This window comes from Tasmannia lanceolata, unplaced genomic scaffold, assembly GCF_043159265.1.
Source record: "Tasmannia lanceolata isolate RefF3 unplaced genomic scaffold, GAP_Taslan_0.1 ptg000015l, whole genome shotgun sequence".
Classification (NCBI taxonomy): Eukaryota; Viridiplantae; Streptophyta; class Magnoliopsida; order Canellales; family Winteraceae; genus Tasmannia; species Tasmannia lanceolata.
In genome coordinates this window covers 45,616,775-45,857,267 of record NW_027518692.1, presented here as the reverse complement: position 1 = coordinate 45,857,267, position 240,493 = coordinate 45,616,775, and the positions used below count along the sequence as shown (strand labels likewise).

Sequence of the window (240,493 nt, the reverse complement as noted above, 5' to 3'; positions counted from 1 at the left end):
TGATTGTTGATTTTCCCCAAAATGTAGACGGTTACTTTTCTTTTCTTCTAAGTTCTAACCTCTATTTAAATGGGAATTGGAGGTCTCATGCGAGAGTTTTGATGCATAGGACGGACCATAGTTGCCATGTCAAGAAACGGGTGTGGGAGAATTTTGATACATGGGACATACCATAGTTACCATGCCGGAAATGAATATGGAAAGTGAAACGTGTGAAAAAAATTAAAGGGGAAACGAGAAACAAGAAACAATAGAGAAACGTATTGGAAAACACAATGAAAATGTTTGCGAAATGCGAGTGAAACATTTGGAAATACAAGACAGAAACACGAGTGAAAGATTCATGCATTTGATTGTAGTGAGAAAGGTGGGAAACTCCCAGAAGGTGTGACAACGCAAGGGAAACATGAGTGAAACGTTTCCCACGCGTTTCCTGGACGTTTCCCATTCGTTTCCGAAATGTTTCCCCGATTTTTATTAGGCGTTTTCATTTTTTGTGGAAACGTATTTCCCACCTTCCTATGACGTTTCCGGCTTCTATGTAACAGGCATAGAAAGCCCTGGTGGATAAATGGTTTGAGTCATTAAACAAGTGGGCCTCACTTGTATATCTGACACATACTCCGAGAAATATGCATGTTGAAAAAATCCGTTAGGTAATTCCGACCTCACCATGCACAAGTAAATGGAAAAGTAAAAATACGGACAAGCCAGAATATAAACATTGAGATTTTACGTGATTCGGCTCATATGCCTACGTCCACAAGCAAGAACACGATCTTCACTATGAGAAATCAAAATACAAGATTACAACGGATTAACAAAAAACTTGCAAACCTGCAACCCCTTCTTCGTCCCTTAACTAAGATAGTACAAAAGAGAAATCTGAGAAATAACTGCTAGGAAAAACCCAAGAAAAACTCTCTTTCTCTCTTCCCCGTTCTTTTCTTTTTCTCACTACCAAGCCTTTAGTTGCCGAACTTGATTTTGTGATGTTGACTAGTTCTATACATAGGCTTTCCTAAAAACCCACCTACGAGTCTTTCTGTTTTTAGCTTTCCCACCACAACCGTATTTTGTGCCCAGGAGACATGGCAACTTTCCCAACCATGTGCATGCATCCTATAACAACTAGGTCATGAAATGGATCATACACATTGTATTGGTTGTATAGATGAGACCCATGACACCATTGGGTAAACATATTATCAACATTTTCAGGATTGTAAAATGCCAATTTAATAATCCAGAACCTGGATTTTACAAGCCAAAACCTAGATTTTATAATCTAAAACTTGGATTTTACAATCTAGAAGATGTACAATCCATGTTTTAGCTTATGAATTTTAGCTTGTAAAATCTAAAATTTTACAATCCTGGATTATAAAATACTTGTATCCTTCGTGGGATTTCAGAATGATTTTGCAATTCTTTAAAACTAATCCCAGTTCTTAAACCTCATAATCTTCATAGATTTCTTTATAATTAAAAGTTAAAAAAATAAATAAATCATAGTTACTTGTGAGCATCTCAAGCGCCATGCGTCCTTTTGATTCGCACTTTTGCTTACAAGTTCTTCTCTAAGCGAATATACAAAATTCTCAGAAATGATGCCCTTTATTGTAAATTTCAGGACCCCTTATGTGTTATATAACTAGAATTGTTTAAAGGTAATACGCTGGGAGATCTCCGGGGTTCCCCAGACTACTTATTGGATTCCAATTAAATGCATCAATTAGACTGCGAATCTCATTCCCATAAATTTTTGGTCCTTATACTGTTTAATAAATTAAGGGATTTGCTAGGGACCATCGCAGAAGGCATTTCTCACAGCCTTGCATGAGAGAGCAACCACATAGGCTCAGATTTTGTCTTATTCATTTAATTCATCTGAGGTTGCTGCTCTCTCTTGCAACAGAGACTCCTCAAAATGCCTTCTGCGATGGTCCCTATCAAAATCCCATAAATTAAATAATACATATGAACTTTTCTCTACGAGACAATTAATGTCTATCACCATAATGTCACAAATTCCGAAAATTCAGAAATTTTGTGAGTGCATATTTTTCTAGCAGAGCCATGGATTGCATCTAATAGAGTCCACAAGCATGTGCTGGATCTGTTAAGAGCAGAGGATTACACTGTTTGCTTGATCGGGTGGCCAATGAGAAACGGCTCTAGTATTGATTTTGATCAGGATGGTCCCAATTGGTCGATAAGTATATGCCCTAAATTTGATTCTTTCAATGATTTGAGCGTTTTGATTTTTTAATTTGAGCCCTTGATCGTTGTGTATAGACAACATTTCAAACCCTTAGACATGTTCAAATCAACCCAATAGGATTTGATTTAACATCAATTGCACATTTGGCCGTTAAAAAAATGTGCATGTGTGCCCAGAAGTCCTAGTTCTTTAAATCAATGGTTAGGCTGTCCTCCAATGCCTATCACTTTCTTTTATGGTGTCATTCATGTCCTTTTGAAATTTGCCATGGGTCTTCTTTCCGTTACTTGATTCCATGGAGTGGGCCCCTCTACCCTTGGATGGACCCATGTGATTCTTCATTATTTGTGGGCCCGTAAGCGACCCTTACCTTCTCTTAGCTTCCAGGGTAGGGGTGGCAATCCAACCGAAACCGAACCGAAAATTCGGTTTCGGTTTGGTAAAACCAAACCGATTGGTAGAACTAAACCGATTCAAATTTCAAACCGAACCGTTGCCCCCGATTTCCAATGATTATGAGTACGGGGAGGCGAAATTGGCCGAACCGAACCGATTCAAATTTCGGTTTGGTTCGGTAACCGAACCGAATCAGAACCGTTGCCACCCCTATTCCAGGGTCTACTAAAAGAATTAGTAGATATACTCGGCCTAAAATGGGAATGGAAGCAAAATATAGCGTCTACACAACTTTATCCGGGCTGGTTAGTTTGGAGTCAGTTTTTTTATTCACTTCATTTTGCTAGTCTGATTTAATGTGCTGTCTTCTACTGAACTCGAGAAGACAAATCAAAGCACAGTGGATGATCCTAACTCTTCCTTCTATAGATATTTCTATATGGTATAGTTTATCTAGGAATTAGAGGGTTAGTATCATCCAATGGAGAATATTTTTGGGGCACGGTCTAGAAACATTGTGGAAGATCCAAACTGTTCATTTATTAAGCCTCGATGTATAGAGGTTGTGCCCCCAGAAACTACATCTCCATCGGATGATCCTAGCCCTCCATTCAAATACGACCACACCTCATAAAAATTTCTAAGGTTGAAACCAGCTCGGGAGATGATTTTTGGTGCAAGGCCGATGTACATTCGGTCACAAGACTCACAACAAATCAATAGTTTGGATCTTAGAACAATGTGAGCTCAAGTAATTTTTTTATTTATTTTTTAAATACACTTTTTTGTGGTGTATACCTTCTTCAAAGATCCAAACCATTCATTGTCAGGCCCGGTAAGGATTTCTATTCATGAAACTATGAAAGAGAAAACACGGAGTAGTTGTTGTGAAATAAGTATAGGTAGGGCCTACCTTGTTCGAAGATCTTAACAATTCATTTTTGGGTAAACTACCAAAAACCACCTAGATAAAAACCTATCTTCCATAATCCCCCCAAAATTTTCTAAATTACAAATAGTACATTAATTGCTTTTAAAAATCCCTAAATTCTCCTACTTTATCTAACTGCAACACTAAATCGTCTCAAAATCTCTCTTATAGAGGCAACATCTCTTGTGAGATTTTATACTGTGTGAGCCCATGTAGTCCATTATTTTTAAAAAAATTAGGATGACCGTCAATTTGATGGGCACACACTATAGATGATCCAAACCATCCATTTGATAGGCACACTGTAGGATGATCCAAACTGTCCATTTGATGGGCCACAACGTAAATAGGTTGTAGACCAAAAATTGCTTCCATAGGATAATCCCAACCCTCTTATCTATAGAGGAATTGCATATTATGGAAACTTCTATAGATCAGAGTGTTGGGATCATCTTATGGAAATGGTTTTTGGGCCACAATCTATTTACACTGTGGCCCATCAAATGGACGGTTGGGATCATCCTATGGTGTGGCCTGTATTTATCACTTTTATGTTGTACCCCATCAAATGAACGGTTGGATCATCTTAAGGTGTGGCCCATACAGATAAATAATGGACTAAACGATCTTGCACCATATAAAATCTTATTAGAGAGAGTGAAAGATTTCCAAAGATTTAACGTTGCCTTTAGTGATGGAGAGATTTTAGTGGTCTCTAAGGGTAATAAAATGAAGGTTAAAATAGGTAAAGGATAAAATTAAAAGCAATTTAAGGCACAAAATGTTATCATTGGTAATTATGAAAATGTTGGGGGGTTTCTCGTAGATATGTTTTGATTGAGAGGGTTTCTGGTAGTTATCCCTTCATCTCAAGGGTTCATGTGGATCCGTATATAGGGAGAAATTGTAGTCGGTTGGGTAAATACAAAAACGGTAGTGATTCAATAATTTGTTACGAATATAAAGTGATCTATACTTCGTAAAGTGAGCCCCACCATAAGACTTTGTAAAAGCAGGGTACGAGAAAGCCAGAAGGCCCTCACAATCACCCAATGGCCTTCTGATCTCAACCCTACACGTGGCCCTTATAGCGTGATCGCGTGCCTCCTAACACTGTTACTAGTCAGATATTTCTCATGCTCAACCAATCCTCTTTCACCCCGCGTTACACGGTGTTGCTGGTCAACTTAATAGTTTTCAGTCGCCAACATCGCTCTCGGACATATTTGAAATTACCAAAACCGTCTCGATGATTTTACTGGAATCTAGGTTCAGTTTGAGGGGCTTTTTCGTAAACATGCCGAAAGAAAGTAAGAAAATTATGAGGACTCGACCCGTGGTTTACGTGAAACAAGAGGAATGAGTATTATGATTTCGTTTTTTCACCCTCGTGTGTGGAAATCAAGCCCATTCCGTGTACGAGACGCTGCCCGTTCTGCCCGAAACGATCTCTCAATCTATAAATTCCTACAATTCTCACCTCCCTTCCATCATCCCATTTTTCCGTCACCATGGCCAACAACGCCGTTACTATCTCCGTCATATTTTCCCTCTTTCTTCTCTCCTACGCTGATATTCCGTCAACTCTACCGGACGATGCTCGCCCCAACCTGTTCGATTTCACCACCACCCTGGAAAATGACCAAAATACCCTCCACCTCCCAAGTGAGATAACCGAAACTGACACCACCGTCACGATCCCCGTCTCAAAACTGGAACCTAACGCCGTCACTGAAACTATCGCCGTCATCGGTATCCATACTAACGGTCCGATTAACACTCACTTCCGTCAGATGCCAGGGAAACGGCCGTTTGGATTCCGTTTCCCCCACCGTTGCCACCACGACCACCACAACCGCTTTCGTGGGCCCCACGTGATGAGGATTCCGTACGGACACGACATGATCCCGGCGCAAGGATTCTCCGGCGACATGCGTCAGATACCGGCGAAGAAATTCGGTTTTCCCGTCGAGAGGCATCGGTTTCCGGTGAGACCGGTTTGGATGGACGGTGGATCTTTGAAAGATGACGTGAAAGGCAATATGGTTGAATTCGAGAAAGCAGAGGGCAAAAAGGAGATAGAGGAAGGTGGTTTCAAGAAGTGGTTTCAGGATTTCATGAACCGCTTTTGAAGCTTTTTATTTCTTTGTTTTGCTTTTATTTTCTCGGATTTTCATGGTCTGTACCCTGTATTGTTATCTAAGTAAAATATAGGTGTCACTTATCTCGTAAAATAGAAGTGCCTTGAAAAAATATAGACCCTTATTTATTCTACATCAACTGCCGTAAAAAAAATATGAGAGGAATGTTAATCAATTAGAAGAAACTTCTATTAAATCTAAAGAATATGAAAAAGAAGATAATGTTCTAGATAAATTATCGACCTCAAGCCGTAAGGATATTATCAGAAGACTTTGTTCCTACCTACTAATGTTCAATTTGAAGAAAATACACACAGGAGAGAGAAAGATTTACAGTCCTAAGTGGGGCCTACCTAAGTATGACTCTAGGTGGGACCCAGCCCGGGACATGTTTAAAGAGCCTAGACTAGTGGGTTACATAAGCTCCAGAGATTTTAACATGTTGGAGATTTTAACATGTTGGCTATGTACATAACAATTGATATTAGCATTCAGCATACACCGTTTTAGGGGTAAAATCGGTATATCCGGCACCAAACCTCAAACCCTTCTCCATTACTCAGCTGAATCGACACAGTCCCCATAACAACACTCGGTAACTAACATTAATTGAACCCCCTTGATACTTCTCCCTTGAGCGGTACCGAGCTACCAAGGGAATCAAACACAATCGCGGAGATCCCGCCCCCAAACAAGAAATCCGGACGGCCGGTACACGTAAGGCGTGGCTTTCGAATTCAAAACATCCCGCCTAAATCACCATCCACGATCTTCGCTCAGAATCATCGGAAATCGTATCTCCACGTGTTTATTTGCCAGCTATCAAGTTCCACGTGGGTTACATCTAAGGTATGATTAATGTCTCCACGATCTTATTCTCCCGTCATCACGCTCCACGTGGGCGAAATCAAAGGCACGATTGATATCTCCAAGATCGTGGATCTCCACCCCTATAAAAAAGGGGACTACGCACCAATCCAACTCTCCCTCGCTTCTTCTTTGGTCTGGTAACTTGACTTAGCCCTCTCCCGTTCCCTGTCCATTGTCTGTGATTGCCCGTCTCTGACTTGAGTGTCGAAGTGGCCGTCCGGAGCCACAACTCCGGGCCCGCTGACGCTTTTTCTGTGAGTGCAGGATTACAGGTTCTGCGAAGCTAGTTCGTGCAGTCAGATTTTGGGCGTCATCACACCGCATCATGTGTTCAAGCCACGGAAGGGGCCGTGCATCCTGTGGAGAGGACTACCTGGGAAGGGTTAAATGGAAAAACCCTCCACAAATCATGTGTCTAGCTCCACCTCGATCGGATGATCATATTCCCCTGAGCTGTTACGTCACATTTAGCATTTCACCAAGAGAAAGCAAAGCATTGATTTCTGTAAGTGAATAAAACGATGTTTGTCCTGCATGGACTAAAACCATGTCCTCACGATGGTTCACCAATCAATGATCTCCATTACAATTACATATGTAGGTTATCATTTGTTGCTCAATGTTGATTGCTACAATTAATTCTAACCGAGATAGTTTGTTTTGGATTTTGAGTCCGAAACCGATTATCAAATAAATTTTGAGTCCAATAATCAAATCAATTATCAAAACTCAAAACGTACATGGCCTTAATTTGATCTCTGTAATATTTATGTCTGTATGTCCATCTCTCCCCATTTCTTGGCTAGCTAACCAATTTGTAAACTGCATTACCCTTCGGTATAATCATGTATATAGCTGCCCCATTCTGCCCATTTCTCTAAATCACCGACCAAACCAGGGTAAGAAAATCTGATTTTGCACTCTGCACACTTCTATCCCACCCACCCATTCTGCCTGCTCTATCGGGAAGAGAACACGCCCTAAATAGACACGACTTTGTAAGCCAATTATCTTCGATATGATCGATTGTCTATGCAAGTACAAAAAATAATAATAGGGCCCACATAATTGGATGATCGAAACCACTCATTTATTGGGCTGTGCCCCAAAAATTATATCCATAGGATAATACTAACACTCATAATTGTTGGGGTTTAAATTGGATGGCACGGTGTAAAAACCCTCCACAAATCAGAGGCTTAGGGCACGTTTGTATACCATGAATTTATTTTTTTCATGATAGAGTAATCTACAAGTTGGGATAGCAAAAAATCATTAAAAAAAGAAAAAAAAAACCACTCAAAATAAGATTAACTTTTTTCTTGATTTTTAACCATTTCTCATACGATCTCAATGTGGCCTCTCAAATCTCTCCCACTGCCCTACACCTTACGACTAGGGGGACATTGATTTATCATAAAAAAAATTCCAGGCCGCCACACATGGCCTTAGGATCATCATGTGGATAACATTTTTGGTGCACCGGCCGTCAAGTGGTTGTCCGTGCCAAAAAAAAAGTAAGAATGAGTAAAGGGAAATGATATCAGCACATCCATGTTGTAATACATTCACGGTCCTAGCTTGTCTTTTAGTATCTAAAGATCTGTCAAAAGGTTATTACAATTCCCAAAAAGCACTTACAAGCCAATTAAAATAGAAAAGACAAGCTAGGACCGCACATGTGTTAATACACGGTTTTGCTAATATCATTTACATAAGTAAATTTTAAAGGGCGTTCTTTGCCGGATTTAGTGTATTATCAGTGTTTGACCAAGGTCCGAAATTTAAGATTTCAGTGAGGATCGAAACCGAATTTGTGGTAAATTTTGGAAATTTTTGCACAATTTTTCATAAAATAATAATTTTTTTATTTCTTTACAGAATTCAGCTGAAATTACCGGCCCAAAAAACCGACATTTCGAGCGCCTTAACCGAATTTCAGCTAAAATTTCGGTTTCGGTGAGACCGAAATTACCCCCGAAACTGAAATTTAAAACCTTGTCTTTGGATACTTTTTCACACTGGAAAGGGGTGGTCCAGGGAAAAAAAGGGCGAATATATCATTTCCCTCATTTGCTTGCATCCAATCAGACATTATATTTCAGACATTCCAAGGAATCAACACCGTAGATGCCTTATCCACTTCATAAGAGAAAGAAAATCCGACCGTTGGCCATGAGAAAGCTAATCAACTTCCCTTCAAAAACCCCTATCCGATTCCCCCTCTCTTCCCTTCTTTTGCTTCTGCTAGTAATAACGGTCGAATTTCCATGGAGAAAACCACCCCATTTCATCTCAACCCTTCCCTCCCTCAAAACCCTTTTTGTACCAACAAAGGAAAGAGAAACAAAACCATATTTCATGTTCATGGAGTTACAGATACCTCTTTTGAAAGACCACCTTCTACCTTTTCTTCTCTTAGATTTTCCTCTTATACCCCCGCTTTGGATGACTTCATGAATTTAAAATCTCTAGATTCAGTCAAACAGAACCATGCCCAGATCATAAAAACAGCAGAGGTTTATTATTCGGGTTCTTCATCAAACAGACTCATTAATTTATATACAGAATTTGGTGATTTTCGGTCAGCTTCCATTATTTTCTTCATGGGTTTTGAGAGAGATTCTCTCTCTTGGAGTTCTTTGATAGAAGAATTTGAAAGAGTTGGGGGAAGTTCGCGTGAATTGCTGGAGACTTTCGGCGAATTACATAGAAAAGGATTGATTTTTAGAGAGAGAATTCTTGCTGATGTTCTGCGGATTTGTGCGATGTTAATGGATATTGGGTTGGGTTTAGAAATACATGCTGGTGTGATCAAGAACGGTTTTGATTCGGATGTTCATTTGAAGTGTGCTTTGTTGAATTTCTATGTGAATTGTTGTGGCATAGACTATGCAGACCATATGCTCAGTGAAATGTCTGTTAGAAACATTCGTTTGTGGAATGAGGTGATTATGCTGAATTCACAATGTGGGTTGTGGTTAAAAATCCTTGAATTGTTTCGTAAGATGCAATTTTCATGTGTTGGAGCTGATAGCTTTACAATCACCAAAGTGCTTCAGGCTTGTGGGAGGCTGGGAGCTCTGCAAGAAGGAATGCAAATCCACGGGTATGTTATCCGATCCGCATTGATGTCAAATTTGTTAGTAAGTAATTCTCTGATCAGTATGTACTCTAAAAATTCCAAACTAGAACGGGCGAGAACCGTTTTTGAATCGATGAACACTCGTACTTTGATCACGTGGAATTCAATGATTTCAGGTTATGCTCTTAATGGTTTTCTTGACGAGGCAATGGAGATTTTTGATGAAATGGAATTGTCGGAGACGAAACCAGACTTGGTAACTTGGAATTGCCTAATATCGGGTCATGCCCTTTGTGGAAATTATGAGGGGATCCTGAAAGTTTTGCAAAGAATGCAAAATGAAGGTTTCAAGCCCAATTCAGGTTCCATCACAAGCATGCTTCAAGCAGTTAGTGAGTTCGGCTCACTGCGTGTGGGGATGGAAATTCATGGCTGTGTAATGAGAAATGGGCTTGACTGTGACATATATGTAGGAACGTCATTGGTGGACATGTATGTAAAGAAGGGTAGTTTAGCCAATGCTCAGTCAGTCTTTGATCATATGAAATCTAGAAATATTTTTGTATGGAATTCTTTGATTTCGGGTTATGCATATAATGGTTACTTCAACAAAGCGTTGGAACTCTTGAACAAGATGGAAAACGAAGGAATTCAACCTGACTTAATCACATGGAATGGTTTAATATATGGGTATGCGATGTGGGGACTCAGCGAGAGAGCTCTAGTATTGATCCGTCAGCTGAAAAAATTGGGCTTCAATCCAAATGTGGTTTCATGGACAGCTCTTATTTCTGGTTGTTCCCAAAATGGAAATTATTTAGAGTCACTGGAATTTTTCATAGAAATGCAGGAAGCTGGATCCAGACCCAACTCAGCGACCATATCTAGCTCGCTTCAAGCTTGTGCAGGCCTCGCGTCATTACAGAAGGGAATGGAATTACATTGCTTTGCAATAAGGACAGGTTTCGATGGAGATATATTTGTTGCCACATCACTCATTGACATGTATTGTAAGTCGGGTTGTTTAAAAAATGCGCATCGAGTTTTTAAGAAGATTTTGAACACCAATTTAGCCACATGGAATGCCATGATCATGGGATTTTCTGTTCATGGTTTGGGAAAGGAGGCTATTTCACTTTTTAATGAAATGTGTGGATTAGGAATGCAACCAGATGGTATTACTTTTACTGCTCTGCTCTCCGGTTGCAGGCATTCTGGTTTAGTCAACGATGGATGGAAATATTTTGACAGTATGAGGACTGATTATGGTATAATTCCAACACTCGAGCATTATGCTTGTATGGTTGATCTCCTTGGGCGAGGCGGATACTTGGATGAAGCATGGGATTTTATACAAACCATGCCATTAAAACCTGATCCTAGTGTGTGGGGTGCTCTGCTTGGAGCATGTAGAATTCATAAAAACTTGGAGCTTGCTGAAATTGCGGCGGAATATTTGTTCAAACTAGAGCCATATAATTCTGGAAATTATTTGTTGATGATGAATTTATATGCTTCTGAAAACCGATGGGAAGATGGTGAAAATCTGAGAGATATGATGAATGTTGTAGGGGTGAAGAACAGGCCTGGATGGAGCTGGATACAAATCAGTTATACAGTCCATGTTTTTTCTGTCGAAGGGGAACCCCATCCGGATATAGGCGAAATATATTTTGAATTATATCAATTGGTTTTGGAAATGAGGAAATTAGGCTATGTACCCAATTTGGATTGCGTAGATCAGAACCTTGATGATGTAGAAAAGGAGAAGATACTGCTTAGTCACACTGAGAAATTGGCTATTACTTATGGACTGATCAGTACTCAGAATAGTGTCCCTATCAGGGTGATAAAGAATACTAGAGTGTGTAGTGATTGTCATACGGCAGCCAAATATATGTCGCAAGTAACAAGCCGTGAGATTTTTTTAAGGGATGGCATTCGGTTTCATCATTTCATGGATGGGAAATGCTCTTGCAATGACTACTGGTAAATGAAAGAAAACTCTCAACAGTGCAGAGCAGATGCCATTACAGGAGACCTACAATCTATCAATTGTGAAATGTACGACTTGAAGGCTTCATCGAAAAGAAAATCGGGATAAATTCCCCATAGGGATATGGAGAGTTGGGGAAATATGTTTACACTTTAAACTAAATGGGCTTCATTGGAGGGGGAGACAGCTGACAGCGGTATACAACTAAAAAAACAGAACAATGCATAGATTTGTGTGCGGTGCGAACCGAAGAAATTTTAATCTAAGCTGCTATGAAAAAAGGGAAAATGCTTGGATACAGAAGAGAATGTTGTGGAGATTAAAGAAATACTAGATCAATCTGGTATGTTGGCTTCAAACTTGTGGGGCTTCATCCTCCGTCGACCTCCACAGTAAAATTAAAACATCACAATCTGATTCAGAAACAGATTTCATCAGAGTTTGATGGAACAGGTATATCCATCTAGTCAGGTTGATTCGGATTTGTAAAACAACTCAAATGAATTGCAGAAATGATTACTATTACCCAACCTCCTGAAATAGTTGTCATACTTATATTCATTATATTCACATGATTAAGCTGACAAGAACACAACCTAAATGCACTAAGCATGCTAAAAAAATCTTTGGTGTATGACTTCTTGTAGAATGTAATGGGCCTTTGTCTGTAAAACAAAATTCTTTACTATGCATAGAAGATATGGCAGTACATCACAGAAGATGAAATTTATATTGCATAGTGCTACAATTTTGAACTTTCATTGCAGGCAACTTTCAAGCGCCCAAAAAAAAATAAAAAAATCCCAGTTTTCCACCCATACAGACAAGCAAAACTGCAAGATACGAAGGATGATAATGGAAGGTTGAGCCCACACAAGAAAATCGGGTGTATCATATCATGATGTAGGAACACCTGAATTACAACAACCACAAATGAACAAGGTTTTTTTGTAGTAAGTCAAGAAGAAAAAATGGAAATGAAATTCCTTACTATGGTTGTGTATGATATTATAAAAATTTCTTAGTTTGTTACATTATTGAATTTCTAAATGAGAAATGGCTTGATATATATGCAATGTGCTACATCATCATCCATGGCTTTTAGTTGTTGTAGGCCAGGCTATGGATGATGATGGATTTGGTATTATACTCCAATGAATAAACAGTTGTAATTGATGCTGCAACTATAGACAGAACCCAAATGATGGATTTGGATGAGTATCTCAAGCCTTCCGCATAGAAAAATAGAAGTATCTTATTATGGTTGTGATTATCTAACCAATTTAAAATGCTTTTGCTGAGAAACCATGGATAGTCTATGGCCTATCTTTAAGAGCGCTTACACAACTCAGCATGTCTTTTGTAGGGCATTCTTTTTCTTTCTTTTTATTTTCAAGTGGGTGTTGAGAAATTGAGATATTTTGGGTTTCTCCTTTCACACCTTTTCACTGGTTCATCATCTTGTCTGCCTTTGTCTCTGGTACAATGAATATATGCAGTAGATTGGAATTGCTGTTAGCAATTGAGAGTAGTTTTTTTAATGGAAGGGGTCTTTGTTTTTTTGTGATGATTTGTTTTGCTGATGCTGTGTTCTTAGATTTATGGAGGACTTCATGTATTTTGTGCCATATGTCCTGTGACTTTCCAATTTGTCTTGTAGGCTTTTGGAAGCTTCAATATCAGTAAACTATTTTATCTCTTTTCTTTCAAGACTTCCTGCATCCTTGTATTAATCATGACCTGTGCCCCTTGTATGGGGAAGCTGATGTGCCAAAGAAAACAGACTTACATAAGGCAGAGACCATTGTGGAGCTCTTCGCTCCAATGTTCAGTTGGATTGGACCTTTAGTTATCCACTGTGGGCTGATTGTCCTAATACCCAACACATTTCTTTACTAGTAATGGTTCCTTTTAGTTAAGCTAACCTGTTATCTGCATTGGAGAATTTGGTTTACGAGAAATTATATGGTGTAAGGCCTTACAACAATAAGGCCTTTGTACTGTGGAAGTACCACCCTTGACATTTGATCCAACAGCAGCTCCTCAAAAAGTGAGCTGCTGTTGGATCAAATATCAAGGGCAGTACCCCTACCGTATTGTTGTAAGGCCTTACACCATATAAAATCTCTTGGTTTACACTTTATTCTTCACAATATGGTATTTCATGCTGATATATTTTTGCCCAGTACATTTCTTTTTCTTAGTCTGGCAACAGAAACAAAAAACAAATCTATATGGTATAATAATATGTATCGGATTTTGGAATTCTTAAACAATGTGTTAAATCCTTGATATATGCCTTCAGAATCACAGATACTATATAAGGTTTCAGCACAAGCATGGCCTTTGACATATTATTTTTTTCTCTTTGCACTACAAGCCATTAAACACTTAGCTGTACCATTTTCCATCAGACCTTTTTTTACTCTATGTTGATATTTGAACTTCGCAGTAATGGTTGCTCTAATCTTGCATTGATATACTAGTCTGAATACCTTGGTGTATTGTATAGTCCTTTGTAAAATGGCGGAAGTAAATTTTTCACAACTTTTGAGAAGCAAACATTGATGGGATAAGCTTTGCTAGATTTGCATTTGAGAATCCATCTGTTCTTAAGGATTGGGTTTGAGTGCTTTGTATTTGAGAATCCAACAGTTTAGGATGAGTTTATTGAGTTTCTGGTACTCACCCCCACCATCTATGTGAAGGAATTTTATTTTACATTCTAGTAACGTTTCAACATGAGATTTAAGATGTATAAAAGTACGAATGACATCAGATTTATTAACTAGTGGATAAATCCATCTGACCTTACTAAAATTGTCAAAAAAATGTACGTAATATTTATAACTAGAATTAGAAACAAAGGGAGCCGACTCCAGGGATCACAAAAGATTAACTCAAGAGACTGAGCCGATCACGTCGAAGAAGACTAATGCAGAAGCAGATGAATTTTACCGAGTTGACATGAGGGGCAAAATCCAGGAGTGAGAGGCGGTCGAGCAGGAAGCTGATTCTTGTAGATCCGTTTTCATTTAGGGGGTTTCTTGTAGTTTTCCCTTTTTTTTATTAACACCTTGTTGATGTAGGTGCTGGAGTCTTGGATTTAAGAGACTTGTTTAGCAGATTTTTGTAAATCAAGAGGTGACCTCTTGGTTAGAGTTGCCTTGAATTTGAGATGGGTGGCCAACGCCGCGATGCTATCTGCTGAGACTGTTAGGAAATAATCCTAACGGTGGATGTGGCTTTTGCAAGATCGATGGTCAAGATCATTTGGTTAGTTAATTACTTTTGTGAAAAATTATTAATGAAAAGACTTTATGTGAAAAGGTATAAACGTTTAAAAGAGACGTTTGGGCAGAGGGATCGGTGCGATGGGGAGTCACATCTCTTCCCACAAACGCTTATAAAAAGAACTCTTGGGTCCTATTTGCACACAACGAATTTGTTTCCAAACTTTGAGAATCCACGCTTCAAGAGAAAGGAAACCGGTCCCCATCACCGACTATTGTGTAGCAAAGAGAAACCTTAAGAGAAAGAAAAACAAGATTCATGGCTTCCGGTATGTCTTTTTCTCATTTCAATTTATTCCATATTGTTATCTGTGATTTTCTCAATGTTGAATCGCTAAGATCTGTTGCCGGTGTTCATATTGTATCGAACACTAACAGAGACACGTTTGCCAACAAAGGTGTAACCACTAGCTTTATTTGAGGACCGAGGAGATGAAATCAGGTAAAGACCAAGGTTTAAAATTTCGGTTTCGGTACCGGTTTCGGACTCTGAAATTTCAAAATTTCGGTCGAAATCTGGTACAAAACCCAAATTCAATATTTTATTCAATATTAAATTTTGGTTGAAATTTCGGTGAAATATTAATTTAATATAAAAAAAAACAGATTTTTTGGGTCAAATTTCGGAAAAACCAAAATTTCGACCGAAATTCCGAAATTTCAGCCGAAATAAATGACCGTTTCGGTTTTGGGTCATTTCGGTGTCGGTCGGATTTCGGTCAGAAATTTCGGATTTCGGTCGAAATTTAAAACCATAGTAAAGACCTCCTTTCGTCATGCCGCGGAGGAGGATGGTTCCCATTGAGCGATCCTTAGTAAGACACATGTCAAGATGGAATTCAAAGATGACATTATTTTCACAAAGATTTTTGGAAATAACCTATTACGCTTAAAGCTCTTCAACTACTGCATGATAGGAAAATCAGGTAAAGCCACTGAGAAAAGTAGGGAATGCGTGTGATAGTCTCGAGAAATTACGGATTTTGGGTAATTTTGAAAACAAGCATCAGAAAGAGAGAAATTACGGATTTTGGGTACTTTTGAAAACAAGCATCAAACACGGGTGATTTATTACCATTAATATGGACAAATTCTGTAATTATTTTACAGTAAAATATTATGTTTCTCTCAAATTGTTGAGCAACACGTTTCTCTTCTCCTACGAAGTTTGGAGCAATTTTTGTGTGTCATGTAGTAGACGTTATTTTCTTTGTACTTTTCATGAATAAAGTATGAATTCAACACTCCACCAGATCTCTTATCAAGCGATATATCATTATCGAGCCAATTCACGTGATCCATACCAGTCATCTGATGGAGATGCGTAGCCGCACAATCGCTTTGATCTAATGGCCCAAACTCCATTGAAAATTTTCTATAGGAAAAATAATAATGACAACTGACTTAATAGTTAATATGATGTGTGCAAGTGAAGTCCAATAATTTTTTTTTTCTGTTAAAAAAAGCACAGTCGGCCCACTTCATAGGATGATCAAAACCATTCATTTGTTGGGCCACAACGTAAATAGGCTGTGCCTTTGTTGCGCTGCGACATAGATACGCTGTACCTCGTAAATCATCTCCATCGAAGATCTTAACTTTCAGACGAGCCTCTACAAATCGAAGGGTTAGGATCACATTATTAGTGCGGTCCAGCCTATTCACGCTGTGGCTCAACAAATGAATGGCTTGGATCATCCAATGAGATGGGCCCACTATATTTTTGAAAGTGATATATTGGTCTCCTTTTCTTACCTGGGCCAACCCTCTAATATATAATTTCTCTTTTACACTACAAGGGGTGGCCAGAGTAACAAAAGGGGGACGAATATATAATTTCCCAGTCCTTATGAAACAATTCAGAATTTTTTTACTTTCCAGTGTTTGGCCAGCTCATTTAAAATGGAATTACAAACCTACAAACCTGGAAAAGAAATCTGAAATGGAATTATTTTCTTTTACATGGAAGAGAATATGAGGTTACTTGCACACCCAACAAATCTATGGCGTCCGATACCCTAAACTCTCTCGCTCTCTCTCTCAACGAGTCAACCAAGTAAAAATCTTTATTTACAGAGGGCGCCAATATTTGCAATATCGCGATAAGGCTCAGTTCTAATCCTATCTTCCCTTTCTCTCTCTGACCCAATCGTGTGGCTATTAAGAACCAAATACAGAATTTCAGCGTATTTCTTCTTCCTTCTCCATCTTGCTCCCTCTCACAGAGATAGAGAGAGAGAGAGGGGAAGAGAAGAAAACCCTAGAGAGGAGAAAACCCTAATTTCCTTTCTCCTCTCCACCTTCGTGGCCATGTCTACTCTACAAGCGTCTCTTCTATACAGACCTTCATCTCCTCCTCAACTCTCATCTAAACGCCATCATTTTTCTCTCTACAATCACTCTAATTCATCTACCTCTCTTTTCTCCTCCCGTTCTCACCGCCCTCTGAGGCTTATCGCCTGTGCATTGCTGCCGGAAAGCGCGAATTCTACTGCAGAATCTGGCTTCTCTGGCCATGATTTATGTTCGGATATTGAAAGGCAAGAACGCTTAGGTTTTTCTGAAGAATTTGTAGACAAGTGCTCGAGGACTGAGCCTGAGGCTGGTGTAGAGGCTGAGGCGGTTAGAGATGTTATATCTGGAGAAGGTTTTGTAGCGGAATCTGATAATTCGATGGAGAAACGGAAAAAGGAGGGGAAATTTCCCCTAGTGGTGTTTCTAATTGGAGTGTTGGGGACTTTGAGAAAAGGATTTGATAAGGTTGCGATTTCGGAGTGGTTTAGTTGGTGGCCGTTTTGGCGGCAGGAGAAGAGATTGGAACGTCTTATTGCTGAGGCTGATGCGAATCCTAAGGATGCCGCAAAGCAGAACGCTCTCTTGGCTGAGCTCAACAAGCACAGGTCTTCTTCTCTCATCTTCTTTTTTCTTTTTCACATTCGAGTGTTTATTTATGCACTTTGGACATGGCAAACATCTGTTGCTTTTACCACTGAAAATTTTAAATGTTCCATGGAGTGTATTTAGTAGATTGTATGATGTAGGATGGTCGAAACTGATAGGGGTTTCATGAATTCTTGAAAGGTTGAAGAAAGGTTCAAAAGAGTTAAATGCATGGACATATAAAGAATAGGTAAAGAATGTAAAGAAAGGGTAAAAATCGATAAATATTGGTCATACGGGAAGAAAAATTAATAAAGATTGGTTCTTGAGCAGTCCGTGTTGCATGGATTCGGATTCGTGTGTTGGGATCCGACACGGATTCGAGGGGTTGGATTCGGCAAACCCCAAAAAGTAGGATTTGTGGATTCGGTAAATTTTAAATAAAGTAAAATTTTAAAAATTTAAAATAAAATTTAAAATAAAATAAAATAAAGCGTATTCATGAAAAATTTGAGGGTGGAGGGTCGAGGCGTTAGAGGTTTTATTAAGAGAGTTGAAGAAACAAGGCGCTAGTGTTTTTATTGAAAGAGTATGGGTTGTGCTTTCATAAAAAGAAGTTAAGAAGAAAACACGTTTGAAGGGAAAATATACAAGATTCACATTTTAAAAGGGACAATGATGAATGGGTTCCATATGGGTCATGGCTACTCCAATAATCCGGGTGTGTCCAAAACGAATCCATGTCCGATTCGTGTGTGGAGACGTGTCGACACGGATTCAGCATAGGGGCCAAAGAATCAATGCAACACAATGAGTAGTTGAGTGGTTTATAGGTTATTTAGGGAAGAGATTGTAATATGGAAAGCGAAAGAGAAAAGTGGAGAGGGTATGTTGGTTTCGGTTGTAAATGATATGCAAAAGGAAAGTGAATGATGGAAAATGGATGTGGATAGGGGAAAAGGGAATGCAAAAGAGAATAGGGAAAATGGGTAAAGCCATAAAGGGAAGGTGGAAAGGGGACATAGGAAGGTAAGGCAAAAGAGAATATGGAAAAGGGGAAAAGGGAAGGTAAAGAGGGTGGTTATGGTGGTCGGAAGTTGCAAACGCTTTGGAGCATAGATAAGAGAAAAGAATTGTTTCAAAACGTGGATGTGGGTCAAAACACGGCCAAAGCAAATCCTAGTTGACTAGGGACAATGCGGTTGAATACCCGATTGATACGACTGAGAACTCGGTTGACACAGTCATAACTCGGGAGAGTTAGAGATTTGATTGACTTTGGGCAAATCGTGGACTCGGACAATAACACAACTAAGGTAAAAGGGAGTCGACTTGGGGGAGTTCATGATGACGCGAGAGAGTTTTGAAACTACGGAGAAAAGAAATAAAGAAAGAGGAGAAAAGAATAAGAAATGACAAGCATATGGATTGAAAACTAACCCAGAGTCACACCAGAGTTCTCTTAGGTATCACACCTTAGGATATGAAACATCACACTTCAAAAAAGACATCACACACAATCAACATGAGAAAATATCAATTTTTATTAATATTCAATTTTTTTCAGGGCCACTAGGTCTTTCATATTTATAAGCTATGCAAGCCAATTGAAAATTGAAAAAAAGACTCTTAATCCTTGTTGTAAAACTAATCGGGACTCTTATTCTATCTTTACATGAACTTTATCTAATCTTACTGCAAATAAACTACTTTTCGTTTTGAAATAAAACTCTCAATGCAACTCAAACTCATGATGACTTACGACTCCTGTTACATGGACATTTCCCATCACAAATAGATTACTATGACTTCTTTTAATTTGCAAGGTGGGTCCCTGAGGTCACTTACTAACTTAAGTGATTAATTACAAATGACTTAAATGCCGTTATCGCTTAAAATTTTCGTAATACGCTTGTGGGCCCCATTTTAAACACCTATAACTTAAAGAAACCAAATGACATTGCTTAAGGGACTTAAGACACCTAAAAATTGGACCTTAGGATGGTCTCCATGATTTTATCATTCCCAAGTTTGGAGGTTTTATTCTGTAGGCATTTTCCTGTATTCCCAGAAAAGGGAGAGTGTTCATATATCATACATATATTGCCAAGTGAAAAGAAATGAAAGCTCTCATTTCTGAGTCAACAACTTCAGCTTCAAAGTTAGCTTGTTTATTTGTCAGAATTACTTCCCAATGGATATTTATCCTACAAAAAGAAGACAATATGATCCATGTAGTTATTGCAAAGAATAACTGACTAGGATGAACCTTCGCTTTCATCATATACCGATGTTTAGCAAAATGGATGCCTTCAAACACACCATGGTTAAGGGTCCGCCTATTGCCCTCTCATCTATTGGCCGTTAGATGGGACCTCCTAGATATTTCTTGCTTGACTATGTGCTTTTAAACTCGATACTCCCAATCTAGTCCACCAATAATTGTCCCATTGATAAACAATGTTGGAAAGCTGGCCTCATTGACATTACAGAATTGCACCACTGATTATGGTCCTAAAATCTGCATAAACATTGGAAAAAACTGTCACTCTCTAGATGCCCATAAGATAGAGAAGGATGCGATTCAACCACAAATATTTTTCTCACTTGTTCCAATTGACCGATGCCATATATTCCAAAGATCACATGACTATATGCGGTCAATAAAATCATTATATAAACAAAAGAACAACCCAGCATCCTGTGCCAAAAGGACCTAGGTGAAAAGAAAACTTTTGGAGCTCCTTAGACATACCTCTTAGTATCTTGGGGTACTACTGCTTAAGCTAAGGCTAAATCTATGATGATCCTCCATTTTTGCTTAGCTTGCCTGAAGCTTGTACCTAAAGCTTCTGTAGATTTGAATGTCTCAGTTTTCCTTTTATTGTCTGTATCTATCTATCATGAGAAGGTCCCTTATTTCTAAAGTTCTCCAATGTTTTCACATCCCCTGAAGTGGGTGAGAAGATTCCACACTTCATGCTGCAACATATGGTAAGGGCATTATGTTTCATATGTTCCTGTAACTGATGTAAGATATTTAAGTACATAACAGTTTGGGGATTCATCTTATACTGTTCTTTTATTTTTGGCAGCCCTGAATCCGTTATCAGGCGTTTTGAACAAAGAGATCATGCTGTAGATAGTAAAGGAGTTGCTGAATATCTTCGAGCTCTTGTTGTCACTAATGGCTTAGCAGAATATCTTCCAGATGACCGGTCCGGAAAGCCTTCCAGTCTCCCTACACTGGTAACCGTTGTCTTGATCTGAATTTGATCTTCATTGTCTCATCTTTATATGCTCTTCATTCCTAGCTTTAGGAATCTTAATCCTCTATACAACTTTCCCATCCTATTTCTCGTTGTCTCTTCTTTCAAAATTTTGTTACATTGCATTTTGTTGCATATACTCTTTAATGTGAATGTTTTAAACAATGATATGGTTGCTTGTTCCCCTGGTTATTTTAGTCTCTAGGGTGTAGTTTGCACTTTGCTTTAGGCTATGCTTTAAAATTTCGGCCAAAATCCGAAATTTCGGTTGGGACCGAAATCTGAAAATTTCGGATTTCTGTCGAAATTTGGTCATTTTGACCGAAATTTGAAAAAAAAATCGGTTTCGGTAGCGATCGAAACAGAAACTGAAATTTAAATTCATGCTTTAGGCTATGTCTGGTTGCGTGGGGGCGGCTCGGAGAGTAGTAGAATAAGAAATCAAAAGGGATGAGACAAGCATTTGATCTGTCTAGAAGAATAGTAGAATAGTGGTAAGTAGTGTTTGGTTGCACGGCAGTTCTCTCAGCGGCAGTTCTCTCAGTGCGTAGTGGAAAAGGTAGGGGTGTCATTACCAAAAAAAGAGAGTGAATAGAGAGATAGGGAAGAGAGAGAAAGATAGAAAAGACAAGACTTTTTCCACTATTCTTATACCAAAAATTTAAAATTTTGGTAGAATTTGGTTGGAAGATGAGTAGAGGGGACATTAGTGCCACATGGGCTCCATATGTGCAAAAAAGCAATAATGATGTGTGGACTCTGGAATGTTTTGGGGAGTCAAATGGAATTCAATGCAATATTGGCAACCAAACAAGGAATCGGCATTCATTGGCATTTGAAATCCAACGAATGCCTAGCATTTGTGCAACCAACCATACTTTTGTCACATTGTTTTTACATTGCATTTTGTTGCACATACTCTGTAATGTGATTGTTTTAAACTATGAGATGGTTTGCTCTTTTTCCATAGTTATTTTAGTTTCTAAGGTGTAGTTTGCACATTGCTTTAATTATTAGAAAACAAGTTTTAGTAGTAGTACCTTTTTAAGCGTGGCACTACTTGTGAATATTGACGATCTCCTAAAATTATCTACAATCTTCAATCGCAGAATGCTGGTTAGTTATGTTCAGTAAAAGGAAGATGCACAAATACCCACAACCACAAGAAGTGGTAACTCGTAATAAAAAAGGAATGAGATTCATTATTGAGGGGTTGAACCACCTGCAGTAGGGATTAGGTAGAGGGGGTTGTGACATGGGGGCACATGTTGTATTTCGGGATGGCAAAAAAAAGTGGTTTTATTTAAGGATCTCAGACATGATACACACCTAGAGCTTCTGCCTCTACTGAGATGGAAGGCAACCATCGATCATTGATTTTTTCCCTTCATTTCTTCTACTCATCGTCTTTCAGATAAAAAAGGACGAAAGAGAAAAAAGCGTAGAAAGAAAAAACCACTGCATTATATTGCTTTTGCCACTCCTCTTAAAGTTAACATAATAGTCACTTTCCATAATTTTCCATTGTTTTACAATATCTTTATCGAAATTTCTATCCGAAACCAACATGTTTCCAATTCCTTCACGACTGAAACACATATCGAAATTGAAACTTGAAACTTTGCATATTGAGTCTTCCGTCCCCTTTCTCTAGTCATTAGCTAAACGCCTAACAGGCTAGAAAACAAATTCTGAACATTGATCCGTCCGATCATCTCATCGATATAGTTCACACAATTCCAAGGATAGTGATGTAGAACAAGTTGAAGGGGATTTTTTGAATTTCTTAGGCGTCCAAAGGTCGAGGACAAATCCCAGAGATTGAAGGAGTTGAACCAGAATTAGATTTGTGACTTAGGCAACAATTCAATCAATAGGCCTTATCATCAATCAAAAGGCCAAATCATTGATTGAGAGAATTGGTCCTCGATCAACTATTCTAAATATCGGTCGATGGGTCACACGGGGTAGTAGTAGCTTAATTATTTTTTAGCAAGTTTTATTTTTAGTTTTCATTTTTTTCTTGTTTATTCCCTTATGGATTTAGGAGTCTATTTTTGTGCAATTACCTTTAAATAGTAGAAGTTGTTTCAGGGTTTCTTTTAAAAGTTTGTAAGCGTATAAATAAAGGCAAAGATTGATCTAATGGGGACTTTTTGACTAGTTTTTTTTTATTATTGAAGTTTTATTTGAGAGTTGTAGCAAACAAAATTGATTTATTTCATGAATTTCTAGGGTTTCACATGTACCCTTACATCTTTCTTCTTGAACTACTTGTCAAATGCAAAAACTGAATTCTAGTCTTTGGATGATCGATTTCTTCCTTTAGAAATAAAAAACTGCCTTCCGCAACTGATTTTTCTCTTTCTAACATCACTTCCGCATTATTTGGTATCCGCGCACATTTATGTTGTCTAAGAAAGCAACATATCCTATTACCATTCAAAAAATAAATAATAGAAAGCAGCATACCCTGAAGTAGGGGGATGATGCGGGACCATCCAAGATGCCATGGAGAATCAATGAGTTAAGAAGATGGAGCCAATCATTAATGCTAAAAAAGTTATAGTTAGTTTTTACAGTGTTATTTAAGTATTTTTATGTCATATGGGTAGTAGTTTTTTCCCATTAAAATCACTTAAATTCTTTTAGTTATGACTGTTTGAAATAGGCCCCACTCATGTATTACAAAAATTTTAAGTGGATGGAGTCTTTAAGTCATTGGAGGGTACTTTAGTCCAAAAGTGTTAGGTTTTTGTTTAGAATTTTAGAACTTTCTAGCTCACTTTTCTTTTATATATATATATATATATATATATATATATAGCCACGTGACACTTTTCTTTTATGTTATGCAATGATGGAATGAATAAAGATTTTGAGCTTCATATCAAGTCACTTTCTACCTTCTACCCTTAAACTCTTATTTTTTTCTTTGTTTCTTTCGTTCTCTCTTTCTTTCTCCATGGTTGGGATTATAAGCTGACGCTCTCTTAACCTTCTCACTTTTCACATCCATATTCTAGACTTCTAGTCTCATTTCTCCTTTTCCATTTTCCCCATTTCCTTCTTCACCCCTTACGGTAGGGTTCATAACTGCCCTCATTTTCTACTCCCATCACCCCTCTTTCGTGATCTTGGTCTTCCTGATCGTAAATTTTCTTGATTATAATCTTTCTTGTTCTTGATCTTGATTATCAATTCTTTCATAATCATTCTCATTCTTGATCTTGATTAACTATCATTTCTCTCTCTTGCTCTTGGCTATGAACATTCCTCCGTTCCCCTTTTCTCGTAGTCATTCCTTTTCCATTCTTTCCCCCCTTCTTTTCTTCTTTGAATGGATTTACATCAATTTGGTATCAGAGCCTAGGTTTGAATGGCTACTTGGGATAGTAGGAATATGATGGGAAAATCCCAACCCATGGATCGTAATCAGTACACTAGGAATTAGCGACATACACTATGGTAATTAACGACATACTGGGATCTTATGAAGTTACTGAACGAGAATATCTCACAACAATGAATTGACAAAAATGAACAAAATCTCACGAGCATGGATCTAGATCACTCGTAAAGTAGAGAATCTCATAAGGGTTACAAACACCATATCTTGACTTGGATTTCGGTGAATATCCTGAATGGGCTATGGTCCTTTAGTATAGTTGCCAAGTGGTTTAAATAGCATTAAATTTTGAGGGACTAATCCGATTAACATGAAATCATAGTCACTCAAACTTTCCTTGCAATAGCCACACCTACTGGGATTTTCATTTTCCATTGCTAGAAAAAGTAAAACAATATTTATAAGGAGTGTTTACCTGAAAATTTATATTAATATTTTGAAACAATGAAATTTTGCATCAGAAGATTTACATGCCTTGTCTTCCAATTATATGTTTTCTTGTATCTATTTGCCTTGTATTTCTTACACATTTTTTTGAATGATGCATTTCTTACACATTTACGTAAAATTCAAATTTATTATCTCTTTCATTTTAAATTTGCCACCTCTTTTCATTTTTTATAATTAAAGTACCTTTTTTTAAAAAATTTAGAACTAGATTTGACTATAGTCAGTAGTTGCTGAAACTGATCTGTGATTGTTTACAAATAGCTACAAGAACTGAAGCAGCGTGCAACAGGAAACATGGATGAACCCTTCTCGAGTCCTGGGATATCTGAGAAGCAGCCATTGCATGTTGTGATGGTAAGAAGTCTGCTAGGAAGAATATTTTTTAATCTAGTTGTGTTTTGGATACAACCATCAACAATAGAACGAAAGTTGATTTTATTTTTACTCTATTTCACTGTGGTATTCTATTTATACTCTACATCTCAAGCTTATGGTATTCTGCTTTTGGTTTTCACTGATTAGGTTGACCCTAAAGCATCAAGCAGATCAACACGTTTTGCTCAAGAACTCATCTCAACTATTTTGTTTACGGTTGTTGTTGGATTGATGTGGTATGAACTTTATACTTTGTTGATTATTCAAGTTCACCCTTACGCTGTCATTTCATCATCAAATATCTCAAGCGTTATTGCTTCATTTAGGTAGCAAAATTCTGTTGTCGTCCAAGTTTAGTAAGATTTTGGTATCAATTCTTGTTTGTTCAGGAACAAAAACATCTGATGCATACCATTCAAAAAAAAAAAAAAAAAAAAACCATCTGATACATCGAAACTTGGGTAGAAAGAGGAAGGGGTAGACCGACAACAACTTGGGTAGAAACAATGAGGAAAGACTTGATGGCTAGGAACATAACAGAGAACATGACCTTGGATAGGAGAGAATGGAAGAAAATGATCCATGTAGACGAACCCAACTAGTGTCAGGATTAGACTTAGTCAATTTGAGCTGGGTAGATTCTTTCACGTTCTTCATGAAAATTTTCTAGAGGATCCATTAGCCAACCCTAACTAGTTTGGGACAAAGGCTTAGTTGAGTTGAGTTGAGTATCTGATACATCGAAACTGTAGCTTTTGTTAGGTGATTCTTATTGAATGTTTATGATTTAAGGGCTTTAAATGAATTTCTATTCTTCTGCTGTGGAGGCTGGTTATTAGGAAAGAAGATGGGAATGTTGGTAATGGTTTGGGGGCAGAAGCCTGGGTTTTTAGGTACAATGTAAAAAAAATTAGGAGAACAGAAAAAATAGTCAAAATATGAACGATAAAGGCAGCAATGAACATGCAATAAATTTTGGGAAGTGATATATTTCTTTTTTTACTTGGGACAGCCCATTCCAGTGTACATCCTCCTCCCCCCCCCCCCCTCTCTCTCTCTTTCTCTCTCTTCCTACTCTTTTACACTCGTGGGGCTGTCCCAAGTAAACAAAGGGCGAATATATATCTTTCCCTAAAATTTCTGGTCATAGTTTGTTAATTTATTATGTTTAGGAGATTGGTTTCATTCACTCCAACATATGATTGTTGTTGAGAATTTAAGGAACTTTCGAGAAAGGATCTTTAAAAGCGGGATGCCAATCTTGAGGCACCTATTATAGATGATATGGTTCCAAGGCTATATATGAGATGTGATGGAAATTGCAATTAAAAAAAAAAAGATGTGATGGAAACAACATCTTAATTGTGAGAAGGTGATGAATTTAACTCTCAAACTCCACTTTGGCATGAGGAGGCATCTTTAGTGAACCCCATCCTTGCCCAATGTGGTGCTTCATCGAGTCCATCACCCCACTCTACATCAAAGCTGGGTTAGCATTCATCAGTTTCCTCTCACAGGTTCTAGAAGACGAGGATGCATGCATTGCCTTGTCATTTGGTGAGGAGACCCCCTATTCTAAAGCCAACTAAGCAATTCCTTCACAACTGATAATAGTGCTTCTGTGATGCAATTGTGGTGATTCATTTTTTGTTCTGTGGTTTTGAACTGTGGGCGTCTTAGGTTTCCTCTGTGTGCTCATGTGTGTATTGTGATTGCAGGTTAATTGGATGCTCGATTTTGGAGTTATCTACCTCTCACATGCATTGGATCTTTTTTATGTGCTAGTGTTGCATTTTATTTTGACTCTAGTGATATGTTGTATTTGACTTTGGAGAACCGATGTATCTCATTACATTACTGTTTTATGTAGTTTAGCTATGCTATGTGGACACAGAACAAGTGTTGCGTGTTGACATGGACACAACAATCCCTCAAAATCCAGAAATGGGGACACAGTCAGAAGGAAAAGAAAGAAGAAAGAAATAATACAAAAAAAGAAAGGGAAAAAAGAAGAAAAGGAAAGAAATATAGAAGAAGAAGAACTCAACTGAAGAACGTCCCCTTCACCTTTCTTCTTCTGGCTAGAGACCTTTTATATGAGAAAAACTGAAAAAGCATGCCAAATATACGAAATAAATAAAAGGCTAGAGACTTTACTTAGCCCCACTTAAAATGCAAAGTCAAAATACATTGAAAAAAAGGGGAACTTTACTTGCGGAAATGGATGGCAGTGCCTTGGTCTGTGTCGACACTTGTCCGCAATTAAGTCTGTGTTGGTACGTGTCGTCATGATGGGAAAAACTTCATGCAATGTGTGTCTACAAACAAGATCTTAAGTCTTAACATTATGAAATTGTATTGTGTATTATTGTTTATAAATTAATCAGTATACATTTCAATAATTTACTTCATACATTATATATATATATATATATATATATATATATATATATATTCTGTAGAATAAAAAAGGATAAAAAACTTCCTAACCCCATGAACCACACACACACACACACACACACACTGCACACCCATTCTTGTGCCAAGTCACCGAAGTTCTAGGTTACTATGGTTTAATCTCATAAAAATGTTAGTCTCTTTCATTTCAAACGCTATAATGCCTAGAATAAATGCAGATTGAAGAGAATGGGGAGGTGAGGGGATGAGATGAGAGGAGTTTTTCTTCCCCCAAATGGGTTTCTTGCACCCGTTAAAGTTGTCACATGACTCGTGTGAATGTTTTGGACGGTTAAAGCTGTCACATGACTCATGTGAATGTTTCGGCCGAAAAAATGCCGGAAATTTCCGAAATTACTGAAGGACATTCCATTTCAATGTTGCCTATTAATAATGACTTCAGACATCCTTATTTTGTATACAACCATGTAGTCCTTAAATGCAGTTTATCTGGTTGCATTGCCAGTGGAGTATGCTCAGTTATGTATGTTTTTTCATGTCTAAACTCTTCAATAGTTAGTATGAGATGGATTTGAGTTGTATGTTTAGTATGAGATGGATTCTTTCACATTGATATTCTATTAGATCCCTTTGAGTTTCTTTCTAAAGTAAAATTTGGAATTTAAGAGCTTCATCTTTCATGTCTAGTTTGTGTAGTACATTATGTGGTCAACTTGTGAGCAACCTTGAGATCGAGCTAATTCGGATGAGTTCCGAGTTCTTAACAATTATTTGAAATGCTTGCATATTTTCTTTTACACGGTACTTTAAAAAAAAAAAATATTCTTTTACATGTCACTGAAGGTATTGATGCTTTGAATTGATCTTTGTACATGTCAAGCTGATTTGGATTTTATTGCCAGGGTTATGGGTGCAGCTGCACTTCAAAAATACGTTGGCAGCTTAGGTGGTATAGGTACTTCTGGTGTTGGCTCGAGTTCTTCATATGCCCCAAAGGAATTAAACAAAGAAATTATGCCAGAGAAGGTAAGATAACTAATCTTTCATTTGTACAATAATCTATTTGCTGGATTTTCTTTTTTATCTTGTTCATGACATGTAAATCATCTCTCCCCCACCCTCTCTCTCTCTCTCTCTCTCTCTCTCTCTCTCTCTCTCTCTCTTCTCGAGAGAGAGAGAGAGAGAGAGAGAGAGAGAGAGAGAGAGAGAGAGGAATATGTTGGTGCGCTTAAGCACACCATTTTTTTGGTGCACTTAAGTGGTTATAACGCCTCCCATTCGTTTAAATGTTTGGGTCCCGCTTATGCGAACCAATGGGAGGCGTTACAACCGCTTAAGCGCACCAACACTTTTCTCTCTCTCTCTCTCTCTCTCTCTCACACACACACACACACACACACACACACACACATATATATATAATGTAGATATGCTGTCTTTGATTTCCTGCACCGTATTTTTTATACCTAAAGTTGTGTTCCATGTCATTTGAGTTGGCGACTGGTTATAAAATGGGATTGGCTTAACATTCTAGAATTCTGTCATTGCCTTGTATCATGATCAGTGAAGTTTATTTTCCAAGTCATGTTGGGGTGAGTTAAAGAAGATAGTGGAGTATTTACAATTTTGTTGATGCATGGATTGAGAAAAAAACAATCACACACTCTAATGTTGAGTGGGGTGCTCTGATACCATTGTAAAAGCTAAATAAAATAGGCATCCCTGATTCCACTGTAAGAGACCCTGAATAGGATGCTCTGATACCTATGTAAGAGACCCTGATTAGGATGTTCGATATCACTGTAAGATTCCTAGGACTTACCCTGTTCTCAATTTCAACAATCAACAGTTATATCCAGATGATGGCAGCCTCAGATATGTAACAATCAACCGCTTGGAAAATTATAAAAATAAAACTCTGTTAAAGGCTGAAAACAACCAATCGAGTATTCTCTTCAGTCCAAGATAAATGAACCATCCAAGCTATAGAAGTAATCCTCTCATGAAATATGTAATGTAGTTCAATGGACATATTACTTGAAACCCTATCAATCGGATATACATCCCAGAGTATTGCATGCTGAAAACAAACAACAATTCATCGAGGATTCACGCTGCAATAATCAATAGATCCAATACTTTTTTTTTTGAAATGGCGAAAATATATCATTAAAAGAAGAGGGGGGACCGAGATGGACCACACCCGAATATACAGAAATGAAAGAAAGAAAGAAAAATTACAAAATAATTCTCACGGAGGGAGGAAATCAAACCACTCCAACTCCGAGCGACTAACTCCACGCCTAGCCAAACCATCTACCTCCCCATTAGCGGACCTCCGCACATGATTAAGCACAATACTCGAACCCGAGATCAAATCTTCTATTTCATCAAAAATAGAAGAAAATCTCCATGGAGGAGGCACCACCGCCTACTTAACAATCACATTGGGTGAATCACCCTCCACAATAGTTTTATCCATGCTCTCTCTATCAATCCTTTTGATACCTTGATAAGCCGCCTTTACTTCGGCCTCTGAACAATCACATATCCCCAAAGGGCCAGAATAGGCCCACATCACTCCACCACAATCATTACGAAACACACCTCCAACCCCGGCCGGTCCTGGGTTTCCAAGCCTCGAAACATCAAAATTCATTTTAAGCATTCCACAAGAAGGAGGCTCCCACCTTTGAGCAATCCGAGGCCTATTATCCCTACTAAAACAAACTTCCCTCCACCCCTCCCATAGGTCAAAGGCCGATACAAAACGGAATGACGAATGACATCTCGCCCAAGATATTGATAGAGCAATAATTTTTATGTAAAGCCAATACGGAGATTTGGCTATCCCCTCAAAAACTCTAGAGTTTCTCTCTTTCCAAATCACCCACCACGTCGCAAACAAACAAATATTCCATAATATTTTTCCTTTCTTCCTCCAAGGCACAAAACCCCATTGATTTACCAAATTCGGAATAGATGATGGATTACTGATTGGCTGATTTTCCATTCAATAGATCCAATACTTTCTTGGCTGATTTAACCAACAACAGTATGCAGTATAATACTGATTTCTTGGTTCTAGGTTTTTTACAGTTCCTCTTTAATTAACTCTTAACGTGCTAGAGTAGGAAACAATATATAATATCTAATGGAAAAATGTTTTGTGGGGGCCTTCCTGGATGGTCATTGGAGCTTTCATTGATCATCTGAGTTGATCTATATTCAAATATTCAAACTGTACTGGTTTACTTGTTTACCTCAAGGTGAAATTTCTGATATGGTGCCTATATTTACTATGCGGCTAAAAAATTGAGAAGTATAATCTTTTATGCTTCCTTCTGTAACATATATTAACTTGGATGTTTTACAATCTACTACAATTAACTTCCTTGCAGAATGTGAAGACCTTTAAGGATGTTAAAGGTTGCGATGATGCAAAACAAGAACTTGAGGAAGTAGTTGAATATCTTAAAAACCCAACAAAGTTCACTCGCCTTGGAGGGAAGTTGCCTAAGGTCTGTTCAGTGTTTAGGTGCTCTTGTCACTGTACTTTCATGCATTTCCTTCCAAATAAATGTAGTTCAGTATGTGGTTTTTACTATTCTCTGTATCTCTAAAGTTTGTTTGAAAATGATTGATCCACCATTGATCAGATTTGGGGAAAGTTTTTTTAGTTCTCTGTGCAAGACAGTTTTTTTAGTTCTCTGTTCAAGACATCAGTTTAATATAAGACAACACTGCTGAGAATCTTTGCAGATCTCATCTTTTGGAGTTGTGCTATTTGAGGCTGTCTTTGGATTATTACTCTTTTGACTGCTTGATAGAAAGCTTCCACAGATTGTAGGTTGCACTGGTGTTCAGTAATTAACCTGTGTGTTATTAGTAAAGGGAAGGGTGTAACATTAAAAAATTTTGTTCTCTTGGTTTTGTTTCATGATCTGAAAATGAGTGACACAGTAATTATTGTGACTTCCTCGGCTCCTTGGTTGTTGAGGGTGATACGTTGAATGTCATCCAGTGGGTTAAAGAGGGGAAGGGTTGCCCTTGAATATTCACAAACACATTGTAGGAGGTTTTGGATATTATAGAGGTACACAATTCTTTTTCAGCACAGCTACCACTCGGCAAGTGGGATGCGCAGATGCATTAGCCCGTAGAGGACTGACAACAGTCCTTATTTGTAGTGAGAACTTCCCTTTTGCAGTCCATCTTGAGTTATTTTTTAAGTAGTTTTATTCTTTTGTTTAGTCTTTATCAGCTCCATCAAGCATTGTTTCTTTTTCGCTTCACTTAATAAAGATTCTTATTACCATTAAAAAATAGGTCATCGATGTATCAAGTAAAAATTAACCTTCATAGAGTAGACAAATACTTCTAGCTTTCTTGTGTCAGCTTGTGTAATATAATATAACTATATAATAGGTAAACAAAACATAAACCAAAAGGACATGACTATTCCTACTAGCATTTTTCTTTCTAAATCAATCAAGCAACTTAAGGACCTCTACCTTGATGCCCCTTACATTCTAAAACCCCTTTCTTCGTGTGGTGTGACTTCCTCTCTCCCCCAGATAACAGAACCAATTAGGGGTGTAAACGAGCCGAGCCGAGCCGAGCTTGGCCAGGCTCGGCTCGGCTCGTTAAGCTCGAACCAGGCTCGGCTCGGTCAGGCTCGTGAGCCTTATCGAGCTCGAATTATATTAATTTCACACCCCTCATCTTCCCTGGACAGCCCTATCTAGTGTTTTTTACTATTCTTTTTACATTACGGGGGGTGGTCCAAGTAACAAATGGGGTTCCAAAAAAGAAGTGACATATTTTGCCTCCCCCTTTCACTCCCTGGACAACCCTTTTAGTGTATATATTAATATATAATATATATATTTAAATATATTAAATTCTTAACGAGCCTTAACGAGCCGAGCTGAGCCTGGCCTAACTCGGGCTCGGCTCGTTAAGCTTAACGAGCCTGGCCAGCCGGCTCGGCTCGGCTCGTTAAGGATTCGAGCCGAGCTCGAGCGAGCTTCCGAGCCCGAGCCAAAATTGACACCCTTAGAACCAATATGACTCTATTTCCGCATTTAACTCAAATGGAATACTATTTTTCACCTTTGTTGTTTTCAGAAGCTAGAAATTGGTGGTTCCATGAGCGCTCACTGAATAAGTTGTTTCTTTTTCTTCTGTTAGATTTATATGCTAAATTTTATGTTTGCAATCCATTTTACATGAGGTCTCTTGTTTCTTGATTTGAATGAAAACTGCTGATTTCCTCCTGCTGTGCAACCTGCTCTGGCTCTTGCTCCCCTTTTATGTGCAATTAATGTTTTAATTATCATTTTTTTATGATTTTTGTCATCCTTCTAAATTACAGCAACCCTTCCATATCGACTCCATTTCTTTCTTTCTTTCTTTCTTTTCCGTTTTGTTGCCAGCGGTCCACAATGTCAAGGAGAGTGCTACATATTTTGATGTATTAATATAAGGATGCTTATGCTTTTACACTGGTGTTGAATAGTCCACTACCTGTTCTTGGTCTAGCTTATTATGTTTTTCACTTTTGCTGCTTTTCCTTGTGTTGTGAATTTGGAATTTTGGATTACTTTTTCCGCTTTTCCCCCTTTATCGAGCTTTAATTTTTGTCTCTCTTGGATATATTATTTTCTTTGTCACCGATATTTCAGTGCTCTTACCATTCTGCTAATTTTCACTTTCTTGGTTATTTTATCAGTCTAATCAAAATTTCTTTGCAGGGAATTCTTTTAACTGGGGCACCAGGGACAGGAAAGACTCTGCTTGCCAAGGTAGGAGATAATCAACATATTTTAGAGAAGTGGTTCTTGCTCTATTTTATGAACTCTTGTTTACTTACTATTTATTTTGCTCATATGGATAACTTGGTGTTGGTAGACTGTCTCTCACAATTGGCATTGCAATTCTCTTACTTCTTAACTTAAAAATATAATACCGGATCGAGCTTTAATTTGCTTGATCTCTTGCATATACCCTGCCTTAATGTGTGGTTGGTACTTATGCAGTTATGTACAATTAATTATTACTTGCATGAAATTGGACACCCATTTATTTTTCTATAATACCTGATATTGGATGATAATGATTGAAACTTTTCTTTTATCAATTTCCATGCATACATGTTTCTCCACTCATCCAACCCGGTGTTTTGTTTGTCCATATATATATTCTACCTTTATTTTTGGGAGATGATATTTTCACTCCCCCTGCATTACGCATGCGCCCCCCTTAAAACCTGATTTTAGGTGAACAGTGGGCAACTTTAACGCCTTTTGATGTCAAATCACATTATAAGGGGGGCGCATGCGTAATGCAGGGGGAGTGAAAATATCGTCCCCCTTATTTTTTTATACTTATTATATGCCAATCTGGATCTGATGGCTGAAGCTGGATCTCCACAGGCTATTGCTGGAGAAGCTGGGGTACCTTTTTTCTATCGAGCAGGTTCTGAATTTGAGGAAATGTAAGCCACCTTGCACTTATGCAATGCTTTCCTGTTAGTGTTCTAATTGCATTATTGTTTTTTCCATTTTTTTGAACTATAATAGAAGCATTATTTCTTTCATCTGGTCATGTGATATTAGTTTTTGCTCATTTGGAGTTTTGTCATCTTATACTGAGAATATGAACTCTCTCTCGGTCTCTCTCCTCTCTTAAGAGAAATTACGTTTGCCATCATGGCAGTACTTTATTGTCCTAATTTGAAGAAAAAAAAACACAACAATTATTCTCTTTATTCTTTGCATCCTGTTAAGCAAGCAATATGATATGTTTGTTAACATTAAATACATCAGGTTTAAATTCTTGATATATTTAAATATTTATGTGTTTTGAACTTATTACAGAGAAATTATATGGTGGCCGCCCTTTACATATAAGGGGCGGAGAGAGAAAATCTCAACCCCCTTGATTTTTGATCAAGGGGAAAGTAAAAAAAGGGGGTTTGACCTAGATCAAAAATCCAGGGGAGAATTTTTTCTTTCTCTGCCATTGTTGTTTGACGGTCGGCCACCATATAAATTCTCCTTATTAAATATTAACCATAGTATTGACTTTTGCATGTATAGCAGTATAGTGCATAACTGCATACCTTATAATGAAGTAAATTCTTATATGATGCATTTAAAATTTGTTCTTTTCTAGAATTAAATAAGCCTACAAGCCCAATCCATGAATCTTAGTGATAATAACAATCCACATAATTTTAGTGAACCTTATTAGCGAATTATATGGTTCTAGATTTGTGAACCCAAGTGCTCTGGTTAACTTGTTGAGCGATCTAGAAACAAACGAACTAAGCCTACGGCATTGTAATGGTTAATTCAACAGGTAGTGAAGTGTTGTACCTGAAATTTTATCATTTGTACCTGACAAGTGTCCCTTTCCCAGATGTTGATATAGTAATATTCCTGGAAGAAGTCACTAGGGTTATTGGTCTTGGATAGTGCTCTGAACAAAAATGTTTAGCTAGTCCCGTAAAACAAATAAGTATTCCTACCAAGTTTTTAAATTTCGGTTTCGGACGCCGTGGAAATAGAAACATTTCGGTTTCGGTAGAAAATTTAGGTGGAAATCCTGTAAAATCACATAAATGCATGGAAACATATGCAAATGATAGAATTTTAAGATGAACTTCAAGAAGTTTTCTAAATGGAAACATTTTGGTCTATTTCCATTTTCTAAATGGATCGAGAATAGAGTAACCCCAAATCTCCATTTTTTTCCAATCACAACTGATGATATGCTCATCTTTGAAATTGGAGAGGCTTAATCTTATGACTCATTTCTCCCATACGCATCCTGCCATCGAGAAAGGAGCCATAACCAAGGAATGCAACCTCGTTTCCCAAAATGCCCACAGCTCCATTCTCCATTAGATGAATAAAGGAACATGGAGACACCCAAATTAACTTGAATTGCCTAAGGACTAGGCACTATAAGCGCCTAGTAAACTTTCAATAATGAGGTGGTTGTGACACTACCCATCTTCATTACACATGATGCATCAATTTTCCGACCAAACTACCTTAATTTTTAGAAGGTTAGGAGTGTTAATATTTTGAAAACTGCTATATGAAAAATGTGATTCACCCCAGGAAGAATGGGAACAAGCAAAAAACGCTTCCAATGAAAGAATGCTTTCTCTTTTGCAATTATACTTCTAAAGAAAATTTAACTGTGAAGAAGCCTTTCTTATCCAGGCTCACTCTCTTTCATCCATTAAGAGATGAGGCTCAAACACCTCATGAATACTCAAGAGATAAAGAAGATAATGAATTTGTCCTCAATACAACAAAGAACCAACCCTCAAATTGCCATTCCTAATCTCTCTCTCTCTCTTAATATTCAAGAATACACGATCCATCCTCATGAACTAGCCTTAGGGGCCAAGGTATCCATTGCTCAATGGAACCTTAAATGACCAATTGACCATACAACTTTCCAGAATCAGATTATTCTCCCTACCCTATACTTTTACGGTTTTATCCCTGAAAAGAACTCATCTTTAACTATATGATTTTTTTTTTTTAAATAACTTTAACTATACAAATTTGATTCACTAGTGTTGTCTCTGTTGTGTCCCCATATTAACCTGCCTTCTTTGATTTGTTTCAATGTCTCCACTGCACTCTTATCATTCTTACATTATTCCAACCTAAATTTTACGACGGACAATACGAATATGTAGAAACAAATTTAATTCTAAAGCTCTCTACTTCAAACATGTTCAGCTGCATTTCTGAAATCCACGTATTTGAGTACATTCATCTGTTGAGGATATTGTCAACCTTTTATTTCTTTATTCATGCTTTGAGCTTGTGCAATACAGTCATAGTTCTAAAATGTCGAGCTACACTTTTGAAATACACATATTTAAGTACATTTATCTGTAGAGGATATCATCAACATTTAATATCGTATCTTTTAAAAGCTTGAGCTTGTGCATTAAGGTATTAGAAAATTGTATATGGCAGTTGGACAAATTTTTAAGGATATCATATGGTTGTCACTTGTCAGCTCATCATGGTATTTCTGTACATCAGGTTTGTTGGTGTTGGTGCTCGACGCGTCCGGTCCTTATTTCAAGCTGCTAAGAAAAAGGTAGCTGTTCTGTGACAGACGTATGCTTGCTTCTTTTTTTTTTTTTTTTTTTTTGCAATTATTATATAAAATAATCATGTTGATTGGAATATGAAATATATCTTGGTACTTGTTTGCTTTGTGATGGTTTGTGCATATTTATTATGCATATCTGCTTGTTCTTACACACTTTAAGTAGAGCCAGATAGGTGCAATCTATCTCACAAAGGATTTTTCACGACTACGTGTTATTCTATGACCTCAAGAGAAAACTGATGCAGATAGATGGTGAGAGCCATGGAGAGAGGCGGAGAGGAAAGTGTGATGGGTGTCATTTTGTGCTAGTGGAAAACTTGGAAGTTTCCCGGCAACTACGTGGTGTTCTGTGACCTTTAAGAGAAGGCTGATCCGGATAGATGGTGAGAGCCATGGAGAGAGATTGGGAGTGGAAAGTGTGATGGGTGACCCATACATGAGTCATTTTGGGCTAGTTGAAAACTTGGATGTTTGCCACTAAAAAGGTAGCACTTGAATTTCCATCGCTTCCACTATTTCTTTGTTTGCGGAGCTGCTCAAGAAACAAGATTTGGCATGCTTATGTCCAGTCAAAACTTATGAATGTGAGGTCGTTCCATCTTTATTACCAAGGAATAACCATGGTTATGCACTTGTTTCATTTGATTTTTCTAGTTCAAGGCTTTGATGTGATGAATAGAAGCATATTCATGTCATGAGGTAACAGTGCCATTAAAGTGCCTGAGAAGGATGCTAAACCCACTGAATTTACATGGAAAGAGTCTTGGCTATATTGCACAAAGTTGATAACCAAGAGTCCTTTCTATATTGCACTTATGAAGTTTTCTCCTAGAAATAGGGATCACGATCTATAGAAGACCAGGCGATAGTGGGGACATTGGCATCTTTGACACAATGTCAAATGCTTCACATACTCCAACCCTTCTTAAATAGGGTCTCTAGCCACAAGGGACTTTTACCAACACTAACTCTCTGTATGTAAGACAGATTAGGTGAGAGACAAACCCAAAAAATGGCGCACTACACGAAGAAAGAATCAGGGGCACAGAATGGGATATGCGGATGGTTTTGATTGTGTGCATGTAGGGGAGAAGGGAAGAGGATGATTTTCAACAGGTGCCATGGTGGGTAGGTGCTTACCTCATTTTATTTGTTGGTTGCTGAATAATAGATGTGTCTGACATGTGCAAACGAAAGTGCTTAAGCATGAACTGATGGTAGTGTCTTGGCACAATTGATGAACTGTTAGAGGTGATCGTGCTAATACTTTGAGACTAAGAAGAGAATTTGGGTGGTAAGAAACAAAGGCTGGAAGAGATATCTAAAGAATATGATTCTCTAATCTGATACAAATGTGGCGCGCCTTCCAAATAAGATAGCATGGTTGGTCAGAAACAAAGATTAAAATATATAAATGTTGGCGTGCACCCTGGAAGCGATACAGAAGAACTAACTGTCAATGCTAAAAAAAAATAAAAAAAATTAGAGGAGTGAGCTAACTGTGAATGCTAAAAAAAAAATTAGAGTCAGAAATATGTCTCGGGAATTTCTCTGGAAGGGTGTATGTGTATGAGTGTATCTTGGGTTATTTTATTTTATTTTTCTTGTTACTTTTGGGTTAAAATTGAGGAAAACTGGAAATTAAAATATTTAAAATGTATAAAAATGCAAAATTTAAGAACAAAATTAGGACAACAGGATAATATTGTGAATTTATCGAGACATTTTCTTGATATTTCTCTGTTAAAAACTAAAATATCAAGATATATCAATGATTTTCAAAATATCAGAAAAAAATTGGGGGTATATCGTTTAATCAAAAAATCGTCTCGAAGTTATTTGTGACCATGGCTGGAAGGCAATAAAAATAGGGGAAAAAAATATATGTTCTTAAAACTAATATATGATGTTGAGGAAACATTGCAACTGATCATTGCAAATTCAAACAATGTAACCCTGTAGCTTCTTTTATTTTTCTTGAGGAGTAACATAAATTTTATTAGAAAAAAAGAGGGATACAGTTCAGAAATAGCCAAGGATTTGTTGTCTCGGCTTCAATACAACTCACACTCATTACACCCATTCCTTTTGGCATATATCAATCTAGCAACAGTGAAATAGCCAGGATAAGTTGTCTCGGGTTAATTCTTTATATCCTATTGGCAACACGTTATCCATCTTATTCCAGGGTCTTGGATTATGGTCCACCCTTGTGTCGAGCGATCTACGCAAGTCGAATACCTCTATTATGAAATGTTCAAGTCACCATGGGCGAATTCCTCTAGTATAAAAGGTGCAAGTCTCCATGGGCCCGCTGACCATCATTGAGTTCATGAGATTGCATTTTTGGAATCTCCTTGGGTTATGAGGTTTCCAAACTGCGTTCCATAAAAGTATGGAGCCCTATTAAGGGGGCGAATTCTTTCTCTTCGTTTGAATCAGTCTCACCAATTGGGTCAGAATAAGTTGTGATGACTTAACTGCAGTGATTTCTGAGGACACCTCCAACAGCTGCTGGGCTGGGATTATCTTTTGAGCTTCCATCAAAGTTTAAGGGAGGCGGTTGCCAGGATGATGGTCTTGGCTGATGCATTTTCTCCCCAATGGTTACTTTCCATTTTCACAAGACTACATTCCTAGACAGAGTGCTCAATGAATCATTACCTTTTGACCACCTATTATATCCATTTTTATTTTCATTATTTTTTTACAGACAGATACTCCTTCCCTTGAAGATTCAAGAATTTCTCGCTCCCATGTGCCAACTGACCGCATATTGTGCAAGTCTCCATAGTGTCCTTCCAATATCTCCAAACGGACCCTGTCCCCTCTCAAAGATGAAGGATTCAATAAAGTGTGGGCAGGACTAATTCGATCCCAAAAGTGTTTTATGTATTACTATAGTTTTATTTCACCAAAATAATAGGGGTTGGGCAATTTCTTAAAATAATAGTTTTATATATACCAATCATTGCAAAAGAAAATTTTAAACACATGCTCTTGGGGGGCGGGCCAAGTTTTCAAAATATCAGTAGTTCAGCACGAACCTCATATTTATAAGTTTGCTATTCTATTAACTTCTACACTTTTTTTTGTGTGTGGGTGTGGAAGGTTTTCACTTTTCCAGATTTTCTTAGGTGATGCCATGCCCGTGATAGTAATGAAAAACCAGGGAAGCAGGATTTGTACCTGAGGGTGGGGATTCGCGATTCCTCGAATCGCGAATCGGAATCGTGATTCGATTCGATTCCTCGATTACGGGGAATCCCGAATCGATTCCGTCGGAACCCTGATTCCCAATTTTGGGAACCACGATTCCCAATTTATGGAAACCCCGATTCTCACTTTATAGGAACCCTGATTCCCTGCGAATCCCCAGCGAATCCCAACCCCCCAGTGACTCCCGGCGATTCCCCGGCGAATCTCTGGCGATTCCCCGACGATTCCCCAGCGAATCTCCGTTGACTCTCTGGCAAACCCACGATTCCCGCTTCCAACCATCCCAGGAGCCTTCGATTCCCGATTTCGAATCCTTAATCGAATCACGCTTTCGATTCCCGCCCTGGCAACCTTGTGAAAAACACATCCCATGGTGTTTCTACGTTAGTAGCGTATGGCCTTATTGCTAGTATGTTGTATATGTCAGCAGTTCAATCTTCACGATGAGTCTTACTTCCCTAATGTAGCGGTCTTTGTAACTTATGTCTTTTGTGAAAATATTAGGAGTGGGCCATGATAAATCATGTTCTGGATTTCAAAGAAAGGTTCAACATCATGAACAATTTTTTTTTTGAGAAATGAAGAAAAAAGTTTAGAACATTAATAAATTTTGTATCTTGGTGTAACCTCACTGCATGGCAGTGGGTGCACCTGCCTTGTGTATTTTCAATCAAGTTTCAATATATGGAGTAATAGAGCAGTAATATTTGTAACCATTGTAATTGTTGGAAGCCACTTGTTATAATAACTCTAAAATGAGAAGAATTATTCTATGGAATGCTTTAGAGGCTTCTCTGTCGTGAAGGATGATACTAGTTCAAGGATATGAGAACCTTCTATGGGTATGCGATACATCTTGCTCTTGTGCCATGATAGATACTTGGAATTAGGAAATGCTGATAACTTAAAATAACAGTTGGGGCCACATTGTTTGGGTGATCCAAAGCATTCATTTGATGGGCCCTCACATAGATAGGGTGTGCCAAAAAATCAGCTCGATAGGATCATCCTAACCCTATGAACTGTGGAGGCAAAAAATGGACAGATTTGTGCAAGTTTATACACGTCCATTTTTGCTTCCGCAGTTCATAGGGTTAGGATATCCTATCGAGCTGATTTTTTGGGCACAACCTATCTATGCGAGGGCCCATCAAATGAATGCTTTGGATCACCCAAACAATGTGGCCCCAACTGTTATTTTAAGGTAGGGAGTAGATAATAGATAAGTTATCTACTCCAGGGAGTACCTGCTCTTTTCTCTTCTTATTAATCTGGACGAGTGAAAATGCCTCCCTTTTGTACAACAAACACTTATCAGAACAATTTACCTGCTAGAATACAAATGAGTAACTCGTAGAATTGGTGTGTGTATATATATATATATATATATGAGAAAACGGTTCCTACACATATGTGTAGATAAGTTATCTACACACTAGCTTAAAATACAGTGGGGGCCACATTATTTGGGTGATCCAAACCATTCATTTTTAAGGCCCTCACATAGATAGGGTGTCCATAAAAAATCAGATCCATAGGATCATCCTAACCATTCGAACTGTGGAGGCAAAAAATGGATTAATTTGTGAAGGTTTAAAGACATCCATTTTACCTCCACAAATCGTAGGGTTGGGATGATCCTATGGATCTGATTTTTTGTAGACACCCTATCTATGTGAGGGCCTTTAAAATGGATGGCTTGGATCACCCAAACAATGTGGGCCCCCACTGTATTTTAAGCTAGTGTGTAGAGAACTCTCTACACATATGTGTAGGAACCGTTTTCTATATATATATATATATATATATATATATATAGAGAGAGAGAGAGAGAGAGAGAGAGAGAGAGTATGTGCAGCTGCACAGATAAGTTATCTGTGCATGGGTATATAACACATCCCTATGGTTCATTACGTGGGGATCCAAAGCATTTATTTGGAAGGCCCTTCCATGGATAGGGTGTGTACCAAAAATCAGCCCTATAGGATCATCCTAACCCAATCAAAGTTGGAGGGGAAAATAGACAGACACTGTGTCCATGTTTCTGCCCATTTTCCCCTCCAGAAATGGCAGGGTTAGGATGATCATATATGGATGATTTTTGGTACACACCCTCTCAATGGAAGAGCCTTCCAAATGAATGCTTTGGATCCCCACGTAATGAACCAATAGGGATGTCTTATTTACCCATGCACAAATAGCTTATCTGTGCAGCTGCACATACTTTATTATATATATATATATATATATATATATATATATATATAAAGAGAGAGAGAGAGAGAGAGGAATATGTTGAGCGCACCATTTTTTTGGTGCGCTTAAGTGGTTATGATGCCTCCCATTCGTTTAAATGTTTGGGTCCCGCTTAAGCGAACCAATGGGAGCCGTCATAACCACTTAAGCGCACCAACACTTTTCTCATATATATATATATATATATATATATATATATATATATATATATATATATATATATATCTTACACTCACATTCAATAAATAGAAGCTAATAGACCAGTTTCTTCCGTTAACAATTATAGTAACAATGTGGTGTTAAAGGACTTTTCAATCCTGATTTACTATTCTGCATACATCTGGGTCAATTCTATATATGATGGCTGATATGTGAACAGTACTCCATTCAATATGTGAGCAGTACACCAGTCAATCCTATCCATTCTCAAATAATTGGACTCAATATTAGGTTTATAGTCTTCCAGTCTGCACATTAAGTACATTATGTTCAGTTCTTTAGGCTTTTAAGTCTGCATATAAATATTGTTGGATTAGAGGTCCTAATGCATGGTTAATTATTTCATGTGTGCTATTATTTTAAAATTCAACAGTATTTGTTATTGTTATTTCAGCGAGTACTAATATGTGGTAAATCTATATTCATTGCATTTCTATATATTATTTGTTCATAGGCACCTTGCATCATTTTCATTGATGAAATAGATGCCGTTGGATCCACCCGAAAGCAATGGGAAGGCCATACAAAGAAGACACTGCATCAGCTGCTCGTCGAAATGGATGGGTTTGAGCAGAATGAGGTACATCAATATAAACTCAGTAAAAACATGAAGAATCTCTGTATGTATTTATTTATGAACTAACCCCTGTAGCATTCTCTTATGCAGGGCATAATATTGATGGCTGCAACAAACTTGCCAGATATTCTTGATCCAGCTTTGACTAGGCCGGGTCGATTCGATAGGCATGTAAGTGCTGTGTTCTTTGGATACTACCTGTTATTGTATTTTGGATGGCATTCGGGAAATATTATTTCCAAATTCTGATACTGTAAAAAATTGTGCAAGTGATATTTGTGATGTTCATTCTGCTTGTTGATTGGTACTTAATAGTTTAGCAGTAGAATGACTTGATTACATTCAAGGAATGTGTTATATTTTCTTTGGAAACACCGAAGAAAGATAAAAAAATATTAACTGCGCTAATGTTGATTTTATCATATTTTCAATTGTTTATTACTTTATTTCTTTCCAGGAATCCCTATTAAGTATCAACTCAAGCATATTCACAAATATTTGCCTCGGGAATATGTCAGGAAGTGTACATCTCAGGATTTGTTACTTTTGGCTTTATATCTGGGGAAAAACTGGAAAAATAGAATATTTAAAAATATATAAAAATATATAAGTGAATAGACCGAGCCTTATTGAATTGTACGATTTTAGAGGGAGACTCGTTGAATGTGATTCGTTGGCTTAGAGGCTCAATCGTGCCACCTTGGCAATTTGCATGCTTTTTTTATGAGATCCAAGACCGGATAGGAGGATCCTCTATTGTTTTCAATCATGTTAAAAGATCAGCCAATAGTGTTGCTGACAGATTGGCTTGGGAAGGGGTTGGAAGACAAGGGCTAGAGATGTTTGATTTCCTCCCCCCTTAATTGGCTTTCTCATGTTCTTCTTTTGTATTTCCTTTTGTGTTTCTTTTGTTTTTTTTTCTTCCTCTTGTGTTTTATTTGGGTGGACCAACTCGGTCTTCCTCTTGATTGAATGAAAATTTTACTGTTATATATATATATATATATATATATATATATGGAAAGGTGTGCGTACTCGGTCGAGTAGATAAGCTTATCTACTCGGTCGGGTTAAAAACAGTGGGGGCCCACATTTTTGGGGTGATCCAAACCATTCATTTGAAAGGCCCTTACCTAGATAGGGTGTCCACAAAAAATCAGCCCCATAGGATCATCCTAACCCATGCAACAGTGGAGGGAAAAATGGACAAACACAGCTTGTCCACAAATCTGCCCATTTTTCCCTCCACTGTTGGATGGGTTAGGATGATCCTATGGGGCTGATTTTTTGTGGACACCCTATCTAGGTAAGGGCCTTTCAAATGAATGGTTTGGATCACCCCAAAAATGTGGGCCCCCACTGTTTTTAACCCGACCGAGTAGATAAGCTTATCTACTCGACCGAGTACGCACACCTTTCCCTATATATATATATATATATATATATATATATATATATATATGAGGAAAGTTTTTCTAGTCGGCCGACTAGAGAACCTTCTCTAGTCTGTCGACCAAGAAACACAGTGGTCCTACATTATTTGGATAATCCAAAACATTCATTTGATAGGTCCTAGCATAGATAGGGTGTGCCCAAAAAATCAGCTGCATAGGATCATCCTAACCTTTTGATTTGTGGAGGTTAAAAATGGACAGATTTGTGGAGTTTATAAGCGTCCATTTTAACCTCCATAAATCGAAGGGTTAGGATGATCCTATGGAGATAATTTTTAAGGCACATCCTATCTATGTCAGGGCCCATCAAATGAATGCTTTGGATCATCAAAACAACGTGGGCTCACTGTGTTTTTGACCTCCACTGTCCATTTTTAACCTCCACAAATCGAAGGGCTAGGATGATCCCATGGAGCTGATTTTTTGGGCACACCCTATCTATGCTAGGGCCCATCAAATGAATGCTTTGGATCATCCAAACAACATGGGCCCACTGTGTTTTTGGTCGGCGGACTAGAGAAGGTTCTCTAGTCGGCCGACTAGAAAAACTTTCCTCATATATATATATATATATATATATATATATATATATATATATATATATAGAGGAAAAGGATTGTACACTCGAGCGTACCAAGCTTATGGTACGCTTGAGTGCCCAATCACATGTGGGCCCACTTTGTTATGATGATCCAAAGCATTCATTTGAAAGGCCCTTACATATATGGGGTGTGTACCAAAAATCAGCTCCATAGGATCATCCTAACCCATCCATTTGTGGAGGGCTAAATGGACAGACCACAAATCTGCCCATTTTTGCCCTCCACTTTTGGAGGGGTTAGGATGATTCAATGGAGCTGATTTTTGGTACACACCCCATCTATGATAGGGCCTTGCAAATGAATGCTTTGGATCACCATAAAAAATGTGGGACCCATGTGATTGGGGCACTCGAGCGTACAAACCTTTTCCTCATATATATTATATATATATGAGGAAAACGATTGTACGCTCGAGCGTACCAAGCTTATGGTACGCTCGAGTGCCCCAATCTATCTCTCTCTCTCTCTCTCTATATATATATATATATATATATATATATATATATATATATATATATATATATATATATATATCTTGCTAATAGGCAGCCCAGTGCACGAGGCTCCCTCCATTGTGGGGTCTAGGGGGGGCTAGATTTACGCAGCCTTACCCCTGCTTTGCAGAGAGGCTGTTTCCGTATCGTGAAAATAAAAAATATCGCAACATTTTCACAATAAATGATAAAATTGGAAGTATCGTGATTTTTTTTAAATCTAGGGGTTATTTCGGGGTCTTGTCGTTTATTAAAATGTCGCGATAAAATTGCGGTATTTTGAAAAAGTCAAGTTATTTGTGCCTATGATCTCATGAAAAGACATGATTATTTCTGAAACTTGGAATTTTTTGATACAACAATATAATAAGTCTCCCATTGTCCAATGTCTTGGAATAATTGCCATATTAATTTGAAGTTCCAAAGCATACCTATTAGCAAGATAAAGAAAAATAGGGAAGTAAGGGAATTTGGAAAGATAAAAATAAAGAAAATGAGGGAGAAAATAGGAAGAATAGTATATAAATGGAAATAGGAATTGAAGTAGAAGAAAGCATGGCGAACCTACCGAAGATGGTCAAGGAAGAAGTGAGGGATTTGGAATTGGGGGTGGGACTTAGTCGGTGAGGGCCTCAAAGCACCTCTATGATAACGAGGTGCTAACAATACCAAAAAACTATATGTTGTCGTTGAAAGATCAAAACTATCAACGGTACGGCGATACTTGGTAGATAAACAAGGAAAACACTTAAGGGAAAACAGAATGGAGAAGCTAATTGAAAAGGGAAAATCTAAAGCAATTGAGAGAGTTTAGGGAAACGGCAATAATGTATTAAGGGATAAGACCACCAAAGAATTCCATCTATGGTATCTAGGAATCCACCCAGATCTTCTAGGAATACTCCTAGGAAAAATAACATCGTTATCAAAGGAATCCACCTTTGATACCTAGGAATCCCCCCTAGAGGGTATACTCCATTTATCAAAGGAACCGACATTTGATCTCTAGGAGTCCACCTAGAAGAGATAAGTCCCTAAATCTAAAGAATCCACCTTTGATCTCTAGGAATCCACCTAGAAGGTACGCTCCATAAATCCACAATAACAAGATAAGTGGTTTTAGTTTTACAAGCTCTCCAAATTTTAATTCTTCAAATCATTCATATGTTGACAAGTCAAACTTCCTTTTATAAAAACTAACTTGAAGAAATCCTAATAAAACTTGGATTCATGAGAGTTATCATCTCCCAATAAAAACTAACAACTAACACCCCTCAATTCCATTTGTATGAAAAACTCTCAATTGTAATTTTAATTGACGCTGAAATTAAAAGCCAACAATTGGCTTTTATACCCCTACTACTATAACTGATTGAAAACAATAACAAATGAAAAAAATCTCCCTACGACACTCCTAATGGGTCCCTCATTTTCTCCTCTCTTAATTGATGGTCCCTATCACAGTCTGAGGCCCATCCTTCTATTAAGTTCGCACTCTTTGAATACCGACTCCCAAACTGCTCCCCTAGCACGAACAGTCTTGATACTAAGTTCCATATGGATTTCAAGCTCGGGATGGCATGTCATAGCCTGGTATCCCATAACCACAAGTCTTCCCAAAACCTAATTCTGTCTGTTCGTCTCTCTTCCCACCCTATACCCAACCCCCTCAACAAACTTGACACAAGATAAAGCATGGCACACCATGTTCCCAAGCCTCTCTTCCTAGGAAGGTCCCTACATTCCCACCCTCCTACGCTTTCACATTTATGGTAGAAATACTTACATTAATTGTGAAAACCACCCCTGTTTGTGGCAAATATTATTGGATATTTTTCTTAATGGTCGGACCCACCCTATTTATGACAATGGTGATTGAAGGCCACCATGAAATCCAACAAATTCAATGGAAATTTCCTTAAGCATTTCTTTTGCAGAGCAAGATGCTCCTTTCAACTTGCATGAGTTGTCTGAAAAGTATTTTTTTGTAGTTTGCCACCTTTTCCTTATCCTTTTAAATTGGCATGCTTATTCATATACTTCCCGTTTATGATTTATGGGCTAAGTACAATTCTAACTGTTAGTTCGATTTGTTTTGGATCTTTGTGGGATAAGAGTACACAGGCACCCATGTATGGTGTTTTGTGTTTACATGGGATAAGAGTACACATGCATGGTTTGGAGATAAACTTATGAGATATACTTGTGCATTTTGAATGCTTTTGATTTGAGATGTTCTTGCTCTCAGGTATTTTTATACTTGAGGTACATCAATTTCTAACAAAATCTCCTTCTAGATTGTCGTTCCAAATCCTGATGTACGGGGCAGGCAAGAGATTTTGGAACTCTATTTACAGGATAAACCATTGGCTGATGATGTAAACGTCAATTCAATAGCTCGTGGTACTCCTGGGTTCAATGGGGCAGGTTTGTTCTCTGATTGTGTTCTATAGGAGTACGTTGTAGTTTGTACTTGGTATCTTCTCAGAAACTTTATTTTCCCTCGCATTGATATCCTGAAACCAGTATATGTTTTTCCTGGCACATAATGCATGCAAAAAATGTCTTCAAATAGATAATAAAACACATTATGCTCATACTTTTGTTTCTTCTTTTGGTTAGATCTGGCAAACCTCGTAAACATTGCTGCCATTAAGGCTGCAGTAGAAGGTGTTGACAAGTTAACTGCCGCACAGTTGGAATTTGCGAAGGACAGAATAATAATGGGCACGGAGAGGAAAACAATGTTCATATCAGAAGAATCAAAGAAGGTAAGCATTGTGTTCACTCTTTTCTTGCTGTGGTAGTAATTATGATTGTAAGTGTGGTTGTACTTTTTTCATGAAGATAATCTGTTAACTTGTTAAGACTTAAAGAGTGTTCTATCTGACCTGCAACTGCAGACTCCAAGTTATATATATATATATATATATATATATATATATATTTGATGACATTGGGTATCCCGACCCTATTTTTTAGGGTATGACTATTCCAAGTAATATATATCTTAACAGTAATGTTTTTGTTTCAGCTCACAGCCTACCATGAGAGTGGACATGCGATTGTGGCATTCAATACTGATGGTGCACATCCTATTCACAAGGCTACAATAATGCCACGGGGATCTGCTCTAGGGATGGTTACACAGCTTCCTTCAAATGATGAAACATCTATAAGCAAGAAGCAGTTGTTAGCACGTCTTGATGTTTGTATGGGTGGCAGAGTTGCTGAAGAGCTCATCTTTGGTCAGGAGCACATTACAACTGGTGCAAGTAATGATCTTCATACTGCTACAGAGCTCGCTCAATATATGGTATTGTTCCCACTCCATTTGAGAGTCTTTTATATATGGGATTTGCTAGGGACCATCGCATAAGGCATTTTGCAGATGGGCTGTTGCATGTGAGAGCAACCACCCAGATGAATTAAATGAATAAGGCAAAATCCGAGCCTAGGTGAGTGCTCTCACATGCAATAGCCTATCCGCGAAATGCCTTCTGCGATTGTCCATAGCAAATCCCTATATATATATATATATATATATATATATATATATATATATATATATATATATACACACACACACACACACACACTCGAGCACAGAAACAGGGGGGGGGGGGGGGGGGGGATCCTAACCATTCATTTGGAAGGCCCCATCATGGATGGGGGGCCTACCAAAAATCAGCTCTATTGGATCACCAATGGGTGTCCATTTGTGGGGCAAAAAATGGACAGATACTGTTTGTCCACAAATCTGTCCATTTTTTGCCCCACAAATGGACACCCTAAGGTGATCCAATGGAGCTGATTTTTGGTGGACACCCTACCCATGAAAGGGCCCATCAAATGAATGCTTTGGATCCCAACCAAAATTTGGCCCCACCCTGTTTCTGTGCTCTAGCGCAGAGAGAGATGAAATGATTCCTCTACCCCCCATTCCCAGCATTTCCACCCCAATTTATCTTTTCCTGGGCATGACTATTTTAAGGAAAAGACAAACAAAACAGAGAGGAAATGTTGTCATTTTTAAGGAAAGACAAACAAAAGGGGGTGGAAATGTCATTTCCCTGTATATATACAGGCACTTCATGATTTCTTAGAACTCAATGGCCAATCTTTTCTGTGCTAGGTATCAACGTGTGGAATGAGTGATGCAATTGGGCCAGTTTATATCAAAGAGCGACCGGGTTCAGAGATGCAATCACGCATTGATGCAGAAGTATTTGTCATGAATGTTGAATTAATTTATAGAACTTACATTTAACTTAGTTTTGATAAATGTGGCTGAAATACTGCAGGTGGTGAAACTCTTGCGGGAAGCTTATGATCGTGTTAAAGGCCTACTAAAGAAGGTTAATCTCTAAGACTGCCCCTTGACCAGTTGAAAAGAATGGAACTTTATTATTCTATTCTCCTAATTTGAGATTATATCACCCAGAGTGTAAATGCCCCTAAAATTGTTATATATCCTTACTCACTATCTAGGGTTTCATATATTTATGCTAATGATTTCTTGAAACTTAGTCCCCACATATGACCTTTGGTATTGGAATGTTCAAAATCGTCTCACATGATATTCTTAGGCTGCTTCATTTAGTTGAGCATTTTAGTAGCGTTAAGAAGTAATGTTTAGCATCTTTGGCCATTATCTCAACTTGCAAATGATGTGTTAGTGTATTCCATAGTTGTTTAAAACTTGTTTGTTTGCTTGATTTGCCTTTGTTAGAATAAGCCTATGGGCCTATGGGCATTTTAGTCATTGTACTATCTCTTTAGTATATAAATAAATGAGTGAGAGGGAGATACCCTAGCTCACTTTTCTCTTTTTCTCTATTCTCTCTCACAACATGGTATCAGAGCCCTAGGGTTTCTGATCCTTAGGGAAACCCTGTAGCCTCCATCTTCTCCGCTTCTCCGAAAACCCGAACTCTTATCATCTCCCCCACCTAACCCTAACCATAACCCTTATCCTAACCCTAACCCTTCAAAACCCACCCTCCACCACCACCCATCTTTGAAGAAACCCAAAACCTAGAACTTCTAAAACTCAAACCCTGAAGACGAGATGAGACGAGACGAACTGAGTTTCATGTGTTAAATTTGTCTCCTGAAAACGAGACGAGACGAACACAACCCTGAAGACGAGACGAACTGAGTTTCATGTGTTAAATTTGTTTCTTGAAGACGAGACGAACACAACCCTGAACACAACCCAATTTTTCTCCTTTAGTTCCATGTGTTAAATTTGTCTTCTTTGTTTTCATCTCCCGCATCTTTCTAGCTTCTCTATGGGCTCATCTCTGCACCTCTTCTTCACTCGTGCGATCGTCCTATGAGTCCCTCTGTTGATTAGTTGGTTTTATCCTTTGTCGTCTCCACTTCTACTAGTCGTAGCCGTTGGTGTTGGTCTCTCTGTTGTCGACATTTGTTGTCCTGATGGATCTTCCTGTTATTGTTGATCCCTCTATTGGCATAACCACTAAGGTACGTGCTTCTACCACACCCTCGGCCCTTCTTCGTCTTCGTCTTCGTCTTCTACCTTGGCACCTGTAGACAACTCTTACCCACAACTGAACATTGCCAAGTTTAATGGAACCAACTACTTTCCCTGGAAGGTTGCAATTGAAACATACCTTCTTGGACGGGGTAAGGTATGCTTTCTTCGTGAGGATCCTCCTTCGCCTAAGGTCCCATGTATACTCGCTGGGAACAAGAAGATTTGTTGATTCAGAGTCTTCTATGGCAGAGCATGACTCCTGACATTTACTCTACTTTGATCCTCCTCCCGACTACGAAGGAGATCTGGGATCACACTGCAGTGACCTATTCTGGGGTTGAGAACCTCACTCGTATCTGTTCCACTTACTCTGAGTGGATGCGCCTCCATCGTGGTGATATGTCTCTTGAGGCTCACTATAGGAAGTTCATTTCTTTGTGTCAGCAGCTTGATGTTTTCCTACCCCTCACTTCTGATGTTAATGTTCTCCGACGTCAATGGGAACAAATTCGAGTGGTGCACTACCTTGAGAGCCTAGGCCCCGACTTTACTCACCTGCGCCATCAGATTCTTGGTAATATTTGAAATTGGATGAAGTTATTCATTTTTCTTTCTTTTTCCATGTCTTTTCATGGCATTCCAGAGCTTTGTCCATACTCTATACTGCACTGATTCTAGACAGATGATGACTTCATGATATGTCCCTAACTCCAAGACAATCCCTCTACCTTATGGCCCTAATTGTATGATGCCACATTGTAGAAGGGATGGGAAAGGGAGTGTGATATGTTCCTGGTGAGGGGCATCATGGATTTTTGCCTTTATTTCCAGCTTCTTCTTTTTTATAGAAACAATTTCATATTAAAAATGAAAAGGCATAAAACTGTTGGAATTATAAGTCTTTTTCCCAACACTGCTTAATCATTCTAGTAAAAAAAAGGAGTGGGGAGGGGGGAATTCTCAGACTCCTCTAAATCAATTTAGAAACAATGTTATTCCCATCTTTGCTAGAACTGAACAGCTCATCTTCTTCACGATCCTCCTTCACTGGGCCAACCTCATTTTTGAGAAACTGTACAATCCTTCCGAAGATCTTCACCAATTCAGAATCCTTGCCAGAAAACTCATTAATCTGACCATAAAATCCTTTTATCTGGTCCACCAGGTCCAACCTCTCTAACAATAACCCTGTGTTAAAATCAGACAATGCTTTAATTTCAGCTTTGAGTTCTGCAATTTCACCATCTAACATTCTTTCAGTAGACATCATGCTTCTCAGCTTACCCTTAAGTTGATCTATCACTCTCACTTTGTCTGAATGCTCCATCTTTAGTTCAGCTTAAAGCTGCTCTGACCTTTGCTTCAAATCTGAAAATGATTTCTCGTACAGTACCAGTTTCTGGTTTAGACTATCAACCTCTTCTTCAAGGCCAGGGACTGATAAGCCTTTGAACTCAGTTTCAAACTTGTACCGTATATAATCCATGGCAACCTTCTTCAATTTCTCATGAAGTGTGGTAATTTCATACCATATCTCTGCGAGTTCTGAACCAACAGTCACTATCCTGATGAACTCTTGCTCCAGTCATAGAATCTGTTGATGGAGGTCAATTAATTTCTCTTCGTTTTTTTCTGATTTCCATTTTTGCAATTCAAATTCCATTTCGCTTCCTTTTTGTTTTTCCTCAGATAAATCACAATTTGCTTTATCTAAAAGCATTTGAAACCTTTCTCAGATCCTCCCTTAGAGAAGCTTCCTTCTGAGAAGCTTGCGCTTTTAAGCGATCCCGACACCATATGATCTTTCAAGCATTTCTTTATACCTTTCGAGATCTTTTTGCATCATAAAATACTGCTGCTCCATGGAATATGAGGACTCAAGGCTCTTCATTAAGGATGCAATAGTCTTCCGTTCTTGTTCTATCTCCAAGTGGGCTTTAACCAGGGCACTGTTCTTCTTCTCCAACTGTTCTGTTAGGGGGGGAATCTGTTCTTCTATCTTTCCATTGCATGGTTCCTTTTCAACATTCAGTTTTGAATTCCAAGATAGGCTGTGAAATTTGTCATTTCAATACCATAAGCGTGGTGGAAATTGGTGAAATTTATTTCTGGCATCTATATAAGTCATGTAATATTTGAAATTGAGTGATCAAATAAATAAATAAAAGATATCTTGTGGTTTCTCTCCGTGTGTGGCTCGGCAACTTCAAAGTGTAACTTGCAACTCTTCTTTTTCCTCTCCCTTATTATTTCTCCTTTTTCCTTGGTTACCGTTTTTTTTCTCTTGCAAAGTGTTCTCCTTATCCAACACCACTCTCTCTCTCTCTCTCTCTCTCTCTCAGATTTTGTTTTCTGCAGATTTTTGGTTGCCAAAGAAAAGTTGTTAGAAAAGGTCTTAAAGATCATGTTGACTTGGATAATCATTCTCTTCTCTTGATTCAGTGAGCACACCAAGATTCGTCCTTCTTGGTGCTTCAGTTGTTATGGGGATCTTTTTCTGCTTCGTTAAATTTGCTATATGCATCCCTTACATATAGTGTTTAGATATGATACTTAGTTACAGGTGGGAGTGAACTCAAGGGTAGAGTTATTTGGGGTCGGACTGTCGGAATTGCCAGGGAATCACAAGATCCCGAAGGAGTGTCCCCGGGGTAGGATTTCCTGGTCCAGTATTTAATTCCCACCATTTCAAATGGTTGTTTTAGTTTTGAAAAGTCAATCCTGTGTGATAAATGAAATTCACACTAAGCAAAAGCTAGGGTTTGTTTTGAAGAACATAAGGCAGAAATTTATTGAGACAATATGTGTGCCTCATGGATTATGGATAGAAGCAAGAACATTGCCAAGAACGGGAAAACTATGGGTACAGTAGCAATTTACAAACATGAAAATTCTGAAGTCTTGGATCGAAATAAAAAGAACTCATGAAGGTTATGAAACCTCACTTTCATGAAGTAATCACAAGTTCACAACAGGCAGTTCTCAGGCTGGTTGATGCAATACCTCTCATGGGAAGACTAGAGGTTCTAGCTTGGTGCTTGGATTCTCTGAACCCATAAAGAACCTCAATAGTGGAATCATGGCAGCGTGCGATAGTAAATTCCTACTAAAATGTTTATATCCGATACTTTTAGAGGCCCAACATATTGTTTCTAACACCTCACAGTGCTCAGATACTTACAGATTCTGGTCAAATAACTGTCTTGTTTTAAACATATTCCTCTCTATTCGAATTAACTTTCATGTTTTTTGTTTGTTATTGTCTTGTATTTGTAACTTTTGAGTATGCGAGTCTTGCGAATACTTTTTAAAATTTATAATTAATTTCATCATATAGTTAAATTTAGTTTAATTTTATGATATTTTATTTATAAATTTTTTAATAGATGTCTTGCATCTTATCTCATGGCACCTGTATCCATATCCTTGTCCTATATTTTGGGAAATGCTGAGTCGTGTCTCCGTTAGTGTTTGTGTCCGTATTTGGGTAATATAGGTTAAATGGAGTCTGCATGCAGTTTTACAAGAAAAAGCACTGCTGGCAAAAGTACATGCGGGATCCAGCGGTTTGATGATCCAAACCAGTCATCTGCTCGGCCCTACAAGTCATCAACCAAAAATCTTATGCATAGGACAATCCTAACTCCGTTTTTTATATTTTTGCTCATTGGGCCCCACCTATTCTAGTGTGGTGACCGATAAATGTTTGGATCATTGAAAAGAGTTCCCCATCTGTACTTGCACACACTTAATCTGCGGCCAGACACCATATTAATTGCAGTAAACAGAGAGGGAAGTTGCATTTGTCAGTATATGGATAACACAGTAGATGATCATCATATGGATTGTAGACTTGATGAATTTTCTAGCCATTTTAATTGTAAAAAACATGATTGTAATCAGAGTGTATGGTATGACATAATACGCATTGGAACAAGGCATTTCATTCTGATAAAATGTTTATACAGATTTCTTTATTGGAAAAAAAAACATTCATTTTAAATTGCCCTTGTTTGGAGCCTCCCTGCTCAAGTATCTGCTAAGTGTTCCTTCGCATGCATTATCCTTAGCCTTATGTAATGTGCACTTCCTGACTCTAATTCCATTTTTTTCAGCATGAAAATGCATTACATGCCCTGGCAAATGCACTGCTCGAATGTGAGACACTAAATGCAGATGACATCAACCAGATCCTCAATCCTTATCAGGAAGGACGACTCTCTGAACAACAAGAAGAGCTCGCACTAAGTTAGGATGCACACCCATGTAATCTTCTGCTGTAAAAGTGGCAGTGTACAGTGTATGCAAATTATACAGACAATTTATAGAAATCTCCATTTTTTCCTCTACTGCATTCTCTGTCATACTATATTCCTGGATCCTTTTAACTTAAAGTTGAAAGGGAAAAGTAAAGATATCCTTTCATTATGCTGCCTTTTGTATCCTGCAACGATAAGGATTTGTATAAGCTGTCATCTCCTTTTCTTCATAAAATTTTGAAAAATAGCTATTTTTTGAATAATGAAACTGGATAAAAATAAAGGGAAAATGATATCTGCTCTCAAGTGTTTTGATAAACATGCGCTCCACTTGTTTGTCGTGTAGTATTTAAAGGGCTGTCAGAGGATATTACGGTTCTCAAAAAGCTCTTAAAATCCTTTAAATACTACAAGACAAACAAGTGGAGCGCATGTTTATCAAAACAGTTGAGCGCAAAAATCATTTCCCAAAATAAATTGTAGATCAAATTGAAATTTGGTTATTTGGAACTGATCAGAATATTGTTTCTTTCAGAAATTCAGAGAAATCTCTGTGCTTTCTGAGAATATCTGATTCTTTTAACTGCTGTGCATGTATGGTCAGGTCTTGGGGATTGAGCCTAGAGGGTCCCATTTCTTCTCTGTCACTTAAATTTATCACAAGGACTCTGGATAACTGGTCTATGGTGGTTAGTAGCTGGAATCTTCCATCTAGAATGCTGCTCTTGCTTCTCCTTCCAAAACCTCTTGATCCAATCTGCAACTAATGCTGCCATAATTCCAACAAGCATACCTTTTCCCCAATCAATTTTTTTTATAGCTTGTGTAATTTTAGATATTTTCAGTTCTTATAAACAGAATTCTTGAATAAATTATTTTTATGAACATTTTAATTATTTAATATTATTTTGTAAAGATTCTGCTCTCTAGGCACATATGCATACTGGGTTTTTTTTTGAGAAATGCCACTTCTCTGCCTCTCTGTAATTGGGTTTGTGATACTAATAAGATGGCAAGTTTCTTTGTGAACATTAGGAGCTTCCACTTCTCTTTCTCAACATTCCTTGCAAACATGCCCCTTGCCTGTGGTACAATTGTTCTTGCTCCTTTCCTAGTTGAGCTGCTGTGGGGTTTTTGACACCATATATCAAGTGTTTGACTAGGTGTTAAGCACCGCGGTTGTGATGATTGGCCTTGCTTGGAAACTCATATATCTTGAGAGATGAACTGATCGAGCCGTTTAACCATTTGTAAAATAATGACCAACCACATAGAAGTGTGTTGTCTGTTTAATGAGGAATCACATTGCGCCTCAGTGGACATGTTTACATATAGACCTGTCAAAAAGTAACCCAGACCCACATGTCCACAATGCCCGCCCGTAATTTACAGGTCTGGATCACTAAATTGGTGCCCCGTTGAAATTTGACCAGGCCCGTACGGGTCCCATCAAAACTGGGACGGGCTGGGTGGACCCGCGGGTGCCCGTAAAAATCCAAATGATCAAGATTTTATATGATGAAAGCCCCTATAGTCCCGTATTATTCAGAAAGTACTGTGCGGACCACATTATAGTATGATCTAAACCGTCTTTGTGATGGAACACAATGTGAATAGGTTGTTCCCCAAAAATCATTTCCATAGGATGATCCTAGCCCTCCGATCTATAGAGGTTTCCATAAATAATAATTTGCAATTTATCCATAGATCAGAAGGCTAGGATCATCATATGGAAATGATTTTTTTGGCACAACCTATTTATGTTATGGCCCATCACATGGACGGTTTGGATCATCCTATAGTGTGGGAATAAAAACAGTAAAAGAATAAAAATATAAATATAAATTGGGTGACCCGTGGGTCCACGCGGCCCATATGGGTGGGGTATGGGTTCACCACATTGTGACCCGTAAGATTCCGGGTCATTTGTGACCCGGCCCATACCACCTGGACCCGTACGGGTTGGGTGAAACTCGGCCCGGGCCCACCTGTTTCCCAGTTCTAGTCACATGCGAAAGGGACAAACCAGTAAACCCTACTAAAATCAAGGTCTAGGATCGCCCGATCAGAACAAAAAATGAAATAATAAAACCGAAAAACCTTTCTTACCTAAGCTCTCTCCTCTCTGCATGTCTCCAAATCTCGATCTCTCATCATACGTGTATTTGGAAAAGCAAATAGGTTTGAAATTATACTGGATCAAATGGGGCATACCCATAAACTCTAGCTCATTGATTGACATCTCCAATCTACATGGACCACCATTGGCACGTTTCAAAAACTGTTGGGAAGGGAACATGATCAATATAACTTGGCTGGATCCGGCTTGTGCATGCACACGTACAGCTCAAAAATACAGTGGGGCCCATATTATTTGGGTGATCCAAGCCATTCATTTGTTGGGCTCTCATGTAGATAGAAAATTTTCTTCATAGAATGATCCTAAACCCCACAATTTGTAGTGGTTTAAAATGGACGCCATCCGATGCAACAGTCCATCCACGAAATGCCTTCCGCGATGGACACTCGCAAATCCTGTTTTGTACTTTTCGGGCATCCTTTTTTCCCGCCTCATACCACTTCCTCAAAAAGCCCAAATCGCTCATTTCCCTCCCTCAAACCCTAACTCTAAATCATCTCTCCACCTCACTGAAACCCTAACCCTAAATCATCTCTGTAGGGCCAAATCAAACACACAAGGCTAGTTTGGCGAAGTTTGCTAAGTGCCAAATCAAATTATCCAAACTCAGTCTTCTCATACCATTGAAACTACCCCCCGCATCGAAAACCCCGTCTTCTTTTTCTCCCCCTCAAACCCTAACCCTAGCTCCATGGAAGTGGGTCTCTCCCGTATCGGCGTGGCCGGTCTGGCAGTGATGGGCCAAAACCTGGCCCTTAACATCGCCGAGAAAGGGTTCCCAATCTCCGTTTACAATCCAACGACCTCGAAAGTGGATGAAACCCTAGATCGCGCTAAACAAGAAGGTAACCTTCCCGTCTCCGGTCACTACTCCCCCCGAGACTTTGTTCTCTCCCTTCAACGCCCTCGCTCCGTCATCATTCTCGTCAAGGAAGGATCCCCCGTAGACCAGACCATAGCCGCCATCTCCCAATTCATGGATCCTGGCGATTCCATCATCGACGGCGGTAACTAGTGGTACGAAAACACAGAGCGCCGGATCCGTGAAACCTCCGACCGGGGCTTCCTATACCTCGGCATGGGTGTTTCTGGCGGCCCGGTGGCTCCTTTCAGGCCTATAACCATGTGGAATACATACTCTAGAAAGTCGCAGAACAGGTAGATGACGGACCCTGCATCACTTACATCGGGGAGGGGGGTTCTGGACATTTTGTGAAGATGGTCCATAATGGGATCGAGTATGGGGATATGCAGCTCATCTCCGAGGCCTACTACTTACTCAAATACCTTGGCGGCCTCTCCAATTCAGAGATCGTCGATATCTTTGCTGATTGGAATGGCGGGGAGATTGACATTGAGAAGATTCTTGATAAAGGGACTGGGAAGTGGACTGTTGCGCCGGAGCTCTTTCTTTTCACCCCAACTATTGCTGCCGCCGCGTTGGATTCTAGGTCTTTGAGTTGTGGGTCTAAGGACGAGAGAGAGGCAGTGGTGAGTGCCTTGGAGCGGGCAGGAATCGGCGCAAGAGAGCCTTTTGTAGTTGATGATAAGAAGAGGCTGATTGATGATGTCAGACAGGCGCTCCATGCGTCCAAGATAGGTAGCTATGCGCAAGTGATGAATCTCCTAAGGAGGAAGGGTATTGAGAAGGGTTGGAATCTTAATTTCGGTGGATTGGCGAGGGTTTGGAAAGGGAGATGCAGTATCAGGACCCTATTCTTAAACCGATTAAAAAAGGCATACGAGCGGAACCACGAGTTGCCAGATCTCGATTTTGATCCAGAGTTTTTGAGGGAGTTGGTGCAGAGGCAGGATGCATGGAGGCGGATCGTAAGTGTGGCGATTAAGGCCGGGATTAGTACGCCAGGGATGTACGCGAGCCTTGCCTACATCGATAGGCTTGCAAGGTTGTAGACATGGATTTTCTTTTTCTACTTTTTTATATGTCATCGTATTGCAGTTCTTCAATCACTTTTTTGCACTAGCATTCTTCCTGAACCTATTCTATTATTCCTGTTATGCAATGCTGCTGTAGCTGTGTTTAACATGGAAATTTGGGTTTCCTTGGAAACATAGGGAGTGCTAGAGATCGTTATCATATTTAAGGCATTAGGAATTTAATATGCTATGGAAGTTGAGTTTTTCAATTGGTGTAAAAATTCAGATGTCTTAGCTACATGCTTCCCAAACTTTTACATATTGTTGTGGTTTTGATTGTGATATAAGTTGTCCATTTTGTCTCAGTTATGTTGTTCTTTCATTTTACCTACCAGAAATGGAAAATCTAGACCTTGTTGTATCTTTTGATCTTACTTTCTGAGAAAGGTTTGTGCTTGCTTTAATAATCCTTGAGTCATTAATCCAAATCCCCTGTTGCTCTCGCTCATTGTCATTTATCTTTATTTTTCATTAGAATTGTTATTCTTCTTAATTACTGGGTTGTTGAAATGTATGATCAGTCTTTTATTATCAAGTTATTGACTGATTCTTGATCGTGAAATTTATGAAATCTCTGTTTGGTTGATATTATGCACAGTGGTGTATTCATTCTTACAACTAGCTGTATTATTGCCTGGTGGTGCTTGACTATTAAGTTATTAAAATGTTCTACTACCGAATCTTTGGTCACTTTTTATTCTTAATGATGCTATTACAAGCCAGAACTGTTGTTTTTTGCCACCACTATTATGATTTTAAACATTGAAACCACCCCACCTCTTCTTATATTGGCACGCTCCTTTTCACACACATTCAATTATTTGGGAGAAGAACGAGGAGAAAATACGATGGACGAAATACTTAATGAGTAATGCCCGCCCTTGCTTGAAGTTAGAGTGATGCAGTAAAAATTTTCAGGAGTGTGGTGTAAGTCACCGAAAAGAAAGGAGGTTTACATTATTTGGTGGAAATTTTCACAATTAAGATGGGCAAAAATGGAACAATCTTTATGCTATAATGTGGCTCTCGGATACTCCCTAATATATTGGTAACTAAATTGCAATTCCACACTCAAAATGAAGACTCTTGAAGTAGATTTAAAGAAGATGAATCGGATATCAGATCAGGTCCTTGAATGTCTCTTATAAGACCTGAAGCTTGTTCCAACAAGAGGCATACAACTAGTTCCTTAATGGTCAATCAAATATTGTGTTCCAACTCAATTGGTGTTGTGCATGCTTCCCAAGCTTGAATTTGTGATAAACTGGGCAGTTCATGACACTAGGCTGCTAACCGAGAGTAGAGAACACATATACCGAAATTAGAACACGCCTTTTCAGTTTGAGTCCAAAACAAAAAAATATCATCATAAGTATACTAACATAGTTCAGCAGTGAGGAGCTCTGCCCCACCAAGAATGGTTGCCTTTGTATGGACAGTAATACACAAGAGTATAAACACCTGTGATAGATTGAAGAGAACGAAATTTCAGATGCCAAGTTGGTGTATATTATGCAAACAATCAAAGGAAACATTGTGCCATTTACTACTCCATTGTCCCTTCTCATTTCAAATCTGGATGTGTGTGGTACGATCATTCGGTATATCATGTGTATTCTAGAATAGCATCAGAAGGGTGATTCTCAATTGGACTGGAGGACCTTTTGGCGATGCCGGACAAGCTATGTGGAAGTTAATTCCATATGTAATTACATGGAATATCTGGAAAGTAAGAAATAGCAGGATTTTCGGATATGCGGAAAAAAGACGGAAGCAAATTACATTTGAAATTAAAATGGAGCTAATCTCGCTTGTCGAGGAAAAGAGAGGGCTTGCATACGGGATTGGAGAGTTCCTGCGAAATTGGAAGGATATTATTCAGGAAAAGAAGATAGTGGAAAAAATATCTCCTAAGTGGATGGCACCACCGGTGGGGTGGCTAAAACTCAATTTTGATGGAAGCTCAATTGGGAATCCCGGAAGGGCTGGCGTAGGTGGCATCATACGAGATTGCAACGGTAACACAGTAGTGTCATATTCTGGTCCGATCGGTATAAGCGATGCCAATGAGGCGGAGGTAAGGGCACTCCTCTTTGGCCTTAAATGGTACTCTGAGAATAATTCAGGACCGTTTCTTGTTGAAGGTGACTCCGGTAATGCGATTTCATGGGCTACGGAAAATTCGAAGGAACCTTGGAGGATCCAAAATCTCATTGTGGAAATCCAGCATCTGGTTAGGCTAATTTGTCCGAAAATTGAACATAGGAGGCGTTTCGCCAATGTAGCAGTAGTGGATATTCTGGCTAAGGAAGGTGTTACTCTTGATGCGCTGACAATTGTCTTACCTCCAGCACAGGGATTTCTGGGGTAAACAATATAATCCTTTAGGATTGTTGTAATCACGGCTATCAAGTGTTTCCTGTTTCACTGTGGGACATCTTGTCCCCTTTGCTGTAATGGTTTCTTTTTCAATTAATAAAAGTCAACTTTAAAAAAAACATAGTTCAGCAGTTCTGCTACACATCCCATCATAAAAATAAACTCTCAGTTGGAGATGCAAAGGCATTACTAAAATCTTTTCACGCAGAGAATTCATTACCACAAATTGTGCACCAATTGCCGTCCAAAATGGTCTCAGTTCTTTTGAAAATTATCAAAATACCGAGAACCATATGATCTTCAAATAGTTGAATAAAGCCACTGACAAGTATCTAAATTGTAGTTCCAAATCACAAATCCTTTGATGTGTCAAAAGCGTATTTGAACTCCAAAAGTCCACATGCAACCAGTTCCGTGTTAGTAGAGAAAGTTTCAGAAGCAAGTCTCAGGAAAGACCTTGTAATTCGGATCTTTCATATAGTGTGGAAGGATTCCACATTTTTCATTTTGATCCTGTGGAATACATTCTACGATCATCAAATTAGGTGATGAATTAAAGCAAAATTTAGGTTCCTCAATAAATGTTGTAATTACTAGCAGCAATGGCATGAGTCCTGAATTAATTATCACAGATTTGCTTCCAATCGGATTCCATTGTTGTGTCTATGGGAATTAAGCTTTCGGTAGCGAAGAATCACTACAAACTAATGTGTTGCATACCTGAATTGTAATTGAGAGAAGAAAAGATAGCCACCAACTCATAAAAAATCATACCATAGAGGATTCAAGGAGTTTCCAACCCCAATTCCTTATGTTTGCCTGACTTTTCGTGATGAATTAGATTGCTTCTTCTTTGGGAATTTGATTTAATAAAAGAAGATAAACTTTGGCTAGGGGATGCCAAAATCAAGAAAAAGGAACTCCTTGTTAGTCGAGGATCGTTGATGGTAAGTTTGCTAGATCTAGATCTAACCATCAAAACCAATTCAAATTCTAATTTCAAATTCAAAATGTAAAGTCTCCCAAAGTTCAAAATACAATTCAAGATCTAAAATGAAAAATGAGAGGGAATTGGCTTTTATAGCCTATTACATTTATCAAATCCCTAAAATACCCCTACTTAATGGGAAATGCCTAAAATGGATATGAGAGGGTTAAATGCCTAAACTACACCTATAACCAATGGAATAAAGCAAAATGTTACTCTAAGAAGTAATTAAGGGCGATGACGTCTTCCTCGGGGATGCTGTTGCATCAAACTCCCCTTCTTGGGAGAACTTCCTCCATCGTCCTCTCCATCGTCGTACTCCACCTGTATCGAAAATGAATATGATCCTTGCTCAATTTAAGACCACTAATCCATGGTAAGTTATGTCACAAATATTGTTCTCGGGAATTTCTCGGCAAGGGAAAATCTCGGGTTATATTAAATTTTTTAATTTTTTTCAGGTATGTCTGGAAAAAATGAAAATAAAAATAAAAATATATAAAGTAAGAAAAAATAAAAAATATCGTAAAAATATCACGATATTATCATGATAAATGAAAATATTGCTATTCATTTTTTAAAATTCTTGGGATTATATCGGTATTTTCAGCTAATAATGATTTTCCTTTAAGTAAATGTTGGATCTTAATAGAAAAGTAGTTTTTAAAATATGTGGTTCATATAATTATTCCTTATATTTTTTAGTAACTTTATTTTTTTATTGTTTTAAATATTTAACTATTAAAAAAATTCTCCGACCTTCCCGCTTTGGCAACCTTGGTCTAAAGTACCTCTAATGAAAATGTAATACTCAAACTACCCCTGCTAATGTAAAATGACATGAAAATAAATGAAACTACCACTACTAAGCTATGATAAATGAAAGAACCTAGACTAATGAGCTGTAAGGGCAGATGTAGAGAATAACAAAGGGGATGCTCCTGCATCAAGGATGAAGATGGAAACTTTAAGCATATCAATATTCATCAAAGGAAGGGCGCGAAGGATGACGATGGTATCTTCAAGCAATTTCCACTTAAAAAAACGGCTGGAAGAAGCTGGCTACACTGCTCACATTTGGTAATCCTTTTTGTTTCTGTTTCATCTTCTTCCAAATTTCAAAAATCTTCGTCTTCTTCCTTGTGTAGATCTCTATTAGATCTCACCAGAAATCTCCCAAACAAGTTGGAAAGTTTCAATCTGTTTCGTTTTCATCTAATGTCTGAGGATCACCATTGGATGTAATTGGAATACGCTTGGTTTTCCCATGGGATCTGTTCCTATATGTGAATATTTGTTTGCATCAGTTTTTACTCTTTCTTTCGACAAGTTTGAATTGGCGCAAATAATTAACTTAGGAACTTCTGTGTAAGCAAATTAGTTGTATTATATGTTCTTCATCTAATCAGGCAAGAAAAGTTTAATTTGGTGCCCGTGTCACTTCCATATCTTAGTTGGAAAATGGCTCCATTATTAATGTACTTGCTTTACTAAGTCTCGGGTTGAATGTGCTACATCTCTAAAACCATAATGTAGTTGCCTTAATTGGCCATTAATTATTAATGTTCTTTCTTGTGTTTTGCAGCTAATGAAAGAAGAGGTTCCTCCCGGGTCAGAGTTCATGGCACACAGGGAAAGAATTGACAACGTTCCATTAGCGTAGGGCCTTTAGGGAATGGATTGTGTAATTCACTTAATAATTATGTATTTTGTGCTACTAAATAATTAACAATATTTTGTTTTGAACCTTTACTTCATGTTATGATTGCAGACATGAGAGTTTTTGACAATGTCTAGGACCTTTAGGGAATGGATTGTGTAAATCACTTATTAATAATGTGTTTTTTGCTACTAATAATTAACAATATTTTGTTTTGAACCTTTCTATATATAGTGATTGCGGAAGTGGGAGTTTTTTTGACATTTAATATGGTGAAAATAAGTAGGAAATTCTTTATCAGAGTTATAAATGTATTTTGTTGTGATACTTTTTGAAAGTTTAGCTTGGATTGTGTCAATATGACGCCAAGGGTCTAGTTAAGAATTGAACTAAGGACTGCCTTGTTCCATAGAATAATTGGTGTTGCCAATTGAAGTAAGGACTGTCTTGTTAAAATTGGTTTGTGACTACCACATGGATGGTTTTGAATTTTGACATTACTAGATGACCCTATGAGAGCTTGTGATGCGGTTAAGATTGCGAAAGTAATGCTCGGATGGTGCAAGGAAAACCTGTACTCGAGATGTCAAGAATTCAACTTTAATTGGCTTAAAGCAAGGCCTAGTCGGAGAAGAACTCATTCTCAAAAATGGCCTTCTTTAATTGAACCTGAAAGTATCAATAACAGTTGAGTGTAGCTTGCAGTAGGATTTGGTTCAATTTGAGGACATTTCGAGGTATGGTTTGCTCAAACATTCACATCTGTCTAAAACAAAGGTGTTCTGCAGCAGCAAATGGATGGTGTGGACTGAAATTATGTTGAATTTCCACTCTCAGTCCAAGTGATTTCTTCTAGCTGAATCAGTACTTGTCACACATTCTAATGTAAAGAGAAAGACAGCAGTATCTGACAACCACCATTTGCTTAATGATTTTCCAGGGCCACCATGGCAGAATTCTTCCATATATGGTTCATTACTTTGGGTTCTTCAATCGCTAAAAGTTGTTCCAAATGAGGCTGGAACTTCACTATTCAACTCAATTCGGTTGTTCCTAGAGGGCAAACAAACTACCAATTAAACTGAACCATAAGCAAGCTATCAAGCCTATCATGTTGCAGGTTCTAATGGCAAAACCATGATATGAGGAGTCTCCAAATCCATTTTATGAACTTTATTCTAGTTGGTCCACGGAAGGCAATTGTGCGATTGTTTATTAAAGAAAGACCCAGCACTCACAAAACACAAGACTTCCAATTAGAGTTTTACTTAAATATTCCAAACTCCTATAAAAATCCGTTTCAGAGATACTTTCAGACATGTTCAGCCCGACTATTATTCCAATATACATGGCAAGTTGGCAACCCATGGTTACACCAAACTAGCAGAGAAGCTGTAGAAAGCTGTAGAAAGCTGACCTTCAGTTTCAATTTAAGTGGACAGCAATGGCCTGTTCATTTCAGATTGTGGCAGCCGATTTGAGCCCCCAACCGATTATTGGCTCAAAATTATGTTAACTTTGAGCCAATAATTGGATGGAGTCTCACAATAGGTTGCCACAATCTGAAACGACGGCCTAAGTCTGCTCAGGAGATGAATTGTCTTTGATTACAAGTACACTTCAGTACAATAAACAACCGCCCGAGTGATTCCAGTGAGAGATAGAAGTGATGGATTCCAGTGAGAGATAGCAGTGGTTGTATCATTCTGCCATATTGCTTGTAATTGTCCAAGTGCTAGTTAAGAGTTAAGCCTCCCTTCTGAAAAGGGATTTTGGATGTTTTACGAGTGAGTAAGCAGAGGCTCTACTTTGAAGCTTCATAAACTGACATAAAGTTCAGAATTTAGAGATTATTGGCATCATTTCTTTTATGCCACAAATTACCTAATTGATCGAATCCTTTGCATCCACATTTGACCCCTTCCCATGCAAGAGATATAGCATCATAATGTTGATCAGTTTAGAGGTATATTGAAAGAATTTCGAATATGATGACAGTAACCATCAGCTTTTGAACAATAAAAAATAAAACCAATCAAATTTCTTCTCTTTGAGGCTTCATAACTTGAACAAATTGGACTTTATGAATTCAACCTCTTCTACAGAGGAGACTTGATCGTCAATGAAGTTTTCTTAAGGGTTTTAAATCCTTTGAACTGGGATGATGCTTGCAACAATATTCAAGCAACATGAATATCCACAATCTGTTGGGTACTGTCGATTCAACTCCATATTGGTATGCATATATAAGCAACAGATACTAGGCATTTCAAGGCTACAAAAAAAAACTTCATGGAACTGCTCTTTCAAAGGTGCAAATGTTCCAAGGCTGGGAGTGACCAAACATGCATCAGTTTCTTGAAGAGCCAGACTTTGAAGTTGTTCCTTGTGCTCATTAGCAAGTTCAAGATGGGAATGCCACGCATTTCCAAATTTCCAATAGAAATTACAATGACTGTGCAATTTAAATTGCCATTACACAGACTGTAATATCACTCATACACATAGCACGCCCAGTATATTGCTGGATTCCCAACTTCATCACTAACATTGCAACAACCGTTACCTCTAATGAGTGAGAGAGAAACTGAAAATCCCATTTTGTAACATCAGACAATGCATTTTAATTCCAACTCAAGGAAAGTGACTAAGGATCTTTGTGGATTCGAACCACCATACTCTTGAGAAACATAGGTTAGGCCATGTTTCCCGTGTGGTCTTCCATTTGAGCTGAAGATCCAGAAGTAGATTGTTGCAAGCAATAGCCTCTCAACCGGGAATGGCAACAAAGAAAAAGAAAATACATATAAACCCATTTCTTCGCAATTAATTCTAGACGAAGAGGTTACATTACATCAAATTGTAAAACTAAGATAAATTAAAAAGGACTGTGTTTACATTCAGCAACCCAAAAATTGCTGATTGTGAAACATCAAACAACTAATAACTCCAAAAGCTTAAGCAGTTGGAGAAGGCTATTTAATCTTTTATACTATAACACTCCCCTTCACGTGTGACCCTTTGAACAGCTTGTCGAGCTTGTGCTGGTGTTTCTACTTGAGCTCAACACCTGATTTCTTGATTTCTTGGATGATGGCTAGTTTCACCAGCTTGTTGCCTAGAAGAATTTCAATACTGAGTCACTTCTTCATACATTTTTTTTGTTACAAACCCAAATCACTTTGCAACGTGATTGATCAGTCTTCCTTTTTAAGCAAAAAGTATTCCATGGAATATTAGTGAGCCCAATTGTGAGTGGTAGGCTGAGGAAGAGGATTGAGAGGGTAGGACCACAGGGAGAGAGCAAGAGAGATCTCTACAAAATGTTTAAAATAAGAGGAATGATAGATGCAAGGGCTAAAGAAGGACCCTTGAATATATCCACGTCATTAAGTGCAACCGAATTTAGTTTCCCAACCGACCTTAAAAATGAAGTGGATCTATTCAGGGGCTCTTCTTTGGCCCTTGCCCTTGCATCTATCATTCCTCTGAAAATAAATATGCTCCTTAAAGTTAGGGGTTATTCATGCTCCCGTCACACCCATGAGTCCATGACCTACCCTCTCAGGTCGCCCTCTCTCGCCATTTCTCACAGCTCGCTCCACAAATATTTCATGGAATATTTTTTCGTGATTGCCAAACATGACCATTATTGCTGGTTGTTTACGACGACGGAGAAAATTCAAGATAGACTTTTCCCAACAAAATGGCTAACGTTTGAACGATTTATCCAAAGGATTTCTATTTCAGTGTTGAACAACCCCAAAAAAGGACACAGAACAATGCGTATGACTGTAGAATCATGGAGCAACAGGAATGAGCTTGGCAACTGGATTATGCGTACCAGACAAGATCAACGGTCTGATAACCTGCCACGTCTGAGTGAAGATATTACATGTGTGCCCAAATTAATTGGGACTATCTAAAACAGTTGAAAGTCCAAGAGCACTGCTAAGAAAACGGGAATCCGTTTTGTGACGGGCATCATTCATCGGTTCAAATCCCCATAAAAGCAATAAATACATTTTTATTCTCCAAACGGAATCCCGTTTTGAAAGTGTTTTCCGAAGTCCAAAGACTGTTTATTGGACTCAAATTCGTGTTTTCGAGTCAATAATCAGTGTTGGGTTCACAATGGGTTCTCAAAATCCAAAACAAACAGGGCCCAAATGCAGACTTGTGTCCAATGATCAGTTTTGGACTCAATCAGTTCTCAAAATCCAAAACAAAAGAGAGCCAAGTGATTGACACAGATGAGATGATGGGAATAATCAGTTTTGGACTCAAATCGATTCTCAATATCATCGCTTGTCAAAATATTAGGTGAGTGAAGGAAGACATTGGCTTTTCCACTCACAGGAAATTTTGTTACTGTCAATGGAGAGGTTCTAAAATGATAAGAGGTTGCATGGTACCGAAACAAGAGGAGGAAAACCTCATCTCTGCAGCGAGAAGCATCAGATACATCACATTAATCAAAACCGTATAAACAGAAATTCCGGCAGAGATGTTTACAACCATTGAAGCAAAACATGGCCAAAACCAAAGGAAATTCAGACAGAAAAGACACCTTTTGTTTTTCTTAGGCCTTGTTTCAATACATGGATAGGCTTTAGAGATCTGTAGAAGAGATGTGGTTCTTGAGCCTACTGAGACAGGAAATTCCATCATCATTTTTAAGGAAACCCAAAGCAAACAAATGCAGAAAAAAGAAAGAACAGAAGGCGGGGGGGGGGGGGGGGGGGGGGGCACTAGATAACCCACAATCGTGGGTATCATCCTGAATTGACATTCATCCGCAAGATTAAAGGCTAACCAAAATCAAATGTCTACCATTTTTCTAAATAAAGAGACGAAAAATTCATAGCCATTAAGATACTTTTCGGTTTTCCCTACAATCTATGTCACAAACATAGTTCTCGGGAATTTCTCGGCATGGGTAAATCTCGGGGGAAACGACAAATGCGCGCCTTTTCATCACATGGGACACGGCAGGGTACGTGGCAATCAAATCTGTTGAATCCTTCTGACGTTAAGTACATCAGCCCCTCTGCGGTCATTGATACTGGTGGTGCTGGGTGTCCCAAGTTGTGAAAAGAGGCGCATTTATCATTTCCCATCTCGGGATATATTATTTTATTTTTTTTAGTATATCGAGAAAAATGAAAGAACAAAATTATTTAAAATAATTAAATATATAAATTTAAGATAAAAATATTGAAAAAAAATTGAGATAATATCACGATATTTTATGATAAAAATGAAATATCGCTATATTTTTTAAATCATGGGATTATTTCAGGATTCTGCCATTTTATCAAAATCTCGCAAGAAAAAAACGTGATATTTTGAAAATATCAAATTATCGGAGATATTTGTGACAGAGCTTACAATATCTGTGACCCATAAGCAAGAAGGTGGTTTTAAAGGGTTCTATGCTTCTAATCATATCAGGTGTTTTGTCAAAGAACAAGCAAAATGAAGACGTCACTTTTACTCTGGATTTTTCATTGAACAAAAGTGACAGCCATAGTTGTCGTGAACATGTTTAATTTAAAAATCAGATTTAGATTAGAGAAAATAATTCCATTTACACATTACAAGATACTACCAGAAGGCAGAGTCCCATATGGAAATCTCTGTATTCCCTTCTGTATTTTTGGTCTTTTGAATGCCAAGGCACTAAAAAAAAGCTGCAGTGCCAACTATTTCCTTGTAAAATACGAAGTAAAATGCACAAAATCATCCATGAGACCATTCCTATTTTTTATTCCTCTTATGTGGTAACCAATTACGTCAACATCGCCCCTTAAAATCTGCAAGCAGCATCGATAAGGCCCCGTTTTTTTCGGATTTTGAGAACCGATTGTGAGTTCAAAACTGATTATTGGATATGAAAATCCAAAACAAACAGGGCCTAGATATCACTATTCAAGTTTCACCAGCTCTATTTAGTGCGCAAACCTGGGACGCTCTTGAGGCCCATCTTGCAGAGGACAACTTTAGGTATGGATGGGGGGTTGTCGAGCCCCATGCTTCTGCTGAATTCATTTGCTAGCTCCACGAGCTTGTACTTATCTCGGCCGACACTTTTATTCGAATTGTAGTAGCCAAGCCATGCTTGATAAGCTGCTTCTTTGTTCTTCATCTCTACATGGGATAGTGCTCGTTCTACCTGGTTGGACCAACAAAATAATTGATTATTATGTTATGCTTACTGAGAGTGAGGTAGATAAATAACCTTTTAATAATATTAGAATATATACCAGTGGCCGTCTTATCAGTTCTGCGATTTGATGAGAAAGAGAGATTTAGGCTGTACGCTCAACTTTTCATTCTCTTTAAAAATTTGGTCTTAAGAAATTTGGAAATAAGTTACTGGTTGGGCATTCGCTACACATCCAGCTTATCGTTTGATAGAAACAACAACTACAGGGGGTAGGGGTGCTCATTAATCGGTTGAAACCAAATAACCGAACCGAACCGAACCGTTTCGGCTAATTCGGTTCGGTTACGAAACCATTCGGTTCGGTTTCGGTTTCAGCATCACAAAAATTTCGGTGTTCGGTTTTGGTTTCGGTTTTTAAGATTAAAAAATCGGTGTAACCGATAAAACCGAAATATCAGTTTTGCAACATCCCACGTGATCTGGTCAAACCCTGCATAACTAGAAACAGGAAAACTATGCAAATAAAATATCTTATCCATCTGTTGTCTTATTAAACAAAAAGATAATATCAAAACAGAATCTGTGTGTGTGTGTGTGTGTGTGAGAGAGAGAGAGAGAGAGAGAGAGAGAGAGAGAGAGGGCCTTTATATTGATCTCGGGATTATCAGTTGTGTCGGACGGAACTCAAAATGCATTATGTTTTAGTTCAGAAAGGGAGTGGAAATCTCGAGGCAAACGATCTCGGTCGTTAAATTCCACATGTACTGAGACTACTCCTGCCACGGCCATGTGCTCCTTAATTGCTGTGGAACTCTGTTGTTATATTCGCCCCCCTGTTTTTCACTTAGTACAACCCCTCTACTCATATAGTGTATTTATAACTATTTTACCGTAGAGGAGGCTGGCCCGAGTAAAACGATGCCTATGAATTACCAAATCAAAAAAGACTTAATGTTAAAAACTTAGGTTTTCTTTTTCTTTTTTATTTCTCTCCTCTCCTTTCTTGTCTTTGGCTCTTTGCTAGGGTTTCTCTCGCCTCGCCGCCTCGCCGCTGGTGCTTCTAACACTGCCCTCGCTGCCTCTAACAGCTCCGGCTCGCCGCCTCTCGTCCCTCTCCAACCGCCATCCACCTCGATGACCGCCGCACGGTAGATAACATTTCGTTCTTCCTTTTTTTTATTTCTTTCATCTTTCTCTTGATTCATCTAGGTTTTTTCTTATTTCATTTTTTGCTTGCTATCGAGTTTGTGTTTTGCTTCGGTTTTCTAGGTTTTGGTTGTGTGCATTAGTAGATAACATTAGGGCTTATTGTGACGTTTTTAGGGAGGTTTGATTCGACCCACAATTGTGGTGGTTGTTCACAATTCGGTTATAACCGAATTAACCGAAAAACCGAAATCAAAATTCGGTTTCGGTTAGTTTTGGTCCTCCCTCAATTCGGTTTCGGTTTCGGTTATGAAAATGGGCTAACCGAAAAAAATTCGGTTACAAGAATTCGGTTCATTCGGTTCGGTTATAACCGAATGAACAGCCCTAACAGGGGGTGTAGTAGGCAACTTTTGAGGTAGATAAAGCATTCCCATAATGTAATTTTAACATTATTACAAGGGGTAGCAGTTCTAAAGTAAACCTTACGGCTTATGGACATTCATTTTGAAAGTTACATATCGGATTGCGTATTGAACAAATGAAACTCCAATGCAGTAATCACAAATAAGAAAAATGAGAACTATATTAAAATACTCACTTTCTTTCTGGTGTCTAGATCAATTGGAGGTAATGGAGCCTTTGTTATTGGCAAATCCTTGACAATAGCTAAGAAAAAGTCCTCCCAAGGTGCCAGCAACAATATGCCGTTCCCTTCTTTACCTTTCCGACCGGTTCTACCAAGTCGATGAATATATTGTTCTCTATCAGCCGGCACACCCACCTGCAATCTCAATAACAGTGAAAGTGAAGATTAAATCCCATCTTAGCAAAGAAAATGCATCATGTTACGAATCTCGGCAGAGATTCTTACAAATATTGTAGCTTAGGTAAGAAGAGTACAACAGAAGGAATTAATAAATCACAGTTGCATGGTTCGTGATTTCAAAAGCATTAAAATGATTCCACTCTATCTTAGTTATGGCAAGAAAACATTATAAATGAAATGAAGCTCTAGAAGCTCGCAAAGAATGTGATTTCTGGATTTGAAGTGTTTAGATAAGATATCCCCTCTAACAAATAGCTAGTGGTTTATGTAAAACAATAGCTGATATTTGTTGGTACTGTTGTTTCCTTGTAAGTATCAACCTATCCAATTTATGAGACCAGAAGCACAAACAAATGCAGCGTATAAATGATTTTGGTACCACAGCAAAAAATAGATCATTTTCATCTTCAGCTCGAAACCATCCAGCTCTATCACTTTTCAAGGAAAAAATGGCTTCTTTGACTTTCCTTCCCTGAGAAGGGTCTTTCGAGCCGAACCTTTAGTGATTATCGAGCTTTAGATATCAATCTAAATAATACACTTACGGAAATGTTATAATACTTCAAAGTTACATACCCTTACACAGTGATGGTGAGGTTCTGCGACCCATACCTCCTTACACAGTAATGGTGAGGCCTCAAAGATGACTTGATGTAGAGAAGACAATGTTAAATCAACCCTTTTTCTTATTTTTTACCTTTTATTTAAGCGATAATATTGCCAATTATTGCAGAAAATCACAATAGAAAAATGATAAATGTCAATGGATTTTTCAAAAGATTGTGATAATACCACATTCTTTCCGTTTTATCGAAATGTCATGACCTTATCGTGATTTCAAAAAAGAATAGTGATATTAATCAACTCTAGTATCAGGTACTAGCACAAAAGTTAAATAGCCTATGCAGTCATATCACGTAATGGTACTGATAAAAGATAAGTTATTTGATATCTAAAGCCAAAAAAAATGCACCAAATAACCTGTATGACGAGTGTGACATCTGGATAATCAACTCCACGTGCAGAAACATCAGAAGTCAAAAGAATAAGACCTTTAGACTTTCGGAACTCATCAGAAACTCTGGTTCTGTAACTCTGTGGCTTTCTAGAGTGGATCTCCCTCACATTCAGTTTCAACTCGGAAAGAAGGTTGGCAACAAGTCTTGTGACCATTGCAGTCGTACAAAATACAAGAACCTTCAATTGTCTCAAAACAGACAAAGTTGAAAAATTAAATAAGCCTGGAAGGAAGAGCAAAATAGATTACAATAACGATAGCCAAATAATGATCAGTACCTTATAGTCAACATCCTCTGAAATATGCTCTGTCAGAATTCCATATAGTATTGAAAAATGCTTGTCTAGCGGAGCAACTAAATGCATCTGTGTAACCTGAATCACAACCCACATTGAAGTTTTTAGAGTACAGCAAGGATCTGCAACATATCTTTTCACCCACATAAATGGTTACTATAAATACCTGTGAGTGCGTCTCCTCACTACCCTCTTCAACTGTATTGATAAATTTATGGTCTCTTTTCAAAGCAATGTAACAAATTTGACGGACCTGCATATCAACTGGCTTATTGATTTGTAAGAAAAGATGTATTTTACAAAATGTGAAACGAAAAATAAAAATAAAAATACCTCTTCTGGAACTGTAGCAGAAAATAGAAGTGTCTGTCGCTGTTTGGGAACAGCAGCAATGAGCTTTTCAATATCTCTTCGAAATCCCATATCCAATAAATGGTCAGCTTCATCAAGAACAAGCACTCTTACACCCTTGAGACGAGTTGCAAATCCTGGTGTATTCTCAATATGATCTTTAAGCCTTCCAGGTGTAGCTACAAGAATCTAAGGATTAAAATTGATGGAAATTAGTATAATGCAGTAAAAATACTATTGAGAAGAGACTTGATCACACTTGTATTAACAGAATAAGGAAAAAAATGACCTGGCAAGGGTATGCTTGCATGCGTTTCTGTTCCAGGGGTAATCTTGTGCCTCCTATTACAACTTGGACACCAATAGATGGATGATACTTCAACAGTGCATTAGCCTCTGTAGCAGCTTGAGTTGCAAGCTCTCGAGTTGGGCATATAATAAGCACATTTATTGGGGGTCTCTTTTGATCACGATCAGGAGGAGGCAATTTTACAATGGCCTCAATTGCAGGAAGCTGAAATTGAGAAAAGAAAAATTGATATTAGTTGAGGAGAAAATCCTTGACGATTCAGATATACACGAAAAAAATTGCAAAGCTTTTGCGACCAACATACGGAGTTAGGAGGTGAAGGCTTGTACCAAAAATGCTACAGTCTTTCCAGTGCCGGTCCTTGCCTTGGCCAGTACATCCTTGCCTACAATATCACAAACAACACTGCCATTACTCTGAAGGAAAACACTTCCCAAATGGAATCCCGTATAGAAAATAAAGAAAGGGTGAATAGGACCCTTGGATTTGGCAGTTTTCACGATTTTTTGGTATCTGTGGGGATACGCAACCTTTTTTTTTGTTTGAGCACGTGTCACGATAAAGGACCTCGTGCTTTTTTCCAACACGGGATCCCGTTTTCCTACTAACCCTCTACTCTGAAATATAGATCTCAGACACCAATTGGTTCAGTCATCTCTATTGTAGAAATGCGCTTACACTTGCCCACAGATTTGGATTCCTCAAGCAATCAAAGCACAGCCCACCCAAATAAGGATTAAAAATTTGATTAGAAAACATTAAAACTTTTAATTAAAGAGGAAAATAACACGTGATATGCATGAATATTACTCATGCGAAAAATTCGAGCTTTTATGACTAAATTTTTAAGAGTTAAAATAGAGATAAAGCTTTAAAAAAATAGATATTTAATAGCTAAGAAATTACAGAAGGACAAGAAATTGTGGTCACACAAAAGCAAAGCTCAGTCATTTTTCTTTATCGAGAGAGGAGCAGAAGTCACAGCAAGTCAACTGAATACATATGTTTACAGGTTGTGCACCACCATAACACTTTAATTTCCTATGAAATGCATACAGCATGTCACAATAGCTATAACATGCCACTGCAAAATTCCTTCAGTAGCCTAGTCAGCCAGCCGTCTCCATTGCATGTAGGTTTCCCTTCAAAATAGTTTTACAAATGATCGTTCCAATTAATTATACCAACTTATGCATATGCAACACTACCCATTTTGAGAGAGTCCTAGCTTGCCTCAAGGAGGTGGCCTGATAGAAGTCCTTTGTTAATGGTGCACTAGACTCTGAGAGCATTGTGATCATGAAATCCACCCTACTAATAAATGGAGGACTTGTCCAATGATGAATGACCTCTCTACCCGTTGTGTTAGGCATCCTCTAATGTTTACTTAGTTGGGATTGAGTTACCGCATGGTGACAATGTGATTGGTGTCTACAAATATACCCTTTGGCTTGAGGATGTTTAGTTACCGTATATGGTATAACCGATTCGTGGTAGTTTTGATCTGTGCATACATGACCTAATATGCAGAAGACTGCCAAGAGATTCATTGGTATCTGGGTTCCTTGGAAAATTAGGATTGCCGAGACATATGCTAGTCATGAAGAAAATCCTAACTCTTCCCACTTTGAGGGTCCTTGTATTTTCTTTTGCCTTTTTTAATCTGGCCCTTAACCACCTTGTTAAAGGGGTATCCTTTGATTTTTCTCATTAATAAAGCTTCACCATTTGGAAAGAATAAGAGGGAGAATATATGATAAACTAATAAGCAATGCATTACGCATTCCCAACCAAAACTAGTTAAGAAAGCCAAACCTATTTTTTTCTTAGATTTTCATGAAATAGATTTGGAAGTGTTTGTTGAAATAATTTACCATAAGTGTTTTGTCGGGAATACTCTTGAAAGGCATATGCCCTAAGGCACACAGCTTAAACCCCTAAGGCATATTGAGGCGCATGATGGGTGTGTCTGTACATGCTCGATAGCAAACCCTCTTAAAATGTCATTGATTGCAGGGTTATCATTGTCTTTGTTTTAGAAGAACTGATCATTAAGATGAGGATTTTTTCCAAAGACTCGAACCCAATAAATGTATCATTCATTTTTGTAGTTTATTTAATTCGTGCCCCGTGATTTCCACTGCATTTTAGTTTTACATGTATATTTCTTTCAATTTCTAAGAACATGTGGAATTTATGGAGATAGTTGTAACCATTTGTGTGGCTTTACCAATGCTGGCACCCATACCTAAGCAACAAAATTTGTTCTTGTTCAGAATGCAATGCTATCTACCAAATATGGTGTTAAAACTACAATCAGTTCTGGTTCACCATAAGCACTTTGATCCATCTATGAAATCTTGTACTGATGAGTAATGACTAGCTTCTTTCCAAGTGGAATTTTCGCCATTATCTACAGACACATTAGCTCTTGTTAACTGATAACTAGAACACAAATCCAAGAATTTTTACTAGATTATCATAATGATTTGAGTAGTATAAAAGTTCTATTAAGACACATGTTCCAAGGTTTTGGCACTTTGATCCATCTACGAATTCCTAATACTTGTGAGGAATAACTAGCTTTCTTTCTTAGTGGAATTTTCACCAATTCATTATAAGGTTATGAAGTATGTTTTAAAGCAACCAACCTTCAAGTATGACAGGTAGAGTTGCCTCCTGCACCAAAGTCATCCTCTCATATCCAGCTGCTTTAATTCCCTTTAATGACAGGGGAGATATGGAACATTGATCGAACCTGCAAGGAATCCATGCAATTAGCAAGGTTCAAGCACAATTATAGAGAAAGGCCAGATGGGAAAACCTGAGTGTAGGAAATCAATAATTTATTGAACACTTGTAAAAAATAATCCTATATTCCTTTTTTTAAGAGCTTACAAGAATAAGGAATGAGGTTAGAATCTTGACAGTGCTCAGCCAGATTGGTCAAGATTTTGCTTGTGTATTGTCCTACTTTTAGCATCCGCTTCACATGCTTCGTGCAAATAAATGCCACAAGAGAAACATATCAGAATTACATTAATTTGTCTATCTTACCCTAGTGATTAATGAGAAAACAATTATGGATGAATCATACGAAAATATTGATCACATTCAGGGGGCAAAGTACTTCTTTAAACACCTTACATGGACAAGTCTCCAAGCTCCAAGTACGAAAGAGGGGAAAATATTTGCTTACGTAGACCACCACTAAAAAGGCTGCATCTGGTGGCTATAAGGAGCACTGCTGGTAAATAATACCAGCAGTGACTTCTCGTCATCTATTTGAGCAGAAGTATAGGAACTTGAATTTGAAAAAATATTCCACTTTCAAGCAAAAGACCCAACATTTTAGTGAACTTATTTATCTACACTGCAAAACTGTCAAACCTTTTTTCTTGGAATGATTTTCAACAACTATTTTGATTCATCTAAAGCAATTATAGAACCTCATATGTATGCTTCCAAAAGAGTATTCACTCCACTCTATTGTAATCTTCCACAAATAAAATGTACCAACTCTTACCAGAACAAATCAACACAAGTCTGGCACCCCAAACATCAAAGTAGACTGGTTCTAAAGGAAACTTGGCAAGTTTTATTTTATTTTATTTTTGTTGAAACATTAACTTGGCATTTGGCAACTTTATCAACCGACCCAAACAAAATCAAAAGAAACTAAATCAGACAAAAAGGCCCTGTTTGTTTTAGATTGTGACCGCCGATTGTGAGCCTCAAACCTAATAATGGACTCAAATTTACATATAACTCTGAGTCCAATAATCGGGTTTCGAGCTCACAATCAGTTGTCACAATCTAAAACGAACAGTGCCTAAAATTCAGTCAGATTTTAAATTTTTGATTTCTAAAAGAAAATGTTAGATTTCAATGGCTAAATGTTCATTTGTTTATGTGGATTGTCTGTAGAAGACAGAAAAGTAATCAAATTCAGACTGTAAAATTCAGTCAGGTTTGAAATTCTAGTCTCTACAGTGAAACCCTAAACCTCAATGGCTAAATGTAGAAACGCACCTAGTCCGACTTAGGTATGAATCAGTTGTTCCAGTCGAAGTTGTAGGCGCTGATTGTTGAATGTCTTCTTTAGCTAATGAATGCAATGAACTTGCACTCATAAACACATCCATATCACTACCTTCCTCACTCTCTTCACTGCTAAGAATTCCATCTTCATAATCATCAGAACCATTCTTATTCCGTCTCTTATTAGAAAATGAAAAACCCTCGTTTCCACCTCTCTCAATGGAATCCGTCTTCATATCACCAATCCAATTACTGAGCTCCGGATTACGGCCATTTCTAGACTGTAACGGACGAGTTGAAAACCTATGCATTCCATAATAATCCTCTTTACACGGGATCAGATATTGCGATTTCGCGCAAAGGTTTACGTATTTCAGCTTTAAGGGGAAGAGTGTGATGAAAATTGAAATTCCACGAGAGGAATGGAATGCGGGGCCAAGTTTTGTGTGGGAGAAATTTCTGGCTGGGACGGACGAGTTTAGTAGTCGAAGGGGTAGAAGCTGCCCTGCCATACTAGATTCAGGAAGGAAAAAAAAAAAAAAAAAAAACCTAGCTCGGCAGCCGTCCGAGCTTTTGTGCAACCAAACGTGGCCGTTTGGATACTCAGATTTTAGAAACTAGGTTTTAGGTTGAAAACAGTGTGAAAAAAAGGGTTCATAATCAGGGTGGAAACCGAAATTCCGGAAACGTACCAAATTTCGGTCGAATTACGTAAATTTCCGTGAAATTTAAGATAAAATATTAATTTTTTAACCCTTCACATATAATACCAAAATTTCAGGATTTCGCGTAAAATTTCAGTTTCGGATAGGACCGAAATTACCTCCGAAATTGAAATTTAAAACCTTGGTCGTATATTGTCTTGACAGTGTTTCTTAGATTTTAAGTAAGAAATACAAGGTTTAGAATCTCTCCCATCCTGAGATTTCTAAAACCTGGAAAAATGGGACGATCTTCTGCTCTCTTTCTATCGGCAAGAAAGGCGAGAAATCAGAAAACGAACGACGGTTGGTCTCTTTCTTCTCTCGTCTCCCACGTACAATTTTGTGGAAATCCAATATTCCAAAATCCGCGTATTGTTTTGATACTTAGATTTTAGAGTCTAGGTTTAGTTTGAAAACGGTGTAAAATAGGGTTCATGATCAAGCTCTTGTATGTTGTTTTGACAGTGTTTCTTAGATTTTAAGTAAGAAATTCAGGTTTTAGAAATCTCTCCCTCATTATGAGATTTCCAAAAGCTGGGAAAATGGGATGAATCTCCTACTCTCTTGCTGTCAGAAAGAAGGGCGAGAAATCATAAAACCACAGCTGGTCTCTTTCTTCTCTCATCCCCTATCTACAATTTTAAGGAAATCCAAGATTTTAAAATCCACGTATCCAAATGGCCCCTAAACGTAACCCTAGCCCTTCACTTTTCACCAGGTTTTGTCATCATTCACGAGGTGGCTGGTCTGGCATGCGACACACCATCATTCATGCCTTCTGCCATGGTCCTTATAAAATCCCTTACATTGAACAATGCTAAAAAAAAACAGGTGGGGCTATTGGACTCCTCTCTAACAGTCACGTTTGGGGCCCACATTTGCGCTGGGACATGATCGAAACCGTTGATCCGACCGGAACCAAGTGCGGCCAAATACATTCAACCTTTATCAGATCATTCTAACCCCTTGATTCTTCAAGCCAAGTTTAGGATTCTACCAATGAATGCCTCACCATTAATTTTTGTAGTCCTCTAATGATGTACAAGAACAATAGTCTCGATATTTGCAAATTAAACGATTTTGGACCATCCAAATGGTATGGCACCTCATTGATGAACCATTAAATAATCTTGACCATCCATTTGCGGTCTTCAAATAGGCATTTTTAATTGCCTATATTCAAGGAGGTTAACTTCATTCACTAATCACGTATGGCTGCCAAGATTTTATTTTTTTCATGATAAACCTACGTCTCCAAAAGGAGATGAGGGAGGAATATGGAAAAACACTAGTTTCAGGTGATGAGCTGTTGCCAAAATGAGGAAAATGTCAATCCGGCTTTGAGTAGAGTTTTTGTTTCGGGGTTTTTAACAACTTCTAATCACGGAAACTAGTGTTTCTAGGATTTGGTTTCTTGATTTTTAGGGATTTCACCCAACATTTTAAATTTTGGATTTCGGTGAGGACCGGAACTAAAACGCTCCGAAACCGAAATTGCCGAAATTTACCAAATTTCAGCGAAATTTTTGATAAAATATTATTGTTTTTATTCCTTTACAGAATTTCAGCCGAAATAACCCCAAAAAATAACATTTCCAACGCCTTTACCAAATTTAGGCAGAAATTTCAGGATTTCGGCTAAAATTTATGTTTCAGTGAGGACCGAAATTACCCCCGAAACTGAAATTTAAAACCTTGATTTCAACCTCATATCTACTTGGAAAAGCTGATTTATCATGAAAACAAGTTCGTCTTCTCCTGGAATATTATTAGCGTATCCAAAGGTGATGGGAGGTTGGAGACAGATAGACAGGGGAGGGACTATGTGAGGAAAAGCCCGAAAAACCAGGAAACGAAAAGCTACACTGAAAATCTAATCAACTCTTTCTAATTTTTTAGCCACTTCTCAATTCTCACCCACTACTCGATTGTGCCCTCTCAATTCTCTCCTTCTTCCACTCTTCCTACCCATAAACTAATTTTTCATTAAAAAAATAAAAATAAATTCTCAGTTGTGAGTTGTGAGACATGGCCTAAACCTAAAAGGTTGGAAAACTATTTTTGGATGAGATATTTTAATAAAAATAAACTTTACGACTATCAAATTCAATTAGGGGTGCAACTCGGGCATGCTCAACCTGGACCTGGCGGGTTCAACCCGGAAAAAACTCGGGTTGGGTTTTCTCAACCCGGGTTGAGGGCTTGGGCAACCCGACCCGAGTTCAACCCGAAATTTTTAATAATTTTTTTTAGTTTTTAAGCTTAAAATCTTGGGTTGGGTTCTGGTCGGCAAAAAGGGCTGCTCGGGTTGGGTCGGGCTGAACCTCGTCAGGTTGGAACTCGGGTCGGGTTGAGGCGGTTCGGGTTGGCCTCAACCCGAACCCGAACCCGACCCCACCCGAGTTGCACCCCTAAATTCAATAGAGAACACTAGGTACCGAGAAGTTCCGTGTAAAAGCCCCTAGCCCCTATTATAATAGATCACGATGATGTGATTTAGGATGTTATAGCAATAAATTACCCTAGTATTTGAATCTCTCCTGCAACACTCAGCCCCCAATAAACCTTTCCGCGAAATTCCCTAGCAAATCGTAATTAAAGAGAAATGGCAAATCGGGGCACCCAATTACAGTCAAGTAGTCACCGAGGGCGAATCAGCGATTGGGCCATGTTTGTGGGCCCCGCGTCTGATGCAAAAGCTTAGTGCTCGAGACGAAAGGCGCCAAGTCGCCAACGTGAAAACAACTTTAGCGGGAATTTTTGAAGTAGTTCCTTTCCCAGACGACAAATTCTCGCGGAAACCTCGATAAATGGCTACCTGCAAGCCACGCGTGGCAAGACCTCAGCCGTATATAATTCGAGTTTTGATTGGTTACATGATTCCATTTTGAGATGTGATTTTTTCGCCCCACTACAGGATAATACACTCCCGGGTAACGTGATTTGACGTCAAAAAGCGTTAAAAGTCTGCCCACAATTCACTTTCAAGGGGGGTGCATTATCCTACAGGGGGCGAAAAAATCATCTCCCTTTTGTTTTTCCCAACTTACTACTGAGTTTTTTTTTAATAAAAAAAGCCTCCACCTGTCACGTGCGGTCACGAGTGGGCTTTCGGTGACACATGATGAAAGTAACGGTGAGTTATTAGAGTCAGCTTCTAATACGGAAATCGGGAAACATCTGTAGAATAAGAGACATACGGATATAGTCCGTGTACAATTCTAGGGACAGACGCGAAGCTCTAGGACTTATACCAAAGTTTCGGTGTACTGGAGTATTACACATGATGCGAGACGTGTGGAGAACAAGCTGTTTAGCGTTCCAAACCATTCACTAATAAGTGGTCAATTTGTACTTTGGAGAGAAAACAAAGAGGGTGTCGGTGACGTTTCCTTCCTCACCAGATAATAACGTGGATTTTTCTTTTTGCTTATGTTAATCTAATCCACATTTTATGTTTCTATAACTGCCAGACTCTTTACCTTACATGTTAAGCTTGGAAGTTTCTTGGAAATTAGAAGCATAGAGCTAACAAAAGTGTGGTTTTGCTCGGCCAACAGAAATTAGAGGGAAAAAAAACTCAATTTGGGTCCAGCTCCATAAATAAAGGGGATTTGCTAGGGACCATCGTAGACCGGCATTTCACAGGCCAGCTGTGTCACGAGAAAGCAGCCACCTAAGATGAATTAAATGAATGAGACAAAATTGAGCCTATGTGGTTGCTTTCTCATGCAACAGCCTGTCTGCGAAATGCCTTATGCGATGGTCCTAGCAAATCCCATCAAAGGGTTAAAATAGAGTGATGTTATGATCGGACACAAATTATAAGAGTGGTTCGAATGGGCTGAGATCAAGACATTGATGGTTCTGTGTTTCTGCTGGGTGGGCCCCTTAAAATGTCTCTATTATCGTGTACCCATCGAACGTTTGATTTTTATATGCCCAATAGCGACATATGCACACCAACAAAATGTTGCGATCTACATGGGATCTTGACCGCTCATTTGAAGACTAACCCCTACAATGGAGCCTAAATCAGGCAGTCTATGGACGATTCTAACTATCCATAGTTGAATTTGGCTTATTCGTTGATACATGTGCAACCTGCTAGATCACGCATATCAACAGCCAAGTGTTCCAAATCCGATTCCAGGACCACCAGATCATATACCGGCAATCCATGTGGGCGATTACTTCATGGAATAATTTTTCCAGGTTGTCAATTACATGGCCTATGCTTATAATGTTCTATGAAACACGATTAGCCCCACACGACTCTTTTTTTTGAAATGGTTTTTTTTTTTTTTTGAAATGGGCCCCACACGACTCTTTTGAACATGCAAAATTCAAAAGTCGTTGTCAGATATAAATTAAAGGCCCGTTTGGATACCTCATGCATTTGTATTTTGATTTGGATTTGAGTTTTGGATACAAAACACATCAATCATCTTCATGATCATGTTTTAAGAGAGAGAGAGAGGTGTCTCGCTGCTACCGGAGCAATGTTGAGGAGCAGCAATGGTGAAGAAAGTTGCCACAAATATTGATTTCCAAATAATGTCTCGCAGAACAAATTTGAAAATCAGAATTTTTTAAACTTGTTGTAGCCGATTTGGAAATCTAAGGATCTGATCTAGTTGAAAATATAAACTAAATCCAAATCTAAATCTTGTTGGTATCCAAACGTGGCCTAAGAGTTTGGGGATTCTGCCAAAGAAATTAGAATTCTACTCATTTTCCCGTGAGATCATTCTTAAATGGGTGGAATTTCAAGTTATATGGGAGGACTCATTCCTCGAAAAATATAAGAATGAGAAAATATAGTAAAATGGAAAAAACGGAAAAAAAATTTCCAAAAAATAAACAAGAAAATAAAAATCCAAAATACCATTATCTCCAAGAAATGCCGATAACTTATAAAATAACAAAACTACCCTTATCTCTTGAAAATGACCAATTAATCCCACATCTCGTAAAAAAAAAACCAAAATACCCCTATCGTACAAAATGACCAAAATACCCATATTTCCTACGAAATGGTCATATTGTCCCTATTTCATAAAATAACAGACACCTGTATTTAATAAAATAAACAAAACGTACCAAAATAGCCCTATTTCATGAAAATGACCAAATACACCACTTTACGAAAATGACCAACATGCACCTCTCCTAAGAAAACTGCCAAAATGCCGCCACCTCATGAAATAGAGGTATTCTGGTCATTTTCTATGAGATAATTTTTCTTGACAAGTTGCTCTGGCGATTTTTATAAAATACGGGCCTTTGATTATTTTCAATGAGATATTGATATTGATAAAAAAAGGTAATGATGACCTTATTCATTTTCCGTAAGATATAGGTATTTTGGACATTTTCTATGTGCGTTTCTTGAACGGGGTCCTAACTCCCAAGAAGCAAGTGAGCGAGCCCCTTCACAGAAAAAGAACTGCGGCTTAAGCCGAGTAAATTTGAGCCGATACGTATGTCAAAACTACGTATTATACCGTTAGTATACCGAAAATAAAGCGGGGAAGAAATTATTATTATTTTTGAAATACAGGGTATATAAATGCAAGCATTTCCGTAGTTTGTTGAGATTTTTCTCCCTCACCGTCTCCTCCAGTCTCCGTTCATCAATGTAGTTGCAGAAATTTTCTCAGAATCACTTTGCCCTAAAATTCTCACATATTTTTTCTCATTGTTAGGTGAGATTCTTAAATCCCTCATTGATCCGATGAATTTTAGCTTCCAAACGAGAAATTTTATCTAGCGCCATGGCTTAAATAAGCAAATCATTATTACTTTTTCTGTTAATATTTCTAGATTCGGTGAAAAAACGCTCGGGATTGAGAATGCCGAGTGCTTTTTTTTCTTTCCAGATTGTGTAAAGCAGTTGTAGAGATTCCAGTCTTTCTGGATCTCTTTTTTCTTTTGTTTGATTCTTATTCTGTACTGAAAGCTTGATTCCATTTCTGTGTTTGTTGAATCTACGGTCCAGATTCATCGATACAAACTTTATTCGAATGTATGGCGGAGATTCGCAATTTTGATGAGGTAATACTTGCAACATCTTGTTCTGCACCTGATTTTCATTAGCTTATCTTGTGTCCAATGAGTTTGGAAAATTTTTTTTAGGGTTTGTTGGTAGTCTACTTAATTTCAGGGTTTGTTAGTAGTCTAATTAATTTGCACTAATTTTACTTAAGTACCACATCTAGCTTAGTTGCTTAATCAGGCACAATTCCCTAATCTATCACACACAATCCAACGGTCTGATCTTTATGGATCTAACATAGTCTGACACTTTAAGGGATGAAACGTGGGAAACTATGTAGTTCTTGATGTTTATGGTAAGGTTTAAGCGGTCATGAATGGTGGATAACAGAAACAAGAATTTGAGTTTTAAGCTTGATTCTATGTTTGGTTTGCTATTTAATAGTAAGTTAATATGTATCTGTATTTTTCACACTCTAGATTTTATCAGCATTTCTTTGTTTTTTCATTTTTCGATTTTGGCTATAGTGTTTTTTTATGCACCCCTTTCGAAAATGCTTTTGCTAAACAGGGATGCCAAGGTTTTCTGGCCATAATATTCCTTATTATGGCCAGGAAACAGGAGATTCTTAGAACTATAGAAACAAATATTCCTTTTTATTGCTATTTCATTTTTAGCATGGCATTTTTCAATGCAAACTTATGAAAAGGCTTGAAAATCACATGCAGCTCTTAACTTCTTAATTAGTCGTGTAAAATGTAAGTTAGTGCTTGCATGCAGTTTTATGTGTCATCGTCTGTTACATTACTGCATCACAGTTTAAAATGAGTTTCCAAGTGAAATAATGGAAAAAAATGCATTACCAACCGAATTCATTATATACAATTTTGGAAAAACAATTTTGGAAACTTAACCACATGGAAGGCTGAATAATTAAATAAAAAAGTTGTAGGTTATTAGCTTACCGATGGAAAACTAGGTAGTACCACTTGAAATAAATTAAAGTGACTGTGATATGTGCATGAAGCTATTAACTTACCGATGGAAAACTAGGTTTTACCATTTGAAATAAATTAAAGTAACTGTGATATGTGCATGAAGTAAAGCTTTAGAAAAATGACTATTAAATTTAACCCAAAGAAGGTTCCATGATCAAAATAATGAAGATAGTAAATAGAGCATATCATTATGGGTTGAATTTGTTACCAAGGCTCCAGCTGTTTGCAGACTCCCAAAATAAAGGGAAAGAAATTCTTGTGCATGAAAAAAATAGAGGGAATAATATGGGAATCTTAATAGTTTATATAAATGTTGTGATTTATATTTATATAAGAAGCCCAGTATCAGAACTAATAGATCCCAGAAATAGGAAAAATAAAATCTGGATTTCGACACATCCGACACGGTTACTTTGCCCTTGTAAAAGAATCTGTGCAGCATAGCTTGGTATATTTGTATAAATCATCATGATGATTTTGTAGATTAGGATTTCCTTTTGTTGGGTTCTCAACACTTCTTATTTACTCATGTAAGAAGTTGACTCATGGGTTTTTAGTAAGTTGTAAAAGGTTCTTATTACCATTTTCACTAAAGTGCTAGATATGTAATCTGTGTTTGATCAAATCATTGCAAAACAACTCCAACAACGCTGACCTACCTGAAAAAAGAAGGAAATTCTAATGTAGGTTGTATGACAGAAGCACTATCTTTCATTTAGTCTCTCGGAAAATTCAAGTAAAACTATTTCCCACAGAAAAACAGAAGAAACAATATTTTACAATTAATTTTTCCTAATCTAGGTTGCATGATGGAAGCACTGTTGTGGATTTAGTCTTTCATAGAAGTTCCTATCAAACCATCATCCACACGAAACACAGAAGAAAATGGAAAGCAGAATCTTTGCATTGAAAACAAAAAGAGGATTAATGGCTCAGCCCTCCCACTTGACACATCTTTTATTTTATTTTGTGTGTGCTTATTATTTTATCCCCTGGTCATGCATGATTAGGTAGACGTCTTCCCGGGGATATTTTGTTCCCATTTCACATGATTTTGCCCAAAATTCTTTGGAGTTAATGAAAATGGCATAAGAGACCAAGTGCTTGCACTCAGACGAATTGGGGGTGCTCTTAGCTCAATAGTTGAGCGGGACCTGAAAATCTTGTTTGGGGGTTTGCTGTTTTTTCTTTTGACGGAAATCTTGTAGAACTAGAATTGCTAAAAACTCTAGATTTTAAAAACTCTATTGCCATGTTATGAAAATATTGCTTTGAAGGTATAATTTGACCTGAGTCTTGATACAGACTATCCTGGTTTACTATATTTCTTATAGTATATTTCTCAATTGAGTATTTAAACAATGGTTGTTAAATGGACATGATCATTGCGGTGAACTCTGCTGATTTTTTATTGATGCAGTTGGTGCTGTTCGGTCTGATATACGTCCTTCATCATGAGCTCTTTCAATCTGATTTTGTTCTCTATTATTTTCTATAAAATGGACATGTTTTCTAATGGTTGAGTACTTCCATCACATCTGACAATATTTCCACAGGATCCTCAAGGCACTCCAGAAATACAACCCTCATCACAAGTGTGTCATGAATCACACGGTGACCAACAAAACAACCCTGCAACTGAGGTTCCTGTTGCAGACTCGGGTTCAATATCCATTTCAAGCAATGATGGAAGGAAGGTCTCTCGTGAAGATATTGAACTTGTAAGACACTACATATTTTCAGTAACCTGTTATCAATTATGGAAAGAGATCTTAATTGAATCCTTCTTTTTCCTAACCAAAGTTTTGACATCTTTAGTTTAATGACTGTTGTAGGTCCAGAATCTGATAGAACGGTGTCTACAATTGTATATGAATAGAGGAGAGGTGGTAAAAACCCTCTTGAGTCGAGCAAGGATAGAGCCTGGATTTACGAGTCTGGGTAGGTCAAGGAAACACTTCCATGGCATGGAGACTTTTATTTTAACCTTCCCCAACCTATTTAATTCTTTTACGAATGCCTTCTTGTGTTCTCCTTATCACAAACTCAAAACAGATGAGTGCACATTGACATCCACAAACACATTGACAAGTGGAAATTCACCCACTAAAACATGTTTTATCCATTTGTTGATTTTGAATGCTAATATTTTAGTCTGATACTCTTGTTTTTTCGTTAATTCAGTATGGCAGAAACTGGAAGAAGAAAATGGTGATTTTTTCAGGGCTTACTACATAAGGTTAAAGCTGAAAAAACAGATCATCTTGTTCAATCACTTGCTTGGGCATCAATACCATCTGATGAAGTACCATGTAGCACCAAAAGTTCCATTGGCTCCCATACAGAATGGCATTCATTCTATGCCTGGTAACTTCTCTAACACCATTCGAATTTCACCATATTTCGTTTAGGAAAAAGCACGTCTGATATTTCAAGAGATGAGCCGCGCACTTCAACTTTACAAAATTGCTAGTATATTCCTACAACCATGAAAATTAAATTACTAAATCACTAGTGGTTTTAATTCAAGGTGGGAAATTGGGAATGGAAATCAGAAACTTCAAATGCATTATTGATTTTTTTTATTTTTTATTTTTGTTAAAAACTGCCTTAACAAAAAATGAGGGAATATATTGTTACTTCAAGAAAGCAAGCTGCAAAATATATTTGTTTTGTCAGTTCGCAACTGATTTGATCTTCTTAGAGGGGATCAGCCTCTTGACCCACTTCGAGGAAAGGTTCGTTCCTCCTTTATGTGCAAAAACACAATATGGGGATAAATTTCTTCATTTCTCAAGAAAGGCTACGTAGAAATTATTTGTAGAAAATCCCTAATCTAGATAATCCTTATCTTTAAGACTCTACACATCCCAAACAACTACAAAGCAAATCCTACTACCTAATAAATCCAAACTAATTTATTCCAGCCCAAGTGGGACCCATAGAGGTGTGTAACACACTTGTGTAGGGATTGTTTCTCACCATTATCAAGGATGTTCACACTTTTGGGTTGGGGTCCTCTTTGATTATGATTGATCAAGCTACTGTTGCGCAGGAAACCAGAAGTGTTGTGATAGATGTATTGCATTCTGCAGGAAGTGATCTCTGGGATTTATTGAAATGTTACCCGAAATAGTGGTGCACAGGGCGGGGTCCCCTGCTGGAGGTTGCAATGGAGCAGCGTCCCCAGAGCCCCTAACTGCTAGGTTTACCATGTATTGGGGGTCTTCTCAGAAAAAATCTTCTGGGTATTTTGTTCTCTCTGTGTGCATGCACGTAGGGGGCCCTGCCCCATGGTGAGGGAGAAAAAAGTTTGTAACCCTAATCTAATCTCAGAGATAGTGGAAATCTTTTCATCTCGTCTGTGGGTTGCCAAACCACATAAATCATGATGTGTCTTGTGTTTATGCTTCTTTTTTTTTCTGCCTTCATGGCTTGATTAGGTTATTCATGTTCAGCAGAACAATAGGAAGCTTGTTTTATAACATCATGATAGAGGCACAGATATCATGTTCAGTGTCAGTTTTTAGTTTCTTTAGCATTATTAACATGCTTTTTTTTTTAATCAATTTATTATCATTCTTATTCAATGTCAGCCTGTTTGCAGTGCAGTTAATAATCTACCTATGGGGTACCCAGTTGTGCAGCAGCCTCCAATCCCAGCCAGAGGTCAGCCTCATCTTGATTCCATGGGTGGTTGTGGACTGTCCAGCTGTCATTTAGTAAATGGAGTGCCTGCACCAGGCAATTTCCATCCCATTCGGATCAATTCTGGGAACGAGTAAGAAGTTTTGTTTTATGTTTTCTTTTATCCCTTTCCCTCTTTTTTTTGGGTATGTGAGATATGGTTAAGTGAGCAGAAAACCAAACTCTCTGGTTCCTGACCTAGGACTGATTTTCTAACTCAAAGGCCTTGGAACTACACTAAATGTACATAGATTGTTATTTGTTCAAAAAGAATTTAGTTAATAACATGAGGAATTCTAAACTGAAGGGTGCCCTTGCAAAAATCAGCCGCAAGGGTGCCCCAGTGGATCCATGTCACCAAAGAGTATTTATTGTTCCTCTACTTCTACATTTTTCAGTGCAATTATAAATGCACTTTAGTGGCACGGATTTAATGGGGCGCCCCTGTTGGTTTTTGCCAGTGCGCCCTTCAGTTTAGCACTCCTCTAATAGCAAATATATAACGAAGCTAAACGAGTAATATATCCTAAATGTTGAAAAATGAAAATAGATTCCTTTAACTGACCAAGCTTAACTGCAGCTTCGTTTCAAAGGAAAACTGCACCACTCTTAGCTCTTAAAATTCAGCTGTTTGAGTCTTTGGAAAGATGTTGCTCTTTTTACAATAAAATTTAGTGGCATATTTTGTAATTTTATCATCAATTTTTACAACTTTATGAGGTAGTTTTAGTTCAGACTTTCATCAATATTGAAAATAGGACATAGCTTTCAGGTGCACAACTCAAGGATTTATGATATAATTTCCATGTGAAATAGATATAGTAACCCCTTCACGAGTATAGTAAATGAGGCTTTCAACTTTTCAATTGACCATTACACCTACTAGGACCTGTTTTCAAATGCTGCAAAGCTACTTATCATAAATAGATTTAGACTATTGAATTGTTTTGTCTAGTTTAATTTTCAGTACAAACTAATCCACTTTTCCTTTCCTCGCCCATTTTGTGTGCTTGCTAACGATAGCTTCAAATGGTCCTTGTTGAAGTACGATGATGAACAGTGGGGCAGCTGATGTGGCACCTGTTATGCCTCCATGCAGTGCCATTTCATCCATATCGGACATGGCCGTGAGTCCTGCATCAGTGGCCTCCAGTGGCCATTTTCCCTTTACTTCATCAGATATCTCTGGCATGGGCATCGACACATCAGCACTTGACACATTTACATCTGACGTGGCTAGTACTGGGGGTTTGCATCTGGGGCCAGATGATGGAGCTGAAACCACAAGGGACTCCCTTAGGTCACTTGCTCAGATCCCTTGGAATTTCAGCATCTTGGATCTTACAGCTGAATTGACAAACCTAGGAGGTAAGCTTGCAGTGTCTTCATTTTTATGCTCAAGTCTTGTAGTTTCTCAATGCATCATTGACCTTGAAATTTGTTGAAATGCCATCTAAAATGACCAGAAAACCTTCGACATTTTCCCCAAAAAATGTACAAAGAACGTGCCCTATGAAATCAGGATCCTTCAAAATGGGTGGAGTACCCTACTCAACAGGACGATAAGAATGAGTGTGGGACATGTGTCTGATAAATCTGATCTGTATCCTCGTTTTTGGTATCCTGAGTCATTTGGGCAGCATTGATGCATGATGATCATTTTCTCATGGGTGTATCTATCCTTCGTTTTTTTTTTTTCAGATTTTTACTCCTTTATTGCATGTACTGGTTGATGTTTTTAGTATAGAATAACATTGTAATATATTCAGTTTCAAAAAAAATCATAAAAGAATTGTATATTATAATAAGTATATTATAATTAATTTTTTGGATTTTTTGTGAGTCATGCCAAAATGTCATTGAATTTTATCTCCCAGTAATATATCAGTTTGACTTCGATGGGCTGCAGCAGAAGTTTCACCCTCTTTTTTTTCGGACAGTAGACACTTGGTTTACCTTAAACTAAGTTGCATCAAGTCAAGTGATAGTATTTATAGAGTTTTTGAGGGATCAAAAGGTTGCTTTGCAAATCATTCTCATGAGGTTTGAGCTTTAGCATGATGAAAGCCTAGATCTTCCGCAATTTTGTGGTAAATTTCCTAATCTATTGCTATTTTGGGATTTTTCAGATCTTGGAAGCCTGGGAGACTATACTGGCTCGCCGTTCTTGCCGTCTGATTCAGACATGTTGCTTGATTCCCCGGAAAATGATGATATAGGTAATCGGAATCATATTTTTTCCTATATTCCCTTAATAGCAGTTAAACTGAAGTTAAGACATGGTTAAATCTAGTGCATAATCTTCAAAGAATTTAGCTATTACCATACAATGCTTAAATAAGCCATACCCAGTATTACAAACTTCAAACCATGGGTAGTGGAAGCTCCCTAATTGATTCAGAAGCTTGCTTTGGAAGCTAAATTATTCTTGCTTCCCAAATTAAGCAGAAGTGCTTTTCGAGCATGCTTCCTCTTAATTAAGAGTATGCTTCTTTTTCATGTGATTTATTTTTCCCAAAAGAATGTTTCCTCTTTTTGGCAATGCCAAAGAAGTGCATTTAAAACTTGAATTTGGTGCTCTCCTTTCGAAGACACCCCAAAACTTAAAATACTCATTTAAATTTCAAATAAAACTTGTTAAGTTGTTTTGAAAAAAAAACTAAATATTAAATCTAAATGAATAAAACTTATAGGATGTAAAACTATAAATCCCGAGAACTCATAAGTCTATTCAGCTCTTTTGTCCTATTTAACTACTTGGAACCCTATTTACATTAACCCTTCTTCCCTGACCTGCTATAACCCTATTTCTATATATGCTTATCATTTGTATCGAATGAGGCTTTCTGGATGTTTCGTGTCCACTTCCCATGAAGCTTTCCACACATTTGCTCTTTATCTTCGCCATCGCTTCATTGTTGCTTTCCTCCATTTTGTCCTTTTTAAACCTCTTGCTTCATGTAGCACTTTCCTCATTGTTTCCCACTAAGGAAACTATAATTTCGGTTTCGGTCCCAACCAAGATCTCAGATTTCGGATGAAATTTAAAACCATGGTTACAACCAATGGAAATAAACTTGTATCTATTAAAACAGGGGATAAACTTGTATATCGTAAAACATAGGAGGCACCATGTTATTTCTAGTAATCAACAGTCTGATTATAACTGTATCTGCTAATACTTGTACTTAATATTTGGTTTCCATTAAAACCAACAGTTTTGTATACTCTCTTTGAAATCTTTAGTTTTTAACTTACTCGTGAAACTACCAAAATGATTATAACAACCTTAATAGCTGTGCAAGCTGAATTAAGCTGAAATTACTGTTGAATCTCCCAGAATAATCATCCAAAGGAAGACCTTTCTGATGAGTGATGACAATAGTGCCCACTAAAGTAGTAAACTGCATCTGTCATATTAGCAGCCAGCCAAATCAGGAGCTTCTAGGGCCTCATTTTATACGTGGCAATCTTTACCCCCCGAAGTTCACTTGTAATCATTTTTTGACAATAAAATGGGTACCTTTTTTCAAAAAACTATTAGCAGCCATCAAACTTCCCTCTTGATGACTGATATGATGAAAATAACCAAACTTTTTAATTTACTGTTTATTTCAACATGAAATGGATGTAAAACAAATTATACACTCAATTTTTAAGTGGAAAAATGGAAGTAATTTTACTTTGAAAGAAATGGAGCGTAGGAACACTGATTGCAGTAAAAAATGTCGAACAACATTACATTTATATCCGTGTTTTACTCATGGATTTAAATTTCGGTTTTGGTTTCGCCCTTGGCCGAAATCTGGTAATAAAAAAAGTATTATTTTATTAATTCCAAAATTTTGGTCAGAATAATAATATTTTTTTTAAAATTCAATTTTTCAAAATTAATTTCGGCCGAAATTTGGTATTTCGTGAAATTTCAGTTTCGGTCCAACTGAAATTTCGGACGAAATTTAAAACCATGGTTTTACTCAGTTTCGAAACATATATTGTTGTTACCTTCATACCAAAGTGTTTTAGTGAGTTTCGAAGCGTATATTGTTGTTCTCTTTTAGCTCTTAGCTATGTTTGATTGCCCATAAATTATAAGCAATCTCATTGGCGTTCTTCACCATGGGATAGCAATGGTTTATTAGATAGAATTGCTATCCTCTGTTCACCGTGGACCTTTTTCTTGGATAAAATATTAAGAGAGCAAAATTGGTGAACAGCAGGCGAGATAATTTCAAGATAAACTTATGCAAGCAGGATAACCGATGCGAGGATTGGCTCATCCAAGGATTTCTATCCCCGTTAAGATGGAATAAATGGTGTTTCTAGATGCAATCTGATCAGCTTGGAGGTTCAAAAAAGCTCTCAAGTTTCATTGTCTGTTGGATATTAATATCTTCTTTTTTTTTTCCAATTACAGTTGATGAGTTCTTTGCTGATTCCATCCCTGGCCCCTGCTCACAATCAGATGAAGAGAAATAATAGAGTACTAAAGGTGAGTCTTTTTCTTCCCTGAAGTCCTTTTGATATGAAGTATCTCAGAAAACACAATCCCTTAAGTTACAGATTAGATCTCAGCTAGAGACAATTCACACAACTGTTATTTGTTTCAATATTGTCTCTACTTTCAACAGATCAGAGGGTAGTTGATAGGAAAAAAATTCAAAGTTTAAGGTTGTGTAGAGGTAGTGGATGCTTATAAATTAGTAGTATGGTCGTTATCTGATGATCAGCTCTATATATTTCACCTTTTGTTTCTTAGTATACTGAGAGATTATATATGGTTTGTGCTGTGAGGTTCAGTATTTTTCAGAAAGTACTGTGGGGCCCACTTCTTAGGATGATCCAAACCGATCATTTGATGGGCCATAATGTGAATTGGCTGTAGCCCATAGATCATCTCCATAGGATGATCTTAACAGTTCTATCTGTAACGGGATTGTGCATTATACAGATTTTATATGATGTGTGCGTGTGGAATCTAGTATATTTCAGAAAGTACTGTGGGGCCCACTTCTTAGGATAGTTCAAACCGTTCAGTTAATGGAATCGAAAGGCTAGGATCATCCTATGGAGATGATTTATGGGGGTACAACCTATTAACGTTGTGGTCATCCGATGATCGGTTTGGATCCCCCCCAAAATTGGTCCTTATTTTAATATTATGTAAGCAATTAAATTCGCACCCCCTGGAGTACGCATACGCACTCCTTATTACGTGATCTTACGTCAAAAAGCGTTAAAGTTAAGCACTGTTCACGTCAAATCATGGTATAAGGGGTGCGTTTGCGTACCGTAGGGGGTGCGAATTTACTGGTACCAAAGACTTGGCCCTTAAAAATATTTAGCCATGAAGCACATATAAGTGCTTAGGCATAAATCACATTTTTTTTTGGGGAGTGATAAATGGACTCCCATATATCTTAATTCGACTCCTCATGTGTCGTTCTCTCTCCTCTGGGTTAGAGAGAGAGAGAGAGAAAGAGGAGAGAGAGACACATGGGGAGTCGATTTAAGACATTTTGGAGTCGATTTATCACTCCCCTTTTTTTTACATGAATACTGTCCGTGCATACTGTGTATTGTTGTCATACAGAAATCGATACATATTCCTCATAAGAATGAGATGGTGAAAACTCTAAATTTCCTTCAAACAGAAATTTTTAAAAATATTGGCACTTAAAGGGGCCGTTTGGATACGGCGATTTTAGAATCCAGGTTTTTTGTTTGAAAAGAGTGTAAACGAGGGTTCATGATAAAGCTGTTGTATGCTGTGTCCTGACAGCGTTTCTTGGATTTTAAGTGAGAAATTCAAGTTTTAAAAATCTCTCCTGAGATTTTTAAAACCTAGAAATTAGGGAGGATCTACTAGTCTGCTACTCTCTTGCTGCTACTCTCTTGCTGACGAAAAGAAGGGGCTGTTTGGATACTCAAATAAAAAGATCCGGGATTTCTTCAAAATTGTAGCTAAGAGACGAGAAGAAGCAAACCGGCTGTCGTTTTTTACTCATTTTTTTACTTCTCGCCCTTTTTTTCTATCAGCAAGAGAGTAGCTGATCCTCTCATATTTCCAAGTTTAAGAAATCTCAGTTGTGGGAGAGGTTTTTAAAACCTGAATTTCTTACTTAAAATCCAAGAAACGCTGCCAGACAGCATGCAACAACTGGATCATGAACCCTCTTTTACACTGTTTTCATACTAAAAACTTAGATTCTAAAATCCGCGTATCCAAACGAGGGTTCATGATCCAGTTGCTCCATGCTGTCTGGCAGCGTTTATTGGATTTTAAGTAAGAAATTCAGGTTTTAAAAATCTCTCGTGCAACCTGAGATTTCTAAAACCTGAAAATATGGGAGGGTTTGGGAGCTTTTTGGAAAGGGATTTGCTAGCGCCCGTCGCGAAAGGCATTTTGCAGTTGCACTGTTGCATGTGAGAGCAGCCACCTCATGAATAAAGACAAAATCTGTTGAAAAGTGAGCATGTGGCTGCTCTCACATGCAACAGTCCATCCATGAAATGCCTTCTGCGATGATGTACGCCAGCAAATCCCTTTTGAAAGCTCTTTAAATACTAAAAGACAAGATGGTTTGTGAAAATATCAAAATGTGGTTGTGCCGGTATCATTGCCCTTGGTTAATTTTGGTTCTTTTTATCCTCCCTCTCTAAGTTGGGAACAGTGTGAATAGGTAGGGTACAGAGTAGTATAGTATACAATCACAAACAAAGGTGGTCACTCTTATAATCAATGGTAAAAGGGCAACAAATATGATGAGGTGACCCAGCCGCGTCCGATGACTTGATCATTGATCAAGCCCGTGAAAAAACCACTTTTATTTTAGATCTTTGATCAAGCCCACTTCCTAGGACGATCCAAATCACAAGATTGAGGTATTCATGTAGTCAACAGACTTTACATTTAAAAAGAGGAGATTTTATATGGTGTGAGCACACATGAAGTCCATTATTTTTTTAAAAAGTGCAGTTGGGCCCGTGATCTCAAGTATCACGTTACAACTTTATCTTTGTGCATATATAAATTGAAGATGGTTCCTTCAACCATATTTGCTTTGATACATAAGATAATGAAATAAATAAACCGTTTTGACTTCCCCTTCCGGGTGAGGATAGACCAGGTTTCCATATGGGATTTGCTCATTTCGCGACTCACTTTTGCAGGGAGAACAGACACCTCAGATGCACTAAATGAATGAGACAAAATCTGCTCAACGGAGCCTGAGGCTGTTTTCTCCTGCAAAAGTGAGCCGTCCCTTCCAAAATTGCCTAGCAAATCCTATAATATATTTAGGTTACTGATATTAGCACTACTAGGTTTTAATAATTGTACAAACTCGGCTTGGCTTTTCTTTTTAATTGGCTTTTGAGAGCTTCTTGGGAACTGTAATAACCTTTGACAGTTGACAAGCTGAGCTTTTGCAATTTTTAAAATATTGTAGTGCCAACCATGGTGTTAAATTTCGACCGAAATCCAAAACCGAAATTTTCCGAATTTTCATTTTTCACCATTTACCAAATTTCAGATTTCGGTCCAAAATTTCATTTAAATGCCATTATTTATTTTAAAAAAAAAGTGTTACAAAATTTCGGACCAAAATTTTAAACCATGGTGCCAACATCAGTAGCCTACACTCTTAATATACAGACAAAATAAGGGGTTCAACCTGGGTCGGGCTCTAGTTCAACCCGATTTTGGCCTGGGTTGGGTTGGGTTAGGGTTCCCAACCCGATTTAATTTTGGATTGGTCTAGGGTTGGCCTCAACCCCTAGAAAAAGCAAACATATAATGGGTATCTATCTCATAAGTCATAACAGCAAACACAATAAAAATAAAGTGGGGTGGGGACACCCTACGTCATCAAAAAAATAAAAATAAAAATAAAGTAAAGCAAGCAAGTTCATTAAAAAAAAATATACAGGTAATGATCCATTGTGCATTTTTTTTATAAAAATTATATACCCAAATGAGAAAACAAAAGTAAACAAGTTCATTAAAGAAAAAGAAATAAACAAAGTTCATTCTAATCCCTCCCTTCATTTTCATTCTAACTGTGGTGAATCTATGTCCATCATTTTGTTGTGGTGGAACCTTACCACAATGCAGGTGATATTGTCGGCACTGCCACGATTGAAGGCAGTCTCTGTCAACTTCATGGCAGCAGCCTCTGCTTCTTCCTCCATTCCCACAATGGAAACAGCGTCCTTATTCACCCAAATCATACATTCAAACTATAATCAGTAAGGAGTTGATAACGAATAAGGGACTCTACATTTATAAGATAGTTAGATTTATAAGACATTTAATATCTGAACAGAAGCTTACATTTTAAAGGATAAGTTTCCTTATAATATAGGTTTTAAAAGCTAAGGGAAAATCTACATTTATGAGGTTTTAAATAACCTAGGGTCCACCATGTCACATTGGAACATTAAAAACTAGATATTTATACAAAAACTTGTAAAAAAATATCTATAGAGAGAGACAGGTCTTAAGGGAATTGTGATGGCAATAATTGGGGGAAAGAACTATAGAAGGTTCAAGAGGGAGTAAAAACACAGGCAAGAAAAGAGCTTAATTGGGTTTCAGGGGCAGTGTATAATAATGTTCTAGTGCCTCCAAAAAATAGTGGTCTTACTAGAAAAATAAACAAATTAGCCAAGATAGATACAAGAATGAGGTAGTCTAAACTGAAGGGCACTCTTGCAAAAATTGGGTGAGAGGGCGCCCCCATCGGTTGCAAAGATTATTATATGGCGGATGCGAATGTAGATCGGAGATGGCAGTACCGCCCTGGATATTTGATCCAACAGCATGGTGACTTTTTAAGGTGCTGCTGCTGGATCAAATATCAAGGGTCGTACTTTTGTCGTACCCCCAATAACGATTTACATGCGCATTCACCATATAATTTCTCTTAAATGCATAACCATCCCTTGCATCCAATGGGGGGGGCGCCCTCTCACCCCATCTCTGCAAGGGCGCCCCTCAGTTTAGCATTCCTCTACCAAGAATAAACAAACAAGAGATTGGGTTTGGAATCAGCTAAAAGGCAAAACATATGTGATCAGAATTAAGAGAAGCATTCGCTAAGGGCATGTTCGTTTGAGATTGTGAAAATCGATTGTGGGCCCCAAACCGATTATCGGGCTGAAAATTACACGTAATTTTGAGTCCAATAACCGGTTTGGGGCTCACAATCAGTTGTCACAATCTCAAACGTACATGGCATAAGGGGGGACAAATTGACAAATTGAAAAAGCAGGCATAATGCTATAAATTCATGCAACTATATGTAGAACCGAAAAGCTAAATAAATGACACAATCACTTTAAGAAAGGTGCAATGGGCATCAATAGCACCCAGTGGCCAGTTTTCTACTTGAGGGCCCATCGTGCACATGGCGAGTGCTTGTAGAAATAGGGGCTGATGATCCAGAAGGCCACCATCGGACCAGATGGTGCTTGCATGTCCCACAGCAAACGGATTACCCTAAATGCTTGAAAATCACCTGAAAATGGCAATGGTCACAACACTTTATAGGAAAAACAAAAGCCCCTCTTTGATTGAGCGATTAGGATCAACTGTTTGCAATGGGACCAACAACATCGTCTGGACTAATGTTGGCTCAAGTGAACAACAACCCCGGTCACCGCACGTGCCAGTGTAACTGGTGAGCGCACAAAGAAAAAAAAAACGTATGAATCTTCATCCCCATTCAATGTTATTTTCTTTCTAAAAAATTCCAAGAGGGTACTTGGCCATGCAAGCATCTAATGGGACAATTAGTGCAATTGGATAAAATGTCCAGAACCCATCGTGTGTGTGTGTGTGTGTGTGTGTGTGTGTGTGTGAGAGAGAGAGAGAGAGAGAGAGAGAGAGAGAGAGAGAGAGAGAGAGACCTCATTTGGCACTACATCCCAAAGCCCATCGCTGGCTAGCACCAGAAACTCCAATTCTTCATCAACCTCTTCTTCCTAAGCATACATATGAAATTGGTAAGTTATTATTGGCTTGAGGATGCACATACAACAGTTACACTTAAGTCTACTGAGGCAAGAATCATCTCTCAATAATCAGAACACAACAAAGCTACTAGTTTTTCTTCATAAAATATGGGGATAATTTGCCTCCATCAGGAATTATTCAATCGCATTAATGGTCTGTAGCTAAAGAAGCATCATAGCCAATGCCCAATGTGTGTGCGCCTATGTGTTTTGGGGCAGGTCCTGTTCTATGATACGACCTAGAGGAAGGGTGATAGTCAGCCGCATCAATTTCTAGGCCGTAACCTAGGTAAATCAGCCTCGTCAATTTCGCAAATCAGCCCCTTGTCCTTTCTCGCCTTGATCTTTATTCTTCCACATTGATTTCTTTGATGCATAGGACGTTACATTTGCATCACCTTAATTGGACCACAAAAAATGCATGCAGAGCCCATTGAACAAAGTGGCAGCTGCAACTGATAGAAGTGGCGAATGTTTATAGTGTCCATGACAGCTCTGATTCATGTAAGAATAACCCGACCTTTTCCAGCATGGTAGGGACAAGGAAACCAAGCCCTAAATTAGAACTAGCAAATCCATCAGTTGTAAGGGTTTCACAGGTATTTGAACATCTATTTAACGGGCAATGAGATTACAAAAACATCCTAATAAAAGAACTTGCAAACTTCAGTATGATCAATTGCATCCCTAGAGCACTAACAAAAAATGCAGTCTATTCCCAATGAAATACTGAAAGTTTCTTAGACCGAGAAACTGAATAGTGAATGAATAGTGAATTGCGGACAAAATATTTATAGGAAATTGTAGATTTTCATGATTCATTACCAATTGTGGACGAATGGTTATTTGAGAAAAAGTTACTTCGAAGTTAGGACGGATTACCGTGATTTCCTGATAGTAATGCACAAAGAACAATATTCCTCATATAAACCTTAGGTGGAACTATTTCATTACTAGAAAGAAAAATATAATGAAGCATCAAATTGAAATGAAAAATGGTAGTTTAGAATAATAAGATAAGGTGTTATCACCAACGCAAGAATATTTTAAACTAAGAAAATAATGAAAAAAGAAAAGTTAGAGAACTGAAACCTCCCTCAATCGCAGTTTCTCAGGTGGGGGATAACTGAAATCACCCCTAGAATCCAAACATTAACACTAGTCCAGCATAAGTACCCAAGAACAAGGCAGCCCCCAAAATTCTAAGTTGAATGTTTCAAGAAGATTTCTTACCTGAATCTCAGGCTCAGCCACAACAAATTGTTTCAGCAAGCGGTTTCCAAATGCACGTGACATGGCCAACACGCCTCCTACTCGCCATGTACCTGTAAGAACAGCATGTCAATAACCATGAAATAGATTTGGACCTCAAGGTTGGCAACAAAAGAAATTTTTTTTCATTAATTCCCTTTACGAACTTAATTTCACACAGGCTACAAGGATTTAGCATGCAACCCATGATTTGAATTCAAAGATTCAATGGCTGAATACTCCTCCTTGGTGGAAGTAAGAACCATATTCCTTTTATGAGACGGAAATATGAAAGTCCCAATTAGTTTTTCTCTTTCGATTTCGTTGAGTAACCAAGAATCAAACAGAGATAACATTAGATGCCTCATGAGAGAAACCATTTTGGGACATGGCTCGACCCGATAAGTAATAATTCAATTTTAAGAGCAATTTTTTTCAACGAAAATGCATTAAGAAAAAAGATGATGAAATGAAAAATGTAACAGTATAGACCTTATTGCATGATACAAGTAAAAACCCAGTTCAATTGTGTATGTGCCAAATTAACACCACCAAAAGACTAGTGGCAGGCACAGAAATCAGCACTCTATAAGTTACAGAATGAACGGAGTCTTACCAGCCCACATAACAACTCCCCCAGCATTTTCAATTCGCTTGCGCTCATCGCTTCTATTTGGCTTATGATCTTCAGAGAGTGGTATTGCTGTCCGAAGGAATAACAAGAAAACTAAGATTAGGAATTTTCAGTCACAACTCATTGCTTCTTGTTTGGTGATATATTACAGTAGGCAAGAGCAGTCACATAAAACAGCAAACTTGAATTTCATGAAAAAAAAACTTCTTCATAAATAAAAATCATATGTAGATTGAAAAAGAAAAAAACGAATGTCGGTGAATCCCACACACAAATACTTCTAAAGGTTCAGGCTAAAAGAAATCTGCTAAGGATACTCAACTCAACTCAACAAAGCCTTTGTCCCAAACTAGTTAGGGTCGGCTAAATGAATCCTTTAGAAAAAATTCATGAAGAAGGTAAAAGGAATCTACCCGGCTCTAATCCTGGATCTAGTTGGGTTCTTCTACGTGGATCATTTTCTTCCATTCTATCCTATCCAAGGTCAAGTTCTCTGTTATGTTCCTAGCTATCAAGTCTTTCCTCAATGTTTCTACCCAAGTTGTTTTCAATCTGCCCCTACCTCTTTTTACTCCATCAATTTGGCACGAGTCGCCTCTTCTCACTGGAGCATCCAAAGGCCTATATTGGATATGTCCAAACCATCTTAAGCGGTGCTCTCTCATCTTCTCCTCAATTGGAGCCACCCCCACCTTTTTACGAATGTCTTCATTTTTAATTCTATCTAGCCTTGTGTGGCCGCACATCCATCTAAGCATTCGCATCTCCGCTACACTCATCTTATGCACATGCTGCTTCTTGGTGGCCCAGCTGAGCCGTACAGCATGGCTTGGCCTCACAGCTGTCATATAAAACTTTCCCTTTAACTTGGTAGGGATTTTACGGTCGCACAGAACTCCTGAGGCAAGCTTCCACTTCAACCAACCTGCTCTTATTCTATGGTTAACATCCTCTTCAATCTCTCCTTCCTTATGTAGAATTGAACCAATATAGCGAAAGATATCCCTCTTAGGTACCTCCTGTCCAGTCATATTTACTACATCCTCGTCCCGCCTCCTTACATTACTAAAGTCGAAATCTGCTAAGGATAACTGCGCAAAAAGCGTGTGATGTAAGAAATATGCAGTATGTATCACCACAAGCTTACTTCTTCAGTTATAGCAGCAACAATGAGTTGTGAGTTTATATTTTCACTTCCTCTTTTCTTTGACGCCCTAAAGCCAGATTACTTTCCTCTTTTTTGGTGTTAGGCAAGAACAAACACATAGAACAGTATGCCCAAATTTTATGATAAACAATTCATAAAAAGAAAGTACATAGATTGAAAAAGAAAAAACAAAAGGGGGTGAATCCAAGGCACAATGAGTTAAAATTTCCTCACTCTCACCCCATCCTATTCGACACCAGAGATTCAAAGCTCAGGAATTATTGATCTCCATGGACACCAATAGAAATCCTCCTACTACAACAATCTCAGATTCTAAGAAAGTTCTTATCCGATATGGAAGTGTAGTGACAGATGGGATCCCCTATACCTACAAACAAGTGTGGAGGGACTGCTGAACCAAATTTATTGCAGCTTAGAGACTTGTCATGCAGTTCTGCCAACAACATTAAAGAAAACAAAAATATTTGTATGTTTTTTTCTTCAAAGGAAAAACATTAAAGAAACCTGAACCAAATTTATTGCAGCTTTGAGACCTGTCATGCAGTTCTGCCAACAACATTAAAGAAAACAAAAAATATTTGTCTTTTTTTTCTTCAAAAAAAAACATTAAAGAAACATCTGCGATCCAAAATTAGCAATCAAATATGGTAAACTTTGGCTAGTTGGGATGCTATCCTAGTTGGGATGCTATCCTGGTCTTGATCTAAATGATGTCCAAGCACAACTCTTCGAAAACATCAGAAAGAAACAAGCCCAGAGAAATTAATAATGTGGTGAACAAGTCTACTTTTGGCGTGCTCGACTCTTATGGGTAAAGATCAGAGGCCTCCTAGAATTATTCTTGCACTGGAAAGCATCCCACACATGGAGAGAAGCAAACACAGCTGCTGATTTTTTGTCTAAGATTGATTGTCCATGTAAAAGGATGGATATTGATCCAGTATCTATTCCATCTGCTCTCTTAGATATTGTGTGTAAGGACTCAAGTGGAGTTCTCTATACTTGATTTTAATATTTTTCTTCATTAAATTCTGGTAGGGGTCATGCCTAACCCCAGCTTCCCCATCAAAAAAAGAAAAAAAAAAGTCGACTTTTGGCATTCAACCTCGATTTTGCCAGCTCAACGTAAATGATACTGTCAAACAAGATACTGTTTTTTCTGAGCAGTAAAAATGCTTCAAAAGTTCATATCGCTCAGGCTGCAAAATATGGCATCATAATTGATTTCATTTTTTAGCCAATGATAGCGGGCAAATATCTTGCAAAGTGATAAAAAAATTCCCATAGATTAAGAGGTACAAGAGGAAAGTACCTTGGCCTGCCTTTGATACCACAGCACGTGAATCTCCAACATTGGCTACATATAAGTGGCTACCGACCAGCACTGCAGTTGAAGCTGTTGAACCGTCATCTCTGTAAGTATTTCTTTCAGCTTCCAAGAAATCAGAATCAGTCCTTTGATATATTTCACCTGCAAATCGCCCAACAATATCAAATGAAACAAAAAAAAGGCCCTAAGATTATATAAACCTGTGAAACAAGAAACTGAGACACTTATAGCAATGCAAAATTAAGACTAAAACATACTTATGGCCAATTTAGTGTCTGTCATAAATTGTGGATGCTTCATGAGATTCTCAAATAAGTGTTCCTTCAGATACTCAGCAGCACGGGAACCACCATGACCTGTAGTAACATGTGATAATTATCAAACAAGGAATCTTGTCCTTCGATTGACAAAAAATAGAAAATGAGAAGGGAGAAAACCCAACCATCAAATATCCCAAATAGGTAAACTGGCTGCCCATCAATCATAGATGTTTTAACATCATAGAAGTCTTCCATCGTTGCTCTCTTTCCCCTAAAACTCGAGTACCCACAACTCAGCCTTCCATCTTCACTGTCAATCAGTCAAAAGATCCATGAGACCATCCTTATCTTCCAAATGAAGGAGACGTATCAATAGAATATTCAGAATAGGTTCCTTATATAGGGGATGGATGTTTTACGAATCCATTGAGGAAATCCATAGGTGCATGCTTTTCTAATCACAAGCACAAAAAAGAAGTTATAATTCCTTACTACAATGGATCTGGAAATGAGTTACAATTCAAATGCATTGGGTTTTGAGAAAACACGACTCTAGACTCCATTGAAACAGAACCAAGGGCTTCAGCATGTAGTCTCAACAAGAAACTAGACATTGTGAATTTAATTATGTCACCCTCCAAAACTAACAATGCTCAAATTATGTGCTAATGATAATCTAACATGTCACAGAAAATAGCAAATCCATCGAGATAATATGCAATGTGGAAGATCTCCACTATATGCAAACCAATCAATTCCAATTGATTAAAAGTCCAAGTGGATTTTCTTTGGTTTGGGCCAAAACTGAAGATGGATGCCAGCAAGCAATAGGCCACAAGTTCCACCAAAAAACCCAAAAGCAATTCTAAGTGCACGAGGCAGTATCCTTACTAGTTAAAATGTACCGGTAGATCAAATTCATACTATCAAAACAAGTATGAACCGCAGGGTAAAGTTGATAATGAAGAGAAATGGCAACCAAATTGACACAGCCCAATCACATATTGCAGTTACTTATCGGATACATAGATTACCCTAATTTATCTAAGATCACTTTCACTACTGCAACAAGCTGAGACACGTAGACGTCAAACCCCTTCACTCATGCAAGCCCAATTCTTCATCTGCTACTCATGACACCACATAGTAAATGCAACAAGTGCATGTACTCCTCCAGTCCCTTTCTAAATTATGGTTCATGTAACTTTTAGTCTCATTGCTTTCAAACTCGATTTACCTTGAACATATGACAGGTGACCTATCTCTTTTGTGTTTGTGCTCTCCTCGGCCTCTAGCAGTTTAAATTTTAACTTTAAACTGCCAAGTCTTCTAAACTTTTAATTTCTAAAGTACTGCCTTCTATAGTAAGGGTACCGCAAACACCTAAATTAATTTTTTCATACATAAAAAGAAAATCAAATTTTAAATCTCTAACAAAACGCACCCAAAACAAGATCTTCAAATATTCTGAAATCCTATGTAGCCAAGGACTCTCTATTTCTGTTGTTTTTAATGGTTAAAAAAAATATTTGAAGAGAAGGGGACGAATGGTCAAAACAGTACAATAGCGAAGAAAGCTAAAATGAAAGGGGAAAACAACTTTGTTTATCTGTCACAAGCTGTGCTACATGGATTCTTCTACATTGGCGAAGAACCCGTGTCGGACACGTCTCGAATTCCAATACTTCAGGATTCTTTGAGACACTTCTCTTTTATTTGTTTTTTTTATACTACCACCGCAACTCTACAATTACCACATGTTTTGAGTTTTATTCATCCTGATAGTAAGTTTCTTAAATGGAAATAAAACATTATATCTACTTTGCCTATTAAAATTTTCATTATATTACTTGTTATAATCATATTATTATGTAAAAGAATTAAAATCTGAGAATTGATTAAAATATTTTGGCAAATCCACGAATCGTTCTTTTTTAGGTTTGCCGAATCCGACGCTCGATAACCATGTCGAATTCCGACGCTCGTATCCGTACTGATGCAACAGAGGTCACAAGCGTATCACCAACAATAAAACAACGAACCACAAGGACCGGGAAAGATGTAATCCCACATCCTTTATTGCTTCATATTTTACTTTTTAAATTCATTACATTCATGTGTAAACCTCAAGTACACCATTGTATCAAGCATTGGCCATTCTTCACATACTGATTTAGCATTCATTTATTCGTGGCAGTTTCTAAAAAAAATCAGTAGATTATATTGGAAAATATTAAATTTCCCATACTTCCTAAAATACGTATTTGAATCCGCAAAACCATCATTGATCTTACTAAGAGGATTCCCGCTACATATTACTATTCAGTAGAATATCTTTGCATCAATCAAAACTATAATTTGTCAAAAATCAAAATTGCTTGCATCTAGGATAATATGTTAGCTCATTAAAAGTTTATTTCCATCCACGTCATCGTCACCTACTTTATCACATCTAGTTTATCACACATTGATTTATCACACCTGCCTTTTATTTATTGCTTTTTTTGTTTTCAATTTGGCATACACAATGGCCATTCTTCAGATACTGATTTAGCATTCATTTATTCGTGACAGTTTCTAAAAAAATCAGTAGATTATATTGGAAAATATTAAATTTCCCATACTTCCTTAAATACGTATTTGAATCCACAAAACCATCATTGATCTTTCTAAGAGGATTCTCTGCTACATATTACTATTCAGTAGAATATCTTCGCATCAATCAAAACTATAATTTGTCAAAAACCAAAATTGCTTGCATCTAGGATAATATGTTAGCTCATTAAAATTTTATTTCCATCCACGTCATCATTACCTAGTTTATCACATCTAGGTTATCACACATTGATTTATCACATCTGTCTTTTATTTATTGCTTTTTTTGTTTTCAATTTGGCATGCACAATGGGACCAAAGTGTGTCATTGAATGATGATCTATAGGTTGAACCATCTATCCAATGTATTCCGTGCGTCTAGATTGTAATCTTGTTTGTTTGGGTAAATACTTGGTGACAAGATACCATTAAAAAAAATACTTGGTGACAAGGTGACATACATCTATCTCCTGATTCTGGTATTGTGCAGGATAACGACATTGGGTTAACTAATCATGAGAAGCCAAAGTTGGATAGCAATTTTAACTTTTTTTTATATATAACATAGGGTATACCCACTCCACTTGGCGGGACTATTCCCTATGGATGTGCACATTCACCTGTAAACCACGCACATCGGGTAAGCCCAGGGGGAATCGAACCCGCGTCAATGGGGAGCATACCCGACCGGACCCAAGTTCCAACCCGATGAGGTTCAACCCAACCCAAGGAACCCTTTTTCCAACCCGAACCCTACCCGAGTTCCAACCCGACCCGACCCAATTTTTTAAGCTTACTAAAAACTAAACAAGGATAAAAAATAATGTCGGGTTTCACTCGTGTAGCCCAAGCCCTCAACCCGAACCCGAACCCGAACTCAACCAGGTTAGAAAAACCCAACCCGAACCCGAACCGGGAGACACCCAATCTGACCCAACTATTTTTCGGGTTGAACCCGACCCGAGTTTCACCCCTAATTAAGAAACAAAGAGCAATCCCACGACCAGATGGTCCAGGAATAAAAACTAAGAGCCAAAAAAGGAAGAAGAAAAGAGAAAAACAATTGAAGGCCCCTCACAAATGTAAGTGATCAAAAGACTCAAACTGAACTCTCCCAACCCCAACACGGACCAGAGAAATTGCCTCACTATTTAGAGCGATATACAAGCTGAAAAGATGTTGCATGACCCTCAGTCAACAACAAGAAATCCTCAATCTCGTCTGCAAAACATGACGGGATGTCCTTTCACTTTTTTATCCATTTAATAACATTGAAGGAGCCTACCTCCACAATCAAGGACTCAAGTAGAGCATGGTCGAAAAGCCTCAAGCCATGAAGGAGAGCCAGGACTTTTGCCTTGTAGAATTAATCGTATCAATTGAACTTGAATACATCAAACTAACCACAAAGTTTTCTCTGTGAAGAAGCCCGCCAATACCAATTGGCCCTGGATTCCTGAGAATCTGCCCATCAAAGATAAGTTTCTGGAATCCTATAGAAGGAGGGGCCCAACATGACAATGAATTAAGTCAACGGTGCATAACACTCTTTCGGATCTCGGCAAAAAAAATATCGAATGGAACACAAAGTATCTCTAAACAACGGAGTAGACACAGTAAAGTGAATGACAGTAGAAATATTTGATGTCCAACCAAGTGAACGTTCGTGCCGGAACCCAAAGACTTCACATCAATGTGGAGGTTTCACACCTGCAAGATAAGAAAGGCTTCAAGAGAGCTCAAATTTTCATTCATTCTTCATTAACTCTCTACAAGGTAGGCATTCCAAGATAAAACGCGGAGGGGGGTGGGGGACAAGTGCTTTCTCCTAAAAGAAGGTAATAACTACTCTCTCCCTTATCTCCAACTCATAACTATTGCTTATTTGTAACTCATAACTACAAAGTTACAAAAATGACAAGTACATCCCTTACTCATTAAAAGTCCATAAATTACAAAGTAAGACCCAATCTTATAAAAGTCAAGAAATACCAACTAAGACCCTATGATATAAATAAATTTTACACTCCCATGCCTCCAATAGTCTAGCACTAGCTAAGAAAAAAAAATTCTCTAGTACTCCAAAAATTGTCCAGCTGGAAACAAACTCGGATCCAGTCTGTTGGAGAGGTGAACTGTCCAATCCATAGTTCGGTAACTCCACGTCTAGCCATATCAAAGTGACGAATAGCTACTGATGTCGCCATCTGCGCTGTGATACTCCAAATCCAGTGCTGATGTCCCCATCAAGAACGCAACTCGCTTCAAATAAATTGAAAGCAAAGGCCCAAATCTCTAATAATACTGTAATGAATGAGCAGGTTGATCGTCATGTCATCAAATCCACAAATGTTGATGCAAAGGAAAGGAATGTCCCTATTGCTAAAGTGCAAATAAGCAATCATTAGGATTTTATCTAGACAGGTTGTCCAACAGAAACCGCTGACCCAGAGGAAAGAGAAGATCGACTAGACCTGCCTTGGGAATTAATTGGAAATCTTTTTTCAGAAATTTAAAATTTTGGCCAAATCAATGTTCTGATTACAAATTAGATTCTTTTACAAATTAGGGTTTTATTCATAAAAAGTTCCTTCAAGAAATTGTTGAATTCATGCTCCTAGTGTAATATGCAAACATAACAAGCAAACTTCGGAAAATGTTGAGTTCATGTTCTCGACAAGTGGAAATGACCTGCAAGCTTCCCCGTGTACCAGCCAAGAAAAAAAATCTTACCCTAGAAGTGCTTCCTAGAATGATAGATATCAATTCCACCCTAGATACAAAGTGCAAGTTGTGACGAAGAGCATCAGGCATGTGAAAAAACCAATTACTCCAAAAGCTTAAGCTGTTGGAGTTGGTGTTATTTAATCATTTATACTTCAACACACACACACACACAACCCTCTCTCTCTCTCTCTCTCTCTCTCTCTCTCTCTCTCTCACACACACACACACACACGTGGCCCTTCTTGTTTATGTTGGCCTTACACGTGGACTTTTAATATCAAGGAGTTGTGAGTTTTGAACCGAGGACCTATAGCTGTGATACCATGTGAAACAACCAATTACTCCAAAAGCTTAAGCTGTTGGAGTTGGTGATATTTATCATTTATACTTAAACAAGGCAAATGTCCAAATACTTTGATAACTATCTGAATTCAGACAATTGACAGTAATAAGGCTATGTTTGGATGCCTATGTTTTGAAGATATAACAATAAATGAGCAATTATTGCAACCTTGTCATGATAGTAGCAATATGCTGGCACAAGCAGACTCGTGAGCAAAACAGATACCACAGCAATGTGCTGGTAGCAATCACAGACTTTTTGTAAACAGAATCGTGAATCAAACAGACATATATTGTCCAAATATTTCGAGTAACTACCTAAATTCAGACAATTGACAATAATAAGGCTGTGTTTGGATGCCAGATATGTTTTGATGAAATCACAATAAATGATCAAATATAGCAACATTGTCATTACACTACAGCAATGTGCTGGCATGCAATAGTAGACTTATTATAAACATAATCGTGAATCAAAAAGACAAACAATGTCCAAATATTTCGATTAACTATCTAAATTCAGACAATTGACAATAATAAACCTGTGTTTGGATGCCAGATATGTTTTGATGATATCGCAATAAATGATCAAATATAGCAACATTGCCATTACACTACGGCAATGTACTGGCATGCAATAGTAGACTTATTGTAAACAGAATCGTGAATCAAAGAGACAAACAATGTCCAAATATTTCGATTAACTATCTAAATTCAGAAAATTGTCAATAATAAGGCTGTGCTTGGATGCCAGATTTGTTTTGAAGATGTCACAATAAATGAGAAATTATTACAACACTATCATGATACTTCAGCAATGTGCTGCCATACAATTGCAGACTTGTAGAAAACGGAGTCGTGAATCAAACAGACATATACTTCCACTGCAAAGCCTTCAGGGGAAACATATAAATGAGCAAAAATGAACATATGCATTAAGCTGTCTATTAACATTGACATGTATTAACATTGAAAAAAAATACATATAGGTAGATATACCTTTTCCATCCTCCACTGGCAAAACCGCCTTCGTCCACATTATCTTTCTCCGGCAACACATCAATACCAGTTCCAGAATCCGGCGTACCACCTGTGGCAAGCATCATTGTTCTGACTGCCCTGAATTTGCGACTGTAAGGATAACTCACCCCCAATCTCGCATCTAACTCCCTCCTAAAATCCTTCAACTGCCCCAATCTAGCAAAACTCTTGACAAAACCTACTCGAAACACTATATTCCTTAAGCTAGCATTGCATACCATCTAAATTGAATATCTCCGGCCTCTAATGCCAGAATTTCGTCCTCGAGAAACAGAACAAAAGGAATAGGAATAATAATGCAAACAATCGGCTTAAATCCACCGAACAAAAACCAGATCTCTTCTTAAATTCCACTGAATTAGTAATCTAGCGAGCCAATTAACAAAAAACAAGATCTACTTTTTATCTCCTTAATCCCTTAGACAGTTAAATTGCTTAGAAGAGGAGATTTAACGCAGATCTATGAGAATATTCATAAATGAAACTGTTTGTAATATTTAAAACTTTCTAATCAAACCAGATCTAAAAAGCTTTGATCTAGCCTTCGATCCTCTGCGCAAAACCCTCTGAAGTAGAGATTCAACAACGATTCATAGAACACACTCGGATCTAGAGATCGTCTACGATTCGAACAACAAACAAGGATTTGCAAAGAGATTTAAAGATTGAAAGCAAAAGAAGAAGATAATTGCTAGATCTAGCTCGATTTTGCTAGGAATTCTAGGGCAAAAGATCTTCTGAGGTTAAATTTAGGGATATTCGAAACCCTAAAGACTAGAGAGAGAGAGAGAGAAAAAAAACTACTATAAAGAAAGCAGAACGAATGGACACTCTGAAAGGGGGTTTATAGGGAGGAAAAAGAAGGAGAGGTTTTGGAACCGCTCAGGGCTCACACGTGGCAATTGCATGCATCTCTCTCTTTACACGCGCGTCTGATAACGACGAAGTATAACGGACTGAAAGAAGGAGTGCGATACATGGCGAGTGCATGAATGTGTGTCGTTAGCTTATAATCGACTTTTCATTTTTTTTTTCCAAGGAATGCTAGAGTCAATCGCTGGACACTTCAATTGCACAGCATAGTCAATCTCATTTTGAAATATCAGCATGATCTAAACCGTTAGTTCGATGGACTTCACTTTAGATTGAGAACAGCTAAAAAATTTGCTCTCATAAGAGGATCCTAATCATCTGATGATTTGCTTGGAAATAAACGGTTGAGAAAATATAAAGAATATTTAGGCCTGTTTCTTTTGGATTTTGATTACTCACTGTGAGTCCAAAACTGATTATTGGACTTGAATTATGTTTAAGCCCTGTTTCTTTTGGATTTTGGGAACTGATTGTGAGCCCAAAATCCCGTTAACTCTTCTCAAACCCGTCAGGTGGGCCCACCCTTTTATTTCATTGTTTTGATGTGGCGGGCCTCATCATCCCCACGCAAGTCCATGCATATAGGATGGGGCCATCATTTTACATCTCCTGCTTTGATGGGTGGACCTACCATCTGCACCAAACTCATGAGTAGAGCAGGGCCCACCATTTACACCTAATGAATTTGACGTGGTGGGGGCACTATTTTACACCTCATGTTTTGATTGGGTGGGCCCCTCTATTTTACACCCATCTACATATCTAAGTAAAGCGGAATCCTTAAGCTGAGGTTGTGCCACGTGTCAGCCCCTCTTCTATCCCGCAATTTTAAAAAGCCCTCTTAATCACGTTTTGGCAAATCTTTTACGTATAGCATGGGTCAAGAAGGGAGGGGGGGAGCAGGGCTGTGATAGAGAGTTACTTTGTACAAAAAAAGGTTGGGGAGAATCCGTAGGTTGGGAGGTCTAAAATTTCAGTTTCGGAATGCGACTCAGTCCTCACCTAAACTGAAATTTCGGTCGAAATCAAACGAAACCAATAAATTGATATTTTATCTTGTCCAAAAATTTCGCCCAAAATTATCGAATTTCAGGAGATGTTAAAATTTCAATTTTTTTGGGATTTCCCTGAAGTTTCGGACCAAAATTTCAGTCGAAATTTTGTAAGGTTTCAGGTTTACACGATTTCAGTTTCATTCTTCACCAAAACCCGAAATTTCATATTTCGGTCGAAATTTAAAACATTAGTTGGAAGATGGGATTCTATTATGTTAAGAGAGGAAGAGAGAGATGCTTCTAGACCACAAATGGAGGATATTCCGTGTGGTGTTCGGGACTTGGGAAATGAGATTCTATTGTTTTGAGAGGGAGACAGGGTTTTCAAAGATTAGTGTTTTTAATTTGTTTCTAATACCATCAATAGAGGGGAACTTGTCTAATGTTTTCTTAATCTTCTAACTAAAAGCATACACTATTTATAATGAAGGGCAAAATTGGTAAATAAAAATTTAAAGGTTATTTAAGGTAATGGGTGGTATTTGTAACTAAGAAAATTTTATGGGGATTGTGGTAATTAACTTTTGATGCAGGGAGTTTTTAGTAGGGAAAGTGTAAATTGGTGGGCCCATCTTATGCATAGGTTTGGCTGTAGATGGTGGAGCCAAACCCCATCAAAACATGAGAGACAAAATAGTGGCCCCACGGAAGCTATGCATGAAGTGTAAAATGGTGCTCTCTACTATATGCTTGGATTTGGGTGGAGATTGTAAGCCCACCCCATCAAATAGGAGAAAGTGATGTATTTGCCCCCTTTTCTTCCCCGGGCCACCCTCTTCAGTATATTGATGACTACTCTTTTTACACTATAAGGGATGGCCCAAGGAAGAAAGGCGGGAAAATATATCATTTCCCTAACATACGATGCGTAAAATGGTGGAACTCACGACATCAAAATATGTAAAATGGTGGGCTCCTCACCATCAAAACATATGTAAAACGGTGGGCTCTAATCATAAAAGCATATGATGTGTAAAATGGTGGGTCACACCCATTGTACGCATGGATATAAAATGGAGGGCCCACCACATCAAAATATGTGTAAAACGGTAAGTTCCACACTGTCAAAGCACGTGGTAAAACAGTAGGTTAAACAGCCTAAAAAATATGATGTGTAAAATGGTTGGTCCCCCATGCTATGCATGGCATGGGTATGAAATGGTGGACCTCACCACATCAAAACATGTGTAAAACGGTGGGGCTCACTGATGCAGGTGCATCTCGCACGATCATGTAGATCAACGGTCAAGATCGTCAGAACCTTGATCAACGGTCAGATCGGAAGAAATAAGACGGAGTCCAAATCTACGGTCCACATTAATTACTACATTTGAAGAGTCCTTTTAGGGTTGGTTTAATTTATTCTATTTTATTTAGAGTTGGGCGTGTATGTCTAGAATAATTTTAGGAATTTTGAGTTTTTTTAGGTGTCTGAGAGATTATAGGAGTTTTAATAGGATAAGTTTCGTAGAAGGTTGCTTTTCTTTAGGTCTTTAGAGGTGTGAATGGTGTAGAAGATTTAGGTGGACGAAATTTACAATAGTTGGCCGTCCAAGATGAGGAGAAATTTTAGGGATTTCTTTTATTTCATAGTTTGAGTATAATTAGGAAGTTTAGATTGAGTAGGATTTTTCTTTTCAAAAAGCCTATAAATATGGCACCCATGTAATCGTTTTAAGATATCTTTTATTGAAAATAAAATTTGGTTGCCTCGGAAAGTTGCCTTTGATTTTCCCCATCAAGACAAGCCATCTGCTGCTTGTTCTTCCTGGTTGGAAAAGTACAGCCACCTGCTGCTGTTACCCTCCATAAGAGAGCCATCTGCTGCTCTTTTTGACCCTCCATAATAGAGCCATCTGCTGCCCTTCTACTTGATAAATTCCGCAAACCCATTCTAAATTCAACCCATTGATTTCGCTATCAGCCCCCACATTATTCACCCATCAAAAGAAGGAGTGGGTTTGGCTGGAGATGGCAAGCCCCGCTGATCTAAACATGAACTGTGAAATGGTGGGCCCAACCACTTAAAATATGAGGTTTGAAATGGTTGGACCTACTGTTAGCCCAAGGGGCAACCCGAGAGGGAAGCGTGGTTGAATTGGGTTATTAAAAACTTTTGTTCCTTTTAAGGATTAATTAAAAATTAAAGCAAAGAACAAAGTAATTAAGCAAAGAAGATAATAAAAAGAGTGAGGAGAGAGTCCACGAAGATTTTTATAGTAGTTCAAACCAAAACCAGCCTACATCTACTCCACAAAGATGTCCCATTCGTGGCTTCACTAACCCGACCTTTTTACGGGTGAAGACCAAACCGTTTACAAGCTTTCGACCAAGCTCAACTATTTACGAGGTTGAATCAATGCCTCATACTCTCGTCCGAGCTTTAACACCCTGCTCATTTCGAGGATTGGCAAGGTTCCCTCCACCAAGTACAAAGAAAAGAAAGACTAGCTAATGAAAGCTTTGACACAAAAGATTACAAGTTAATCATACACCTAATCCCTCGAATGATTTCAAATAGAGACCAAAAGGGTGTTTGCACTCAAATGTACCTTCAAATAAGTGTTAAAAGTGTGTCTTCAAGGTTTAAAGGACTTAGACCCCTTTATATAGAACAAAGGGACCAAAACTAGCCGTTTTAGATCTCCAACGGTCAACCTAGTTGCAACTTGGGCGCCCAAGGAACCAGCCATTAGGATATATAAAAATCAAAAAATTGGTGTCCGGGTGTCCAATTCGGTCGCCCGATCATCCTTTGGTTGCTCTAAGACAAGCTATTGGATTTTTCCTGCTTTGTGCAGCTATCTTAGAAAATTCGTATCTCCATTGTTTCTTATCGAATTTCAATGATATTATGCATTCCGGAAAGCTAAGAGAGTCTACTTTCTGTTAAAAATAATTTTAAAATTATTATCAAATTTCCTAGAGCCATTATCCATAAGATAATAACCTTTGGTCAACAAAGTAAGTGACAATTTGGTTCATTTTTTCCATTTCAAGCTCTCTTTGGCACTTGGGCTTTGGTCCACATGATTTATTAGGTTCGTTTTAGATATATTAACTTCCTTTGAGTACCTCTAAGTGACTTTAAGTGGGCGATTAGATTTATACAATCTAATACTTGACTTGGTTCTTCAAATTCAATCTTCTTCAGGTCTTCGAGTCTTGATCTTCATCTTCATGAATCTTCATAACTTTCCTATTCATTGATCTTCAAATTGATTCAAGCTATTGATCCATGGTGTAAGCCCAAGTACAACCCTTGGGCTTACACCTAGCCTATGTAGGGTGGGCTCCATCCCATCAAAACATGGTGTAAACCGGTGGGCATCACCCCAATGCATGGTTGGGATGGAAGATGGTAGGGGCACACCCATGAAAATATGAGGTGTGAAATGGTGGGCACCATCCCATTAAAATGAGGTGTAAATGGCAGGCTCCACACCATAAAATATGATGTGTAAAATAGTGAGTCCCACCCATGCTGTACACGGTATAAAATGGAGGACCACACCACATCAAAACATGTGTAAAACCATTGGCTCCACGCCATCGTACATGGGTAAAACGGTGGGATCCACACCATCAGAGCATGTGTAAGACCACGGGCTCCACACCATTAAAGAATATGATGTGTAAAATGGTGGGTACAGCCCATACATGGGTATAAAATGGAAGGCCCCATCATATCAAAACATGAGTAATACGGTGGGCCCTACACTATCAAACCATGTGTAAAACGATGGGCTCCACACCATGAAATAATATAATGCGTAAAATAGTGGGTCCTACCACATCAAAACATAGTGTAAAATGTTGGGTTGGCCACCATATAATTTCTCAAAGAAAGGAACTGCTATATTCGCCCATTTTCCTTGCTAGTGTCACCCCAGGGTAGTGTAAAAAGAGTAGTCTCATAATACTAGAGGGGTGACTTAGGAAAGAAATGGGGGCGGATATATTACTTCTAGAGAATATTATGGTGTATTCCAACCATGCTATGCACGGGCATAAATGGTGGGCCTCGCCACATCAACATATGTATAAAACAGTCAGCCTCATGGCCCTCATCCAAGTTACTCATAAGTTGTAAAATCTATGCACGCCGGTAAAGAGAAGAGGAATGACAAAGGAAAGAAAAATAATTTGCACACAGCCACACACTAGTTTAATGTACATGTGTTACACATGGAAAGCACTAAAAAAAAATAAAAAAAAATTTGTGATAGAAATAATAACTAATATTGTGAGATTTGCATGTAAAGGGCAGTTAGAAAGTTAAAACAATTTTAACTCGAATGGCACAGGTCTGGCCTTTAGCTCAGTTGGTCAGGGTTTTGTTCTTCAATCTTGAGGTAAAAAACTTAGGAGGTCTCTGAGATTATTTAAAACCTTGTAATTTTAATTTTTTCTTTAAGATGTACTTTTATTTGTAGCTATTAAATACGTTATATTAATTTTTAAGCTCATGTTTCTTTAATCTTATTTGTAAGGGATTTGCTAGCATCCATTGCAGAAGGCATTTCCCAGAGCGTCTGTTGCATGAGAGAGCAGCCGCATAGGCTCAGATTTTGTCTCATTAATTTAATTCATTTAATGTGGCAGCTCTCTCCCATGCAACAGATGCTCCGCGAAATGCCATATGCAATGGACGCTAGCAAATCCCTATTTGTAAATGGGGGCAAGGGGTGCAACTCGGGTTGGGTCGGGTTGAGGCCAACCCAAGGATCCCATTTTCCCAACCCAACCCAATTTGCAATCCGGATGAGTTCAACCCGATCCAATCCAATTTCCAATTTCCTCAACCCTACGCAACCCGATTTCAGAGGGGAGAAGAAACTCAAGTGGTTTTTGAAAATTACAAAAATACCCTCGTTCCTACCTCTATCAAGTGGTTTTTAAAAACCCAATTAGCTTACCTGCCTTATCCGGTATTAGTAGGGGTGGTTATTCGGTTATAACCGAACCGAAATAGCCGAAATTTGATAATCGAAATAATTTCGGTTATCAAATTTCAGTAACCGAAACCGAACCAAAATTTTAAAAAACTGAACCGAAACCGAACAGATAAAAAATTCGGTTATTTCGCTTAACCGAATTGTGTGAGAAAAAGAGGGAAAAAACAAAATCCCGGTTTCGATCGGAGGGCTAGGATCATCCAATCGAAATGATTTTTAAAGCACACCCTAATTAAGTTGTGATCAATCAAATTGACGGTTTTGATCATCCTACGGAGTGCCCATATAGCACTTTTAAAAAAATAATAATAATGGTATTTATCAAAATTTCGGTTATTTCAGTTAATCGATTTTTTTTTGAGATAACCGAAACCGAATAAGCGAATTTCAAAAAAAAAAAAAAAACCGAAACCGAACCGAAAAGAAAAAAAACCAAACCGAACCGACCGAGCCAATTCGGTTCGGTTCGTTATTCGGTTATAACCGAATAATGAACACCCGTAGGTATTAGAAGTAAAAAACGGGTGTCCCTAGGGTATAATTGAGTAAATGTCTTTTGGAAAAGAGGTTATAAATATAAGTCATTAAAAAAAGTAAACTTTCTTACATTGTTCTACACGTGTAGCAAGAGAGGAAAACCTACTTTATTTTTTGGCATTGGGAGAAGTTAAAAATGGTAAGAGAAGTACTGGTTGTCTAAAAAAAGTGCATAACATTTGTCTACTTTTGGGGAAAAGAGATTGCCCCATTATTTTCAATGCATATTCAAAGTATTTTGGTATTCAACAATGACAATTCGGGTTTCGGGTCGGGTTGCTCGACACCCAACCTGACCCAACTCGATTTCCAATTCGGGTTGGTTTTTCCCAGCTCAACCCAACCCGATTTGTGAAACAGCTTAACCTAACCCAACCCAAATTCGGGTTGAACCCGTCAGGTTCGGGTGGAACCCGACCCAAGTTGCACCCCTATGGGGCATTAAGGCCTCTCTGGATGCCAACGACTACCATTTACAAAACTATTATTTAGATTATGTGCAAATTTTAAATACCCTGTATCACATACCAGTTTCAATCAGTTTTAAAATGTTACCCACCAAAGTAAAATTCATCAAAACTTTGTTTTGAGAGCTCGTGGTTCTATCTTTTCCGCCTACATTTGCAGGTAAATTGTAGGGGTTTAGTCGTGTGAGATTTCATAGTACTGCGCTTAGATTTTATGAGTTGTGAGTTAGTTGTGTGCGACTTTTCCGGGAAACTCTAAAATATTTCGTTAGTCATGTGCTACAGTTTTGTGAACTCTAAAATACCCCATTATAGTTGAGAGTTCCCCCAAATGCGTGTACGAAGTTATGAATGAGCTTCGTAAATCATCCAAAACATGAGAAAGTTTCAAATCCCATATCTCACGGAAAATGACAAAAACTATCCCTCTCATGGAAAATGGGCAAAATGATCATATCTCATAGAAAATAGCAAAGTTTATCATATATCATAAAAAAATGACTGAAGTTTCTTGGTCTCATAAAATGACCAAAATGCTCATTTCTCTTGGAATGAGCAATTATAAAAATGATAAAAATACCCATCTAGTGATCAAGATGACAAAGTACCCAATCCCGGCCATGGAAAATGAGGAAAGATACATAACTTATGAGAAAATACATGTATCCCATGAAAAACTAAGACCAAAATAGCCTTAACACATTGAAAATGATAAAATACCTATCTCATAGAAAATAACAAAAATACGTCTTTCTAATAAAAATGATAAAATACCCCCGATATAAATCAGTAAAATATCCTCATCTCATGGAAAATGAACAAAATAACCCGATCTCATGAAAATGAAAAAAAAAAAAAAAAACCCCTACCTCATACCAAATAATAAAGTACCCCCCCCCCCCCCCCCCCCCACCTCAATGAGTTATGTATTTTATTATTTTCTATGATAAGGGTATTTTGGTCATATTACGTGATACTGGGGTATTTTGGTTTTAAAAATGTTCAAACTACCCATCGCACATGGAAAATGACCAAAACTATCCCTACTTCATAGAAAATGATAAAATGCACCTATAACATGAAAAATGACAAAAATTCCCCATATCTTATGAAAAATGAGTGAAATGCCCCTACCTTATTTTTCACGAGACAGGTATTTTATCATTTTCTATTGTAGGGGTATTTTTGTCATTTTTCATTGGATAAAAATCTGCCAACAAGATGAATCCCATTTTGAATGCCCGAGCCTCTGGAATCCTTCTCACCTAAAAGCCTGACAAACCCATGTCAACACCATCTTTAACCTCCATAGAAGACTCGCAATTCCGGACTTTCCACGAATCCTTCTCACCTCTGCTCTCATTAATTTATGGTAGTGCGACTAAGGAGACCGGGTGCCTGACCGACATTGGAACCGATCAAATCCCTACACGCCACACTTCACACAGAGGGGTAGTTTTGCTATTTTGAGAAAAAGCAAAAAAAAAGGAGGTTAATATTATCATACGTGTGAAGATGCTAATTGTTCTGTTCCATTCTCGGTTCCCAATTCGGTTATCATGTCAGTATTGTTTTATCTTAATATGCTACCTTCCCTAATTTTGTTATGGCAATTTTATCCATTGAATACGATTCCTTAGCCCCCTTTTTCTTCCCTATTCCACCCGCTTGTACTATGCAAAGACTAGTCTACATGGAGAAAATTTTAGGCTGGGAGTATTAATTCAGGTAGTCTGACTAGTAGTAGCATTTGAACACGGAATAAAATTTGAGCGTGGGAGTATTAATTAAGGTGGTCCGAGGGATTTCCATTTTCAGAAATCGTCATCACCATAAAACGAACGACACGTGTGACTGTGTGAGACAGGGCTTCGAAAATGCCACGAGTCAAACATTCGGCAAAAGTAAAAAAAGACGCATTCATTTTCCCACGCCTTCCGAATCGCCACGTTACCCCTTTCTCGAAACCCTATGTGGGACCCACTCTGTGAAACGAAAACTGAGAAAGAAAGTATCTCCCGCCGAACACAAACTAACAACGCAACAAGCACTTCGCCACGTGTTCTTGATGGATTCTCAGCCGTCCACGTCTCCTCCCAAAAGATCCACGTTGAGATGCGATTTCAGCACATGCTCTGTTCCTTCACTCACAACTGGCGCTCATCTAACCCATCTTATTTAATCCAACGGCTGTTATTAACCCAACCCAAACCCATTTCCTTTCTCATGCATGTATATGTACACGTGATGCAGAGCAAAGGGCAAATGTTTTTTTTTTCTTGAATGGTGGCCGGAAAAATATACCGGAGGGGGTTTGTTGCCGGAAACCGGTGGGCATATGAAATTGTTTTCCGTCAAGCGCGCGAGTATCAATAGCAGGAAAAGGCGTGCTAAGAAAATTCGTCTCTCTCTTAAAACGAATAGAGAGATGGAGGAGGATGATGAGTTGAGCAGCAGCTCGGAGAGTGCTGCCACGCTGTCATCATTGTCCACGTCATCATCCTCGTCGGATCTGGAAGGAATCTCCGAGGGGAATATTCCGGTGGGAATCTTGGTCGCCACCGGCGAGGTTATCGGGGAAAAGGATAGGAATATTTCGTGCCGTTCGCACGGGTCGGTATCGGTTTGCGGTCGGAGGAGGGACATGGAGGATGCGGTGACGGTGGTTCCGGGATTTATCGGTGCCGGAGATTCCCTAGATGGGTACGATTTTTTTGGTGTGTATGATGGGCATGCGGGGTGTCTTGTTGCGAATGCGTGCCGGGATCGGCTCCACCATGTTCTGAAGAGGGAGATAGAGGATCGCTGGAATGTGGTCGGCGGTGGAATCTCCGGCGGAGAAGTGGATTGGGAGGAGGTGTTGAAGGGTTGCTTTTGGAAGATGGATGAGGAAGTTGGTGGAGAGGCGGGAGCCGTAGATTTGATTAAGACGATTGGATCGACGGCTGTGGTGGGGCTAGTTGGGACGAGGAATGTTGTCGTGGCTAATTGTGGGGATTCTAGAGCGGTCTTGTCCCGTGCCGGTGTGGCGGTGCCGCTTTCTCGAGACCACAAGGTGATTTTCCCTCTTTGTTATTGCAAAACATTTGGGTATTAATATTGGCACTGCTAAGTTCTAGTAATTGCACAAACTTAGCTTGTCTGTCAATTTTTAATTGGCTTCTAACAAGTAACAATTTTTTTGTGATAACCTTTGATAGCTGTCGATCAGTAAAAGACAAGGTGAGTTCGTGCAATTATCAAAACATGGTCGCACCAATATAAGTAGATGAAAATTTTAGGGAAATGACATCAGCACAAGATTGTTTTAATAATTGTACAAACTCAACTTGTCTTTTTCCTCTTGGGTTTCAAGAGTACTTAAAGCACCTATTTTCATGCAACCCCACGCTTATATCCTCAAACACATTTATTACTGGAGCAACGATTGTAATCGAGACTTTATTTCCACAGTTACAATTTCAACAAAAGAGGTTTCGGTGGGGAAAGAGGTTTCGGTGGGGTAGGGTTTGGTTTTTACAAAAATACCCCACCATGACAAAATAACGAGAATACCCCTTATCTCATAAACGATAACGAAAATACCCCTACTTATATCTCATGAAAAGTGAAAGAAATACTTATATCTCATAGAAAGTGTTAAATACACCTATCTCTTGGAATATAAAAAAATACTCATATATCATGGGGAAATAAAAAGAAAATGATCAAAGTTCCACTCACTCATAAAAAATATCAATATCTCATAGAAAATTAAAAAAAAGACCCTATCTAATGCAAGAGAATTTATATGGTGGACGGCTATGCACGAACATGCAACCCGAAAAAAATACTGGTGGCCGCATTTTTTTTTTTGGTGACCCAACCATTCATTTTGTTAGGCCTGATGTAGATAGTGTGGACCCGTAAAAAGATCTAATTTTATTCTCTAATTCAGATCTAATTTTATTCTCTAATAAAATCTTCTCCATAGAATGATACCCTTTAATCGTATTCAATAAAGCGAAAAAAACAAATTCATAAGGAAATTCGATAAGGCAATTATAATGCAAGTTACTGATCGATAAGGCAATTATATATAATGCAAATTACTGATTCTTAATGCGTGGATGCTCTGATTCTTAATGGGATTGTGACAACCCATTCGGAGAATAGGATCCACCGACTCAACTGATTTAGGGTTGATTGTGACAACACATACAGAGAATAGGATCCGCTGATCCAATGAAGAGGATACAACTGATTTAGGGTTCAAATGGATTGTGACACAAACACAGGTTGACATAGGTGGATCCGATTCAAATTAACTTTGTTATAGTACTGTTGAAAACAATCAAATTACAAATGTAGGTTTCTATCAATTTTGTCCCAATGAATGATTGATTTAACGACCTACGAGGAAGTTATGTTTGTTCGTATTGGGCACATCTCTACGCCCACCCCCTAATAAAGAAACAAGCGCTCAACCTCTCCCCTCGTCATGATGCAGTATTCAGTCACGGGCCCAGGACAACTGGAATGAAGTAGGTCGCCGGGGAGAGCCCTGATAAGATTATATATGCAAATAAGTTTTAGAGGCATCAACATAGCCTGAATTATTAATTTTTTTTGGTAGGTAAGCTGGGTTTGGCGGGGGACACATACTGGTTTGTTAGATAAAGATAAAGATACCATCCCTAACTCGGAACCCATGAGGGGGGAAAACCAAAACTCGAAATAGACAAATACATAGCACTCAACCTAGGAGATCGAGTTGGTCAATAACCTTAAGTTAAATAATCGGCAAGTTTGACATAGCTTGAAGTTTGCTTCAAATTATTGGAAAGGTGTCTTGTCAATTGTGTATCTTAGTTGTACTTGGGGGGGGGGGGGCGAGAGACCGAGGGAAGTAGAGCTAATTTATATAAGGTATCCATTACCTTATGGAATGAGGGATGAAAGAGAAGAGAGCAAATGAGGTTTTCTATTGGGAGGAGGATGCTTCCTCTTTGTTATTTCTCTTGTGAACTCTTGTGAAGAGAAGTGTAAGGCCTTCTCTGAAAGACAAAGGAAAAGCGTTTCAGTTTGTGAGTTTCCTTTTGTAATCCTTTTATTATTTCTTTCTCATGTGGAAGATTGGTTCTCACCTAGTGGATAAAGGCATAGTTGTCAACATCTTTATTATTTTTCCCTTCGCACGTGATCAGGTTGGTTTTGGGCCGTCAGATTTGTCTACATATCTAAAACGAAATTGCAGCAAATAAAGAGATGTTTGTCTAGTAAATTCTTTTTAACAAAATCTTCATACTACAATAACACTCTCCTTAGTTACTAATGAACTCTATGGTTTGCTGCTGTTATGGAATTTTCTTACTTTTATACTTGAAATTGAGTTGAAACAGTGCCCTTTTCATACGTAGCCTGACAGGCCAGATGAGATGGAAAGGGTGGAAGCAGCTGGTGGAAGGGTTATCAATTGGGATGGTTATCGGGTTTTAGGGGTGCTTGCTACTTCTAGATCCATTGGTACGTATATTCTCACTATTATCATGTGGTATAGTTGCCCCCTTTTCTTAGTTGGGACAGCCCTCTCTAGTGTATTAAAGACTGCTCTTTTACTCTAGAAGGGGATAGTCCCAAGCAAAAAACAAAAGGGTGAATGTATCATTTCACTTTCCCGACAAAATGAAAGTTTCATGCCATGGAAGGGCGGAGAGTTAGAAAAGAAGTTCACGACCCGTGGGCCTTTTACCTCCACACGGCATTGCTACGTTAGGCTTTCGGCCATTGTAGAAAATTCGTCACTCCTGCCTCGTAGGATTCTGGCCATGTCTCACTGTGGCTATCATCCTCTCGGCGCAGCAAGAGTACGGATTCAATAATTTCACAAGCAAAATCTTAAAAAGTTAAAGTTATTTTATTTTATTTTAATTTTTTTTTGGGGGTGGGGAAGGGGGAGGGGTGATAATATGAGAAATTGATAATGAAAACGGGGAATGATATCAGCACATCCATATCTTAACTCAACTTGCTGTTGGATTTTTAGATCTTTTTGGAAGGGAAATGATACATACGCCCCTTTTGATCACCAGGGGGCTGTTGTACTTATGTCAAAAGAAGTCAATGCCCCTGATTGCCACAAACACCGGCGGGTGTTCATGGCGATCAAAAGAGGCGGATAGATCACTTCCCTTTGGGAATTGTAATAACTTTTGACAGTTGTTTAAATAAGAAAAGACGTGAGTTATTGCAATTATCAAAACATGTTAAGTGCCAGTATCCTAGCCTAAAAATATGCATAAATCCTAGCCTAAAAATATGCATAAAGATATTGTCAGTCCTAGCTCTTCGTGGGGCTTAGTGGGGAGGGGGGGATTTGTCATATTTGGTTGGAATTTTTTAATATTATAAGGTTACCAGTTGGGAATAGTTACAAACGAACTCCATTGGATACTCGTAGAATTTTTTTAATATTATTCCCATTGAATACTATCGTATGTTGGTGCCATCTATTCGGATCCAGCATCTTTCATCAGATTTTGTGCCCAAGCCAGGGTAACAATCCGAAATAATTTTGAACCTTAGAATATGAATCCAATGGACACTTTCCCGGATCCAGTTGCTGTGCCTAAATCTTGTATGGCTCTGTTCACTTGCGTTCCCTAGAAAGTAAATCCCTGGAAAACAGCCTCTTTTGTCCTTGACAAGACAGAATTCTGGTGTTCACATGCTTTCCAATGAAAATAGAATTAATAGAATTACACGTGGAATTTCTGCAATAAGTAAAAAAAGACATGGAAAAGCCCATTTTCCCGCCTTTTAGGGATTTCATTTCCGACCAAAAACACACGGATTTCATTTTCCTGGAAAACTAGTGCAAAAAGAAGGGCAAGCAGTTTTCCTGGAAACCTTTTCCTGCGCAAGTGAACAGTCCAGAAACAGTCCAGGGAAATCTTTTCCTGCACAGATTCCCTGGATTTCTTTTCCTAATGCCACGTCAGATTCCCAAGAAATATTTTCTTTTCCTTTCCTGGGAAAACAAGTGAACAGAGCCTACGTTCCATCGGTCCATTGACACTCCTAAAAGACGGAAACATATAAAAAGCGAAAATACAAAAAAAAATATCAGATAAATAAAAAAGGGCAATGTTATCAGCACTACTGTATTTTGATGATCACTACTGTATTTCTATGATCTTGATGATCGCACTCCTCACTTTATTAAAACTACGGTATGGCCTGCATCATAGGACGATGATCTAACCATCCATTAGACGGGCCACAGACTAAATAGGTTGTGCCCCAAAAATCATTTCCATTGGTTGATCCTAACTCTCCCATCTGAATATGAGGGTTGATCAGCCCATCTAAAGGCCGGTTTGGTTCATCCTCTTATGGTATAGGCCATACTGCTTTTAATAAAGTGAGTACCCATAGAGAAAAAAGGGGAGTGATAAATCGACTCCCAAATATCTTAAATCGACTCCCATGTGTCTTTCTCTCTCTCTCTCTAACCAAGAGGAGAGAGAAAGACACATGGGAGTCGATTTAAGATATTTGGGAGTCGATTTATCGCTGCCCATAAAAAAAATTGAACATTTGAGAAATATGCTTTCTTAGTTTGAGAAAAAAGGGCTTTTAGGAAATAAGACTTTTTTTTTAATTGAATCCTAATGTAAGTAGAGATGGTGCAGGAGATCATTACATGAAACCTTACGTAATTTCTACCCCGGAGGTGATTATATGCGAGAGAACTGCGAAGGACGAGTTCTTGATTTTGGCGAGTGATGGATTGTGGGATGTGGTGTCAAATGAGATGGCTTGTGAGGTTGCAAGGCGGTGTTTCTCCGGTCAGGGCCCGAAGAAGTTCGCAAAGACGGTGAGTGGAGGTGGGGCCGCCAAGGCTGCGGCCGTGTTGGCTGAGCTTGCAATGGTTCGGGGGAGTAGAGACAACATAAGTGTCATAGTGGTCGAGTTAAGCAAATCAAGTGGTAATCTATAGCTATACCTGTCTCCTGTTTGGCTCTCGTTTCCTCTCTTCGATTTTAAAAGGTTGTATTTTTTTTTAAATCAATTGTTGTAAAGAGAGAATCTTCAAAAATATGAAGGGATGCAAATTGGGTCGGGCTTAACCGGAACCGGACAGGTTTAACCCAAATTTGGCTTGAGTTGGGTTGGCCTTTATTCAGGGTTCGGTAGTGTTTCGATTTGATTTCGGTTTGGGTTAGGGTGGAGGCTTTGGGAAGCCTGATACGACTTAACCCGACCCTGTCTTACTAATTTTATCATAATTTTATTCTTATCTAACCGGTCACCATTATTTTATGGTGATTTTGTTGCCCCCATCATGATTTTATTGCGATTCGAACCAACTAAGACTTTGGTTGGGTAAGGTTTCGAAAAGGCCAACCCGATTTAATTTCGTGTTGAATAAGAAATCTCGCCCTTTTTTCTATCAAATGTCGGTGGTTTCATAGTGGAATTCGGAGAAGGTGGCAGGCAAACACATCCCGAATGTAAAACCACATCCCCAAAGAAAACTTGGTTTATTAGATTTTAGTTTCTTTGGTGGTTAAGTTTCTTTTTTCAAGAGTTTTTTTTATTTTAGAGGAAGTGATATTCGCCCTTTTTCTTCTCTGGGCAAAGCTCCTCTAGTGTATTTATGTGAAACAACCAATTACACCAAAAGCCTGTTGGAGTTGGTGTAATTTAATGATTTATACTTCGACACCCCCTCACCTCGTGTGGCCCCTCTTTTGTCTTGGGGGGGGGGGGGGGGGGGGGGTGGGGGGGGTGGTGGTGTGGGTGGGTTACAGGTGGACTTTAAATATCTTTTTTATGGCGTTCACCTCATTCGTGGACTTTAAATATCGAGGATTCCTGAGTTTTGAACTCAGGACCTTTGCTCTGATACCATGTGAAACAACCAATGGTTGGCCCCGGGAAGGAAAAACGGCGAATATATCATTTCCCTTTTTATTTAGAAATTAGTGATTATTAGAAGGGCAGTGATAAATTCACCCCCTTCTATTACAATATTCACCCCTTATTTTTCAAAATGGACCGTAGAGCCCACACCATAAGATGATCCAAACCGTCTATTTGATGGGCCACAATGTAAATAGGTTGTGCCCTAAAATCATTTTCATAGGATGATCCTAGCCGTCTGATCTATAGAGTTTTGATTACTCTGTAAATGAAATGGAAATAATTAATTAGAAAGTCCAATAAAAATTTCATTATGATTGAGACGGGATCCTACCTCTTGGGATGTCACCCTTCCTCCTTCAATTTTGCCTCTTTGTTATTTCCATCCCCATTTTTGTTCATTTTTTGAACTAAACATCGGAATCGGGTGAAATTGAAATAGGATGCTGATTCCAACATCTGATTTTTGCAATTCAAAAATCCCCCTCGCGTTTATATTATATGATTGTTTATTTTGTATGGGGCTAGCAAACCCACGGGTTTCACATGTATACACAAGATAAAGAAGCAGTGGGGCAAATAAATACGATAAAATGGCCATGTCCTTGCTTGCACAATCTTCTTTGTCCTTTTATGTTATTCTAAAACATTACTTTATGATCCCTTTGGATCTTTGGCAATGAAAAATAAAGAAAGTTATTCTAAAACATTACTTTATGATCCATTTGGACCTTTGGCAATGAAAAATAAAGAAAAACTCGAAGTGTAATGTTAGAAATACCTTTCACCATGGCCAAGTCTTCGAAGCTTTAAATTGGATGAAGATGTTCGCTTTTCTGAGCACGGAATTGGCCTAAAAACACCCCTTGTTCTTCTCGTCCTTCTCCTCACTACCTGGCTTATGGGAAACCTTCTCCTTCACGTGAATACCCTCTAAAGAGTTGGAGATTCGTGGTCAGAGGAAGAGGGACCAATATAGGCCAAGAGAGCTCCCATAGAACTTTCTAAGCTTAGCCAAACTCGTTTGGAATCTTAGGCACTGGAATAGCAAGCCATTTAGTGCAATTTCTGAACTTAAGTATCTTTCCAAATTTAAACGATTAGTTTCCAACTTAAATTGCCTAAAATGCAAGGCTAAACCTAAGGTTAGCATTTCAAAGATGGAAACAACTAACATTTTCTCAAAGTAAAACAACGTTTTCCTTCGAGATAGTAATTTTAAGACATGGACTCACTCCCCATGTATACTGATGAGTCGATAAATTTTGTCGACCGTCACTAGTTTGGCATATTGCTCATGTCAACTGATCTTAAGTCTCTCCTTTCTTTTTGAAATGGAATCAGAATGCAACAAGAATACAAAAAAGCACAAGAAAACTGAAAGAATCACAACCAAGGAGGTAAAAAGTCTAAGACCCTGTTCGTTTCAGATTGTGACACCCGATGGTGAGGGCCCCAACTGATTATTAGCTCAAAGTTGTGTTTAATTTTGGGCCAACAATCAGTTGGGGCCATCACCATAGGCTGTCACAATCTGAAACGAACAGGACTTAAGATCTCAAGCAATTGATGATCAACTCCGGCACGAGCAACGGAGCTAGACAATCTGCCTCTCCCTGAGCTGACTTCCAAATCTAGAACTGGATGATCTTTGTTCTCTCATCTGCTTCGTTTACTTGAGTATATCAATTGATCCGAATGACAACCATAAGTTCAGCCAAATGAAGAGTACCTTGGTCGGATGATCCTAAATCTTAGATCCTAGATCCATCGAGCCTAAACAAAGAGGTTAACATAGTGTATTATGGCTACTCTTTTTACACTACAAGGGAGCAGCCCAAAAAAAATAAAAGGGCGGGAATATCATTTCCCTTTTTCTAGTCCTTTGTCAATGTCCTCAAATGGAAAAGAATAGCGTGAAACCAACGCCCCCACAAAATGTGTAACACGTTTTGGATAAAAAGAAGAGAGAATGCAGAAGAAGTCAGGAGGGGCATGAAATCGTTTTTATGTCAAATCGTCTCCTTTATACCTTCGCTTTCTATATTTTACCCTTGATTCCATATTAAACAATTAAGAGTATCATGATAATTAATCGAATCGAAAGTGACATTTTTCCCAATCCTCTACTAACTTTTTTACTGTTTATTTTGGAATTTGAGAATTTTGGAAAGTAACATTTTGGGTTATCCAACAACATGAAAACCCTAATGCTTCAGCATGTGTCATAACAAACATCCAACAAAGAAAACACTTGCGAAAAAGGAACTTAGTTGGGTAAATAAAGACAAAAATGAAAATGACCGATGATCTCGTCATTCTAACAGTGTTTTGTGTGGTCTTCTTGAGCATGTGTCACAACAACTAATCCCGTCTGCCATTCCAAAAAAAAAAAAAAACAAAGAGAGAGACAGAGAACGATGAATCCTGTATTTTTTTTAGGACAGTGATAAATCGACCCCCCAAAATGATAAATCGACTCCCCATGTGTCTATCTCTCTCCTCTTTCTCTCTCTAACCCAGAGCAGAGAGAAAGACACATGGGGAGTCGATTTATCATATTTGGGAGTCGATTTATCACTCCCCCTTTTTTTAATTACAAAACGGATTTCTGGTTTGCTAGCAGTCCTTAACGAATAATAAACGCATACTTTGTCTGGATTCCTAGTAAACTCTTTCAGACCTACCAAGCTAGAGTACGATAAGGGCATCAAGAATTTTCAGTGGAGCCGTGAAATATGTAGAAGTCAGAAAGAGCACCAATGACAAAAAAAAAACCAATGGCAAATGCACTCTGATGGGTCTGCCACTGCTTCTTTAAATTCAAGATTCAAATAAATGGGCAAAAAAACCGACGTTCTGGTCCGTACAAACATTAGCTTATTTCTATAATTTAATTACACTACTTGTAAGTTGTAACCCAGTCCCTATTCTAGAGACCCTTCCTTGCAAGCAACATTTGATGCAAACAGCTAACATTTTAATTTTTCTCCTTCACCCTGCGTACTCCAAGGAAAATCTCATATTTTCTCATTTTAGCCGCACAAATAGCAAAAATAGAATAAATGGGCATCACAAAGGACCCAGGTTGTGGAGCTGCATTCTTTGGATTTTTTACCCCGTTGGGCCTGGAGCGTAAGCCATATTGTAGAGATAACTCGACTAGAAAATTATACCTATCAGATGATATCATTTGTACCAAAGAATTGCTTGTAGATTGAATGGTTATATATATATATATATATATATATATATATAGCTTCACTTAACTCATATATGAATGCTTGAGTTTTATGACAAGTGGTTATAAATGTTCAAATGGAGTTTTTTTTTCTTTTTTCTTTTTGCTTGCTGCTGTTGTTATCAAGGTTTAAAATTTTGGTTTCGGACCTAGAAATTTCGGTCGAAATCTGGTACAAAAATTAATATTTTATTCAATATTAATTTCGGTCTAAATTTCGGTGAAATATTAAATTAATATTAAAAAAACATATTTTTTGGGGAAAATTTCGGAAAAACCGAAATTTCGACCGAAATTCCAAAATTTCGGCCAAAATAAATGACCATTTCGGTTTTTATTGATTTCAGTGTCGGTCTCCACCGAACCCATGGTGACAACTGACAAGTCACAGACGTGCAACAAAAAAGTGCCTAACAGCGAGCCAAGGAGTTGGCCCCGCCATTGCACTTTGAATGGTAAAAGGGATGGATGAAATTATGAAAACGAGAAAAACGAGGGAATAGGGATGTATAAGGTATTAAGGTATTTTTGATATCAGGTATTTTTGAAAAAGTTAGAGGCATATATGCTTAGTCCTTCCCCGCTCTATTTTCCCAAACAGCGTGAAGAAGAGGAAGAGGCAACGAAATAAACCCAAGGAAGTATCCCTCCATTTTCCCCTATAGACGCCCCCCTTCTCCCGAATTCCTCTCTATTTCCCTTCACCGCCATTAAATCCAGGCAAGCAAATCTCTCCTTCTCTCATTTTCTGCAGAACGTGACTCAATTTATATTTTCTTTCTAGTGGATGAGAAATCTCATCACAGACCTTGAAATTTTTGAAGCTTTAAGTCCCCAAGAAACCCTAGCTTAAGCATTTTTCTTTTGCTGTTAGGTTTTGAAACGGTTCTTTTTAATTTTCTTGTTTGTTCAGAAGGAACGATTGTCGCCTTCGCTGTATTCTGGCTGATGTTTCGAATGCAGTTATCGGCTTCTCATTCGTTTAGAATTTTGAAGAAATCGTGTGTTTTTTTGGTGAATTATGTTTTTGTTAGGGTCATAATGTGAAAGATTAGGAAAAATAGCAGGAAAACTATGGCAAAAAGTCAATAATCTCCATACTTTCTGAGCTACATAACTAAAACAACTACCTAACCTACCACTATAATGATCCAACGGTCAGATCTTTCTAGATTTGATCTAATACATTCTAACATTGTGAAACATGTGGTTTTTATGTTTTATGTTAGAATGGTTGTTGATTATGGTCAAATTTATTGTTACCAGATTTATGTACTTTTTTGGTTTTCTATTTTTTTTTTCAGCTGAATTTCTCTCTCTCTCTCTCTCTCTCTCTCTCTCTCTCTCTCTCTCTCATTGGAGTTTGGTTTGAATTGGATTTCTCATGATATGGAATGAATTGTTTTTTTATTGTTTTTAAGGGTAGCTTTGTCTTCAAAGGGAAATTTCAAATTTGCGGCCTTTTGCTCGTTCAGGGAATTGTTTGTTTCAGAGGTATCCATGGTATTTTTTCCCTTTTCCTGAGCTACAAATGACATTGTGATACCCAAGGAGCAATTTTGTTTTCATTTTTTGTTGCTAATTGATATACATATGGCCTTTTTCAGTATGATTTAAGGTCAGAATTGGGTATGTGTTTATCTTTTTGAGTGATTAGAATTTAGAGGATGCTTTTTTTTTCTTGAGTGATTAGGCTGGAGACGGCTAAGGGAATAAAAATCTATGGAGGGAGATGGTGCAGGAAAGAGTTTGGATTGTCAGAAGATTTTAATGGATAAGGAGCATCATGAGATTTTGATGGAGGAGCATCATGAGAATGATTCAGCTAAGGTTATTCCTCCTTGTTGCTTGAAGGCAAGGGCAACAACACCGGGACCGGAATCAATATGTCACTCGACATGCGTTTCTGGGTGGTTCTCGGAACCTCAGTCATGCTCTGGTCATTATCTATCATGTTTCTTCTTTGGCTCTCTCCTTCAATTCGTATAATTATTGCTTTTTTCCCCTAATCTGGTCTCCTTAAAAATTGAAATGATTTTATCATTTTAAAATATTAGTCCGGAGTTTGGATGTTTTGGGGCTGGGTTTGCTGATTGGGTATTTGTTTCATTTTGGTTTTTTGTTGCAGTTGGAGCCCACAAGGTCCTTTATTATAACAACCCTATGTGGCCTGGTAAGGTTTCTACTCCATGCAAAGGTAAATGTAGCATGGGGCCTATTTCTTTTTTTAAAATCTTTTGTGTAGTTGTAATCTAGTTAACGTGATTTTAAATTTTCACTGGAACCAACACAAAATGACGAAAACGTTTCCAGTTCCATCCCTACTGAAACACATGTTGAAACCGAAACACATACCAAGACCAAAACCTTGTGTATTAATGGTTTATTATACAAGCATGGGTTTCATAATTATATTTATATAAATTGAATGTGAAATTTTGTGTATGTATTATGTCTAAACATTTATATGAATTGCATGTGAAATTTGTTATGTACTGAATTATCAGATATCCGCTTACAACACATGTCACTAGGTGTTCGATGTTAAACAATTATGGATAGTATTTTTTGCTTATGTGGTGTTTTTTTATCTGTATTTTTCGCTTATTCTAATACTTTGTAAATTTTCATCTTTCGCTTATTCTAATACTTTGTAAATTTTCATCTTAAATGTTTATCATTTGCATATGCAACCTTGATTCAAGGTGTCAAGTAATGATTGCTGCATTGGGTGCTTAATTGTTGGTTAAAACTCAAAACCAATGGTGACCCTGTGGTAAGGCCCTTGTTCCCTATTACATGAATGCATGCTCTAGCTTGGTTGCATGCCTAATTGTGACAACTTTTGTTTAGGATCCATACCGTGTGTTGATTATCTTGTTAGTGCCTAGCTATGAATTTCCTTAACACTGGTTTATTGCCACCATTTTTTCATATTGGTCAAACCCAATGGTGACCCTGTGATAAGGCCCTTGTTCCTTGTTACATGAATGCTTGCGCTTGCTTTGTTGCAGGCCTAATTGTCACAACTTTTGTTTAGGCTCCATACTGTGTTGATTCTCTCGTTAGTGCCTATGAATTTCCGCCAAGTTGTCCTTATGAAGGTTTATTGCCATGAACAGCAGTTATATATCCCATTTATTTTTTTCATATTTTCTTTATGTTCTGTTTGCAATGAGATGAAGTCCCATAGTTCCATATTATTCACACATCAGGGTAGCGACATATTGGGTACCCTGATGTGTGCATTCCTCGTAACGTCAGGGTAGCGGCATATTGGCTAGAGCTTACTACTTCTGTGAAGAGCTACTAGAAAGTGACGCAACAAACAAATCTATCGGCTTTTTTGAACAAATCTCAATCTGATTTTGAATTCCAATATTGTGCCACATAACATATTATTCGTCGATAGAGAATCAAAGTTGATTTACCAATGAGTAAGGGTGGAGCTAGGGGCTACTTGATGACGCCTGCATAATGTGATGTATAGCATGATTTAGTTATCAATTCAGTTTCGTTTTGGGTGGGAATTTTGGAATGGTCTGTCCTGGAATAAAAACGTAACAAAATTGAAAACAAAAGGTTCCAAACTCAGCCGAAATTCCGACATGTTTTAGTTTTGCCATTGTGCATTGTTTTTATTTTATGAGTTTTTCATTTTTACTTTTCTAGTGTATTTTACCCTCCCAAACGAATGAAAGTGTTGAAACATATCAAAACCTCCTCAATTTCACACTTTTGAAAATTTTATTTCTTCCTGTAAACCTTTTAAAATCCTACCCGAAATTGAAGGCAGCCAGTTTCTCACCATTTAAACCTTCCTAAATCCCAGATCATTGGGAGGGTTAAAACACATCAAAATTGCTTTATTTTTTGTAAAATTTTCTAGTAATTTCACTAAACTTGGATAAATTACAAAGAGAATCAATGGTGCTTATATAGAGCGCTTACATGATGAGCATATAAAGAAGAATATAGTAAACATGGAAGAGATTAACTGAGAAGGAAAGGAGATAATTTAAATCTAATCTAGTTACCTAATAAGCTTACCCACCTCAATTTACCACCAAATCAAATCAAATCTTAAATTCTAATTTATTAAGCTTGCTCCATCCAATCAACTTTCCTAATCTTCCACCAAGATGATCCAACGATGGGATCTTCATACTTTAACATGTCCCCTCAAACGTATGTGGATTAAAAAATCAACATACGTTTGATTACAATGAAATTCCCCGATAAGAAAATTAAATTTTCTCCCCATATGAAAATATAATCTTTTGATTGAAGCGCACTGCTGAAGTTTGATGATGAATATGTTCTGATGTTGTTGCCGAATGTATATTGCCGAAGAAGACGCCACTTGTTGATTTGCCGTGAAGAGATGGATGGGAACAAATCATAGCCTCAATGGGCTAGACAAGACTCAAGCCTCGATGGACGAGTAGGAATGAGTCATTATGGACCAAAGCCGGAATGGGCAAGAAATTGGTCACTATGGACCAATGCCATAATGGGCAAGTCATTAGGCCGATTTAGAATATCGAACCTTCTGGAAATAGGTCACATTGGACCAAAGCCTCGAAGAGCAAAATGATGCCTCGATGGGTGATAATGAGCCTCAATGGGCCAGACACATGGGTCGGCAAGTTCCAATCCTCACGGAATTTGGAAACAACTCTCTCAAGCACGCACTTCAAAACAAATGAAGCACCTCAATTGAAAAGAGAGAATATTCCGGGCACGCACCTCAAATGAAGTACCTCAACCGAAATATACATATAAAAAAAAGAAAAAAAAAAGAAAAGAAAGGGAAGAAGAGAAAAAGAATTGGTGAGAAGGGGCAATTAGATGGTTTAGAACAATAACGGTAGTTACATGAGAAAGGCGCAATAATGGGCCAACTATAAAATTTTAGATGGGGATTGGAGATATGAAATATGGAATGGAGGGGCTGCCTTTATCAAAGCTAGTGCAAAAGTTTTGCTAATGAGGAAAGTCTAAAAATTAGAAGAAAATGCTGCTGCCATTATCAATTTTGAGGTGAGGGCACCATGGTTCACTGAATATAAAGCGGGAAAAAAAAGAACGTGAGAAGGACATGGACGAACTCATTCTCTACCTTTGTGATCTTGTAATGGCACTTCTGCAAACACACTTAAACAACACAATGGTGCTGTTGGATGGTTAGGACAAATAAAACTAAGAGAAAAATAAAAAAAGACAGTAAAACAAAGTTGGGAAAGATGGTGGCCGGGCGGACGGCTAGGCCGTCCGCCGGAAAGCAAAGATTGTAGGGTTGTCGTCAAGGCCGCACCCAGGTAGGATCGACCCGCTCTGATACCATGTAAAATTTTCTAGTAATTTCACTAAACTTGGATAAATTACAAAGAGAATCAATGGTGCTTATATAGAGCACTTACATGATGAACATATAAAGAAGAATATAGTAAACATGGAAAGAGATTAACTGAGAAGGGAAAGAGATAATTTAAATCTAATCTAGTTACCTAATAAGCTTACCTACCTCAATTTACCACAAAATCAAATCAAATCTTAAATCCTAATTTATTAAGCTTGTTTTTGAGTTTTTCCTATTAAATTTTTACCACCAATCTGTCTGATTTTTGGAACAACCAAAACACTGGAATGTCCGGAATACCATAACTTTTCAATCCTAGAGAAAAACGGACTGGCCATCGAAACAGAATTGATAACTTAGTAACATGTTTTTGAGACCGTCCCATGTTGTATTACTGGGGCTGAAACACCCTATTTTACCTCAATGTTTAACAAGTCACTCTTTCTAGTTACGATCGGCGAGTTCTTTTTCTAATGCAAAGAGAGCATGGGAGTGCTTTTGTTTGCCTACACCATTGGGTTTCAAATAGGTTGAATGGAAAGCTTCTTCCTCTTTTTACTATGATAATTTTCTAATGTTCTTCCTGACTTGTAGGAGAGGCGCATTCCTTGAAGGTGGAAAAGATTTTGTACAAGGGGAAGTCGGAGTATCAAGAGATCTTGGTTTTTGAGGTTTGTCTTTTTTATTATCATATCTTTTACTGTTCAATCATGCAGAGCCGATTCCATTTCTTGCCTTTTAATCCTCATTTGTAGGCTTTTTTCCTTTTTACCTTGACTAATACTAATGGTTTATTTGTACAGTCTTCAACATATGGAAAGGTGCTAGTGCTAGATGGCATTATTCAGTTGACGGAGAAGGACGAATGTGCCTACCAAGAGATGATTGCTCATCTTCCCCTTTGTTCAATTCCTTCCCCCAAAACTGTAAATTTTACCGATTTTCAGCATCATAGGTTTTTGTTACCGGAGGTTGACATTTAAGTTTTTTTTTCCTTCACCTAGTTTTTTGGTATTGATAATTGAATTCACTCAAGAGTGTGAAACATGCCTGGCCGTCACGGCCTTTTGTTGATTGCATGATTTGGATTCTTGAAGAATTTTTCTGCTGATAACTTTGTCTAGAAGTAGTTCTATTGCATCACCTCAATGCCATAATTTACGACTACTTCGTTTTAAATTTGACATATTGCACTTAGAAGCATTTCTAGCATGCAATTGATGTAATGCGCACCTCAAATCCGTTTTCTTTCTTCAGATCACTTTGTACCTGGAAGGGGGTTGCTTCTCAAGCATTTGACTGTCATGTGATAAAATGTGGGATTTGGTCTTATCATCCTCAAATTTGTTTTTGTGTTAATCTTTATCGGGTTTGGCAGGTCAAGCTTCTCCCTTGTTTTATTGTGTGTTCTCTGTTGGATAGCAATTGTTGGAAGTCGAATGTGCACCATATTTTCAAATAGGAAGAGTTTATGCATTTTGTCTCAATTTGGTAGAGAAAACTGTAGGTCACATGTTTATCCATTTTAGTGTGCATCAATTATTTGGTGTCAATTTTCAAATGCGTGGATGCTTTGTGCTTACTACAAGAGTCAACAATTGATATATTCTCTGTATGCTGTAAGGACCATTGGAGAGTAATAATGGCTAATTATTTAGCGGATAAACTTATAATTGGTGTTGTGGAGTTTTTGGAATGAGGGAAATAAGATAATCTTCAATGAGAGAGATCAACCCTCATGAAAATTGAATATGGATACGAAGCTTTCCATTATCCATCGGGCCTTGGCAAGGGAAGAAGTTTGGGCTTTGTTAGTGTCATTTTCAGGAGTTGTTTCCCGTCGGAGTGAGGGTGGCTATGTAGTTTCCTCCCGCTAAGATACCCAAAGTAAATTTTGACAAAAATTCCAGGGCTGATTTGGGGTTGGTGGGCATTGTCGCAGCGTTTTTCATGAGTGCTGTGGGGAGGTTGTTAACAAGGTTTTAAATTTCGACCAAAATTTCGGGTTTCGGTCGAGAACGAAATCGAAATTGGGTAAAATCGAAACGTTACAAAATTTCGACCGAAAATCCGAAATTTCCGGTTTCGGTCGAGAACGAAATTGAAATTGGGTAAAATCGAAACGTTACAAAATTTTGATCGAAATTTCGTGGAATTTAAGGGATAAGACCAAAAAATATGGTTTTTATTCATTATTTAATATTATCCTGAAATTTTAGACGGGATAAAATATAACGTTATATGATTTCGATCTATTTCGTTTGAAATTTCAAAATTTCAGCTGAAATTTCGGTTTCGGTGAAGACCGAAACGCATTCCGAAACCGAAATTAAAAACCTAGGTTGTTAAAGTGTATTCTAGTTTCCTATGGTCCAGTAGGTATAGAAGAATCAAATGAAGTGAGAGTTTTGGCACTCCTAACAGGACCTTTTATTTGCAAGGAGGAGCTAGAGGGGCTGTCTTAGAGTGGAGGTGACTCGGTTAATGTGCTCACTTTGGTGTCGACATCAGGCCTATGCATGTGATCACTCAACAATGCTCAACGACACACCATTCATGCTATTTCCCCCCATCGATAATCAATTGACAGACCATCACTTAACGAACGTCAGTGCAAACAATAGCTATGTAGAGCAATCTTCTTCCTCTTCTTGTTTTGGGCTCACTATGTTGATTGTGTTAGCTTTACATGCTTTAATTGAAGAATGATTGGACATACTCACAAACAAATTTAAAGGACATGGGAAAGCTGGCATTATTTATAATACCTTATCACATGCATCTCCTTGTCAAATGTGGATTCATATAGTTTACCTTTTTGGGGAATGAATTATCTACTATTCTTTATTTCCTTTAACTAGCATCATTTATTATACCTTCTCACATGCATCTCCTAGGAAAATCTGGATTCATATAGTTTACATTTTTGGGGAATGAATGGTCTATTCTTCAATATTTCCTTTGGCTTTTAGTCAAAATACTGTGGAGGGCATTTATACTAAAATTTCAGAACTGCTAACTGCAGGTTCTGGTTATCGGAGGTGGTGATGGTGGAGTTCTTAGGGAGATCTCTCGCCATAGCTCCGTAGAGCTCATTGATATTTGTGAAATTGATAAACTGGTCATAGATGTATGATATTATATACCGCCAAGATATGTAGCTGTTGTTGTTTGCCTTCACAATTACTTGTTGTATTTTCTAGCATCATTATACATTGTAATATTTCTTTTGTAGGTGTGTAAGCAGTTTTTTCCAGATCTATCTGTTGGGTTTGAGGACCATCGAGTGCGACTTCATGTTGGTGATGGTATGTTAGAGCACAGCCATCTTTTCCATTTTTCCCAGTGTTAATCCACCACTTAGCATTTAATGTTGGTATATCATTTTCTTAGTGATACTAGAACCGGAGCCCCCGGTAAAGTTAGTGAAGTTATTTTTTACGCAGCTATGTTTGAATCAAACAATTACAATTGTCATCTTTTTAATCTTGCATCTTGGACATTTACAGCGGCCGAGTTTCTACAAAAGGCACCTGAAGGGATGTATGATGCTATTATTGTGGATTCATCTGATCCAGTTGGTATGCCACAATTTCTTCTTTTGCATATTCATTATGTTTGATTCTGCTCTCCTGGACATGTGTAGTACAAAAACATACCAATTTTTTAGGAGCAATCATACCAATGTTTAAGTCTGTAAAGTACAAAAACATCCTGTTGAAGGTGCAATCATACCAATGTTTAAAAACTCAATGCGTCAATCATCTACTTGGAACTTGCTCGAGTTGTCAAGCTTTTACCTTGGGTGAGTTTTCGTCCCTATCCGAGTTTTGCTCTAACTATTCAATCAAAACTCTTTTGACTTGCCTGAGTTGATGAAGAATTGATTGAGTCAATTTGACTCATCCGAGTTGACTACCTTTTGCTGTGACCGAGATTTCATCTGAGTCCAACTATTGAAACACTCATACAAGCACATTAGCAGAGGGCCTACTAAGACTGTTTGCTACAAAACTCATTCTCCCTTGTGTTTTGGTTTATTAATATTGATCTGTTAAGAAGTACATTTTAAATAAGTTTAGTTGTGTTAGAGGGCGAGCCTTGGCGCAACGGTAAGGTTGCTCCATTGTGACCTGGTGGTCACGAGTTCGAGTCATAAAACAGCCTCTCTGCAAAACAGGGGTAAGGCTGCGTACATCTAGCCCTCCTCAGACCCTGCAATGGCGGGAGCCTCGTGCATTGGGCCGCCCTTTTTTGTGTGTGTTAGGAATCGATGTATATACATGGTCGAGTCTAGTTGGAGGTTCTTTATTATATAGACATGTATGAACACGTGTTAAAGGGGGATTTTTACTTGTATATGGAAGACATTTATTTTTTCATGAGCTCTTGCATTTTATTTTCTATGAACAACGATCCTGGGGAAGGTATTGTTCTTTTATTACGATACCCATTTGAAAATCCATGGTTGTATTCCCTTTTCTGGAATATATTGGCATTGGTGCCACTATGCTCTTTTTCTATTTCTTCAAAAAATGAATGAAATTTCAGAAAGTCTTAATGTTTGTGATGTTTAATTTTCATAAACTAATTTTCTTCCTATAAAAATTGATAATCGGTACCATTCAAAAAAAAAAAAAAATGGTAATTGGTAAAAAAGAAATTTGCTCTAGTCAATTGTTTTTTTATTTAGGTCCAGCCCAAGAACTTGTTGAAAAGCCATTTTTTGAGACAACAGCAAGGGCTTTAAGGCCGGGTGGCGTTCTTTGTAATCAGGCGGAAAGCATGTGGCTCCATACTCACCTGATTCAGGATATGCTTTCTATTTGCCGTGAAACATTTAAAGGTTCCATCCATTATGCATGGACAAGCGTTCCTACATATCCAAGGTAATAGGGCCATTATTCCTTTGCCATTGTTCTCTCTGATTCTTGAAGTGGTTTACATGAACTTTTGTTCAGGATTTAATTAACAGATGATTAGTTGATTACACAGCTAATTCTTTTTCATTTTTTTCTGGTCTTAAATCCGAACAATATCTTTGTAGAAAGATTTTGATTAGTTACGGTAACTAGAGCAATCTGGTAATACGAAATTTAAATTTTAGCTTGGAGCTTCAACAAGGACACCGCTTTGTGGTGTTGCTGGTTAGTTGGATGTTGTAGTATTGGGGGAGTAGTGGTTTCTTTTACGGGACTATTGGCATTGTTATGGTGCATCATGGCATGCATTCCCCACCATCTCTATCGTATGCTTGGACCACTTGTATGATTGGATTTGTTGATTTGGCGAGCCACCACATGGATTAGCCATAGCCCAAAAGTCGTGATGACCTTATACTTTAGCCTGGATTTGCTAGCATCCATCGCAGAAGGCATTTCGCGGATGGCCTGTTGCATGTGAGAGCAGCTACACAGGCTCACTTTTTAGTAGATTTTGTCTTCATTCACGAGGTGGCTGCTCTCACATGGTTATAAATGGATGGTTATAAAAAGAAGGTATATGCTTTGTTTTTCATGCAAAAATTCACACTAATTGTTTGTTAGCTTGGTCCGGTTGTTGCAGTTTGGGCTATAAACCATAATAGCTCCCTATATCATCCATCAGTATTAGTGTCCGTGGTATTGGGTGTCCGTAGTGGGTCATTTAGCATTGGAGAATATGACTTTTCTCTTCAAGTGATAAAACATCCTTGCTACAAAATATTCTCATTGTTTTGGAAGATGCACATTTTATAATGGAATCTCAATTTCTTTTCCTTAGGATTGTTTTGGTAATTTGCTTTTTGAATCACATGGTTTTATTGATCTTTTGATGTGGATTCCTGATTTAAAGAAAAAGAGAATTCTCTATAGATTGCAGAAGAGTAACCTATTTATTGTGAAACAATAAAGTATCACTTATTTTTTGAAGTAATATTTGTTTCAAGGAAACTCTAGAATTGAAAAATGACACTAACAACCCAATAGATCTTCAGAAACAATGCTAAATAGAGATAAAATGTGATCAAAACATAATTACAGTAGTACCTTTATTAAAAAAAAAACATAATTACAGTAGCCAGTAGGGTAAAACTCAAAAAAGGGAATACACAATAACTATTCAGTGGCCTCCTAGAAAATACATCAAAACTTCCTATAAATAGGCCCAGAGGCCGCCATTCAAAAATTAAGAAAAAGGCCGAAAGGCCAAAACACCTTAAGATGCTAGTTTAATCCTTGCAATTTGTTTACCATCAATTTCAGCCATTAGAGCAAGTGAACAACCTAAATTGAAACGTAGTTTATTTTTCGTTGTAGCCTAATAAAGTAGGAAGTCTATTACATTTTGATTGCCAAGAAACTCACAAGATCAAATTCTAAAACTATTGAACTTCTAAAATTGGACTTCTAATAGATAAATATACTATTCACATTTTTTAATAAGATTCACCAAAACCTACTTAAACCTCACCCAATCCATAAATTAAGTAAAGGAAAACACTTTGAAAACGGGATTCTGTGTTGAAAATAAAAACGAGATTGACATTGCCGTTTATTTGACACTTTTCAAAGTGTATTTATTGCTTTTATGGGGATTTGAGCCTCTTACTTTGTCTTTTAGTAGATGTGGCACTAATGGTTGATGCCCTTTTTTTTTTTCCACAAAACGGGATCCCGTTTTCCTAGCAATTCTCTTAAATAAAAATCAATAAAAAATTTCATAAATTTTAATGGTACATCTTGTCAATTTTGGTGACGAAAGGAGCTCTGCATGGGCCCACTATTGACATTAGCAGGATGTTTCCATTCCCCTAGGGCATACTTTTGGATCTTAGTTGATACTGTTCTTCTCTTGAATCATCTTTGCTAAATTATGTGCTTGTTCATGAACTTCATTTGTATGAGTTCCCAGAGTTGGAGAAAACATTTTCTCTAGTTTGCCGCTTCAAGTGCCAACAAGACAACAGATTATAGTAGTTCACTATTTTTTTTATTGATATATAGTTGTCCAACTTTCGCAAGTCCTTTTTTGAAAATCATGGCCTTTTGATTATAGACTTGTCATTCCATGTTTCGCCTCTTGATTTGTGCTGCCAACCATCTTTAGAAATGCCTAACCAATGATGTTGCCAATTTCTCAAGGTTGCATTTACCAAGCATAACTTGGAAGCTATCAATCTTGAATTTTCCTCAAAGCTTTACTTTGCTACCAATACAAAATCAATTCCCTTGTTCGTTTCTTCTTTCTAACTATTTGAACTGTCTCCCCCGAATTTTAAATTTTGCTTTACAAATCGTTGAGTTGGGATCTGTTTGAAGATGTTGGAAGGGCTCCCTGGAGACTCATAGCATATACGGTATTTTGGCCCCATTGGACACGAACTCTTGAATATTCATGGAAAAGACTAAAGACTAATTTGGTTAGTAAAGTTATTACAAAAATAAAGGTGGATTTACTGTAATGAGCAAATGGTAAAAATTCTTTTAGCCAACCACCTATCAAATGAAGTCCTGCAAAATTAGAAAGTTACCATTAGGGAGAAATCACATCAGCCTAGAATATCACCATGTTGGCAACTACAGCCCTTTTATTCCCTCAAATTAAACTTTGATTGGAGCTCAATAATCCCAGCAAGGCCGGCATTAGAGATGTTTTTACAAATCACCGAGGTGAAGTCATTACAATTTTTTTCCGGATTAGTTGGTGAGACCTATTAAAATGAAGCAGAAGTACGAGCTCTCTTAATTGGCCTATGTTTATTATAGGAGTTGCTGTTCAAAAATCTTATTGTCAACTTAGATGCCAAAAATGCAATCTCATGGGCTCAACAACAGTGAGTTGGCACATGGAGACTTGGGCCTTTCATAATAGAGGTTCTCAACTTGTGTAGATTGATCGATCCAAGATTGGGGTGTAAGCCATGATTCACGAATGAGATGGAGGATGTGTTGCTAAGGAAGGGATAGAAAGTTCGGCTTTAAAGCTAGGAAATTCATTCTTGATTGATTGATTATGCAAGAGGATTTGATGTAATACATGCATTAGTTTTATCAAGGCATGGACAACTTGTTTGTGGTTGCTTTTGTTTTATTGTCATCTATTTTCTTTAATGAAATTACAGTTACGTTAAAAAAACATCAAACTTTTCTAACATTCGTGGAAAGAATGTCTACTACATCATTTGCCTAATGAAAAATATGATAAAAAGACAAATCTAGACCCCTAGCCTATTCTAAGGTCTCATAAGTGAAGCTTCCTAATCTCCATGGACCCAGACTTCTCTTCGATGCCCATGCTATGAAATTTTGTCACCTTCTCTGAGTGTTCTCCCACAATATTTTTTCTAAAAATTCTTAACCATACAATTCGCTTCTATACTGTTTGGCCCTAGATTGCCGATCTAATGTTTTCTCAAAAAAAAAAAAAAGAAAGAAAGAAAGAAAGACAGAGATTGCCGAGCTAGCTCATAAGAAAGATGAGCTTGATAGAAAAAAAACGGGTTTTGGGGTGGTGTGTGTGAGTTAAAATTTAAAATGTGGCTGATATCTTGTATGCATCGTACTTTTTAATTTGCATGTCACGTTTAAATTTTATATAAGACATTTCTATTTACAATCTGGTTTTCAATAGAAATTGGTCCTCTTAAGATTTTATGATCCATTTCAGTTTCTAGAACATGTCATTTTTCACTTTGTGAGGTACAGATGTAATAGATTTACATTAAAAATCAATAACAATGCCTATCCACTCCTAGTGGAGTATAGCCTTTTCTATCTACTTGGTTGCATGAGGTTTCAATCTAACTGAAACAATATAATCTATGAAGAGAAGGGTGTACAGTGGTGGCATGCCAATTTCTACTCTGAATTGCCTAAAAAACTATATTTAGAAGTAGATATGAAGTGTGCTTTTTTTTTTAAGGCAATCTATTTCATTTGGAGGCCAATCTGTGAAAATTTTATTCTGAGGTTGATTCTAGTCAGTTTACCCAGCAGTAAAGGTGGCTATCTTGGCAATAAGAAAATTGTGACATGGTTATCATGAGACTAGGATTCAGTTCATAATGTACACATAATTATAGAACTTCAATATTTCTTGGCTATTATTTGTCATATTGTTAAATACTTCATTTAGGGTTCGCCTTTTTGTTGTATATGCAGTGGGGTTATCGGATTTTTGCTATGCTCAACGGAAGGCCCCCCTGTTGATTTCTTGAATCCAATAAATCCTATTGAGAAGCTAGATGGAGCACACAAGTTAAAGAGGGAACTTAGATTCTACAATTCAGAGGTATCAGTTTTAGAAGCATTTAGCTAATATTGCTTTCGTTTTTTCATGATTTTTACTAGTGTCAATTATTTCATAAAATAATGAAAGGTAATGCTAATCGTGATTTTGATCAATGTTTTTCTTGGCTGGTTTTGTTGAACCTGTATTTTAAAAAAATTAAATATTTTTCTTTCCAGTGCTCCTCTTGTTATTAATGACTTGATGTGAAACAACCAATTACTCCAAAAGCTTAAGCCGTTGGAGATGATTTTATTTAATCTTTTATAGTTTTAACAGTTTGGTAATTTTGGCTTACTACATACACATGATTCCGGCATTCAGTTCCTTAGGCTCCGTTTCTTTTGATGTAAAATGAATGCAAAGCAAATTTTACGCTCATTTTTTCAGTGTAAAAATGGGTGTAAAATTTGTTTTTATGCCCATCTTACGTCGAAAGAAATGGAGCCTTAAGGTAATTAATTACAGTCTCTGAGTATTCCTCAGTTAGGTGGGTAACAGTTTGGCTGAGGAGCTTATGTTGTTTTAGTTCCCCATGCAGTTTTGAAATTTCAAGACCTTAATTCCAAAGTAGCATTTATTTCATTAGTCTTGTACAAAACTCATGTAAACTGCCATGAATGCCACTAATCACAATATTTGCCTCTAATAAACTAAATAACCAGAATTCACAGTAATGAGGTACAGGAAGCTTTTTTGTGTATGCAATATGTAAATTAAGACAGAATGAAGCTTTTTATACTAGGGTGAAAAATTAGAAAATGTTTTTGACTGTGTTTACAGAGTATCCTCCCTTTTGTTCTACTTTTGTTTTCATGGGTGAAGAAGAAATTGAGTGGTTATTGTTGCCGATTGACAGATCCATGTGGCCGCATTCGCCTTGCCATCCTTTGCAAGGAGGGAGTTGAGAGCAGTTCTTAATTCTCCGCGGGTACATAGAATTAGCATTTTGTAGATTATTCATTATTTCTGCATTTTTGTTTCTTTTGTACTTAAACTCTCATATCAGTAAATCTACTGTGATAATTTGACTTTAGTACCTGAAACATGCCTAGACTGATTGATTATTTGCCTGCACAGGAATTTCTAATTATCACCAACAGGAAGAAAAGCTAGCCAGTTTACATCTTAGGCCGTTCTCCTTTCACTTTTATCATATCTCTGTATCATCTCTTTAACCATGTTTGGCAACCATGGAATATTAGTTTATCAAGTGGTAAGAGGGGGTAAAGAGGGTGGGGGGAGATACTTGAGTGGGCATGAATTGGGGAGAGGGTGAGAAATAACAATGTCGATTCATGGTTCACCCCCAAAAAGAATGAAAATGTCGATTCACCCCTAGCAGACTTGAGCCTTTTCCACCTACAGAATCTTTACTCAACAGAACCTTAAACTAGACCTTATAGATCGAACTACTATTATCATCTAATCAAGGTGGGGTCGGACAGCAGCAATGCGTTGGACCAGTGTGTGCTAGCTAGATCAACAAACAGGTCTTGGCCACATGGGCCCAAGGGTGTGTGTTAGATATATAGAAGTGGTACTTTTTAGTAGGGCCCTTAAGTATATGGTTTGGATACAATGAGACACACCTACTGTGGCGCAATATTTCCCACTTTTAGATGATCAAAACCATATATTTTATAGAACTTGATTTGAATCCCCTAATGCTAAAAAATCAAGTAATACTGTCGAACATAGACAGTCAAAAGCTATAACTCTATCAGCTATATGACTAACGATTCACGTTCAACTGCTATTATTACACAGCCTCGAAGCTAGGATTGCATGATTGGTGTCCTATGAATAGGAGCTTCATACTTTTAAATTTTTACAAAAATACACTATAACCTACCTTTTTCGAAGATCCAAACCATTCATTTGTTTGGCCTCAACATAAACAGGTTGTGCCCCAAAAATCATCTCTACTAGATGACCCTCTAATCTGTAGACGGACAACGCCATATATAATTCTAATTCTGTCCGAAGAGGTGAAGAGGTCATCATGTGGAGATGATTTTTTGGGGCGAGGCCTATTATGTTGGGGCCAACAAATGAACAGATTGGATCTTCAAACAAAGTGAAAATCACTCGGGAAGTAATATATCCACGCTTTTTTTTATTACTTGGGACACCCAGCTCTAGCATATCTTGAATTGTTAAGGAGATTCTTTGTTTGAGTAGGTAAATTCGTAAATTCCCACCCAAACTGAAACTTGTTAACAAACTGAAGTTGAATCTGCCTCTCCCAAAGTTCCTGCCCAAGAGCGTGAGGCATGGATTAACACACCACCGTACAGTGATATCCATCACTTGAATCTCTCACTGGAATCACTTGGGCGGTTGTTTATTGTATTGAAGTGTACTGGTAATCAAAGACAATTAATGTCCTGAGTAGGGCTGCAACTCGGGTCGGGCGGGTCGGGTTTTGGAGAACCCAACCCTACCCGAGAAATATCTCGGGTCGGGTCGGGTCGGGTTTTTTTTCGGAAAACCCACGATTCCCAAACCCGGCCCTACCCATGATAAATCTCGGGTCGGGTCGGGTTTTCTCATGTTGACGCAAATTTTTAAGAAAAATACTTGTTTGGCAAGGCAACTCAACTCATAGAAGCAGAAATTACACTCACATTACACTCGAATCAAACAATGATGTAATTACACTCACATCACACTTGAATCAAACAATGTTGTAATCAAACAATGTTGTAATTACAATCAAACAATGCTGAATCAAACACTTGAATCAACTCAACTCATAGAAGCAGAAATTACACTCATACAGTAACAGTGGGTGCGTGGGTTTTCACTTTTAACTTTGGGATAATTACATTTACACCCCCTCTAGTTTCTGACACGTCCACTTCCACCCCTATAGTTTAAAACGTGACAAATACACCCCTGTAGTTTCAATTTGTTTAAGGTTTGCCCCCTCAGCTGAAGGTTCGTCCATAGATTGAAGGGTTAGGATGATCCGATGGAGCTGATTTTTTGGGCACACCATATCAATGTCAGGACCCATCAAATGAACGCTTTGGATCATCCAAATAATGTGGGCCCCTACCCGAATCCAAACACTACCAAAAAATCATCCAAATAATGTGGGCCCACATTGTTTGGATGATCCAAAGCGTTCATTTGATGGGTCCTGACATAGATAGGGTGTGCCCAAAAAATCAGCTCCATCGGATCATCCTAACCCTTCACTCTATGGACGAGCCTTCAGCTGAGGGGGCCTACCTTAAACAAATTGAAACTACAAGGGTGTATTTGTCACGTTTTAAACTATAGGGGTGGAAGTGGATGTGTCACAAATTAGAGGGGGTGTAAATGTAATTATCCCTTTAACTTTTAACTAACAATAGAAAAAAATGTACATACTATAACTTATGTAACTCGGGTCGGGTCGGGTCGGGCCCCTTCAAACCCGGCTCGACCCGAGATTCATGCGGGCTTTTGAATGCTGAACCCGGCTCGACCCGAAACCCATGAAACCTGAACCCGACCCAGGCTATTTTCGGGTCGGGTCAATGCGGGTCGGGTAAAACCCGGCTCGAGTTGCAGCCCTAGTCCTGAGCAGACTCAGGCCCTCGTTTAAGATTGTGAGTCCCCCCTTTAAGCCAATTGAAGTTGAATTCTTGACATCTCAAGTACAGGTTTTCCCTGCACCATCCTAGCATCTTAACCGCATCACGAGCTCATAGGCTCATCTGGTAATGTCAAAATTCAAAACCATCCATGCGGTAGAGTCACAAACCAATTTTAACAAGACACTCCTTACTTCAATTGGCAATACCAATTATGATATGGATTCAATTATGAATACCAACTGACATAAAAAATATAAAAAAAGGGAAATGTTAACAGCACTACTGTATTTTGATGATGGCACTCCTCACTTTATTAAAAGTACGGTATGGCCCTCACCATAGTATGATCCAAACTGTCAATTAGATGGGCCACAGCCTACTAAATAGGTTGTGGCCCAAAAATCATTCCCAGATGTTGATCCTAACCCTCCGATCCATAGAGGGTTAGGATCAACCCTCTAACATTCAGATAAGAGGGTTAGGATCAAACTATGGAAATGATTTTTGGGCCACAACCTATTTAGACGGTTTGGATCATCCTATGGTACGTCCATACTGTAGTTTTAACAAGTGAGGAGTGCCCTCATCAAAACACAGTAGTGCTGATAACATTTCCCTAGAAAAACACACATATATTGCATCATTTCCAGGAAGTGAATCCAACTTGACCGAGAGCACATTTATAGCAAAAGCAAAACATGTAACTGCATTAGTGTCTGTTTTCTTATTACTGATTTACACACCACATGAGCATTGGCTTCATATCGACACAATCCAAGCTAAACATTCAAAAAGTATCACAACAAAACACATTTACAGCTCCGATAAAGAATTTCCCTACTTATTTTCACCACATTAAATGTCAAAATACTCCCACGTCTGCAATCACAATATAAAGAAAGGTTCAAAACAAAATATTGTTAATTACTAGTAGCAAAAAAACACATTATTAATAAGTGAATTACACGACTCCCTAAAGGTCCTAGGCCGACGGAACGTTGTCCATTCTTTTCCTGTGCGCCATGAACTCTGACCTGGGAGGTACCTCATCTTTCATTAGCTGCATAACACAATAAATAACATTAATAATGGCCAATTAAATCAACTACATTATGGTTTTAGAGATGTAGCACATGCAAACCAAGACTTAGTAAAACAACTATATTAATAATGGAGCCATTTTCCTACTATGATATGGTAGTGACACGGGCACCAAATTAAAATTTTCTTGCCTGATTAGATGAAGAATGTATAATACAATTAATTTGCTTACACAGAAGTTCCTAAGTTAATTTTTTGCGCCAATTCAAACTTGTCGAGAGAAAGAGTAAAAACTGATGCAAACAAATATTCACATATTGGAACTGATCGCATGGCCAAACAAAGCGTATTCCTATTAGATCCAATGGCGATCCTCATACATTAGAAGAAAAAGAAAAAGAAAAAGATGGAAACTTTCCAATGGGTTTGGCAGATTTCTTGGTGAGATCAAATAGAGATCTACACGAACAAGGAAGAAGCAGACGAACAAGTTCATCGTTTTTGAAATTTGGAAGAAGATGAAACAGAAACAAAAAGGATTACCAAATGTATGTAAGCAGTGTAGCCGGCTTCTTCTTCCTGATTGATTAAGATACCATCACCTTCCTCTGCGCCCTTCCTTTTGCGTTGTTCATTTTTTTTTTTTTTTTTGAATATTGATATGCTTAAAGTTTCCATCTTCATCCTTGATGTAGGAGCATCCCCTTTGTCATTCTCTACATCAGCCCTTACAGCTCATTAGTCTAGGTCTTTTCTTTTCTTTTTTGATCTGTAAGCTTGGATCGCCTGAGACCTCAAGGTTGAGAAGCAAAGCCTCAACCGTTGAGCTACAGGCCCAACCCCAGGTTTTCTCATTTATCTTAGCTTAGTAGTGGTAGTTTCATGTATTTCATGTCATTTTACATCAGCAGGGGTAGTTTGAGTACTCCATTTTCATTAGGCGTATTTTAGACCATATATGTTGTATTACGGGGCGAGGTAAGGTTGCTCCACGGTGGTCACTGGTTCGAGTCACAGAAACAGCCTCTCTGCAAAGCAGGGGTAAGGCTGCGTACATCTAGCCCTCCCCAGACCCCGCAATGGCGGGAGCTCGTGCACTGGGCCGCCCTTTTTATATGTTGCCTTTGTGAGTGGCTTTATTCAAGTGTTTGAAGATCATATGGTTCTCTGTATTTTGATAATTTCCAATAGAACTGAGACCATTTTGGACGGCAATTGGTGCAATTTGTGGTATTGAATTCTCTGGATGGAAAGATTTTAGTAATGACTCCAACTGAGAGTTTATTTTTATTGTGGGATGTGTAGCTGAACTATGTTAGGATACTTATGATGATATTTTTTTTTGTTTTGGAACTCAAACCGAAAAGGTGTGTTTGTTGAAGCTCTGAAAGCCATGCAAATTTCTGTATGTGTTCTCTACTCTTGGTTAGCAGCCTAGTGTCATGAACTGTCCAGTTTATGACAAATTCAAGCTTGGGAAGCAAACACAACACCAATTGAGTTGGAACACAATATTTGATTGACCATTAAGGGGCTGGTTGTATGCCACTTGTTGGAATAAGCTTCAAGTCTTATAAGAAAGATTCAAGGACCTGATCTGATGTCCGATTAATCTTATTTAAGTCTTACTTCAAGAGTCTTCATTTTGAGTGTGGAATTGCAATTTAGTTGTCACCATATTGGGGATTAACCGAGAGCCACATTAAAGCATGAAGATTGTTCCATTGTTACCCATCTTGATAGTGAAAATACAAAGTATACTAAGTCTGCTCAGGAGATTAATTTCGGGTACAAATCTCCTGAGCCACATTAGAGCATGAAGATTGTTCCATTGTTGCCCATCTCGATACCTTACAACACCCCGGCAAATTTTAACTGCATCAGTCTAACTTCTAGCAAGGGCGGGTTTTTCTCATTTCATAAAGCATTTCATCCATCGTACTTTTCTCCTTGTTCTTCATCCCACATACTTGAATGTGTGTGAAAAGGAGCGGGCCAAGATAAGAAGAGGTGGGGTGTGTTTTCAATGTTTAAAATCATAATAGTGACGACAAAAAACATTTCTGGCTTGTAATAGCAATATTAAGCATAAAAAATGACCAAAGATTCTGTTGTAGAACATGTTAATAACTTAATGGTCAAGCACCACCAGGCAATAAATACAATACAGCTTGTTCTAAGAATGAATACACCACTATGCATAATAACAAGTAAACAGAGATTTCATAAACTTCACGGTTAAGAATCAGTCAATAACTTGATAATAAAAGATTGATCTTACATTTCAACAACCCAATAATTAAGAAAGATGGTAGTTCTAATAAAAAAAATAAAGATTAATGACTCCGAGGATTGTTAGAGGAAGCGCAAACCTTTCTCAGAAAATAAGATCAAAAGATACAAGAAGGTCTAGATTTTCCACTCTTGGTAGGTAAAAAGAAAGAGCAGCATGAGTGACACAAAATGGAGAACATATATCACAATAAAAAACATAAGAAAGTGATGGAAAATATCAACTATCATTCAAAGAGCAATTAGAAAATTTTCGGAGTGCCGAATGAAAGTCATCTTATGTTAAAGTTTAGTAAGCATGTATCTAACATTTGGATTTAAAATAACTCAGCTTCCATACCTTAAATATGATTATGATCTCACTACCTATTTTTTCCAAGGAAACCCAAATTTCCATGTTAAACACAGCTACACCAGCATTGCATAAAAGTAGTCATGTATGAAAGGCTCGCACTCATCCCTGGCGTATTGAGGATTCCAGCATCAATCACCACCCTCGTTATGACCCGCGTCCATGCATCCTTCCTCTTCACCATTTTCACTCACAAACTCTGGATCAAAATCCAAATCTGGCAACTCGCGGTTCTGCTCATACACCTTCCTGATCCGGTCCCAGAATATAGCCTTCTTAATGCATCTCCCTCTCCAAATCCTTTCAAAATCACCCAAACTAAGATTCCAACCCTTGTCACTCTTCGCCCTCAACACATATACCACTTGCGCATAGCTAGACATCTTCGAAGCATAAAGCGCCTGCCTCACATCATCAATCAGCCTCTTCTTATCAACTACTATGGAAAACTCTCGAGTAGTGCCAGTTCCTGCCTCCTCCTTAAACACCCTCACCCTTGCCTTTCTCTCTTTCTTCAAGCCTCTCAAACGCATAAAATCCAACGAATCGACAATCGTGGGTGCGGCAAGAACGAGCTCCATTGTTACACTCATCTTCCCACTCGTTTTCATTCCAGTCGTATCAAGAATCTTATCTAACAATTCATCATCGAATTTATCATTAACCCTAAAAATATCGGCAGTGTTAGGCCTAAAATCGGTAACAGATACGGCAGTGACGTAAGAGCTGATCTGGAGGACCCGAGGAGCCGAAGTGAAGGAGGTGATCCCTGCACAGGAGCAAACGAGGTCAGAAGACCAACCCGGAGTCGTTACTCCAAACAGGCCCTTCGACACTCAAGTCAGTACGAGCAGGAGTGCAGAGCGAGTTTTAAGAGTGTTGGTTGAGAACTTATTACCCTTCGGTCTGAGCCCTGAAAGGCCTTTTATAGAGGGAAACCTGGGGTGGTTGGATTACCTACCCCAGGACAGGTGTCGGCCTCTTATGAGCAGGAGTGCAGAGCGAGTTTTAAGAGTGTTGGTTGAGAAGTTATTACCCTTCGGTCTGAGCTTTGAAAGGCCTTTTATAGAGGGAAACCTGGGGTGGTTGGATTACCTACCCCAGGACAGGTGTCGGACTCCTATGAGTTTAAGTTTACCTACTCTTAGGCAATTACTAGACTACCCCTGGGCCAATGCTGGATTTGCGGTGGGCCATCCTGGGGCCACGTGTCGACAGCTAATTGACTGCTGTTTTTCATACCCCATCACGCAGTAATCTCAATCAAGGAGCTCTCGAGCTCGACGCGATTCCAATCATCTAAGATATCAGTGAGTTCCGAATTGGAGAAGTCACCGGCAAATTTGAAGACTGGCAGGCCTCGGAGATGAGCTTCATATCCCCATACTCGATCCCATAATGGAGCGTCTCGACCAAATTTTCAGAACCCTCCTCGAGACCGTCATCCTCCAGTTCTGCCACGGCTTTTCGGAGGACACCGTCAATATGGTTGTAGGTCTGGAAGGAGCCTCCGGGCATGAGGTAGGGTCCTTGGAGCGATCTAGGGTTTTGTCCGCTTTGAAGGTAGTTCGGTTGTAGGAAAAGCCTTTGCCCGCGATGTTTAAGGGCTACGTTTTGGCCCATCATGGCCAGACCGGCGAGGCCGATGCGGGAGAGAGCAATATCCATGGAGTTAGGGTTAGGGTTTTAGGGGGGATGGAGAGCGAAGAAGAAGACTTGGTTTTGTCGATGAATTTCAGTACCGTTTTTATTTTCCAAACGGAATCCCGTTTTCAAAGTGCTTTCCTTCAGTAAGGGCATTTTAGTAAAAATAAGTCATGTGCATCTTTTAGGCATTATTTATGTTTTATACTTTAACACTCCCCCGCACATGTGGCCCACTTAGCAAACACGTGGCACATGTGGTCCCACTTTGAGCCGATCATCACATGTGGCAATCCGAGAAGTTTGAAGTCTAGACCTTTGGCTCTGATACCATGTTAACTTACCAACTTCTCCAAAAGCTAGAAGTAGGTAAGTTAACAGTCCATACGCTATTGGGGCTCACCCTCTCAAATACCTGTCATGTTTGCATTCTCCCTTTTCTACGAATTTTAATTCTATAAAAAGTAATGAGGACCTACTAGGACACTCCGATGGAGGGTCCAATTTGAAATGGATCGTGACCAAGACGTAGGAAGTATGATCCGAAGAACACTCGATAAGAGATTCGAATGGATCGTGGCCTAAGACATTGGCGGATCCGTTCCGAAGTGGATCCGTTAACACCCCTAGTGCCCGACCGTCAAGTCCCATGTGGGCGGTAGCGTTCTCGGTATTTGATCCAACAGCACGTCACTTTTTAAGAGGCTGCTGTTGGATCAAACATCAAGGGTGGTACTTCTGTCGCGCACCAGCCTTACGGGACTTGATACTTGGCACCATAGAATTTCTCCTGATATTGTTATTTACACTCCATTTGATCGTAGGGGTAAATTTGGATGAGTTTATGATTGACACGACAGGAAGCATGGGCTGAAATTTCTAACCGTTGAGTCTAATCAATTTCCTGCTTTCTTAAATTTTCTTAATTCAAAAGTGCTTTTGAATATTGTAATTTGGGTCTTGAGAAGCAAGAATTCTCTCATGGGGATATGATTCCAACTTGAACTCAACATCAGCAAAGTTAAATTGTGGCTTTGGAGTGAGTAGGTAAACTCATCCTAAATGAGACAGATTCCAAGTTTTGATTCCTATTAACATCTTTGAGTTTTTGAACCATTCTTACCATTGGATCTTCTAAACCTTTTCTAATTCGAAGCTTTATATTAAACTTGATGAAGAAAACTTTCGGTGACGCAACCATATTGCAGAAAAGGAACGGTTCCAGTCCTGCAGGCCACTGATTTCCAATTTTTTTTTTTTTTTTTGGATCAGTAAGCCGGGGTTAGGCGGACTCCTACCGGTATATTAATTAAAGAAAGATGATACAATAAAAGGAACAAGACCACTCCCCAATCCTTTGAACAATGACTAGGGAAGGGGGCAGAATAAACAAGGACTGATACCCTTGAAATCAAAACTTAAAACTAGCAAGAGAAGAGAGAATACACGTGAACTCTAGAGCCAGTCCCCATACTCATGATATTAAGCCTTCTTTCACCTTCCGACTAAACTTCTTTGCTCTCATGCTCTTCCTCAATTTCTGAGCCTTTGGGGGTTTAGTTTTCCTTTGATGGAGGATTTCTTTTTTCTTCTATTGGGGTTGATCTCCTTCATCAGCTTCCTGTTCTGACTCTTCTTTAGAGGAGTACTGTGTTTCAGTGATTTCCTCCCCTTCCAGGAAATTTGGCTCTTCATTGCAGGCTTTGCGGGCAAGTCCTTCATCTTGTAGGCATTTTATGGGTTGAGAGTGATTTTGGTGGCCACTCTTTTCCCCTTGGTGACCATAACTTCATCCTCTTCAATTCCATCAAGCATTTCAAAAGTGTTTGAAATGGCAATCCTCTGTTCTTGGATGAGGCAGGAATGGTGTGACTTCAAAGATCTTTGCTTCGAGTTGCTTTCCTCGGAAGCATCGGAAGCTTTCATCGGAAGCATTTCCAGCACTTTAGGAGCCTTTTTTGTGCTTCTTTGTGTTGGTCATGAGAGACTATAAACACTGCCTCATATTCCAAAAATTCAAGATCTGCAATGCTTTGACTAAGAAGGTGACCCCCAGAATGTAATTAAAGGTCTACTCTTATGATGGAAGGAGGAGATGAGCACGAGAAAATAAAGGAGTGAGAGTCTCCTAGCATCTCATGGGTCACTCCAATATAACATGATTAATTAATCAAATAATGGGCAAAACTAATTCTAGCAGCACAACGTTGAACAAACGATGGGGAAACTGCTTTCAGGATAGGAAATAATGTCAAGAAACAAAAGATAACAACAAATCAGGATAAGCTATCCATGACAACAACAGTTCAGGACAAGAGCTTAATCCAGACCCCTAAAGTATCTCATATACTTAAAATTGTTTAAAGGTAATACGTTGTGAGATCTCCTGCGCATACTATTTGTTGGGAAATGATATTTTCACCTCATTTTTCGTACTTGGACACCCCCATCTAGTGTATTTAGGACTACTCTTTTTACACTAGAAGGAGTGTGGCCCAAGTATGGAGAGGGGGTGAATATATCACTTCCCTTATAAAACTCATTTCAATTAAGATAAAGAACATGAATGAGTAGCATATCTAAAACCTATTACTTCCATGGTTAGCAATCCACAGACTTGCTGGATTAAGATAAAAGCATTACAAGGGTTCATATGATTAGTCTTGCTCCAATTCAAAATTGATAGTTGGAAGTACATATTCACAAGCACTTCAAAAATGTAGAAATTAAGTGGACTGTTGATGTCATGGGGACAGCACCCAACAGGATGGGCATTCCTAAAGTGAGGGTGGGAGTTAGATGATCTCCTGGTGCACACTGCCGGTAGAAGGATGGGTTTCTCACTGCACCGCTTGACAGAGGAAGAACACAATGTTCTTTCCCCTCACCAACAAGCACAATTTCACTACCTAGGTGGTGATCTCAGTTACAAAATAGTAGAAAACATGCATAATCCCTTCTCTCTTCATCATATAAATTCTCCACCATATATATATGACACTTATAAGGGCCCAGTTACACCTACCCAATCCATATTGGGCGTCCCTATCAATTCTGCACCCTCTTGAGAACATCCAAGAGAGTGGCCATTGCCCAAGGATGGAAACACACAGAGAAGTGCCCATATCATTTCCGCAGCAATGCAGAATCAGTCCAAATGTGTCCATCTCAAAGCCACTTTGAACGCTAGACAGCCCCTTGGCCCCACAACCTTGAGAGAGGCTCCCACTCCATTGGCCCCACAAGTGGGTCGCCTCCATACGATCCGGCCTTGATGATGCCAAAAACACAAAAAGAGGTCCCATACAGCCCAATCCTTGCTAGGGGTGCAAATCAGGTCGATTTTTCGGAATTCGGGTTGAGCTTTTACCTTAAAATCGGGTCTCGTTCAGGTTGATTTCAATTCATTTTTAGCAAAAGCTCAACCTAACCCGACCCAAGTTGCGCTCTTAATCCTTGCACCTCCATCCGATCCATAATACTTGCTCAATATTCCTAAAAAGGAATATTAAATTGTTGATAAATTCACCCCTACAACCTCATTCGATATGTAGAGGTTTAGACATGGTGTCATCCACTTATAGAACGAGGGTTGGGATCATCCTTTGGAAATGATTTTATGGACAAGACCTATTTACGCTGGAGCCCAATGTGGAGCCTGGATCCGGGATCCGGTTAGGGTCCCCGTTCGCGCACTCACAAGTGTGTAGGCTTGCTGATTGTTTGTCGGCGTTTGCTCGGTTTTGATGACTGTTTGCTTTTCCTCACTTTTCCATGAATTTGGGATAAATGATCCAAACTCCACGAAAAGGGGTTGACTAGAGTCGCCACCTAGGTTAGGGCTTAGGACCCATAAGTGACTATACGAACTAAGTCCGCATCCCATAAGATTAGGTCCATTGTTTGGTTACGAGAATGGAAGGTGTTGGACACCGTTCTCCCCGGTTAAAACTGGTCTTTATATTTGAGAACTTTATTTACTTAAGTGCTAACTAAAAAGGGGGTTACAAGTCATTATTAAGGTGATTTATGCAGAGGAAAGTTATTTGACATGATGTTTTATGTAGTTAGTTTAGCCGTTTACAGTTTATACTCATGAGGGTTAGGATTTTTGGCCGTTCATAGTTTAGACTCGTGTAGGCCAAGAGTTTTGCTGTTCACAATTTAGACTCGTGCGGGCTAGGAGCTGGTCCTAACTGGCTCGCCATAATGCCCAAGTGCCTAGCATGAGATCTAAGTGTCTAAATGTGATATGACTGTGGGTACCACAATCTGGTTAGGCGGGTATGGCTTCAGACTCCATCAATTTTAGATGATGGTCCTTACGAGTGACTATTGTCTGTTTGATATTTTATTGGCTGTTAATCACTGTAATCAGAGGCGGAGCCAGGAATTTACACTTGGGGGGCTAGAATAATTTTGGGGGGCCGCTTACTCCCCGTGGCCTCACTCAATCTAAGATAAATCAGAGATCTTTAATACGTAAACCATCATCATCGCTCAAGACTCAAAAAAACAAAGACATATGGCGCTTTTACCATATCACCATGCAAAGGATCCTTCCTAAATAAAGGAGGAGGTAGGATCATGAAAAAAGGGGATGATTATTTTCCGTTTTAAACAGTCCAACCGTTTTAAACGCAATTTTATATGGCCACTTACAAAAACAAGATTTTTTTTCAAAAAACGCCGTTTTAAATGGCATTTTGCTAACTATGGTCCCCCGTGGAGATTTGCTCATTTCTTTGATGAGATATCAAATTGGGTGATTTGGATCGTCAATTATCTTTAAACACATTCGAAGATCTGCTAATGGTGTAACCGTGTAGCAGCTAGGTTGGCTAGGGAAGCGGTGGGGAGGCCCGGTCTGGAGTTGTTCGACTTTCTTCCCTCTTGAGTTTATTTCTATCTCTTTTGTTTTATGTCTTCTTTTTATCTGTTCTGCTTGTACTTCTTGGGGGATCATCTTGGTCTTCCTTTTCTTATTGAATAAAATTGCAACTATTCAAAAAATAAAAAATAAAAAACAAAAAACAAAAAAACAAAGTACTTAAAACTAGTCTGTAAGGTAACTCTAGTAGATCTTCATATATCAGAAAGAATTAAACGGAAAGGACTCAAGACTCGGTAATCAGCCCAAGAAGGGAAGGACAACCTATGATGTTTACTCAACTCATGACCCACAGGATAAAGAAGAAAGAGAATGGTCGCCATTCAATAATAAAGAAAAGAAGAAATAGAATGCATAGACGAAACTAGCAATTTCAATGACTGCAGGGAGGGACGACGAAGCCGACAGTGCCAAGAATGCAGTCTTGTAGACCTGTGACCGCCATCTAGATAATATAATCCTCCGCCATTAATCGTCCTTTGTGTTTGGACTCGAGATATTGGAAAATGCAAAAAGGATAAAATGTAATTGGGAATTAAGGGCCCTTAGCTAACTTACTAATAGTCATGAGATTAAATGAAACTTGGAGCATATAGAGCTAAAGGTAACTATAAAAATGAACTAGGGCAAAGAGTCTCTAATCCAAAAAAACGGAGGATGTACTAGAGTAACAAAACTAGATGTAATGACAGGAGGTCTAAGAACAATCCTGGATTCTTGATCATGTGATATGAGGTCCCACAATCAATGATCGATGGAGAAGAGCAGGATGAATGAGATACAAGGCAAGTTACACCTGACTGTGCCATCGTGGTAGTGTTGGCAGAGGAATAACTGGGGTGTTGAGCTTGAAGAAATTTGACACGCTTTTCATTTGAAACCGCCACCATCTCAGAAAGAGGTGTGGCTAGGGCAAAAAAGGATGTGTCATTATCACTGTAAATAGCATGGTTCACTAGTCTTGAGTATTGACTAATATCTTCTGGCCTTTTCTGTACACACATTTCGGTAAACACGTATTCTTTCCGGTGTTGTTCTAAGAATAAGATCAATATGCTTTCTTATTTAAATATTATCTGTCAAGTGTGACATCTATATTTCCAAACTTAGTTTTTTCTGTTAGCATTCCTCATCTATGCATAAGTACAGAGCCAGCAATTGTATTCATACACAACTTTTTTCATGAGTACCCGGTTCATGCCATTAGTTTTTGTTGGAATATCATTAGCATTTTTCCACCTCAGAATTTATAACTGTTGCTCCTTTTGCAATGATAGATTAATCATCCATTGGCGCTGAAAGGGTACTCGTAGTTATAGAAGGCTTTGCATATCTTTTCTATCATGAACCCTACCAACTTAAGGAAATAAGGCGTTTGTGGATTAGGGCTGTTCCTCTCATTTGCTTTTTCCCCTATTCTCTTCAGCACGTGTATGCTTGCTTTAATGAGTAGACTTGGTGGCTTTTATTTTTCCTAATAGAGGATTAAACAGTTGTATTTGAAGGGGGAAAGCATTCTTCTTTTCTGACAATGTCATGCAAGTCAAAGTCTTTAAAGTCTGAATAATTGTTATTTATTGTAAAGAAATAAGGAATATATAAACAACTTTTTTTTCTTTGCAACTGTGCTGTCGTGCTGCCAGAGATAATGAAGATCAATGTACTCTTTGTGGTGGCCTAAATGTTTTGAATGTACATTCAAATTAGTTCATTTCATTTATGAAGATTCTGTTTCCACGGGGGAAATTGTTAAGAAGGTGGAATCTCCCATGGACAAGGTTCAAGGACACTTTGAAGAGCTATAGCTACACTGACAAGTACTTATCTGTTGACATTGGAGACTCTGTTGGTGACTTGCTTTGCCTTCTTGAAGCGGATGTAGGGATCTTTGTTGGATCAAGTTCAAGCCTAAGGAGAGTTGGTAGTCAATTTGGTGTCTCGTTCGTTCCATTCTTCTCCAGTTTGGTGAAGAAACAAAGGGAATTCATAGAAAGGAACTCTTCTGAATGGAAAGGCCTGACTGGCATTCTTTACACAGTCTCTAGTTGGGCCGAAATACATGCCTTTATTTGGGGCCATAGACCTATCTTTGATATGGCCTTCTTTCTCCTGTTTCCTTATTTTGCTTAGAACAAATCCGGGAATTTATATAATAGAAGTATCGATATAGACTACAATAGTGGCTTAATTTTACAAAGAGCCACTTTCAGAGATAAAATAAGATTTACAAACAGCCACTGGGGTCGGCTGTTACTTTTTTTTTTCCTACAGAACTGCCATGCGAATATGTAAATGCTGAATTTTTGTCGCAACTGCGTATGAAATGGGGTATTTATAATCTCTTACTCCACCCTTCTGTTCTCTTCTGCTTTGCTTCTTATGTGATGATGGTTGTGTGTGTTTTCTACTGGTTCAGGAATTGGGAGATGCCAGTTTCAGTCAGCAAATGGTCCAAGAAGCAGAGAGAGAGAGAGATGCATGGATTTGTGTCTAAATAGATTTCATATGTAATTGAAATTCTGTAACGGCTACTCAATTTTGGGGATGATGGTCATTGGGAAGATATATGTGTTTTTAAGTTATGTAGACATGTAATCAGTGATCGTCCATCCATCCGTAAGTTTTCAATGGTTGGATCGACATCTAAAGTTTCATAGTATGCCCATTCATTTGCTACTTCAGTTCAATCGAGTAAATGAATCAAGTGTATTTTTTTTTGTTGTTGTTGGAGCAGATCTAAGAGGGGATTTGCCTGTTTTTTTTGTCCCTCAATGAAAAGGACGGAAAGATGAATGACTTTAACACGGTTGTTATTTGATTGATTTTGTTTATGCCCTCTTTTTTTTTTTTTTAAGATTGTTTAGAAACTTTGCTTTACAATTAGACGGGTGGGAAATTGAAACTTACTGGCTTGTAATTTGGTCTCCGGCCCTTCCATCCAGGGGTGTAAACGAGGCGAGCTTGGCCAGGCTCGGCTCGGCTCGGTAGGCTCACGAGCCTTGTCGAGCTCGGGTTATATTAAGTTCACACCCCTCATCTTCCCTGGACAGCCCTATCTAGTGTAATTTGACTACTTTTTTTACACTATGGGAGGTGGTCCAAGTAACAAAATGGGGTTCCAGAAAAGAAGTGACATATTTTGCCTACCCCCTTTCACTCCCTTGACAACCCTTTTAGTGTATATATTAATATAATATATATATATATATATATATAATTCTTAACGAGCCAAGCCGAGCCTGGCCTAGCTCGGGCTCGGCTCGTTAAGCTTAACGAGCCTGGCCAGCCGGCTCGGCTCGGCTCTTTAAGGATTCGAGCCGAGCTCGAGCGAGCTTCAGAGCCCGAGCCAAAATTGACACCCTTACTTCCATCTTTGAACAACCCTACCAGAGCTCTGATGTTATGTCCTTTTTTATGTTTACAGTTTTAAACTAGGACATTTTGTCAATTTATCTTTCGGCAAAAAAAAAAAAAAAAATTTCTTTTATCTTTCCCTCCCACTCATTTTAGGTTCATTTTTACTTAAAATGAATTAAAGGCCCATCTTGGCATCTTCGAAATCTAATTTCAGGCTTTTGCTAATGGAAGAGGTTGTTCTCTACCCTGTTCGCAGAATTGAATTCTTGGCCTTTCCGCTCCAATGGGGAACGATAATGGCAGAATTGCCTCTGGCAACCCTGACTTGTTCGGATGAGAGTGGCAAAAAAATGCAGAGTTCTACAAAAGGGAGGATAGTTAAACAACATGGCTTGGTCTTTCTCTTTCATTGAAAGAAAAACCCACATCTCTTTGTCTCTCTCCCGGTGGTTTTTCTAATCTTTGTAGTGTTGTCTTGGGCATTTTGAAACAAAGATTTATAAATTAGGTCTAAGCCGTTAAAAAAAGGACTAGTGTCAAAAAGGGTAAGACCCCCCCTGACGACCGATTGCCCAAGGTACAGAAGGTACAGTGAAAGTAGTGTCAGCACTATTTTCACCGCCCCAATTGTTGAATATGCCCATAAATCTAATGTAGGCCATCCAATGGATAAAGAGACCTCTTGGGATGTCAGTGTATCAATGGTGTAAATGTTAAGTGCCCAGTTTGTTTTGGATTTTGAGAACTGGTTGGACGTCCAGCTGATTATTTGAGGAAGCAATAATCAGTTTTGGACTCACAATCGGTTCTCAAAATAAAAAAGAAACAAGTCTTAAATAGGGCACAAAGGAATCTCAAATATATATAATAAAAAGAAAAAGGTAGAGAAGGTGGAAGGAGGAAGCAATATAGATAATGGTTGTATGTCTGTTGAGATTTGAGAAGTTGCTCATCTTATTCAGATGGAATCCTTACTAAATTGTGAAAAGGGGATTTGGAATCGATTGGATTTCCAAATCAATGAAATGCAAATAGGGATTTAAATTTGGAAATCTGTTTCAAAACAGATTTTTTAGAAACCCAAATCCTCCCTCTCCTTTATTCCTACCTATCTCATCGACTGTCTTACCCCTTTCCCCCCTTCAAACCCCCCCCCCCCCGGTCCTCTCCTCTCCTCTGAGGTAATCTCTCTCTCTCTCTCTCTCTCTCTCTCTCTCTAGAAACCAAAATCCTCCCTCTCCCTTATTCCTATCTCATCGACTGTCAATCAAGCCAATCAAGTTTCTCGAATTTTTTACTTTGAATTGGGAGCCAGCTTTTCACAAAAGGACAAAAATTGCCAAATGATGGCAGTTTGTCCGCTCCTTCAGTTCGGCCTATCTAGTTCTTACCGAAGACGAACTGGACACCAACTTTTCCAGAAAAAAGACAAAAATTGCCAAAGGATGGCAATTCGTCCGCTCCTTCAGTTCAGCCTATCCAGTTCGTACCAAAGACGAACTGGATGCCAACTTTTCCAGAAAAGGGCAAAAATTGCCTGAGTGTGGCAGTTCGTCAGAAAAGGTGATTTGGCATAACAATTGCAGTAATCGAGCGTGGAGTTACCGACCCTTATCCAATGCTCCGATGATAGCAGTGGCACTCAAAAGACAAGCAAACATGAACGTGCTAACTCCAATATTTTTCTCCTAAATTTGATGGAAGAGTTCAAATGTTTGTTCTAAATTTGAGTTTATTGTGTACCCATCAACCATTGCATTGTAAGAAACAAGATTCTTCTCAAATAGAATATCAAAAGCTTTCCGGGCCTCTTCCATCCTACCCTATCGAGCATAAATGCTAACGAAAGAATTACCAACACAATTAGTTGATGCAAGACCAGATTTACCCACATGGGCATAAACTTGTTGTTCTCCAATAGCCATATATGAGAGATTCTCACATGCCTTGAGAACACTAGAAAATGTGACGTGATTTGGCATAACAATTGCCCGTTTCATTTCACAGAAGAGTTCAATAGCTTCCTTATCACGCCCTCCGCTCTAAACATAGCCTGTGATAATTGCCGTCCATGACATAACATTATGTTCCGATATTTGATCGAAACCTTCCTTGAATCATCCACTGACCCATTTACGGTGCATTTTGCATACATGTCCACTGGACTGCATCCAATGCAAAAGTCCAAAGCCAATCCGGCTCGAATGGCTTGAGAATGCAATTGCCTCCCGAGCTGAACTGACTCCGATTCGGGCACACGCAGAAATAACACTATTAGATTGAATCAATCGGGTTCAATTCGACTCAATCCCATACCCACAAACAAATCAACTTCCCCTTTCGTGAATCCTCATTGAGAGAGTACCTAGTGATCTTCAATGTCCACGCCACAACATTTCTTTCAGGCATTTCATCAAACACTCGTGCGGAATCCAAATCATCATTCTTCCCAAACATGTCTATCAAAGCACACCAAACATATACATCAGATCCAAAAAAACCGATTTTGATCACAAACCCCAAAACCACTCTCCCGATCTGCGCGTTCTTTCCATTGGAACATGCTTGGATCACACTAGTAAAGAAGAACTGATTTGTTTCAGGATTGTAAAATGCAGGTTTAGCTTATAAAATCCAGGATTCTATGGATTTTACAATCATGGATTATAAAATCCATGTATCCAAATGGCCCAATAGAGTTTTTATAGGATGTGTTTTTTTTAGGTCGGTAAGCTGGGGTCGAACCTTTAACCTCTAGATTGAAGACCAAAGCCCAAGCCATTCAGCCGAGGCTCAATCCCAGTTTGTATATGGCATGTGAGCGTGAAGTCTTAAGATTTCTCAAAAAGCAAAGTGGGTCCCACTTTCTAGGATGATCCAGACCTTTCATTTGTAGGGCCACAGCATAAATTGGTTGCACTTCTGAGGGCATCTCTATTGGACGATCCTAACGCTCCGATCTATAGATGTTGCTATAATGTGAAGTCCCTCTACAAATCTGGGGCTTAGGAACATCTTGTGGAAAATGATCTTCTGGGTAGAGTCGATTTAAGTTGCAACCCGACAAATGAATGGTTTGGATCATCCTATGAAATGAACTCCACAGTACTTTTTTGAAAAAATACTGGACTTCATGAACACACACCATGTAAAATCTCATATATTTAAAATTTTAAATCACGATCGATTGGGACTGTTGATCTTGTGGGCAATCATGTAAATAATGTTATGGTAGGCATGGAAGAAGAGCCTAGTTCTTCCCATGCTGATCCCACTCAAGTGGGCCTATCATTCATGTGGGATGTGATTGCAGTGATCGGGACTGTTCATTATATGGGCCACCACAAAGCCATATGATATTATTAGGGATTGTCTAGGCAATTCGTGAAAATCCATTTTGAGGCTAATTTTTGTAGGTGGTATTATTCATTCATGAACTGGAATAAAAATCAATTCTCAAAATCCAAAACCAACAGCGGCAAACAGAGCCTGAATATTCTACTGAGTGATTTACAAATGGGCGATTTAAAAGAAGATTATAGAGGAAAAACCAATGTAAAAGCAGGCCTGTTTGGAGAGCATAGACAATAACGCCATTTGTGACTTACACGCTATTCACCTCTAAAGGATTCTATTATAAATAAAGGGGAAGAAAGATTTAAAGCCATATCCAAGCAAATAGAGAGTTTCCATATTGAACAGAGAGGCAAATCATGGCAGAGGCAAACAACAAAACAACTATGATTCTTAATCTGGTTCTGATGATCTCACTTCTTCTCATTGTTTCCATGGCTGAGGGCAGAATATTCGGCGAAAGTAAGTTTATAGAGTTACTTGTATAATTAATTTTTGAGTTCATTTGTTTAAATTAAATTACTCTTGTGTAAGGGTATCAATGGACCCACTTCGGATCGGATCCACCCATGTCTTGGTCACGATCCATTGGGATCCTTTATCAGTCTAATCCATTTCCGACATGTCTCGGTCAGATCCATTTTGAATCAGACCGTCTATCGGAGTGTCCTAGGTCCTACTTCAGTCAAGACTTATGTGAGGGAAAAGGGAAGAAACTCTGAGGGGAGAAATGCCATCCAAATGAAAAGCGAAAAAAATCAAATTCTCTGTTATTTTGAGTAGGGCTTTTTAATATCACAAAATTACCCCCGTGAACAGACCCAAATGAACGAAATATGGAGGATTCGGATCTAAGATGCACAAATCATCTTGGTCACAATCCGAAATAATTTCAAAAAAAAAAAACTGAATCCAATGGACACAATTGGATCGAACAGATATGCACAGATCATGTCCGTTAATATTATCGGAGGACCGTCTGCGTCCATTCACACCCAACTCTCTGATATTTCGATGATTTTATGTGATTTAAACACATTAGTAATGTAATTTGTCTCTGATTATGTGATTAAACAGTTGGTTTCACAAAGAAAGCTGCAACCCCAGACTGCAAAACGGTGTTTGGAGTTCGGTCAGAGGATACATGCTTTTCAGTGACAAAATTATTCAACTTGACAGAGCAATTTTTCAGCGGGATCAATCCTAATCTCAACTGTGACAAGCTCTTCGTGGGTGAGTGGCTGTGTGTTGCAGGGGCACTGGGACAGTGATGAATGAGTTTTAAGGGAGAGAATAAACTTGACTCTATGCAGGATTTTCATTCCATGTAGTAGTTATATTATGAGAATGTCACTTTTATACAATAATTGCATCTTCCTTCTCTCATTTTCTTCCTTCTCTTTTCTAAAATAATGGCTCATTCCCGAAGGGCCCTTTTTAAAAAAACTAGAATTGATCTAGGAACCCAAGGCGGCACCTTAAATTTTACTAGTACACATAAAAGATACAGGACGACATAAAACCTTGCCTCTAACTCATAATACAAGAGAAATATGACAGTGAAGCCTTTTTCCCCACAACAATAGAAAAGAGGGGAAATTAATCATTATCTCTTACGAATATAATTATATAAGGAATATACATTTGGTCGCATCTCGGAGCTCCTCTAGAATCCTTTGGAAGGCTAGCCCAATCGTAGAAGACAGAGTTGATGCCAATATCACAGGCATAAATTAGCCATGTTGTCTGCAACAAGATTACCTTCCCTGCAAATACGAGTGATTGAAAAATCCATAGAAGATAATATATCCCTTATTTCTTTTAAATGAATACCTTCCCCGCAACATGTACCTGGCTATCAGATTCAACCCATTTTTTTTTTATACCCTAGGTTGCCACTACAACCCTTATTTGTTTGTCTTCTTCTTCGCCTTAATAAATTATGCTTATTCAGCAAAAATAAATGTATGTAATCAACTTTAAAGAGAATCAACAGGTGTAAATAAGTCTAAAACATGATTTCAGGTATCCTACACACGTGTTTTCCTCGCATCTGAACTGCCAGCCAACCAAAGTAGGGTTGCTCCCTCTCCTGATTCTAGGGGTAGTCTGTTTGGTTGCATAGCATAGACATGGAGAACAGTGGAATAAGTAGTCAACAGGGAGGAGACAAGCATTGGATTTGCCTACGACTGACCTTGGAGAACAGTGGTAGGTAGTGTTTGGATGTCAACCTCCTATAGTGATGGTACGCTTGTCATTATATATATATATATATATATATATATATATATATATATAGAGAGAGAGAGAGAGAGAGAGAAAGAGAGAAATCCAAGCAAAAACATCTTCAATCCATCACATACAGAAAGATATTTGTAAGGTTGTTAATAGTAAAATCTAACTTTTATAAGGTTTTAAACAAACTGGAGGAAATCCAAATTTCCTGTATCATAAATGGGATAATCCAAACACTCAAGGACCTTAAAAATTGCATATTGTAGAGTAATAATTAGAAGCATCCATCAAATTACAGCGACCATTTTCGACCAGAAAGAAAATAGAAAAGAAAACTTCCTCATTCAAAATAAATAAATATCACTACAACTACAAACAGCATCTCATATTTAACCCAAGATAACATCCCTCCCCCCACTTTGTTTATGCATCATTGAACAATGAATGAGCTATGTTTTCGGATCCTTATTTGAATTTACGCCTTAGAATAATATACTTAGAATGGCAAAACAATCAAATTTCGCAAAACCTGACTGCGTGAATTTGATTTCAGAAGCGAAATCTTACCTCTTCTTGTTTTTCTTTCTTCCTTTCACTGACCTTTCTAGAATTTTAATCCGTTGGCTGATAGCGGAAGATGAAGAAATCTTCCTGTCAGAGGACTTAGATTCTTCGATTGGTGAAGATGAAACAGCTGGTTTTGTTGATTTGGAGGCATCGAGCAGAAACTTAACTCTCTCAAACATCGACTTAGATCCCCAAAACGGAGAAATATTAGTCATTGGTGCAGTTGTAGCAGGCGGCGGCACTATTTGAGGAATACCCAGGAACTTCTTCACTGGGGGGCGTTTAATTACTGTTACAACAAAATAGTATTTGCTTGGATGGTTAGCCAAAAAATAAAATTCTGAGCCCTCAACATGAAAACCAAACATGGTATTATCAAAATTAAGTTGTCTATGACACAACAGTGAAGGCCTAAGTGAAGGAGCACACCTGATCCGTACACAAGGGAGAACAAGTTCGAGGAAACCCAGTAACAAAATATGGCCTGCCAACATACACAATCAATTGTGATAAGGTCAAACCTTATAGAGGCTATTCAGCATGAGAATAAAATACAAACATATGCACTACAAAATAAACGGATATGGTGATGCAATCTTATAACAATAGAATGCTATAATAAATGATTGGTTACATGAACGGCTTAACTAGTCAATAATCATTCATATTAGAAGTTCAGACAGTGAAACTGATAAAAAAAATGGCCATAAATTTTCCTCTAAAATAAGAAAAATTAGTTATAGTAATTCCATGTTAGTCTCCAAGGTTTAAAATTTCGGTTTCGGTAACCGTTTCGGACCCCACCAAAAACCGAAATTTCGGACCTGGTTCCAAATTCCGGACCGAAATTCCAAAATTTTGGCTGAAATTTTGTAACACTTTATTTTTTTAATAAATAATGTCATTAAACCGAAATTTCGGTCCGAAATTACCGAAATCTGAAATAAACGGCGAAAAATTGAATTTCGGAAATTTTCGGTTTCGGTCCCCACCGGTATCCGAAATTTCGGATTTCGGTCGAAATTTTAAACCATGTTAGTCTCTAGAATGATTAAATGATAATTATTAAGAAAGGTCCTTGATGGGATGGCCGGAATCGGCGGCGTTATCCGTGATGAGAGAGGAAACTCGCTGATGTCTTATTCGGGCTCCATTGGCATCTGCTATGCGAATGAAGCAAGAGGCTAAAGCTCTCTTATTTGGATTAAAGTGGTTCGCGAAGAACAGCTTGGGTCCTCTTATTGTAGAAGGGGATTCGTCCAATACCATTGCATGGGCCTTGGGGCGATGTCCGGGTCCATGGCTGCTCACTTTCACCATCGATGAAATCCGAGATCTTGTTCGGGTTCTACGGCCCAGACTGGAACACAGACATAGATCGGTGAACTCATTCGCGGACGAGTTAGCACGCAACGGGGCGCTTCGGGAGGGGGAACCCGTTGGTTAAATTACCCCTGTTGATGTTGGCTCTAACCTGATGGGGTCCCTGGTACTGTCAATGTTTCTTTTCGGGCTGTTTGGTTCTTGGTCTTGATCTGAATCATGTATATGGGGACATCTTGTCCTGGTCGATGTATGATTTATGACCTATGGAATAAAATCGCTAATCTTCAACAAAAAAAAATTAAGAAAGGTCCTTGCGATTTATAAAAACTCAGTTTACTTACTGAAATGATTGTTGCTCTGCATTCAATCTGGTGAGTCAATCTAGATATATTGAACAAAAGAAGACGACCCAAATCCAAAATTTTGGTCACAAAAAGAATTGCCAATATGGCAAGAAGGTTGTTTAGTAGCCTTCGTATTTAGAAGTTATATATTGCCAGGAAGTTCTCAGAAGACGAGAGCTATTCAGACAGCCTTTCGAGTTTAGAACCCAGGAGGTGTCTAAACTATCTAGAGAAAAACTTAGGAGGTATCTATTATGTTAGCGCTTTATTATTTTCAGATAACATTTCAATATTATCATATCACTGAAAAAAATCAGAGATATTTGTTGCATAGCACAGCCCCACTGCAACGAGTTGACTACCAATGCTTAAGACACAGTATGTCACATCCACCCTCGAGGACAGCTGAATTGTTAAACCACCAAATATGATATTTTGTTTGGGCATTCCAAACTTGATAGATATGGTATAAACACATACTCCTAGTTGAAAATATTCAATAAAGTAATACAGAGCACAGCAGGCATATCAACAACTATTATTCTTAGGAAATTCCTGTCTATAATTTCTTTGGAGATTTTCAATTTCGTGGTTTTCCTCAAGCAACTGCAAAAATTATAGAATGCTGATACTTTAAAAACATTTCTATAAGATAAGCATTTTATCTTTTTGATCAATTGAAAACTTGGATGTTGCAGTCTCCAATGCTGCAATATGGCAATGTGGATATCTGAGATACTACCTATTAAAAAACAAATGCTCATGGCATTCATCATGCAAACAAACTCAACACAGACAAAGAAAGTAATTATTGTTCTGGAAATGTCCCAATTTATCCTAAGAGTCATAATATGTATTTATATTCAACCCCATGAAAACCGGTAACCAATTTAAAAAGGTAACATCATTGCACGCCCCCACCACGTTGGGTTCAATACTCATATTATTTACACTCATGTTAAACAAGAAGGAGCCTTATGGAAGATTGTCATTTTCCAGTTCAAGAGTAGTTAAGGTTAACATACCTTTGGAAAGTTAATTGTAAAAGGAACCATCATTACAGCAAGGACTCTGGAAAATTTTTTCATGGTTCCGGCCATAGGATTTCCTTCCATACCATCTTGCATATTGAACTGAAAAGAACATATCAGTTGATCATCAGATTGCCTAAAAGGTGGAGTTCAAACATAGTTAACAAATAACATGCGAACACGGTAAACATTAGAAAAAAATTTAAATCATATTAGCACCAGTGACTCTGATTGAGAGAATGTATGTGAACATGTTTAGAAAAGTTCAGAAGTCAACACTCAACTGACTTGATCCAAGGTGGGCCTAAGACAAGTGGAGACATTCCTGTCCTTTCAATTGACCAGGATCTCTTCTTGATATCAAGGGGAAAACTTTCATTCAAGATAGAAGACAATAACATATCATTCATCAGAAGACAATCTTGCTGAAAGTAATGCTTCCTCATATAACGCCTCAACATGAATGGAGAACATGTTGAAGTGGAACATGTACACATGTTTAAAAAAGTGTAGTAACTCAAAACTCAACGACTAAGTCCAAACTGAGTCAGAGAAGTACGCATGTTCCTTTTTTTTTTTTTGAAAAATGACCATTGTATTCATACCATGAAAATTACATTAGGTTACACTGGGGACCAGGAGTCCCCACGTGATTTTACATACTATGATATATCCTAAACCAAAAGAGCAAAACCAGAATACCCATAGGTCCACTTTTAACGATAGAGACCATAGATCGACTTCTTCTTTATACCATACCAAAAATCCAGCCCAAAAACTCCGGGCACACCATAAGAAAAGTTTATCTGTGATGTGAATAAACGAGAAATGCTTCCACCACTGAATACCTTAAAAACCAACGCGCCCCTACTGATTCATAAAAAACTAAATCCATTTCTAAGCTTTGCTATCTTCCCAAGGTGATCTTGAAACTACCTATGCCGAGCATTTCTCCAACTCTTCCATGATGTGCCGGATTTGGAAATCCGGCATTTCAAAGAGCAATTCCTCCGGAATCCGAGCTAGGTATCCAGGGTTTTTTCTGCTAGCGATCCTTTCCTCCACCAGCCTGATGTCTACTATCTTGTTGGCTTCCCAATTCAGCCTCCTCTGGGCCCTTTCCTCATTCAACATGAATTTGAAGAAAGGGTGTTATGTAGTGGCGAGTGGGAATCTTCAATCGAGCCAGTCCCACAGAGCTTATACAGCATGACGGGGCAGTTTTAAGCCTCTAATTTGAATAGTTTCCACTGTTTCCGGAGAAGATCTCTCGACATCTCCTTGTGAGTCGGGTCATTGATGAGTGCCCTCTCTTCATTATAGACCATCTTCTTCATCCTTCTGAGGATATTTTCTAAAATTCCATGAGAATCCGTCTGCTCCTACCACCAGCGCAAGAAGAAGAGTCGTTATCCATACATGTTTAAAAAGCTCTCCTTTGTCACACTGATTTCTTGTCAAGGAACTAAACTAATGAAGCCCTAAAGATCCAATTCCAAGACCTTATAACTTCCTGCTACTAAAAATTACTCAGGATGCGTGGATGCTCCACGACAGGTGGCTTAATTATGGAATGAGGCCCCATCCCCGGTATCAAAATGCATGTTGTCCTTTCAATTGATCCGGAGCTCTTTTTTTATATCAAATGGAGAAACTTTCATAGAAGATAAACTCAACTCAACTAAGCCTTTGTCCCAAACTTTTACAGAGGATAAAATACAATAAAATGTACATTCATCGAGAGACGAGCTCGCTGAAAGTAATGCTTCCTCATGTTCTGCCTCAACATGAATGGAGAACGCTCTAGTCAAAATTTAGTTTAGTTTATTGGCCAGGACATTTGTTTGTGGTTTTCTTGATTATGGCACCAATGGGGCTAGTGTTCCATGTGCTCTCCAGTTCTTCCACCAACCTGCCTCAGAGAGAAGGCATGATATCTTCTTATGGAATGATTTCCTTGGTTTTCCTTGGTGAATCCTCAGCCTCATCCCCTGCTATGCCAGTCTTTCCTTCCAAATTGAGTCTTCTCCCTTGTCACCAGAAGGACCAGTGGTCACCGTAGCTTGTTCTGTTATCCGCATTCTCTTTTTTAATGGCTCGGTTATCAGGATGCCCACCCACTCTTTCATTAAATCCCCATCCTTACAGCACCTACTTCTACTTCTACTTCCAGTCTTTCACCATGTTGTGTTATTAACTCATGTTTTTATTATTGTTTATGTAACTTTTTCATTCAAAGGACATTTTTGTAATTTACATTTTATAAATTAAGTGAACAAAAGAGAGGATGAATCCCACGAATGGGACCACCTCATTCCCATGAAATCCTTTTTCCTTCAGTCTTTCCTTTTTATAACTTATTCTTCCACTTCTCCTTTCTTTACACCACTTTTTCCTAGTATAATTTTCTACATGGTATCAAAGCGGGTGTAGGTCAAGTGAATAGTTCAGAATCTGTCTAGGTCAAGCGAAGAGTTCAGATCCGGTCCTTCCCTACATCTAGTCAACACTTGGGGCATCAAAAGATATGTAGATATGAGAAAAGGAGATCCACCAATTTTTATGTCGTACTGCACCATCCCTCAGATCTGGACAAGATAAAATGGTTTGATGTAGATATCTTCAAAGACAACTTGTCCCTTATTTTTGGAATAAAAAATGTCAATTTTCAAAACAAAGAAATGTAGATATCTTCAAAGGTATTTATGATTATTTGTGCCCATTTTTTTTAGTACATGAGTTTTTCACATTTCAGATTTCTGAAAATATAAAAGAAATATCAACATCGTTTTGATCAGTTCTAAAAAAGCTTTTTCAAAGGCAAATCTTAGTCCATCCGATTATTATTTTTTCTTTTTTCTGTTTTTGTAATAAAGTCAAAGGGATGGATTTTATCCAATTCTGATCAATATTTGAAGGTGCCGGAACAAATTTTGTGGAGGTATTTTGGTCCGACAAGGTGCTATCAGTTACATCAACAATTAGCAAATCTTGCTCGTGGGGAGACATCAATTAAGAAAGATTATTGGATTTTCAATAGCAAATAGGAAGAGAGATGAATTTTTTAGTACATAACATGACTAAATCACAATCTTGAGCTTCAGAGGGCTCACTTCCCAGGGAAAGATTTTTTTATTTTTTATTTTACCCCCCTATTGAGGTTGTGTATCAGATATCAGAGGGGAGGCGAGGAGAGCCAATGCAAAGCCTCCCAGGTTTATGGCATCTTGGTCCAAGCGTTCTGCTTTTAGTGTCTGATGTGAACGACGGGGCAAGATTGGATGACAACTCTAGTAAAGGAGCAAATAGAGATGGCACACCGGCGTCTGAGAGAGATGAGAGGAGACACATTCACTATAGGAAAGAAAGACACAGAAGATAGATGTATTGGGATCTTCATCTCCATCTACACCAGAAATTTAGAGGTTCTAGAGCTCACACAACTTCTACAAAGGGCGAGACCTCCATTCATTCGGATAGGTAAGCTCATGAAACACCTTGACAGTTAACCTTAGGTAACGCCTCCAGAAACCCAAGTCATAGATTATCTTCGCAAGTACATTACATTGCTAGACACATCTTCCTGTTTCAGAACTACTGTGGAGAAGATGAGTACTCATGCTTTTGCCCATCATGCTTTCATGTCCCCTCAGTCTACCTTCGAGAGAAGTGATTCATGCAGGTTTATGATCTCTAGAAATAGTTATGCGCAACTCTTATTGTTTACCTTAATTGACTATTGTTAAATTTCTACTAACTGATTTTGATTAAAAATTATCTCTTAAGAATTCCTTTTGAGTTTATGTTGTTAGCTACCAAAATAAGATTTATTTTATTAGTCTACTCATTTATTTATATGTACACAAGTGTCGTATTAGCTAAAAAACTGTACGGAAATGTCATGATGCCTAGAAATAGTTATGCACAACATAAGTGTCTTCGGAATATCAATCCGATTTGGTGGATTTCATAACTCCCATTGCTGTAATGTACATTAGCTCTTCAAAAGTAAGGTCTGTTTAATAAAGAGAATATGACCACAAAAGGGAAAGATTTGAGCAAGGTTGCCGGAGCGGGAATCGAAGGCTCCCAGGGAAGAATCCTGCTTCCTTGGATTTGAGGACTAAATGCAAACTCCAGTATAACTGGTTAAGAAGAAGAAAAAAACTAATAAATGTTGCATCCTATGAGAAAACTTCAATATATTTTCGAAAATAAACATATGAGATGGAAAATGATCCGAGAATTATGAAATCACTCTACAAGACTTTTATTAATCAAAACTATGTCCAAGTTTCTTCCGAAAGAGTTGTAAAAAAGGTACATACCTCAACAGTTATCAAAAAGCTCAATGCGGTAACAACTGGAAGAATGTACAAAGCATCAGGAGTTGTCAGATCAGTGAACCACAATGCCCCACCTCCTTTAAATGATGGAACTTTCTCAGCCATGTTTGAGATCTAAAAAAAATTTTAAAAAAAAAGATAAAAAGACTGAACCTAATCAAGGATAGTCATCTGAAATTTTTAAATGGAAATAAATAATCATTCAAAATTTCCAATTTGTAGCACATCAAGAAACAGTTGGCATGGTCCAATGTACATGTCTAGTAGACAGAAATTTTAAACACATACCAAATATTTGAACTTTAACATATGCAAGTAAAGAATTAAATAGGAAATATAACTGAAAGTACCAGACGAATAAAAAAATCTTACAGCCAAGTAAAAGCTGACAAAAAGAGGACCTTGGATGAAAAGCCCCATCAGCGGACTAAACGGATTGACCCCATGCCTACAGCAATCAGTGAATAACACAGAAAAACAGACAATTAGGACAACAAAAGGCACAGAAAGAGAGTCAGCGAGTGATAGAAATCACTAAAGTCACTGACCAAGGAAAGTAGAGTCAAGCTTTAATAACAAAGGGGCGGCCCAGTAAACGAGGCTCCTGCCATTGCAGGGTCTGGCGATGGCAACATGTACGCAGCCTTACCCCTGCTTTGCAAAGAGGCTGTTTCCGTGATTCGAACCCGTGACCACAAGGTCACAATGGAGCAACCTTACCGTTGCGCCAAGGCTCGCCCTCTTAGTAAAACCTCTAAATTAAAGCCAAGTCAAGCTTTAAATTAAAGAAGACTTGCAACATTATAAGACTTCTAAACAGTTGTGCTCCTATCATCTATAAGTGAATAAATATTCAGAAAGTTATGGTCAGAGTTACATCTTAAATTTAACATAGAACAACAATTTCATTCAATGTTAAAGTCAGTGTATCTTCTCTTCTAATGTGTGGAATAACTCAACCAGTAGAGTTGGCCAATGCATTATATAACAGGAATCTACCAATTGGTTTGCTCTTTGATCAATGATGATCCAACCCAAAAATTATATTCTACTGAATCAAACAAAATAGCCAGCAAACATATAGAAGAAGATAAAACATCATGATTATACATTGTTGCACAGCATATTTCACATGATTTGAGATGTGACATGCTGTATTTAAGCAATATACACAGGGATTGAAATTTCCAATGTTTGAAAGAGACTTGATTAACAGAAGCTCGCAATCACTATAGACCATGGCCTTGGATTACACTTCCACACTTGATCTAGGGGTATTCTTACTTCGCCTATTTATAGATTAAAGTAAAAAATTTAGTATCAACCTTTCCAAGCAAAAGCCTACTCAAACCATATCTGCCAGGAGATTACCCTATTGTAGGGCATATTTCAAAAGATTTTAGATGTGACACACTGTATTACAGCAATATACACAGGGATGGATCACTTAACAAGTATCTCAAGTTATTAGCAAGTCTTGATTATATGGTTGCAGTCTACAAAAAAATTGTAAAACTATCCTTCCGCGAGATCAAGCTGGCAAAAACTTCGGAAGCATATTACAGAAAGAAGGCATATTCACATATCTGATATTGATTACTTCAATTCTATGATTTGTGGACACGGACACGGGTGTCGCGTGTCGACACGGACACGGGTATCGGGGCGAACCCCCGAAATTTAGAAACAGGGACACAGCTAAAATAGAAAGTACATATATGATACAACATCAAATATTAATTAAAGAAGAGCTAAAAAGAGTTTATAATAAAAGAATAGTTAATAATAAAAGAGGTAAACACAATATGCAGTAATAAAACATAATGTCACACTTCACAAGAAACAAAAACGTGTCCACCCACCCACATTAAGTCTAACACTTGTAGCAGTACATCGAAAAGTGTCCAAAGGAGTGTCATAGTGGACACGTGTGTCGTGCCGAACACGGCAAGACACGTGTGTCAGCAATAAATTTGAAGTGTCGGTTCGGGCATTACTTTAATGGTAATTACGTTAAAATGGTGAAAACTGAACATAAAAAGGAGATCAAGCCAGTCTCAAAAACCAAAAAAAAAAAAAAAAACACCAAGTGAAATTATAGAAGAAGACAACAAAAGATAACCACAGACCATCAGGAGAAAGAAAATGGAAATTGGGACTACATCTCTACTAACAACGGAATGAATAAGTCTGTCAGTTTTTTCGGGAGGCTGACGTCGTTTCTCGCCCATGTAACAAAATTAAGGGACTAACCGGCAATGATAAGGTGATCGAACAGTGCTGGTCAATAAAGAAGATCCCATAAAGGAGGTCATGACCTTCCGCCTTGTTGCAATATTTCTCAACAATGGGCCTTGAGAAGGCGTACTTAGCCTCGCTCTCATGGCCCCTCAAAATACCCTCGATACTAAGTTGAACCCCGTCACAAGGCTCAAACCGTCAAAATTCAAATTTAGAAATCTTGGAAGATCCCACCTAGGGCGCAGCCACTCTCTCATGGTTCCTCAGAATACCCTCGATACTAGTCGGACCCCGTCACGAGGCTCGAACCATCAAAATTCAGATTTAGAAATCTTAGAGGATCCCAGCTAGGGCTGAGGCGCTTCTTCCTACAACAGCTCAATAGGATCTCATCCCAGGATCTAAAGAAAGTAGTCGTCGGGAACAAAGGTAGGCAAGTAGCCTACTGGATCACCATAAAGAAGATTTTTCTTTGAATGTTATGCCTGTTGCTAGATACACCTTTAAAGATACTTATGTTCCTTCCCAAACGAACCAAATTGAAGCAATAAAAGTGAGATGCCAAAGGGTTTTATCTCAAGAAGATCACGAAGCAAATTTCCACGCCTCCATAAGCTCAGCAATATGACCTAGAATGAACCAACTAACCCTAAAAAAAACTGAAAACAAAGTTCCAAATTTTGCGTGTGAACCTACAATGGATCGGGAGGTGGTTGGCCGTCTCAGCATCAATGATTCACAATATTTCTTGTCTGTGATAAGGATGTTCAACTGTCGGATCTTATCAAAATAGGCATTTAAACAAAAGGCCTTGATTCTCTACGGATCCTTAGAAAAACACTTGTTCCTAGTCGGAGACCGGCGATCCTGGCCGAGCAATTGGGTGAAGAAGTAACGGAAAAAATTCCGGTTGGATCCCATCTCCAAATTCTCATATCCGAGCCCTATCTATTACTGTAAGTCGAATTAATTCTACTAAGGAGAGAAGCAATCTGTTCTACCACCTAATCAAAGAAATTCCTTCAGAATCTAATGGTCCACACCACATTCTCCTTATCTCTGCAGAAGAAATCAATAATACTAATTTCCTTTTCCGAGTCCATCCTATAGAGCTGGTTGAAATCCAGTTTCAGAGAATTGCAGCCGCACCATTTAACCAACCAGATTCAGATTTTCTTGCCATTGCCAACTCAAAACCAAATCCACTCTTAGAAAAAAGATCTAAACTTCATGATGTCACGCCAAACCGAGATTCCCCGAGTTCTGGACCAATCCTTAGACTTTCAACCCCCAAAGATTGATCCATATTTAGACTCAATCACCATTCTCCAATGGATATTTCTCTCCTCCCAAAATTTTAGAGCCACTTATCGAGGAGAGCCTTATTCTCAACCTTAATCTTGTAAAACCCAGACCCCCTCCGTTAATTGGCGTGCAAACCTCTTCGCATCGAACTAAGTGATGCTTCTTGGTTGTCTGATTATCATTCCATGGGAAATTTCTTTGAAGTTGTTCAATTCTCTCGATCACCGACAAAAGGCAGTAAAAAAATGAAATGTAATTGTTAAAGATAAATAACGCCTTTCTCGGACAGCTTAAGCTTTTGGAGAAGTTGGTAAGTTAACATGGTATCAGAGCCAGAGGTCTCGAGTTCAAACCTCCCGGATAGCAAAAATCCACATGCGATGGTCGGCCCAAAGTGGGATCACATGTGCCACGTGTTTGCCAAGTGGGCCACACGTGCGAGGGAGAGTTAAAGTATAAAAGATAAACAACGCCTTTCTCCAACAGCTTAAGCTTTTGGAGAAGTTGGCAAGTTAACAGTAATAAATGGGGAGATTAGTCAGTACTGCCTTGATGAGGATGATTCCAGTCAAGCATTTCAACCATTTCAGAAGGTCAAATGACATTTCCACTTTCTCATGTCATCTAAATTGATATCACCCTTCATAACACCAATAAAGGACGTAAACAGAATCACATTAACTTGAGCAGGCACCTGCACACATAGAGATCATGTATCGGGAAAATCCCTAACTAATATAGAAAATACTAGAATTTGCAATGATGACTTGGGAGCTTGTTTCTCTAAAATGATCACCCTTCAGTTTCAAAACTACATAATCTCAAATGGGATCAGATGTAATATGTTAGGTTTTGCCAACACCCTCCGCCTCATCGACTACTGGGTCAAACAAATCACATAGTGGCCAAGGTGACAAGCTTCCAAGTACCTAATGTTTACCACAAGGGATAAAGCATTCAAAAAGTTCCAGAAAAAATTGCTATGACTAGTGCAGTAGGTCAGTAAGAATTATTTGATCTCTGTCTCCAGGTAGTTCCATTCACCATTCCCAGGCAAGTTCATAGATCTATTTTTATGATTATCAAACAATGGCATATTTAAGTCTAAATAAATTTGTCCATAATTCGCGTCAAACAAGAGTAAGAGATCCATCCAGGTGTTGTTCTTTCCCCCCCCTGAGCAAGTAATCACTGGGTTACTGCCACTAGTCTTCAAGTTGTCCCTGTCAAGTAAACCCAATACGCAGAAAGGGTCACCTAATTTGTGTGGATACTCAGGTCTGCCTCCCACTTGGATTGCATATTGCTACTAGAGCTTGTCTTGCAATGATATCACACAAGCAAGAAAAATCTAATATCGAAGCTTGAAATACCATCTTTTTTTAATGGTGGCTTGAAATATCAAATTTCCATGGCATGTAAGACCGAGCAATATCCAACAAGATATTTGGTCCTCTCACTCAAAAATAAATGACAGTAGATGGTAGCAGTATATTGCAAAGCATCTGAGGAAAGACTCACAAAGCCATTAAAATGATATATGATTGAAACTTTGTAAGACCTGACCAAATTAGGGATCAGAAAGAGTTAATTTGTAGTTATGCCACAGGAAAATACATAGGCAAATTAAGCCCTTCTTAACATATGAACCGGTTTGTCGTTGTTGAGTTCGAGCTGGCGTACTCGTCCCACTTTTTATCTTTGGTTCCGAGGATGCCATTAACTTTTGAAGAAAGAAAAAAAAATCAGAAGAATAATAACACAAATCACCAAGTTTTAATTTTTTCAGTGGAAGCACTACCATCAGGCTAGCAGAAAACTTTAGATATGAAAAAAAACTGCTTCCAATTTTTTATGATGAGGTACTCTGTCGGTCATTATAGAGTGTTAAAGTATTAAAGATATAATAACGCCATCTCCAACAGCTTAAGCTTTTGGCGTAATTGATTGTTTCACATGGAGGAAAAATAAAAAGGGTGGCCCAGTGAACGAGGCTCCCGCCATTGCGGGGTCTGGGGAGGGCTAGATGTACGCAGCCTTACGCCTGCTTTGCAGGGAGGCTGTTTCTGTGACTCGAACCCGTGCCCACCAGGTCACAATGGAGCAACCCTACTGTTGCGCCAAGGCTCGCCCTCTACATGGAGGAAAAATAAAAGGTTCAAAAATTGCTTACTTGTTTAGTAGCTTCTTTATTTGTTTATGACCCTCTGCATAGTCCTCAGGATCCATTGACTGCAAAAGTCAGGCATGCATTAATGCTGGGAGAAGAAAATGAAACGACAGTCAAGGTTCTTACAAGAGTTGTTTGGTAATATAATGATATTTATGCATGAAAAAGGCAAGATCTTCAAACCGTACATTGTTCATCTTTTGTTTGATCTCCTCCATTTGTGGCCTCACTAGCTGTGCATAAAATAGACATGAATCACTAAAAATGATTTTTTTTTTTTTTTTGAATGGTAAAATCACTAAAAATGATATAGCAACTTAGTGTTAATCACCAAGATAAAAGCTGAAGGGCATATGCAAAGAGAACGAAAAAAGCAGATCTAAACAATAAAAGAACTAGGGGAAATAAGAAATATCACACCGGTCAATTAGAAAACCAATTATGACCATCAACAATTAATGAAACAAAAAAATAGAACATGATGAAGGCAACACTTTCTTGCTACAAAATCAGTGTGAAGTGGTACCTGATAAATGTTTTGGTCGAGCCTAATGAGTTGTTTTCTGGTCCAGTTGGCTTCTACTTTCTATTATTGCAGTCATCTTCAACATCTGGATACGGGATTCAAGCTCATGGGTGATGGCAGTTTTGAGTTTTATGCTGAGTACCATGCCAATGGAAGGGGCTGGAGGTGGTGACCTGGTTATTTCTTCCTGACTTTGCATTTGATGACATTAAGCAGTAAAGAAAACTTCCACTGTTTTGGCCCAAGGAACATAATTACAATAAGCTATGACTATGTTCCTCAGGCCACATTAATGGAAGTTTCATTACTGATAAGGAAAACTCAAATATCTAATAGATGATAAGTCCTCCAGTGATGCCAGTAATAATGATATTTAGACCTAAGAAAATGCCCAAATTGTGACATGGTTATGGAACAGCATGGATCCTAAAATCAACATTAATTTAATGTTTTCAAATATTGCCAAAGAGATTTGGATCCATGTAGCCAAGATGTATTCCAAGGAGAACAATGTTACCCGGGTTTATCAGTTAGTCCAAGAATATTTCTCTTAAGGTGACCGTAATATTACAGAACATCAGAAAGGAATTAAATGTTTACCAGTCACTTAATATACAACAAGTACAGAAACAAAGCATGATAATTTGATGTTGAATGTGTTTTTGTCCCAAATTTTGGAAAGTATAGAACTTTGTACTACGGTTGAGGAATTTACTCGTCTTCAAAGTGCCTCTTTATCTGATCCTTAGCCTTTGGATGCTAAATAGCATTCTGCTTTGGCTGCCTTGGATCGTGGTGGTGGTCGTCGAGGAGGTCGTGAATGTGATGGTGGTGGTGGTCGTGGTGTGAGCCGTGATGGTGGTCATGGTTGTGGTAGGGAATCTATTGACTGTAGACTTTTGTTGGGATAAAAATGGTAAGCCTACACATTGGGTGAACCTTGCTACTTACAATGATGATGACGCATCTACTTTCAATTATTCTATTGTGAAATTCAAAACCAGTTTGGTGCTTGTATTCATGTGTTCCGATCTGAAAATACTAAAGAAAGTCTATGCTTCATTTCAAAAAAAATTAAGTCCCCAGGTATAATTCACCGAACATCATGTCATCACACACCTTAAGGAAACGGTGTGGCTGAATAGACATTAACTTCAAATTGCACGTGCCATCTTGTTTCAGATGAATATTCTTAAACTTTATTGGAGTGATGTTGTTCTTATTGTGTGTCATCTTATTAATGAATGCCAACATCAACTCTTGATAACCAGTCACCCTTCTCAATTTTATTTCCAGAATGACCTTTGTATTCATGCACGCATGCATTTTTGGTTGTGTTCGCTTTGTTCAAAGTTTAGGTCCATGGTCTGATGAACTGGTTCCTCGGGTTTCTAAGTGTATTTTTCTGAGGCACTCTCGTACTCAAAAGGGATACTGAGGCAACAATCTTACTCTTCATAAGCATCTTGTGTCTTTTGATGTTAACTTCTTTTCTAATAAATGTTATCCTTTTGAGTGTGGCAAAGACTCTTCTTCCTCACAGTACAATGCGAGGAGAGAATCTTACATCATGGAAGAACAAAAGGCAAAGTGCATTAGCAAAAATCCAACCATAAAGCTGAGTATAGAGGAGTAGCCTGCGTATCCTGAGAGTTAACTTGGTTAAAATTTCTACTTCAAGAGTTGGGTTATTCATTGATCCTCCAATGCAGATGTTTTTGACAATCAGTCTACAATTTGTATTACTTCAAACCCAGCATTTAATGAGAGAACGAAAAACATTGAGTTTGATTGCCATCTAACTCGTGAGAAGGTCATAAGTGGTGAGATTGCTACTCCATTTCTGGAGACGATAGCCAAATATTTTTCTTTTGGAGAAGGCCAATTAGTAGATCATTTCACACAAGCTATTAGTAGAAGAAGAATATATTGTATTTCTATCAGGCTGGAGTTGTTTGATGTACATGCTCCAGCTTGAGGGGGAGTGTGTATATATTAGAATATGTTTTAAGTGTAATGAGGGGGGTTATTGTCCTTCAACATTCTTTTATTAATGATATAAAAGAGAGGGTCGATAGGGGCTGACATGCATTGATGCCTAGTTGCCTACTCCTTCCCTATCATCTTCTTCCTTCTACTTTTGCTTTGTTCTTTAACTATTGCAACATGAATATATTTAAGCACCATGAAGAATGACCTCTAGCTAAGATGAGTTATCAATCAATTGTTAAATAGAAATTTTAGAACAGACCAACAAAGGATAAGACCATCATGTTATCAACACATGGAAGATATATACATACAAGTAGAAACGAAGGATGAGACCGCGGATGGAACTTACGCTCATTTTCGTAATAGCTTTGATTTGATGTATTAGAAGTGGAATTGTAGCACATCGCATCAAAATAGTTGTTAAAGCAATGGCTGCCCACCTAGAATAAAGATATTGTGCCTTAGACAACATGGAGGTATCAGAATATTCTGCTATGATATCAGAAAGCATCAGTAATTCACAATTATTATCTACCAAAAATCAAAAGAATATGTGTTACATCATAGCAAAAATAAGAACGTAGTATACTTTATGCAAGAGAAATAAATCAAAGTCACAAACCCCTTAGACTTTGATGGCAATGATTTATAAAATACCAGATAAAAATTAACATATTGTACATTTTATATAACATTATTCATTTAAAGACATAATCACTACAACTAATGCAGGCATAGATGTCTAAGCGGACCAGCACCCATGTCAAACCAGATGGAATATGAGTTGAATATGAGAGATAAGTATAGGATTTAGAAACATGAAAAAGAGAATGAGGAAGACGTGGAGGAGAATGGAGAAGGAAAGAGGGGATGTCAGGGTGGGAAAAAGAAGTAAAACCACATCACTTTGGGCCCTCGCCCATTAATATTAAAAGAATTAAGTATGATTTTACAAAAGTGCCAATATATTAGAGTGAAAATATAGTGAAAGAGAAAAAGACAATGCTATTCTACACTGCTGAAATGTAAGATCATAAATCTCTACTATTGTATACATTCTCCCCCTCAAATCGACGGATGAGATCACAGACTATCAATTTGCCAGCAAGAAAGTCATGTTGACTCCAAGTAAGGGCTTTAGTGAACAGTCTGCAGGTTCCTTAAATGGCAATTATGTTGCATTGGTCATTTCGTTTTTCTCTCCTAGATCTCAAGAAAACCAAAACTTAGAATAGTGGATCCACACCATAAAACATGCCAAAATTGGACATCGAATACCTAGGTCTCGCTTGGTCTTAGATCTGCACACATCGTCCTAACCAACAAAGTAATATATCCTGCAGTCCTGCCTTTCTCTTTATCATTCCAAAGAAATTTCTTCTAAAGCATCTTAAGCCTTCTTTTAACATCACTCGGGCATTGAAAAAACAACATAAAATACAAGGGGAGGTTGGCTAAACTGCCAGTAATTCGGCCTCCTAGAGATAAAAGGCTTTTTTCTAGAGGGAAAGCTTTTTCTCAATTTTCACAATCATTGATCCCACAAACCTTTTGAGGGTCTCCCAACAAAAAGAGGGAGCCCCAAAAAACAAGCAAGGGTAGCCTCCTTGCACGGTTGCACCCTAGAGTACAAGCAAATCTCACCCCCATTCCATCCTCCAAATTAATTCACATCAAAGTTGATTTGGCAAAGTTAAGTCTTAGACCTTATGTGACCTCATAGCATCTTAAAACCGCCTTCGGGTTTTGATCTTTCCCTCATCCGGACTATTAAATAAAAGCGTATCATCATCGTATTAAAGATGAGGAAATTCTAAACCCCGATCTCCAAGTTTAAGCCCCTCAATAATGGGCCAAGCGAGCTTGTTCCGTCATTCTGTCAAGTGACTCAGGTAAGATAGTGAAATAAGCTGCTCTTATCTCCCTTATTCAGCCATTTTGGTTCTAGCACTCTCACACAGTCTAATCTATACGAATGTTACCAAATGGGCTTCCCATGGTTCAGATTACCCGTGGAGGATGGTGAACCGTCTAGAGGAGATCTCAGACCTCTCTTGAGCTTTGGATAAGTATCAGTCACGTTTGGAGATAAGTTAACTCATTGGAGAATCAGATCGCAAAGGATGACTTATCAAGCTATTTGCTTATATTTGGATGTTAAATCCTATTGTGATTTGATATTCTTTATCATTTGTTATTTTCTGACCAGCTCGGTCAACTGTTTGTCTCTTTTCTTACCTTTAAATGAAGATCTTGCATCGAGAGAAAAAGAGAGAGAGAGAGAGATGCCACTTGGATTTTTTTTTCGGAAAATGTGCCACGTTGGAATGATTCAACTCAATTCAAGTACTTTCTAGGTTGTTGAAATATCATCTTAAAAAAATTACTTTTTGAAGAAAAGAATGCCTTCAATAAGGGCTTGTTCAACATGTCTAGACCCAAAAAAGTTATGCAAAGTTAGACACCCCGTGTTAACTAGGGAACACGTCCACCTTTGGACCAAAACCAAGACAGAACGAGTTTTATTCAAAACCTGATATGGAATATGACCTAGTAAGGTTGTCTTGCCTGGTTCACAAAGTATACACAATACAAAAACAGGGGAATCAAATAAGTAATACCTTTACAAAGCATAATCATTTGGGGTCAAAGCAACTTTTGTAACAACAACATAAATACAAAGAATAAATTAAGTATGAAATGATGCATTGAAGCCAATACGCTTTACCAGAGCAAAACCAAACATAACAAAAGAGTCAAAGATCATAATCCCAAAAGGCATAGATAATGGTAGGCACAAAGAAAAAAAAATGAAATGACGGAAACGGAAGCCAAGTAAGAGATGATCACCAATTCAAGCCGGTTAAAGCATGAACGCTACCAATTAAGTACTGCAAACCAGCAACAGGTAAGAAGGAATCAGCAGCTGCAATGGCGACTTCGTTCAAGATGGAGGTCTGTGAAACGACCAATTCTGCACTCTTCTCAACTAGAACTTCGGCAACATCACTCATGTATTCGATATTGTCTGACCCTTCTCCGATTGTGCTCGATGAATAACTACAAAAAGATGATCCAAGTCCCATAGGGAGAGAGGAGGGGAAATGTCTTCTATCTTGAAACAAAGCACCGAGACCGGCGGCATTATTGGTATTGGTGTTGTGGAACTCATGATGTGGGAATTTAGTTGTTTGAGGTTGAGATGGATTTTTAGGGGGAGAATGAGGTTGTTTGTCTTCATCATCGTGAATGAGGTGGCTAAAGGAAGGGTGGAGACGGCGAGTGAGAAGGGTGGTGAATCTGGAGGAGATGCTTCGCCTGCAAAAGTAAATGATATTAAGAAGATAAATGAAATTTGCGTGATATTTTGAAAAATATGGATTCTTCGCCACAGAATTAGGTGGAAACAAATCAATGGAGGTAATAACAGAGAAGGGAACTCATTCAAGCCATATATGCTGCAAATTCAGAGAAAATAAGAGAATCCCACAAATGAATTGGGGAAAGGATCTACAAGTCCAATTTAGCAGCATCATACAACAGACAAGATGGCCAAAAACACACAAACTGTTAATACTGAGTTGAAAACTCTGATAAAATATGTTTTGAAAAATACGGATGGTGAAATTCCTTTAGAATCTGAGACTACAAGATGCAAAGATTAGAAGAAGAATAGTGGGATTAAAGTGTGGTTTGCTGACCTGTACATTGAAAGTTTGGAGATCTCCACTTTGGGGTTTCCTTGTAACGTCCTTGAATAACGATTCTATGAGGAGGAAAACCCAGAGCTAAAATTACATAAACCCTAAACCCAAAAAACCCTCCTTCAAAACGCAGTGTCTACTTGTTTGAACTTGGGCCGGGTTCAAACATGGGTCTCGAGTTGGGTTGGTTTTCATTTTTCAGGCTGCAAAAAATGGGACCCAATCTCGGGTTGGGTTGGGTTGGGTCGGGTTTAAAGGAATAAAAAGGTTGGAACTTGACTCGACTCAAACTGAGAGAATATAATACGGGCCAACAACTGTGGATTGATATGTGCGATGGTTGTTTTTTGATCTTTCATTAACAATCGTAAAATACCTGCTCGTTTGAGATTGTGCAGCTGATTGTAATTGGACTCAAAATTAATGTAATTTTTATTAGGAAATCAAGCCTTTTGCCAACAAGCCTTTTGGCAAGTAGCTGATTGTAATATGTACAGCCTTTTGGCAAATAGCTGCCATCTTAGAAATCCTTGGTCAATGCATTCCGATGCAACCTTCCTAATATGTACAGCATCCCCTCCATCATGGGATTACAACCGTTGTAAATTTATTCTCTTCCCTATTTGGAGCACACTCTGTATCTCTATATGTTGAATACATTTGCATCAATAAAATATACATATTGGAAACGATTCTGTTTCTTATCATGGTATCAGAGCATCAATGAGAGCTCTTGAATTCTTTCTCCCTTATTAGTTTTTCACGGCTACAACCACAGTTGGTGCAGCCATTTCATTCTCTCTATTTGATCGACTCTTTGCCATTCCGCTACTAGCAGTCGAACAGATCTCCCTACACTTTGATCACCATTGACGGTCATTTCATCGATCGTCTTCTTCGGTGATCGCTTCAATCATTCATTTCCAACAACCAAATTCGCATCAACAAAAAATGGCTCAAGAGACGAATCCGAAGGCTACTCTTGACACTGGTACGATCGAAGATCCCTTTAGCCCATTTTCCTTACATCATTCCGATAATCCAGGAACAGTGTTTGTATCCCAGCCCCTAACGGGTGAGAATTACAACACTTGGAATAGAGCCATGATTATGGCCTTGAAAGCAAAACATAAAATAGGTTTCATTGACGGCTCACTTCCAAAGTCATCCAATACTACTGGTACGGATTATGTTCAATGGACCCGTTGCAATAACATGGTTTTATCATGGCTATTGAATTCATTATCAAAAGAAATTGCCACGAGTGTCATTTACACTGATTCGGCTCACGAAGTGTGGGAAGATCTTAAGGAGCGTTTCTCTCAAGTTAATGCTCCAAGAATATTCCAAATACAACAAGATGTTTTATCCGTTACTCAAGAGCAACAGTCAGTAGCAAATTACTTTACCAAACTAAAGGGATATTGGAACGAGCTCTCCATTTATAGGACACCACCAACTTGTTCATGTGGTGCAATGAAAAAGTTGATGGATTATCAACAAGAAGATAAAGTAATATGTTTCTTGATGGGACTTAATGATTCTTATACTGCTATTCGAGGGCAAATCCTTCTTATGGATCCTTTGCCTTCGATTAATCGAGTGCTTTCCCTTGTACTCCAAGAGGAACGACAACGTGAAGTTGCAGCTTTTGGTCCCCAATCCACAGAAGCTTGCAGCCTTATTCGTAAAGGGAAAATTCAATAACAAAGCCATTAGATATGATGATCGTGATAATCGGGACAAAGGGAAGAAATCTCAAGGATCCAAAGGTGACCGAAAGTGTGATCACTGTGGCTGGGTCGGACACACCATTGAAAAATGTTATAAGATTTATGGGTATCCACCAGGCCATCGACTTCACAAGGAAGGTAATCCACTCTCTTCCAATCAAGTGGCGATTGTGTCTAATAACAAGCAGAATATGATTCCTTTCACCACTGAAGAATGCCGCCAACTTTTGGATATGCTTCATACTCATCAGCTTAATGCTCATCAGCCCATGGCTCACCCAGCAGGTACTTCACAACCCGGAACAAATATTTCAGGTACATCTCTTAGCTTGGCCTCATTTAATAATTCTACACCATGGATACTTGATACCGGAGCCACTGACCATATGATTAGCTGTGATTCACTTTTGTCCTCCATTACTTGCATCGGAACCAACCCTGTTAAACTTCCTAATGGGACTCTTGCATTAGTTTCACATTATGGGACTGTGTCATTGTCACCATCTCTTGTATTAAAAGATGTGCTTTGTGTTCCATCTTTTAATTTCAATCTTATATCTGTTAGCAAGCTTACCCAATATTCTAATTGCTCCATAACCTTCTTCTCTGATTCTTGTGTTATTCAGGACCGGTCCTTGAGGACGATGATTGGAGCGGGTAAGGAGATGAACGGCCTTTACCATTTATACCTCCCAAAGCAGTCAGAATCTCATTCAGCAGCACTTGCTTCTTCCTTTGATTTATGGCACAAGAGGATGGGACATCTTTCTAATAATCACTTGAATTTTTTAGCTAAATATGTTTCAGATATTTCTATTTCGCATCCTACACAATGCGATGTTTGTCCCCTTGCTAAGCAAACTCGACTTACTTTTCCTTTGAGTACTATTTCTACTGTTGAACAATTTCAATTGATTCATTGTGATATTTGGGGTAGTTATCGAGTGGCTTCTCTTAATGGTGCACACTACTTCTTAACCATTGTTGATGACTTTACTAGGTGCACATGGGTTTTTTTAATGCGGCATAAAACCGAAACCTGTCATTTAATTCAATCATTTTTTGCCTTGGTTGAAACTCAATTTGGTTGCAAAATTAAGCAGATCTGAAGTGATAATGGACCTGAGTTTGACATGCATTCTTTCTACCCAGAAAAATGAATTATTCATCAACGAAGTTGTGTTGCCACTCCACAACAAAACGGAGTTGTTGAACAAAAACATAGGCATCTCTTAGAAGTTGCTCGTGCCTTGAGATTTCAAGCAAATTTGCCACTTCGTTTTTGGGGGGAATGTCTTCTCACAGCTACTTACCTCATTAACCGCACCCCTACACCCATCCTCTCTGGAAGAACACCATACGAGGTCCTATTTAATGTTAAACCTTCCTACTCCCACTTACGCATTTTTGGGTGTCTATGTTATGTTGGCTCTCTTGCTTCAAATCGTTCTAAATTTGATCCCCGTGCACGAAAATGTGTTTTTCTTGGATATCCACATGGTCAAAAAGGGTATAAAGTTTTTTATCTCGACACTCGAACCCTTTTTCCCTCAAGGGATGTTGTTTTTCATGAAGACATATTTCCTTTTCAGTCTCACCACCTAGAGCCACCAACACTGGTTCTACCTCTTCCATCACCGGATCAGGTTGACCATTTAGATTGTCATTCCCTCCCACTAGAGACGGCTCCTCCGCCTAATGAACCATTGGAATCAATTCCTGCACCTCATAATTATGGACGACTAACACGGGATCGACATCGTCCTAATCACTTGCAGGATTATCATTGTGAGCTTGCCGTTCATCCCTCACCCAATTCGTCACTTCCCTCAATAGCAGGACCTACAGTAAGTACTCATCACCCAATCTCTCATTTCCTTTCTCATGATAAACTCTCCCCATCTCACCGAGCCTTCTCTATAGCTATCTATTCTATTATAGAACCAAAGTCCTTTCGGGAAGCTGTTAAAGATCCAAAATGGTGTGAGGCTATGGCTCTTGAAATTCAAGCCTTGGAAGCTAACAACACTTGGACACTCTCTTCCTTGCCAACTAACAAGGAACCCATTGGATGCAAATGGGTGTACAAGGTCAAATACAATTCAGATGGGTCCGTTGAACACTACAAGGCCCACTTGGTAGCAAAGGGATACCATCAAAAGGAAGGATTGGATTATCAAGAAACATTTGCCCCGGTTGCTAAACTTGTCACCGTTCGATGCTTATTAGTTGTTGCAGCAATTAGCAATTGGCATCTTCACCAGTTAGATGTTAACAATGCATTTTTACATGGGGACCTCGATGAGAAAGTACACATGGAGATTCCTCCTGGTTTTGCCCGAAAGGGGGAGACTCGGGTCTGTCGTCTCAGCCGACTACTCCTTGTTCACTCGGTTTGTTGGGACTTCTTTCACCGCAGTACTCGTATATGTAGACAACATCATTCTTGCGGGAAATGATTTGAGTTCAATTACTGCTCTCAAAAATTTCCTTCATACTCGCTTAAAGATCAAGGACCTTGGTCGACTTAAATTCTTCTTGGGTATTGAAGTTGCTCGCTCTCGCAAAGGTATCTATCTCTCACAACGAAAATATGCTTTGGAAATCCTGGGTGAAGCTGGTCTTCTTGGATCACGTCCCGCAACATTTCCTATGGAGCAAAATCTCAAGCTCACAAAAGATGAAGGCGCGCTTCTTTCAGATCCATCTCGTTATCGCCGTCTCATAGGCCGTCTCATTTATCTCACTATCACACGGCCGGATATTGTTTATTCTGTCCAAATTCTTAGCCAATTCATGGAGAAGCCGCGCCAACCACATCTAGATGCTGCCCATCGAATTCTTCGTTATCTCAAACAAACACCCGGACATGGCATCTTGCTGTCATCCTCTAGCTTTCTTCAACTTACTGCCTTCTATGACTCAGATTGGGCTCGTTGTACAGAGTCTCGACGCTCCATTACTGGCTACTGTGTTATGTTGGGTGCTTCTCCAATTTCCTGGAAGTCCAAGAAGCAATCTATTGTTTCACGCTCATCTGCTGAAGCCGAATATCGAGCCATGGCAAGTACTTGCTGTGAGATTACATGGCTACTCCATTTATTGCAAGATCTTCAAATTCATCACCCACAACCAGTTGTTTTGTTTTGTGATAATAAAGCAGCCTTACACATAGCAGCCAATCTTGTTTTTCATGAACGGACAAAACACATTGAAATTGACTGCCACATTATTCGTGAGAAAGTCCAGTTAGGCTTGATCCGCACAGCTTACATCTCCACAGCCCATCAACCCGCAGATATATTTACCAAGCCCCTCGGTGCATCTCAATTTCATCATCTCATTCACATGTTAGGCATTCACAATATCCATGCCCAACTTGAGGGGGAGTATTAGGAAATCAAGCCTTTTGTCAACAAGCCTTTTCGCAAGTAGCTGATTGTAATATGTACAGCCTTTTGGCAAGAAGCCTTTTGGCAAGTAGCTGCCATCTTGGAAATCCTTGGTCAACGCATTCCAATGCAATCTTCCTAATATGTACAACATCCCCTCCATCATGGGATTACAACCGTTGTAAATTTATTCTCTTCCCTATTTGGGAGACACTCTGTATCTCTATATATTGAATACATTTGCATCAATAAAATATACATATTGGAAACGATTCTCTTTCTTATCAGAGTCCAGTAATCACAATCAGCTGCCATAATCAGCTTCCACAATCCCAAACAAACAGGAATTCGAATGGCTATAAATACAATCTGATTTTTTTGTTCATGATCATTGCCTCATTGCCAACTCTATAACAGTTCATATCAAATCCCCCTGTCATTTAACCAAACGTTATTTAGTAGCAATTTTTAAGATTATTACAACAGCCACTAGAGAAGTGCCAATAAAGGGAGGAGTGGCATTACTAAATCAAGGGACTATAGATATTATTTCTCTTTCAAGGTATGCAACAGAGACGATCATTACAGCTTAGTGGGCATTTTGATCCTGTTGGTAGCGTATGGAATCGATATATCAGATCAATGAAGGTGGAACCCACAATGCACCATTAGTGGGAAATAGACGGATCAGATCAATCAAGGTGGGACTCACTATGCACCATTAGCGGCCCCCATCTGACCCAGTGGGCGCCGCTGTTATAGTTTTTAAAAATGCGACTTCCTTCCATTTTTCCATTATTCAATCTTTTCTTCAAAAACCAGACACTCAACCCAAAGAGGAAAAACTATCTTGGGTAAATCCCGGCTTACTCATAACCGACGCAGGCCGAGACAGTTTCTTGGGTAGGGTAGGATTCTGGAAAGACCCAACCCGACCCAAGCTGAGATAGTGCCAATATCAGTAGCCTAAATAAATTATGCAGAAATTTGACAATTTTTTCCTGCTTTGAGCTCTGCATGTAAAGATCAGCGTGGATTTAGTACTTGTAAAGCAAGAAAGTAGCATCCGGCATATCTATCTTTGATGATATTCTAACATACATTCAGTTGCTGAAAATCAATATTTACATATTTGGGTGTATTACAGGTTGGAAAGAGCACACTGGATTATGGATTTGAGGGATTTCTCGATTCAGTCTTGGATTCTGTGCCATGTTTAGTGTACAGAGAACCTATGCTTGGGACTTCAGTGTGAGATGAAACCATTGCAGAAAGAGGCTGAAAGTTAGTATTCCCAACAGACCAGTACAGAACCCATTTCAGATTGCAAAGAGTATACTTGAGTGCCTTTGTCCAATTCTCCAGTTTATTGAAACTTAGTGTAATGGTGTAGTTCTCCACTCTGTCATTTTCGATCCTGCGATATTCAGCAAAACTAACAGTTTAAAAATAGGTGCAACCAAATCACAAGCTGCAAAAGAAATGGATTGCAACACACTTGTTCGGATGATACAGTAAAATGTTAGCCAGTCCCCAAGAAATTTATCAACACAGGATTCAATACAGTAAAATCTCGAGTGATATAAAAATCCAGGATTCTAGAGAGAAGCGAAACGGACGGCCTCCTCCTTCTCTTGTCTCCCATCCAGGATTTTGAAGAAATCCAAGATTCTAAAATCCACAGATCCAAACGGCCCCTAAACAAATCTCTTGCCAAGGTAACATCAAGAACATAAACAAGTAACTCCATGGATAAGGTGGAGTTGATCGATGCAATGATCAATTGATCCTTGGCATGCCAAGAATCATATTCTGGATTAGACTCCCAATTCTCCCTCAATCCATCACTTCCCTCCTTCCTCACAAACTCATTAGGTGTTATAGATAAGTGTTCAAAATGACCAAGAATGCCGTGAGCATAAGCGATAGGAAAATGTTGACCTTTCTAGAGTAGGAAATCATCATGAGTGTTCAATGGTGATTAGTAGAGAAAACAAGTAGAGGACAATATAGATAAAAGAGAGATGATGAGGATATCCACAACTAGAGAGAAGCCAAAGCAACCAGTCCCTAATGGGGACCACATGGGAGATTTAAAGCCTTTGTGACCCCTAAATCCTGTTCTATTCAACGGCTTAAGGGTCTTTTTATTTCATTCTTTTAATTCACGTCATTTAAGTGTAAGGGGCCCCACAACTGAAGTTATGAACGTATGGGTAAAAAAGACCTTTTGGTCTTATTCCACTTAAGTTTTATTTTTTATAGGTAAGTTGGGATTGAACCTACGACCTGAAGGTTGAGAGACATAGCCTACCTTGAGCTCTTGACCAATTGAGTTGATGTGATTCAGTCAAGACATTAGATTTTTCTCCCTATTGGACGTGTGGTATTTTTCTCTTATCCTTCTTTTCTCCATCTCTCCATGCCTTGATTGAGATCAGTCCATCTTCATATCTCTAGTTATATCTCTTTCTTCTCTTGAAGGCTACCTACATCTAGATGACCAAGACCCTCGGTCTGCACACTATACAGGTACAGATTTTTCCCATATTCTTATTTTCATCACAACCTATCATTATTTCTACTTTGAGCCTACCCCAATCCACTTTAGCCCTATGCACTACACATATCCCCATCCTTATTTCATTACCCCTTCTAGTTTTCTTTAGGCCATAGTTAGGGAGTTTTCTCTAGCCATATCCCTTTCTCATCTTGTAGGATACCTATATTTAGACAGCCAAGGCCGAGGACCTGCACACTACCTAGGTACAATTTTTTACCACTTTCTTATTTTCATTAAAGCCCACCAGTATTTCTCCTGTAAGCCTACCCCCAATCCCGCATACCCTATACCTTATACATATCCCTATCCTTATTTCATTGTCCCTTTTAGATTTCTTCAGGCTGTAGTTAAGGAGTTTATTTTACTGATTTGATTTGTTACCAGACCTGATTATATATTTGATTATTATTGATTAGTATGCTGATTTTCTATGGTTTATAATCTATTATTTGGAAGTCTCTTAGCTGATTTAATTTCTATTGGTGGAAGAATTCAAAAGCTTTGAATCTTTGTGAAAGCGAGTCATTTAATTACAAGTTAGTTTATTCTGTAACGAGAATGTATAGTGCAAATTCATCTTTCAAAAAAAAATGTATAGTGCAAATTCTCATAAATCAACCTGCGAACCCTAGGTTTGTATCATGAGTTTAGGCTCAAACCCCTTATTTTAGTGAAATTGGGCCCACCTTGTGTTGCACGACTAAAGAAGGAAGATGGGATCCAAAACGTGAAGCAAGAAGTTTCCTTTAAATTTAGAAAGTTGACTCAGTCAAAGGTATTGTTTCTTTCCTAGAGAGTCTAGCAAAGAGACCTAGATTAGGTAGCTTCTAATTATCCTTAGTTACCAATAAAGGAATGTTTAGATTAGGAAGTTTCTTTTCTTTACATTTCTATTGAAGCAAGAGAGAATGGGCATGGGATTTGAATTGTGGCCTAATTTAGGACCAAGGCTGGACACCCAGTTTGGCTTCTTTTTCCTATAAATTGTGAGGCCTTTTGGCTATTGCCCATTTAGCTACAGAATGAATGTTGAAGTTTATCAATCTTGGCTTGGGTGTGGTGCTCTTGCCCAAAGCGTGATGCTCCAGAACCCCTACGTGTGATGCCCCTCTCTCTCTCTCTCATATTTTTTTCTTTTTTATTTACATTTCTTGATCCCTGCAACCTGCTCCTTGTCCTGGATCCTTGACCCACAAACCCAGCTGAAGATACCAGTCCCATACTTTCCCTTCCATCGACCCCCATTATCCTACAACTTGCAACCCGTAACCTTCACCTTACCCTTATATTAGCTTGCGACAACCTTAGAATTCCCTGTGCATCCCAGAACTTATACCAGTTCAAGATCTCACCAAGAACCCAACACGACGGACTAAACCCTTACTTACCCTGCAACACCCAATTTTTGTATTTTTTTTTTCTTTTGAACTGGAACACCCAATTATTAACCTAAAACCTGAACCCCATCACCCAAAACTATTACTAACCTAGAAACCTGTTAAAGACCCTCCCTTTTCAAGCCCGATTGGCCCAACAACAATTTTCACAAAATCTATGTCAAGTAAATCCTTTCTTTAGAACTGTAAAGACATTTATGACTGTTAGGACTTAGGACCTATCATTATCGTCCATATACCTAGTATTCACCCTCGCCACACCCCAACCACACACTTATATCTGTCCCAATTGTTTATAAACTCATAATAAACGTCTTCTGCCTAAACTTGTATCTATCATTTCAACCTGCAGCAGTCCCTTACCTTTGTAACAGTTTACCCTAGCCTTCCACATGTTTCTAATATACCTGCTCCCTGAAATAACAAATACTTGTCGTTACAGTCCAGTCCTAGTTTACGACTGAGGGTCTAAACTTTTTTAACCTAGATCTATCGTAACTAACATAAATTCTACTTAAGATCAGTCCACATTTGTAAAGCCTTCAAAGCCTGTCATAACAGTCACTATACCATAGACCCTGCAAATTTACAGTTAAATTTCCCAACAGTCTTAACAGCAATCGATAGCCTTGAAACTCGTCAATAGTCCCTTGACACCGGTCGCAACCCTTAATCCATACCAAACAGTTCATTTTAAAACTTGCAAAACAGTCATTTTTTACGCTGTTAACAGCCCCCAAGAAGGCTAGAACTGTTAAAACAGTCCCTTAAGGCCTGCGAACACAGTCCTTAAATAGCCCCCTGACCTTACCCCATCAACCAAATCGTCCCCCAATTACCCTGAAAATTCTTTACCTCACATACTATCATTACAGTTTAGACTCTGGCAGTCTGGCCTTTAAATCCTTACCCTACTGCTTTAATCAAGATCAGTAGACCTGAGTTTGCCTTTCCTTATCAGTCCTACATCAAGTGGTATCAGGGCAAAATATCTAGTTATCTTCCCTTAATGTCTTAATATAGAGCATTAGAGGGAGAGTGTGGACTTTTCTAATTGACACTCTAATTGACACTCAGAGAAATTATATGATGAAGGTCGTACAGTATGGAAACCTTTCTATTCATTATGGAAACCTCTATAGATCGGAGAGCTAGGATCATCATATCCAGGGGCGATGCCAGAAATTTTGCACAAGGGGGGCAAAAATTATAGTAATTTTTTATCTATCTTAAAATTAAGATAGAAAAAATTTCTATCTAAAATTTTGCACAAAGAAGGGAGATAAAAATGGTAACATTACAATTTTAAACTTATTTTCTATCTTAGGGATGATTGGAAAGGGGGGCATATTTTTTAAAAAGGGGTAAGTATAAAAAAATATTAAAAAATAAAGGTATATATTTTTTTTTCCAAAAAATAAGGGGGGCAATTGCCCCCCTTTCCTTACAAGTGGCATCGCCAATGATCATATCGATATGATTTTTAGTTCACATCCTATTTAAGTTGTGGCCCAATTAATGGACGGTTTGGATCATCCTATGGAGTGTTCGCACAGTACTTTTTGAAAAATAATGGACTATACGGCCCTTCATCATATAATTTCTCTCTTCTTAATACTAATAAACAATTAATATCTCCTCCAATACTATTGGATGAATGTCAGTACAAGGTAAGAAAAACTCACTTATAAGGTAGCTTGAAACACTTTTCGGGTGGTATGTTGTTTTCTTGATCCTTAGAATTTGCAAAGTCAGCAAAGTCCTTGAGGCATGCCAAGAACAAGGTCATTGCTTTGTCGTAGCGAGTGCTCCAAAATAAATTCACAGGACCAAACCTGTAAGAAAAAGTTGTATGTTCCAGCATCAGTAAAATAGGCATTATTTATTTTCAGAACAAACAAAAAAACTCACTAAAAAATCTGACACCATCAGATAGCTCAAATGAGACCACTAAAAGACAACTATGACACAGAATAAAGAGTTTATTCCCCGTGAAGAAGCAGCAGAGATATGAATAATATGGACAGTTGGAAAATTTCACGGCAGAAGAGAAACCAGTAACAAAGGTGAAAAGTAATACTGAGTTAAAATGGAAAAGGAAAGAGCATACATTCAAACGATTTTTGGCTTTTAGATAATAAATGTATTATAAGGAATACAACTACGGATTAAACCAAGGCAAAAGTAAAGAGAGGAAGACATCAAAAGGTATAAGGATTTCAATTCTAAAAAATTCACAATTTCCATATTTTAGTTATTATAGAGCTAAGAAACAGAAAAGTTGCTACATATAAGCGCACTCATATGTGCTCATTTGCCTATGAATGCAGTAACACACGACACAACCCATACGTACATGATTTCAAAGGGTTTAAACAGAATGACTTGCATAGCAAGAAAAAACATTTGTTCTTTAATGGTATCAAGAAAAAACATGATAAAAATAAAATCGGAACAACCTTTTTTTTGTAACAAGTGAGCCAAAAAACCAGAGAATCGTATATTTCACCAACCAAATAAAAAGTTGAAATTACTGGTCTAGACAATAAAGAAAATAAAAATTCCAAGCCATCATGAAACAGCTATGGTTTCAAGCTTCTATATTAAGCATCAAGGGGAGTACAGATATATGTTATGATGCCAAAGAAAAATGTATTACTGTAGACAACTCTGCGTTAAAGAAAATACTTAACATATAATTGATATGATGGAGTGAATCATACATAGTAAAAGATTAAAACAAAATTTAGGTATCCTTTTTTGTACTAAAAAAATTTGGGTATCTTAAAGTAATCAAGATGCTATAAATGGACCAGATTGGTGAAGATATCACAGTGGATGTAGAAACAATTCACAATGAATATCACATAATTGAAACATGACAAACAAGAGAAGTAATCCAGTGATTGTAATACAAAGACTATTAAACTTTTCAAACTGTGGAGCATCAAACTAAAAAAGAGGCTACTCACAGCTCATATGTGTTGTTGCTGCTGTCCCTAATTCGTGGGTAACTTCCCATTGGGAGAATCTTTATTCGATATCTGAAAATAAGTGAAGGAATTTCCAATAACAAGTGGTACTGAAAAATGGTTGGGCACCTGGATACATCTGAATTACTAAGAAAAGTCATAGCATGCACAAGCCTCCAGTAGTATATAAGAAGCCACTTAAGTCATTTAAATGACCTGAGTGGGCCTTAGGTGTGCTTAAGTGATGGGTTTTAAATGGACTAAGTGTTAAGTGGTGGGCCCCCCTTCTATGGTCCAATAAAGAATAAAGACAATAAATAAGGGGGTCATAGAGTGGGCTGGGGGGGGGAGGGAATGGGAAATAAGAGGATAGTGATGCGGACCCTAGGTGATGGGAACAGCCCTACATTTAGGCTAGATAAGTACTCAAAATAGAAACAAGAAGTCCAAACTCCAAACAAACTATTAAAAATAGAAACAAGCCTAAATGGCTAAATCAGGCAATTAAGAGGGCTGGATCACATCATAGATGGAATCCTTCACCGTTATCACATTTAAATTTGACGGCAATTCTGGAGGTAAACCTAGCCACCTAGGTTGGCTGGGATGTGATCAAAGCTTTTTCAGGCCCTATTGGCTTTGTTGATTCGAATGAGACAGAAATCAAAGCCATTCTTCAAGGCCTTGTCCTCCTCCAGGAAACTCAAGGCAATCGGGTTTGCGTGGAGGGAGACTCGACAATCATCATTTTCTGGGTAACTAATAAGTTCATGGGGTCGGAGAGACTCACAAAATCAATCTTTCAAATCAGAGATATATGTAACTCGATGGATATCTCTTTTTCTCCCATCCCTTGGTCAGTGAATGATATGTCCGACAAACTTCCTAAATGTGGGACTGCGTGATAGGATGATTGTACCTGGATCTTTCCCTATAGAGTAATGGGACTATATCTATTTTCAACGGTTTAGGGCTATCTCAACCCTAACCATCTTTTTTCTTAATAAAATTTCATTTAATATAAAAATTAACAGTAAATCCCGATTTGGAACCAAGAAATCATACCATCATGATGTGAAGTAGTCATACCAAATGGGGTCACCAATAACAAGTCTAATGATACAAACAGTCGTCAAAACCCTCAGAATCATCGGGACATATCAAGAAAGGAAGAAGGGGGATGAGGGGGTTGATGTCATTGGGACAACACGTGCTTCTGTCAACAGGGGGACCCATCTAGTGGAACGGCAAGGAAGCAGTGGAAGCTTGCTGTTTTTTTTTTTTGTTCTGAAATCAATGGGCATTTCAAGAAAAGGGAAAATACAACTCCAAGGAAACTAAGGATTTGGGGTAGATCTAGCTTTCAGAAAGGGGTTTGGTAGCTAAAATAAGTACATTGAAGAGTTCTGATATTGTGCTTTGGAAGAAGCTCGTACAGCTTGGGAAAGGTTTTATATGGACCAAAAAGAAGAATTTACCTAAACTGATATGCCGCTTCTCTGTGGTACCGGTTGTTGCTTCATTGATTTGCTTCATTAATAGGCTCTCAATTAGAATTTTATCAATAAGAACTGGTACCAAGATCGGGTTTTTCTCTAATAGAAAAGGATGTACTTTTTTAGGTTGCATGGCAGTAATTATTTGTTGTTTTTAGACGTCCTTAAACTAGCAAGTCAAGTCCTCGAAGATGTAAGAGAAAAGGTCTAGGTCTGATTATACTTGAGAATAGAGCAGAAGTTATTGCTGAAAAGTCTATAAATACTAATATTCTGTGTAATTAGCAATTCACAAGTTTTCAGTCAATAAAATTTTATTTCTGCTCGAATTTCAGAGCATTCTCAATTCTTTTTTCAAGCCATCCGATCGCCTATTTGAAGGAGATTTTTAATCCCTAAATTCAGAATTTCTGATTTATTTAATGGCTAAATCTGAAGGTCAGTCATTCATCTAATATAGTGAGTTGATTTAATCAGCTATTGCATATATACAAATGAATACATGTGTAGTTTATCATTGAATTATTAGGAATTCTCCATTAATTACAGAGAGCTCCACATATGCCTGTTTCCAATCAAAGTATCAATTCATAACTTATTTTTTAGGTCATTTCAGTTAGCAGTCATTCAACCAACTAGTCACAAAGTAAAAGTGAGGTTTTAAAAATTCAAGTACTGAAGAAATGAAAATGAAGTAAATAAGGCTGTGTTCTTCAATACTTCTCCGTTTCCGCATTTCAAAGTGGGTGAAATGGGTGGAGAGAATCACGTGGAGCGACTCCGCTTACATCAGAAAAAGCAGTGGCGCAGGTTGCATTTTGAACGAGATTTGGAGAAATGAGTGGAACGGGTAGGGGTTGGGGAATGCCATTCTCCATATTTTCAAATTTTTTCTGTTCTTCGCAATGAAATAGGCGCAGAAGCACTTCGGAGAAAGGTTAAAGAACACAACCTAAGTAACATGGTAGAGAACAGCGTAGACAGCCTGATGTATTTCCAGATGATATAAAGGATACGGAAACTTTGGCCACAAATATTGAGCCATCGTGTGAAGAAGAAGGCATGCCTGCCCCCAAGCAGCATTTATCTCATCCCACTCGACCTAAATGTTCAAACACAAGGTCAGACAACCACATCAAAAGCTTCATACAGATTAGACAAAGCATTACAATCCTTGCATCACCACCACACACACGTGAAAAGATGGGCCAAGTTCCAATCATGCGTACCGGTATCTTAGGAAGACGGCCAAGTCGGAAGTTGTTGATGGTTCCAAATTCACCATCATGCGATATAGGAAAAGCATCATTCAGCACATTGGTGCGCTTTAACAATTCCAGATGTGCTTGTGAAACTTCAATCTTAGCCAAAATAGCATCTCTTTCTTCCTGTTTAATTAGAGACGCTTTTGTATTAAACCAAGCCAACCTCATGGATTTGCAATAAAACGACAGAAAATACAGATGCCTTCTTTGACTGATATGCTTAGTTCACAAAGTTCAGCAATAAACAACGTATAATCGAGATACTTAGTTCACTTCAGCAATGAACAACACATATTCCCTATAAAATATGCCAGTGAATGTGCATTGAAAGTAGAATTTGTAGGGCACCTCAGGTTAATGTCTAAATACATTCACATGCAGTGTTCCAACTGATAATCCCTGAACAGTGCATCTCAATTCTAACAGACTAACACTACTGCCATAAAAAAGTATTCACATCAGTTGCTCCATATGATGTTTCTAATTTGAAAGAATTGGAAAAAAAATCTTGCGATGGCTAGTCTATTTACCCAGTAATTGAATAGTTTATGACCTAAAGGAAAGTAGAAGCCAAGCTAGAGAGACTGTATCAACTAATATGTTTTGAAGAAGTTTACATAGTATCAACTAATATGTTTTGAAGAAGTTTACATGACTAACATTAACAAAGCATTACTACTTTCACTTGTTAGAGGTGCTTCCACAAGGTAAATCATCCTCTAAGGTCTGTTTGGAGGTACGTAATATAAAAATAGAAGAAAAGGAATATAGATTCCTTTTTCTTTACTGTACCTATTCTCTCAATTTAAGAGGAAAGTCAAACAGTGTAATACAACTTGCATTTGGAAAAATTACAGCTGACAAGTATTGACCTGTGAATAGTAAAGGGCAACCAAACAATACTAGGAAATGGAAAATGTGTCCTTCTACATCCACGACAAGTTAATGGAGACGGTCTGCTGATTGGAAGACTCGAGAATGGTGAAGGAAGAGAGGTTAATGCGGCGGGCGAGAGATTTCGTTTGGAAGTTGTGGGCGACGATGAAATAGAAGGGGCGTGTCGAAATGGCAGAGGTCAGCATTTTTCTGTTTTCATCTGGAAGCTGAGGGCGACTATGCATTTCCGGGTGAGATTGATGAGGCGGGCGAGAGATTTCAGGGGAGCGGATTTTGGGACCAAAGAAATTTGGAGAGAGAGATAGAGAGAGAGGGGGAGGGAGAGAGGCGAAGACAAATTTTCCACCTAAATCCACTTGATTTAGGCGGAAATTCGAGACACATTTTCAGGTGCCACGTCGGTCGACCAAGGATGGACAAGAAGAATTACACATATAGAAAAATCACTTCCCCTGTTATCCAAACGCACCTTCAACTGTTTTTCACAGAAAAAAAGCCCTTTCCCGACTACTTTCCCTCTTTTTACGGCATCCAAACGGGACCCTTAGTATATTATCCTTCTACACCTCCCATCCCCAGTTCAGATTTTGAACACCATCATCACTCTACATCCTTTATGCACCCAATTGTGCGAGTGAAACTGATGAAAGAACACAAATCGCTTAGATTTGCAACATACCTGGTGTGAAGTTAGCTGAAAATGGAAATTGTTGAACTCATGCCAGTACCTGAGATATATAAGCTCATTAAGAGAAGCAGTTAGATACTACTAATCCAAATGATAAATTTACTAGATAACAGCATACGCTTCCCAATGTTAAGAAAATCCAGAAAATGGAACTTGTGAAACGGGCTAAAATTAAAGGAGAGGGTTTGAGAGAACTGGTGATTAATTGTATTGTTTTTATTCTGTTGTATCTCTTTTGCTTTTATCTTGTACTTTGGGGTCGACCATCTTGGTCTCCCCCTTTTTTATTTGAGTGAAATTGCGACCATTCAAAAAAAAAGGTGTGTGTGTGTGTGTGTGAAAACGGTTTTGCACACTGTCTTCACTCGCAATAAGGTTGTCAGAATTCACTAGGTTCAGGTTGGGGAGTTTTCAGCTGAATAAAAGGGGCAGAAAGGAGTTATAAAAGTGGGAGTTTAATACGAAAAGGCTTATGAAGTCACAACATCAGTAAAGGCTGAAGTGGGTGCAGGGTAGTGCATTGGGATTGGAATCCGTAAGAGAACCAAAGCTCTTACTCCCAATTCCTAGAAATGATGCATGGTTCCAATGCATTTTATGTATGAAATCCAGAGTACAAGCAATGGAAGACCTGATTTAGACAAACACAAAGATGTTGGAGCACTTACCGTTCCTCTAATTCTTTAAAGTGCTTTGATTTTGATTCTAACTCCTTAAGTTCAGCATCTGCTTCTCCACACTGTTTCTCTGCTTCTTCAATTGCTGCTTCAAGTCTTCTTTCTTCTTCTTCAACCTTAATCAGTGCCCAAAATGAATGAGGACACTGAGATTTGAGTGAAGAAATTGCGCCGAGATGCTTCAGCTCATGTTACTTTGCAAGTATATTAAGAACAGATATCAAATATATATGATTTGTGGCTCAAAACTTTGATATGATCCTATTGAGTGGCAAAACAGAACCATAACAAAAAAGGATCATCTTCAAGAAAGCATATGATTTTCATTCAATTAAAATTATTCACTATTTGAATTTTACAGTGTATATAAAAAAAATCATACAGATTATGACCTGAATAGTAAGATTCACAAAAATAGTGAGACTCAAAAGGTGTGAAATATGGTTTTAAACTTTCATGCTAATAAAATGATTCACTATTTGAATTTTACAGTTTATTATTTTTATTTTTTACTGACAATTTTACAGTTAATTATCTTTAAAAAAAATTATGATCTGATAAAAAATAATCAGATTCAAAAGGTGCGAAATATGATTTTAAACTTCTAATAATATGTCAATTCCGGCCAACATGTATTGATTTCCGTGGGAACTGAAGTCCAAAGTAAAGCCCCAACTCCGAATTTTGATTCCTATTGCACACGCATAACCAAAAATTCCCCATTATATACAGGAAATATTAATGTCCGTTCATTTAATAAGATAAATTAAAAGTAAAAGAAATGAAAAGACCATCAGCTTTCAAAACACGTGGAATATCTATGTTTAGATACGATCTACATACAAACGAACATATATGGCAAGGAAACTCCATTACTGAATCATTCACAGTCCATATTATTACTCTTACACATACGATGTCTTTTTCTTTTCTTTTTTTGAAGATCCGAGAAATTCCAAGAAATAACACCAGGTGCGAAATTATAAAAGCTCCTTTAAGATACAAATGAACAAATATAGCAAGGAACTCCATTACTGAATCATTCACAATCCATATTATTACTCTTACACATACAAAGTCTTCTATTTGAAGATCCAAGAAATTACAAGAAACAACCCCATGTGCGAAATTATAAAAGACCCCTTTAAGATTAAACAATTCCATCGATTTGAGTATAATTGTATGTGTGATAGCACCTACTATACCAGGAATATTAATTAACTCATTTATTGCAATTGATCAGGATACCTTTTTTAGCTTCTTGGGTCTATTTCTTAGTTGAAGATCCCTCTTACTAACCGGAATAAAAGAATTAGTAGATTTGTTCCGCCCAAAATGGGAATGGGCTGGGGTTATGAACTTATAATCATGGAATCGACTCGGTCATCAGATTATAAGTTCTTCCATTCCGGACCAGACCGGAATAGGGTAATGTACATTCTCATTATGAGAGAGGGTCATTCAAGGGTATGTAAATAGATACTATGTTTACATATGGATCCCTAAGTTGTTAAATTCCATTTAGGATTAGGAATAAGCATAATCAGATCTGTTTTTTACATATCTATAGTTGTTTTGGTAACATATTCATTTCTTTAGGCTTCGATTGAATCAAGAAATCTAGGGGAAGGAATTGAGGTTTGCAACTTGATTTGTGTGAGGTTTAGAACTCTCTCTCTCTCTCTCTCTCTCTCTCTCTCTCTCTCTCTCTCTCTCTCTCTCTCATTTTTTCCTTCTACTCTCTTATTTGGCTGATATCAGCCCCTCCCTCCCCTTTTTTTTTTTTGAAATGGCAAAGAGATATCATTAAAAGAAGGGGGGGACCGAGACGGACCACACCCAAAAGTGCAGGGGAGAAACAGGATAGAAAAATACAAAATAAACTACGGAGGGAGAAAATCAAACAACTCCAACTCCGTACGACCAACCCCACTTCTAGCCAACGCATCCGCCTCCCCATTAGCACTCCTCCGCACGTGTCAAAGGCAATACCCGATCCCGAGATTAAATCCTCAATTTCATCAAAAAAGGATAAAAATCTCCAATGAGGCAACACCACCCTTTTCAACCAACGAATCACATTGAGTGAATCGCCCTCCACAATGGTGTTATCCAAGCACTCTCTATCTAATCTCTTGATACCATGATATACATCCTTCACTTCTGCCTCCGAAGTATCACATCTCCCCAAAGGACCAGAATAGGCCCACACAACTACACCACAGTCATCACCAAGTGCAGCTTGACAATCGAAGCATGCCTAGCACACCATCCCACTTCCCAGAAAAGTAGTCAGTGAACCCTGAATTCGCATCACAAGAACTCTGTGTTCTCATTAAAGAATTGACCCCTCAACTCCTTGAGATCCATATTTCAATGGTGTAGAGGCCCCTCACTACATTATCGTGATGGCTTCTCCACCAAAGATTGTCATCCTTAGCAGAATAAACGATTGTGGCACTTGCCTTGTCTTCTTCATCTTCAAGATTAGCAGCTTGAAGCATGGCTCCATTTTCCATATGAAGTTTTCCTACTCCTTAGCATTACACACGCCATCATATCTCTTTGGTTTGAGGGTTCGGACCTTCTTCACCTCTTTGTTATCCCTCCGCCATTGGCCACCATCTTCTCAAGGATGACCATCTCTCTCTTTCATCCTCCAATGTGCTAGATATATATTCCCTAAGTGTGCCTAATGCACTGGTGGCACTGCCCATGAGTGCCTCCATTCCTTTCCTCATTTCATCTCTGAAGGTGTATAGTGCACTTTGCATATCACTCTTTAAGATTAGCATTGGCTTTTTGCAAGCTCCTGGACGTCTTGATCCATTTTATCCATCTTGGAGTCCAAGGGCATCAAGGAAAGCTCCAACTTGCCCACATGCTCCCATAATGTTACCAAGTCTGTTGATCGATCCCGCTTCAACTCTTAGGACTTGTCCTTCTTTGACTTCTTAGGAGACGTACATCCCTTGCCTCCAACATGCTCCACTGCAATGATCTCCAAAGTTGTCACCGTGCTTCCCACGACTACGAACGTAGCAGCCCATTGCTCACAAACATAGCAAACCTCGCTCTAATACCAACTGTCAAAGTCCTTCTAATCCATAGACAGTGTCACTTGTGAAAATGTCCCAACGTTAGACTCAAGTCAGACTAACCTACCAAGCCTTGGCCTAAGGCAAGTAGGACACTTACTCTCACGCAAGGAAGCACATAAGAAGGAACGGAAGAATGCTTGTATTACTTATCAAAAACTTACAAGAGTGAATGTTCAGATGTGGTTTGCAAATGGGGAGGTCTCACCTATTTATAGGCTCCCGCCTACAGCAAATGACCTGATCTTGCCATGTCATTCAACCGTTTAGGACCATACTAGAACCTTCAATGTCCACTTCATTCTCCCGCATGTCTCTACAAAGTGTATACAATAAAACACTAGAACTTCTACAAGTATCAACACACTTCCATTCCAATAGTTTTCTAAATAATTCAAGAATCTAGAAGGTTCTCTATTCCACGAGGACCCTCTTGAACCTCGGGCCTATCAAAGGGAATCAAGGGAGCCACATCATCACCCTGTAACATGTAGCTTTAAATGTTTTTGGAGATTTGTTAGTGTTAAATTGTCTGTTATGGAGTTGTATTGAATTGTCTAATTAGCCAATTGTTCCTATCAGCTTCTACGAGTTAATCATTACCAAGCATTCACACAATTCGCACAAATGAAAGCACTAATTAACAGAATAATAAGGTTGATCGATTGATCGTCAAATGAGCACCTTCATTTTCTCACGAAGAAAATCAGTTTCACTAGGAGCATTGCGTGACTCCGCCTCAATGCATTGAAGAGAGGCTTCGTACACCTTGATGTCTCTGTTCACATCTTCAACCTCTTTATCAAATTTATCTGACAAAACCCTCATGCATTCTAAACATAGAGGTTGCTCAACCTGACAAAATGAAACCATACACACATAAATAGAAAATTACCAAGTACTATAATCTAGAGGATAAGAAGCAGATATCCCTCCAGCATCAAAAGACCAACTGGAAAGCGTGCGAGAGAGAGAGAGAGAGAGAGAGAGAGAGAGAGAGAGAGAGAGAGAGAGATTTATACCTGAGTTTGGGCAGTAGCAATATCAAATGCACGGTTCAGGACCATTATACTTGAGTGGAACGCAGTATTGTTCGTCTGCAAAGGACTAATGGGGCTTCCCCCGGAATTCATTAAATGTATCCCACCTCCCTCAGATACAGATTCACACTTGTACATGGAAGCAGCAGAAGGTGGCAATACCACAAATGACTCTTCTATCGCCTTCCCACTTTGGCTAGTTTCAGACTGCAAAGTTCCACCACGAGGGCGAGGAGGAACCCCATGAACCTGAATTCTTTGCTTCGGCAACACAACAAAAGATTGGTCCATTCGGGTCGAACCCAACACACTACCCGCTCCATGGATCAAAGATGCCTGCATTCCTGCACGCGTTTGTCCAAATCTACAGTAAGAGAAAGAAATGCCATCACCTTCTCTTTTTTTCTGTCTTGTTCTTAGTTATTTGTGTGAATACCCCAAGATAAGAGAAACAGCATAATCAAAAGGGATAGAGAAAGAGGGGGAAAAAAACCCTAACTAGAACGAGAAGAGTCGTTGAAGAATTTCTCTGCGTATGAATCGAGGCCAATGACGCAGAGGGCGTGGTGGCAATTCTGGCAGGCCCATTTAGGAAGATTCGGATCCCCGGGAAAGCTCCGTCCTTTATCTGCAGTATCGTCTTTCATGTGTTCTTTTTTCATGCCCTAGGCCTAGGGTCTTACCCACCCTTTTATTTCTTTCTTTTAACTCCTTCGTTTTGTCCCGGTGGGAAAGAGATTGCATTTTTACAGGTAGGGTTCGTTGCTTTCGCTCGTTTGTACATAAATAACAACTTGATTGTTGAGAAATTTATGTGGAAGAAGAGAATTGAGTGACGGTTGAAGGGTACATTCGTGAAAAAACATAGGGCCGTTTCGATACATGGACCTTTTTATAATTCGGGATTTTAAGATACGGGACTCTACAAGCTACAAGCTAAAATCTGGATTTTATAATCCAGGACTGTCAAATTCAGGTTTTAGCTGGACTGTAAAACCTGAGTTTTAGCTTGGCCGTTTGGATACACGGATTTTAGAATCTTGGATTTCCTACAAATCCTGGATAGGAGACGAGAGAAGGAGACTATATATCGTTTTCTGATTTCTCGCCCGCCTTTCCGTCTGCAAGAGAGTAGGAGATCATCCATGTTTCCAAGCTTAGAAATTTCAAGATGGGCTTCTAAAACCTGGATTTCTTATTTAAAATCCAGAATTATAACGAGAAGTGAAATGGCCGGTCTCCTCCTTCTATTGTCTCCCATCCATGATTTTGAAGAAATCCAAGATTCTAAAATCCACATATCCAAACAGCCATATAAATTTGAGGCTTTAGTATGTGTACACTATCCTGGATTAAAAAATCCATGCATCCAAATGGTTTCAAAAATTTTGCCATTTAATTTTGAAACGTTGTCAAAATACCGGCAGAGTCTTTGCTTCAAATTATTGAAAGCGTAGGCTTTTGTACTAAAAAAAACTAAATACAACATTTTAATATATTTATTTTGTATTTAAATCTCTCTCTCTCTCACACTTTTCATTTTTTTCATTTTTTAATTTTACTTCTTTTGGGGTTTTTTACATTTCTTTTAATTCTTCTTATTTTTATTTTTTGCATTTCCTTTTTCTTCTGGTACAAATATTTTATTTTTCCTTCTTTTTATTCTTATAATTTTTTATGAAGTATAGTGACTGATGTCTTCACGTATAGGAACTAATAAATGGGATCAGTGGAGGAGGCACATGTAGCATGAACCCAGGCCGCCCGACTTGCAAAATCTCTTTTACGGTGAAGGGATTTACATGCATGCTTATCTAGTTTAGTGCCCAAGGCCCCCCTAATGACCAATGCAGGCAAGTGTAAATCAGTCCAGCCCCCCTAAGAGTAAATTCCTCGCTCCGCCCCTGATTGGGATTATTAAGGAAAGGAGATAGTGAAGAAGAAAAATGTGCAAAAATAGAGAAATGCAAAACATAGGAGGCAGAAGGAGAAATATTAAAATAATCGAAAAAAAAAACTATAAAAATGAGTTTTTGGTGGTGAAAGAGAATTTATGCGGCAAAAATTAAAGTGTTAAAAAATATTGGTAAAATTACATTTAGTGGAGTAAAAAATTAGAGCGATAAAAACATATTTAGCACAGTAAAAGATATTTTAGGGGGTTAAAATTTTAAGCGTAGAAAATTTGTAGAGCTCTAAAAACTTTAGAGTAATAATTTTTTTAACTAAGAGCAATAAATTTGTTCTTTTAGTGGAATTGCATATTCATTATTTTTAAGAATGGTAAAAGAACAATAAGAGCGGTAACACATGGTGAAAAAAAAGAAGCAATTGAGAGAGATAAATCCGTTCTTCAAGAGGCAATTTGTATTGATGATTTTTAAGAGCGGAAAATTTGTTCATTAGTTTATCTTCATCTACTTTCCGATAATATATGTCTTTCAGATAATGTCTTTCCATCAGCAAAACGCCTTGTTGGGTTGCCAATGTAGCATTGAAATCTCTAAAGATTGACTACCAAGGACGTCTCATGGTTAATCATTGTATGTCGGCTAAGAAATCCGAGCCAAAAAAAAAACAACAAAAAAGGTAGAACTTTTCCTGGATTTCTTGCAAATGATGCTTTCTCTCTCTATATTTATTAGTAAATGGTAATGACACGCCCTTACCACTACTCTACGAGGTTGACAATGCAACTAATCGTTATTTACCACCATTCTACGAGATAATTAAATAAGCTCCAGGTAAATATTTATTGGTAATGACACCCCCTTACCACTACCCATTGCTTGCCTCCTCTATTGACTAATCTACCTGGTTTACCTGCAACCAAACCGAGCGATCCAAAGGAATGGTTAGGCTCGTCTAACCAAGGTAGGGTCAGCCGCGATAGATCTGATCGGGTCTATATGGCACATGTGGGGCCCAAAAGAGCGTACGCAACCATTTTTGTACGTGTTAGTGCTAGCGCATGCATGCATGCATCATGGGTGATTACTTTATTCACCTCAACACCTCGCTACCACGAAGGCGTGAAGACCAAGTCGTGAACACTATTTAATACACAACTGTTCTGGTAAAATAAAGTAACTAACCTCCCTCGAACAGACAACCATCCTCTATATTTTTTGGATTTTGTTCGGCAACCTAGCTCCCCCGCCGAGTCGATGAAAGAGAATAAATTCATTTTTTTTCTCTACACAATCAAGATCTTATTATGCTGATGGAGAAATTAAAAGGGATTCTCTCTCTTTATGCAAATACAGATTTTAAATTAAACTGCTGAATAAACTTTCATGTTTTTATTATTACGCGATCCCACATCATGCTTACGCACGATTACTTTTTATTTGAATTTACTCAGAATGATCGAGCCAAACTATAAGCACTTGATCGAATGGCCAAGATCAACTGATCAATGTGCATTTTGACCAATTGGAGACCTAATGTGGTGCCCATACGTGAACAATCCAAATTGATCAGAAAGGATGGAACCCATTATGTAATAGTGGGAATGCCTCTTCCCCACAGTGAGGTGAAGTGTTCTTGAATTTGTCGGTAATGATAGATCCACCCCCATTTCTAACTATGTACACCCGGCCCCCTCTGTGGTGGTATGATGACAGTGGAACACTGGAACTGTATTATTTTTAGGCTGTTTCTTTTGAGGTAAAATGGGCGTAAAGTAAATTTTATGACCATTTTAATCGAGGTAAAATTTGTTTTACATGTTAAAGTTTAAAGTGTAATTTTTGGAAACTCATTTTGTTTAGTTTTTATTTATTTTAGAGCAGTTCTAGCACTAGGGGAATCCGTTTTGTGAAAAACCAAGGGGGCATCAACCATTGAAGTCACGTCCACTAAAAACCAAAGGAAGGAAGCTCAAATCCCCATAAAGCAATAAATAATTCTTGAAAATGGTCAAATCATTGTTCATATCAGTCCCGTTTTTATTTTCCACACAGATCCCATTTTCAAAGTGTTTGCTTATCCGATGAGCGACAATTTGCTTTGGTGTGGAACCCCACCAATCTCCCCTTCCGCGCGGAAGCAACTTGGACAATCTCGCCCCTCCACGCGCTGCAATGTGGGAACCACGAGATACTACACCGGAGTTTCCGAGATCTTCCCTGAGGGACATTCCCGTCCTCAAAGGCAGACCAAGGTTAACACGCCCTGAGCTCTGATACCATTTGTAGGTAATTTAACTGGGTAGAACTCGTCCTCAAAACCTAGCCATTAGAGGGAGGATGCACATTCCCTTATAACCCATCAACATCCCATTTACTTATCAGATGTTGGACAATTTGCTTTTGCTTCGAACCCCAACATTTGCTCCATCTTTCCCAAACCCACTTCCCGCTCTATTTCAAACTCAAACTTTACTTGAAGCTCTAAACCCACTACTACTTCCCTAAGCATTCAAGTCTCCACTTTTCCATGCCTACTACCACTTACCTATGTCATTTACTCTCTATTTTCTATTGGCTAAGCCCAATCTCATTTACTCATGTTTTGTAGGGATTCTCCACTAGCAAGACTTTTATTAAAGATCTCGTGTGCAAGCTTGTGATGTGTAGAAAAGTGCCAACTTGCCCCATGTTTTCTCCATGTTTTGAAGGGTTCTATTTGTATTGTCTACCCGTACCTTAGATCTTCTATCATATATATTGAAGCACACCTTGTTGGCCATTGTTCTTCTTCTTCTTTGGTTGTGGGTTTTGGGCTAGCGTAAACCTAGGTTTCAGTATTTGAGAAGCAGATATTTTGGTGTTTGAAATCCGTCTTTTTCTTTCTTATTCCCGTTTTATATCTTGCCATTGATTGACAGTAGGAGCTAGTCATCATAAGTGAAGCAGCCGAGGAGGAGTTTCAAAAGAATGCTTGATGTGAAGATGCTGGGGGAGTCTTAGAAAACATTATTATGACATGTTATTATATTTTAAAACCTCCTCATGATGTATGATAATACATTTCATAGGCTAGTATCAGCCCGTGACCTCAACTCTGTGGCCTAAATTTAATTGACGCTTAGAGCATGAGGCCGAGACGTAACCATTTAATAATCATTCCATAAAATATCATATATATGTATTATATATAAATCTTTGAGTTAGGGTATTATTTTTCTTCCAAACTCTTTTTTTTTTCTTCTTTTTTTAAACGTGATTAGCAACTATAAGCATAGCACGCGCCGTCACACTAGTAATACTTTTAAATAAAATGAATACATAATTTAACCCTAGTTGGGATTTTTATTTTACCGGGATTTTTATTTTCCCATCATAGTCCGGTCAACCAAACATGGGATTTTTATCTTACCGGGGTACTTCCAGGGAGTTTTTTTTCTCACTAATCTCCCAGAAGTTTTTTGTTCCACAAAAGTCCCAAGAACCAAAATAATTCTGGCATCCAAACGGAGCTGTACCACTTTTTTTCTTACTTTTTTTATGCATAAGGTAGTTACAAACTACAAAGCCAGTATGAGATACGCGCATAACGTACACTAACAGTTTTAGAAGAGGCCCTTTTATAAAGATTATCTCATAAACTTTAGAAAAGCCCTCTAAAAGATAATTAGAAAAGTATAAGGGGTGTCATTAGTAAAACAAGGATTATGGATATCAATTCCCTTCTTTTATAGTTGAAAAGTTTATAGTATAATCATTAAAAAAAAAAAAAAAATAGTATAACCTTGAGCCTTTTTAGAAAAAGGAAGGCCACTTTTAGTTAGAAAAGTACAAGGGCATTTAATGAAGAAATAAACAGAGACGGCATCTAACTCTTGCTTGAAAAACTTGGTAACCATCGCTTTCAAAGTAAAACGACAAGGACACATCGCGTCTCCTCCACCCCACAAATTATTCTATAGTCACATAAAAATCCAAGAAGAATTAGAGAAAAAAAAAGAAAGAACAAGAGACATATTAAATGAAACGAAAAAGATAGGTGGGGGGAGCTAGAACAGTAGAACATGCAAGTACACACATGTGCCTTTGCTTTAAATCTTGAGCAGATCAACTACATAATAAAATATTTCTAACTCCTTTAAATACCCATCTCCCCTTTCCTCACTTGTAGTCACTGGTAAGAATCTCCGAGAAAACCGCTTATTGCAAAAGGTGGTTTCCAAATCCCCCCAATCAATACCATAAGCAGTTTTCAGGTGCATAAGTTCGTATTCTTCATTGTTTTTCCCATAGTTTTAAAACTCCCATCGTGGACTCGCCTGAGTCGACTCCCTTTTACTTAGCGTTGTTTTGCTTTGCCTACAGAGTTTATAAAAACTCCTTTTGACTCTCCCGTGCATCAACCGAGCACTCAGTCACGTCAACCGAGCACTCAACCACACCGTGCCGAGTCAATCAGGATTTTCTTCGGCCGCGTTCCAAACCGCATCGGCGTTTTTAATCACTACTTTTTCCTATAAAGTTGGTTTTTCAACTCTAGGGGATTATGGGCAATTGCTTGACGACATATTGCCAAGAAAAAGGGAAGATGAAACAGCAAGGAGGAGAAAAAGAAGATCAAGAGCCAAATGGTGGTTTTGGCAAGGAAGGTAGTTTTAGGGTAAAGATCTTAGTGACTAGAGAAGAGTTGGATAGGCTAGTCTTTCAGATGAAGGAGAAAGAAGGGAGGAGATTGGAGGATGTTTTGGTGGAGATTGAGAAAGGGAGAGAGAAGGCTGAAGGGTGGAAACCTTCTCTAGAAAGTATAATGGAAATCCCTGAAGTTCAAACACTTGAAACTGGTAGATGAATTCTTCCTTTTTGTTTCAACTTTATTTTTCTCTCTTAATTAGATTTTAGTTGTTTGTAAGATATTTAATTACTTGGGCTTGAGCCATACTTAGTAATTAGATCTCTATCTCACTCTATGGATACATACATGCATGTACATAAATGTTTGGATGCTCTATGTATGAATGTATGCAAACTATACTCTCATTTTCTATTTACATACACCAATTTGAATTCAAGACCGTTGATCTTGTTGAACATCATTAGATGATCAGCATGATCTTGGCTACATATATCCTGAAAAGACATCGTATGATTAAGATAAAAGAGAACAAAAATCAACGGTTTAGCTATTCATGGCGAAGCGCTAAGCCAGGATAAGGGCTTAGGATCATCCGATCAAGGTGTTCTCAGTAGCAATTAGCGGTACATACATATGATTTCCAATTGATGGATCTGATAGCTGATCTGATGGTGGAGATGAGGCACAAGTAGGGCCAATAATGTGGACCATACTAACCCCTTTCTTTTTAGAATTTTCCTTCATAAAATGAAGGTGTGTTCGGCAAGGAATAGAAACATAATTTAAGAAGAGGTGCAATATAGAAACAAGCCATGCGTTGAATGGAGGAAAATGACAAAAATATTTTACCCTTATTAAAAAGTGGTGCAATATAGACATGCCAAGTGTCTAAGGAAGAAGCAAGGAAACGGGAAAACCATTGAGCAATGACAATAATATCCTTACTACAAGAAAAAAGAAAACCGTGATTTTTTTTTCATGGATATTACCTTACCAGGTGTTGAGAGACAAGAGTGGGAGAGGTAGAGAATTAAGAAGGTACAGAGTGAGGAGATTGTGCTAAGTGGCTGAAAAATAAGGAAAACAGAAAATCTAGGCCTTTTGGGTACATGGATTTTATAATCCATGATTGTAAAATCCAAGACTTTATTGGCCAAAATTTGGATTTTATAAGCTAAAACCTAGATATTACAAGCTAATAAAATTTATAACCTAGAACCTGGATTTCACAGTACGGAAAATGCACTATCCATGTTTTAGCTTTTAAAATTTAGATTTTAGCTTATAAAATCCAGGTATTAGATTATAAAATCCAGGAATTTACAATCTTGATTATAAAATCCTTGTATCCAAACGGGACCTATATATTTAAAACTAGAGCTGTTATCCTTATTTTTCAGCCACTTCGCACCCTCTTCATTTGTGCCCTCTTAACTCTTTTCCTCTCCTATCCTCCTTGCTCCTCTTATAAACTAATATTTTATGGAAAAGACTTTCATGGCTGCCAAACATAACCTAAGGGTATTTTATCATATACTACCATTATTTCACTTTGGGATTTTCTAGGGTCCATTGCAGAAGGCATTTTGCAGATGGCTCAGTGCATTTGAGAGCGGCCACATAATGAATGAATACAAAATCTGCTGAAATGTGACCCCGGTGTGGCTGCTCTCACATGCAACAGGCCATCCACGAAATTCCTTCTGTGATGGACCCTAGCAAATCCATTTTAAATAAATTTACGTACTATTTTATAATTAAGGTTCACGAGATGATGCTGGCCCAAGCCCAACACATCACGTGAAAGAGGATATTTATATGACCAAATTCTTTGTTCAGGAATTATGTGGTTATGAATATTAGTGTTGTCAAAAGTATATTATATTCTATAAGTCATAATATGAATTATTAGGATCACCTAAGTAGAGATTTTAGGTAATGACCTAACCAAACCATGTTGGAGAATAACAAATGAATTGGTTGGATTGTGTAATTAACAAGCTGTCTGCATTTGTACCTTTGTTTATTTTGTAGGACAATTGGGCTCGAACCCACAACCTCAAGGTTGAAACACAAAGCACCCTCCTGTGTAAATGGGGTTCCACTCTTTCATATATAAGAAATTATCATCTCTCTTAGGCTCCATTGGTTTTGGATTTTGAGAACTGATTGTGAATCCAAAACCGATTATTGTTTAAATTTGAGTCCAGTAATCTGACTTTGGACTCAAAATTGGTTCTCAAAATCCACAACAAACGGAGCCTTTGGAGTGTCAATGGACCCAGATGTCTTGATGGATCCAAAGGATCAATCTAAAATTATTTTGGATCGTGACCCAGATGTAGCCACAAAATTCAATGGAGTGTCCTAAATCTGAATGGAGGGTGCTACTGTACAAAACTACGCCTCATATTTTCATTAATTTATATCTATTCACGGGGTATATTTTAATAGAGAAAACGGTTTCTGCACACATATGTAGATAAGTTATCTACACACTAGCTTAAAATACAGTGGGGCCCACATTGTTTGGGTGATCCAAAGCATTCATTTGATGGGCCCTCAGATAGATAGGGTGTCCATAAAAAATCAGCTCTATAGGATCATCCTAACCCTATGATCTGTGGAGGTAAAATGGACGTGTATAAACCTTCACAGATCTGTCAATTTTTTGCCTCCACGGTTCGAAGGGTTAGAATGATCCTATGGAGCTGATTTTTTGTGGACACCCTATCTATGTGAAGGCCAATCAAATGAATGGTTTGGATCACCTAAACAATATGGGCCTCCACTGTATTTTATGCTAGTGTGTAGATAACTTATCTACACATGCATGTAGAAACCGTTCTCATTTTAATAATAGTTAAAAACCATACTTAAAACAACAAACAACAATTTATTTCCTCATTTTTTCGTTTGTAGGAGGACAATTTTCCTATTTCTCTTGTAATTTTCTAAGCCCTAACTGTGTACAATGTACGTAGGACCTACGAACTCTGATGGACGGTCCCATTCAAAATGGATCTGGAGCAAGACTCATAAAGTAGGATCTGAAAAGGATCTGGCCCATAGATCCAAATAGATCATGACCAAGGCAGATTGATCTGATCCATGTCTATCCATTAACACATGTAGGTCCTCTCTCTCTCTCTCTCTCTCAGCCTTCGAGCTAGTGGCCCACAAATGGAAGAAGAAATGAGAACACAGGGCCCAATGAACAAGGTTAGGATCTTAGCAATGCAATTTTTGTGCTTAATTGTCCTGCTTAGTTAGCATTTTTTTCAAGATAAGGTCGGCCTTTTGTCACCCTAATCTTCAATGCTTTGACATTTTTTTCTTCAAAAATAACTAGGAGAGGGACTGGTGCAATGTATAACTGTTGATAATAACCACTACCCATATTACTGTTAATCTATGGACAAATAAATTGATAGCCTCAGCTTTTTGTGATTGACATTTGGTCAGTATATCTTAACATAGCATGATTGACAAATCAACATTAGAGTACCATTAAAAAAATCAATATTAGAGTATATTTCTACTTCATCTGTAGCATATCATATATTGATAATGAGACAGACGAATCCTGACAATTACCTTCGATCAACCTCGGGTGTCACATGGCAAACATGAGTGTGATCAGGACCATTGACTTAGTGGACCCTACAATCTTGATAATTACCTTTGATCAACATTAGTTATAAAATTAAAAGAATAATAAATGCACTTTGTGCATCATATTTTCTTACTCTCATATGCTCGTGCCAAAAGTACCAATTTTAAGTCCAATAATTGGTTTTCGTCTCACAATCTATTGGCATAATGCCATAATCTCAAACAAACAGGGCCTTACTTTCATAAGCTTAAAAAAAAAGAGAAGGTTGGAGAGTGTCAAACAATCAATTACTCCAAAAGCTTATGCAGTTGGAGTTGGAGTTATTTAATCACTTATACTTCAGTACTCCTCAGGTGTGGCCCCCTTTTTATCTTTTGTGCTCTGATACCATGTCAAACAAGCAATTACTCGAAAAGCTTAAGGCCATGTTCGCTTAAGATTATGACAACCAATTGTGAGTGCCAAACCAATTATTGGACTCAAATTTAAATGTAGTTTTGAGTCCAACAATAAGTTTGGCACTCACAATCGGTTGTTATAATCTTAAACAAGCAGTGCCTAAGACGTTGGAGTAGGTATTATTTAATCATTTATACTTCAACAAAGAGTAATCTAACAGGATCTTATGTAGTCCAACAATTACTCAACTGCGACCTACGGCAATTATTTTATACTTTGAAAAAGGAGTTTACTGGTCCCAACCATGGTTTTAAATTTCGACTTTCGAATTTCGGTGGAGACCGACACCGAAACCACCAAAACCCGAAACAGTCATTTATTTCGATCGAAATTTTGATTTTTCCAAAATTTGACCCAAAAAATATGTTTTTTTTTTTAAATAAAATTTAATTTAATATTTCACCGAAATTTCGAAATTTCAGGGTCCGAAACCGAAATTTTAAACCTTGGTCCCAACCACTCCACATTGACTGCATACTCGAGAAGATTTTCTTATGGAGAAGATTTTCTGGGCACACCCTATCTACGTCATCTCCCAACAAATGAAAGGTTTAGATCACCCAAATAAAGTGGGTCCCACTTTGTTTTTTGGAATGCAAGTGCATGCATGTCGTCCCACCATATGAATTCTCATTTTTTTTATAGGTGAGCAGTAAGCTGGGGTTTCGTAGAACCCTAGCAGAGCATTAATGAAGAATTAAATTTACAATAGAACATACCATACTCCAAGAGTCATTTTATATGTACAATATCAATGGATTTTAATCAAATTAGTGTCAATGGAGTTGCAGCAGTATATGGTATGATAAAACAATTTGGAATTCAACTAGATAAGTAGATAGATCAGTAGTCTCTTCTACACCAGAATGGCAATTCAAATCGACCCTCTCAGATGGAATGGTGACCTTCTGCCTTTACATCTACCCAAAAAGGTCTATTTACGAAGATCCTGTCTAACATTTACACCGTATGATTCCATTACTGCTCCATATGACTATATAAAATGTCTGGACAGGTAATGAAAATCCTATTTAGGATGGTGCGTCAGCATGATCTTTTAGGCCAAACCATTAATTAGCAAACTCTAGTGATTTATGAATGCCAACTGGAATTTCATGTATTCGTCAAGGAGGGATAAGCAATTTTTTTCAAACAAAACAAAGAACAGAAAAGAAAAGGCTGATACAATAGAAAAGTGTAAAAAGAAGAAGAGACAATATATTTAGCTTTAGTGCATGTAACACCTTAATTTGTTAACCTATCAGCCTTAAGAGTTTTCTTGAATTGTGTGAAGAATTAGAAAAGGGAACACTGTGAGATCCAACCGGATGTCCGCCTAGTGAAACAGACGATTAACGTACACCTGCACCATAGGATGATCCAGACCATCAATTTGATGGGCCACAATGTAAATAGGTTGTGCCCCAAAGAAACATTTCCACGGGATGATCGCAACCCTCCAATCTAAAGAGGTTTCCATAATATGAAGTTTCTCTTTAGATCAGAGGGCTAACATCATCCTATGGAAATGAGAGTTTGGGGTGCAACCTATTTAGGTTGTGGCCCATCAAATGGACAGTTTGGATCATCCTATGGTGTGGGTCATAGAGTTCATTTCGAAAAATATGGACGGGTCTACCTTGTTCAAAGATTTCAACAAATTAATTGTTGGGCCCACCAAAGGGAGAGACACCGGTTTGGAGTGGTTGTACTGGCTGCCTTTTCTAAGACTTCAATAATTTGTTTTTGACCGTTCAATAGTTATATCATTAACCAAAGAGGCTTAAATTACTTCCATTCAAACACCTGTCCTAGAGTTTCTCTCATTCCAAATAAGCCCAGCAGCTGCCCTTTTCTAAGACTTCAATCTTTTGTTTTGTTGTCTACAGAGCAAGGCCACCACTCCCAGGGTCGATCTTGTTAGGGTATTAGGCCAAGAAAGGAAGAAGCTTATTAAACAAGCAGGCAGAAAAGGTAATATCATATCTATGAAAACTATTTGCAGTGAATTAAAAATATGTCCTAGGGTTTCCTCTGAAATGTCATATAACTTATCTTTGGTGAGAATTTCTCCTGGGGCATAGGGAAAGTTTTTAACCCACCTTAGGTCCTTAACCCGTATTAAAGCAGTCCGAGAGGTAAAGCAGGGGAGTCCCAGGGTCGAAAACCCAGTCTTCTTGTTCGCTCTCCATTCCCCTTAAACCCTAGCCCTAACCCTATCCCTAACTCAATGGACATCGCCCTCTACCGCATTGGCCTCTCCGGTCCGGCCGTGATGGGCAAAACCTAGCCCTTAAAAATGGTGGACAAACGCTTTCCAATCTCAGTCTACAACCGAACTATCTCCTAAGTCTACGAAACCCACATAGATCGCACCAAGTCCCCTCCCTCGGCTCCTTCCGGGCCCACCAACCACATAGAAAATGTCCTCCGGAGAGTCTCCGCAGAGCTGGAGGATGACCCCTGAGGATGGTTCTGAAAATTTCGTCAACAAACTCCATTATGGGATCGAGTATGGAGATATGAAGCTTATCTCCGAGGCATGCCGCCTCTTGAAATCCGGTGGCTTCTCCGATTCGGAGCTCGCTGACATCTTTGCTCATTGGAATCGCGGCGAGCTCCGGAGCTCCTTGATTGAGATTACCGCAGATATGTTTAGGGTAGGATGAATTGAGGGTGGGAGATGATGATGAATTGGTAGATAGGATTATTGTTTAGACGGGAATGGAAGAGACTGTGCAGTGGACTGGGTCGGGAGCTCTTTTTTGCGGCCCCCACGCTTTACAAATCGTTGGATTTTAGGCCTTTCATTGTGTAAGAGGAGAGAAAGGCAAAGGCTAGGGCTAGGGCATTGAGGGAGGAGAGAAAGGCAGTGGTGAGGGCCTTGAAGGAGGCGGGAATTGGAATTGGAATTGGTGGGGCTGGAAAGGTTCTCGTAGTTGATACGAGGAGGCTTCGTAGTTCATAAGAGGAGGCTGATTGATGATGTGAGGCAGGCCCGGTATGCGTCGATGATGATGATGTTTAGGTCTATGTAAGTATGTTTTGAGGGCAAAGAGCGAGAAGGGTTGGAATAGGATTTGGGAAGGGAGATGCATTACCAATAGGGGTGTAAACGAGCCGAGTGGAGCTTGGCCAGGGTCGGCTCGGCTCGGCTCGTTAAGCTCAAAAGCTCGGCTCGGGCTCGAACCAGGCTCGGCTCGGTCAGGCTCGGTCAGGCTCGCAAGCCTTACCGAGCTCGGGTTATACTAAATTCACACCCCTCATCTTCCCTGGACAGACCTATCTAGTGTAATTTGACTACTTTTTTTACACTATGGGGGGTGGTCCAAGTAACAAATGGGGTTCCAAAAATGAAGTGACATATTTTGCCTCCCCCTTTCACTCCTTGGACAACCCTTTTAGTGTATATATTAATAATATATATATATATATATATATATATATATATATATATATATATATATATATTTAAATATATTAAATTCTTAACGAGCCTTAACGAGCCGAGCCGAGCCTGGCCTAAATCGGGCTCGGCTCGGCTCGTTAAGGATTCGAGCCGAGCTCGAGCGAGCTTCCGAGCCCGAGCCAAAATTGACACCCTTAATTACCAAGACCATATTCTGGGACTGGATGAAGAAGGCTTACGAGTGGAACCGTGAGTTGACAGATCTTGATTTTGATCCAGAGTTTGTGAGGGAGATGGTGCAGAGGCATGTTGTTCTTTCTTTTACCTACCAAAAAATGATGCTGATCTTGATTTCTAATAGCTCTGTGAATGATAGTGTTGATTGTGATATAAGTTGTCCATTTTGGCTCAATTATGTTGTTCTTTCTTTTACCTACCAAAAAATGGAAAATCTAGAGCTTGTTGTATTTTTTTTTAGTCTTACTTTCTGAGAAAGGTTTGCGCTTCCTCTACTAATCCTTGAGTCATTAATCCCCGATCCCCTGTTGCTCTTATTCATTGTCATTATTAACTGGGAGACATCGTTGGGAGTCTCCAGAGATTTTAATGCAATATTGGCAAATAAACAAAGAGTTGGCGTTTTATTTGCATTTAGTTGATTAACTTGTGTCCCCATACATTGCCAATGAAGTGGTCTCATAATAATATGATAGTGAATTTGTTTTTAAGTAGTAAAATTTAGGCTCTAATTATTAATGCTCCATAATTTTATAATCTCTTATATTTTATTGTCAAACTAGGAACCAACATTGTTCCGGTGCTGATAATTTATACTCTTATTTCTAATACCTAATATAAAAATCAATTAATATAAGGTACAAGAGAGTATCTTGTTAGGAAATATTGTCCAAAGTACATACATGTAAATCATAATGCTAATCAAATTACATACCGTATGGTATTACATATTGTACGCAGGTGCATAGGAAATGTTCTTCACTTTCAACACTACAATTCACTGTCATGGTCGCAAATGGACCCCGAACTCCATTCGAAGTAAGTAATATGGTATTGCTTTAGAGTTTTGGGCCTCAGAAATCTCATGCGAGCGTATGGAATTGTGTACATGTGAAATCTATTCAATAGCCCTCCTTTTGATAAAAAAAATTGGGTCTTGCATTGTTCTGTGCGTCGGTCATCGTGGTTTTCGTACACCGTCGATTTGTCTTCATTATCGGCATAACCTTGGATCTTTGGCTATGCACAACCCTGTTTTATGCAAACCCCAGTGCAATTTCTGGTGTTGACTATATATGTCCTCGTGACTATTGCCATGTTCGATATCTGTGCACTTCTTGATTTGTCTCTAATATTGCAATGACATTTGTTTTCTGACTATGCATAACCATGGTCCATGTGAATCTCTGTGTCTACTTGTATTAAACTCTTGTGATTAATGCATCTTCATGTTTATTGCCATATTCTATTTTGGGCACTTAGGGCGAGCCTTGGCACAACTGTAAGGTTGCTCCATTGCAACCTGGTGGTCACGGGTTCGAGTCACAGAAACATCCTCTTTGCAGGGGTAAGGCTGCGTACATCTAGCCCTCCCCACTCCCCAGGCCCCGTAATGGCAGGAGCCTCATGCACTGGGCCGACCTTTTTTTCTATTTTGGCCACTTCTTGTGAAGGGTAGGTTTGAATTCTGAATTTTGATCCCACTAATGGGGCTTGATCCCACCAATTGGGATTAATACGTTGCCAGGAACGTCTGACACCGTTGACCGTCAGTGAGAAAATAGCGCGTCTTCTGTAACTACAATATTTTGTGGTATATTATGATATGCTCTGGACTAAGCCTGTGACTTTGAAGTGTATCAATTTCAGTTTCAATTTCAAAATATGATTTATGCATGATCTCTGTTGGTTCTTATTGAATTTTGGACTATTCATTTTGTGATTCTGTTTAGTTACTTTATATTGTCATAACATTACTTATGTTAAACTTCACTTTGAATTCCTCTGCAGTATAAAGCAAAAGAAATTATCTTTAGAATGTGCGACTATGTTCTCACTTCATGTTTCGGTTTCATTCCAACCTTTAGTTTCAGCCGAGTTTCAGCCTCTGTTTCCTTAGCATGCTAAGAGCCTAAGACCTGGCTAGAGTAGTACTTTTTGACTTTACTGAGCGTTAGCTCACCCGTGGATTACATTTTTTAGATCTTGATAGTTGACTCCCTTGGACATTTGATGGAGCAGGAGCGCCGCCCTTTATTGGGAAACTTTAGTTCTTTTGATTGACGTTTGAGTGAGTGTTTGCTCTTAGGCTTTTATTTTGGCGGTTAGAGAGAGAGACTCTGATATTATTATTATTTATTTTAATTATGTATGGACTTAAATGTTTTGAATAATGCCATGGGTGGTTCTGGATTATTTCTGATTGAGCCTTGCATGCTTGTAGAGCTTGCTTTGCAGGTGTGCGGCACTATCACGTGCCCAGTCGTGGTGTCGGTTCGGGGTGTGACAGAAAGGATTCGGCAACCCCTTGCTGGATTGAAATTTGGTCGTTGAAGAATCCACACATAGAAGAGCTCTTGAGATGCAGATCTGGACCGATTCGTGCCTCTGAATCCAGTTGCTTGAATTGCAACAATTTGTGCAAATTTTCATAGTGAAATCCTTTGTCATTCATCTCTCTACAGCTTCAAGTAATAAGAATCGAAACTCAGCTATCAAGGTCCATGTGTTTTAAGGAATTGATATAAATTTGAGGCTACATATTATGGGAATCGATCTATTCTAAAATCAGCTGGAAGGATCTTCATCTCAGCTTTTTTTTTCTCCATATATGACTCGATTTCTTACTGTGCATAAGGTTCCTTCGTGTAGCTTCAACAAAGCTCTTTAAGAACTTTGATACAAAGTGGTGGAAATTAAATATAAGATCTGATACATGTGGAGAAGCCAAGACACCTAAGCTAATTGGTGATGGATCTGTTGCAAGTATATACACAGAGAAATGTGTGTTGCAAGTATACACTGAACAAAGTAAGATATGGTCTCCATTGGTATAAGATCTCTGCCTTGGGACTTATTTTGTCTTGCATGTATGCCACTTGCTTGGAGTATTGCTCATATGTTAGACTAATATTTGTTTTCTTTTGTGTTTGGTTTCTGTCACTCACCTTAGGCCTTGAATTTTAATGTACTTGGAAAGATATCTGTGGTTTCCAATTGGCCAAGGCACAAGTTCAGTGCGCGTCAAGATTTGTGTAGCTAAATTTTTATAGGTTTACCCTTTGGTTGGACTTAATGTTTTCAGTGGCTCGGTATTGTGTTATATTTGTGAAAAGGACCTGCTCTCGGTTCACTGTATAATTTTAGGTCCAACTATCACAAACTCTTATAAATTCTCATCATCTCAGAGAGTTTATTTTAATGATGAACTGTGATATCTCCCTAAAGGCTGCTTGGTCTTTATAGAAAGTGAGTCCTATTGATTGTTATTGGCCGAAGCTGTTTTACAAAAACTACATTTTAAAAAGTTTTTGTGTTTGAGTTAAAGGGTCCCATCGGCCCCTCAACCGATGCCTGTCGGTTCCCAAATATGGGAACCGGAACCGAATCGAACCAGAACTGAACCATGGTTCCACGGCCCTCTTCATAAACTTAAGGCCCCGTTCTTTTGAACTGATTAAAGGACTCATATTCGATTCTCAAAATCCAAAAATAACAGGGCCCAAGGAATCACAGGGCTCACAAGTCTCAACTGAACTGAATCACATTCGATTCTCAAAAATCCAAAACAAACAGGGCCCAAGTAATCACCCCTTTCACGTTTTTTGTGAGAAAAAAACACAAAAGAAATAGAAAAAAAAAATCCATACCTTGCAATGAAAGAGAAAAAAAAGTGGGCTTTCTTTTTGAAATGGCAACATTTAATATATTAATATACAGAACCGAGATGGTCCAAAAAGATTACATTAGGCGATCAAAAAACAAAATCAAGGAGGAAGGAAGTCAAACCACTCCAATTCTAACATATTCACGTCCTCTCTCGCTCGAGCGTCTGCTACACTATTAGCAGACCTCCTTACATGCTTAAAAATTATAGAGGAACCTAATACTAAATCAGAGATTTCCTCAATTAAAGATAGGAACGTCCAGGGAGGAGCTGCAAGACCCGAAAGCCAAGATATCGCATTTGAAGAGTCACCCTCCACGATGACCTTATCGAATGACCCATTTTCCAAATGTTTTATCCCACAGTATGCGGCTCTTACTTCCGCCTCATTTGAATCCGAGAAACCTATGGGCCCCAAAAAGGCCCACAGAACCGTGCTCTCTGAATCTTTGCACAAGCCGCCAACACCTGCTGGTCCGGGCTTACCTAACCTCGAACCATCAAAATTCATTTTTACCATGTCAACCATAGGTGCTTCCCATTGTTGTGAAATTTGAACTTTACTCCCTCCTTCATTACAAATAATTTGCCACACTTCCCAAAGATCAAAAGCCGAAACGAACCTAAAGAAAGGAAGACTTCTAGCCCACAGAATACAAGCAGCGATGATCTTTACATACAACCAATATGGGGTTTTAGACTCCCCTTCAAACACCCTAGAATTCCTTTCTTTCCAAATAACCCACCAAGTAGCCAGTAGACAAATCTTCCAAAGAACTTTCCCTTTCTTTTTCCACGGGCACAGCTCCCAGCTTTTAATCAAATCAGATATGGAGTTGGGAAAAACCCAACAAACACCGAAGCGCGATAAAATGAGACCCCAAACCTCTCTTGCAACTTTACAGTGAATAAACAAATGGTTAATTGACTCACCCGCGGAGAGACACAAGGGGCAGTGATCCACCAAGAACATTTCTCGCTTTCTTAGAAATTCAATGGTTTGAATTCGATCGCTCCAAACAGACCATCCAAAAAAGGCCACCCTAGGAGGGCACTGAGATTTGCAGATAATGGATGGAACAGAGACTTCAACACTAGGCACCAATTGAAAATAAAAACACTGTAAATCTTTCTTGTTCTTCTCTATAAATCTTAATGCTTGAAGAGTTGGTGGCAGAGAGATGGGATTCTTTTTACCTCTTTAGCGAATATCAACCTAGGGTTTAGAATTTTCTCCTCCCTTTCTACGTTTGGTTGCTTGGATTGGCTCGGAGAGTAGTGGAATAGGAAGTCAAAGGGAAGAGACAAAAATTTTGATTTGCCTAGAATTACCTCGGAAAATTATGTAGTAGTGTTTGGTTGCGCGGCAAATAATGGGAGAGTAGGAGAAAAAGTAGGGAGTGTCATTACCAATATATGGAGAGAGAAGAGAGAGATAGAGATAGAGAGAGCATCATTCCCTAGAAAGTTCAACCGTAATTCTTTGCTTTTGGGATAAGGGACAAGAAAGAGACAAGCAATCATTACATGAGAGAAATCTAAGGGAATCAATGGGAGTCCAATGCATTTTGGCAACCAAATGTGGAATAGAATACCAAATCCAAACCAAATTCCGACGGCTGCCAAGCTTTTGTGGAACCAAATGAAGTAGGGCTAAGGTTCCCCGTAACTTAAAAGTAAAAAATGGGGTGCCTTTAACAGTTTTTATTCGGTGAAAAGGCAAAAGTCAAAAACGTTAAAATGAAAGGGGGTGATTATATTCGTCAGGGATGGAGCATCACTGCCCTTTTTAAAATTTTTGTTAAATGTTAATTTTTTAAAATGTAAAGAACTGTGAACCAGTTCAGTTCTGGGTCCCAAGACCCCAAACCCATAACCGAACCGGCTAATGTCGGTTCTCAAAAAATGGAACCGGAACCGAACCACAAAAGTTTAGACCCGTACCGAACCGAACCAAATAGGCCGGTTCGGTTCGGTTCGGTTCTTCGGGTTAGACCCGACCTATGTCCACCCCTAAAAAAGACTAGACGGGGGTAGCCCGGAGAAGAAAAGGGGAATAAATTTATCATTTCCTGAAGGAAATGATATATTCACCCCTTTTTTCCTAGTTGGGATGCCCCCCTCTACACTAGAGGGGCTGTCCCAACTAGAAAAAAGGGGTGAATGTATCACTTCCCTAATTTAATTACACATGTGACGGCCTATAAATGGATAGATTAAACAAAAATGGGAACAAATGTCTTTTAATTGGACGACTGGGATTGGATTATTAAAGTGGGTTTTGTTTGATCTCCTGCCCTATTCCATGGGACCCACCATTTCTTTTCTTTTTTTGATGGGTGGACCCACCTATTCTGATCACCATACACATGCAATGTGTACAGTGGAGATTGTGGAGAGCTAGAATTTGTTGAGGTCTCACGAACAAACTTCCATATTTGACTTTAAACATTCCTATGTGCATCTATGAAATGGAAGAGAATAAAAGAACTAAAAAAGTGTGACCCTAATATGGCTATTGGTGTCATTTTAGGACGGAACAAGATACAATTTGTTGAGGCCTCACTAACAAACTTCCATATTGAGTTTTAAATACTAGTAAAAAAGGCACGTGCAACTAAGAGTCTTAGCAAACAAGATAATACTGCATATGAATTTTAATTCATACTATGCTAACATAACAATCGCTATGGAGCCAACTTGGCAACTTCTGGACAGAAAGAAAAGCAAGATGAAGATGCTCCGAGCATGAGCTACCACAAATGCGTAGTTGCATATCAATTGATTGATGAAATGGTAGAAGAGCAATGACTAATAGCCAGGCTCCCTAAAATAGGCGTTAAAATAAAATGAGCATAAAATTTGTTTTACGTACAATTTTGTGTGGAAAGAAAAGGTAAAAAGATAAAAGTTTTTTTTATGATCAGTTTGGTTAAAAAAAGCACAGTGAATAAGGAAAAGTAATTTGACATTTTCATGAAAAAAAAGTGTCTTTCATTGTTTATTTCAATTTGTTTATTTCAACATGTGTATTAACAAGAAGTTTGTACAAAGACTTTGGAATCCATTTTCTATTCGACGAGCACTTTGGCAATTCATTTTTTTTAAATGGTAGCCAACTTTATTGCAAAAAAAAAAAGGGGATGAGATGGTCCGAATACAGAAAACAAATCACAAGGTGGAGAGCCACATAGTCTTCAAAGCTTTCAACTGTAGAGGATTGAATCTACTTGTCCAGAATAGGAGAGATGGTTGTGAATTTTAAGGTAAAACAAGAAGTTTTTACAAAAACTTCGGAATCCATTTTCTATTCGACGGGCACTTTGGCAATTCATTTTTTTGTCCTTCTAACTCCTCCATGAAAAGTAATGGAATAGAGTAGATCATCCCTTATGAAATGTCAAGTGGTGAGTAATAATTATTTTTTGTTGGTATCATATGCATGTGGGATTATAAATGGTTTCAGACATTGCCTAACGTGATTGATCTTCTTAGAGGGAAGATCAATCCTCTTGGTTCCTAAGTGTTTTTCATTGTTTCGTAAGGGCTGACCTACTCTATTCCATTACTTTTATGACCAGTTTTTTTTTTGTTTGGAAAAAAAAGTGTCTTTCGTAATATCAAACTTTTTGTAATTTGACCCTCACATAGTGAATAAGGAAAAGTAGTTTTTTCGTCATCGTTAGGAGTGTAACTCGGGTCGGGTTGAGGCCAACCCGACCCAACCCGCAAAACCCATTTTTCCAACCCAACCCAATGTCCAACCCGGCTGGGTTCAACCCAACCCAACCCGATTTGCAATTTCCTCAACCCGAACCAACCCGATTTCCAATTCGGGCTGGGTTGGGTCGGGTTGACCCGATTTGATATGGTACCAATTGTTGACCACCTCAACTCAAGCCGAGTTGTTTTGGATTTTGGGAACCAATAGTGAGTCACCAATAATCAGTTTTTAACTCACAATCGGTTCTCAAAATCCAAAACAAACAGGGACTAATAATTAACAAAGGGAAATGTTATCCCCACTACTATATTTTGATGATCACAGTCCTCACTTGATTAAAGTACGGTATAGCCCGCACCATAGGATTATCTAAGCCGTCCATTGTGAACTGTGGAGACTATTTCAATGTTGAAAAAGAAAAATACATATACAGAACTTCTTCAGATGGAACCCAAATTCGGGTTTCGGGTCGAGTTGGGTTGCCCGACACCCCAACCCGCCCCAACCCGATTTCCAATTCGGGTTGATTTTTCCCAACCCAACCCAACCCGATTTGTGAAAAATCTCAACCCAACCCAACCCAACCCAAATTCGGGTTGAACCCGACCCGCACGGGAACATCCAAGTAACAGCGATGGTTTCAAATTATATATAGTGCTAATGTCCTCACTGCCATATTTTATAATGGCACTACTCACCATATTTTGATGATCGCACTCCTCACTTTATTAAAATGTACGGTATGGCCCGTACCATAGGATGATCCAAATCGTCCATTAGATGGGTCACTGCCTAAATAGGTTGTGCCCTAAAAATAATTTTCATAGGTTGATCCTAACCCTCCGATCTATAGAGGGTTATAGGTTGATCCAAACCGTCCATGTGATGGAACACAACATCAATCGGTTGTGCTTGTAAAATCATTTCCATAGACTGATCGTAGCCCTCAAATCGATAGAGGTTTCCATAATTGTTGTTCCTCTTCAGGTGCTCGGCATCCGTCAATATTTTGTAACTTGTCTCGAATGCGTCATATAACGTAGTTTTTTCGTCATTGTCATATGTCTATACCTCTTTTTCGTAGTTTTTTTTCCGTAATTGTCATAGATAGGTACCATATGGCGGTACTTTTCGTATGCAATTGACGATTGTACCCTCAAATCATTTCTCATTCAGACAAACTTCTAGCATCAAAATGATGTAAATGCCCCTAGCTAATAGGATACAATAGGAAGTTTTTCTAAAAGAAGGGCATGGAATTATCATATCTACATTATTTTTTGGGAACAATCAATTTATATTGTGGCCCATTAAATGGACGGTTTGGATCATCCTTTTTTTCCCTCCTTACTTTTTCGTTTATTCTGAAGAAAGGTAATGCCCTTGTAGCAAATCAATTGTATATTTTGGTAATCTGGTTTAAGTATTTTTTTCAAGGCGAGCCATTCTCACGGCAGACTTAGGATTTTTTCGGTTTTAAAATTCATCTCCTCTCTCAGGTGTTAGGCGATTTTTCCAAGGGATGCTCGCTCGCTGTCAATCTCATTCCCTCTCAGTCCCCTAATCTCTCTCTATTTCTAGGTTTGTTTTGTTTCAAAACGGATGCTTTGAAATTTGAAATCTCTTTTGCCTTTCTTCCATCAAAACGAACTAATAGAACAAATTTGCCCTGCTGCAGATGGATTCGAACCTACAGGTGGAGCATATTTTGTAGGTGGATCTCATAGCTGGAATCACCGTAGGACTGTAGGAGTTATGCTTGTTCCGTGGGTATTTCACACACACTCTGTATTTGTTCTTTTTCACTATTGGTATAAACCTTGATTGGTGTTATTATATTTGGATGTTCATGTTTTCTTTTCTTCTTTTTTCTGTTATTAATATTTTCTGGTGTCCATAGTAACTCATCATTTTTTTCTTCTTCTGAACTGGTAGTATCTCATTATGCCTTAAAAACAAAATCCTAAAAATGGGCAAAATTGAATTATGTTTGATGATGGGAGCAAGCTGCTCATTATGTTCACTGAAAGTCTTTTGTTTTTTCTTTCATGGAGGAGTGCTTTGTTTGAGGAATGATGTTTGAAGATTGATGCTTGATATGTTCGACTTCCGTGACAACATTTGGTTGGCATTTGCTACACTGCCATACCATTTGTAAGTATATCTTTGATTCCCCTTGATCCAGTTAATTAATTGACTGTGAAGCCTGATTAATTTATTTGATAAATAACAAGTAGGACTGCTCTATAGTCACATATCTATCCTGTCATTAGCGAGTCTCTTCATGTGATTATGCGTGCCATAGGCACTAAAACATGGGTTAATTCTATATGTTGAGATGTAGTAGGTGCTACATGTTGAGATGCAGTAGGTGCTATATGTTGAGATGCCGTAGGTTTCCAGTTTCCTCCATGTTTTGGAAAAAAGATGTCCTTCGTTTTCATTTATGTTTGCCATTTTTATTGAATTCAGTTACTGATATGGATTTCGTTTTCTTTTAGATGCCAGACATTCTAAATTGATTTGTTTGGCCTACATGGGATGCTTTTGCATTTTGCGCTAATTATTTGAATATTTTTTTTTAATGGCACTGTAATTATTCAATTTTTTTATTGTGAATTTATAGCGGAAGATTACTTGAAAAGAATGATTTTGATTCAATGATTTTTAGGTTTTGGATTATATAAACGTGTGAAATGGGTTTTATTTGTTCACTAATACTCCAAAGTTTAGACAAAAAAGGAATGTGTGACTTCCTTATTATGTCCGTCAATTTCAGTTGTGCAGTGCTGGTTTTATGGTTTTAACAGGTAAATCTTGTGGGATTAGTATTATATGGTATTGGAGATGTCTTTTTATGTATTTGTTCTGCTCTGTACTTATCTTGCTATTTGGAGTTTTTATTTTGCTTGTTTTATGTTTGTTTTTAGATAGGATTTGGGGCATCTGGTATGGACATTAGGAGCAAAGTAAGGGTGACAATTTTTTTTCTTTCTTATCCCTTTCTTTGAGTTTCTTTTTTCTTTTATTTTTCTTTGACTGATGATCTATATGGTCGATGGATTTGGTTATGGTTATATATGCCTTTTTTTTAACTTTTATCCGAACATACACTTCCACAGCCTTTTAGTGATCCCCTCATGCTTTCGACATAGAACTACAATGGTTCGAGCACGGATCAAGCTCCTGGACAAGATAGTGAGGTGATTTTGTAGTAAGTTCTCCCCTCTATTTTTTTCTTCTGCGCAATTTCTTTGACTACTTTTGATTTTTCAGCTTTCCTTTCTTTGAAACTTAAATTTTTTTTCCAGGTCCCAAATGGGATATTCATTCTATGCCCTTTTAATGGTTGTGGTTATCACCTTTTACCTGCTAATTCCTACAATATTTTTTATCAGTAGAAAAAATTCCATTCCATTTTTCAAATAAATATATTAAATAATCCTTTTGGTAGGTTTTCGACTGAACTTTCTTTTCTGTTTTTTTCTGTCAAATACATGTGAGGCTTGCTTCCTAGCTCTTTCAGATGCCCCACATCCTTGCTCTTGAGGACAACTCCAGCCCATCTCTTCTTCGTGCAACTATGGTCATGTTTGCTTTTTATTTTGAGAATCGATTGTGTGTGCAAAACTGATCATTGGACACTTCTATTGTTAGTCGTGACTGAGAGCAAGCATATAATTCTTAGGGTTCTTTGTTGTTGTATTATTCACTTGGTTTCCTTTTCATTCGTAGGTTTTCGACTTTACTTTATTTTCTGTTTTCTTCCTTTCATCTTTGGATTTTGTGATCTGAAGACATTTTATCCGTAGCGATTTCATGAAAGAATGATATAGTGTCATCGCAAGCTTTCTCATTCTTTTGCCATTAGGGGTCTTGAGATCAAAAATGGCAGAGGTGATTTGATTTATTTTTTTGTTGAACACCAGAGCTTATTTCCTTTTTTCTTTCTTTCTTTTTTCATTTTGGTAATTATTATTGGATTCTCATTTTCTTTCTTCCTTTTTCTCTCGACATGAAAATGGTAGGAAAAGGAGGGAAGGGGCTTTTGACGGAAAAGACCACGGCTGCCAGCAAGGTTAATAATGGACCCCCTTTGTTTTTTTAAAACTTCTGCCTTTCATCCATTTCCATGTCAGGTCACATTTGCACTGGAATATAGGATTTCGTTCTGCTTTTTGTCTCTGTTTTCATCAAGAAATAGAATATTTTAGTACTTAGTGCAGAATACTCAAGCCTTCTAATACTTCATGCAGAGAATCTGGAGTGGGAATTCTGTTCCCAATAATCCCTATTTGAGATCAGTGAATTTAAAGAGGTTTTACTGTGTTTGTGATATAGAGAAATCTTAGCCTTATTTGGGTCTTTTGGATTGGGTTTTATTCTACAGTCTGATGATCTGTTTCCATTTTTAGAGATGGATCTTGAGACCACCTTGAATTTGATTTTTGAAGATTTGCTGCTTTGGGTTCCCCAGGTGCCTCAAATCCATCAATCCCTGCAAGGATTTGGGTGTATCAGGTAATTTTTGTAAACAACCTTTGGAGTACATGGAGACCTTTGGGTTTCTTTCAAATGCTTTGTGTATGTGATGTTTTCTTACATTTGATGGATCAGTCCCTTATATCTATACCTCTATGGCTAATGGGTTTTTACTCCTCAGAGATTTCCTGGCAATCTCTCCTTCTAAGATGATTTGCACTTTTCAATGGCAATCTATCATGTTGAACTATAAAAAGTACAACTTAGATGTTAGGACTGGATTATAGGCATGATATATGGGCCATGTGGGATACAAAGTAAGGCATATTAAGTGAACAGTCCTCATCAATCAAATTTAGGAGCCATTATATTAGTGGTATCTCTGGGCTACATTGATCGATGTGTTTAAAGTAGGGTTGGGGATCGGAATGGATTACCTCTGGTGGGAATCAGAGACGGAATCAGTAGGGCTTTGCAATTTGGAAGTTAGGATTAGTGGGTTTTGATTATTTCTTTGTCTTCCTATGAACAATCAATTACATTACTGAAAATCCTTAGTTATTTATGCTATGGTTCACTGCCACCACTTTTTTTATCCACATGCCATAATCATTTTCCAAACATTTATGTTTTGTTTTTCAGGCAAGGCAAGCTACATATATAGTTGGCAGCTCAAGCTGGTATTTTGAACCTGATTGCTTTTCATAGCAAACTATAACTAACTGTAATGCTCTCTTTTTGTTTCTTCTTAGTTAGTAATTACATTCCCTTTTTAAGAATTCTACCAGTATAGTTGAATTAGAGCTCTATTAAATTATTTTTATATTTCAATTGTTTTTGTTTGCTACTTTTAAGTTATTATGTAATGATACTATGTAATGCTAGATGGGACCTCTGGTCCCCAGTGTATGTTTCCCAGTATCAATGAAAATTTCTATTAACTTTCCAAAAAAAAAAAGGACGAGTTTGTATGCCCACTCATCATATAATTTCTCTATGATGAACTATTCTATATGATGGCCCCATTGCCATATTGTTTGTCTATAGAATCTATACTTTTTTTATGACATTTTGCTTTTAAAGCAGAACAAGTTATACCTTTTTTTAGTTGGAACTGGAGTTTGGGATTTACAAGTTTGGCCGGAGCATTCCTTGTGAATAATACAATTCGTTCAATTTATCTTCAGTAACAATTCTTCCCTATATCGTTTTCCTCTATGCAACTTTCAATTATGTATCCAATATAAATTAATATTTTCTGGTCGGACTTTGCAATGGATTCTCTGGTTGGGTTTGAGAATTTATGTGACATTTTATTTTATTTTAGGCAAAAGGATGGAAGGGAGCAACTCTTTGAGGGTATAATTTTTTCTCACCGGGTATATACAACTCCCCAAATTTTGTTTTCCTGCAAATAAGAATAATTACGACTGTTTGGAGATTGGAATGAAGGGCTTTAAAGACCATTTATAACTAGCGAAATGCTTGTAGAGAAAGAGACCATATGATAGGTGTGAAGCTTCAAGATAAAAGGGCTCCCCATTAATTTTCCTTGTACATGAGATTAAGGGGTTACTCAGTAAAGCTGTTGTCTATGGAAGCCTATGGAAGCCTGATAATGAAGCACAAATTATTTGGAACTCAAGCCTCAAATAACAATGAAGTAAAAGTATGCATGCCTTTGTTGTTTTATATTACTTTGGTGAGGCTGATGTAATTTGTTCAGATTTGTTTACTCTGTATACCAATTACCAGTTCTATTAAAGAAGTTACATGAATCTTGGATTGTGGTTTATTAATCAATATCAGTTTCCAGTGATGTAAAATACATATTTGTTTGAACTTTGAACATGGAGGCCCTAAGTCATATTTCTGAATTATTTGTAAATTTTGTGTAAGGTTTATCGAGCAGACGTGACTCTCTTCTTTGAAACTGTATGTGGCAAGGTTAGTGGCTGCTATTTTAATAAGCTTCAATTTTTTTTTGTCATGATCTGTGTTTTTGCCTTTAGAAAGGAAAGACTGATGGAGCACATCTTATATGGTGTATGTTTATTGCTTGAGACTGCTTCGAGATTGTCCACATTCCACCCACATTACTTTTCTCGAGCCTGTAAATGTAAGTTTTCTTAGTTTTTGCTTATTCATGCAAAAGTTTTACTACCTGTTTATATCGTTTTGTCATGGAAACTGCAATTTGTAAACAGAATGAAATTCCAATGGAAGCTGGAGAGATCTCAATAGATGTTTATGATACAGAAAAAATCTTGATATTTTCTTAGATTTTTCCCCTGGACGGAAAAATCAACTTTCATTTAGTTTTATTAATAAAAATGATATTTAAAATTGGGAAATGATATCAGCACTGCAATGTTTTAATAGATGTGCGGTCCTACCCTGTCTTTTCTTTTTAAACTGGTATATAAGAGCTTTTTTAGCATCTCTTAAAACATTACAGTGCTGATATCATTTCCCTTAGAAAAATTAGCAATCTTCAAAAATTCTTGGACAATATTGTTATTAATTGTGCACCCTCCAGAGACGAGAGTTCGAATCCCCCTTGGGCTTACCCGATGCACGTGGTTTACGGGTGATTGCGCGCATCCGGAGGGAATTAGTCTCACTCTACAAAGTGGGGTGGGGACACCCTACGTCATAAAAAAAAAAAAAACTATAGCATGTTAGTCCTCTATTGTAGTGATGATCAGTCATGTGTTTGTATGCTCTGTTTATTAGTGTTCTCTTGCCTTTCAAGTTGATAGATTGTTGAATGACATAGTGAAGTAAAAGTCTCATCAGAAGATAAGAAAACATTTGGAGTAGATGCAGTTAGGGGTGTAAACGAGCCGAGCCGAGCTTGGCCAGGCTCGGCTCGGCTCGTTAAGCTCACAAGTGAGGCTCGGCTCGGTCAGGCTCGCGAGCCTTACCAAGCTCGGGTTATATTATGTTCACACCCCTCATCTTCCCTGGACAGCCCTACTAGTGTAACTTGACTACTTTTTTACCTATGGGGGGTGGTCCTAGTAACAAATGGGGTTCCAAAAATGAAGTGACATATTTTGCCCCCCCTTTTCACTCCATGGACAACCCTTTTAATGTATATTTTAATATATAATATATATATATATTTAAATATATTAAATTCTTAACGAACCTTAACGAGCCGAGCCGAGCCGAGCCTGGCCTAACTCGGGCTCGGCTCGTTAAGGATTCGAGCCGAGCTTTTTTCGAGCCAAGCTCGAGCGACCTTCCGAGCCCGAGCCAAAATTGACACCCTTAGATGCAGTCGTTGCCATCTCCCTTGGAGTTCTGAAAGCCAAGTGATCCATAAAGTTTACTTCCTGAATGGAAGGAAGCAGTTGAAAACCTTGCAATTGGGATTCATGACAAGACTGCATTGTATTTGGAGTTTCTGACAACTTTTTCTAGCCCAAATGTGGAGTTTTTGTTTTCTGGGTACTTGCAGCAACATCTTTTGAATCTATTCATCTCCTGAGTCTTCACAAGGTGATTGGCTAGCCCTGTCTGATGAAGATTGTCTAAAATAAACATGTATTTTGCAGTTTTATGTAATAAAATACTTAAAGTCCTACGTGCACTTTTACTAGTAATTAAAAAAGTGTGACCCTAATATGGCTATATGGTCTTGGTTTTAGAAGGAAAAACAAAGATGTGCTCCAAAGCATAAGAAAAGTATTCCTGAAAGAATAACAGCCTCTACTACATTACTAGCTACCAAAAACATGCCTCGCTGTCACACAAACTCCCAAATAAAATAAAAACAAAAAACAGAAAACAAAAAGCATATTATATGGTGTTGATGGGCGTGGCTAGAGTTGCTTAGGCCCATGAACCCAAGCCTGGCCCACTAGATTTTTATTTCCACACTTTAGAGGGAAATGATATGATTATGGTTAATTTAGAGGGATCTTATCATAAACCAAAGGTCCCGCTGAGCAAAAATTAATAAGGCAGGTTAAAAAGTAGACAATCCATGTGGACCTTTTAGGCATGTTTTGTTTTGGAATTTGAGAATTGATTATGAGAACAAAACTGATTATTGGACTAAAAAATACGTCTAATTTTGACTAAAACGTTCAAAAAACCGAAATTGCTGAAATTTCGGCGAAATTCTTGATAAAATATTAATTTTCTATTCATTTACAAAATTTCAGCCGAAATTACCGAAATTTTGTCTTAAGAAAACGACATTTCGAGCGAGTATACCGAATTTCGGCTAAAATTTCGGTTTCGGTGAGGACCTAAATTACCCCGGAACCGAAATTTAAAACCTTGGTTAGAGGCTCAATCCCGATCCTAGCCCATCCTAGCCTCTTTATCAATAATGAATCTTAGGGCTGAACAACAGAGCCAAGGGGGGGCAATTGCCCGCCCTCGATTTTTGTAGAAAATTTTCAGAGTCGAGAGGATTGGATACTGGGTAGGTCTGGTTTTAGAAAGCCCAATTTTTTTTCCTCTTAACGAAAAGCAAACAGAATGGTGGTAGGGATTTTGATGTGGGTCCCATTCGTTGTTCAAAATCGAAACGTAAGCCAACAGCATAATGGACCTAATGGTAGGATTTTTGATGTGGGTCCCATTCATTATTCAAAATCGAAACGTGACAAGAGGACTGCTGCCCTTAAACGAGAAGTTTCAAGAATAAA

General features: G+C 38.3%; 10 protein-coding genes, 1 long non-coding RNA gene and 2 pseudogenes across 75 annotated transcripts; 8 read left to right on the top strand and 5 right to left on the bottom strand.

Annotated features, from left to right (window-relative positions):
* Window positions 1-8,764: 8,764 nt before the first annotated feature.
* LOC143847579 (pentatricopeptide repeat-containing protein At4g01030, mitochondrial-like) lies at window positions 8,765-15,658 on the top strand. The gene is made up of 2 exons (XM_077356501.1): window positions 8,765-15,205; window positions 15,315-15,658. Exon 1 carries the CDS (start codon window positions 8,833-8,835, stop codon window positions 11,638-11,640), a length of 2,808 nt encoding a protein of 935 aa, XP_077212616.1. The 5' UTR covers window positions 8,765-8,832; the 3' UTR covers window positions 11,641-15,205; window positions 15,315-15,658.
* Window positions 15,659-16,985: 1,327 nt separating this feature from the next.
* Window positions 16,986-56,504, top strand: FTSH11 (FTSH protease 11). 3 transcript variants are annotated; one of them, XM_077356500.1, is made up of 18 exons: window positions 16,986-17,836; window positions 20,912-21,065; window positions 25,206-25,298; window positions 25,467-25,555; window positions 28,640-28,763; window positions 31,139-31,258; window positions 33,494-33,544; window positions 34,175-34,236; window positions 36,818-36,875; window positions 43,039-43,164; window positions 43,252-43,332; window positions 48,009-48,138; window positions 48,334-48,482; window positions 48,746-49,027; window positions 49,847-49,936; window positions 50,016-50,069; window positions 55,330-55,480; window positions 56,078-56,504. In XM_077356500.1, exons 1-17 carry the CDS (start codon window positions 17,247-17,249, stop codon window positions 55,465-55,467), a joined length of 2,391 nt encoding a protein of 796 aa, XP_077212615.1. In that variant the 5' UTR covers window positions 16,986-17,246; the 3' UTR covers window positions 55,468-55,480; window positions 56,078-56,504. The 3 variants fall into 3 exon arrangements, with proteins under 3 accessions (XP_077212615.1, XP_077212614.1, XP_077212613.1); XM_077356499.1 differs by having other exon boundaries at window positions 55,330-55,514; XM_077356498.1 differs by lacking the exon at window positions 56,078-56,504 and having other exon boundaries at window positions 55,330-55,563.
* A 1,697-nt stretch (window positions 56,505-58,201) lies between these two features.
* LOC143845671 (6-phosphogluconate dehydrogenase, decarboxylating 1, chloroplastic-like) lies at window positions 58,202-64,750 on the top strand (annotated as a pseudogene). The gene is made up of 2 exons (XR_013234487.1): window positions 58,202-59,520; window positions 64,504-64,750. The product of XR_013234487.1 is annotated as a 6-phosphogluconate dehydrogenase, decarboxylating 1, chloroplastic-like (transcript).
* Window positions 64,751-70,125: 5,375 nt separating this feature from the next.
* On the bottom strand, window positions 70,126-79,269 carry LOC143847577 (DEAD-box ATP-dependent RNA helicase 31-like). Its single transcript, XM_077356496.1, has 10 exons — window positions 78,730-79,269; window positions 77,349-77,455; window positions 75,027-75,082; window positions 74,677-74,901; window positions 74,370-74,576; window positions 74,203-74,289; window positions 74,019-74,114; window positions 73,704-73,919; window positions 72,495-72,677; window positions 70,126-70,753 (listed from the first exon to the last, which is right to left on the bottom strand). Exons 1-10 carry the CDS (start codon window positions 79,248-79,250, stop codon window positions 70,526-70,528), a joined length of 1,926 nt encoding a protein of 641 aa, XP_077212611.1. The 5' UTR covers window positions 79,251-79,269; the 3' UTR covers window positions 70,126-70,525.
* Window positions 79,270-85,043: 5,774 nt separating this feature from the next.
* LOC143847576 (uncharacterized) lies at window positions 85,044-94,886 on the top strand. Its single transcript, XM_077356495.1, has 9 exons — window positions 85,044-85,150; window positions 85,444-85,499; window positions 87,995-88,159; window positions 88,274-88,379; window positions 88,623-88,805; window positions 90,051-90,219; window positions 91,171-91,493; window positions 92,255-92,344; window positions 94,543-94,886. The coding sequence occupies exons 2-9, from the start codon at window positions 85,473-85,475 to the stop codon at window positions 94,602-94,604; spliced, it is 1,125 nt and encodes a 374-aa protein (XP_077212610.1). The 5' UTR covers window positions 85,044-85,150; window positions 85,444-85,472; the 3' UTR covers window positions 94,605-94,886.
* Window positions 94,887-98,041: 3,155 nt separating this feature from the next.
* Window positions 98,042-112,409, bottom strand: LOC143847575 (putative protein phosphatase 2C 52). Its single transcript, XM_077356494.1, has 8 exons — window positions 111,449-112,409; window positions 104,968-105,095; window positions 104,783-104,881; window positions 104,508-104,666; window positions 102,010-102,096; window positions 101,376-101,467; window positions 100,038-100,112; window positions 98,042-98,339 (listed from the first exon to the last, which is right to left on the bottom strand). The coding sequence occupies exons 1-8, from the start codon at window positions 111,709-111,711 to the stop codon at window positions 98,178-98,180; spliced, it is 1,065 nt and encodes a 354-aa protein (XP_077212609.1). The 5' UTR covers window positions 111,712-112,409; the 3' UTR covers window positions 98,042-98,177.
* A 9,226-nt stretch (window positions 112,410-121,635) lies between these two features.
* LOC143847573 (putative protein phosphatase 2C 8) lies at window positions 121,636-127,527 on the top strand. The gene is made up of 3 exons (XM_077356493.1): window positions 121,636-122,435; window positions 124,780-124,885; window positions 127,054-127,527. The coding sequence occupies exons 1-3, from the start codon at window positions 121,719-121,721 to the stop codon at window positions 127,359-127,361; spliced, it is 1,131 nt and encodes a 376-aa protein (XP_077212608.1). The 5' UTR covers window positions 121,636-121,718; the 3' UTR covers window positions 127,362-127,527.
* Window positions 127,528-132,068: 4,541 nt separating this feature from the next.
* LOC143847572 (spermine synthase-like) lies at window positions 132,069-147,318 on the top strand. 13 transcript variants are annotated; one of them, XM_077356485.1, is made up of 13 exons: window positions 132,069-132,248; window positions 133,004-133,022; window positions 133,222-133,467; window positions 133,657-133,725; window positions 137,485-137,561; window positions 137,694-137,861; window positions 139,916-140,020; window positions 140,126-140,198; window positions 140,400-140,471; window positions 141,584-141,779; window positions 146,034-146,163; window positions 147,020-147,091; window positions 147,241-147,318. In XM_077356485.1, exons 3-13 carry the CDS (start codon window positions 133,251-133,253, stop codon window positions 147,274-147,276), a joined length of 1,215 nt encoding a protein of 404 aa, XP_077212600.1. In that variant the 5' UTR covers window positions 132,069-132,248; window positions 133,004-133,022; window positions 133,222-133,250; the 3' UTR covers window positions 147,277-147,318. The 13 variants fall into 13 exon arrangements, with proteins under 13 accessions (XP_077212600.1, XP_077212599.1, XP_077212594.1 ...); XM_077356484.1 differs by having other exon boundaries at window positions 132,955-133,031; XM_077356479.1 differs by having other exon boundaries at window positions 132,950-133,031.
* Window positions 147,319-150,601: 3,283 nt separating this feature from the next.
* Window positions 150,602-155,103, bottom strand: LOC143892024 (6-phosphogluconate dehydrogenase, decarboxylating 1, chloroplastic pseudogene; annotated as a pseudogene). Its single transcript, XR_013255431.1, has 3 exons — window positions 154,791-155,103; window positions 153,424-154,270; window positions 150,602-150,810 (listed from the first exon to the last, which is right to left on the bottom strand). The product of XR_013255431.1 is annotated as a 6-phosphogluconate dehydrogenase, decarboxylating 1, chloroplastic pseudogene (transcript).
* A 13,083-nt stretch (window positions 155,104-168,186) lies between these two features.
* LOC143847571 (mitochondrial inner membrane protein OXA1-like) lies at window positions 168,187-188,779 on the bottom strand. Its single transcript, XM_077356477.1, has 11 exons — window positions 188,469-188,779; window positions 187,618-188,085; window positions 185,117-185,207; window positions 182,438-182,482; window positions 182,253-182,311; window positions 176,906-176,981; window positions 176,516-176,647; window positions 172,182-172,289; window positions 169,916-169,970; window positions 169,487-169,775; window positions 168,187-168,447 (listed from the first exon to the last, which is right to left on the bottom strand). The coding sequence occupies exons 1-11, from the start codon at window positions 188,474-188,476 to the stop codon at window positions 168,402-168,404; spliced, it is 1,377 nt and encodes a 458-aa protein (XP_077212592.1). The 5' UTR covers window positions 188,477-188,779; the 3' UTR covers window positions 168,187-168,401.
* Window positions 188,780-194,616: 5,837 nt separating this feature from the next.
* Window positions 194,617-210,579, bottom strand: LOC143847570 (beclin-1-like protein). Of its 3 annotated transcripts, none has more exons than XM_077356474.1 (10): window positions 210,189-210,577; window positions 209,672-210,033; window positions 209,334-209,504; window positions 205,543-205,667; window positions 204,866-204,914; window positions 203,254-203,412; window positions 203,041-203,126; window positions 200,529-200,600; window positions 199,242-199,391; window positions 194,617-195,013 (listed from the first exon to the last, which is right to left on the bottom strand). In XM_077356474.1, the coding sequence occupies exons 1-10, from the start codon at window positions 210,349-210,351 to the stop codon at window positions 194,764-194,766; spliced, it is 1,587 nt and encodes a 528-aa protein (XP_077212589.1). In that variant the 5' UTR covers window positions 210,352-210,577; the 3' UTR covers window positions 194,617-194,763. The 3 variants fall into 3 exon arrangements, with proteins under 3 accessions (XP_077212589.1, XP_077212590.1, XP_077212591.1); XM_077356475.1 differs by having other exon boundaries at window positions 209,672-210,053; window positions 210,189-210,327; XM_077356476.1 differs by lacking the exons at window positions 204,866-204,914; window positions 205,543-205,667 and having other exon boundaries at window positions 210,189-210,579.
* An 8,732-nt stretch (window positions 210,580-219,311) lies between these two features.
* Window positions 219,312-226,559, top strand: LOC143847569 (uncharacterized). 2 transcript variants are annotated; one of them, XR_013235117.1, is made up of 4 exons: window positions 219,312-219,454; window positions 222,197-222,281; window positions 224,695-224,772; window positions 226,178-226,559. It is a non-coding gene; the product is annotated as an uncharacterized LOC143847569 (long non-coding RNA). The 2 variants fall into 2 exon arrangements; XR_013235116.1 differs by lacking the exon at window positions 219,312-219,454 and having other exon boundaries at window positions 222,092-222,281.
* A 6,203-nt stretch (window positions 226,560-232,762) lies between these two features.
* LOC143847566 (uncharacterized) lies at window positions 232,763-238,123 on the top strand. 46 transcript variants are annotated; one of them, XR_013235109.1, is made up of 10 exons: window positions 232,763-232,925; window positions 233,023-233,114; window positions 233,399-233,498; window positions 234,275-234,313; window positions 234,467-234,547; window positions 235,373-235,422; window positions 235,601-235,662; window positions 235,822-235,865; window positions 236,469-236,550; window positions 237,154-237,518. XR_013235109.1 is itself a non-coding variant. In XM_077356464.1 (8 exons), exons 3-7 carry the CDS (start codon window positions 233,434-233,436, stop codon window positions 236,532-236,534), a joined length of 306 nt encoding a protein of 101 aa, XP_077212579.1. In that variant the 5' UTR covers window positions 232,763-232,925; window positions 233,023-233,114; window positions 233,399-233,433; the 3' UTR covers window positions 236,535-236,550; window positions 237,726-238,121. The 46 variants fall into 46 exon arrangements, 12 of the variants coding, with proteins under 12 accessions (XP_077212579.1, XP_077212584.1, XP_077212582.1 ...); XR_013235098.1 differs by having other exon boundaries at window positions 234,467-234,558; XR_013235094.1 differs by having other exon boundaries at window positions 234,467-234,558; window positions 235,799-235,865.
* The last annotated feature ends 2,370 nt before the right edge of the window (window positions 238,124-240,493 follow it).

Coding starts and splice junctions, on each gene's coding strand:
- LOC143847579 (XM_077356501.1), top strand. CDS start 8,833: ATGGAGAAAACCACCCCATTTCATCTCAACCCTTCCCTCCCTCAAAAC.
- FTSH11 (XM_077356500.1), top strand. CDS start 17,247: ATGTCTACTCTACAAGCGTCTCTTCTATACAGACCTTCATCTCCTCCT. Junction 43,333..48,008: donor CGGGTCGATTCGATAGGCAT/GTAAGTGCTGTG, acceptor ATCTCCTTCTAG/ATTGTCGTTCCAAATCCTGA. Junction 49,937..50,015: donor AATCACGCATTGATGCAGAA/GTATTTGTCATG, acceptor GAAATACTGCAG/GTGGTGAAACTCTTGCGGGA.
- LOC143847577 (XM_077356496.1), bottom strand. CDS start 79,250: ATGGCAGGGCAGCTTCTACCCCTTCGACTACTAAACTCGTCCGTCCCA. Junction 75,083..77,348: donor TCTACCTGTCATACTTGAAG/GTTGGTTGCTTT, acceptor GTGATATTGTAG/GCAAGGATGTACTGGCCAAG. Junction 74,577..74,676: donor TGCAAGCATACCCTTGCCAG/GTCATTTTTTTC, acceptor TTTAATCCTTAG/ATTCTTGTAGCTACACCTGG.
- LOC143847576 (XM_077356495.1), top strand. CDS start 85,473: ATGGCGGAGATTCGCAATTTTGATGAG. Junction 88,380..88,622: donor GCCTGGATTTACGAGTCTGG/GTAGGTCAAGGA, acceptor TCGTTAATTCAG/TATGGCAGAAACTGGAAGAA. Junction 92,345..94,542: donor CCCGGAAAATGATGATATAG/GTAATCGGAATC, acceptor TTCCAATTACAG/TTGATGAGTTCTTTGCTGAT.
- LOC143847575 (XM_077356494.1), bottom strand. CDS start 111,711: ATGGTATGCAATGCTAGCTTAAGGAATATAGTGTTTCGAGTAGGTTTT. Junction 105,096..111,448: donor GCCAGTGGAGGATGGAAAAG/GTATATCTACCT, acceptor ACTGATTGACAG/TGAAGATGGAAGGCTGAGTT. Junction 100,113..101,375: donor TGGCTGAGCCTGAGATTCAG/GTAAGAAATCTT, acceptor ATGTATGCTTAG/GAAGAAGAGGTTGATGAAGA.
- LOC143847573 (XM_077356493.1), top strand. CDS start 121,719: ATGAAATTGTTTTCCGTCAAGCGCGCGAGTATCAATAGCAGGAAAAGG. Junction 122,436..124,779: donor CGCTTTCTCGAGACCACAAG/GTGATTTTCCCT, acceptor TTTCATACGTAG/CCTGACAGGCCAGATGAGAT. Junction 124,886..127,053: donor TGCTACTTCTAGATCCATTG/GTACGTATATTC, acceptor GAGATGGTGCAG/GAGATCATTACATGAAACCT.
- LOC143847572 (XM_077356482.1), top strand. CDS start 133,251: ATGGAGGGAGATGGTGCAGGAAAGAGTTTGGATTGTCAGAAGATTTTA. Junction 140,472..141,583: donor GGATTCATCTGATCCAGTTG/GTATGCCACAAT, acceptor TTTTTTATTTAG/GTCCAGCCCAAGAACTTGTT. Junction 141,780..146,033: donor AGCGTTCCTACATATCCAAG/GTAATAGGGCCA, acceptor TTGTATATGCAG/TGGGGTTATCGGATTTTTGC.
- LOC143847571 (XM_077356477.1), bottom strand. Junction 185,208..187,617: donor GCTTTAACCGGCTTGAATTG/GTGATCATCTCT, acceptor TCTTTATTCTAG/GTGGGCAGCCATTGCTTTAA. Junction 172,290..176,515: donor GCTTTTTGATAACTGTTGAG/GTATGTACCTTT, acceptor TGTTCTTTTCAG/TTCAATATGCAAGATGGTAT.
- LOC143847570 (XM_077356474.1), bottom strand. CDS start 210,351: ATGAAAAAAGAACACATGAAAGACGATACTGCAGATAAAGGACGGAGC. Junction 203,127..203,253: donor GCCGTCTTCCTAAGATACCG/GTACGCATGATT, acceptor TTGAACATTTAG/GTCGAGTGGGATGAGATAAA. Junction 195,014..199,241: donor TGTTTCAAGCTACCTTATAA/GTGAGTTTTTCT, acceptor TGAATATCGCAG/GATCGAAAATGACAGAGTGG.
- LOC143847566 (XM_077356461.1), top strand. CDS start 233,434: ATGCTTGATATGTTCGACTTCCGTGACAACATTTGGTTGGCATTTGCT. Junction 234,548..235,372: donor CTCCTGGACAAGATAGTGAG/GTGATTTTGTAG, acceptor TGAAAATGGTAG/GAAAAGGAGGGAAGGGGCTT. Junction 235,423..235,759: donor AGACCACGGCTGCCAGCAAG/GTTAATAATGGA, acceptor TTCCATTTTTAG/AGATGGATCTTGAGACCACC.